The sequence below is a fragment of the Lissotriton helveticus genome, chromosome 1_1 (genome assembly GCF_964261635.1).
Source record: "Lissotriton helveticus chromosome 1_1, aLisHel1.1, whole genome shotgun sequence".
NCBI lineage: Eukaryota > Metazoa > Chordata > Amphibia > Caudata > Salamandridae > Lissotriton > Lissotriton helveticus.
Genome location: NC_136057.1, coordinates 1,463,443,639 through 1,463,731,996, shown reverse-complemented (window position 1 = coordinate 1,463,731,996; position 288,358 = coordinate 1,463,443,639). Strand labels below are relative to the sequence as shown.

The 288,358-nt window shown below is 46.3% G+C and overlaps 1 protein-coding gene across 1 annotated transcript; it reads left to right on the top strand.

Annotated features, from left to right (window-relative positions):
* The first annotated feature begins 111,843 nt into the window (after positions 1-111,843).
* COQ10A (coenzyme Q10A) lies at positions 111,844-256,637 on the top strand. The gene is given in 6 exon segments (XM_078686157.1): positions 111,844-112,084; positions 214,196-214,351; positions 214,583-214,719; positions 214,722-214,759; positions 215,115-215,216; positions 254,951-256,637. Coding segments are annotated over 6 exon segments (732 nt in total). The 5' UTR covers positions 111,844-111,953; the 3' UTR covers positions 255,119-256,637.
* The last annotated feature ends 31,721 nt before the right edge of the window (positions 256,638-288,358 follow it).

Sequence of the window (288,358 nt, the reverse complement as noted above, 5' to 3'; positions counted from 1 at the left end):
AATTAGTTCAGTATGTAATGCGGACTTCAACAATTCAGCCAGCGATTAAAATTCCACAGCTGACCCCTCACCAGGGGAACACAAATAAAATCACACCACAGAACATCCAATCCTGCCTAGGTAAGGTTCCAGCTAAACGGGAACAAATACCATTCTGGTTGGCACAGAAAATTACCCAAATAGAGGCGGTGTTTCCTGACACCACCCCATTAGAAAAACACAGGATTCTGACTATATGTCTCCCAATGGGAATCGCACCACACATTGAGGACTGTGACACTTGGGGTACAGTCTTTGCTTCCATCTATACAAAAACGCACGGTGTTCCATCCATTTCGGTGATACCAGATGTGCTAAAACAAATTCAAGATGAATACGGTCCAGAACCTGCTTTAACTCTCGGTATGAAATTACTGAAAGACTTCAAGCAGGTCTCGGCTATATTACTAGCCAACATAAAGGGTGAAGCAGCAAACGTGGCGATCCGCCAGAGGTTAAAAGAGACAGATATAGCAGACCAACCAGCTGAAATTGCCAGAATCATAGAAAAATCCTATGAAGAACTAGGCAGAGATAGTCTAGGTGGAATACCAGTAAAACCGCAACTGACTACAAGTCCAGAAAAAATATTTTTTAATAATAATTCACCAAAAAAGAACTGGGATGGAAATAAACAATCCAATCCTAAAGAAAAGAAATTCCAGTCCAGAGGAAGGTCTCCTAGGCGAAGAGAGAAATCTCCGAACCCGAGACAAAGGTCACCTCAGAGTGAACCCTCTGGGAATAGATATAACCTTAGAAATAGGGATAATATTAAAAAACCTGATAGATATCAAGACATTGATACACGTCCCTCTCAATCTTTTCAGAATTCCTCGCAGAAATCGGAAAGAAGAGGACGATCAGAAGAGCACGCCAAGTCCAAAGACAAGGAACCTGCTCAACTGAAAAAGAAATCACAATTTCCAAAAAAGAAGGTAGCCAGTATCAAGGTAGTTAACAATGCCGAGAATACTGAGGACACAACTGAAAAACGGAGAATGGGCTCAGACAATGCTAGACAGCGCAGCAGAGGTGAGCATAGCTCGCAAAGTCCTTATGAATCATCTGGAGACAGTGGACACGAATGAATACCTTCAAGTGGAAACTGCAGATACCAGAGTTAGCAAGCCCCACAAAATATACGAGATAACATTACGTATAGAGGGAGATAAGACTAGGAAAATAAGGGGACTATTTTGGGACAACCTATCCAAGGGCTATGACATCCTTCTAGCTGAAAAAGACTGGCCACCAGAGTTTGTCAGGGAGTGCCCTCATGGCGAAGAAGTAATTATGCCTGCCTTCTCGAATCAAATACCGATTCATAAAAAATATACACTTGCTAGAAAGTGGGCAGTGGCCTTAGCACCTGCTTTATATAAAAATCATGTAGGATGGGATGAGGATTCTCCTCCTCACAAAGTCCAGTTAAAATCACAACCTACTGCACAAAGGCAGTACCCAATTAAGCAAGAAGCTAAAAAACAAGTAAATGAAATACTAGATCAGCTAGAATACCAAGGGGTGATTGAAACTTGCACCTCACAAATGAACAATCCTTTATTTCCGGTCTCCAAACCAGACAATTCGTACCGTCTAGTTTTGGATTACCGACACCTTAACACATGTTGCAAAACTTTTGCAGTGCAAAACTCACACAGTGCTGCACTAATGAATAACATAGTGCGCAAAAAATACAAAACAACCTTGGACATCTCCAACGGATTCTTTTGTCAAAACATAGCACCAGAGAGCAGATATTTAACTGCATTCTCAGTAAATGGCACTCAAAAACAATTCTGTCGGTTAGCCCAGGGGTACAAGAACAGCCCGGGGGTATTCTCAGCGAGAGTAACAGAATTACTACAACTATATGATGATGAAGCATTATCTTATGTCGATGACATTTACTTAACAGATGATGACTTGGAAACTCACTTGAAAAGAGTGAACACCATAATACTTGGTTTCGCTGCAGAGGGTTACAAATTCAACTTCAAAAAGTCCAGAATTGCCCATCTGAAAATCCAGTACGGAGGATATGAATTATCAAGTATTGCCTGGTTAACAGTCTTTTAAGAACTAGAAGAATTAAAAAATCTAAAATATGAAAAAACGTATCCTCTGCCAATCGACATTCTGCCTCTACGACATTACGCCTGTGTAATCTATACAGACGGACATGCTCAACCCTCCGTTTGGGGAGAACATGCATACAATCCCACATGTGAGATTACAAAAGAAGTGTGGCACGGAGGTAAACTAAGACCTCTATTAACAAAATCACACTCAGTAGAAACTAATTCAGAACTACAAACTGAAATATTAGCTTTGAAAATGGCGCTAGATAATGCGGATCGCGAATTCCCGACACTTATAGTGTCAGATTCATATTTCTGCGTCAAAGCATATAACAAGGATTTGCAGACCTGGATTCAGAACGATTACAAAGATGACACGGATGCACCAATAAAGCAGAGACTGCTCTGGGAACAGGTAGCTCTTTTGAAAAAAGAACTACCAAAGACTCACGTGACACACTCACTGAGTCACCAGCGTGATGGCGTTCACGTTGTAGGGAATTCATTGGCTGAAACAGCCGCAGCGGCAGCCAGTAAACCGGCTCCCGTAGATCGAAAAAAGCGTACATTAAAATACATTGACGGCGAAACATTGCTGGCAGTAAAAACGTCATCAAAAGGCGACTGCTCGGCGTTACCGATCAACTATCCACTCAATTACACATACATCATAGATGCAAACTCCATTCCTTTTGCTCGAATCCCTGGAGTGGGGGATAGAGTGATTCCAAACATGGACAGGAGAAACTTGTTAATCGCAGACGCACACATGGGCGAGGGTCTCAGACACCTTAAATTAAAGGATTCTCTGGAAGAATTACAATCACGGTACTGGTGGCCAGGCATGAGCCTGCACTACACCATGTTTGTAAAAAACTGCCCAAACTGCAACAGAGATCGCAGTGGGGAGAGAAGCAGTTTAATACCTCGTCGTATCAAGGCAGATAACATCACCACTAAAAAGAATGGCTTGCGATTAACATATACAGGCTAGTTCCCACTTATAATGTAGATCCACAACACTCGGCTGACGTCCGGACTGTTATACAAGATTTGCGAGTCTAAATGGCATATACGCTAAGAGCATGCTACGTTCGACCAATTTTTTTTTCCTTTTCTCAGGCAATCCAGCCTGGGGGGGGAAAGAATGGCCAAATGAGCACAGCCCAGCGGGAATCTTCTCACTTCCTTCCTGAGGGTATGGGATGGTGTAAAGAAAAAACCAAGACAGAAAGCAATCTATAATAGAAAGGATATTAGGTTCGGGAGCTGGGTGGGTCAAACATCTAATAAGTGTCCAACGTAGTCTTAATAACTTGCCAAGAAATTCTCTGAAGGGATTCAGTCCGTACGAATTATTATTCGGAACTAGGATGTTGATCTCTGACCTTGATAGTCAGACTTCAGTGGTAACAGAAAAAAGCTTTGATGTCAAAGACCGTTTGGCTATTTTGCAGGACTTAAACAAAACAAGAAAAGACCTGAGCAACATACAGTTGAAAGAACAGCCAACGACCACTGAAGAATCACCACCTGTCCCAGCAAGACCTGTCTGGATTCCAAAAGTCGGGGATCTAGTCAGGGAGAAGATCGCGGTAAAGAAGGAATTTGGGCCTTCTTACAGAAAAGCAGTTCCTGTATTGTCTGTCAACGGGACAAGATCAGTTGTACTACCGCCACTTGCTGGAAAAAAGGAGAACCGAGTTGTATCCATCGACCTGGTAAAACCACAACATGTGGCCGTTAACAAACAGTAGGCCAAGTGGACTCCCAATAAGTAGCAGAACACCAAGGTTTGCTACCAGTACAGAGGTCCTATCAAAGAGGCTCATCACATTCGAAACGCCTACGGAAGAACAACAAGGACTATGCAACAATGCAATAGAACTTAGACCTCTGAAAACCCAAATAAAGACATTTAGCAGAGACACACCAATCTATACAGAAGTACCAAGTGAAAATGCGAGAAACAAAAATCCTGAACCAATTGGAACAATTGACAGAACTGCATCCGGTTACTTCATCAACTTCGATGATTCCTCTGACGGCTTCAGCGAACAAAAGACACAGCCATCATCAAAATCCTTTAAAGACAAAGCTAAGGAACTTTTGAAACAACTGAAAGAAACATATCTAGTTTCTCCATGGATTGAATTTTGGGTGGGTTTTGGTGCATTTATCCTCATACTTTGGCTCATCATGGTATTTACCTTGGGACGCTTCATTGAGGGAAAATATGCTAAAATGGACACAGCAAGTCAGAACATCAACTTGGTCCTCAAACCACACACATCTTCACACGTCGAGAAAAGAGAACTTTCTTCAGAACTTTCTTCAGCCAACTTCACAGCAATTCCAATATCTGGTGGGGTAGCCTGGGACAACACTGACTATGAAATTTATGGTCCGGTCGAGATCCTGAAATATCCACACCAAATCAAGATCTCCTTGAGTGACTTTGCAAAACCAAACTCATTTACTGATGATTGGGACTTTGAAAGTATAAACAATATGATGTCTGACTTAGTAATGTCTGCTAAATTTACAAAACATGATTATTTGCAGGGTTCTACAAATTATGACAGCATGTACTGCTATAACCATTATGGTAACCATTTCTTGCATAAATCTGCACAACCTAGAAATGTTTTAAATTTTAATCAATGGGAACATTGTGCTACACCTCCAAAAGGGAGCTCTAGAACCGTGTATGGCAAATATTCATATTTTTCAGGTTTTAACATAACTAATGCTGAAACATTTTATTACAAATTGTCAAACAAGACAGGGATGAAAACCATGATAACCAACACAAAATTGATATATTCAGATTCTTTCTTTGAAAAAATGAATACTTTTGGATTTGATTATTGGGACAAACATGTTGATTTGAAAAGTGTTTGGGGCACAAAAGAATGGCAAGTACAGGGTTTAGAAGCTTTGTTTAGAGCCTGCATGATCCCAGAACAAATGATATTTTTAAATGACACCGTTCAACAAACCACCTGTCTTGGCTTAGCCAAAATCAAAGATTTAAATAACCTGTCTATTCCAAAGCCAACAATGTTTAGCAATAACTCTGAAACAGATGAAGAAATAGACATAAACCATATACTTAACCAAAACAGAACACATCCTGATTGGAAACAATGGTTGATCTGGCCCACAGATACAAATAACTGTCAAGATAGATTCCTGAATAAAACACAGGGTTTCAAAATGACCAGGCCAGACCCTAGATATCCCCAAAGACATCACCCAGGGATAATAACAACCTACAGTGTGGGCAAATTATGCCTTCAATGGCTACAAACTTCCACACTGCCTGAAATTAAGCAACACCTAACTTTACTTACTGATGGTGCTGACTTGCGTGATTTCATAATGGGACCACGCAAACAGCGTCAAAAGCGTTTCATAGCAGCCTCTGTATATGCAGCATACAATGAGGCCTGGAAGGTTACTCAAATTGAAACAGCAGAAAGAATACGGGAAATTGACCGTATTAATTTGGAAAAATCACTTTCTGTAGTGGACAATGGGTTAATGACTCTGTCCTCCAGAATTTTTTCATTGGACAGCATTGTGTCTTCAGCAATCGATATATTATCGCAAGACTTACTGTTATTACAACATGGTCAGTCACAATTGCGTTCTATTGTACAGCTTGGCTGGACGTTACAAAATCTGCGTTCAGGCTATGTGCCTTGGCGTTTAATCAACACAACGTCACTATTCCAAATCTTTAACCTTACTGATAGACAAATCGGTATGGCTCAGAAGGGTGCTGATTATACAATCTTGAGCATTGAAAAACTAGAAAGATTACCGTTGACAATGTCAGAACGACCTGTCAGTGAATGGATAATCCACGGAATCATAAATATTCCAATCTCAACCTTCAGGTTTCAATACTGCCAAAAATATATACAGGCTGGCATGTACGAGAAATTGGGAAAGGGGTACCTTAAAACAACATGGAACCTGCCCTATTCACATGCATGTGTCAGTAACAAAGGACAGAAAGTGTTTCTTAGTGGCAACAATTGTGCTATGTCACTAAGCGGCACGCTTCTGTGTAACGGTATTAGTTTGCACGGAGCCTGTGAAGGGAATTCATACAACCTTTCATGTCACCAGCAAGGCGCACCTGCAACTGAAATAGAACCATTCTTTCAAAGACTCTATAATGGGAGTTACATTCTTATTGTAGACCGCAGATGCTGTAGTCTTATGCCCGGGACTCCTTATCTCGTCACTACGACGGCGAAGGTCAAGTGCTGTGGACGTTCTTTGTTTCCCAGCTCCTTTCCAGACAGGGAGGCAAGGGCATGGCCCAGTTTGAAAATTACTTCTATTCGAATAGACACTTTAAGCAGAATGAAAACAGTGCTTCTTCAGACGCCTACAAGGCTCACGTCATCTAAAGAAACGTATGATCTACAAGTCGCAAGGACGACTGCAGAGATACATACATTATTATCAACTAATTCCCCCGTACATTTCGCGGAAATCCTGAGCGAAATCTTAAATATTTCTGATACCACAGGGGTCTCAAAGGTATTTAAGACAGTATTTTCGATGGCATTAACACCATTCAAAGCCATACTGGGTATTTTTCCAGACTTCGTCCATTCGATTTTTGGCGGACTTCCCCTGATCCTAGGACTAATTGCAGGAATCCTATTCCTAGTCCTTATTTTTCGTTATGGCAACCCATGTCACAGATCAAACTCTCGCGACAATGGAAGATACGATCCTAGCCATTGGATACCGGGACCGGATATCAAAAATCCTGGGACTATCCCGGCTTAGAGACCTAAACATGACTTGGTTTCTATCATTTCGACCAATGTGGCAAAGGTGTGTTTTACCTGTACTAAGGTGTCTGCTATGCGGAGAAGAATGCGTGTTAGACACCTGTCTGACGCTACAATCGGATGCGCCGGTGGATGCAGATACACTGTTGGTTCCTACCAAGGTTCACGCACTGTGCTGCCCTCAAAGGCTGCCAATTCTGATGACGGCATTCCTGGAATCTTCACCACTGCGATTGAAGAGTAGTGAAGTTCAAGATGAAAGCAGCATCGAACAGGTACGACCTTCTGTCAGCAATGCAAATCAGAATGTCAATGGAGACAATCATGCGCATGAATGCATGGTTACCCCTATTTCCGACTTAGAGGAACTTTCCCATGAAGCTGTTGACAGTTTTTTCGAAAGCCTGAATGATATGATGTTCTCTCCGGAACAGAAATAGAGACTTTTGAGTAAACTCGCACACGGCGTTCCCTGAATTCGGCCTTCAACTTTAAAAATAAAGTCACATGAACAATTACAATCCAGTTCACGGACAGCAACTTTTTTCAGCAAGCCCCTAAAATATTTTTCTATATATTTTTTCCCGGAACACTGATTTTCTGCTTAAAGTAAGTGACTATTCCTAGAGAACTAAGATTTCTATTTTAGATACTTTATAGACTTTATAGACTTTAGCTGCCCGCTGGTATGTTCGCAATAGATTTTATGTGATGAAATGGTTTCGACTTTTTTTCTGTATAGCCATATTAAGAGCCATTTCATGTGTATTTCTCATATACCAACAATCAATAATGCATAACAATGCGTGTTCACTTTTGCATCTAATTCATAGCTTAAGTGCATACAATATATATGACTGCAATTTTTCAGTATATTTGAAAATTTCGAAATGCATTTATGTATTTTGGGGTGGTAAGGTATACACTATACTCTATAGTATGTTGTACTATGTTATACTATGCATAGATTAGTAGATATGACCATAGTTAGCGTGGAGTGGGTGTCGTGTATTTCTATAGGTTCTGATTCGATCCCCCTATTCCTGACCCTATTCTGGTTAAACTTACTAGCTAGTTAACTAACAGTCAGCCCATGAGGCAAGAAATCCCCCATGATGCAGATACCGTTATCTGACGCAGTCACACTACGGCACAGGAACGTGTTATCTGATTAGGTCATAACGCTTGAGATCTAATTAGACAAGCGACATTCCTCCAGCCCCTGATAAGGCATACGACGTTCTCATAACAAATCAAACCTATGACAACCTGGATAATCCGTGCGGCCATTGTTTTGATTTCACAGAGAACTTTAGTAAAGAATGTGCTAACGAGCAAGTCGTATGACATCTTTATTGACGTACCTATGTCCATCCTTACGTCAATCTCGGCACCTTTAAGGTATAAATATTGCCGACCTTGCCCTATGCAAACACACGCGTGGTGACAAGACGGAGCAGCCATACTTGCCGAAGCCGAGAGCAGAAGCAGACCCCGCAGGCAGCAGCCCCGCCTTCCTGACGCGCTGAGAGACGCGCTGCTATCTCAAGCCGAGAGACCCAGCACCGGCGCTTCTGGGCAGCCCTCGCAGGCAGCCTGGAATATCGAGAGCAGAGAAAGAGATACCATTCCTCATTCATCCTAAATTCCAGGTACAGAACTGAATAACCCCTCCTAGAGAATTCTTTAGTTATTCACTTGGCAAAAACAAACTTAAACTAAACTGTAACTTTCTATTCCCGCCCACGCATTAGACTTAGGTCAGGTACACGGGGTAGGCGTATTTAGAAACACCAGTTGAGTACGTTTAGTCAAATGTATATGTGTATGTAAATATATTTTAATCATTTTAAACATCATATGGCTCAGAAACCATATCAATGTTTTTACAGTATTATTTTATACTATTGCTTCTAATGTATGCACTTTACTTAACTATAAGTATTGCAATAATATCGATCCATTTCTCTTGTACGAGAAAAGAGACTGATCAATAAATAACATCTTTTATTGAACACGCCCGTCTCTTCCTTTTCTCTACATTCTGATGAGACTAAGAATGCACGTACTGACTGAGTAAAATAATTGCCTTGTGCTCACACGACTCTCGAGATTGACTCTTGATTAGGGGAGAGCAAAGTTGTCATGTTCTATGGTTGTCAGAAACTAAATCCCTTCTTGTCTAATCAGGGGAGTTAATCCTTCCTTGAACATTCGAGAAAGTTTCTAGCGAACTCTGAGCTTAGCTGGCAAACCCAAAAATTAAGTCTAGTATCGACAGTAGTAGACCTAGTTAACGTCTGGCCTAGGCCTTTACTGCTGTAGGCACTATTCCAATGCGCAGAGCCTATTGGGAAAATAGGAGCTACACTACAGCATGATTTGGCAGCAAAGTAACTGGCAAAAGACTTCTGATGCATTTCACTAGTACCTTTTATTGCCCACAGGTGCGGCTTCACGTAGTGTTCGAAATTGCATTATGGGTTCAGTAGTCTTTAAGTAAACACCACAGTTCATGATAAAACTTAATGTTGCCAAATCATATTAATATTAACATCAAAATATAGCCATTAGTGGGCTCCCCATGATCGGCATTCAGCGTTGTTAAAATATACTTTGCCAAATTGATGGCTCGGAACTTGCTCCCAAGTCGAGAGCACATCGGCCCGCTACAGTCCGCGGTAGTGTAATCCCCACGGCAGGCATGCCGCGCTAATATTCCATTTCACATTTGCCAAAGCTTTAGGATGCACTTTCCATCAATAACCTCCATTAATACAGGCAACAGCGCAGTCAACGGATACACGGGTTCAATCACATTGCCTTACGCGTTTCAGACTTCTATTCGTCCTTGGTCACAGGCATGATTTGGCAGCAAAGTAACTGGCAAAAGACTTCTGATGCATTTCACTAGTACCTTTTATTGCCCACAGGTGCGGCTTCACGTAATGTTCGAAAGTGCATTATGGGTTCAGTAGTCTTTAAGTAAACACCACAGTTCATGATAAAACTTAATGTTGCCAAATCATATTAATAATAACATCAAAATATAGCCATTAGTGGGCTCCCCATGATCGGCATTCAGCGTTGTTAAAATATACTTTGCCAAATTGATGGACCGGAACTTGCTCCCAAGTCGAGAGCACATCGGCCCGCTACAGTCCGCGGTAGTGCAATCCCCATGGCAGGCATGCCGCGCTAATATTCCGTTTCACATTTGCCAAAGCTTTAGGATGCACTTTCCATCAATAACCTCCATTAATACAGGCAACAGCGCAGTCAACAGATTCACGGGTTCAATCACATTGCCTTACGCGTTTCAGACTTCTATTCGTCCTTGGTCACAGGCATGATTTGGCAGCAAAGTAACTGGCAAAAGACTTCTGATGCATTTCACTAGTACCTTTTATTGCCCACAGGTGCGGCTTCACGTAATGTTCGAAATTGCATTATGGGTTCAGCAGTCTTTAAGTAAACACCACAGTTCATGATAAAACTTAATGTTGCCAAATCATATTAATATTAACATCAAAATATAGCCATTAGTGGGCTCCCCATGATCGGCATTCAGCGTTGTTAAAATATACTTTGCCAAATTGATGGATCGGAACTTGCTCCCAAGTCGAGAGCACATCGGCCCGCTACAGTCCGCGGTAGTGCAATCCCCACGGCAGGCATTCCGCGCTAATATTCCGTTTCACATTTGCCAAAGCTTTAGGATGCACTTTCCATCAATAACCTCCATTAATACAGGCAACAGCGCAGTCAACAGATACACGGGTTCAATCACATTGCCTTACGCGTTTCAGACTTCTATTCGTCCTTGGTCACAGGCATGATTTGGCAGCAAAGTAACTGGCAAAAGACTTCTGATGCATTTCACTAGTACCTTTTATTGCCCACAGGTGCGGCTTCACGTAATGTTCGAAATTGCATTAAGGGTTCAGTAGTCTTTAAGTAAACACCACAGTTCATGATAAAACTTAATGTTGCCAAATCATATTAATATTAACATCAAAATATAGCCATTAGTGGGCTCCCCATGATCGGCATTCAGCGTTGTTAAAATATACTTTGCCAAATTGATGGCTCGGAACTTGCTCCCAAGTCGAGAGCACATCGGCCCGCTATAGTCCGCGGTAGTGCAATCCCCACGGCAGGCATGCCGCGCTAATATTCAGTTTCACATTTGCCAAAGCTTTAGGATGCACTTTCCATCAATAACCTCCGTTAATACAGGCAACAGCGCAGTCAACAGATACACAGGTTCAATCACATTGCCTTACGCGTTTCAGACTTCTATTCATCCTTGGTCACAGGCATGATTTGGCAGCAAAGTAACTGGCAAAAGACTTCTGATGCATTTCACTAGTACCTTTTATTGCCCACAGGTGCGGCTTCACGTAATGTTCGAAATTGCATTATGGGTTCAGTAGTCTTTAAGTAAACACCACAGTTCATGATAAAACTTAATGTTGCCAAATCATATTAATAATAACATCAAAATATAGCCATTAGTGGGCTCCCCATGATCGGTATTCAGCGTTGTTAAAATATACTTTGCCAAATTGATGGACCGGAACTTGCTACCAAGTCGAGAGCACATCGGCCCGCTACAGTCCGCGGTAGTGCAATCCCCACAGCAGGCATGCCGCGCTAATATTCCGTTTCACATTTGCCAAAGCTTTAGGATGCACTTTCCATCAATAACCTCCGTTAATACAGGCAACAGCGCAGTCAACAGATACACGGGTTCAATCACATTGCCTTACGCGTTTCAGACTTCTATTCGTCCTTGGTCACAGGCATGATTTGGCAGCAAAGTAACTGGCAAAAGACTTCTGATGCATTTCACTAGTACCTTTTATTGCCCACAGGTGCGGCTTCACGTAATGTTCGAAATTGCATTATGGGTTCAGTAGTCTTTAAGTAAACACCACAGTTCATGATAAAACTTAATGTTGCCAAATCATATTAATAATAACATCAAAATATAGCCATTAGTGGGCTCCCCATGATCGGCATTCAGCGTTGTTAAAATATACTTTGCCAAATTGATGGACCGGAACTTGCTCCCAAGCCGAGAGCACATCGGCCCGCTACAGTCCGCGGAAGTGCAATCCCCACGGCAGGCATACCGCGCTAATATTCCGTTTCACATTTGCCAAAGCTTTAGGATGCACTTTCCATCAATAACCTCCGTTAATACAGGCAACAGCGCAGTCAACAGATACACGGGTTCAATCACATTGCCTTACGCGTTTCAGACTTCTATTCGTCCTTGGTCACAGGCATGATTTGGCAGAAAAGTAACTGGCAATAGACTTCTGATGCATTTCACTAGTACCTTTTATTGCCCACAGGTGCGGCTTCACGTAATGTTCGAAATTGCATTATGGGTTCAGTAGTCTTTAAGTAAACACCACAGTTCATGATAAAACTTAATGTTGCCAAATCATATTAATAATAACATCAAAATATAGCCATTAGGGCTGGCAGCCTAAGATGGTGGCAGCTTAGAGGGCGAGCTCCGCGGTTGAAGCGGCCTCCAGATCTATCCGAGCACTAATCCGGAGCAGAATTGCACTTTGCGGGCAGGGACTGCAGTCCGGGACCGGGCGGCACACCCGACAGCAAACAGAAGGAAAATCCGACTGCGGGAAGTCAAGATATCCGACTCGCCCGCTCTGGCCTGGGGAGGACGCGGGAGCCGGGGGCCCGCCTGGCGAGACGGGGCCGACAGGAAGTGCCGCGGAATCGGCGTGGAAGGGCCGGAAGTGAGCGCCCACAGCGGAACACCGAGAACGCGAGTGGTGAGCGGCTCGGAGTGACCGGAGACACATCTGTGGCCCGCAGGAGGGAGTGAGCCGCGCATTGACTGAAGCCCGGTGAGTGAACGGGCAAACTAGGCATCGGTCCGGACCCGTCCCGTCAGAACCCAGGGCAGCCATCTTGCCTCCCGAGCATCGGAGGATCCAGGCAGCGGCCCCGCCGGGGGTCGGACTCACGGACCCGACGTTGCACACATCCGGCGACCAGCGGGGGACCTGACACGGGGGACACCAGGGTCCTATGGGGGAATACGAGGGCGGCCATCTGGGAACTGGAAACGTGGTCGAACGGCTAAGGCGGCACCCCACCCTGACGGGCTGCGCCGACCATCCAGGGCGCGCACACCCTCAAACATCCAACTGGGACTGAGAGCGGCGGGACCGCGGACAACACGGAAGAGGCTCCTGATTTACTGCCGGTCCGCTCAGGGACGCGGCCTGCGGTGGAGAGGCGTCAGGTACCAAAGAGGACAGAGGGTCAGCTGGAAACGCGCACCACCCAGTCTCGGAGCGAAGTACGCTCCCTCAGGGACACAGATCTGCGCCGGACCACACGGCAGAGCAACCCCAACGGCTACCCTCACCGAGGGACCCGGAAGCAGGGTCATTGAACATAGCTCCTTTGGCCGGCCGCACCTCAAGGCCGCAGTCACGACAGTGGGCACACGCCGGGGCTCCAACTGGGGTCATATATCTTCCTGATTGCTCTGCTCACAGGGTCCGCCTGGGAGTGAATACGGAGGACATGGCGGGCAAAGGTCAGAAGGGCGGCAATGCACAGTCGCGTCTTGAGAGGTATGCGTTTGAAAGACCGGCCGCCTCCCCACCGGATGCCAAAGCACAGGCGAGCAAGCCGGCCGACCAAAAGGGGGACAAAAAAGCAACCCTTGATGACGTCATGCGAGCCCTGACGCAAGTTCAGGCTACGGTGGGTTCAATCTCAGCGGAAATAACCCTGATAAGAGCTGACTTCCACAAGATGTCCGAAAAAGTATCATCAATGGAGGTGGTGACCAAATCTTTGGTAGAGGACGTCTCAGAACTCCAGATCAGTGTGGAGCGAATCTCGAACGAAAACAGAGACCTACGTGCGAAGCTGGACGAACAGGAAGGGCGCTCAAGGCGGAACAACATCCGCATTATAGGGGTTCCGGAGTCGGAGGACACAAGAGCAATGGACCTCTACGTGGAAAACCTTATTGAACAAGAACTCAAACCCAAGGGCCTATCCGCTTTCTTTTCTGTGGAAAGAGCACACCGGATCCCAGGAGGCAGACCAAAGCAAGGCGCGACACCACGGCCGATCATTGCCCGTCTCTTCAATTTCAGGGACAGAGATGCGATCCTACAGGCGGCTAGAAACTCACCTCCAGTTAGGATCCAAAACTCGACTCTGGCGTTCTTTCCAGACTACACGGCGGAGGTCGCACGTCGGAGAAGGACATTCTTTGAAGTTAAAAAGGAACTGAGGGCTAGAGAACTCCCTTATGCCATGTTGTTTCCGGCCAAGTTGAGAGTGGTGGCAGACAACAAAACTTGGTTCTTCGACACGTCTGAGGCTGCACACGACTGGCTAGAAGGATGGAGACAAGCGGACCCACCTCGCCGCTCCACACGCCCAAATAAACACCGTGCAAATGGACCCCGTGCGGGCTCGCAGACGTCAGGAGGGGACCTGGATCCGCACTCACCACTGAGCGAGGCACATGACACTGAGAATAACGATGAACAATGAAATCCCGGACTTAGTAACGTAGGCCAAATGTACTGCTGATTGGACTGGTCGTCCAGGACACCGGGCGGAGGTCCTCCGCGGACATGGAGGGAGGCCGCCGACTCCGGAGAGTCCCTCACCCCGACGAGCAAGTACTTTGTTTGGGTTTTGGGTTAGGCACTCTGCTATGTTGGGGGGGCGGGCAGTTCTGGGTCCGTCAAGCAGGGGGGCAGGGAGGGGGGAAGTTGGGGATGGGGGGGGTTCGGTTCTTTTGACTTGTTTTACAGGTGAAGATTGGTACCACGAGATGCCCACATTGCACAGGGCATGCGCAGGCCAGGGCCCTGCACCTCACTCCATACGAAACATGGGTTTTCTCTGCCACGGAAACAATGACACACAATACACGGTCTGGCTTGGGGAGGGGGGATCCTGAGACGGGACCTGTGGAGCCACTACAGCTTATGTCCTGGAACGTTAGAGGCCTGGGAGACAAGGTAAAGCGAGGGCTGGTATTACACAGTATAAAGAGGTTCGGCCCGGCTCTGGTCCTACTGCAAGAAACACACCTCACAGGCTCAGCCACACATGCCTTAGATAGGAAAGGCTACCGGATGATTGCCCACTCGGAGTTCACGAAGGGGTCCCGGGGGACAGGAATACTAATGCATCGATCCTCCAAATTTATACTCCAGTCCACGAAGGTGGACTCACAGGGGCGCTTCGCAGCGGCACTGGGGCAGTGGGAGGGGAGGCGGCTGAATGTGGTCTCGGTATACATTCCACCGGCACTGCACACGATAGCTTTCCCAGAATTGGGTACATTTCTGTTGGAACTCCCGGAGGGGGACCTCATAATAGGGGGGGATTTTAACGCAGTGGCACACAATACGCTAGACAGGTTTCCGTCACGAACACAGACACCAGGGCCCTCCCGGCTGCATGATTTCCTGGAAGCGCAGGGCCTGATAGACCTTTGGAGGCACTTACACCCAACGGACCGTCACTACACTTATCACTCAGCGGTCCACGACAGTCTGTCACGGATCGATTATTTTCTTACCCCGGGGCAGGGGCTCCTCACTGTCGACGATGTACAGATCAAACCAAGGGGCATCTCGGACCATTCCCCGTTGACGCTGACCCTCTCCAACCCAGAGCGGACACAAAAGCGCATATACCCGATATTCCCAGGCTACCTCAGGGTCCCACGGGTGACCAAAGCTCTTAAAACAGCGACAAGATGTTACCTCGCAGAAAACACTGGCTCGGTCTCCTCCCCGTCGACCCTCTGGGAAGCATATAAAACGGTACTCCGAGGTCAGGCAATCTCCACTATAACGAATTACAAACACACTCAGAAAGTGGAACTGCAAGACCTAGAGGACAGACTTGCCGAGGCGAACGAGCTTCATGCTGCTGACCCGACCGGGGAAACGCTCCATACACTTCAACTGTGTCAGACACGCCATGCTGATCTTCTGAGACGTAGAGTGATTGACAACATAGCAGCCACTACGAATAGGATATACGAGGTGGGGGATAAGGCAAGTAAGCTCCTAGCTTGGCTAGAAAAACAAGGGAGGGGCAGCAGAATATCTTACAGCTGAAGGATGGGGAAGGGGCGCTGCACACCCGCCCTGCCCAGATAGTAGAACTCCTGGCCGACCATTTCCAGACGGTGTATACCTCCGAGATTGAGGTTACACGGGAGATGGCGGAAGTGGCGCTTGTGGGGGTGCCCACCCGAACCCTGCTCCCAGATAATGCCGAGGACCTAGAGGCAGACCTGACGGCTGAGGAGGTGCAGGCAGCTATCACGGCGCTACATCCAGGGAAAGCCGTGGGACCTAACGGAATCCCGATTGAGTGGTATAAGACCATGTCGGAATCGCTTTCGACCCCGTTACTAAACATGTATATAGATAGCTTGGAACGAGGACACCTGCCGCCAGATCAGTGCATGGCCACTATTGTGGCGATCCCGAAACCTGGCAAGCCCCCTGAGGATTGCGGTTCTTATAGACCGATCTCCCTCCTCAATGCTGAAAGCAAGATCCTGGCCAAATTATTGGCAACCAGGCTGTTGCCTCACCTTAGTCACCTTATCCATCCAGACCAATCGGGATTTATGCCGCACAGAAGTACGGCGCTGAATCTCAGGCGCCTACACGGTGTTATGGCGAGGGCCCCGTTGTTAAAAACTGATGCAGCAATCCTCTCGTTGGACGCAAAGATGGCGTTCGACTTGGTGGAATGGAGGTACCTCTTTGCAGTCCTACAACATATGGGCTTTGGCCCCAAATTCATAGCATGGATCAGGCTCCTATATAGTGCTCCCACGGCGCGAGTAACGGCAAACGGCCATCTCTCGAGAATCATTACACTGTCACGGGGCACGAGACAAGGCTGCCCGCTCTCCCCGCTGCTATTTGCCCTGGTGCTTGAGCCATTGGCCACGATTATTAGGACCACACCGCTGCTGCGTGGCGTTTCCTGGGGTGAAGGCTGGGAGGACAGGGTGTCCTTATACGCGGACGACATGCTAATTTACCTTGAGAACCCGGCAGAGGGAATTCCAGTGCTGCTGGCATTGTGTGAACGACAGGGCATAGCCTCAGGGTACAAGATTAACTGGATGAAGTCGGTGATCTATATGCTGCATGGGCCCCCACCGTGTTTGGAGGTAGACTGCCCCTTGATGGTGGAAACAATCTCCTTTCGATATCTAGGGATTCGGATCACACGAGATCAGATGACTTTTCAGGATCTCAACCTCAGGCCCCTGCTCGAAAGACTGAAGGCGGACGTACGCCATTGGCGGACACTCCCGCTGACATTACTGGGCAGAGCCGCACTTTTCAAAATGATGGCGCTACCCAGGTTCCTATATGTTTTGGAAAACACGCCGGCACTGGTCCCACCTTCCTTTTTCAAACAGATAGCGGGGCAACTGTCAGGCCTATTATGGGGAGATAAACCGGCGAGAGTAGCACAGGCGAAGCTGATTAGGGACTGGTACAGTGGGGGGATTGCACTCCCGAATCTGGAATTATATTACTGGGCAGCACACCTCAAGGTGATTAACCAATGGATGCATGCGCCGCAGGAGGACCCAGCATACCTAGCGGATAGACGTCAGCTCGGCACTACTACGCTGCTTGCCCCGCTCTACAACAAGGGCCTGTCAGCAAAACTATTAGGCCCGACTAAGCACACTGTAACTTTATGGCATAAAGCCCAATCTCGTCTGAAATGGGGGGGGGGGTGCTTACACAGCTTACACCCTTGTGGGACTCTAAGGCACTGGGCAACTTGAGACGTAGTAAAGGATTTGATAAATGGGACACTATAGGGATCTCCACGGTGGGGGATCTATGGACACGGGAGGGAGTGGTCCCATTCGACACCCTGAGAGAACAGTATGAGCTGAACACCACTGAGACATACCGCTACATTCAGATTAGGCACGCATTGCTAGCAGTATTAACACCGGGAACCAACGTCCCGGAATCGGCCCCCTTGGAAGACCGACTACTCACTGATTACATGGAAGCCAGCGCCACCTCCCTCACATATCGCAAATTGATAAATAACTTGCCTGACCCCTTACAACGCTTGAAAGGGAAGTGGGAGGACGATGTTGGGGACCTGGATGAGACAAATTGGAATGCCGCAATGGCATCACCTAGAGAGGCGGGAATATCAGCGAGATTCCGTCTGGTACAATTCAAGATACTACACAGAGTATACTACACGCGCACCACACTTCACAAATTCCAGAGGGCAGAACACCCATACTGCTTACGAAATTGTGGGGAGGAGGGCACATTGTTTCACACCCTGTGGTCCTGTCCGTGTATAGCAGAGTACTGGAAGCGAGTGGCACGTACGGTCGCTCAGACTTTGCAACTCCCGTTCACTCCTGACCCTAGAATTTGTTTGCTGAATGTGTGGGGCCCGACCGACCTCACGCCACAGGGGCGACTATGGGTGATCATAGGGATGATGCTAGCAAAGCGGGACATAGCACAGAAATGGGGAGTGGCTGAGACACCGACTTTGGCACAGTGGTGTAAACATATGGACATGATTATGGTGACGGAACGGGCGATATACCAACAAAGGGCGAATCCACGTAAATGGAACAAAATATGGCTACCGTGGAATACATATAGAGGGGAGCCATGTGAACCATTGCCGGAAGAGGATGAAGGGGATGACTCAGAGGAGGATGAAGATGTAGATTGAGACCGGGCATGAGGGGAGAAAAGGAAGGGAAGGGCACGGGCATACTGGGTCTCCTAAAGTCCCTTAGGCATAAGAGATTAGGCGACTATCTGTGGGGGGAGGGATGTGGAGGCAGACATGCAATGCATAGCTGATAATGTGTACGTAATACGTTTCTGTAAAACCATGTTATACACCTGGATGTTATCGTTGTTAGTTATAAAAAATGAAAAAGTTGCGATCCGGATGACAGCTGGCGGAATGTTGACGCCACTCGTCGTAATGATTACGAGACTGAATTTGAAATTGTAATGCAACAATAAAAACAATTAAAAAAAAAAAAATATAGCCATTAGTGGGCTCCCCATGATCGGCTTTCAGCGTTGTTAAAATATACTTTGCCAAATTGATGGACCGGAACTTGCTCCCAAGTCGAGAGCACATCGGCCGGCTACAGTCCGCGGTAGTGCAATCCCCACGGCAGGCATGCCACGCTAATATTCCATTTCACATTTGCCAAAGCTTTAGGGTGCACTTTCCATCAATAACCTCCGTTAATACAGGCAACAGCGCAGTCAACAGATACACGGGTTCAATCACATTGCCTTACGCGTTTCAGACTTCTATTCGTCCTTGGTCACAGGCATGATTTGGCAGCAAAGTAACTGGCAAAAGACTTCTGATGCATCTCACTAGTACCTTTTACGGCCCACAGGTGCGGCTTCACGTAATGTTCGAAATTGCATTATGGGTTCAGTAGTCTTTAAGTAAACACCACAGTTCATGATAAAACTTAATGTTGCCAAATCATATTAATAATAACATCAAAATATAGCCATTAGTGGGCTCCCCATGATCGGCATTCAGAGTTGTTAAAATATACTTTGCCAAATTGATGGACCGGAACGTGCTCCCAAGTCGAGAGCACATCGGCCCGCTACAGTCCGCGGTAGTGCAATCCCCACGGCAGGCATGCCGCGCTAATATTCCATTTCACATTTGCCAAAGCTTTAGGATGCACTTTCCATCAATATTCTCCGTTAATACAGGCAACAGCGCAGTCAACAGATACACGGGTTCAATCACATTGCCTTACGCGTTTCAGACTTCTATTCGTCCTTGGTCAGAGGCATGATTTGGCAGCAAAGTAACAGGCAAAAGACTTCTGATGCATTTCACTAGTACCTTTTATTGCCCACAGGTGCGGCTTCACGTAATGTTCGAAATTGCATTATGGGTTCAGTAGTCTTTAAGTAAACACCACAGTTCATTGATTGAACCCGTGTATCTAGATACTAGTGAAATGCATCAGAAGTCTTTTGCCAGTTACTTTGCTGCCAAATCATGCCTGTGACCAAGGACGAATAGAAGTCTGAAACGCGTAAGGCAATGTGATTGAACCCGTGTATCTGTTGACTGCGCCGTTGCCTGTATTGAACGGAGGTTATTGATGGAAAGTGCATCCTAAAGCTTTGGCAAATGTGAAACGGAATATTAGCGCGGCATGCCTGCCGTGGGGATTGCACTACCGTGGACTGTAGCGGGCCGATGTGCTCTCGACTTGGGAGCAAGTTCCGGTATATCAATTTGGCAAAGTATATTTTAACAACGCTCAATGCCGATCATGGGGAGCCCACTAATGGCTATATTTTGATGTTATTTTTAATATGATTTGGCAACATTAAGTTTTATCATGAACTGTGGTGTTTACTTAAAGACTACTGAACCCATAATGCAATTTCGAACATTACGTGAAGCCGCACCTGTGGGCAATAAAAGGTACTAGTGAAATGCATCAGAAGTCTTTTGCCAGTTACTTTGCTGCCAAATCATGCCTGTGACCAAGGACGATTAGAAGTCTGAAACGCGTAAGGCAATGTGATTGAACCCGTGTATCTGTTTACTGCGCTGTTGCCTGTATTAACGGAGGTTATTGATGGAAAGTGCTTCCTAAAGTTTTGGCAAATGTGAAACGGAATATTAGCGCGGTATGCCTGCCGTGGGGATTGCACTACCGCGGACTGTAGCGGGCCGATGTGCTCTCGACTTGGGAGCAAGTTCCGGTCCATCAATTTGGCAAAGTATATTTTAACAACGCTGAATGCCGATCATGGGGAGCCCACTAATGGCTATATTTTGATGTTATTATTAATATGATTTGGCAACAGTAAGTTTTATCATGAACTGTGGTGTTTACTTAAAGACTACTGAACCCATAATGCAATTTCGAACATTACGTGAAGCCGCACCTGTGGGCAATAAAAGGTACTAGTGAAATGCATCAGAAGTCTTTTGCCAGTTACTTTGCTGCCAAATCATGCCTGTGACCAAGGACGAATAGAAGTCTGAAACGCGTAAGGCAATGTGATTGAACTCGTGTATCTGTTGACTGCGCTGTTGCCTGCATTAATGGAGGTTATTGATGGAAAGTGCATCCTAAAGCTTTGGCAAATGTGAAACGGATCATATATATATATATATATATATATATATATATATATGCCACAAATCTCCTTCCATCGAAAGAAGAGTAGAAGCCACACAAGGGGGAAAAATACAAGGGAGCCGCTTTATTGGTGTCACAGCAACAGGCAAATGCATTTCGGCCGCCAGGCCTTCTTCGGTGCCCAAACGCTGCTGTAAATGGGCAAAACTCCAGCCTAGAACTGCTATAAACATCCTATCCAGTCCTGATAGGCTAACATCACGTCCCTCCCACTCCAGCCGGAGTGGACAGCCCAACCTGCAGTCCGCGGCAATACAAACGGACTGCACGTCCCAGAATGCAAAGTTCCAGCAACGGGGGTTTACGGGGAAAAAAATGCGCCACACTGAAGATGAAAACTGGAAGGTAAGTTCTAGTGCAGAGCGTGCCTTGTAATAAGCTAAATTGCAGTCCAAAAGCACTCCCTTGGGTCCCCCTACCGCAACAACCTTTAGCCTCCAGGCTTCTGCTCAGTAAAGGTCCGAATGACGAAGCACCGGGCCCGGTGTCAGGCGGGAAGCCCTTACACCGCTTCTTTTCTCCCTGGAGGCGTGAGGTGGACCCCGGTCATCTGTGCAAACAGAGAATATCCAACAGGCAGCCGGAGCCGCCACCGCCAATGATACCGGAGCCACTTGTGGAGCGGGGGCTTCTAAACCGTGCCACAGGCAAGCACGGCAAATTGTATGCCACAAATCTCCTTCCGTCGAAAGAAGAGTAGAAGCCACACAAGGGGGAAAAATACAAGGGAGCCGCTTTATTGGTGTCACAGCAACAGGCAAATGCATTTCGGCCGCCAGGCCTTCTTCGGTGCCCAAACGTTGCTGTAAATGGGCAAAACTCCAGCCTAGAACTGCTATAAACATCCTATCCAGTCCTGATAGGCTAACATCACGTCCCTCCCACTCCAGCCGGAGTGGACAGCCCAACCTGCAGTCCGCGGCAATACAAACGGACTGCACGTCCCAGAATGCAAAGTTCCAGCAACGGGGGTTTACGGGGGGAAAAATGCGCCACACTGAAGATGAAAACTGGAAGGTAAGTTCTAGTGCAGAGCGTGCCTTGTAATAAGCTAAATTGCAGTCCAAAAGCACTCCCTTGGGTCCCCCTACCGCAACAACCTTTAGCCTCCAGGCTTCTGCTCAGTAAAGGTCCGAATGACGAAGCACCGGGCCCGGTGTCAGGCGGGAAGCCCTTACACCGCTTCTTTTCTCCCTGGAGGCGAGAGGTGGACCCCGGTCATCTGTGCAAACAGAGAATATCCAACAGGCAGCCGGAGCCGCCACCGCCAATGATACCGGAGCCACTTGTGGAGCGGGGGCTTCTAAACCGTGCCACAGGCAAGCACGGCAAATTGTATGCCACAAATCTCCTTCCGTCGAAAGAAGAGTAGAAGCCACACAAGGGGGAAAAATACAAGGGAGCCGCTTTATTGGTGTCACAGCAACAGGCAAATGCATTTCGGGCGCCAGGCCTTCTTCGGTGCCCAAACGCTGCTGTAAATGGGCAAAACTCCAGCCTAGAACTGCTATAAACATCCTATCCAGTCCTGATAGGCTAACATCACGTCCCTCCCACTCCAGCCGGAGTGGACAGCCCAACCTGCAGTCCGCGGCAATACAAACGGACTGCACGTCCCAGAATGCAAAGTTCCAGCAACGGGGGTTTACGGGGAAAAAAATGCGCCACACTGAAGATGAAAACTGGAAGGTAAGTTCTAGTGCAGAGCGTGCCTTGTAATAAGCTAAATTGCAGTCCAAAAGCACTCCCTTGGGTCCCCCTACCGCAACAACCTTTAGCCTCCATATATATATGAAATAATTGATTGGGAAATGTATGACAGTACTGTCAATATCTATTGGAACATGCTGGATAATTGGTGGAAACTGGGTCTCTTGGATGATGATGAATGGAGATTTTATAGAAATTACAATTTCAAGGTACACTGTATATACTTCTTACCTAAAGTACATACACATCCAACTAAGCTACCAGGTATGCCCATTGTTTCTTCCAATGGGGGCCTATTAGAAAATACATCTATATTTTTGGACCATTTTCTAGCCCCATATGTCACAGATCTTAGATCCTATTGTAGCGACAGCTCCGATTTTATGAAACGTATTCATGATATCAAATGGGAGCGGGGGTATGTGATGTTTTCCTTAGATGTATGCTTGTTATATACGTGCATAAACCAACAGAAAGGAGTAGAAGCATGAATGCATTATTTGAAAAGAGAATGCATTGAGAAATTTGATCATATAATGATGTTAAAAGAAATGATGTTGTTTTGCCTTTGAGAAAATATTTTTCTATTTGAGAAAACTTTGTATAGGCAAAAGTCTGGTATAGCAATGGGCACTTGCTTCGTCCTCAGCCTAGCTAACCTATTTCTGGGCTGGTTGGAGGAGCAAGTGGTATGAAGCGAACCTAACGAACAGTACACTGAACATGTGCAACTCTGGCTTCAATATATAGATGATCTCTTCATCATCTGGGATGATGGAAGAGACATGCTATAGAATTCATCGACAGACTAGCCAGGAATGATCTTAATATGAAGTTAACACACACACCATCAGTGACACAACCTGTGAATCTCTTGTCATACGTATTTTGGTCAAAGAAGATAAATTGACAACCACCTTATTTCGTAAGGAGACTGCGGGCAACACTACAGTGCATGCCCGCAGTCACCACCCAACCTCCTTGTTGAATAGTTTCCCCTATGGGGAATTACTACGTGCACGCAGAAACTGTAGTACAGAAGAAGCATACACTAAAGAGGCCACAAACATGAAGCAACATTTTAGAGAATGTGGTTACTCTGAAAAAGTTCTTACCCAGGCACATACAAAATTGTCCAAAGTAACACATACGGATGCACTTCTTGCCCCCTAAGAGTCAAAAATAAAACAGAGCAATACAAACAGTCCTCGTATGATAACAACATTCAGTGCTAGATTGATTAAATTGAGGTCCCTAATGAACAAACATTGGGGCCTTGTGAGATCAGACACTGTAATAGGCAAAACTGTTGGAAATGTTCCTGCTGTCACTTATAGGAGACCTAAATCCCTGAAGGATATATTGGTTCAGAGTTATCAGAATGTAGAACTGAGTGCAAGATGGTTACAATCGAGACAGGAATTCCATAAATAAAATGCCTGTAAGGCCTGCAAATTTATGTCAAGTTGCAGTACTTATAAGATGCACAATAGCCAAACCAAATGCCTCAATAAGGTCATCACTTGCACTATGGAGCATGTGGTGTACTTTTTGGAATACCCGTGTGGATTGCGTTACACGGGCAGTACGAAATTAGCTCTCAACAATGCATTTTGATACCTCCTAGAAAATACGCCCTTTGTGGTCCAGGCAACTTATTTCAAAGCAATAACGGCGGCAGTCTCCTGCCTATTATGGGATGGAAAGCCAGCGCGTATCTCTCAAGGCAAGTTGATGAAAGACTGGTATGACGGCGGCATAGCACTCCCAAATATTGAATTGTACTACTGGGCGGCCCACCTTAAACAAATTAATTACTGGTTGCATGCCCCACAGACTGAACCAACATACCTGGCAGATAAGACAGTGCCTGGGGGTTAGAGGAATGATGAGTAATCTCTACAGTCGCCACGCTCCGTCAGACTTGATAGGCCCTACGCATCACTCGGTACATCTGTGGTATAAAGCTCACAGGCGCCTTCAATGCTCTGGTACTATTACCCAAATGACACCGCTTTGGGACTCGTGCAGATTAGGATCTCTCCGCAACAGTAAAGGGTTCCAGAATTGGGACAACATAGGTATTTCGGTGGTAGGAGACCTTTGGAAGAAGGGCAAGGTGGTGGATTTCTCTTTCCTGCAAACGCAATACGACATGACGCGGAAAGAGCGGTTTAGATACATCCAAATTCGACATGCGTTGCAGACAGCCATCCCACTGGGTACCACATTACAGGAATCCACCCCTCTTGAAGATAGGCTGTTGACAGAACACATGCCGGAAAAGGCTACATCCCTTACATACCGCAAGCTGGTTAACAATCTTCCTGATATGACGTCCAAGCTGAGATTGAACTGGTCTCGAGATATAGGCACATTCGATGACTCTGAGTGGCAAGAGGCCCTCTCCTCCCCCCGAGAGACGGCTATTCCCTCCAGACTCAAGTTAATCCAGCTTAAAATATTACACCGCACGTACTACACCAGAACGATTTTACACAAGATAGGGAAGGCGTCACATGTGTATTGCTTGCGTGGGTGCGGGGAGGAGGGGACATTCTATCATACTTTTTGGGATTGTGGTAGGATAGCAGTGTACTGGGCAGCCGTGATGCGCACCATTTCCCAGACTCTGTCTATTTCCCTTTTGCCTGATCCCCGGCGCTGTTTGCTGAATGTATGGGAAGCCAATGACTTAACACATCGCCAACAGGATTGGTCTATGTTAGGTATGATGGTGGCGAAACGTAATATAGCCAGGCTGTGGGGCTCAGACATGCTACCCACGCTCAGGAACTGGTGCAGAGACATGGATGATGCAATGGTGGCGGAGAAGGCGGTGTTTATCCACCGTGGGTGTCCTGGGAAATGGGGACAAATATGGGGTGCTTGGAATAGGTTCAGGGGTGACATTTGCGAGCCCCCTAGACTGAATGAAGACGAGATTGCCTCGGACTGATCATTGCTATTATGATCCATTGTGATAATGTATTGTCTATGTCTAATCCAATATGTTTCTTGCAGCTTTGTAACTTGAACTTTAGTTACGCTTGACTGTGTCTGTACTATATATCTTAAATTGTGATGCAAATGTATGCTTCTTCACCCTACCTGCTTATTTAATAAAAACAAGTTTAAAAAAAATGCATTTTGGAAAATCAAAGAGCGATTACCAATGTGGATTTTAATTATCCTGTCGCGAGGCATTTTTACGACGCTCAGAACAGTGATCGAAAACTTCTCAGCTTCTGTGGCATTGACAGGATATACAAACACATTCGAGGGGGAAAAGGAATTACGGATTCTTGAATCGAAATATATAATCGATCTTAATACAAGAACCCCTACGGATTGAACAAAGAGGAAGAATTGTGTACACATATAGGTATATGATATAAACTGTGTTCACGTTCCCATGTTCGTTATTTGCAAACAATGTCCTTTGACCTTTAAGGTTCTTTAATTCTTCTTATCTTAACAGGCTTAATTATAGTGATTTTAATCTTTTTCTGGGTGTCATGGTGGGGTAAAGGTTTCCTTGCCACCTTCCTACAATTTTTATCATAGGGTGCACTTCCCACTTTGGACTTTATTTATATATGTTGGATTAAAAGGCAATTATGCTTGCTTTTCCACCATTTGGCATGGATTAGTTGAAACCGTTTTGTTATTATATGTTTTGATCCACGGAATGCATTGGCATGTAAAGACAAATTAATTTTATATACTGTGGTTCTAGCATTGAATACACCTTTATGGGTATCTCATGCTAATATATATACATATAATATTTTTTTCCTTCATCTACTTACATGTCCTTTAATATTAAAGCAGGGCACTTATTCATGAATTCTCACATCCCCCAAAAAAATACCCTCACACAAGAATCATAGGGCATTTTCCACTGGCCTCACGCATTCCTTCCTTTTCTCACCAGTATTTTATCAAAATGTGAATTAGAAGAATATTTGGACTTTGGCAAGTTTTGTTTTGAGTTTGTCTCTCATGAATTACAATGAAATCTTTCATTTCCTGTCTTGGGGAAACTATCACCCCCAGCATGCTGGGAGATGTAGTCCCCTCCATTTGCTAACGTGCTCAATAAAGTATCAAGTGACCAAAAATGTATATACAGTGAATTAAAAACATTCGATCTTACACCAAGTCTCATGTTTTTATATATTTCATTTATCTTTCATGAATGTCATTCTTTCGATGTTCTCAAGGGTCGGCTCCCATACGCTGAATTTATGTTTCTATTCCACAGGCAATATCTCTCTATAGGAACAGGGTGCTTCAAAAATCTACTTGTTCTGTAAAAAAAATCTGATTGTCCCTTTTGGTGCCATGCACTTTATGTGTTAAATTATGGCACTGTTCTAGTTATTTCATAGCTCTGATAATAGCCTCTCTAATTAACCCAGAGTTCATATTATATCAAGGTTTGGATTCTAGGAAGGCTGTGATTTTGTCTCTTTTCCACAAATCTATATGCAGTGGCTGCAAGTAGACAGCAAGCAGTAGCTTCAGAGTTGGAACGCCCTGTGAGTCTCTGCAAACCAACAAACCTAGATGCTTAAGGGAATTTAACAACTTAATTTATAATGCCTTAGCAGATTTTCGTATTAGTAAAATATACATATGCATATTTGCTCAGGAGAAAATGGAAATCCTAAATATTTGTTAGAAGTACAGTTTCCAGGCCTACTTATGTAATTTCTTGTGAAATCCTGATGGTCATAAAGCTGCACCAGTACAAGAACATAGGCCTATAAATACACTTTTGTGACTTTGTTTAAGAATTGGGCCCCTAATTCATTTTCATGTTGCCAATAATGATATACACCAATTCACCATTATTATTTTTTTCAAATACTGTCCTGCCGCCAACATGTGTTACTACATGAAACCCCAGAAAAATACCATTTAACATTTCACAATAGTCTAGCAAAACATTTTTTCCAAGTTGCACATTTGTGTACATTTTAATTTTAAAAGCAAAAACAATTATTATTCTTGCTTCCATACTTCTGTGTGTATTTGCTTACAATCAGGGAGCACTATGGAAGCATTATAAGTAGTCTCAAAGTGTTAAATTTTGCAAACTTGTGTACACGTTTTTATACTGGAACTACTGTCAGTGATGTGAGTTAAACTCATAGTAAAAACTTTAGTATTAACCAATTATATACAAAAGTTTGAACAACTTATACAAATGCATTCAGATGTTACCATTAGTGCCAGGCAATCCTCTTCAAAGATGCTTACTGTGCTATCCATAAACTAGCAGCTAAAGGGTTTGTGCGTCAGGGTGCTTGACCTACTTCTCCAGTGGACAAAATAAACATGAGAACTTGGTGTTCTTGACCCAAAACAATATGTCATGGGCATCGGGCGGTAGGAAATTCACAACCCTGCTTATGCTACTTGTGGTTGGTATATCCTTCTGCCTCTTAGGGAGTGCGTCAAAATTGCAAAGCATGAGGTGCATTATCTCCAACTTGTGGTAAAGGCCCTATGTGAATGCCATCTTGGAATGGAGCGATACAAAAGGGGATGATGGACGGAGTGCTTGAGCAAATCAAACACTCACCCCCAGTCAACTGATCTGGGTTTAATCCGTCACTATTCTTTAGCTCACTCCGCCACCCCAGTTCAGACATGGCCATATGCAAATCAGTATGACCCTGTGCCTCATGGGAACAGTCCAGCCCGAACTGCCAAGCCATGTCTTCCCTGGACTGGAAACAAGCATCCTGGTACCGGTTTTGGATTCATAATCCTCATCAGCCAGGCTATCTTGAATCCAGTAGCAAAGTGAGCAAGGGACTCACGTCTGAGCATACCCTGCCAACTTAGGGCGAACAAAGCGATACAAAAGGGGATGATGGACGGAATGTTTGAGCAAATCAAACACTCACCCCCAGTCAACTGATCTGGGTTTAATCCATCACCATTCTTTAGCTCCCCTCGCCACCCCAGTTCAGACATGGCCATATGCAAATCAGTCTGACCCTGTGACTCATGGGAACAGTCCAGCCTGAACTGCCACGCCATGTCTTCCCTGGACCGGAAACAAGCATCCTGGGACCAGTTTCGGATTCATAATCCTCATCAGCCAGGCTATCTTGAATCCAATGGCAAAGTGAGCAAGGGACTCACGTCTGAGCATACCCTGCCAACTTAGGGCGAACAAAGCGATACAAAAGGGGATGGATTAAACCCAGATCTTTTGACTGGGTGTGAGTGTTTGATTGGTTCAGATGCTCCGTCCATCACCACCCCCTTTTGTACCGCTTTGTTCGCCATAAGTTGGCAGGGTATGTTCAGACATGAGTCGCTTGCTCACTTTGCCAGTGGATTCAAGCAAGCCTGGCTGAAGACGGCTGAAATGCCAGAAACCGGTCCTAGGAAGCTTGATTCCGGTCCAGGGAAGGCATGGCTTGGCAGTTCGGGCTGGACTGTTCCCATGAGGCACAGGGTCAGACTGATTTGCAAATGGCCATGTCTGAACTGGGGTGGCAGAGTGGGCTAAAGAACGGTGATGGATTAAAGCCAGATCTTTTGACTGGGTGTGAGTGTTTGAGTGGTTCAGATGCTCCGTCCATCACCACCCCCTTTTGTACATCTTGGAATGGAGGCTTTCCCTGTTATAAGCAACACACTATGCATGTTAACTAAATCTTTATTTGAAGTTTGATGTAGATGAGTATGTAATGTATAACAATGGTAAGACTTCTTTTAGACAAAATCTTGTTTTTCCAAAAGATCTACATCAAAAATAAAAAAAAGAGTGTTTTTAATCGGAAATATAGTGGCTTTACATAAATGTGTAACTCATACTTAAAGTAACCTTTTCATTACAATACATGCTTTGTTTGTTTCAGTAGATAAATGTGTCTTTCCAAGACTGTCTTTGTGCATCTGTTTATGAGCCTCACTTCACTGGCTCCTGCCTACTGCCTGTTTATGACCCCATTGAGTCCCACACACTCTTATTCTTCTAGTGAAACATACTATGTAGTTTTCTCTTCCTCTACAAAAGCTTCCTGTTCTTTCTCCCTATGCGTTTGCTTCTCACACAGCTCTCCGAGTGACTGTCTGTAGCTTGTTTGCAATGTGAGGGTATGGTAACCTATGTGAAGAGCTAACTCCATGCATTTACTTCCTAGCCTACTTGTTAAGCTATCTGCCTTTAAACAACTGCCTTAGAATCAGAACGTTAGAGGTTTGAGTCTCTTCGGTGGGGTCTTTGAAATTTTGCTGAAAATGTATCTTTAATTAAAAAAAAAAAAAATAAGATCAATATTGAGCTGTTCTTGCAATCTAGTACGAGTCCACAGCTCTCCCTCCTGTGTGTTTTTAAAGTAAAGTGCACACTGCAATCATCGAACACAAGAGCTGTGTGAAAAGGCTATGTTTCATGGTGGCTCTCTGTGCGGCTCTCACAATTCTTCATCTAGTAGCACTTGCCACTTATGGTTCATTTAGTCATAGGCACCTCTTGTTTCCTGTCTTCTGAGCAGCGGGGCAAAACATGGCTAGCATTCAACTCAAAGTCTTCTTTCAGAGTTCTGAAGGCAAGACATAGACTGTAAAATTAAAACTAATTACTGCGGGGGGGCATTGGTATGAAATGCTGTTCTTGTGGATACTATCTTGTCCATTTCATTGGAGTACATTCTGGTATATTATACAGTAATCGGGGGCGGCTAATCCTTAAAAGATTTCCTGTCACCCAAAGAGCATAGGGCACAATAGTGATTGTGCAGTACCTAATAGAATTGAAAAGAAAACAAATATAAAGGTTACACACCCCAAGTAAGAAAAGCACTTCAGACATTGTATAGTATAAATAAAAGTAGTAAGTGAAAACTTAGAAAAGTAACTAAAGTTTGACCATCATGCTATCAGCAGATATGACTACCTGTACCGACGTATGTCTTTTTTGTCCCCTTGATTATGATATATTGTAATTCATCAGCACTGTCTGGGGATGAGGTCCTCCCTTCTAATGTTGCTGCGTGGTATATGATGCAACTGTATAACTGCCGCAAAAAAACATTAACATTTGCTTAAATTTTTTTTAAAAAGGGACAAAAGTTGTATTAACAAATGTAAAAACCAGTGTTCCTAAAATACATTGAGTACACGCGTAAGAAATATAATAAAACTCAGTGTGTTGTAATTCATGGCAGAGTCACAAACAACTTCTTCCTTCATATGGTCCAGCATAAACAGACTTACAGTGGAAATTGGCACGTGATGGGTCCAGTGATATATTGTCTAACGCAGTGGCGTCACTAGGGTTGGTGTCAACCAGTGCGAGTAACTCATGGTGTCACCCCTCATGACTTACCCCATGAATCCATGCGATAGTGAGGGAATGCATTTCTAAGCTGAACAGAATGTCCCTGTTTTCGCTCCCAGTTTTCACTAACTGTGCCACAATAAGATCAACATTTTCCTTGGATCACACATTTTGGTCTACAGCGGAGCCAGGATTTGAACCTACGTCCCCTTGTTCTTTAATGGCATCTCCCACTTAGATGTCGCCATTCTTGTAGAAGTGGAACAAAAACACCTCCATTTACAGACTCCGCGTGTTTCTAACCTCGTTTTGCTCGGTACCCCGTCCGTGGGTGCTGCACAGATGAATAAATCTCCTCGAGGAGGTTCATCATGGATTCATGGGGTAAGTCGTGAGGGGGTGACACCCTGAGTTACCCGCACTGGGTGACACCAACCCTAGTGACGCCACTGCGTTCAGACCAAGGTCCGGCTTTTGCCTCTAAGGCTTACCAGGATGTGATGAAGTCTATGGTGGTGCAGGTGCAATTCGCGTCTCCATATCGGCATGAGGGCAATTCTGTTGTGGAGTGGATGAACCGTGACTTAAAGCAAACTCTTAACGGCAAGGTTATTTGGTATGGGTCTTGGCTAGTTGACTCATCTATATGGAGTCCAAAGTGCACTAAATAATCTCCCTCGAAGATCTCTGGGCGGACACACCCTGTACGAAATGCTCTTTGGCATTAAAATGTTTGTGCCAGACCTTGATGGTCTGAATGTTGTGGCGGCTGCTGCAACGTTTTACGTAGATAACCATTGTACTATGTTACAGGATCCACAAAAGAATCAGGACGCTCTTGCAACAGCTCATTTGCCCTCATCCATGGATCCCGCAGTGCCGGTTCCAGTTTTTGGCTGGCTTCCTAAAGTTGGTGATCTAGTTCAAGAAAATGTGGAGAGCAAGAAAGAATTTGGCCCATAGTACAGTGCACCAGTTCCAGTCCTTGGTTTAAAAGGCACCCGTACTGTGATCTTACCCCCACTACCTGGTCGCAAGGAGAATCACTTCATTTCCATTGAACATGTCAAGTTACACCATATGGCTGATACTCAATAGTATGCCTACAAGCATTCCACTGAGGGATTTTTCCTTCATACAATGATTTCTGCTTCCACAACTTCTCTCCAAGTGGTGGCAGGGGAGATGGAGACATCAATTGATTTGTTTCCTGTTTTGCCTTCTACATCTGCAACTGTGGAACATGAGTATGCTACCCCACCAGTTGAACTTATAGTTGACATTCCTGATAGTACAATTTTCTCACCTTCCAATAAGGAACAGCCCCATTGTTTCAGCTCAGTTCCAGTGGTTACTATATGGACCGAGATAACTTTTCTTCAGATACATGTCATCGTCTGTGGCAGAACCGCCTACAAAGATTTGTGTTTTCATCTCCTTTTTAAAAAGAACTTGCCTGGTCCTGCCATGGCTTGTGTTGTCGATGATATTCCTCTTCATGTGAATTGGCTTTGTGACGGTCTCTTTACTTTTGATTAATGGCCACTACTTACCTGAATGCTCGGCTGTGGACTTGGTTGATGGAGTTCTGGCCCCACATACTTCATCACATAGAATGAAACGAGATAAGGCCATAGTTAACATTTCAGCTTTCCCAGTAGTCGTCATGTCTCTTTGGGTGATATCATTTTACCTGGAAGGTACTCCGACAATTGGGATGTCAACGTTGTTTACTCACTGTTGTCTGATTTACAATAATACACTGTATTTGATACTGAAGACTTGTATTTAAATTCTGCAAATTATGCTGATTTATTTTGCTACCAACATTATGGCCATAATTCTTTGCACAAGAGCAGTACCCAGAGACCACAATTTATGTTAAACGCAATGGGGGCACTGCCCAACACCCTTTAAGCGGAGTTCAATAATACAGAAAAGGAAGTTTACATATTTTTCAGGTTACAATTTATCGGACCGTAAGTTCAATTTTTACAAATTAAATGTGGCCACCCGCAACAAATACATGCTAACCCACACTAAATTGATTTATTCCTCGTCCTTCATAACCGAGTTGTCCCTGAAAGGTTCTGATTATTGGAATCAGCTGCTTTCTGTTATGCAATTTGGTTGGACACTGCAAACACTTAAAAATGGGAGAGTGCCATGGGATTACCTGAACGCTTCGCCACTGTTTTTACCACTCAATTTGACAGATAAACGAAAACTTATGTCCATGAAAGATGCAACATATACTATGTTACACATTGAGAAACTAGAACAGTTACCATTTTCAGTGGCAGAAACTGATTCAGCGGTGTGATTAATACATGGGGTTATTTCTTGCCCATCTCACTTTTCCAGTTTTCAGCTTGCATGCAGCACTAATCTGTAGGTAGATATGAGCCGCTTGGGAGCAGTTATATTCATGAATTATGGTCATTACTGTTTGTATATAGTTGTCAGCGAGCAGACAAGGATGTTTTCCTTACAGGGCAGGATTGTGATTTTACAGTAGGACACTCCCTTGTCTGTAAATAAGTAAAACTTCATGGCGCTTGCAACGTTTCGTCCCCTAATTTGGCATTTTTTTTTAAAGGGGACTGCGGTCCCTGCTATTATTCCCACACTCACTCTGTTTTCTAAGAGTAGTTATCTTATCCTAAATAACCAAAACTGCTGCGGCTTACGGGCCTGCATCCCGAATATAGTAACAGTTTCCCAACGTGTTATATGTTGCAGCAACGTCCAGTTTCCATCCCCACACGGGATTGTAGATAGTTCGCTGTGGCCTTCCATTCCAACTTTGAAAAAAAGATTTCAATAAGCTAACCTGACTCTAAGCGCTATAAGTGGCCCTCTCATCAGCTCTTGAGACCTTCGAATTGCAGGTAGGAAGAACATTAACTGCAATTCAGTCACTGCTAAACACAAATCTACCCCTATATTTTAGAGGATTAATACACCAACTGGCAGATGCATCAAAGTTATGTTTTGCGAGTCCTTAATAACGAATTTTAAGGAATCGCTATTAAAGACTCGCAAAACGGGATGTATGTAGGAATCGCAATGTTATTAGCGATTCCTACAGATTCCTTATTTGCGATTTGGTAATAGCTAATCGCTAATAAGGAATGGCTTTCCCATTCATTCCTATGGGCCTAAAGGCCCATAGGAATGAATGGGAAAGCCATTCCTTATTAGCGATTAGCTATTACCGAATCGCTAATGTTCCGCTATTTCATGGGTGCCAGGGTGTCCAAAGGACACCCTGTTGCACCCCTGAAATGGACCTGTGCACAAATGTTACACACACACATGCCCTAAGGGCATGTGTGTGCGCAACATGTAACTTTGAAAAATGCACTAAAGTGCATTTTTCAAAGTTTTAGCAAATTACCACGAAGTTCAACTTCATGGTAATTTGCTCCCCCTATTAGTGAATTCGCTATTTTTTTGGGTTTCATGCATTGCATTTAAGGAATCTCATTTTGGGATTCCTTAAATGCAAGAGCAATTTAAAGAATCGCTATTTAGAGATTCCTTAAATTGCGATTTCTGCATTTGGGATGATGCATCCCAAATGCAAAAATACCGGGAGCAAACGGCCAGATTCTGAGAATCTGCCCGTTTGCTCCCGGTATTTTCTTTGATGCATCTGCCTGCAAATATTTAATGCGTCTGATACAGCAGGCATGGCCCATCTTTTTAAGGTTATGGGCTCCGGCCTTGTCACTTGTTTCAGACTGTTTTTAGAGTAATCCCAGCTTTTAGTCATTCTATTTTTTCCAGGGTATTCGGAGGGTTTCCTCTGCTGCTCCACTTGGTTTGTGGAGTTCTGTTACTTTTACTGCTGCTCCGTAATGGCTTCTCGACCTGTGGTACTTCCAAGCCGGGAACAGTTGTGTGAGAAGTTGGCCTGATATATGATGTTTCCAATTCTGGAACCACCTTGTATCAGTCCAAACAACCCTTATGGTGTCTGGTTGTAAGTCAACCTTATTAGACAAGCTATCCTAGGGGGTAGCATGGACTAAGCAGCCTTAAAGGCTTAACTTAAGAGGTTGTGTTAAGCGAGCTGTTTTACCACATACAATCCTGTAATATCAAATGAAAGGACACCACACAAGTATATATTATAAAAATATATGTATTTATTACTAAAAACAATCCCCAGTATTCTTTATGAATAAAGGGGCACAAGCGTTAAATCAAAAGCACAGTATAACATACAAAGTTGCACAATTTTGGATGAGGCCAAGGGGCCACTCAAACCATATACTAAACAATTGGTATAAGAGAGACCATTCGATCAGTGGTTAGGCCTAGGGCCTAGGGAATCGCTGGGAGCAGTCGGGACAAGCAATGCTGAAGTCGGGAAAAGCGCGTGGGATTCGGGTGCAGTGCAGAAAGTGCACGCATGCATCAATGTTAACCAATGGTGCGTAAAAGTTACAAAGTTAAAGTTTAAGGACACTTCCGCTGAACCTAGAGGAACAAAACTTAAGACACAGACCCTAGAGGTGTGTACCAGTGTGGGAACACCTGCGCTGCAATGTTACCTCACCCACAGGAAGTGGGTGCACAGGGTCGAAGTTGAGTCGGGTTTCGTCACGCAGGTTCTTGGTGCTTGGAGCTGAAAGGGCTGCAGGCGAGGTGAAGGAGAAGTGTCCGGTGGAGTCCAAGGGTGGACTCAAGTCGGAAAGTACCTGAAAGCAGAGGGGACAGAGTCTGGGTCACTCAGCAGTGACCAGGGTGGAACCAGGATGGAACCAGGCAATGTTGGGCGCAATCAGGTGGTTGTCGAGGAGCTTCTCTCCGCTGTCACGTGGGCTCGGGGACATCTACGAAGTCCAGGAGCAGGTCACGATCTGTCCCACGCAGGCTCTCGCCGTCGGCGCTGTCGGCTTCAAGATTGGAGCAAACAACACTTGGCAAAAGCAATCCACGCGAAACCGGGAGATTGCTTCTCACTCAAACCAGGAGGGTCAGAGTGGGGGCTCCTTTTCAGGGGAGCTGGTGCAAATCTGGAGCAACCAGAATCGCAAGTCGAATTTCAAGTTTCGTCGGCACAGGGGCCACAAGCCAGCTGGCAAGTGACCGGACCAACGCGTTGAGCCAAAAGAAGCAGAAGGGCCCCACGCAGCACTCGTCGAGTGTGGAGGGCTGAACTTCGGTGCAAGAGTGGCTCAGGGTTGGGGCTTCTCAAACCCCGTTGTACAGCTTCGAGGGTCACTCGTGGGCTGCACGGTCAGCGTCTCGTGGTCTTTCCAAGATGGCGTGCCCCACGCTTCCGGTCGCCTCCACGGGTCTCAGCTCTGCAGGGACTGTGGATCGGGCTGTTGGAAGGCAGGCAAGCTTGATCTCGTCGATCTCTGTCGCTCGAGTTCCGGTGGGAACTGCAACAAAGCAGACTTCGAGGGCTGGATGGTGCCTGTTTGCACAGGGTGGTCACTCCTTGATCACAAGGGAGATTCTTCAGTCTTCTACGTTGAGTAGGATGTCGAAGGGTCCAGAGTTTCGTTTCTTATGTTTCATCAGGATAATCTGAAGTGCATTGGCACTGCTCCCATTCTTATACCAATCTAGGGGGCTGGATTACCTGCTAGGTCCCCTCCTATGGGTGGGACCCAGGAAGTGGGTGGATACACCCCCTTCCATTGATCCAGGCCGCGCTGGCACGAGGGCTGGAGTGCCCCAGAACCGGTTTGGCCGGATTATGCAAGGGGCAGCTTTGTGCTCCCCAGGCAGTGTGGTTTCTTTCAAACCTCCCTGCTACAATCCACTATCTCCTGTCTGGGGGGGTGTAACACCTCCCTGCGACAGGAAACCCTTTGTACAGGCCCCTTGGGCTGAGTTTCGGTCAGCTTCAGGGGGTCAGACTTGTGTCTGTGGCAGAAGCATCCATTTTGTGGATCTGAGGCCCTTTTAGAAATTAACCGCATTTAAGTAAAGTAACATGTCTTACCCCTCTAGAGGGGTGGAATGCTATCCCCGTCGCCAGAACTGGCGAGGGGATAGTATTCCAAATCGTATGACACCTTACACGACATGTTTTGATAAAGCCAAACCAAAGTTGCTATATAACCGCGAGGATTATAATGCACTTAAGAGTATATGGTATGGCATTATCCTGAAACAGCTTAGGGATTTGTTCCCGACGGCTGCAGACAGGCTCAGCTCATGCTAGAGCTCCATCTCACATTAAACCACGCACTCTGCCTCCAGGATTGATAAGGCCTTCCATAGGAGTGACTCACAGGTTTATATGTGTCCAGATATAGGTTTAGATATAGGTATACTATATCTAAGCAAGAGGTGATTACGCCACCTTGCCCCAGCTGAGTGATCAGCCAGTTGTGTCAATTTAAGAACCAGCCAGGGGTGGTAAAAGATATGCTGCAGCCCCTGGTAGGCCTTGGTGGCACCTATGCCCTGGGCACCTATAGTGCATGGTACAGGGGCTGACAAGGAGTCCATTTTCAATTGTGGTATGTACCTATAGCACATGTATCAATAATTTAGAGAGAGAACAGCAGGCTGGGGGTCTGATTAGCAGGCCCACAGCCTCAGTAGTCTAAAACCAGTGAAGCAAAAAGCAAAAATTTGGGGTGACCATAGGATAGCAGACCCTACTCTCCTACACAACCCCCCCAAACGCAGGGACATTAAACTAACCTTGACCAGATAAGTCTTCATGTTCTAAGTGGAAGTACCTGAGAGACCATCTGCATTACCATGGTCAGTCCCTGGGCGGTGCTCCACTGTAAAGTCCATCCCCTGTAGGGAAATGGACCACCTGAGCAGTTTGGGATTTTCACCCTTCATCTGATTGAGCCACAAGAGGGGATTATGGTCTGTCTGAACTAGGAAGTGAGTTCCAAACAAGTAGGACCTCAACTTCTTCAGGGCCCAAACCACAGCAAAGGCCTCCCTCTCAATGGCTGACCAACGTTTCTCCCTGGGGGTCAGCCTTCTGCTAATAAAAGCAATGGGCTGGTCTTGACCATCTTGATTAAGTTGTGAAAGCACAGCTCCCACCCCCAACTCAGAAGCATCTGTCTGTACAATGAACTGTTTGGAGTAGTCAGGACTCTTCAGGATAGGTGCAGAGCACATGGCCTTTTTCAGGTCATCCAATGCCTTCTGACAGCTAACTGTCCACTGAACCTTTTTTGGCATCTTCTTGGATGTCAAGTCATTTAATGGTGTCACAATGGACCCATAGTTTTTCACAAACTTTCTGTAATACCCAGTCAGGCCCAAGAAGGCTCTGACTTGTGTCTGGGTAACTGGAGGAGCCCAGTCCTGTATGGTCTGGATTTTGCTCTCCAGTGGTTGAACCTGACCTCCACCTACTAGGTGGCCTAGGTACACAACCTTACTCTGCCCTATCTGGCACTTGGTAGCCTTGATAGTCAGGCCTGCCTTTTGCAGGGCCTCCAGAGCCTTCTTCAGGTGGATCAGGTGATCCTCCCAGGTGGAGCTAAAGACAGCAATATCATCTAGATATGCTGCACAAAAGTCATCCAACCCAGCAAGGACTTGATTCACCAACCTTTGGAAGGTGGCAGGTGCATTCTTCAAACCAAAGGGCATCACCACAAACTGATAATGTCCACTGGGGGTAGAGAATGCTGTCTTGGCTTTTGACTCCTCAGCTAGTCTGATTTGCCAGTAGCCAGCTGTCAAATCAAATGTGCTCAGAAACTTGGCAGAAGCCAATCTGTCAATGAGCTCATCTGCTCTTGGAATTGGATGTGCATCTGTCCTAGTGACAGCATTGAGACCTCTGTAGTCCACACAAAACCTCATTTCTCTCTTTCCATCTTGGGTATGAGGTTTTGGCACAAGGACTACTGGGCTGGCCCAGGGGCTCTCTGATGGCTCAATCACTCCAAGCTCCAACATCTTTTGCACCTCAGCCTTGATACAATCCCTGACATGGTCAGGTTGCCTGTAGATCTTATTCTTCACAGGCAGGCTGTCACCAGTGTCCACCTCATGGGTGCACCAGTTTGTCTGGCTGGGTGTGAGTGAAAACAAGTGTCTGTGGGCTTGCAAAACCTGTCTGCAGTCCATCTGTTGCTGGTCAGTGAGGCTGCCTGCCAAGGCTACTCCATCAACTGAACCATCATCAGGGTTCTGGGAAAGCAGGTCTGGGAGAGGGTCACTCTCTTCCTCCTGTTCCCCATCTGTGGCCATGAGCAAGCTCATGTCCTCCCTGTCCACAAATGCTTTCAAACGATTCACATGGAGCACCCTGTGGGGGCTCCTAGGGGTACCAAAGTCAACCAGGTAGGTGACTTCTCCCTTTTTCTCAATGATAGGGTAGGGTCCAGTCCATTTGTCCTGGAGTGCTGCTGGGGCCACTGGCTCCAACACCCACACCTTCTGCCCTGGCTGTAACTCAAGCAGAACAGCCTTTTGGTCATGCCAAGCTTTCTGTAATTCTTGACTGGCCTCCAGGTTTTTGGATGCTCTCTCCATATACTCAGCCATCCTGGAGCGGAGACCAAGTACATAGTCCACTACATCTAGCTTAGGCTTTTTGAGAGGTAACTCCCATCCTTCCTTCACCAAACATAGTGGACCCCTCACAGGGTGGCCAAACAAACGTTCAAAAGGGCTGTAGCCAACCCCCTTCTGTGGGACCTCTCTGTAAGCAAAGAGCAAGCAGGGTAAAAGGATGTCCCATCTACGCCTAAGCTTCTCTGGTAAACCTTTTATCATTCCCTTGAGGGTCTTGTTGAATCTCTCCACAAGCCCATTGCACTGTGGGTGATAGGGTGTGGTAAACTTGTGGTTTACTCCACATTCCTTCCACATTGCTTTCAAATAACTAGACATGAAGTTAGTACCTCTGTCTGATAATACCTCCTTTGGGAAGCCCACTCTTGAGAAAACTGCAATTAGGGCTTTTGCCACCACAGGTGCTGTGGTGGTCCTCAGGGGAATAGCTTCTGGATACCTGGTGGCATGATCCACTACCACCAGTATAAATCTGTTCCCAGATGCTGTTTGAGGATCCATGGGACCCACAATGCGTATTCCAACTCTTTCAAAGGGTACCCCCACCACGGGTAGTGGTATGAGGGGGGCCTTTGTTGTGCCACCAGACTTACCACTGGCTTGGCAAGTGACACAGGAGCGACAAAACTCCTTGACATTTTCTGACATGTGAGGCCAGTGAAAGTGTGAAACAAGCCTGTCCCACGTTTTGTTCTGGCCTAAGTGTCCTGCAAGGGGAATATCATGGGCCAAGGTAAGAAGGAAACCCCTAAACTTCAGAGGTATGACCAACCTCCTGGTTGTACCAGGCTTGGGGTCTCTAGCCTCTGAGTAAAGGAGTCCATCATCCCAATACACAGTATGGGTACCTTGGGCATCCCCAGCAGCCTCAGCAGCAGCCTGCTGTCTGAGGGGTTCAAGTGAAGGGCAATCTAATTGAGCCTGCCTCAGGTCTGCCCTTGAGGGTCCCCCTGTCCCCAGAAACTCAACCTGGTCAGGTTCAAGTTCCTCAGAGACAGTCTCCTCTTGGACTGCAGAATCAGTTCCCTGTGAAACCTGATCCTCAACCTGGGGCAAGGTGGAAGGCTCAGCCTTTCCTCTCTTGCTCCTTCACTTGGGTTGTGGTTGGTCTATTGTTTCAAGATCCACCACTGGTTCAGGAAGGCACTTCTTAGCCTGAGACCTTGTCACTGCAAGGACATGAGCGGAAATCCCTAGCATTTCTGCATGAGTCCTGTACTCCACTTCTGACCAAACTGAGCTTTCAAGATCATTGCCTAACAGACAGTCTACTGGGAGGTCTGCACTCACAACAACTTTCTTTAGGCCATCTACTCCTCCCCAGGAGAAGTTCACAACTGCCACACTATGGGAAGTAGTGGAGTTGCTGGCATTGGTCACTAGGTAACTTTCACCTAGTACAATCTGTCCAGGGTCCACAAAGTCAGGTGTCACCATTGTGACACTGGCACATGTGTCCCTGTAGGCCTGAGCCAGTTTCTCATTGATTAAAGGCGTCTGCCTATATTTGCCCAGGTTACTGGGACTCACTGTAGTGGACAAAGCTAAGTCCACATCATATAGGAGAACTGCCTGAGTAGGGATTCTGACTAGGCCAGATCCTACTTCAGTACCCAGGGTTAACCCTACTACACCCTTTGGCTGTGTTCCACCACTGCTTACTGAACTAGGGGGTGCAGGTGCTGTAGGAGCTGCAGTGGTGGCGACTGGATTTGTCTTGGTGCATTCACTGCCCCAGTGTGAAACTGATTTGCAGGTATTACACCAAGGTTTCTTTGGGCCATTATTCTTCTTTTTCTTGTTTCCATTTTGGGAACCACCCTCCTTATTACTACTTTGGGGGCCTGAAGACTTCTGGTCCTTTTCTTTATCTTTCTGATTTCCACCCTTCTGGTCTGTTTTCTTCTGGTCACCACCTTGGTTCTGGGGTTTCTGCTTAATCCTTGTTCTGACCCCTTTGTCTGCCTTCTTTCTCAATTCTTGGGGAGAGGTCAGATCAGAGTCAATAAGGTATTGATGCAACAGCTGGTTTGTACAGTTATTAAGGATCTGTTCTCTCATGATAAGATTGTACAATCCTGTATAGTCTGAAACTTTACTTCCCTGCAACCAACCCTCCAGAGCCTTAGTGGCACAATCTACAAAATCAGTCCAGTCTTGAGTCTGTGCTTTTTGTGTGTCTCTGAACAACAACCTGTATTGCTCAGTGGTTAGGCCAAACCCTTCAATAAGAGCACTCTTCAAGACAGAGTAGTTTTTGGCATCCTCAGGTCTAACTGCGAGGAGCCTGTCCCTCCCTTTCTCTGAAAAGGAGTACCATAAAATTGCAGCCCACTGATCCTGAGGAACCTGCTGTACCATGCAGGCTCTCTCAAGAGCAGTCATCCATTTGTGGATGTCATCCCCTTCCTTGTAGGGGGCCACAATTTTTGTCAGGATTCTATTATCATAGCTCCTGTCTTTTTCTCTAGGAATACTGCTGCCACCAGTGACATCTAAGCCACACAATTTATGCTCTCCTGCCAAGGCAAGTCTAGCTTGAGCCAGGGCTACCTCCTCCCTCTCTATTTGGAGTTTGACAGCTCTCATCCTGACCTTATGCTCTATCTTCTGAGAGGCAGTCATACCTCTCTGAGATTCTCTTGAGGCACTAGAAATATGAGAGTCCCCTGATGGAGATCTCACTCTTCTGTTGCCTGGGAGAATGCTCTGGTGGGATCTGGGGAGGTGCTGGCCCTCTCCATTTCCCAGTAGGTTTAAGTTGGCCTGGTTAAGCCTGGCAACTACAACCTGGTTAACCCCTTGATCCTGATCTTCAGGGTCGTCTACCTCTGAGTCCTCCTCCTCTTCTACCTCCTCTTCTTCCTCCTCTGGGGTGGTCTCAGTGGCTGGGGGGTTCACTCCATCTCCTGATTCTAAGGGAACTGCATTTGCCTTTTCCAAGTCATCCTGTTCTAGAATGGCTATCAGGGAACGACTGGTGGGACTTCTGCCCCTTTTTAACCCTCTTGAGATGCACAAGGCAACCAAGTCTTTGTGGGTTAGTTTGTCATAGCTGGAAGTTGCCTGGGTAAGGTCAACTGTCACAGGAACAGACCCTGAGGCTTTTCCTGTGTCAGACATGACTCTAGTGTGGTGTAAGTGATGCACCTACCTACACTAAGTGTTTCCCTACTGTACCTTGCTAGTGAGTTGTAGTCAGGGTGTGCTAATCCCTTTAATCTACAACTACTAAGTTCAGTAGAACTTAAATATGCTAAGCTTTTGATTTATATGTACCTAAAGGTACTTGATGTGATCTTTCAATTTGATAAAAAGATTGCAATGGTAAAACAAACAGCAAGCTCAAATCCGCACCGCTGCTCACCAATGTGAGAAGTTGGCCTGATATATGTGGTTTCCAATTCTGGAACCACCTTGTATCAGTCCAAACAACCCTTATGGTGTCTGGTTGTAAGTCAACCTTATTACACAAGCTATCCTAGGGGTAGCATGGACTAAGCAGCCTTAAAGGCTTAACTTAAGAGGTCGTGTTAAGCGAGCTGTTTTACCACATACAATCCTGTAATATCAAATGAAAGGACACCACACAGGTATATATTATAAAAATATATGTATTTATTACTAAAAACAATCCCCAGTATTCTTTATGAATAAAGGGGCACAAGCGTTAAATCAAAAGCACAGTATAACATACAAAGTTGCACAATTTTGGATGAGGCCAAGGGGCCACTCAAACCATATACTAAAAAAATGGTATAAGAGAGACCATTCGATCAGTGGTTAGGCCTAGGGCCTAGGGAATCGCTGGGAGCAGTCGGGACAAGCAATGCTGAAGTCGGGAAAAGCCCGCGGGATTCGGGTGCAGTGCAGAAAGTGTAAGCATGCATCAATGTTAACCAATGGTGCGTAAAAGTTACAAAGTTAAAGTTTAAGGACACTTCCGCTGAACCTAGAGGAACAAAACTTAAGACACAGACCCTAGAGGTGTGTACCAGTGTGGGAACACCGGCGCTGCAATGTTACCTCACCCACAGGAAGTGGGTGCACAGGGTCGAAGTTGAGTCAGGTTTCGTCACGCAGGTTCTTGGTGCTTGGAGCTGAAAGGGCTGCAGGCGAGGTGAAGGAGAAGTGTCCGGTGGAGTCCAAGGGTGGACTCAAGTCGGAAAGTACCTGAAAGCAGAGGGGACAGAGTCTGGGTCACTCAGCAGTGACCAGGGTGGAACCAGGACGGAACCAGGCAATGTCGGGCGCAATCAGGTGGTTGTCGAGGAGCTTCTCTCCGCTGTCACGTGGGCTCGGGGGCATCTACGAAGTCCAGGAGCAGGTCACGATCTGTCCCACGCAGGCTCTCGCCGTCGGCGCTGTCGGCTTCAAGATTGGAGCAAACAACACTTGGCAAAAGCAATCCACGCGAAACTGGGAGATTGCTTCTCACTCGAACCAGGAGGGTCAGAGTGGGGGCTCCTTTTCAGGGGAGCTGGTGCAAATCTGGAGCAACCAGAATCGCAAGTCGAATTTCAAGTTTCGTCGGCACAGGGGCCACAAGCCAGCTTGCAAGTGACCGGACTAAGGCGTTGAGCCAAAAGAAGCAGAAGGGCCCCACGCAGCACTCGTCGAGTGTGGAGGGCTGAACTTCGGTGCAAGAGTGGCTCAGGGTTGGGGCTTCTCAAACCCCGTTGTACAGCTTCGAGGGTCACTCGTGGGCTGCACGGTCAGCGTCTCGTGGTCTTTCCAAGATGGCGTGCCCCATGCTTCCGGTCGCCTCCACGGGTCTCAGCTCTGCAGGGACTGTGGATCGGGCTGTTGGAAGGCAGGCAAGCTTGATCTCGTCGATCTCTGTCGCTCGAGTTCCGGCGGGAACTGCAACAAAGCAGACGTCGAGGGCTGGATGGTGCCTGTTTGCACAGGGTGGTCACTCCTTGACCACAAGGGAGATTCTTCAGTCTTCTACGTTGAGTAGGATGTCGAAGGGTCCAGAGTTTCGTTTCTTATGTTTCATCAGGATAATCTGAAGTGCATTGGCACTGCTCACATTCTTATACCAATCTAGGGGGCTGGATTACCTGCTAGGTCCCCTCCTATGGGTGGGACCCAGGAAGTGGGTGGATACACCCCCTTCCTTTGAACCAGGCCGCGCTGGCACGAGGGCTGGAGTGCCCCAGAACCGGTTTGGCCGGATTATGCAAGGGGCAGCCTTGTGCTCCCCAGGCAGTGTCTGGTTTCTTTCAAACCTCCCTGCTACAATCCACTATCTCCTGTCTGGGGGGGTGTAACACCTCCCTGCGACAGGAAACCCTTTGTACAGGCCCCTTGGGCTGAGTTTCGGTCAGCTTCAGGGGGTCAGACTTGTGTCTGTGGCAGAAGCATCCATTTTGTGGATCTGAGGCCCTTTTAGAAATTAACCGCATTTAAGTAAAGTAACCTGTCTTACCCCTCTAGAGGGGTGGAATGCTATCCCCGTCGCCAGAACTGGCGAGGGGATAGTATTCCAAATCGTATGACACCTTACACGACATGTTTTGATAAAGCCAAACCAAAGTTGCTATATAACCGCGAGGATTATAATGCACTTAAGAGTATATGGTATGGCATTATCCTGAAACAGCTTAGGGATTTGTTCCCGACGGCTGCAGACAGGCTCAGCTCATGCTAGAGCTCCATCTCACATTAAACCACGCACTCTGCCTCCAGGATTGATAAGGCCTTCCATAGGAGTGACTCACAGGTTTATGTGTCCAGATATAGGTTTAGATATAGGTATACTATAGCTAAGCAAGAGGTGATTACACCACCTTGCCCCAGCTGAGTGATCAGCCAGTTGTGTCAATTTAAGAACCAGCCAGGGGTGGCAAAAGATATGCTGCAGCCCCTGGTAGGCCTTGGTGGCACCTATAGTGCATGGTACAGGGGCTGACAAGGAGTCCATTTCCAATTGTGGTATGTAACTATAGCACATGTATCAATAATTTAGAGAGAGAACTGCAGGCTGGGGGTCTGATTAGCAGGCCCACAGCCTCAGTAGTTTAAAACCAGTGAAGCAAAAAGCAAAAATTTTGGGTGACCATAGGATAGCAGACCCTACTCTCCTACAAGTTGCATCTGTACCGTGATTGGATGCGGCAGCTTTTTGGTTTAATGCCATTAGAAGGTCTTAACATCGACTATTGGCTGACCTTCCATTATGCCTACTTCACCTGTGTGCAACCTGTGTTCTACTGCCTCTGATGCCCTTTTCACTGGGCCCTGGATGTCTGCCTCTCCAATACATCACACGCTGCCCTGGATTGTGAACTGTTCATGGGTACATTGATGGCCCATGACCAGGACTGTTCTGTGGGCAGGCGCTTTGTGTACGATCCTACCCTTGGACCATCTGCAGAATAGAGTACCTGTGTTCATGCACGGCGCCTCTTGGATCGGAGTTTCAACAAAGTTAAAGCAGGTTGCCCTGAAATGCTCCTGACTGCCTCTGATTACAAGGAGCATGTCTGTTTGTTCGAATTGCTGAACTGGATGGCATTCCTTTTTGGTATTGAAGGTTCTGACAGCTTATTGGAGCTTATGGTGTTCCACTTCTCCCACAAAGTTTTTGGCCCAGATGATACGCTGTGAATGGATGTCATATTGAGTATCGAAAAAAAATGTTTCTCTTCATTCGGCTTTATTTTTCAGTCCACCATGATTCAACTTTGGAGCTGAATGGCTCTTTGGCCTTTCAAAGAGAAACCTTGCCCCTGCTTACCTCTGATTTTTATTTTAGTCCAGGCTACCAACCTGACCAAGGGGAGGGTGTCACATGGCCCATGGGGACATTGTCATCTTCTCTAAGTTAGCATGAGTATGCTGCATATTGTCCGCTACTTTGCACACGTTACTACACAAGTTTTTTTTGCAAATGTCTTTTTTGCCATTTTCACATGAGAACTTATCGCTGTGTTCACACTCTGCAGGTTCCTGGGATTTAGTCTGAACATTGTGAGCAAGGTCAAACAACAATGCCCCTTGTTATTCTGTTCTGTTCAGGCCCTAGCACCTAGACAAAACATACAGATGCAGCTGTTGTTTGGGTATACATACTATGGTCTTATTGGAATACACAAATAGGTAGCAAACACTTGGAGAGGGACCTTTCCAGAGAGAAGAGCAAGACAGCGCCTATGATGTAGATCTACCATCTATAGACTGAGGTACGGGGTCTGCAGATAACACCCAGAGATCTTCAAATATATAGTTATTCTGCTTCTATACATGGGGAGGGAGATTAGGCCATACTGTCTTTTCATAATGACAGCTCCTTTCAAGATTTATGGACTAATAGCTATGCGGACCATATTAGTATTATGCCTTTTCTTGATTATTGTGGCACATATACTGCATATTAGAGCACGTTAGGTAAAATAAATATTTTAAACTTGTTTGTGTCTCTGTCAGATCTTATTGTGGACAAATACAAGAGTGCGGGCTAAATGGTGTGTCTTGCAACCACGATTCCTGAGAGAGTCAGGGGTGTTGTGTTCTGTAGTGTCTAATCACTTGTTTCTCTGTGAGTGAGTAGGAGAGCAAGTGAGACACTATAGCTAGTCGGTCCTGGGCTCATGGGTACTAAGGTGGTAAGATGACTCAGTCCCTACGCACTAAGGTCCCATAATCCTACGCATAGTCAGTGTTTGCACAGAATCCCTGCAGCAGCACCATGTCCTGATGGCTGTCCACTAATTCCAGTAGCCCCTAATCCCTGTAGCATATACACTCTTTTGTTTCCTTTTAGAGATTGCCTATCACATGGGCCAGGTCCTCTAGTGTGATATCATGTGCCTCTATATCGATCAAGGTGAAAACTATGTGTGGGGTTGTCTTTCTGTCGGAAATCTCACCTGGATTGTTGCGCAGGAGTGTGAGGAGGTCGTGAAGCTAGGTCCCAACCTCCCTATAAATTGAGACAACCCAACAGAGGTCAAAGTCAATCCCAACTGAAAGGGAAGAGGGGAAGGGAGGGGAAGGGAAGAGAAAACAGAAGACGTCCGCTGACTGTACTGCAGGAATTGTGTGTAGGAGTTCAAACATTACAATTCGCATATACAGACCCATCCCATGCACAGTTACACATCTTACCTCAAGCGTTTAACAATGTCCTCTAAATGTAGGCTTTACAGCATGTCTGGAGAGTATATAAGAAAGAACAACATATTACTTTATAAGTAATAGAACTTTACTTCATGTGTCCTATATGTCAGCTATATTACATGGGGAAAAAAAATAATAATAAGCCTTTAGCAAAAACCGGATGTGCTTAAGAGGGTTCAAATTGGAATATATTATGGTTATCAAAGTAACACAGTTTATATTTATTGTTTTCTCTGTTTAGAAGAAGCAGTAGTGTTCGAGAATATCCAGGGCAGAATAGCAATGATACAAAAATCAGATAAGTATCTCGTAACTAAACAGCATGAATCAGGATTTACTTATACCAGCACACTAGTGAGCTTACTGGTCACGTTTTTGTGAAGCGATGCTTTGTTTCTTTGTCTTTGTCTTTTTTACAGGAGTGTTGAAGAAACATCTGTGATTCAGAAGATGGAGATCACCCGAAGCAGCCACTGATGAGACAAGATGAGAACCCGCAAAAAGAGAGGAGCCCGCGGAGGATGCCGCAATCAGCGAGGAGATACTGGAAGCAGAAAGGTAAGTGACGCGAAGAAAGGAGGCTGCAATTCCCTAACAACTAGCACGACAAGCAGCTTCCTGCCCATCAACGCCCCCACTGCACTTGGCCAACTAAGCAGAAGGCGCAGAAGACATAACCGTTTTCTGCTTTTCAAGTGTGCCCCTAGTGTTACTTGTGGCTCAACAGGCCTGTCAAGCGGGAATTTACACTGTGCTGTCAAAAGGAGGCCCACAGTGCTCACCCTGCATGATTAGTGGAGGTCAGAGGAGTAATCTCTGCCCATTCCTGTAAGTCTATTGTTTGCTTCTCTTAATCATTTCACGCCTATTCAAGGCTGATCACTGGCTGGGAAAAGCTGGAGAGCTAATGCAAAATAGCCTCTAGGAACAGCATGTAGGAATGGGGTAACTTACTAGAAGTTAAGTTTCCTTAATAATTTCTAAAAATCTGACTTTATTGTTGAATTTCATTTTTAATAACTATTAAAAATAGTTGCTTAATTATGTTACTGGCTGGTCCCATTCCTGAACTACAATATTAGTATTTAATATCGCTTCCCAGTTTTTCTATATGGGCCAGCCAGCATTACCGCAGTGAAATAGATTTTGGGTTCTGGTCACTCATAAGACATATTCCCTTTATATTTCTACAGGCCCTAATTTTAAATGTCATGCCCCATGCATTGTAGGCTACAAGGCTTACATAGAAGTGACTTATTAGTATTTAAAATGGAGGTTTTGACTTGTCAAAGAGGTTTATTTTGACAGGTCAAAATTAAGTTTACATTGCTTCCATCAGGCCACAATGGTAGGCCTGAAGCAATGTTTGCACTGATACTGTACTGGATGGCACAATAGGTGCTGTACTGCACTAGTGGTATTTAACTTCAGACCCAGGGTACATTTTGTGCATTATACTAGGAACTGAGAAGCAGGTTAAATATTCCAATTAGGAGCATGTCAATTCAACCATGTTTAAAGGGGGGAGAAAAGGCATGTTACAATTGGTTACTAAGGATTAAATGCACATAGTTATAAAGGCAGCAACAAAATAGGGTCCAGCATAGGAAAGAAATCCACGGTGACCATGCAGGAAAAACAGATTTCCTACGCTGGCTATCATGGCGAAAAGAAAGAACATCTTCATTCCTGCAGGAACATGTTCATTGTATGCACTCCTGGATACAGCCTTCAACGAAATATTCCACCGGTTGGTTGTTAAATCTGGATGCAGAAGGAGTTGTCTTGCAAGGACTCCAATGATTCACAAATGCCTAGAAACACACTGTGATTTGGCATCCAATCCTTGTGTCCCTTATAAACCTGGAATTCCAGTTCACTTTCACATTCAGAAAGGATGAAGATAAAATCTTTGACCAAGACAAATATGGTTGGTGTATCGGACCTGTGCTCCATTGCTCTTAACCCCAAATTGCGACTAGGCACGGTCTATAGCGACCGCTAATTAACATTGGTGATTTGTTCTTTTTGGTGCTATTTCTGCTTAAAACTTTAAAAACTCAAACCTCCAGTTTCCCTTTTTAGATGTTTGTCATTTTGCTTATTAAAATGTACTCTACTTTTCTAATTATATTTTTGATTTATATAGTTTTGCATTTTAACTTAATTATTGTTTTGATACTATGGAAATACTTTACACATTGCCCTGAGTTAAGCCCATCTGCTCTATGCCATAGCTACCAGTGGATTCAGCTAAGGTTAATTGAGTGATTTTGAGGGTTCACCCTAACAAGAGTTGCGATTGTTCCATGAGGTGGATTGCCGCCCACCCCAAATAATCAAATTTCTTACAGTCACAAATGTGTACATTTGGTCTTTCCAGCTGAACTGTAAGAACCTCAGAGGAGGAGAAACAATAAGAACGATCAGAAAGGCATCTTTAACATCCAAAGGCACCATCCAATACTCCTGCTGAAGTACTTACCTCAGAGGTGACGTCCACCATCTTTTTGGCAATAGATCAGCCACTCATTGATATCTCTTAAATGCATTACTGGTCTGAAGCCCTTGTTGTTGTTTTCCAGCGAAACAATATTTCTCAAAAACCCTCTTCAGTGGAATACCGACATGTAAATGGCTTGTTGGGTGATGGACATCCACCTTTGTCTTGAGTTCATCAGCTGCATGGATAACTGAAACACTGATACTGATTTTTGGTTATAAGCAAACACGGATCATGCATGTGTGCCATTATCTAAACCTATTTATTAATTTGTGGTCTGGTTAGACCCAGAGGGGCGTACCAAATGCTACAGTGGTCAAGGGCTACTGCCATTACCCGGAGATAAATGGCATGAGCATGGTGGTAGCAGCATGCTCGTTTTGTTTTTTTATAATAATCAGTAGTGTGAACAGACCTTTTTACATGTGCCACTAAGGGATGCCTACAGGCCCACTTGTGTAAAATTCTGCTGCTATGTATTTAAACTCGCCTACATGGTAAAGGTATGTAGCGCCTTGCAGGGTGTGACAGCATGCGAGTGCTGTATTGCATGTGTATGTTCCTGAATGTGGTACATAACATGGAGGGGTGTGGGTTACAATGTGGGAAGCGAAGGGCCTAAGGGTGCTAAGATGGAGGTGTGGACTGCAGACCCAAAAGGAAATGTGGATAGCTGACATAAAACTTAAGGGAGAGGAGCAGAGCATCCTCTGTGCAAATCAAAGGCTTTTATGATTTAGGAATGGTGCTGGTCGGTGGGGCCTGGGCAGAGTGTTTAGAACACATGGTGGGTCTGATAAGGCATACATTAAAAGAACCTAGAATGATAAAAAAGAGGCTTAGGCCTTTGAACCTTTGTGAGGCATACATCAATGGTGTTAACACCCAAGTGTGACCCTGAGATTGCCGCCAAAGCCAGTGGTGTGGGTCCATCAACTCTCATGCCACCCCTGCTGGAGCTGACTGCCCTCTGACAAAGATCCGGAGAGAGGAGAGGGCACTTCATAGGACTATACCTCCACAAGAATTTCCAAAGACCAGACACTAGATCACATCTAATGTCTGGTAGAACAGTATTAAACTGGGAGCCAGAAACCCACAAATTGGTCATCTGCATAGACAAGAAAACCACAACTTTGAGTTGCTACAACCAGGATAGGGCCACGGTCTGCTAGTCTCCCTGCTGGATGAGGGCCATCAATCAAGAACACATACTTTGTGTGCCAGCTTTCTACCTGCCTGCCAAGACCAGTGTGCCCTGTGAGAAGGAGAAGAGAGCCTGGAGGGAACGAGGCCCAGTGGGGATCCTGACAAATGGATCATAGTAAGCAAAGTGTGAGGCGCCCGGTCCAGTAAGAAACGATGCTGCGAGAGAGAGCATCTGCCCTCTTGCAGAAGTCACTGACCCCATTGGGGTTGCCGTGACGTTTCAGGCCATCGCCTGTTGATGCTACACTATTGGGGCCATCGTCCTTGTCAATGACCCCCGTGTACCAGAAGAGGGCCACAAGGACTGTAGGTCAGTACAACCAACATCATTGAAGCTGTTGCCCTTGCCTGTGACCCCGTAGGTCAAGAGGCGGCAACTAAGACCATTGGGGCCATTACCAATATCAGAGGAACCCCCCAGAACATCTGGGGACTGAAGATCAATATCAAAAGTGACCCTGCATCACCACCACTGCCCCATCACCTTACCTGCACGAACCATGATGGAGATGTTGCTTGCTGCCCCTGGAAGCCATAGCTGACTGCAACAGCCTCAGCTTGATGCTACCGCTGACTGTGGGAAGACACTGCATCCTACTCATCACCAGAACATTGGAAGACATTCCCCAGTTCCTTGAACACATATTCAGGCTGCGGCTAGCTAAGACTGGAGTAGGGCTAGCAGGCCTTTTGTGACTTGCATAAACTCTGCATATTAGCACCATTGCAAGCTGAACTTTCAGAACCAAAGTGAGACTTAGTTGCAAATTGTTAGTGTGGGGAGCTCTAGTGGGTAAACTGCCAGAAGCATGTTTGTTAGCGTAGAGGAAGGAGGGGAAGAGCCCAGAGGGAAAGCACTAGAGCATTCAATCTGGGAGACTTTAGTGTGTATTATTTAGTGTACTGTCTGATACGTTGCGTGTGCAATAAAAAATTATTGTCTTACCAAAAGCAAGTATTGAACTAGATAAGATATATATATTTTTTTTACATATTTTTATTGGTCCATTTTCTTGAGAACACAGAATTTACATCAAGTGCAAAGAGTAGCACAAGGCCATACATAGGTATAGAGGATCAAATCACAAGTACCATGCTTACAGGTTAGTGTTAGCTTTACCCACATTGAGTAGCTATTTTATTGAAGGTCAACCTCCACAATACAAGCAGGTGCATGTATATTCGCTCCCCTCCTTCCCATAATTGCATTTGGAGGCTGTGATTCGCCCGGCATATCACTCATTTCCAGTACATAGTGCCTGAGTCAAGGGTCCCATGTCGTGAAAAAGAAATGTGGGCATCCTTTCGTTTTGTAGGTCACTTTTTCTGCCCTCATATACATGTCCATCCCAGTTTTTCATTTGTGTGGTGTCGTGGCGTTTGGAGCACCTCAATGTTTGGCTATATCCCTTTTAGCCACTACTAGTCCTAAGGTACATAGGGTAAGGTCATTTATGGGCATGTCTATCTTTGTCGATTTGCCCAACAGAGCATATTTGGCATCTCTTGGCTGCTGTGTACCCACAATCTCACTAAGCTCCTTTATTATTCTAGCCCAATATTTTTCTATGTCGGAGCAGTCCCATAGAGTATGGGTATATGTTTTTCCGTTCTGCAGCGGAGAAACTCGGGGGAATCCGTCCTTCCCATTTTATGAAGACGGGATATGTCAATATATGCCCTGTAGAGGATTTTAAATTGAATCAAGCGCAGTCTTAATTTTATGGCCACTTTCCTCGGGGGCATTAGGGCAGCTTCCCAATCCACATCTTCTAATTCTCCCAGGGTAGTTTCCCAGCGTGTCCTTAGATGTTTTAAATTGTCTGGGTCATTGTTTATAAGGGTCTTATATGTCCATGAAATGGCTATCTCTGCTATTTCTCCTTGGAGGAGTCGTCCTTCCAGTGGTGCATACTCGGTATGTTCATTAAGTCTACACCATCAGCCTTCCAGGTGTAGGAGAGTAGGATCTGCCTCTTATGGTTACCCACACTTTTTGCTGATGTATCACTGTTTTCGACTTAGACTGACTGGGGTCCTGCTATCCAGGGCCCCAGTCTATCTGCTTTCTCCTATGAACTGATGGCATGTACTTTAGGTACACCCCAGATTGGATACTGGGGTACCCTTATCAGTCCCTAATATATAGTGAACCATGTACCCAGGGCATAGGTACCCCAGATGCCTCCCAGGGGTTGCAACATGTATTATGCCAACCCTGAGAGACCATTCGAAATGGCATCACGTCTGCTACTGCAGCCTGTGTAAGGTGGTGCATGCACCCCTTACTTAGATATAGAATACCTATAGCTATTGTAAATCACTGCACATATAAACCTATCAGCAACCCCTATGGCAGGCCTTATCAAACCTGAAGGCAGGGTGCTGGGATTTGTGTGAGAGGGTGCCCCTGCATGAGCAGAGCCCCTCTGCAGCCTTCGGAACCTATTCTCCGTGGTTGTCGGTAATGCAGCCAAACCATATATCCTTAAGTTCATTATAACCTTGCGGTAAATGCTAACTTTAAAACAGCTGCTTAGAAACATGTCGTGTCTGGTGTGGGAGGTATGATTCCTCCCTTCTAGAACCACTACTGTGGGTCACCGGTCTACCCGGTACCAGCTTTCTCGACCTGGGCAGCACAAAATGGATGCTGCCAGCCACAGACACGAGGCTGCCCTCCTGCTGCTGAGCTGAGCTCGAGCAGGGGAAGGCCTGACAATAGGTTTCCTGTCACAGGGAAGTGTGACCACCACCCAGACAGACTTTAGTGTATTGGGGCTGGGTGGGTGCACTCTGAGAGTGCCTGAAAGTCTGCACTGGGGGCACATTTGGTGTCCATGTGCATAGTCCATTTCAAACTGGTTGCAGGAGCCAGTTGCTCCTGCTCTGAGGCAAAACTGGACAAAGTACATGGGTGTAACCACCCTCTGTCCTGCCCTCCCCTAGGAGGGGCCCCAGAGTTTGTCCAACCCCTTCCTTGGGTATAAAGTCGGAAACCTGACTACAGGACTTTAGATTTTACCTGGACTAAACTGCAAGCAGAAACCAAGTACTTTGACGGTCTACACTTTGCTGGACGACAAAAGAATCTCCCTTGGAGTAAAGTAGTTACTCCCCTGCAGCAGCAGGCACCTTAACGCATCTGACCAGTTTGCATCTCCTGAGCGCCTGAGGACTCCGAAGATTTCTGCAACACAGGAGGTGGGTTCCCGAGCGTCTCTGAGGTCAATCTGCTCTCTCAGCAATTCTGAGACCAGTATCCCTCGTGGGAACCGTGCAACCCGAACCCCTGTGCACTGTGTACTTTTGCAGCAGCATGTGCTTTTTGGCGACCCCTGAGGCTGTGCTTTGGGCTATGTGTAGACCTGACCCCGAGCAGTATTTCCACCGAAGATTTCCGGCCTCCACTCCAGGAGTGCTCCGTGGGCCTGTACTTCGTGATTCAGCTCGAGGTCCCTTCACGGTCCCTGGTCCATTGGGTAACTTTGATTTCCCGTGGGATTCCTTGGTTGCTCCAGATGTGCCCTGACTCCCCATAGCTTCGAGAGTCTCCTGGACCTTGCTGGTCCTCACCCTAACTTGTTTCCTCTGCCCGCGTGGGGTGCATTTGCCAAGGCTTGTTGGTGTTCAATCCGGACACTGAACCGTCAGGACTCGACATCCTTTGTAGGACAGCTCACCTCCGGACTTTGGTCATCGTCGACGTCTCCTGGTTTCCGTGGCTGCAGAGTCAAGCATCCAATCTTCACACCTGAAGCACCCGACATCGGTAGGCATTCGTCTACAGAGCCCCTGGTCACTCTGAAGTGATCCAGACTCTGTCCCCTCTGCTATTAGGTTCTTCTCACCTCGGATCCAGGCTTGGATTCCACCAGAAACTTTTCATATTCCAGGCGGCAGCACTTCTTTGCATCATGCCATTGAAAACGACTAGGGTTTCCGACACCTCTTGACCCCTATGCACCCTGCTCCTCTGTGATAGTGTCAGGGGCTAGTGGTGGACAGAGAATGAGACCAGAGCACGGTTTGTCTATGGTTCAGTTTTTATTAAGTTTTGCTCTTAAGTAGGGATTTAACAACAGTCCTTCCTTCTTGGGGTTGTTTCTGGTCGCAGGGAACGCCAGGGTTTGGTCCGATGTCCCGGTTCTTGTGGCCTCAGGGAAAAGAGAAAACAAACGGGTTTTTACTGATCTGCTCTCAGTATTAAGTGTAGTGCTACCGTCACCAAATTAAAGAAAAAAGGGGTTGTGTTCTAGTGCAAGGGTCACCGCGGGGCCTCCCGCCTCCCCGACCTTGCTACCTCCCACCTCCCCAAACACCCCACCAGAATGCCCCTTTTAACAGCACTTGCCTTGGGCTGTGGCCCGACTCTCGGACCACAGCAGCTGGACGCGTGGCGTCTTCTCCCTTCAGCCCACCGGGTATGGTAGCAGTGTCGGGAACGTCGCTCAGTAGCACTCGCAGTGCACTCTCCTCTCTCCGAGTCTCCTCTGCCTCCGGGTGTTCCGTAGCCGCCTCCGCTCTCACGCTCTCCGCTCTTCGGATCTCCTCTGCCTCCGCTCTCACGCTCTCCGCTCTTCGGAACTCCTCTGCCTCCGCTCTCATGCTCTCCTCTCTTCGGATCTCCTCTGCCTCCGGGTGCTCCTCTCCGACCTCGCACACCGTCCGTTCCACGCCTCTTCCTCTTATCCTTCCTGGTTCCGCCGGCTGACGGGACTCCTCCCCCTTCCGCTGTGCAACTGCTAGACCGCGGCTGTTGGCTTCCTGGTTCTGTGTTCTTGGCAACCAGGAAGCGGAGTTTCTTTCTTCCTCGTCTGCTTCGGAGTGCTCCAGCCGCTCCTCCTCCCCACAGATAGGTAACACGGGTACCTCAGTACTCACAAGGGTGCTGGCCTTAGACCCTTCTATGTTCCAAAGGGTTTGCTTGAAGTCCTCTCCGAAGTGTCCTTAAACTGTAATTTTCCAACCGTGACTTTCCCATAGAGTTGTACGGAACACGCGTCTGTGTTCTCACACTGCACCCAACGTGGGCTCCCTGTTTCACTCCTTTTGGGTGGTTTCTTGGGGTCCGAGCGATTCTACATGCTCTAGGCACTGTGTCTAGTAAAGTCATTGTTGTTATACCATTTGTTTAGAATATGGTTTGGAACCCACTGTGTATTGTGCTATTTACTGTTGTTCTATTGATTAAGTAATGTGTGCCTTGTGCTCTAATCCCATAAAGAGGTTAGTAGAGTGTAGTAGTAGTAATAAATACATATATTTTATATAACACATGTGTGGTTCTCCTTTCATTTGATTATTCAGGAGGTTCTGAACTGGTAGAACAAGCTGCTTTACATTCCTTCAAGACTTAGCCTGAACGCTGCTCTCCATAGCTACCACTAGGATAGCTTTCATAAAGGTTATCTTTAACCTAATCACCATAAGGGTTGTTTGGACTGGTACAGGGTGCCCACTTTAACTAGTGGACAGCATATACCAGGCCAACTTCTCACATTGGTGTGCAGCGGTTGGGATTCAAGCTTGCTATCGTTTTACCAGATAAATCTCATTGAGAAATTAACTGAAAACCACTAAAAGTATTGAGGTACATATAATGCATCAAGATTGAATAAGTTAGTTTTACTGAACTTGGAGTTGGGTAAATCAAGGGTCTAGCACACCTTTTCTCCAACTCAAGTGAGTTTAGTCTCCACTAGGTTAGGTAGGTGTCTATACCACATAACACTAGTATGTCTTCTAGAGAAGAATCCAGTGGCTCTTTGTCAACTAGATATGGTAGTCTCTCATTTCAAGAATTGAGACATATGTGCACATCTAGGAAACTGAAGACAGGGAGAAGTGCCATCACTCAAAGCCTCACAGATATTGATTCTAGATGACCTCAGAACGACCCCAGGGTCTGATGAGGTAGGTAGGGAGGCTGGAACAGTGGATGAGGATAGAGCAGGAAGTGAACACTTCTTTGATCTAGAATAAAACACTGGCCAGGGGTATCAAGATGATTCCAACCTGCAAAATCCAACTTTTCCTTTAGGTGGAGGTGAAGGCCCCAGTGGCCCTCTCTTTTTTTCCACCAGGAAGAGAACAACGTTTACCTAGAAGATCAAGATTTCCCTCTGTGGAGTCTCATCATTCAGGTACTTCTGTAGGGACCTCTTCTTCTCATAGAATGGAATCCTCTTATGATAAGAAGTGTCGATTACTTGAGTACGAGAGAATCAAACTCAGGCTCAAGAAGGAGAAATTGGCCTTAGACAGGGAATCCCTAGAACACCAGAGAGGTTCCAGAAGATTGGGACTAAAGTCCCATGGTGGCAGCAACAGTGTCCCTAGAACTAAAGAGTATTCTCATGATCATAGGAACCTGAACAAGATAGGCCCTCCCTATCAGAGTGGGAATGACATCTACAAATGGATGACAGCACTAGAAAGGGCCTGTAAAGTACAGAGGGTCCTTTAAGAGCAGTGGAGAGCTATCTTGTGGCTCTCCTATGCTGACAAAGGTAGAGATAAGCTCCTCACTGTAAGAGAAGAGGATGCTGACAATTACTCAGTCCTGAAAAGTGATCTCATATATGGGTTTGACTTAACCACTGAACAGTACAGGATTAAGTTCAGAGACACCCAGAAGACACAGACCCAGGACTGGGTTGACTTTGTAGATTGTGCTACTAAGATTCTGGAAGGCTGGTTACTTGGCATTAAAGCATGTGATTTTAAAGGATTGTACAATTTAATTATGAGGGAGCAGATCCTTAATAATTGTCAAAATCAGTTGTTGCATCAGTACCTGGTGGACCCTGATCTGACCTCTCCCCAAGAATTGGGAAAGAAGGTAGACAAATGGGTCAGAACCAGGGTGAAGCAGAAAGCTCAGAACCAAGGTGGTGACTCTAAGAAGCAAGATTCTAAAACCTCAGATAAGGGTGGGGAGAAGGGTAAAGACCAGACGTCTTCACAAGGGCCCCCAAAGTCTTCATATGGGGAGAGTCACAATCCAACAAGGGTAAAGGCAAAAATAAACAGTGGTGTTATATTTGTAAGGATAAAACCCATTGGACAAAGGATGCTAATTGTCCAAAGGCCAAGGAATCTACTCCAGCCACCACTGCCCCTAAGGCAACTGTTCCCCCTAGTTCAGTTCAAAGTGGGGGTACACAGAATAAGGGTGTAGTAGGGTTAACCCTGGGATCTGAGATGGATTCTGGCCTAGTCAGAATTCCAACTCAGGCTGTGTTAGTCTGTAATGGAGGCATGGATATCGCCTCCTTATTTGTCAGGCCCAGTAATCTGGGCAAATACAGACAGCAGCCTTTGATCAATGGTAAGGAGGCCATGGCATACAGGGGCACAGGTGCAAGAGTCACAATGGTGACAAAAGAATGTGTGGGCCCTGAATAGATCATACTTGGTGAGATCTACCAAGTGACCAATGCAAGCAATGTCAGGACAAAGCATTCCTTGGCAGTTGTGAATTTCACCTGGGGAGGGGTAACTGGCCCTAAGAAGGTTGCGGTACATGCAGACCTCCCCTTAGAATGCTTATTGGGCAATGATTTGGAAACTTCAGCTTGGGCTGAAGTGGAACTCAGGACACATGCAGAAATGCTGCGCATCCCTGCAGATGTGTTTGCCATGACTAGGTCACAGTCAAAAATGTATTCCACTGAACAGGCCCTGGATCCTGGAATAATGGACCAGGTGCCTTCCAAGAGAAGGAGCAGTAAGGGTAAGGCAGTGTCTTCCCCCTGCCTCAGAATGCAGATCAGTCTCTTGAGGGAGATGATATTAGTCCTGAAGAAGGAACTGTCTCAGAGGAACTTGAACCTGATCAGGTTTAGTTCTTGGGGACAGGGGGTACTTCCAGGACTGATCTGAGCCAGGAGCAGCTGAGCTGGCCCTCTCTTGAACCCCTCAGACAGCAAGCTGTTGCAGAGGCTGCTGGGAGTGCCAGTGGGTCCCACAGGATCTACTGGGATTATGGACTCTTATACAAAGATGGTAGAGACCCCAAACCTGGTGCTACCAGGAGATTAGTTATACCGCTGAAGTTTAGGGGCTTCCTATTGACACTGGCACGTGATATCTCATTAGCAGGACACTTAGCCCAAAACAAGAACTAGGACAGACTTGTTCCTCACTTTCATTGGTTGGTGCGTTTTCTGAAGGTCGCTGTCTTTGTCTGCGCTGCCTTAGTGTTGGTCCGGGGGTCGGGGCGGGAGGGGTCCTGGATGTGGTGGCAGTGGGTGTTGTGGACCTCTTGGGAGTCCGGCCCGCATGATCAGTGGCTCCATGGCATCTTTTCTGGTGCAGGCTGTCGTCCGACTTTACACCAGGTCAGAGCAGGTGTTAATTTCCTGCTACTAACGCACCGTATCGAATGTTTTGTGATGTTATCGCCGATCTGGCTGGTCGTTGAGAATGTTGCGGAGTGTTGTTTTTCGCTGCTTTTTGCAGGGGATCGCCTACTCTGCATCTCATTAGCGATAGTTGCGGGGGTCGTCAGTGGCGATGTTTTTTGCGGCTTCTATCGTGGGTAAACTGGTGATATGGGCTGTTAGCACCAGCTTTGAATGGGGAGATAAATTTATCACCACTTTGGCTGCGATAAAGTGACGTTAACTTGGTGATAAATCCTTGAGAATATGCCCCTTTGGTCATAAATCTGGACAGGGGTCACTACAAAGTAACGTTTTTCCCTGGAAGGGGAAGACTGTTGGCCTTGCCATTAGAATCACAGCTACCCCAGTTGTGGTGGTCTGGTGGAATAGTTGACACGTGAAACCAGGAAACAGTTTTAAATACCAGTTGCCCAAACTGTGTGCTTTTGGCAATCACTTTTTTTAAACTTATTCCTCTGCTCCCTAAGACTGGTAGCATTTAGGATCAATGTAAAATCTGTGAGTGTGTGTGTTTTAAATAAAACAAGCCTTTGCAATGCAATAGGTCTCGCATTAGGAAAATGTGAGCTGTTGGTATTGTAAATGACAATTTTTTAAAATATGTGTTGGCTTTGAAAATATATAAATTAATAGCATTGTTATTCACAAAGCCAATAGCTTACACTTACCTAATGCGAGTCCTATTGGCTATGGCAATGCTTGTTGGTAGCAAGCAAGGACAGTGCTGTTGTGGTGCTGAGTGATCCTGTTGTGGTGCTGAGTGATGCTGTTGTGGTTGGGCTGAGTGATGTGGCGGTGTCCCAAAGTGATGTGGTGGTATCCCAGAGTGATGTGGTGGTGTCTTTGAGTGATGTAATGGTGCCCCTGAGTGATGCCCCAGAGTGATGTGGTGGTGTTCCGTGAGTGATGTGGTGGTGTTCCGTGAGTGATGTGGTGGTGTCTGTGAGTGATGTGGTGGTGTCCCTGAGTGATGTGGTGGTGCCCCTGGGTGATGCCCCTGAGTGATGTGGTGGTGTCCCTGAGTGATGTGATGGTGTCCCAGAGTGATGTGGTGGTGTCCCAGAGTGATGTGGTTGTGTCCCAGAGTGATGTGGTGGTGTCCTAGAGTGATATGGTGGTGTCTTAGAGTGATGTGGTGGTGGTGTGAGGAGTGCAGCAGTGTGTGGCGTGCAGCAATGCGTGGCGTGCAGCAGTGTGTGGCGAGCAGCAGTGTGTGGCGTGCAGCAGTGTGAGTAATGCAGGTGTGAGTAATGCAGCAGTGTGAGTAATGCAGCAGTGTGCAGCAGTGTGAGGCGTGCAGCAGTGTGAGGCGTGCAGCAGTGTGAGTCATGCGGTAGTGTGCAGCATGCAGCAGTGTGAGTAATGCAGCAGTGTGCAGCATGTACCCGTGTGAGTCGTGCGGTAGTGTGCAGCATGCAGCAGTGTGTGGCGTGCAGCAGCGTGTGGCATGCAGCAGTGTGTGGCGTGCAGCAGTGTGAGGTGTACAGCAGTGTGTGGCGTGCAGCAGTGTGTGGCGTGCAGCAGTGTGAGGCATGCAGCAGTGTGAGGCGTGCAACAGTGTGTGGCGTGCAGCAGTGTGTGGCATGCAGCAGTGTGTGGCGTGCAGCAATGTGAGGCGTGCAGCAGTGTGAGTAATGCAGCAGTGTGCAGCAGTGTGATGCATGCAGCAGTGTGATGCGTGCAGCATTGTGAGGCGTGCAGCATTGTGAGGTGTGCAGCAGTGTGAGGCGTGCAGCAGTGTGAGGCGTGCAGCAGTGTGAGGCGTGCAGCAGTGTGCAGCATGCAGCAGTGTGAGTAATACAGCAGTGTGAGTAATGCAGCAATGTGCGGCGTGCAGCAGTGTGCAGCATGCAGCAGTGTGAGGCGTGCAGCAGTGTGAGGCGTGCAGCAGTGTGCCGTGCAGCAGTGCAGCAGTGTGAGGCATGCAGCAGTGTGAGGCGTGCAGCAGTGTGAGTAATGCAGCAGTGTGCAGCGTGCAGCAGTGTGAGTCGTGCAGCAGTGTGAGGCGTGCAGCAGTGTGTGGCTTGCAACAGTGTGAGGCGTGCAGCAGTGTTAGGCGTGCAGCAGTGTGAGGCGTGCAGCAGTGTGTGGCGTGCAGCAGTGTGCAGATTACAGCAGTGTGAGTAATGCAGCAGTGGGCAGCAGTGGGAGGCGTGCAGAATTGTGAGGCGGGCAGCAGTATGAGGCGGGCAGCAGTGTGAGGCGGGCGGCAGTGTGAGGCCGGCGGCAGTGTGCAGCATGCAGCAGTGTGAGGCGTGCAGCAGTGTGAGGCATGCAGCAGTGTGTGGCGTGCAGCAGTGTGAGGTGTGCAGCAGGTTGAGGCGTGCAGCAGTGTGAGGCGTGCAGCAGTGTGAGGCGTGCCACAGTATGTGGCGTGCAGCAGTGTGAGGCGTGCAGCAGTGTGTGGCGTGCAGCAGTGTGAGGCGTGCAGCAGTGTGTGGCGTGCAGCAGTGTGTGGCATGCATCAGTGTGTGGCGTGCAGCAGTGTGAGGCGTGCAGCTGTGTGAGGCGTGCAGCAGTGAGAGGCGTGCTACAGTTTGAGGCATGCAGCAGTGTGTGGCGTGCAGCAGTGTGAGGCGTGCGTGGCGTGCAGCAGTGTTGGGGTGCAGCAGTGTGTGGCGTGCAGCAGTGTGTGGTGATCAGCAGTGTGAGGCGTGCAGCGTGCAGCAGTGTATGGCGTGCAGTAGTGTGTGGTGTGCAGCGTGCAGCAGTGTATGGCGTGCAGCAGTGTGTGGCGTGCAGCAGTGTGTGGCGTGCAGCAGTGTGAGGCGTGCGTGGCGTGCAGCAGTGTGTGGCGTGCAGCAGTGTGCGGCGTGCAGCTGTGTGTGGCGTGCAGCAGTGTGAGGCGTGCAGAGTGCAGCAGTGTGTGGCGTGCAGCAGTGTGTGGCGTGAAGCAGTGTGTGGCATGCAGCAGTGTGTGGCGTGCAGCAGTGTGTGGCGTGCAGCAGTGTGTGGCGTGCAGCAGTGTGTGGCGTTCAGCAGTGTGTGGCGTGCAGCAGTGTGTGGCGTGCAGCAGTGTGAGGCATGCAGCAGTGTGTGGTGCGTGGCGTGCAGCAGTGTGTGGTGTGCAGCAGTGTGTGGCGTGCAGCAGTGTGTGGCGTACAGCAGTGTATGGCGTGCAGCAGTGTGAGGCGTGCAGCAGTGTGAGGCATGCAGCAGTGTGAGGCGTGCAGCAGTGTGTAGCGTGCAGCAGTGTATGGCATGCAGCAGTGTGTGGCGTGCAGCAGTGTGTGGCGTGCAGCAGTGTGTGGCGTGCAGCAGTGTGAGGCTTGCAGCAGTGTGTGGCGTGCAGCAGTGTAAGGCGTGCAGCAGTGTGAGGCGTGCAGCAGTGTGAGGCGTGCAGCAGTGTGAGGCGTGCGTGGTGTGCAGCAGTGTGTGGCGTGCAGCAGTGTGTGGCGTGCAGCAGTGTGTGGCGTGCAGCAGTGTGTGGCGGGCAGCAGTGTGAGGCGTGCAGCAGTGTGTGGCATGCAGCACTGTGTGGCGTGCAGCAGTGTGAGGCGTGCAGCAGTGTGAGGCGTGCAGCAGTGTGTGGCATGCAGCAGTGTGAGGCGTGCAGCAGTGTGTGGCATGCAGCAGTGTGTGGCGTGCAGCAGCGTGTGGCATGCAGCAGTGTGTGGCGTGCAGCAGTGTGAGGTGTACAGCAGTGTGTGGCGTGCAGCAGTGTGTGGCGTGCAGCAGTGTGAGGTGTGCAGAAGTGTGTGCGTGCAGCAGTGTGTGGTGCGCAGCAGTGTGAGGCATGCAGCAGTGTGTGGCATGCTGCAGTGTGAGGCGTGCAGCAGTGTGAGGCATGCAGCAGTGTGTGGCGTGAAGAATAATGCGGGCTAACAAATGCGGGGAAGCTAGACTAAAACAAAACCCAAAACATTGCCTTACGCCGAAAGCAAATCTGTTACTGGGGGGTGGGGGGAGGGAGCTGTAGCTGAAACTAAATAAAGGTGACTAAGTACAATGTGGGAATGCTTGCATGTTGATTAAAGCCCAGGCCATGGTTGAAGAAGCAGCACAGACGTGCTACGTTTATAGGAAGAGTGGTTCTGCCTTTTGTTGCCGACACCGTGCAGTGGCCACAGTTAATGTGTGGTGCAGAGTGGCAGCACGTCGTGGAGCATCAGAGCAGAGTCAGCTCTCGCAAATAGAAATTTCTCTATTGTCTCTGTGTTTATTTCGATTGTAATGCAAGGAAAACCAAGTTTAAGATGGAAGGACTAGCGCATTGTCGCATGTACCTATGTGGGCACTAATCAGGAAATCCGATAAAAAATGTAAGTGGTCTGGTGTGAAAGATGAAGCGGGAGGCCGTGAAGAGGCGCTGCGCTGATTAAGGGAAAGGAAACACGAACACTTGCATGCAGAGCTTATAATGGGAGAAGTTCGTATGCCACAAGTAATCATGGTGATCCATGGTGGTGAACAAACAACAACAAGATCTTGGCATTGCTGTGGTGGGGGCGTAGTGGGAGGGCATTGCTTTGAAGTCTGATGCGGCAGGCGGGGGAGCGGATCCTTTGAAATCTGATGCGAGGCACAGACAAATGGTGATGTGACGTGGTTGGTTTGTGCACGCGTATAGATCACATGAACTGTGCGTGATCCGCAAGTTTGGTAGAGTTTTTGAAGTGCTTACTATAATTCTTGCCTATCTATCTCTGCGGGATAGAATAGTCGAGACCTAAAAATGACTGAATATTACCTAGGAGATTGAAGAAGTGTCCATTCTGATGGGATATTTAACAACATGATGATAAATGTACAGCCAAAGAGAAGAGGTCAAAGAGAGCACAATCCTAGAACACATGTACACGAGAGACTAATAGGTCATATAGTATCCACAATATCTAAACTGTGTGTATCCTGTACTTTCAATTTCAGGACAAGACAAAGGAGCAGATAAAGTTCATGTTCATATTTTCATATTCTTTATTTGAAGATCCATAAAATTAGAGTTGATAAAAACAGCCGACACGTGTTTCGTCAGTACTAACAATCAGTACTCAGACTTTTTCAAGGCTGTGGAACAAGACAAGAAATATATACATAACATTACATGAGTGTATAGATATTAATCTAGAAAAGCAGCATCTGAGGGCCTAAAATACAACAATAGGAAGTGTTGTAATTATAATAGAAAAGACGTTAGAAACCAAGAAACCAAAACGTAATGAGTGATAAAGAGAGAAAAAGGTGTGGTGAAGTAGAAGAAGGAAACAAAAAGAATCTAGCGTAAATAACCAAATACCTAGTGAATCATAAACACCGCATCAAAATATGACTCAGAGTGTGATAGATAATAAGTAACAAGCATTTGCAATGCATAAGGTCTCGCATTAGGAAAGTTTGAGCTATTGGTATTGTAAATGACACATTTGTTATATATGTGTTGGTTTTGAAAATAGCAAAAATAATAGCTTTGTCATTTACAATGCCAATAGTTATAACTTGTGACACCTATAGCATTTGTAATGCAATATGTGTTGTATTCACGTGACTTAGATGTATTGATATTACAAATAACAATGGCTTTGAATTTTTTTAATAATTAATACTTAAATAAAAGTTATTGTAATTTATAATGGCAGTAGCTTAAACTTTTGTAAATAACTTTTCTGAAGAATATGTTCAGTGTATTTTATTGTGACGAAAATCCAAGAACAGAAGTGAAATACTAACCTCTTTTTGTGACATTTGTAATAAAGCTTGAAACATTGAGAGATCATATTTGACCCAGTTGTTGGTAAATGGTTGCACAGATTGATGCTGTGGTGGGGCTGAGAGATGTTGTGGTGGCGACTAGTGATGCTGTGGCATTCAATGATCCTGTGGTAGCGCATAGTGATGTTGTTGTGGTAGCGCATTGTGATGTTGTTGTGCCCCTTAGTGATGCTGTGGTGATGCGATAGATAGAGTGAGTGGGATAGATAGATAGAGTGAGTGGGATAGATAGATAGAGGGAGGGCGATAGAGAGATTGAGTGAGCGAGATAGATAGGTAGATAGATAGATAGGAGTGAGGGCGATAGATAGCTAGACAGATAGATAGAGTGATGGCGATCAGTATCTAAATAAGTAGATAGAATGAGGGCGATAGATCGATAGAAAGATAGATAGAGTGAGGGCGATAGATAGCGTGAGGGCGATAGATAGATAGCGTGAGGGCGATAGATAGATAGCGTGAGGGCGATAGATAGATAGAGTGAGGGCGATAGATAGATTGATAGATAGATAGAGTGAGGGCGATAGATAGAGTGAGGGCGATAGATAGATAGATAGAGTGAGGGCGATAGATAGAGTGAGGGCGATAGATAGAGTGAGGGCGATAGATAGAGTGAGGGCGATAGATAGAGTGAGGGCGATAGATAGAGTGAGGGCGATAAGATAGAGTGAAGGCGATAAGATAGATAGAGTGAGGGCGATTAGATAGAGTGAGGCCGATAGATAGACAGATAGAGTGAGGGCGATTAGATAGATAGACTGAGGCCGATAGATAGAGTGAGGGCGATAGATCGATAGACAGATAGAGTGAGGGCGATAGATAGATAGATAGTTGTGTGTGTGGTTGTGGTTATGTGTGCGTGGTTGTGTGGTTGTGGTTATGTGTGCGTGGTTGTGTGTGTGTGGTTGTGTGTGTGTGCTTGTGTGTGTGTGCTTGTGTGTGTGTGCTTGTGTGTGTGCTTGTGTGTGTTATGCTTTGTTTTTCTATGTTTTGTTTTTCTATGTTTTGTTATGCTATGTTTTGTTTTGTTATGCTATGCTATGTTTTGTTATGTTTTGTTTTGTTATGCTATGCAATGTTTTGTTATGTTATTCTATGCTTTGTTATGCTATGCTATGTTTTTTAGCTATCCTATGCTTTGTTTTGTTATGCTATGCAATGCTTTGTTGTGTTTGTTATGCTATTCTTTGTTATGCTATGCTATGTTGTGTTGTGTTGTGTTTTGCTATGCTATGCTTTGTTTTGCTATGCTATGTTTTGTTATGCTATGTTTTGTTATGCTATGTTGTTATGCTATGTTTTGTTATGCTATGTTGTTAAGCTATGTTTTGTTATGCTATGTTGTTATGCTATGTTTTGTTATGCTATGCTTTGTTATGCTTTGTTATGCTATGCTCTGTTTTGCTATGCTATGCTTTGTTTTGCTATGCCATGTTTTGTTATGCCATGTTTTGCTATGCCATGTTTTGTTATGCCATGTTTTGTTATGCCATGTTTTGTTATGCCATGTTTTGTTATGCCATGTTTTGTTATGCCATGTTTTGTTAGGCTATGTTTTGTTTTGCTATCCTATGCTTTGTTTTGTTATCCTATGCTATGTTGTGTTTTGTTATGCTATGCTATGTTGTGTTTTGTTATGCTATGCTATGTTGTGTTTTGCTATGCTATGTTTTGTTGTGTTATGCTATTTTTTGTTATGCTATTTTTTGTTGTGCTTTATTACGCTATGCTTGGTTATGCTGTGCTTGGTTATGCTGTGCATGGTTATGCTGTGCTTGGTTATGCTGTGCTTGGTTATGCTGTGCTTGGTTATGCTGTGCTTGGTTATGCTGTGCTTGGTTATGCTGTGCTTGGTTGTGCTGTGCTTGGTTGTGCTGTGCTTGGTTGTGCTGTGCTGTGATGTGTTGTGTTTTGCTGTGCTGTGCTGTGTTTTGCTGTGCTGTGTTTTGCTGTGCTGTGTTTTGCTGTGTTGTGTTTTGCTGTGCTGTGTTTTGTTTTGCTGTGCTGTGTTTTGCTGTGCTGTGCTGTGTTTTGCTGTGCTTTGCTTTGCTGTGCTGTGCTTTGCTGTGCTGTGTTTTGCTGTGTTTTGCTGTGCTTTGCTGTGCTGTGCTGTGTTTTGCTGTGCTGTGTTTTGCTGTGCTGTGCGGTGTTTTGCTGTGCTGTGCTGTGTTTTGCTGTGCTGTGTTTTGCTGTGCTGTGCTGTGTTTTGCTGTGCTGTGTTTTGCTATGCTGTGCTGTGTTTTGCTGTGCTGTGCTGTGCTTTGCTGTGCTGTGCTGTGCTTTGCTGTGCTTTGCTGTGTTTTGCTGTGTTGTGCTGTGTTGTGCTGTGCTGTGCTGTGTTTTGCTGTGCTGTGTTGTGTTGTGCTGTGCTGTGTTGTGCTGTGCTGTGTTGTGCTGTGCTGTGTTTTGCTGTGCTGTGTTTTGCTTTGCTGTGCTGTGTTTTGCTGTGCTGTGCTGTGCTGTGCTGTGCTTTGCTGTGCTGTGCTTTGCTGTGTTTTGCTGTGTTGTGCTGTGCTGTGCTGTGTTGTGCTGTGCTGTGCTGTGTTTTGCTGTGCTGTGTTGTGTTGTGCTGTGCTGTGTTGTGCTGTGTTGTGTTGTGCTGTGCTGTCTTGTGCTGTGCTGTGTTGTGTTGTGCTGTGCTGTGTTTTGCTGTGCTGTGCTGTGTTGTGCTGTGTTTTGCTGTGCTGTGCTTTGCTGTGCTGTGCTTTGCTGTCCTGTGCTGTGCTTTGCTGTGCTGTGTTGTGTTTTGCTGTGCTGTGTTGTGTTGTGCTGTGCTGTGTTGTGTTGTGCTGTGCTGTGCTGTGTTTTGCTGTGCTGTGCTGTGCTGTGTTGTGTTTTGCTGTGCTGTGCTTTGCTCTGCTGTGTTGTGTTTTGCTGTGCTGTGCTGTGTTGTGTTTTGCTGTGCTGTGCTGTGTTGTGTTTTGCTGTACTGTGCTGTGTTGTGTTGTGTTTTACTGTGCTGTGTTGTGTTGTGTTTTGCTGTGCTGGTAAGGGTATGTGAGGGTGTGTGTGAGGGGGTGTGAAGGTGAGGGTGTGAGGGTGAGGAGGTGTGTGAGGGTGATGAGGTGTGTGAGGGGTGAGGGCGTGAGGGTTGTGTTGTGTTTTGCTGTGTTGTGCTGTGCTGTGCTTTGCTGTGCTGTGTTTTGCTGTGCTGTGCTTTGCTGTGCTGTGCTGTGTTTTGCTGTGCTGTGCTGTGTTGTGTTTTGCTGTGCTGTGCTTTGCTGTATTGTGTTGTGCTGTGTTTTGCTGTGTTTTGCTGTGTTTTGCTGTGCTGTGTTGTGTTGTGCTGTGCTGTGTTGTGCTGTGCTGTGTTTTGCTGTGCTGTGTTTTGCTGTGCTGTGCTTTGCTGTGCTGTCCTGTGCTGTGTTTTGATGTGCTGTGTTGTGTTGTGTTTTGCTGTGCTGTGTTGTGCTGTGCTGTGTTTTGCTGTGCTTTGCTGTGCTGTCCTGTGCTGTGCTGTGTTTTGCTGTGCTGTGCTGTGTTGTGTTTTGCTGTGCTGTGCTGTGTTGTGTTTTGCTGTACTGTGCTGTGTTGTGTTTTGCTGTGCTGTGTTGTGTTGTGTTGTGCTGTGCTGGTAAGGGTATGTGAGGGTGTGTGTGAGGGTGTGTGTGAGGGGGTGTGAAGGTGAGAGTGTGAGGGTGAGGTGTGTGAGGGTGATGAGGTGTGTGAGGGGTGAGGGGGTGAGGGCGTGAGGGTTGTGTTGTGTTTTGCTGTGCTGTGTTGTGCTGTGCTGTGTTTTGCTGTGCTGTGCTGTGTTTTGCTGTGCTGTGCTTTGCTGTGCTGTGTTGTGTTTTGCTGTGCTGTGTTGTGTTGTGTTTTGCTGTGCTGTGCTTTGCTGTGCTGTGTTGTGTTTTGCTGTGCTGTGCTGTGTTGTGTTGTGTTGTGTTGTGTTTTGCTGTGCTGTGTTTTGCTGTGCTGTGTTTTGCTGTGCTGTGTTTTGCTGTGCTGTCCTGTGCTGTGTTTTGCTGTGCTGTGCTGTGTTGTGCTGTGCTGTGTTGTGTTGTGCTGTGCTGTGTTTTGCTGTGCTGTGCTTTGCTGTGCTGTCCTGTGCTGTATTTTGCTGTGCTGTGCTGTGTTGTGTTTTGCTGTGCTGTGTTGTGTTGTGTTGTGTTTTGCTGTGCTGTGTTGTGCTGTGTTTTGCTGTGCTGCGTTGTGCTGTGCTGTGCTGTGCTTTGCTGTGCTGTGCTGTGTTTTGCTGTGCTGTGTTTTGCTGTGCTGTGTTGTGTTTTGCTCTGTTGTGCTGTGTTGTGTTTTGTTGTGCTGTGTTTTGCTGTGCTGTGTTGTGTTTTGCTGTGCTGTGTTGTGTTGTGTTTTGCTGTGCTGTGCTGTGTTGTGTTGTGTTTTGCTGTGCTGTGCTGTGTTGTGTTTTGCTGTGCTGTGTTGTGTTTTGCTGTGCTGGTAAGGGTATGTGAGGGTGTGTGTGAGGGGGTGTGAAGGTGAGGGTGTGAGGGTGAGGAGGTGGGTGAGGAGGTGTGTGAGGGTGAGGAGGTGTGTGAGGGGTGAGGGCGTGAGGGTGAGTGTCTCCAATGAATGTCACTGCTTCGCCTTCTTTGAAAATGTTCAGTGCTGCAAATAGAGCATGCCGCCGTAATTATCACAGCATGAGGCCCCAAAGTGATAACATATCACAGCATGCAGAGAGCCGCCCCACGCTGCTGGAGCACTCAATTGCACATTAATTATAGTTGAGTGCTCCAGCAGCCTGGGGCGCCTGTTGACATGCTGGGATAAGTGGGTCTCATGCTGTGATAATTGTTGCAGCGCCTGAGGAAGTGGAGACTCCTGCTGGGATAATTGGTCTTGTGGCGCCTCAGGAAGTAGAGTTTCATGCTGGGATAATTGGTCTGGCGGGCTTGCAGCGCCTGACGTCCAACAAACGTGCACAAGCTGCTCAACCTTGAAGCTCGTTCACAGACCTGGGTCGGCTCGTTCCCAGCTCTGTGTCGGGCTCGTTCACAGCTGCTACTCCCTTGACAGGGAGCAAGGCGGCTATAGAACTCGCTGGCGGGAGCGCTTCGCGCTCCAACGCCAGGCGAGCCCTAAAAACCCTCACCAAGTGAATCCTTAATGTAGGGTAATCTAAGCACACTGACCTATGAAGTAGGAATATCACGGCGCATGTAACCTCATGTCATATGCATATGACAATGATAGTAAGACTCACGAATCTGTAGATGAGGAATAGAAGTGAAAAATGCATAAAAAGTCTAGACATATATATATAAACCACAAAAATCACAAAGTGGTTCTAAATTCTAGAAGAGTTGGTACACAAATATGTTATATATCATGAAATGATAAGAGTCGGACACATGTACAAAAAAACAAAACACAACAAGCTCTAGATTCCCAAACGGCTCCTAAGACGATCACTCATCCTAGAAATCAGCAAAGACAATGTGTAACAATAGCACAGAGAACACAATGCGCTCACCAAAGTAAAGAACAACGGTCCATATCATCCACTAGGATCATCCGGAGTGTGATTATACAGAATATGGCAGATCAAAGTGCCAGCTCGAACTCTACAAAAAAAGATATATTTTAATATTATAAATAATAGTGTGAAACTGAATAAAGTGCGATTAAATACACCCCAATTGTTGGTGCATGGCCTATTACATAACTAAACTGGACTGTATTGTAACCGCAGTATCTATAGTAAACCTGTCTTATTAAGAACAGTAATGCAAACGCTAACCAAACTAAAAGTACTACTAAAGTAAAGAAGTACTGTCATTTGGTGCAGAGCTCGATGTACATGAGAAGGTAATGAAGGCTACTGTAATTACAAAGGAACACTATAAGCCAGGAAGTTAGAAACTGTAAGTAACGCTTCTCGGTCCAAAGTCTGGGGTTAAGAGACAACCAAGGAAGCAAGATCACCAACAAATAATAAACAAGATCCACAAGAGTTTGGGGGTATTTTCAATAAGAGTGAGCAATTTGGGCTCCTGAAAGAAAAAATGTATAGGAAATCTAGAACCAAGTACCTGTGTACGCATTAGTCAAAAATTATAAGACAAACAAAACACCGCGTGATGATCAAAACACGGTGCTAGAGTAGTTAATGTCAAACGAAAAAATACCAAATGCCAGTAGCCCGGCAACTAAAATGCAACACACACATGTCTAGTAAAATCGTCAGTAATACTCTAAACATAACCAGCTAGAAATGCGTACCCTGTAAAAGTGCACGAGTGATATCCCACAGTAGGTCAAATGGCAAGGTCCTGGGTCAGGATAATATAGCAAATGGAGCACAGCGCACGTGTGATAGCAAACTGCTGAAAATATAAAATAAGCGAGGTCAAATATGGATATCGAACCGGTGAAAACTAGTAAAGACTGGTAACCTAAAGACCAATCTTACCTGTGGTCTGGCCTCGAGGAGGTATAGGGGCTAAAAGACAAATAACATAAAATCCAAATGTAATCAAAAATTACAAAACCAACTAATATCTGGCGTAGTGTTGCCTAACAAAACCGCAGCCACAAGTTTACCGATAGTATTACGGATGGCACCACATGATAATGACGCCTGGAAAAACGGTCTGCCCCTGCACACGCCCGCGTTATAAATGCGTGTGGCCTGAGGCGCCTAAGTCACCGGCTAACGTGAAGAAGCCATGGTTATGGAAATGGGACTGAATTAAAAGAGAAAAGCATAGAACAGAGCCCAGAGAGAGGACGGGATGTGACACGCCATATTCCAGTGGACAACAATGAGAAGCCATGGTGATAAAGATGGGACTGAATTGGAAGAGTAGAAGCATAGAGCGGAACCCAGAGAGAGGACTGGTTGTAACACGCCATGTTCAAGTGGAGAACAATAAAGTGAACCGAAACAAGTGAATTACTAAAAGAACTTAGTTTTAACGATATAGACATTACTGATAGTGTTTATTTAACAGAGCCGCATAAGAAAGTAGAGGGAGAAATTGAGAATAGCTTAGTATTTGACACCAGTGGCCGGGCATTTTAAAGTTACTATTGTGCACTCTGTTTAAAGAGTGAAATACAAAGGCGCAATAGTAAAGCCACGCAAGATAGAGAGAAGAGAAACACAGGATACATTATGTCTCAACACCAGATACTAAGCATTCAGAGTTGATATAGTGCCCTATACTTAAAGAGCTAAGTACAGAGGTTGAAGTTCAGTTATAACAATCACACCATTACATAATGAAATAACTAGAGTGAAGAACGGCATTAAAGAATTCATATTGCATTAACACATGATTCAGAAGAAAGCAGCAACACAACATCATGGTGTGCTGATGTAAGTAACATATAGTATTATCATATCATTTATAAACACTGCATGTGGAATCATCAAAAAATTTAAATATAAAACACAGTCGATTGCATCCATGAAAACAAAGTACACAAGCGCGATTGAAGTCCAGCCGGAAAAGTCACATCAATGTGTACTTAGATGGAGGAAAGGTAATGAAACATTTAAGAGTTCACCTAACGTTAAAGTACAGACAATTACATCAATTGGTCAGTTTGATAATGTATCCTGCTCAGATGGTGATATACAGACACAAATACTTATAACAGCACTTAAAAGAGCACGGATGGAATTATCGCAGAACCAGAGAAGTCAGGGGTAAGAAAATCTCTAAACAAACACATGAATTTCCCTGTCTGTGTTTAACCCCTGATCTACCGCTCTTAATTTAATGAGCCATTGTGTTTCTAATTTCCTGAGAGCTGCAGTCTTGTTGCCGCCCCGGGGGTCATGTTTGAGAGTTGCAATTCCTTTTTTTTTTTTTTTTTTATTTAGCAACACAAAAAGAAGAATTTGTACAGAGTAAAAAAAAAAACGTAATCATAAACAGAGGTTATGCATGTATCAACATTAATATTTGTTACTGTTAATACAAATCATATAATCATATAAGAAAATAAACATAACATATTGGTTACATCAGAGAATCAATTGAAAAAGGAGTTGTGTTCATTTTATTGTAGTTATCTGGTCCTATTATTCCAGCCCTCGATTGGCTCCCACATTTTTTCCCCTCGCATCCTGGCTTTTTTCCCTCTACATGCATAAATTGCTTTTTCCTGATTATAAATCCCTAAGTATCGTGTCAGCCACATTTGAAAATTAGGGGGGTCTGCTTCTTTCCATCGTGCTGCTAGAATTATTCTAAACACCGCCGTCCCTAGAAATAGGCATGCTTCCTCCTCCTTGCTGTGCTTGAGAGTGTTATCATATCCTAGTAGATATAGCGTCGGTGATTCCGCTACGGCATGGCCGAACACTTCCTGCCAAAATTCCGCTATCATTTGTCTAATAGATGTTAATTTATCGCATTCGTAGAACATATGTATCAGATGTGCTGGACTAGTACCGCAGCGGGGACATTCGGAGTTTGCTCTTTTCCCCCAAGAATACAGTTTGGCGGGTGTGTAATATAGATTATATATTGTCTTATATAACTGGGCCTTTAGGTTTGAAGACATAAATAATACAGATAAGAGCTGAAGTGACATGTCTATGTCCACGTTAGGATTGTTCAGTTTATTTGCCCATATAGATTCGGTATGCTCTACGTCATCTTTCTTACTTTCCAACAACATGTCATAAAATGTACCTATCCTGGATGCTGATTTCCCTATGCAATCCAATAGGGGAATATTTACCAAAGAGATATTAGGGACTTTTCTATTAAGGATAGTGTTGATTTGAATAAACTTAAAAATATCTGTATTTGGAATTAAAAATGTAGTTTGTAGATACTGAAACCTGGTTTCAGAGACGCCCTGAAGGAAATCTCCTACAGTTAAAACCCCTAATTTTTCCCATTGTCTGGAGATGTCATCGGTAGCTTGTCTTGGTAGCACAGATGAGTTTCATAATGGTGTATACTTATTAAATTTTGGGATTTCAAGTTGCTTCGATGTTTTCTTCCAGATTTCCCACGCACTTTTAATAATCTTGAATTTAACCTTTTTATAATACGAGGGTTCTAATTGTTTTAACAGCAAGCCTTTGGCCCTGTTTCCCAAGGCTAATTCATATATTGATGGTATAACATTTTCTTCAAGTGTTGGATCTACTGTATAGATATTAAACAGGGGCGACATTTGTTGGAGCATAGTGGCCCATAGGTAGAGCATTATATTGGGGATTGCTAGCCCACCTCTGTGTACCGGGAGGGATAAATGATTTAGGGCCCTTCTGATTTTGCCATAATTCCAAATAAATTTGCTCATTTGATATTCTATCGCTTTAATAGTTTTATCCTCGACTATTAAAGGAATAGCACGAAACAAATATAACAACCTAGGTAGTATGTTCATTTTTAAAACATTCCTCTCCCAATAATTGAGAGGTGAAGACTGTCTACCCTCTTTAGACATTTCTTGATATTTTTCAGTAGGGGTTCATAATTTAGGTCATTAATGTTCTCTACGTTAGGTGATATATTTATACCTAGATATATTACGTTATCTACCTTCTTTGGGTCGTCAAACTGAATATTGTCGGTGCATATTACCATGGTTTTATCCCGATTGAGAGAGTATTCTGATATATGCCCATAGGCTTGTGTGATAATCTCAATTTCAGCTATAGCCTCCGAGGGATAGGGTGTTATTACCACCACGTCATCAGCGTATGCCAGAACCTTTGTATCATAAGAGCCTATTGTGACAGGTATAATTACATTGCTTGCTATTAATTTGAGGATCGGTGGATTGATGTACATGGCGAACAGGATCGGAGAGCACGGACATCCCTGCCTAGTTCCTCTCAATATTTCAAATGGCCTAGATTCCTGTCCCATCACTAAAACCCTGGCTCTTGGTTCATAATACATTGCCCTAATTGATTTAGAGAGGCTAGGCCCAAAGATGTTTTTCTCGAGCACCGCCCATAAGAAGCCCCAGGAAACACGATCGAACGCCTTCTCGGCATCGAGTAGGATCATTGACATACGGCCCCCCGTCGCGTTCATAATATCAAATAGCGATATAGCCCTACGGGTGTGGTCTGTGGTGGATTTGCCGGGGATGAAGCCATGTTGCCACGGGGAGACAAGACCCTCGATAACCCTCCTGAGTCGGTTAGCCAAAATTTTAGAGTATATCTTAGAATCTGAATTTATTAAGGAAATTGGCCGATACGATGAAGGTAAATTTGGGGGTTTTCCCTTTTTAGGGAAAATAATTATATTTGTAACTTTCCACGAGTCTGGAGGGATGCCGCTTACTTGAATCCCTATGAATAGATCTAATAAATATGGTGTTATACATTTGCCAAGAATTTTATAGAGTTCTAGTGGAATTTTATCGGGGCCTGCTGCTTTTCCCGAGGCTAGCTCTGCCAGAGCCAGTAACACCTCTGTGTGTGTGATATCCTTCTCGAAGTTTTCCCTAATATCTTCGTCCAAAGTTTTATTTGATCCAATCTCGGCTAGCCATGTATTAAGAGAATCTTTTACTGCTTCTTGGTCTGCCTTGTCCTCATTCTGGTACAATTTCTGATAGTATTGCCTGAAAATTTCTAGTATGTCTTCTGATGTTGTATATTCCTTTCCATCTACTTTGATACTAGCAATTGTATTATGTGATTGTTTCTGGCGGACGCGTAGAGCTAACTGCTTCCCCACTCTCTCTCCATCTTCATAGATTTTGTTACGATTTACCTGAAAAATCTCAGCTGCTTTCTGAGTAAGTCTACTGTTTAGCATGGTTTTCAGAATCAGGATTTTCCTCAGGGTGGGTCCCCTGTCCTCTCCCCTCCCTATTAAATTGGTGTGTTCCTCCTCAATATTTGCCAGCTCTTGCATATGTCGCTTGTTGCCATTGTCAGCATCCTTCCTACGTTTAGCTACAAAGCTAATTGTTTCTCCCCTTAGGGCCGCTTTGAAGCAATCCCAAACTGTGCCCCTAGAGGCACTGTATCGGTTGCAATCAAAAAAGCCCTGAGTCCATGTTTTTATATATTCCACATAATCTTTATTTACCAATAGTTTTCTGTCAAAAGTCCAGCTTGAGCGTGGCCTATTGAGATTTGCAGTATCAAGTGTTAAAGTCAACTGGTTGTGATCCGAGATTGTTTTAGGGAATTTACTTATGTGTACCTTATCAGAACAGTCTCTAGTTATCCAGATATAATCAATCCGGACAAACTTGGTGTGTGGGTGTGAAAAGTATGTGTAGCCGGGATCAGATTGTTATTCCCAAATATCAATTAGGTCTAGACTTTCCTTAAGTTGACAGATGGCTTTAAACACTTTTGGTTTTCGTCCGATATAGGTATGAAAATCCTGGTTCGATCGCAATGCATTATGTCCCAAAGAGATATTAAAATCTCCATAAAATATTAATATTCCCGGCCAAGAGGCTAATTCCATTTCCAGTACCTCAAATGTAGAGGGATCATCTTGATTAGATGCGTATACTGTACAGATCGTAATACCTACATTTAACTCTATAATAGCCGATCTACCTAAAGAATCAACTAATTTACGTTTTGCTTGCCCGAGAAATGGTCTAGCTAGGATAACAACACCCCGGATTCTAGATGTCTGAGTTGTGGCTGCCAATATATTGTATCCAGGAATCCTAAGTGAGTCTCTTTCGCCCCAAGGAATATGGGTCTCCTGAAAACATAGTATATCAAATGAGTTTTGATTAACTATCCCACATAGCCGTGCCCTTTTGTTCTTGTCATTCAGTCCCGCCACATTCCACGAACATATTTTCAGTTTATCCATAATCTATTTGCTTGGTTTTATTTTGACTTTGATTCTTACGTACTATTTGATATTTTTCCCCCTGATTTTTACCTTCGTCGATGTTATGTCTAATGTTGAGATGTTTCTTTTTATTTGATGTTTCGATTTGGTTTGGTTGCTTGTTTTGATGATTTTTCCCCTCCCATTAGTTGCAATTCCATGAAACTTGATGTTAATTAATGATTTATGGTCTGTGTTATAGTGTGCCACTAGCGGGTAATTGGGATTGTTGGTACAAATGGCCCTAATGTGCTCTTGTATGCGTTCCTTGAGCGGACGAATCTTGCTTCCTATGTAAATCTTTTTACATTGACATATGATGCAGTAGACAACAGATTTGGTGTTACAGTTGATAAAATCCTGAATTTGATAAGTCTTTTTAGTGTTATAGCAAAATGCAGTAGTTTTGTTACATGCAAATTGGCAAACACTGCACATAGTGCAACTGGAAAAACCTTTAGGTTTAGAGGGAAGCCAAGTTTTGGAACCAAAGGTATTGATACTGCGACCAGTAGGTCCCAATAGATTGCGTAGGGTCTCTCCTCTTCTATATGTGATTTGAGGTCTTTTCTTAATGATGATAAATGTATAGGCTGTACAGTTGTTAGAAGTGTGCTGCTGTCTCGGGTTTACTACTGTATAACAAACTGATTGATCCTAAGCAAACCTTATTGACCCGGCGTCATTGGTGACAATTTTTTAGTTCCGTGAAATGGGCTTAAAGAAAGAAATCAACACAAAGGGCATATTCGCAGAACAAAGACATTTTGTTCGCACATTCAATAAACTTTATAGACAGGTGGCAGGACTTCGTTTCAATAGCTGAACTGTTCCTGAAGCTGCGTTTTGCAGGACGCCTGCAGTGATACCCGTCCTTCCTCCAAACCACAAATTGCTACCTCGTTTACCACCCAGAAAGGGCTGAACGAGTAAAGGTTACTTGCCCTTTGAGAGGGGCAAAAGTTGAGGGTATTGGGAAACAAAATGCAGGAGAATGGGCGCCCTGCAGTGCCTCTGCTTGGGCAGCAGGATATGAGCCACAATTACAGGACAAACCTGCAGGAAAAAAGACGGTTGGTCACACTATACTCAGTCCTGCCAAGTATCACGCATCAGGCGTGACTCTAACGCATTTCATTGTGGTGCTCCGCATCACCGCACTGAAATGCATTGTCATGCATTTGATGCCACTCTCTCTGCTGTCACACAAAGCTCTAAATTAGTACACTACTGGCCACTCCAGGCTGCTAACTTGCATGCGCGCATGTTTGGCTGGCCTGTGCCGGGTCTGTTCCCGCAGACGTCAGTTGCCGGCCCAGGCGCGGCTGCCAGTAGCATAGAGCCCAGCAGTGAGGCTGCTACAATGTATCTTTTTAAAAAGCCATAGTGCATTCCCGCGTGGCGCCACTGTCACAGCCTGGCGTCAGGGGCCCGGCAGTACGTACGCTACGTTCTGCTGCCACCTTTGTTTGGCGCAAGCGCCAAGCGGGGTCATGGCTGCGTAGGCAGATTAGTGGAACTGCGGCAAATGGCAGTGCTGCTTGTACCGCCGTGCCGGAATTTTTAAACTGGACATGATTGTCTTGCGCAAAATGGGAGCCAACACGGACCACGGCGGCTGCTGGAGCCCAGAGCAGCTTTCACAGTACGGATGGTGTGCAGCTGCTGCTGTGTGTGAGCCCGAGCAACGTGTTTGCCGCGGGACGATTTGTTGCAGCCACTCCACTCACTGCCAGGGCTGTAGGTGGCCCAAAAATCCGAATTGTCCGGACTGGCGCACCCTCAGCCTTGTCAATATAAGTAAGTGAGATTGCAAGTGTAAGGGAGCAGCCTCATCATGTCACTGATTGTTATTAAAATATGCTTTATAAATTTTGCACGCAGTCGGCATCAGCTGCCTGCCCTGATGCACAGTTGAAGTTCTCTGCAGTCACACACAGAGAGACAGCGAGAGTCTCATTCTGTCACGGTTTGCAAGACGCGCCTGCAAACAACATCTCCCAGAATTCTCTGAAGAAGGGAGGAGCCATGGACATATAGGATCGCATACGAGCGCTGTTCGTGATTCCACACTGGAAACTTGTGTGAGGTCCTGAGTGCGTCGTGTTCCTTGTTTGCGCTTCGTTCCAGCGTTCTCGACTGAGACGCGGTTTTGACTGGTGGCAGAGTGAGGCGGCTACCGAACTCCGCATTTGAGGAAGATCTAGGCAGTGTTACTGCTTGCAGCTGCTGCGGCAACTGGCCCTCCCGCGTTCTCGGCTGAGACGCTGTTTTGCCTGTGGCGGAGTGAGGCGGCTGCCGAACTCCGCGCTTGGAGAAGATCTGTTGGAGATACTGCCTGCGGCTGCAGAGGTAACTGTCCCTCGAGCGTTCTCGGCGGAGATGCGGATTCTGCCGCAGTTTGATGGTTTTCCCTCTGTTGACGAAGGGAGGCTGAAACTGCTTCTGCTGATAGATCGGTAGATGTTTTGATTAAAAAACCGTTCTGTTCTGTTCTGGGGTAAGCCTCCTGTGAGGACATTCTCTGTTGTACTTTGAACGCTATTGCTGAACTGTTCTTGATTGGAAAAGACAGTATTGACTTCCTGGTTGGATTATCGGGACCTTTATTTTTTATTTGTTACTTTCTGGTACACTGCTTAAGTTCAAGACTATTGTGCTTCAAGCTAGAAAACCTTGTTTCTATTATTCTTTAAAAATACCCTTGAACTACAGCTCTGCAGGTTACTGGAGAAGGGTTGTTATTTTACGTTAAATTGGGAAGGAGGAATTGGGTATGAGACAACACATGTTTTTTTTTTTTTCGGAGTTTTATATAGCGCGAACTAGAACCGAACCGAATCAGTTATCAGAGCGCTTTACATAGCACCAGTTACGTTACATGAGGACACACTTTCATTTTTTTTTTTTTTTTTAGGCACAGGGAGATTAAGTGATTTGCCCAGAATCACAGGGGCTTTTTGGCGTCGTTACCGAGACTCGAACCCAGATCCCCAGGTCCGAGGTCGAGCGCCTTAGCCGTTAGGCCAACCCCTCTCCACGATGTTTGATTCAAGAAGATCCTAGATGTATGCAAGGAATATAATTGTGATTATTTACTTCCAGATTGCGAGGCTTTATTGTAGAGAGACGCATCTGCTACATACAGCATGAAGGAAGGGTTCACCTCCAGTAATATACCTTGGGTAGGTGTTCTACTAGCGAGACTTTAATGAGAGTAGTCAGAAGTAAATGTTATAACCTTTGTGTTTTTTCTCGTTTCAGTTGTCCCTTCCGTTCCAGTCCCTTCCCTTACCTTTCCCTCGCTTGATTACCTAGAGGCTCTGTGTATGTTCATTCAGTCAGAGTGTCTGGAAATCAGGAGGTGGACCCCTTTGAGCATCACCCTGATCCTGTGGAGGCTACAACCGTGACAGAATCACGTACCCAAGTATTATACTCCACCCGATCAGGGGATGCTGAAGGATGGCCACTTTAGATGACATATTACAGGCTTTGGTATTGGTGCAACAGGAATTACTTCAAGGGCAGAGACAGCCGCTCTTAAGGAAAGGAACTCTTTTGACGCCTCAGCCGGAGCCCCGCAAATCCAGGTGACAGTACCCCCAACCATTCCTTTGGCAAGCCCAGAGAGATATTCGGGCGATCCTCTAAAGATCCAGACCTTTCTGGCACAGATCACCCTGCATTTCTCCTGTAGACCGGCCTCTTTTCCCACCAATTTGTCGAGAGTGGCATTTGCAATATCTTATCTTACTGGAGACGCTGCCAATTGGGCAGTACCTTTAGTCCGTAATGACGATCCGTTGTTGACAGATTGGGATGATTTCAGGAAAGAATTTGAGAGGGTGTTTGACTGGCTAGCAACTACTCTTAGTGCTGATCGAGAACTATTGGGGTTGCGTCAGGGAAGAAGGGACCTGGTGTCGTATATGACTACCTTTAATAGGCTGGTAGTGGAAACCGCATGGCCAGAAGAAAAAAGAATGGCTTTATATTATCAAGGTTTGAATGAGGACATCAAAGATGTACTGGCTCAGATAGATCCCCAGCCTACTTCCTGTAGAGATCTAATCAATCTCACCTTAAGGTTAGACCATCGTATATCCGAGAGAGGCGGGAAACGCAAGAGAAGTGACAGAACAGGGAGTGGGATGGCACATGTCAGTCAAGACAGTTCCAAAGAAAGTAGTTCAGAACCCATGGATATTGGGGCTATTCGCCCTCCCTTGTCGAAGACAGAAAGAGAGATTAGACGCGCGCAGGGTCTCTGTATGTACTGCGGCAAGAAGGGGCACTACGTTAAGGAATGCACACTTAAGCACAAAAAGAGAAACCCCTTCTATCCTGGTAAACAGGTGGCGTTTATGACAGCAGCACCGGTTCTCGAGGTACAGACTGACAGCAAGAGAGCAGAGAAAGACAGCAATTCCAGACAGGAGTGGAAGATACCTTCATTGGAGGTCGCCACGAGTACCAATTCAGAATCACACATAGTGTTATCCATGTTTCTAGGTAAGGGACAACATAAACGCCCTGTATGTTCTATGATCGATTCTGGGGCTACGGGAAACTTTATTGATTGTGGGCTAGTGGACCGGTTAGGACTAGAAAAGGTACCTACCCTTCAGCCTGAAACCGTCTTAGCAGTGGACGGCACCCCGTTGAAGTCTGGGCCCACTGTCGAACATACTGAGGCGTTGGAATTGACTTTGCCTGGACATCCGCTAGACCATGTGGAAAGTATAGTGTTGAACATTATTGAAGCTCCTCAATACGAGGTTATTCTGGGGATGCCGTGATTGTGTCAACACAACCCTTGTATGGATTGGAAACAGAAAACCATTCAGTTTAATTCCGATATCCTGTATGATGCAATGCTTAAAATCGCCTGAATTATACACGTTGTCCTTGGCACGGGCCTTTCAGGTTGCTACTGCAGCTGAAAAGGAGGTGGTCTTACCAGGAGAATATGCGGGGTATGAAGATGTGTTCAGCGAAGCGAAGGCAGAGATCCTTCCACCTCACAGAGAGTATGATTGCCGAATAAATTTGGTGGGGGGGGGCTGTCGTGCCTTCTTGTAGAGTCTATGCTTTATCTGATTCTGAAACCACCCATTTGAAGAAATACTTGGACCATTTCTGCTCCATTGGTTTCATACGCCCTTCCCGTTCACCGGCAGCTTCTCCTCTTTTCTTTATTTCGAAAGCTAATGGAGAGCTGCGCACATTCATCGACTTTCGACAATTGAACAAAGTCACTGTGAGAAACAGATACCCGCTTCCACTCATCCCCGTCCTGCTGGATCAGGTGAGAGAGGCGACCATCTACTCCCGTTTAGACCTACGTAGGGCCTATCATTTGGTACGGATACGGGCGGGAGATGAGTGGAAAATGGCTTTTAAAACCCGTTTTGGTTTATATGAATACCTGGTAATGCCGTTCGGGTTGTGCAACGGCCCGGCGGTATTCCAGTATTTTTTAAACGACATCATGAAGGAGTACATAGATCGATTTGTTGTTATATACATCAATGACATCTTGATTTACTCAAATTCCCCAGCTCAGCATGTTAGCCATGTTCTCCTAATTCTCAAAAAGCTACAGGAGAATAGTTTGTACTGCAAACTCAGCAAGAGCGAGTTTAATGTCACAGAAGTGGAGTTCTTAGGTGTGATACTGAATCCAAGTGGGTTCAGGATGGCAGAGAGAAAGGTGCTAGCGGTACGTGAGTGGCCAATACCCAAGAATGTGAGAGATGTTCAGTGTTTTCTTGGATTCTCCAACTAATATAGGAGATTCATCTCTAATTTCTCCCAGTTGGTCTCTCCATTAACCCGGTTGTTGAGAAAGGGGGTGCCTTTTTGTTGGACCTCAGAGGCCATGGAGGCATTCAATCAGTTGAAAGAGGCTTTTTGCACGGCACCTGGCTTGAAACATCCTCAAATGGACGTACCATTCATCGTGGAAGCAGACGCTTCAGATATAGCTATTGGGGCAGTGTTGTCCCAGAGGGACAAACAAACAGGACAGCTACATCCAGTGGCCTTTCTGTCCAAAAAGCTCAATCCCGCTGAAGTGAACTACACGGTAGCAGAAAAGGAACTTTTGGCAGTAAAGAAAGCCTTCCAAGAGTGGAGGCACTATCTGTGGGGGGCACAGCACCCGGTAACAGTGTACTCCGACCATAGAAATCTACAGTTTATGAAAACCGCTAGGCATTTATCCCAAAGACAAATGCGTTGGATGCTCTTTTTTGCGGAGTATGAGTTCACTATTACTTTTCGTCCAGGTGCGGAGAACCGAAAGGCAGATTCCCTTTCCAGGCAAGCGGACTCAGCTATACATCTGTCGGAAGTACCAAGGCCCATTCTGTCCCCAGAAATCGTGTTATGTACCCTAACAACAGACAGATTCATGGAGGCAGTTTCTAGTAATCGTTCGCTCTTACAACATGGCATCCCATTGCATAGTAACAGGTTGTATCTCCCTACCCACGCACTGAGGTTAATGGCGTTCAATTGGTGTCACAATGCAATGGTGGCAGGGCATCCAGGACATCAAAAGACCATTCACGCCATGCAAAGACAGTTCTGGTGGGAAGGGTTGGCAAAGGATGTAAAAACCTGGATTGACCAATGTGAGACATGTGCTCGGGCAAAAAGCGAACAAGCCAAGAGCAAAGGAATGTTGATGCCTTTTCCTACTCCTTCAAGACCATGGCAGGTGATCAGTATGGATTTAGTTTTGGGTCTGCCTTTGGATAAAGGTAACAATGCTATCGTAGTGGTGGTGGATAGTTTCACCAAGATGGGACACTTTATTCCGTGCAGGAACCTGCCTACGGCGGCTCAAACGGCGCAGCTGTTATTAACCCAAGTGGTGCGTCTCCATGGTGTCCTGAAAGTCATCGTGTCGGACAGAGGTCCCCAGTTTGTCGCTAGGTTCTGGCACATGTGGTGTAAGCCACCACAACAACAGTAGAGGAAGCGTAGAGGTAATGATAGAATCACCCTCCTGACTGATCTGTATAAACAATAGGATTCTATCAATGTGTAGGTGAATTATTTTTAATAGTAGTGATGATGGTCTAAAATGTGAGACGAGGCCCTTTCTTGTGATGACAAAATGAGGGCACTATGTGCTTTTAAAATATCCCTCACACACTAAGAAACCCTTAGTGTCATGCTTTATCATGGGGGTCTTCCCGTCCCTCTACGGGGCGGGGCGTGCTATGACCTACGAACTACGTGGGAGCACTAGTTGGTGTGACGATAGGCTATGTGTGGTGCAGTGCAAGTGATATCAGTGAAGTGTAGGGACCTATATATGTGAATGCAAGAAATTAAAAATTAAAAATTCCCTGGCTAGTAGAAAAAAATAATGTATTAGCTTCTCTGGCTGTAAACGTTAAAAAGGGGGTTGTGGGTAGAGCAAATAGCTTGCTAGCTGGTCGACATGTTTCGTAAGTAGTCCCCTACTACTTACTCATCAGGACCTCTGGTGGTCCCTACAGAAAAATACTCAATTTTGAATTCTAAAGAATATATGCTTGTAGTCCTATAACTAAGTAGCAAAAATCGACTACCGAGTTAAGCTTCCGGGCTTGAGTGGGCCCTAGGGGAAGGGTGGAAAAAACTGACCTAATGTGGTCTCTGTAATGAGAAAGGGGAAAAAAAAGCACAGAAAGTATGTAAATCAATGTTACATTTATCTTTTCACATAGTTCTCCACGTCTATTATCTTCGAGGATCACATTGTCATTGTGTGTCCTTATTAAACATAAGCTTACATGGTTTGCTTAATGTGGGAAGGGACACAAGGGTATTACATTTCTGTGGGTGGGTGTCTCCATCGTAATGGCAAAATTTCTCATGTAGTTCATTTATATTTTTAAATTTTTAAATTTTTAAGCCACATAATCTGTGGACGAGCTCATCTCAAAAACACACACATACATGTCTCAATGCACCCGACAATCACTCCTAACGAGAGAATACAAAGAATATTTTAGCCGATAGTTGTAATGCGATAGCTCAGGATTTAGAAACGGGTAATACGGGGAAATTCGTTAACTCTCTACGATAGTTAGCTGTAAGAATTTCATATAAAAACGTGGTAGTCACGTGTCACTCAATAAAACAATTTATACATACTGATAAGACACATCTAGAGTGCCTCATGAGCTGGCAAGCGAAGGGTGTTCTCCGCGGTATACTGAAAAGAAAAAACGCATTTTACAGTCACTCTCCGATACTCACAAGTTTGTTGTTACCTTTGTAATGTACGCAACAGATGTTTTAGAGACTCGTGGTCAGAGTCTATTACTTACATTACCGCTTCATGGAGCAATGCCTTAATCCTACCCTTGTGCCGCTCCGAGGGATGGGGTAGCCGTATCTCTGCCGTCTTTTGACTCGGTAGAGAAACTGATTAGTCATCCAATGACTCGTGTGAGACTGTGTAGTCTAGAACGCTCACCCAAGATGGCCGCCGTTAGTGGCACAACGGTATGAAAAACAACGTATCAGTTGAGTCTTTCTACTGTTTCTGTGACAAAATGCGATCTATTGAGAATAGGTGGTTTTCTGGTGATAGTAGAGGCCAGTCTTAATAATTTCTAAAGGTGCAGTAAACCAAAGGTGGTTAGCTTTGCTGCATTCATGTAAAAATGTATTAATATATCCAATATTGGGATCAGGTAGTTCATGCATGTTCTCTGTGGGATACCAGAGTTGTTTTCATTATCATGGTAGGGGAACCAGAGTACCCCATGGTGGGTATAGCCCTTATTGGTGTTGGAATGACATTAGTGAGCATATATTATAATTGTCCCCATGGGATTTCATCTTTCAAACCAGTTTTATTTGAGTTGATGCGGAACACCCATCTCTGTTCCTTCTCTAGGAGGGGTTTCTCGTGGGCCACCGATTCAATTATTGTACAAGTAATATCTTCAGGTTTGTGACCGCTTTCTAGGAAGTGGGTGGTCAACTTGGTACTGGCTTTTTTGCATTTTATCGTGCTCTTGTGTTCTCCTATTCTGATCTTAATGGCCCTGCTGGTCATACCAACGTATTCCAAGTTGCAGGGACAAGTGATGAGGTATACCACATTGAAACTGTTACAATTCGTGAAGCCTCTCTGCTCCCAGGTGGTCCCATTCTGGAAAGTCAGTCTTTTGCTCCTTTTGGTTAAACAGCAGACGTTGCAGTGGCCACACGGGTGGTGTCCTTGTACAAAGTTTGGGTTTCTGTCGTTTTTTTCGGCTTTTGGTCTTGTGTGGACTAATATATCCCTTATGCTTCGCCCCTGTCTGTGGGAGAAAATCGGTTTCGGTATCTGTAGGCCTCCACTGTTCAGGATCTTCCAATTTTTATTCAAAATTTTGGTGACCTCGTTGGAACTAGTATTGTATGTAGTTATACAAATAGGTCTCTGTTCCTCCTCTTTTGGCACCTTTTCTTCCAGAAGACTTTCTCTGCAGTTGTTTCTCGCCCTCTTGTAGGCCTGGTTGATGATTCTGTTAGGATATTGGCAGGTTTCCAACTTTTTCTTTAGATCTTTTGACTGGAGTTTAAAATTCTCAATTTCTATGCAGTTTCTCCGCAGGCGCAGAAACTGGCCATAGGGTAAATTATCTCGCAGATGTTTAGGATGGAAGCTCTGGTACATCAGGAGGCAGTTTTTTTTAGGTGTTTTTGAAATGGGTGGTGGTCATCAATCTGTCATTTTTGGGGAAGATGTTCAGGTCAAGAAATACAAGGTTACTATTTGAGCTGGTGCTCGTGAATTTGAGGAAATCGTCCTGTAGGTTCAACCAGGTTAGAAATTGTTGGGAAGTTTTTTCATCTCCATCCCAGATGATAAGGATGTCATCGATGTACCTCTTCCAGGTCCTGATGTTGTCTCTGAAAGGGTTTCTGGGGTTCAGTATTCTGGTTACCTCTAGATGGTGCACGTAGAGGCCCGCTATACTAGGAGCAAAAGTGCTTCCCATGCTGGTCCCGTGCTGTTGTAAGTATAGAGTACCATTGTATTCAAAGAAATTTTCTTTCAGAGCCAAGGAGCAGCACTCCATAATCACGTTTCTCTGTGTTTGGTACTCCCAGTCATCTTCGAACAGGACATCTTCAATGATGGTGAGAGTTGCATCGTGTGGGAGGCTAGTATATAGACTCTCCACGTCACAGCTCATTAGGAGCTGTGTTTTGGGATCAAAAGTCAGGTCCTCCAAAAGGTTCAATACATCTTTGGTATCTCTCAGGTAAGTCGATGTCCGTTGAACCATCGGTCTTAGGAATGTGTCAGCGAACTTCGAGACCGGTTCCAGAACAGAGTCAATCCCAGACACAATGGGGCGTCCCGGGGGATTGTCCAGGCGTTTGTGTATCTTAGGTAAAGTATACATATAAGGAGTCCTAGGGTTCTTTTGGCATAAGAATTCGCCTTCTTTCTTGGTGATCCAATTATGAGCTAGTGCCTCCTCCACCATTGTGTTTATCTTTACCTTGATACTCTCAGTGGGGTCAGTGTGGAGAATTTTGTAATTCCGTCGATCCTGTAGAAGTCGCATACACTCGTTGTCGTATTGTGTTTTAGTCTGTATCACCGTGGCCCCGCCTTTGTCCGCTGGTTTTATCACCATTTCGCTGTTGCTACTCATTTCTTGTAATGCTTTTCGCTCTTCACTTGAAACATTCTGGAACACTCGTTTATTTAACGGATCAAGTTCTTCAAGGTCCCTCATTACCGCTTTTTCAAAGGTAAGGAGTTCGATTGGTAGTGTGTCATCCATTGGGATAATTCTAGATTTAGGTTTCAATCCAGTGTCTCCCTGTTCGGTAGTGTTTTCCTTGTCTTTGAAGAAGATCAGAAGTTTAAGGCGTCTCATAAATTCTTGCACTTCTTTACAGAGCAGGAATTTGTCCATGTTGGCAGTGGGGACATATCCTAAGCCCTTCTCCAATACTCCTATCTGGACTTCAGACAATTCGATTGTGGTTCTGAAAAATCTGGATTCATATAATAGTACTGGACTCGAGAATAAAAACTTCGTCGAAATAGGACGAATTTGGTATCAAAAGACCGAGAATGACGAGTACATCAAGTACATGTATTTTCGGCGTATTCGAGTGACGATTTCACCTCGAAATAGTCATTTACATTCTGAACCCTTAGCTACATGTTGCCCTTTACATAGGCCTTAATCCAGTTGAATTTGATTCCACAAGGACACATACTCCTTAATCGACTTCTCCCTGACCCCAGTACAAGTTAGAACCATTGCCCCAGGCCGAACTCGTTAGGTCAGTTCCCTCCCAGTGGCCGAGCAAGATAGCATCTAGGCTCAACCAGCCATAAAACCATTTCAGCGCGCACACCTGCCATATCTCGCTCACATCTTTTCTCCACTCCTTTTCTTCACTTGCTTTATGATGGGGAGGTGGCCGTTTTTATTAGGGGTCCAGCGATATCTGATGAAATGTTGGGCCTTGCCGGATGATTTGTTATGGGCAGCACGACATGAAATATGTACATGTCATCATGACTCTGCTTTTCTTTTGTAAACCAGTAACTATAAATGAAATACCACGAATTCAAGGAATGTTGTGCCCAAGGCTGAAAATCAGGTATAAAGAGAGAAGCCTGACTTCGTGAAAGTGTGCAGTCTCCTGAGAATATACCCGTGTTGTACTTCTAGGACCCTGTTACCTTGGTTGCAGCCAATAAACTAATCTTTGACTTCACCTAGAAGACTCTGAGTTTCTGTAGGTCTGACTCAGGAGAACCCGAGGTCTCTGGGTGTTGATCCCCTGGCACCGCTGGGTTACCGGTTCTGTGCCGGTTCTTAAAAACCCAGTACCTCAATTGGCGCCCAACGTTTGGGGCGATTCCAGTGGTACCAGTCAGCCTGAAGATCGTGAGGAGCTTCGTGTGGAAATTCCGGAGGAGGGCCCACCACCTCATCGACCCCTGCATGTCGACGTGGTCCGAAGGTCTTTGCTGCGAGGTTCCCCGCTTCCCAACGGCTACAAGGACTGCTGCCCTGGCTATCGCCCTGATGTTGGACCCTTGAAGTTTTCGGTAGAGCGAAACGCTGAGACGAGTCTTCTGGTGACGCCATCGATATTTTCAGTTAAGTATAAATGGAGCGTCTCCCAGTCCTTAGTTGGACTTACTTTGTGGTATCTTGGAGATACAAAAGGTTTTTATTGGTACTTGCAAGCACCATAACCGAAGGACTCGTGTATTCACGAGAAATATCGTAATCGATAAATCCTTTGAAGTTTTGGAACTAGACTAGAGAGCGAGGATGCCTAGTCTTAGACTTGGGAATTGGTTTTGTCTTGGTAGTAATAATAGGGACTCCCGATTGGAGGACTCATGTCCGGTTCCTCCAGTTGGAACTCCGACTTACGAGCTATATGTTAAACATGGGGTAGGCCCCATCGTTTACAACGAAGTATGGATTAAATACACTAGGAAAGATGGTGTTTTAAAATGGCCCCAATATGGTAGCTTTGATTCTGAAATCTTAGACAACCTTGAAGTTAAACTCTTCAAAAAGAAAGCCCGGCCGGCGATGTTTGACTCTTTCCGCTTATGGCGCAAAGAAGCCAAACAAAAAGAAATTAAATTAGCTAAGAAAAATAAGAGAGAAGGGGGACTTTCAGTAATGCAAGCTGCTGTGCAGTTTAAAGATAATGAGGAAGAGCAGATAAATGAGCAGTTGCACAGGCAACGTAAAATGGCAATAGATAAGTGTTATCCAGTTTTGCCGTCTCTTCAGCAAGAGGCAGCAAAAGAGCGTGAAAAAGACCAATTAATGTCGCAATTATTAACTTCACCACCCCCTATGCGCAGAATGCCACAGCACCCCCGCAACCTTTAGTTGCGCAAGCTGCGCCTCCTGCTCTTCCACAGCACCCACCAGCTGTTCTTCAGCTGGCTCCTACTTCTTCGGTGCAGCCTCCTCCAGGCCCACCGACCACTTCTGTTTCACCTGTGTTTTCTACGATTTTGCCTACTGTACTTTTTACCTCTCCTAATGCCCCCTCTACGATTCTGCCTAGTACCACATCTATTTCTCCTGATACCTCTTCTGCCATCTCTACCCCCGCCTTATCTCACCCCGTTTTTTCATCTGTTTGTCCTTCAGTTTCACCTTCCATTCGGCAGAAAATGGCCAGCACTGTTACTAATCTTCTTTTACCTCTTTTCGGGTCGCCTGCTACGACCCCTAACATAGGAAGAAGACAGTTGCGAAGTCAACTGCCTGATTATCAAGAGAGAGATTCCCTGAATAGTTTAGCTCGGAAATGGGTCATGGACACTGCAAAATATGATGTACAGTCTGTCATGGAAGTCTTCCATCAATGGGAAGCAGCGACACAGAGATATGTGTTCGAACAGATGTGTTTCTTTCTTGGCGAGGATTTAGAAGACAATGATCAAGAATGCATCCCACAAGAGATGTGTCGTGTACGATTTAAGTTTGGAGAGGGTATGATTGTAGGTCCCGATGTGGAAAAGGCAGTTGAAATGTTATTATCATATCGAAGTAAGGGAAGCAGTTCTGGGTCACCATCAGAATCTAGTGCATCTAGTAGGAAAAAGGCACGACAATACCCTATGAGAGAAGTTCCCCCACAGTGGAGAGAGGGTGACGCGACAGCTGTCCCACCTGTCCTGCCACACTTTCACCGTGTATGGGTACATGTCCCATGGAAGCGAGCTGAAGTTTTAGCACTCAAACAAACACTACCAGATCCACGTAAAAATCCTGCAGGGTACTATAAAGAATTGTCGCAAACTGCTGGGTCATGTATAATGAATTTGGCCGATATCGATATGTTATTCGGGAACGTTGTTCCACAGCCTTTATGGGGTAAAATTCGTCATGTAGATCATGACCAGGAATTAGGTGACACGTGGGCTAATATTACTGCTGCAGATGCACGACAAGTTGGTGGTGCCAAGCCTGAGCCTCTGATAGCAGAACTACCTGGTAGAATAGTAGATTACATGAAAACGATAATGCCTGCAATACGCGTAAATTTGGATAAGTTATCTGCATGCAAGCAAAAGAAAGAAGAAACTGTTTCAGATTTCTTCACCAGATTTGAAGAAACATTCATTGACCACAGCGGTCAAGATATGACCACGGAAGGTGGTCAGAGATTGTTTGTCGATAAATTTGTGCACAATCTGCTCCCAGATTTGTGTAGGAAACTAAAAGATTCGGAAAGTTCTTGGGCAGTCTCATCTTCAGCCCAGATATTAGCTACCGCACAGTACTACGAGAATAGAGACAAAGATGAGAAAGATAAAGTAGAACAGAAAACTAGAGAACTCAAAACGAAGGTTTTGCTACAGCAAGCCTATCCGCCACGTGGTGGTGGTAATCAAAATAATAATGGTCAGAATCACTACCAGAACACTTTTCAGCAGCCTCCACAATATCAGAGAAACTTGCAAAGATTCGATTACACTCAACACCGCGTAGGCCCCAACCAGTGTTTATATTGCAAACAAGAGGGTCACTACAAATATAATTGTCCTGCCCTGCCACAACGTACGAATGGAGTTCCTGGCGTTAGAGGTCGTGGCAGTCAGCAAGCACCTAGAGGTAGAGGGCGTGGAAACGCCCCTCAGGACGCGCGCCCCCTTCCGCCACAAAACTCTATGAACAGGTTTGACCAGCAAAATAACGTATCTGACAGGACAGCTCAATACTACGTTGATGAGTATTACACAGAAAATGAGCAGTGGGAAAATGAGGATTGCTAGGACAGCCATAGACGAAGAGAGGGAGTCGTTTCAGTTCCAGTAGATCAGAGTGGACCTTACGTTGAGGTGATTACATCAGGTGTGTCAGAACCTTTTCTGTTGGATACTGGTGCTACAAAGAGTTCTATTATGCACTCCAAACTCCCTGGCGCACCTTTGTCTGGCGAAATGAACGTTTCCGTAGGTTTTTCTGGCGCCCCGGTTAGAAATCCGATTTCTGACCCTTTATCTCTTTCTGTTGGTCCTTGTGAATTCGAAGCACCCCTTATTTTGACGACAGGTTGTGGTGAAAATTTGCTAGGATTAGATTTGCTAAAAAGATTGTATGCGACTTTGTACTGTTCTCCTTCAGGAGTACAACTTACTTTAGGTAAGAAAGTGGTTTCTCCCATGTATTTGTCGAGAAATGCACTTCCGGCAGAATTGGCACTTCTCCCAGATATTCTTTGGGCTACTGGTCCAAACGATGTAGGTCTTTTAGAAATTCCACCATATGTCGTAACATTGAAGTCAAATGTCAGAATGCCACGAATTCCCCAATACAGAATATCCAATGAGGGTGAAAAAGCTTTGCTAGCGATTGTTTACGAGTTGATTGAAAAAGACGTGATCGAAGAAACACGAGGCAATGTTTGCAATAGTCCTGTTCTGCCTGTTTTAAAACGAACTGACCCTTCTCAGCCACCTGTGTATAGATTCGTGATTGATCTTAGAGAAGTAAATAAGATAGTGGTGCCACAATTCCCAGTTGTCCCCGACATTACAACATTATTGACTATGATTCCAGCCTCTGCCTCCTGGTTTTCGGTGATTGACCTGAAGAATGCTTTCTTCAGTATCCCGATTGCTGAGGAAAGCAGGGATATTTTTTCCTTTAGTTTAGGAGGTCGAAGCTTCCGCTTTAAACGCGCTCCTCAAGGCTACTGTGAAAGCCCCTCAATATACAGTCAAACTCTGAAAACACAACTTGACACGATTGTTTTACCAAAAGGTGCTACTCTCGTACAGTACGTGGACGATTTGCTCATCGCTGCGGATACTGAGAAAATTTGTAAAATGGCCACGTTGACATTACTGCGTCATCTATGTGATCTGCATCACAAGGTGTCACTTTCCAAGCTTCAATATTGCCGACAAGAAGGGACCTACTTAGGTCATCTCTTATCGAAGGAGGGAAGGAAACTGACACCAGAAAGAATTCAGGCAATAGCAAAATTGAATGTGCCAAGAACACAGAGAGAAGTACGCGCTTTCTTGGGCATTACATCGTACTGTAGACAGTGGATTCCAAATTTTTCGTTATTGGCCAAACCCTTGTTGGCACTAACGTGTAAAAATACACCCAATCCCATTCACTGGTCTGAAGAGTGTCAGAAAAGTTTTCTAGAATTACGCACAGCATTATGTTCGGCCCCTGTGTTAGGTAACCCCAACTACAGTAAGCCTTTCACATTATATGTCCACGAGAAGGAGGGCTGTGCATTGTCTGTGCTGACCCAGTTATACGGAGATAGACAGAGGCCATGCGCCTATTTTTCGTCAACTTTGGATCCGGTAGCACGAGCATTGCCGAGTTGTTTAAGGGCCACAGCAGCAGCAGCTGTTTCCATTCGACAGTCTGCTGGTCTAGTAATGAATAATACACTAATTGTGATGGTCCCGCATGCAGTAGACACATTGTTAAATAGGACCAAGACACAGCACTTAACTAGTGCTCGACTGTCCAGTTATGAATTGACGCTACTAGCGAGCCATGTGCACATAAAAAGGTGCAGTACCTTGAGCCTAGCCACATTGTTACCAATTGCAGAGGAATCGGATGCTTCAGAACAGCACGATTGTTTCCTCAGAACAGAGGAAGAGACGAAAGGGAGAGTTGATTTGTTCGACACTCCTCTTGCTGAATGTGATGGTACATTATGGGTGGATGGTTCGTGCTTTAAGCTCCCAAATGGTAACGTGACTACAGCATATGCTGTCACAACTTTGCACACAGTCATTGAAACTGCGCGAATACCACATGGTTCAGCTCAAGCCGCTGAACTCGTGGCACTGACGAGAGCATGTGTGTTATCTAAAGGAATGAAAGTGACTGTCTATACCGACAGCCAGTATGCTTTTGGAGTGGCTCACAGTTTTGGACGATTGTGGAGAGAACGTGGGTTCCTGACTTCGCATGGAGCTAAGATTCAGCATGGTCAGTTGGTGAATGAGCTTCTTGAATCACTGACGTTGCCCCTGCAAGTAGCGATCGTGAAATGTAGTGCTCACAAGAAAGTGACTGATGATGTTGGTCGTGGAAATGCATTTGCTGATGAAACCGCTAAGGAAACTGCAAAGAATATGATGAGCCGAATGTATGTTGCGAGCCCAGAAAGATGGACTGGTGATGTTGGAATATGTGAAGACACGATAGAAAGTGTGAAGTCCATCCAAACTGAGGCCACGGAGGAAGAGTTAAGCATGTGGAGAGAAAGTACAGGGAAAATGGATGCAAATGGTTGTTGGATTGAATTGACAGAGCAACAGAGATGGTTGTTACCCGATGCATATGTGCCTGCAGTGGTTACAAAGGCTCATGGGATGGCCCATATCAGCGCGAAAGGGATTTGCGAGTTGTTGGCCCCAGTGTGGAAGAATTCAGGGATTCCCAAGTGTGCAGAGAATGTTGTCAAGAATTGCATGGTATGTCTGAAGCACAATCCTGGTAGGGGAACCCCAACTCCAGCTGGTCATTTTGCACCTCCTACGTATCCGTTCGAGGTTTTGCAGCTAGATTTCATACACATGGAGAGGTGCAACAACTTAAAATACGTGCTCGTGGTTGTTTGTGCCTTCTCAAGATGGGTAGAAGCCTATCCCCTAAGGGACAATACTGCCTTGTCCACAGCGAAAGCCCTTGTGAAAGAGTTCTTCCCCAGGTTCGGAATGCCTAGAATGGTCTGGTCTGACAACGGAAGTGAATTTGTGGGTCGTGTGATGAAAAGAGTGTGTGAAGGGCTAGGCATTAGGCAGAAGTTCCACGCTGCAAATCACCCCCAATCAGCTGGATTAGTGGAATGTTACAATGGCACGCTTAAACTTAAATTGGCCAAAATCCAAGCGAGCACAGGTCTTAAATGGCCTGACGCTCTACCCTTAGCACTCCTATCCACCAGAATGACTGTGCATTCGCGAGTGAAACTCAGCCCCTATGAAATAATCTTTGGTCGGCCAGCCAACATATGGGGAGTGCCTAGGCCCACGAAGTTTAGCGAGCTGCAACACCCTATTTTGCTTGACTATTTGTATGAATTGACGGCTAAATTGCGTGTTTTATATCAACAGGTCCACAACACCTTGCCTCCGGTCTCTGAGACACCGGGTCACTCCATTGACCCCGGTTCCTGGGTGCTTGTCCGCAACTTTCAAAGAACAAGAAACGACCAGCCCAGATGGACCGGGCCTCACCTCGTCCTCCTGTCTACAAGGTCGGCTGTTAGGGTGGAGGGGAAGGCCAATTGGGTCCACGGGATCCATTGTAAGAAGATACCCTTCCCTCTGCCACATGACCAATGGGTCCGGAAAGGAGGCACTGACTCAGAGCGCACAACTTATGAACGTGTAAAAGAAGCTAATCCTGATTGTGAAAGTGAGAACATTTTTCAAGAAACTGTGCCACCACCAGAACAATTGAACTCTGTGGAACCTGAACTACTATTTCTGGACCAGACAGTACCCGGGAAAAGGCGCTACAATTTACGTCCAAGAAAAACAGACTAAAGTAAAAGTGATTTCTTTTATGATCCGAGAGAAAAACCTGTGGACTAATAAAAATGTGTGCTTCCCCAAATCCTATTTTTGAAAGTGCAGATCCTCCCATCTAGGTAACTTGCTTATTTTTGTTTTTTTCCGAACCGCCATCCGGGTTCCGCTGCTAGGGTCGCGGTTGATTAAAGACTTTTGGGTGCAGCTGACGACGTTAGGTCGCTGGTTCCGGTTGGTCCAAGGGAGCTGCCCTAGACTGACGGAAGCATCCTTTAGCAGAGACAACCTACCACCGCGGGCAGCACCTTAGAGAGGATGGAGTTTCCTGATGTGGAGAGGCCTGCCAAACAAATGAACTTTAAGCAGAGACTTTTTAACACGATGACGAAGAAAATTTTTATAGTAGTGTGTATTTTTATGCTATTCAGCGTAATGGTCTTTTTGATAAGCTATGTTTTATTCTCTCTTCATGTGACATTTACGCCCACTACATCACCCATACCTCCTCCTACTGTTTCCTCTCATTCTTTCCACCCTTTGCCTGACCACGAATCAAATAGGAGATTAGAATTCATCAATAACTCCTTCGTTCAGTTATTACACCAACACCAACTTGTAATGAACACAACTAACTGTTGGGTGTGTGGTCTCATGCCCCACACCACGGATAGAGGTATCCCCTATTTGGTCCTGCCATTTAGTCACAATGGGTCAGTATGGGCATATAGGACAATGTTCATATATGCACGAGACATCCAACCCCTACGTTCTGTAAAAGACAACCTCAAGACTAGCGCCCTAGTCAAAGGTATAGTTGACATGATCAAGGAAGTAGCCTCTTACGAAGATACCCCGGATGATGAGATACTTGCATATGTAGGTTGGAATGTGACCGGATATGGCACTACATTAAGTGAGAAACAACAAGCCAAAAGATCGTCCCCTATCTGGATCGTACCCCATCAAGGTCACCTATGTCTGCAAGGTATTGGCAAGAATTCCAGAGCTCAGCTAGGGAAGAGTGTCTGTACAGAAACGTATGTTTTTGGATCCCAGACTTCCCCTGCGTTTTTAGCCGCTAAGGGTACTTATTTCATCTGCCATGATAGAGCCTATACATGGTTGCCCCCTGACTTCTCGGGCTCATGTTTTGTTTCATTCCTGTTACCTCCCACCTACACAGCAGCGGCGGATTACCATCGGACAAGGGTAGTTAGAGGTGTTTTGAGTAAAGAAGACACTGCAGGTCAAGAATTTGGTGACTTTGCAATGGGTTTTCTGCCGTTCTGGGGAGCCATGGCTAACAGCAGGAACATAAGGCAATTGACAAGGGTAGTTGAATCCACCGTGACTGAAACTGCTGGTGCCCTTAGTAACCTGACTGCTGAGCTCCAGTCGGATCGACTTATGACCCTTCAGAACCGGGTCGCTTTGGATGTAATACTTGCGGACCGAGGTGGAGTATGCAAATTGATCCAGTCCAGTTGTTGCATTTTCATTCCAGATAATGCTCCAACAGTGTACAGGGCCATCTCCAAACTGCATAAGATTTCCGAATCTATTCATGTGGATAAAGGAGATTGGTCATTAATGGGATGGTTCTGGGAACTGATATCTGCCTGGGGATGGAAAATTCTGATGGTCATTGGGATGGTCTTAGCCATTCTTTTCCTGTTCTGTCTATGCATACAGTGTGCTCCTGCAATATGTGGCCTCTGTGCTACATCATGTGTAAGGAAGCCTGTGTCAAGAAATGAACTCAGCACTAGAATGATGTTGCAGCAACATCTCAATGACTTTAGGAATATAGATCTGGACTCAGATTAACATGAGGATAGATTAATTGCCTATGTAAGGGCAAAAGGAGGGTCTGTGGTTCTGAAAAATCTGGATTCATATAATAGTACTGGACTCGAGAATAAAAACTTCGTCGAAATAGGACGAATTTGGTATCAAAAGACCGAGAATGACGAGTACATCAAGTACATGTATTTTCTGCGTATTCGAGTGACGATTTCACCTCGAAATCGTCATTTACATTCTGAACCCTTAGCTACATGTTGCCCTTTACATAGGCCTTAATCCAGTTGAATTTGATTCCACAAGGACACATACTCCTTAATCGACTTCTCCCTGACCCCAGTACAAGTTAGAACCATTGCCCCAGGCCGAACTCGTTAGGTCAGTTCCCTCCCAGTGGCCGAGCAAGATAGCATCTAGGCTCAACCAGCCATAAAACCATTTCAGCGCGCACACCTGCCATATCTCGCTCACATCTTTTCTCCACTCCTTTTCTTCACTTGCTTTATGATGGGGAGGTGGCCGTTTTTATTAGGGGTCCAGCGATATCTGATGAAATGTTGGGCCTTGCCGGATGATTTGTTATGGGCAGCACGACATGAAATATGTACATGTCATCATGACTCTGCTTTTCTTTTGTAAACCAGTAACTATAAATGAAATACCACGAATTCAAGGAATGTTGTGCCCAAGGCTGAAAATCAGGTATAAAGAGAGAAGCCTGACTTCGTGAAAGTGTGCAGTCTCCTGAGAATATACCCGTGTTGTACTTCTAGGACCCTGTTACCTTGGTTGCAGCCAATAAACTAATCTTTGACTTCACCTAGAAGACTCTGAGTTTCTGTAGGTCTGACTCAGGAGAACCCGAGGTCTCTGGGTGTTGATCCCCTGGCACCGCTGGGTTACCGGTTCTGTGCCGGTTCTTAAAAACCCAGTACCTCACGATGTCAGTGAGGTTAACCACTAGGCTCATTTCTGGTTCTTTGTTGCTCCTGTCATGCTCCTTGTGGCCACCCTTGGAGGTTCTTCTTCTCCGGTGTTCCAGTGCATATTGGTTCCTCTCCGGTTTCTTCCTTTGCTCCGTCCTTGGCGTGTACCTAAAAAAGGTGTTTGGTCAAAAAAGCTATAGTCCTGTTGTTGGTAACCCCATGGGGGGTATAACCCTTGTGGATGTTGGAATGGCGCTGGGCCATATTGCTGTTGTGGATACATCATTTGTGGTGGATAGTTGTTCCAACCTCTCGCACCACGGTAATTGGGGCGTCGGAAGTTTTGTCTCGTGCCTTGGTACCTGGGACTTCTGCCCCTGCTGGAGTCTGAACTGCTGGATCCAGTCTCCGATGCATCATCATCTGTTACATTATCACATGATGATCTATAGTCATCTTTGATATAAGGGTAGATTTTCTCTTTAGTCCAGCGGCTTGTGTCTTTTTTGAGTTTTTCGTATTTGCTTTGTTTCAGTGATGTCTCAAAGTCATTGAGTGTTTTATTCAGTTCCTCTAGATGTTTTTTGAGGTTTGTAGGAGATTCATAGCTTTTTAGCCGTACTTCAATGGCTTGTATCTCAACTTTGAGTTCTGATGCTATTCTGCTGGCGGTTTTAATTATAAGTACAATCCCGTCTCGTGTACATCGCTAGGATATCTGTGACCAGTCTATTTTGAAGGTTTTGTCATCTAAAAAGATGAATGGTTCGTTGCGAACTATTAGACCCGAAGGAGCTGTGTTCACTCTTAGATATTCGGACATGAGTAATCCATGAATGGCGGTCTTAATCTGGGTTCTTCTCAGTTCCTCTAACTCGTCCCAATCATTATTGCTGGCGGAGGGGCCAGCTGAATTCAAACCCTCAAAGGTCCCCAAAGATGCCATGAGGTTGGAGATTTCCTCTTCGGTGAATGCAAGGCCCAGGTCGGCCATTATTGAAAAAAGGTTTTCCTTTAGTTCCACTCGTTAGGCGTTCTATCAGAAGCAGATCCACGGGGTGTGCTTGAGATGGAGTATTTAATTTACTTCCGCAGCTGTGCGCTGCCAGACTCCAAAACAACAGTAGAGGAAGTGTAGAGGTAATGATAGAATCACCCTCCTGACTGATCTGTATAAACAATAGGAGTCTATCAATGTGTAGGTGAATTATTTTTAATAGTAGTGATGATGGTCTAAAATGTGAGACGAGGCCCTTTCTTGTGATGACAAAATGAGGGCACTATGTGCTTTTAAAATATCCCTCACACACTAAGAACCCCTTACAGAGTTCCTCCTGATCTCACCTCCCGCGAAAATCACTACAGCTCAAATTTGGCTTAAACACCTAACGGCACTCAATGTTCATCCTACCATCGTGGACTCAGCAAAATCTTTAGGCATAACACTCGACACCAACCTCAACATGCAGGAACACATCAACAAAGCAACTAAGGGCGCGAACTACCAGATCAATACCTTAAGAAAACTCAAACCCTCCCTCCCAGCCAAAGATTTCCATACTGCGGTACAAGCACTAGTCATCCCTCGAATAGACTACGGCAGCATCGCCCTCTGCGGTCTCCCCCTAACTACTACGGCACCCATAAGAGCTTCTCTAAACGCCGCAGCGAGACTCATCACTGGATCAAAAAAACATTCACACATCTCCCCTGATCTGAAATCCCTGAACTGGCTCCTTTTGAAGCCAGAATACATCTGAAAATCGCCTGCATGACGCACAAGGCTGTCCACCTGAGCTCACCTGGATACCTCGCTCAGAAGCTGACGATTTCTGGAGGCTCCAGGAACACCAGAGGCACAAACAATCTCTTGCTAAAGCCCCAAAGATTTCGCAAGGAGAAAACCTATAAACGCTCCTTCTCAGGAATGGCACCCAGGATCTGGAACTCACTTCCCCCCGAAACCAGGCTCATCTCCTCCACCATACTTTTTAAGAAAGAAGTAAAAGCTATCCTCATGGCTAAATACACCTGAATTATTATTGGGTATGATATTTACAGTCAATGTACCATTCAGTTCTACTGATCTTTTGCATTTTTGTATGACTCGTATTATTGACCTTCCTGATTGTTTACGCTATTACTTATTTGTACTTGTATCATAATTGATGTATCTGTCTGATCTGACTATGCTGTTGAGTCTGACTATGCTCCCACATGTACCTTCCCCACCCCAATTGTTATGTACTCACATGCTATAACCTTCGTTTGTAAAGCGCTCTGATATCTGCAAAGATCTTGTTCGCGCTATATAAAACTTTCAAAATAAATAAATAAATGCTTCATCATGGGGGTCTTCCAGTCCCTCTATGGGGCGGGGCGTGCTACGACCTACGAACTACGTGGGAGCACTAGTTGGTGTGACGATAGGCTATGTGTGGTGCAGTGCAAGTGATATCAGTGAAGTGTAGGGACCTATATATGTGAATGCAAGAAATTAAAAATTAAAAATTCCCTGGCTAGTAGAAAAAAATAATTTATTAGCTTCTCTTGCTGGGAACGTTAAAAAGGGGGTTGTGGGTAGAGCAAATAGCTTGCTAGCTGGTCGACATGTTTCGTAAGTAGTCCCCTACTACTTACTCATCAGGACCTCTGGTGGTCCCTACAGAAAAATACTCAATTTTGAATTCTAAAGAATATATGCCTGTAGTCCTATAACTAAGTAGCAAAAACCGGCTACCTAGTTAAGCTTCCGGGCTTGAGTGGGCCCTAGGGGAAGCGTGGAAAAAACTGACCTAATGTGGTCTCTGTAATGAGAAAGGTGGAAAAAAGCACAGAAAGTATGTAAATCAATGTTACATTTATCTTTTCACATAGTTCTCCACGTCTATTATCTTCGAGGATCACATTTTTTTTTTCAAGAGTTTTATATAGCGCGCGCTAGACCCGAACCGAATCAGGTATCAGAGCGCTTTACATATTTTCCAGTTACGTTACATGAGGACACACTTTCATTTTAGGCACGGGGAAATTAAGTGATTTGCCCAGAATCACAGGAGGTTTTGACGTTGTTACCAAGACTCGAACCCAGATCCCCAGGTCCGAGGTCGAGCGCCCTAGCCGTTTGGCCAACTCCTCTCCCACACATTGTCATTGTGTGTCCTTATTAAACATAAGCTTTCATGGTTTGCTTAATGTGGGAAGGGACACAAGGGTATTACATTTCTGTGGATGGGTGTCTCCATCGTAATGGCAAAATTTGTCATGTAGTTCATTTATATTTTTTAATTTTTAAGCCACATAATCTGTGGACGAGCTCATCTCAAAAACACACACATACATGTCTCAATGCACCCGACAATCACTCCTAACGAGAGAATACAAAGAATATTTTAGCCGATAGTTCTATTGCTATAGCTCAGGATTTAGAAACGGGTAATACGGGGAAATTCGTTAACTCTCTACGATAGTTAGCTGTAAGAATTTCATATAAAAACGTGGTAGTCACGTGTCACTGAATAAAACAATTTATACATACTGATAAGACACATCTAGCGTGCCTCATGAGCTGGCAAGCGAAGGGTGTTCTCCGCGGTATACTGAAAAGAAAAAACGCATTTTACAGTCACTCTCCGATACTCACAAGTTTGTTGTTACCTTTGTAATGTACGCGACCAATGTTTTAGAGACTCGGGGTCAGAGTCTATTACTTACATTACCGCTTCATGGAGCAATGCCTTAATCCTACCCTTGTGCTGCTCCGAGGGATGGGGTGGCCGTATCTCTGCCGTCTTTTGACTCGGTAGAGAAACTGATTAGTCATCCAATGACTCGTGTGAGACTGTGTAGACTAGAACGCTCACCCAAGATGGCCGCCGTTAGTGGCACAACGGTATGAAAAAAACGTATCAGTTGAGTCTTTCTACTGTTTCTGTGACAAAATGCGATCTATTGAGAATAGTTGGTTTTCTGGTGATAGTAGAGGCCAGTCTTAATAATTTCTAAAGGTGCAGTAAACCAAAGGTGGTTAGCTTTGCTGCATTCATGTAAAAATTTATTAATATATCCAATATTGGGATCAGGTAGTTCATGCATGTTCTCTGTGGGGTACCAGAGTTGTTTTCATTATCATGGTAGGGGAACCAGAGTACCCCATGGTGGGTATAGCCCTTATTGGTGTTGGAATGACATTAGTGAGCATATATTATAATTGTCCCCATGGGATTTCATCATTCAAACCAGTTTTATTTGAGTTGATGCGGAACACCCATCTCTGTTCTTTCTCTAGGAGGTGTTTCTCGTGGGCCACCGATTCAATTATTGTCCAAGTAACATCTTCAAGTTTGTGACTGCTTTCTAGGAAGTGGGTAGTCAACTTGGTACTGGCTTTTTTGCATTTTATCGTGCTCTTGTGTTCTCCTATTCTGATCTTAATGGCCCTGCTGGTCATACCAACGTATTCCAAGTTGCAGGGACAAGTGATGAGGTATACCACATTGAAACTGTTACAATTCGTGAAGCCTCTCTGCTCCCAGGTGGTCCCATTCTGGAAAGTCAGTCTTTTGTTCCTTTTGGTTAAACAGCAGACGTTGCAGTGGCCACACGGGTGGTGTCCTTGTACAAAGTTTGGGTTTCTGTCGTTTTTTTCGGCTTTTGGTCTTGTGTGGACTAATATATCCCTTATGCTTCGCCCCTGTCTGTGGGAGAAAATCGGTTTCGGTATCTGTAGGCCTCCACTGTTCAGGATCTTCCAATTTTTATTCAAAATTTTGGTGACCTCGTTGGAACTAGTATTGTATGTAGTTATACAAATAGGTCTCTGTTCCTCCTCTTTTGGCACCTTTTCTTCCAGGAGACTTTCTCTGCAGTTGTTTCCCGCCCTCTTGTAGGCCTGCTTGATGATTCTGTTAGGATATTGGCGGGTTTCCAATTTTTTCTTTAGGTCTTTTGACTGGAGTTTCAAATTCTCAATTTTTGTGCAGTTTCTCCGCAGGCGCAGAAACTGGCCATAGGGTAAATTATCTCGCAGCTGTTTAGGATGGAAGCTCTGGTACATCAGGAGGCAGATTTTTTAGGTGTTTTTGAAATGGGTGGTGGTCATCAATCTGCCATTTTTGGGGAAGATGTTCAGGTCAAGAAATACAAGGTTACTATTTGAGCTGGTGCTCGTGAATTTGAGGAAATCGTCCTGTAGGTTCAACCAGGTTAGAAATTGTTGGGAAGTTTTTTCATCTAAATCCCAGATGATAAGGATGTCATCGATGTACCTCTTCCAGGTCCTGATGTTGTCTCTGAAAGGGTTTCTGGGGTTCAGTATTCTGGTTACCTCTAGATGGTGCACGTAGAGGCCCGCTATACTAGGAGCAAAAGTGTTTCCCATGCTGGTCCCGTGCTGTTGTAAGTATAGAGTACCATTGTATTCAAAGAAGTTTTCTTTCAGAACAGCACTCCATAATCACGTTTCTCGGTGTTTGGTACTCCCAGTCATCTTCGAACAGGACATCTTCAATGATGGTGAGAGTTGCATCGTGTGGGAGGCTAGTATATAGACTCTCCACGTCACAGCTCATTAGGAGCTGTGTTTTTGGATCAAAAGTCAGGTCCTCCAGAAGGTTCAATACATCTTTGGTATCTCTCAGGTAAGCCGATGTCCGTTGAACCATCGGTCTTAGAAATGCGTCAGCGAACTTCGAGACCGGTTCCAGAACAGAGCCAATCCCAGACACAATGGGGCGTCCCGGGGGATTGTCCAGGCGTTTGTGTATCCTAGGTAAAGTATACATATAAGGAGTCCTAGGGTTCTTTTGGCATAAGAATTCACCTTCTTTCTTGGTGATCCAATTATGAGCAAGTGCCTCCTCCACCATTGTGTTTATCTTTACCTTGATACTCTCAGTGGGGTCAGTGTGGAGAATTTTGTAATTCCGTCGATCCTGTAGGAGTCGCATACACTCGTTGTCGTATTGTGTTTTAGTCTGTATCACCGTGTCCCCGCCTTTGTCCGCGGGTTTTATCACCATTTCGCTGTTGCTACTCATTTCTTGTAATGCTTTTCGCTCTTCACTTGAAACATTCTGGAACACTCGTTTATTTAACGGATCAAGTTCTTCAAGGTCCCTCATTACCGCTTTTTCAAAGGTAAGGAGTTCGATTGGTAGTGTGTTATCCATTGGGGTGAATCTAGATTTAGGTTTCAATCCGGTGTCTCCTTGTTCGGTAGTGTTTTCCTTGTCTTTGAAGAAGATCAGAAGTTTAAGGCGTCTCATAAATTCTTGCACTTCTTTACAGAGCAGGAATTTGTCCATGTTGGCAGTGGGGAACATATCTTAAGCCCTTCTCCAATACTCCTATCTGGGCTTCAGACAATTCGATGTCAGTGAGGTTAACCACTAGGCTCATTTCTGGTTCTTTGTTGCTCCTGTCATGCTCCTTGTGGCCACCCTTGGAGGTTCTTCTTCTCCGGTGTTCCAGTGCACATTGGTTCCGGTTTCTTCCTTTGCTCCGTCCTTGGCGTGTGCCTAAAAAAGGCGTTTGGTCGAAAAAGCTATAGTCCTGTTGTTGGTAACCCCATGGGGGGTATAACCCTTGTGGATGTTGGAATGGCGCTGGGCCATATTGCTGTTGTGGATACATAATTTGTGGTGGATAGTTGTTCCAACCTCTCGCACCACGGTAATTGGGGCGTCGGAAGTTTTGTCTCGTGCCTTGGTACCTGGGACTTCTGCCCCTGCTGGAGTCTGAACTGTTGGATCCAGTCTCCGATGCATCATCATCTGTTACATTATCACGTGATGATCTATAGTCATCTTTGATATAAGGGTAGATTTTCTCTTTAGTCCAGCGGCTTGTGTCTTTTTTTAGTTTTTCGTATTTGCTTTGTTTCAGTGATGTCTCAAAGTCATTGAGTGTTTTATTCAGTTCCTCTAGATGTTTTTTGAGGTTTGTAGGAGATTCATAGCTTTTTAGCCGTACTTCAATGGCTTGTATCTCAACTTTGAGTTCTGATGCTATTCTGCTGGAGGTTTTAATTATAAGTACAATCCAGTCTCGTGTACATCGCCAGGATATCTGTGACCAGTCTATTTTGAAGGTTTTGTCATCCAAAAAGATGAATGGTTCGTTGCGAACTATTAGACCCGAAGGAGCTGTGTTCACTCTTAGATATTCGGACATGAGTAATCCATGAATGGCGGTCTTAATCTGGGTTCTTCTCAGTTCCTCTAACTCGTCCCAATCATTATTGCTGGCGGAGGGGCCAGCTGAATTCAAACCCTCAAAGGTCCCCAAAGATGCCATGAGGTTGGAGATTTCCTCTTCGGTGAATGCAAGGCCCAGGTCGGCCATTTTTGAAAAAAGGTTTTCCTTTAGTTCCACTCGTTAGGCATTCTATCAGAAGCAGATCCACGGGGTGTGCTTGAGATGGAGTATTTAATTTACTTCCGCAGCTGTGCGCTGCCAGAGACTCCAAAATAACAGTAGAGGAAGTGTAGAGGTAATGATAGAATCACCCTCCTGACTGATCTGTATAAACAATAGGATTCTATCAATGTGTAGGTGAATTATTTTTAATAGTAGTGATGATGGTCTAAAATGTGAGACGAGGCCCTTTCTTGTGATGACAAAATGAGGGCACTATGTGCTTTTAAAATATCCCTCACACACTAAGACCCCTTAGTGTCATGCTTCATCATGAGGGTCTTCCCGTCCCTCTACGGGGCGGGGCGTGCTACGACCTACAAACTACGTGGGAGCACTAGTTGGTGTGACGATAGGCTATGTGTGGTGCAGTGCAAGTGATATCAGTGAAGTGTAGGGACCTATATATGTGAATGCAAGAAATTAAAAATTAAAAATTCCCTGGCTAGTAGAAAACAATAATGTATTAGCTTCTCTGGCTGGGAATGTTAAAAAGGGGGTTATGGGTAGAGCAAATAGCTTGCTACCTGGTCGACATGTTTCTTAAGTAGTCCCCTACTACTTACTACTACTACTGTAAGGCCTTGCACATTTCGGATGCTTTGTCCACCAGTTTCCATCCGCAATCCGATGGACAGACCGAGAGACTGAACCAAACCCTCAAAAAGTATCTCCGTTGCTATGCTGAAGAAGCAGCGGGTTCATGGGTGTCCTTACTATGGTTGGCGGAACTGTCCTATAACAACGCATGGCACAGTTCGACGGGTGAAACACCGTTCAAGGCTAACTCGGGTTTCCATGCTGACACCCTGCCGCTAACGATCCCTAGTGAGGTGACGAATCATCCCTCGGTGGCAAGTCAGGTAAAGGCACTTCTGAAGGTTCACCGAAGGGTACAAGCTCATTTGGAGAAGGCCAAGTCATCCTATAAGAAATGGGAGGATAAGCTTCGGCAAGAGGGTCCCTTGTATCATGTGGGCGATAAGGTGTGGCTCTCCACCAAGAACATTCGGTTTCGTTTCCATAGTATCTTCCAGCCACGTTTCATTGAGCCCTATGAGGTGGTTCGCCAGATCAATCCAGTGGCGTTTAAGTTAAAGCTCCCAGCCTCTTTGAGGATACACCCGGTGTTCCATTGTAGCCTCTTGAAACTGGCTAGGTCAGCGCGTCGCAAAGGAGGGCCTCCTGTGATGAGGGATGGACAATTGGAATATGAGGTGAGCAGGATTCTGGATTCCCGTTACCGGCAGGGTAAACTCTGGTTCCTGGTGTCTTGGAAGGGCTACACTGCGGAAGATGATTCGTGGGAACCGTGCTCAGGGGTCCATGCCCCCGTGTGGTGCGTTGTTTCTACGCTTGCCATCCGGAAAAGCCTGGGGCTAGGAGGCTCTTGGGAGGAGGACATAATGCACGGTTTGCAAGACGCGCCTGCAAACTACATCTCCCAGAATGCTCTGAAGAAGGGAGGAGCCATGGACATATAGGATCACGTAGCGCATACGAGCGCTGTACGTGATTCCACACTGGAAACTTGTGTGAGGTCCTGAGTGCGTCGTGTTCCTTGTTTGTGCTTCGTTCCAGCGTTCTCGACTGAGACGCGGTTTTGACCAGTGGCGGAGTGAGGCGGCTGCCGAACTCCGCGTTTGGAGAAGATCTAGGCGGTGTTACTGCTTGCGGCGGCTGCGGTAACTGCCCCTCCCGCGTTCTTGGCCGAGACGCTGTTTTGCCTGTGGCGGAGTGAGGCGGCTGCCGAACTCCGCGCTTGGAGAGGATCTGTTGGAGATACTGCCTACGGCTGCAGAGGTAACTGTCCCTCAAGCGTTCTCGGCGGAGACGCGGATTCTGCCACAGTTTGATGGTTTTCCCCCTGTTGACGAAGGGAGGCTGCTTCTGCTTCTGCTGATAGATCGGTAGATGTTTTGATTAAAAAAACGTTCTGTTCTGTTCTGTTCTGGGGTAAGCCTCCTGTGAGGACATTCTCTGTTGTACTTTGAATGCTATTGCTGAACTGTTCTTGATTGGAAAAGACAGTATTGACTTCCTGGTTGGATTATCGGGACCTTTATTTTTTATTTGTTACTTTCTGGTCCACTGCTTAAGTTCAAGACTATTGTGCTTCAAGCTGGAAAACCTTGTTTCTATTATTCTTTAAAAATACCCTTGAACTACAGCTCTGCAGGTTACTGGAGAAGGGTTGCTATTTTACGTTAAATTGGGAAGGAGGAACGGTATGTATGGGACAACACATGTTTGATTCAAGAAGATCCTAGAGAGTATGCAAGGAATATAATTGTGATTATTTACTTCCAGATTGCGAGGCTTTATTGTAGAGAGATGCATCTGCTACATACAGCATAAAGGAAGGGTTCACCTCCAGTAATATACCTTGGGTAGGTGTTCTACTAGCGAGACTTTAATGAGAGTAGTCAGAAGTAAATGTTATAACCTTTGTGTTTTTTCTCGTTTCAGTTGTCCCTTCCGTTCCAGTCCCTTCCCTTACCTTTCCCTAGCTTGATTACCTAGAGGCTCTGTGTATGTTCATTCAGTCAGAGTGTCGGGAAATCAGGAGGTGGACCCCTTTGAGCATCACCCGGATCCTGTGGAGGCTACAACCGTGACACATTCTGTCTGGACTCAGGTCACGTCACACTCTGTGTACTTCAGGGACTAGCCACGCAAATATGTACATTTTGATATTACAGCACTTGCTGTGCTGTAGTGCCTTAGCCTGAGGCTTGTCTAATCAAGGTGTTGTTAGCTGGTGGAAATCAGTTGACTGTTCCCATTAAGCACTAATGTGCTGGTCCATTGCAACTCCTTCAAGCGTATTACATAAAGATTGAAAACCTAGTTAGGTAAATATGAAACGTGTCAAATGCAAATGGCAAAACTAAGATCGCTTAGGATAAAAACATTATTATTAGGTGATAAAAAAGAAAATTACATTTAACTTTCCATCAAAAGGTCCTATGGAAGTAGTATATGCACGAAGAGGTTATATGCACGAAGAGGTTACCGTTTAATATATACTGCAAACTCTGCCCAAGGGCATTAGTTTACCATGATTACCAAATTACTTTACACAAGATCAGATTTTTTTTAGGTACAGGAAGATAAGGTGATTTGCCCAGAATCACACAATGTTGAGTCAACGCTGTGACTCGAACCTTGCTCCCCAGTTTCAAAGTCGGCAGCTCTGGCCGATAGACCACATCCCCTCCCGTTCGTTCTCCCGAAAAATTGCAGCGAGAAAAGAGAAGAAAGGTCACTCACAGAGAAAAAGATAAACCCGGTGGAGGAGAAAGGCAACCTGATCAGTTTAACTGCATAAGAAGTGGCATGAAAACACGCAGGATTTGGGAGAACATTGTCTCAGTGTTTGCCATGCGTAAGGATAGCACAAATATGTATTGCAGAATGTGGTGCTGCTGTCGAGTCAGCGGGTAGTACTGACTCTCTTCTCTGTGTGCTGACAGCTAGACTCTTAAAACTTACAATTAGGCAGCTGAGCTGAGAGCTCATCTGTGCTGCTGACTGCGGGGCTGGAGCCGGTAGTGGCACACCGACCGACATAACCACTTCAAGTTAATAATTTGGTTGAGAGCACTACACAGCGTCGGATTGGTAACGGGGGCATTCGGGCAAACCCGAGGGGCCGGGGTCCGAGTTCCAGCTGAGGGCTGCTTTTGAGCAGCCTGGGGGCCGATTTGGGCGGTGTCTCTGTTGTTCGACTATACCGCCAGCGGCCCAGTGGGTGTCTGAGTGGCCTTTCTGGAGGGAGATGGGCACTCATTACCTCCCGTATAGCAGCAACAGGTAGAGGTGTCACCCCTTTTTTCTTGCTGGGCCTCCCATTAACGTAGGCATACTGAGCGGGGCAGGGGGCCTGAGCAGAAGTGGCCTCACTTGTTTTCAGGTGTGTTTAACTAGTGTAAACTGATGCGTGCATCCCCCCCCTTTTATGTAAAATTATGCTGAAGCAGTGATTTGAGGGAAGGCATTATGCGAATGTGGGCCGATTTTTTTTATGCCTGCCGGGCCGAATTTTAATCCCAATCCAACCCTGGCACTACATCACCCTGGCTGCCGGCTGTGAGCTATGTGACATGACTGTGTGGCTTAGCCTGAGGCTTGCCCAATGCTCATTGTCCCCGACTAGTCAGCTGACTGTGTTGATTAACTTGTAATTTTAATTAGGCACTGCAGCTGAGAAGACAGAGAGATCCGTGTTGTTGAGGGTTCACATCCTGGGCTGCATCCCACTTGGGACAGAGCGCTGCCTGGAGTCCACTGATTTATGCTCTGCAGCATCTGTATGGATTGATTGCCACTAGGAAGATCCAGTGGCCCAGTAGGCAAAGGCTTGCTAAGGCAGGAATCAATGTTATTGTTTTTCTGCCAGACTGCCATGCAACACTATTAGGAGGCTGACAAAAGAATGTTGTTGGGGCATCAAATACTGTTTGGGCTGGGTCCCACGTGGGACTGAGAGGCCCTGGAGTCCACACTGTCGCTGTGATGCTCTGCAGATTTAAGAACGTCTTAGAGTTTCTTGTTTCTCAAATGGGTGTAATTTCTGATAAAATGTATTTTTTCCCTCGTCTTCAGTGCTTGATTTTGTTTGCAGAAAGTGTCACTCATAGTTGATGAAATGTCACTCATAATTACACTGAAGTTATGAAAATGTCACACATAGCAATCTGAAACCTTGGCAGCTATGTATACTCGCTATCTATGCTCTCAGTCAATGTACTCATCCACTTGCACACATGCAAATGCCCAGCCTCTGATTGGTAACGCGGGCATTCGGGCAATGCCCGAGGGGCCGGTGTCCGAGTTCTGCTGTGGGCTGGTTTTTTTTAGCAGTCTGGGGGGCTATTTGGGCGCTGTCTCTGTTCTTCTGATACAGTCAGCGGCCCAGTGGGTGTCTGGGCGGCCCCCTGGAGGCGGATGAGCACTCATTACCTCCGTTTAGCACCAGGCAGAGGTGTCACTCCCTTTGTCTCGCGGGCAGGCCCATTAATGTGTGCAGACTGAGTGGGGGCAGGGGGCCTGAGTAGAAGTGGCCTCACTTGTTTCACCAGTCTAAACTAACGCGTGCATTTTTTTTACCCCCCCCTCCTAAAGTTTTTTAATAAGATTACACCAAAGCAGTCATATGAGGAGTGTTTATGCAAATGTGGCCCGATTTTTTTTTTGTGTGCGCCTGGGCCGATTTTCATTCCCAATCCGACCCTGCCAATGCCACCCGATTCTGGCGGGAGGCTCCGGATTTTTTGAGTCAAAATGGGCAGTCGCCCGCATGAAATTGCCTCTCGATTCTTTTTTTTTTATCTTCCACTTTGCATATTTAAAATGTTCGCATGTATACACCTGCTACCAAAACAACCCTACACCCAAACTCGCCGATCACCGAAAAGCTTATTCAACTGGAAAACAGATTGGTTGGTTTACCAATACGTGGTTTCTAAAAAAAAACATCACCGGTCACGTCTTGCTGCCTAAGTTCCCCTTCTACTCCCCGTGTGTCTTCTCCCTTCAGCTACAGCGATCAAATGACAGTCCTCTTTCGATGTCTATGTCGCCCCCCCCCCCCCAAAAGGTTACCAGCTTGACATCACAATGTCGTCACAGCTGACGTTCCCTCTGTCGGTATGGCAACGACGTGACGTAGCTTTGAGTGACAGCTCTGGAACCGGTGTCTCCCTATCGGGGGTCAGTCAGTCTGCGTTTTGGAGCGGCTGGTACGCATTCCCTCCTCTTTCTCGCGCTATGGCCGCAGCGTTGGGTGCCCGGACGCGGCTCCAGTTAGGTGCGCGCTCTCTCAGCGACTTCATCGAGCTCGCCACGTTTCGGCGGCTCCGTGGTGGCGGTTGCCGGACCCGAGCGCAGCAGCCAATCAGGTGAGCCGAACGGGGAGAGGCGCGCGGAGGAATGCGCATGTGCGCTCGAACCGGCATTCTACGGGTCATCACAGTTCGGGATCGGGAAGGGCGTTTGATATGTAAAAGCCTTCGTTTTTTTTTTTATTTGAAGTGGAAAACTCTTAAGATTTCATCCAAAATGCCTGCACTGTGCTTACCCAAGCAAATTAATAAACACTTATTTACTAATGGATTTAACAAAATGGGCAAAAGTAGATTTGCCCATGTAATGTTTTCAACATTATCTCGCTACATCACCCAAACCTGTGCTCCTTCCTAAGGATCTGGGCCCAACTTGAGAAGTCCAGGGTGTTAAATCTAGTCCAGAAAAGTGACCAGCACATACTATATATTCGTGTGTCAACCGGGAAGACCCAGAAAATATACATTTCCGTTATTAACAAGACCTGAAAATGACCCAGATAGTAGATCATCCCCACATCAAAATAACTGAAATTCACAAATTAATTTGTAACAAAATTAGCAATCAGCCTGAACTCTCTAGCGTAAAACTCAAGAAAGGACCGTGTTATCTGGTGTAATCCAAACACAACTTTTTTTCTTTATACATAATGACTTAAAAAAGGATAGGTCCAATATGTGACATTCCTACTTTCTTCTCTATTTAAATAAACTCCAAAATAATCTATATTCTTACCCCCCCATAACATCTCAATTTCATCAGTGATGTCTTCCATCCTCCCCTCCTTAATTGCCCCATTTAATCAAACCCCCCATGTACCCTTCCCCCTCCTGGACCCTCTTCAACCAATATGCTCTCTCATTTATTAAACCTCGCCAGCTGCTCCTGATACTACTAAATGTTAAAAAACAAAACAATTAAAACTTTTGGAACATTCCACTGCATCAAACTCAGTGTATTTATTCTTTGTACCTCCTTGTTAAACTTCCTTAAAAGGCATGCTATCTAATCGAATACCTCAACTTTGTCAGTCTGCAGTTGTGGTACATCGTGGCACAATTCAACATAGACATCCCACTTAAACACTTTGCCATTGATCAGAATATACTTTTGACAACTACGTTAAGCTGAGCCATGATTGGAGCTGCTGTTCTATTCAGATTCAATCTCACTCTGTTGCTTGGCAATAGAGCTCCAAGTCGACCTCATTGCCAGTGAGTGTCGCCCAATTCCTGGATCAAGGCCTCCTCAAATCATCTGCATGCAACCTTTCCTTGCCATATTTTCTAGTTTGAAGTTTCATCAACAAATTGGTAGGAAAAACACACAATTATATGATGGGCTGCCTCTCTGGGATCTGATACTAATGTTTGTTTGTTGCTTCTAATTGAACTCTGTCAATATTATGGTATATATTCGTGATTGTGCCAACCACTGGAAACCATGTCAACTGTATCACCCCCACACCTTTGAACTTTTTGAATGTGTCTTTTGTTGTAGTCTACCTTTCATGTGGCCACTTCAGGATGCTTTTCGTTTCACATGGCATTGTAAAGTGGGACGCTTCAGGCATTGTGGACTGTTTGTTTGGCTGATGATGACTATGCTGTGGCAGCTCAATCTACACCCCTTTGATAATAAACCCAAGATCAGCCACCATTTCTGAACACTCCTTACAGGTCCTCAAGAAGATGCTCCTGTGCCTTAAAGGGACCCTTCTACTCGAGCTTCTTGTTGCTCTAAAACATCGGTACTCACAAACATTTGCCCAGGGGCCACAAAGTATGGTCTGTGGTGTGACTGAGGGCCGCACGGATGCTAGATGGGTGGCTGTAGGGGGGGGGGTCTGGGTGGGTCAGGGATTGTGTAAGGGTCTAAAAAAATCATGAATTGGCAAGCATTTATTTCGAGGTTAATAAACGCTTTCCTGTTTATTTTTTTCTGAATATTAGTGTTCAGCAACTAAACAGCAGCTCGTGCTGGACTGTTGGGAGCAGGGTCAAGACTGATTTGCATATGTCTGGGTTCAAACTGGAATGGCATGGGAAGCACAAAAACAATGTATGTAGGCCCAGATCTCTGTACTGGGGTGAATGTATGACACTGTTCTGCATTCTGTCGATCAATTGTTCTTTTTGCGAGTTAAGGTCACGAGGGCCGCAAGTGGCTCCGGGTCATACTTTGAGTATCACTGGTCTAAAATGTGCTGCTAGTCTTAGCATCCTCAAATTGAACACCCAAAGCCAAATCCTTGAATGTGGAGTCTTAGTCTTCCCAAATAAACTGATTCTTGCACAGAGTTTATCGTGAACATTCTCAATCTGCTGATGAAGGATGCTTCTGTTCTAATAATCTCACAATGTCTCATGTTCTGCCCAATATTCCAAACGCTGATTCTCTTTACAACCTGCCTCTTTAAGTGGTTTGTCCTAACGTCTGTAGCATTTCTGGTCAAGATGCTCCAGTAAAAAACAAAACGCACAACCTTGGTCTTACTCACATTTTGTAGTGCTCATTGTTCTTCTTGCTGTCCTATAAGCCATGTCACTTTGTGTGAACACTTTGAGGCTTTGTTCAAGCCTTGGTATTTCTCACAAGTTGGTGAACCCTAATATACCCTGCTTTTCTGCACCACTGCTCCATGACTTTTCCTTTGATGCATGTCTGTCCTGCAGCTGTAACCCTAAGACCACTCCAGTATTCTTAAATTGCGATTCTCTTTTTTTAATAGATACCTAAGCACTGTGAACTTTATGCTGAGTCTCTGCAGCATTACCTATGCATGATTTGAAGATCACTGGTTGGTTAACGGATTCCAGTGGCACCCATCTGGTCACCTCAGGGGTGTGAAATAAAATAAAATATCTACTTGTCCATGAGGCAGGTTGCTTCTTAAATGTACTTGCCCTGTAAGAAAATGACGATTCTCCAATTAGCATGCAGAGAGAATCTTGATTTCATTAAAGACAACGGAGGCTGACATTATGCAATAACTTTTATTGCTGCCCAAGATATGCAGCCCTTTAAAGTGTAACAATTACATCATAAATAAAACATTCCACAGAGCAAGACAAGTGCCATAGCAACCAAGTAACTTCCTCTTAGAGCTGCGAAGGGAAGGGCTGTAGTTTCAAGATCTTCCATCAAAATAAAAGATTTATAAAGAAGCCGAATCTGAAAAGGAAAAAACAAAAGGAGTAAAACATGTCTCGGAAGGTAGAAAAGAATAAATGCAAAAGACATATTAATCAAACAATTAAAGATATATAAGATATATTAAATAAAACATCCACCAGGGAGTGGTGGGAGGGATAATGTCAGCCTCCGTTGTCTTTAATGAAATCAAGATTCTCTCTGCATGCTAATTGGAGAATCGTCATTTCATTACAAGACCGGAGGCTACATTATGCAAGTTCAAAGCTTCTCAATGCAACATTGCTTACATGTTCGACAGGTTTAAGGTAAAATTTAACAAAAGTTGAGGCATTAGACCAATCTGCTGCTTTCAGGATATCAGAAAGGGATCCCCCACCCCAAAATACTTTGCTCGCCATAGCGCCACGAGAGGAGTGTGCGCCAAACTTAGATAAATCTATTCCAGCCTCAAACATAACAGTCCTTACCCACCTGGCAATTGTCGCGGAAGAGACCGCCTTATAAGGTTTGATAAAATAAATTAACAATTGATTCTCATTACAAGGTCTAAAAATACTCATTTTCTGATCATATGCTTTCATACAACTTACGACACACAGTTTTGGAGAATCTAAAAAATAAGGGTAAAATATGTTCTCAGACATGGTCTTGGTTCTCTTCCATATCTTGAATAATACTCCATCAGGAGAATAAAATCTATTACATATTTCTAAAGCTTTGACATCAGATACTCTCCTGAAAGAGATTAAACAAAGTAAAGTAGCTAGTTTAATGGACAACTGTTTTCTTGTAAGGAAACAATTGGCCGGCCAGGATGAAAAAAGGTCAAAAATAACATTTACGTTCCACATGGAACTATATTTGGGTTTAGGAGGACGTTTCAGTCTTATACCTTTCATTACCCTACAAATCAAAGGATCGGTACCAATAGAAAAGTCGTTTAACAAGGAATGACCTGCAGAAATTGCTGATCTATAGCAATTAACTGTACTATAACAAAGGCCTGAATTAAAAAGGTCTGCTAAAAAGTTAGCAACATCCACTACAGGTGCCTCCAAGGAATCCAAATTCCGTTCCATGCACCAACTACACCATCTTTTCCAAGCACTGGTATATCTTTTCCTTGTTCCGGGAGCCCATGATTCATCCAAAAGGCTCTTAGCCTGCCCTGAAAGGCCTGAGTATCTTGTAGAACCCCTGAAATCTTCCAGACAAGAAGGTTCATGTTTCCTTCTAAGAGAAGAGGATGAAAGTCTCCTTCTAGACCCAGAAGGAGATCCAAATTCCCTGGAATAAAACGAGGAATTTCCATCGCCAATTCCATCACACCTGGGAACCAAATTTGGGAATTCCAAAAGGGAGTAATCAGAACAACCCGGCATCGTTCTGAACGAACTTTCAGAAGAACTCTCTGGATTAGAGCGAAAAGAGGGAAGGCATAACAACTGAGAGTGTTCCAAGGTTGGAGAAGAGCGTCCACTGCCAATGCAAATGGGTCTGGTCCCCAACTGCAATAACGATCTATCTGAAAGGTGAGTCTGCTGGCAAAGAGATCTACTTCGAATGGACCACATAAGTACTGAATTTTCTTGAAAATCAGAGGATTCAACTTCCAATCGCTTGCGTCTCTCAGGAACCTTGAGTTCCAATCTGCCCTGGTATTTAGATGGCCCGGAAGGAATTCCGCTCTCAACGTAATTTTCTGGTTCCAGCAGAAATACCAAATTTTCTTGGCTAGATCTGCCAATAGAATAGACTTCGCTCCTCCCAAACGGTTGATGTAGGAGACGGCTGTAAAATTGTCTAATTTGATCAAGACTACACTGTTCTTCAAAATTGATTTGAAACTCATAAGAGCATTCAGGCTCGCCATCATCTCTAAACAATTTATGTGTAAAGATAGTTCCTCTTGGGACCATTTTCCACCTGTTTCCAAATTTCCCAATCTGGCACCCCAGCCAAAATTGCTCGCGTCGGATTCCAAAATGTGGTCCGGCGTATTCCCGAATATGGCTTTTCCGTTCCAACTGTCTAGGTTGTTCCGCCACCAAAGAAGATCGGCTCGAGCTTCCGGAGATAAGGGAATGTGGTCTGAATACCAAAGACTTTTCTTCAGGCCCGTGGATTTTAACCTCTGAAGGGCTCTGTAGTGAAGTGGTCCTGGGGAGATCGCTTGGATGGATGACGACAAGAGACCCACTACTCTTGCTAATTCCCTTAAACTCACTAAATATTTGGATAAAACATAGGAGACCTCCTTCTTTATTTTTGCCAATTTCTTTAAAGGAAGTTGGAGTTGGGCCAAGGACGAGTTTACTTGAAAACCTAGAAATTCTAGATTTTGCGAAGGAGTCATGACTGATTTTTCTACATTGATAATGAAACCTAAAGACTCCAGAAGTTCCATAGTCCATCTCATATGGAGAAGGAGTTCCTCCTGATTCTGGGACATCAATAAGATATCGTCCAGATATATAATCAAACGAACTCCTCTTCTCCTTAGAGATGCAACAACCGGTCTCAGTATCTTGGTGAAACACCAAGGAGCTGAAGAAAGGCCAAAAGGAAGACATCGAAATTGGTAGGTTACACCTTTCCATACAAACCTCAGATATTTTTGAGATTCCGTATCCATAGGGATAGTAAAGTAAGCGTCTTTCAGGTCTAGCTTTATGAGCCAATCTTTCTCGTGGAGAATATCTCTCAAAAGATGGATACCTTCCATCTTGAAGTGTCTGTACACAAGGAAGGAGTTCAAAAGCCTTAGATTTATTATGGGACGCCAACCTTTGTCTTTTTTCTTTACAAGAAAAATTGTGCTCACAAAGCCGGGGCCAGCCTTGGATACAATGAAAATTGCCCCTTTTTTCAGCATTTGACGAACCTCCTCGTCTACTAGGGCTGATTGATCTTGGTCTAAAATTAATTCTCTTGGGGGTGAGGTCTGGTGAGGAGTAGAGGCAAAATCTATTTTGAAACCTTTCACTGTTTCTAGAACCCATGCATCGTTTGTTATTGATAGCCAGTTTTGGCTGAAAGAAGCAAGTCTTCCCCCTACCTTTGGGAGGAAAGAACCAAAAGGAGAGGTTTTTACCTTGATTTCCTTGACTTTGGAATTTGGCACGGTTGTTTCCACCTCCACGATTGCGGTAGTTGCGTCCTCTCTGAGGGAAAAAGGAATTGTTCCCTCTGAAGTATCTTCCATGTTGGTTCTGATAAAAGGACCTGTTGTTTCCTCGGCTGACAGATGGCCCTCCTCTGTCAGCCGTTCCAAAAATGTGTCTACCTCCAAACATCCTTCTCATGTTACTTTGAGCTCTGCTAAAAGCAGAGAAGGTAGATACGTATTTACCAAGAAGCTTAATAAAAGAATCTCCGAAGAGGAGTCCATTAGGGTCTCCTTCGACTTCTTTATTAGCTAGGTCCCCCAACTTGGGGTTCATTCGAATCAGGATTCCTCTACGTCTTTCAGATGTGAGGCTAGCGTTGGCATTACCAAGGAGGCATAAGGCACGTTGACTCCAACCTCTCAAGAGTTCGGTATCAACCGGAGTACCATTAATAGAGGATTCCTCCGCAAGATCTAGAATTCTCGCTAGAGGACCTAACGTGTCTAACAGTTTATCTTGACACTGTTTAAGACAGCGTTCAATACCTTTACGAGGGTCTCTCCCAGTTTTAAAAAGAAAGGTCAATAACTCAGGATCTAGTATAGGTGTCAAGCCTGCTTTGTCGAGGAAGGGTCTAGGGCATTCCGATTTCATTAGGTTCCGTGAGTCTCTCTCAAGGGGTTTCCTGATCCAAAGTTTAATACATTTGGCTACGTGGTCAAGGGGCCACCAATCGGAACCTCTAGGGTGAGTAATATTCGAAGGGTTAAACATCTCCACCCCAGAGGGATCTTTAATAGAGCATGAGGTGGAGGGTTGGATCAAATCATCACCCAATAAATCATCAAGTTTTTCTGAAAGATCAAAAATGTACTCATCAGCATCAAAATCATCAGTAGGGGACAAATATTCGTCATCATCAAGAAGGATGACGTCTCTTGTGCCGCAAGGGACACTATGTCTAGTTGTGCCGTGTAGGACACCTGTAGTCTTTGCGCCATTGAGGACGCCCGATCTATTTGTGCCGCATGGGACACCTTGCTCATTTGTACCGCGAGGGTTACCATTATTTTCAAGATGCTTGCTCATTCTTAAGACCTTGCCGCCTTTTGAGGGAAAAGGCTCTTCCTCATCTGAAGAAGCGGAGTCCTCTTGGCAAATTTTTCTCTTTCTTTTTGATAATGCCGCCTCAACTGCCTCCTTTAGGGAAGATTTAAGTTGTTTTTCAAAAAGGCTCATCAGGGAATTCTCGGTGAGAGGGGCCTCGCAAGCTTCATTAATTTTTTCGGCCATTGAAAGTATATTCCAAATGAAAAAGGTAAATATATATATATATATATATATATATATATATATATATATATATATATATATATATATATATATATATATATATATATATGTGTGTATATATATATATATATATATAATCTTAAAAGGTGAGATTTGTCGATAGGTAAGCTTACAGTAAAAGCTTAAATATAAAATACCTATAATTCGGTAATTCACGAAAGACGAGTGTTTTTCAATGCGCGGCCGTTAAGTGAAAGATGCAGCTCTGCGCTGTGTGTTGGCAAGGAAACGCACAGCGCGAGCTGTCAAAGCCTTGAATTTCCGCCCTTAACAGGCTCAAATTTGCGCAATGAAGGTCCTCGACCCGCTCATTTTTGCGAGCGGGTCATTAAGGAGCCGGAAGAAGTGTCGGAGTTGCTCGAACGCTCGAGCTCCGAAGTGCGGCTTACCGGTAAGCGTTCTGGTTATTATTTTTCAATAAATGCCCCAAAAAAAGCAATACTTACCACGGAGGGGATAAGAGGCATACACAAAATTTCAATTACATACAGAATCCGAAAAAAGTTGAAGTCGAGGGGAGAGCCAGAACTCGATAACACAATAAGGACAAAGATATACAAAATAAGAACACCCTCCGCGCAATCAAACGCGGGGGATAGTAAAGAGAGGGTAGAAAAGATGTAAGGAAAAGATCCAACCATAAATTGGAAGGATTAAGTATTCACTAAGTAAATTTACCCAAAAGGGGTAGTACAAAAAAGATTTAAAACATTTGTAACAGTAGTAGTGAATAGGTTACTTACCTAAACAAGGTCAATCTGAAAAATACATTGTTAGATCAAAACATTAGCATATAAAATAGTTACAATAGGGGAGAAAGGAAGAAAGTATACTTAACTCTCCATGAGCAGCGAATAAAAGAGGAAGTTACTTGGTTGCTATGGCACTTGTCTTGCTCTGTGGAATGTTTTATTTATGATGTAATTGTTACACTTTAAAGGGCTGCATATCTTGGGCAGCAATAAAAGTTATTGCATAATGTCAGCCTCCGGTCTTGTAATGAAATCCACTTGTCCATTTCATGCCATGTAGTGTATTGAAAAATTACGGGAGCAATCACATTATATGAGAGCTCTGATATAACCTTGCTGATTATGCCAGTGCTCATACCATAGTAGCGTTTGAATACAAGCAATTCCCTTATTTTGCCGCCTTTCCGCAGATCTACATCCTGGGGCTGAAGGTAGTGATAGGCAATAGTTCCAGGATTGGAATGCCATTTTAGTCTGTGCAAACCTACTAACTTGCCTTTTTAGGTCTTGCACCCGTGTTGCAGTGCGCAGCGAGACCTCTTGAACGGGCTTTAGAAAGCTAACCATACGCTCTTGAGTGTCGTTTTGCTTTCGGCGGCTGTTATTGGCTTTAGCGTCCTTTAAAAAAAAATACAGCATGCAATTGGGCAAAGGCGGGCGCATGTCCTGTCCTTGGTCCGCCCATTCCTGACGGTGGCTAGCACGCGCATCAGAACAGGTTTGCCCCACTGCCGTTCTCCCTCCCCTGCTCCTCTGTGGTGCGCGCGCACCACTGGTTTAAAGTCTAGCATTTCGGGAGCAATACATGTTTTTGAAAATTTACCCAAGTCATAATTACTGCCATCTCTCCAGTATCGCCTCATGTGCTACCAATGAAAAGGTGGGGTACATAAACACAGTTACCCCTGAGACCATAGATTAAAAAAATTCCATTTCTATTCAAGCACAAAGTATTACTCGAATGTCTGTTCAATTCATGAACACCATTGCATTCAAACATCTATAATATTGTAAATCCTGTGAGCAAAAAAGATAGTCTTTACCATATTAATACTTTTTCAAAGACAGTGAATTTCCTTTCACACGATATATATACTCCTACTCTCCTTTTTTTTTTTTTTTAGTTTTTTTTTGGTCAAAAATATTTCATCATCCATAAATTCTTTTTACAATTTCTGTACAGTGTTTATAAGTTCGTAAACAGTATACATTGAGAAATAGTTTCTAGTCTAAACACTAAAACCAATTTCAGACATCTTCTTGGTCCTTGACATTATTTACAAAATACCATAATTCATGACGGGAAAATAATACTACATTATTACTCAGTCATCAATAACTCAGTGGTCCAAAAGAAAAAGGGGGAGGTCAGAGTTCATATTAATACACCATTTTATCATAGTCAACCTCCATCAGTAGGTAAAACTAAACATTTGCTGTTATCTTCAGTCCTTTAAAGTATGTTGAAACACTTGACCTCGTGGTGGTGAAAAAAAGTGAATAAAACATGGGCGAAAAAGATTTGCCGACTCGTTTCGACCTTAAGATGAGGACCAGATAATTTCATGTAAGGTCTTCTTCAGGGATGTGGTCTTTAGTGTAGGACACTGAAGAATAAAAAAAATATATGTAGGTACAATTACTCTGATGAATTACTTTTCGTGTTAATCATAATGAGGAGAGTGGGAAGCACCCTTCTTGTCATACCTGAAAGATGCAGAGAAGTAGATCACTTTCAGTATCGACCAATTGGATTGTTTTGGCGATGGGTAGCAGCCTCTCCCCATATGTGCTTGCTTTCTGTGAAGTAAAGAAGATGCAGCTATACCAGCTAGCTCCTGATCCTTTCGCATGCTTCATAACAACTTTTTTCTAGGGGATTGTAGTTCTTAACTAGTCATTATTTTATTTTAAAATTGTCCATGAGCAGGAAACTGCTACTATATTAGATTCCTAGGGATAGGGAAGAACGTGCCTAATGTATTACTGCTATATGTTCCTTAGTGGGAATTCTGTATGAATGTTTCCATAACTTATTAGGCTTTTAAATTCAACATCTTGCGGGCGTGGCAGTTTACTATCATAGCGTCACTGTGAGCGCTTATTATTTCAGTGGCTTACGGACATATTATGGGAGGCATTCCTTAGGGAGTATTCTACACAGATGTGCCAGTCGCTAGGCTGATTCATTAAGCCTAAGGCTTGTGCGCGTGGCAGATTATATGGCGAAACCCACTGGGACACTTCATTCTATGACTTATGTAGGAGCTGGCGGAATCGCAGGTTCTTTTACCTTGCGCTGTCTTTGTCAAATGCGTGGCATGCACTCCTTCTTCAATACACGCACCGCTCTTCTCCGTGTGTGTAGATGAAATATATCATTCCGATTGTGAATACCGTAAGCAACGTCCTGGTTTTTAAACGCCTTCTTTTGAAAATGAATCGCGCGTCCTCTGTGTCGGGGTCAACGCTCATAACTTCCGGTTGTCTGTCTTCCGGTATTGTTTTGCTTATTCAGGGCGCCTGACTTCCAAACAGAGTTGTAGAAAAAAGCCATCGTCATCGAAATAGAAAGAGGGAGCCTGTCTTTTGGTGCTTTTCCTAGTGCCAAATGTCTTGTTCAGGCGGCCTGACTTCCTTTTTCAGTTAGTCAAAAAAACGTATAGTGTTAAAAACTTTATAGAGACAGTGTCTTGTTCTGCATTCCAAACAGGCAAGGTACAAGTAATAAATCATGCACTATGAATACAAAAGCTGGAAGAATTCTTCGGTGATTCATCTTCAAGATAACTTGAGGGAATTATCTGTAAGTAATCCAAGTGCCTTTTTGTAGTGTCTCAGCTGCAGGCACCACTCTTACAGATCGGCTACACACAGTTTAGGATTTCAGAAAGTTCATTTAGTCCATGGTCTGTGGTTCCCAGTTTCAGGATATATTTGGCTTCATAATTGGCTAGTAGTATATCAGTCATGGAACTTTTGATATGTTTTAAAACCGTCCATTTCATTTCCAGAGGTCCGTGATTTTTTTTCAATACAATGTTTTACCATAGGCGCTGTCAAAACTTTACATTTGATGCGGGATCTATGTTGTGTAATTAGAGTTTTGATTTGTTGGGTTGTCTTCCCTACATAGGCTAGTTGGTACGGACAAATCACGCAATACACTACGTTAGAAGTGTTGCAATTAGTGAATTCTTGATGTCTGATGTTTCTATTTCTGTATCCAAAATCACTCCCTTCAATAGTGCTGCTACATGAAGTACAATTTCCGCAGCGATTATGTTCTTGTACAGGAGGTAAGGCTAACATTGACTGTATTGTGGTTGTGTTTTAGAAACCTTCGTATTCGCCCTCACCAAGTGGTCCTTGATGCTTCTATTCTTTTTCAATGCAAATATAGGGAATTCTTTGAAGGTATCCAATCCTTTGATGCATTGCCAGTTAGGTTTCACAGTCTTTTTAATCTTGTTGCTACATCCTGAGAAAGTGCTAACACATACCAGGGGCATTTCTTTCGTTTTTATCTTTTGGTGTTGGCTCATGGGTGTGGTTTTGCTTTCGGCAGCTGTTATTGACTATAGCGTGTTTAAAAAAAAAAAAAACGCAATTGGGTAAAGGCGGGCGCATGTCCCGCCTTTGCTCCGCCCATTCCCGACGGTGGCTAGCACGCGCAGCAGCGCGCGTTTGCCTCGCTCCCTCTCCTCTGTGGTGCGCGTGTATCACTGGTTTAAAAGTCTAGCATTTCGGGAGCAATACATGTTTTTGAAAATTTACCCACGTCCTAATTGCTGCCATCTCTCCAGTATCGCCTCATGTGCCACCAATGAAAAGGTGACATTTATGAACTTCCGTAAAAACGACTGCTCAATAAGTACGAGTAATAGGCAACCAGACTGAATGACTTTGGGACGCAGGAGCAATAAAAGCTACGGAAGAGCAGGTAGTTTCTTTTAAATATCCCGTTTCGAGAGTGGCTGATGTTCTTGAAAGTTGAACGATCCGGGAGTGAGACGAGTTTTTGAAAGTTGGCCGATTTGGTTCGTAGGTCGTAGGTTTCGATCTTCGCCCATTCTAAGAGGCAAGAGTTATTCTGCCAAACCAGGACCATGGCAAGTTTTTAAAAGTTAGAATCGGAATGAGAGCATTATTGAACATTTTTCAAATTTCGGAGGAAAGCCTGTGAGGGAGTCCCCGGACTGAACCCCAGGAGTGACAAAACAACTGAAACGTGGATCCCTTACCCGTACGGTGATGGAGACATCACAGGACTCATACAGTTAATAAATGACTCTCCCCTCCTCCCACAGAATACCGCAAGTGACCCGGATGTGGTCCGTCGTGTGGAAGGCAGTACCGACGTCCCCTCTACCCAATCAGGAAGCAGGGCGGAACGTCCGGAGGAGCAGAAAAAGGAAGAGGACGCTACCTCAGGGGTGTCAACGGGAAAACGACCGGAAGAAGATTGCCGAGAGTTCTTGGAGCTGCAGAAGATCAATGCCGAAGCCGGAGCAGAACCAGAAGAAGACGAGGGTCATGAGACGTGGACCGAAGATTGGTGGAGCCTGGAGGACGTATGAGCCGCCACAACTCTGGAGAGTTGTGGCTACTAGTGGTACATGGCGGGAAAAAGGGGCATAGGGAAGGGGCGGCGGGAAGGTGTAAGGGCTGGTGGTTTACGATCCGGGCACTAGCTGTTGAGAGTGCTAACGTGACCCCTTTTATGTACCGGGCTTTTCCCCATTTAACTGCATCCTCCCCAAACGCCCTGTAAAGCTGTGCTCATTACGCTGTAAAACTGGACTCGCTGCCGCCTGTCAACTGTGCGCTTCCACCCCCTTCTAAGAATCGGTACACTTCCTCAATTACCCTCAACCCCCCCCCCCCCACTTCACTCCGTTTCTTTACTTTACCTTCCCTCCACGTGGTTTTGGTGATGGTGTCATATCTCCTTGGGGCCCTTTGTTGACCACTGCTCTCTTTGTTTTGAGGCGACTCGTGGGACCGGGCAGCCCACCTGACACTCGTAATAGGTTTCGAAGACCAACTGGGAAAGGAGCTGCCGAACCACTCCACCGACACCCCAAGGAGACCTCAGAAGTCCTTCGACCAATCACTGGACTCCCGTTTCTTTATACTTAAGGATTGTTCATTTCTCCCTAAAACTGTATTTACTTTAATAAAACCCTCACTATTGACCACATATGGCCTCCTCGCTTCTGCTTCTGACCGCCCCTCCGACAAGGCCGCTTTTAGAAAATTCACACATTTCAGTAGCGAGGCCATTTGCTTTACTCTTTGTTGATTCGCCAAATTTAGAAGTGTAGCAGTGCAGTATGTTTTTTTTAATTTTTTTATTTATTTTTATTTTTTTTTAATTGAAAGGGTTTTTACACTGACGCGCAATTTAGCTGTTTTTTAGGGAAGCCGGGTGTTTCAGAGCGTATCAGGTAGCATGGCGCAGGTGTTTGGAACTGCACATATTTAGGAAAGGAGGGTTTCCGAAAGTGTACACGTTCATGTGTGCAATCGGGATTTACATTCATAACTTGGGGTAGGTGATTGACTAAGAATCTGAAAGTGAAGACGTCAGAGAGGGGGTTACCCCTCCCCCTCCTTTCAGGGCCCTGGGCATCTGTGACGGGGGCTTTGGGGCCCTACAAACCCGACCCCTATATTCGGTGGCTCTTGCTCCTGTGAAGGACGATGTTGGGGCGGTCCGAATACCAACTCTGTGGCATTGGGGGCGGCTCAGTCACCAGCCTCCTCGGGGGCCTCTACTTCTTTGAGGGCGCACGGGAGGCTGGCCAGGTCACCCCCTCAGGTTGCCAGTCTTTGAACAGCAGCACAGCGCCTACACCTCCGCGTTGCCGGGACAATTCTGTGCAATTAATGTTCGAGAGTATTTTGAGAATGTTTCAAGAAAGATTCATATCAACGAACTGCCTTCTTCGGACACTAATATTTGTGTTATGAAGGGTTAAGAAGTGGTGTTAGGGTCAGAGCTGCCGACTTTGGAACTGGGGTCCTCGTTCGAGTCTCCGCGTCCGCTTCACATCCTGTGATTTTGGGCAACTCACTTAATCTCACTGTGCCTAAAAAAATACCGTGACCTGGGGTAATGTGTCTGCGGCTCGTGTAAGGTGCCCCGATACCTTTGCGCTGGGTTGAGTTTGATTTATAAACCTGCAAACAATGCACGCTGTCATGAATGTCCCATGTTCTACAGAGCCCACTGGCCTCACTGCTGATACTTGGCATCCCACACTCCCCCAGCCGTAGTTCGGACACCACCCCAATGCCCCATAATGAATCCGGGCACCTTCTATCTTTCTTAGTGCCTCTGACTAGCTAGGCCTGTGTCCGACCTCTTTACTGTGCCAGTCACCCAGATGCCCACAATACCTGTTAGCGGGCACCTAGTGCTTGTCAGGGTCATCCTTATGCCGATGAGTTCGTTAACCGGACTCATCTGCCTGACCTAGTCACCGACGCCCACAATGCTTGTATGCGGTTCCTTTCTGCCCTCCCTGGTGACCCTGCGAGGACTTTCTGCCTCACCGTGTGACCCTGGTCCCTTCGCACTTCCACAAGGCCTGTATCCGGGCACCTTTGCCTGTTCCTCCCATTCACCAATGCCCACAATGCTTGTATGCCAAATCTTTTTTTCCCTTGTATGGTGACCCTGTGAGCAGGGACATCTTAAGGGTTTTGTGGGCGTGGACCGAATGTATTTGAAGGCCCCTGTTTGGAATTTAATCCAATTTCAGCTCTTCCATGCCCTCTTTGGCAAAGTTACAAACATAGCAGGGGGCATTCAACCGTTGCTCCATCTAATATTCTGGGACAGTTACTTGTGTTTCAATATTTTAACACAGCAGCAGCTCACTAATATCACTGCAAATAATCGTGACACCCTGCCATTTCTCACATGTGAGATCCTGTTTTGATCTAAAGGAAACTTTTTTATGGATGTTACATGCAACATGAACGCAACATTTGTCTGAAAAATGTCAGTATTAGACTCGCTCACATTAGACATTAGTTAAAGGCGAAAAAGTATTTAAAACAAGCTGTTTAAGAATGATGCATCGTCATCAAGGCAAGACTCTGCAGAACAAACATGGCTCTATCAGGGGACTCCTGGATGACTGGGGCCCTGGGCCAGAGCCTACTTCGCCCATGCATTAAAACGTCTCTGCCTGCGAGCCCTCTCTGCCTCACCCGGTGACCCTGGGCGTTCACACCTCCACAAGTCCTGTATCAGTCTTCGGTACACACGGCATGTATTCGTCCCCTTCAGCCGGTCCCAGCCCTCGTCGTCCACGAGGTCTGTATGCGGTCACCACGTCCACTACCCTTGTGTACCACTCCTTTCTGCGTTTCCTGTGACCCTTCACCCCACCGCAGGGCCTGTATTGCACCTTTCTGCTCGCTTCGGTGTCTTCAGGGTTGGGCTGGCCTATTGGGTAGTCTGGCCATTGCCGGGGAAGGGCAGCTCTGACAGGACAGTGTATGGACTGTTTTGGGCTTTTTTTAAGGTCTGATACAGGCTTCATCTAGGGGTGGGTGTATTTTTTGCTAACATGGAGTATGTAATTATCACAGGAAATGCACATTTTAATGCATGCTACACGAGGAGGCTGTCCACAGGACAAATAGTGACTTTCACCATGCTCTTCATTGTGAGAACCATTTTCATCATCTGTTTGCCAGAATAAATGATCTTGTGTACCTTTCCTCGTAAAAGTCCATGAGACTTTTTTGCTAGAACCAACAATCGTGAGCAAAAGCTATGCAGTAGCATAAGCGTGATGAAAACAGGAAATGATGTGAGTTACAAGTAGCCCAGGAGATGGTATCTATACAAGATTACACTCCTATAATAAAAATTCAGCATGGTCTAGTAGTTTCATGTCCTCTTAATATTTAGATCTGTTGCTGACAAAATTTAATATGTGGTGGAGAAAGATCAGTGTCGATGCATATTCAGTTCTTGTTTACCTCGATGACGCCCCCTTTGGCTTTTGCTTCCACTGCGCTCTTCTTTGATTTAATAGAACAGGTTTAATTTATTGGCTTTCATAGAACGTGGCGAAGGACTTAGTCTTATCAGAACACTTTGGAAAAGATTAGTTCTGACATACTGACAAATTCAGTAGCAGTTTTAGAACAAGCATTTGCAATGCATTAGGTCTGGCATTACTGAATGTTTGAGCTGTTGGTGTTGCATTATTATTAGCAATGCCTTTAGCTCAAACTTTAATAATGCGAGAGCTATTGCATTGCAAATGCTTGTTTAAGGGTTTTCACCAGCTCTTCTCTAATTTTTTCCGATACTGAGAAAGGTTCGAAATTTACTCCTGACAAGGGCGGACGTAAAATGTCTTCCAGGGTTGGGGAATAAAGTTGATGGAGGGAAAGTGAACTTGCAAACACTCAACATATTTTTGCATGAGTAAATCTACACATGCATGCCTGCTCGTGCTAAAATGCAGTTCACAAATATTTTGTCGGACTATGATTTCTTGACTGACTTCTGTAAATTGGTGTGATTTCATGAGAGCCGTAAATCTGCACTAATGGCAAGGACATATACCATGGTTGCCCTTTCGAGATTTCTTTAATATTTGGGCCCCTAATTAGGTCTGGCGTTAACTAAGACCTTTTGTGTACATTAAAATTCTCTCTTTCTCTGTCTATCGGCTGGCTTCACTATGAGTGACAGTATTCCACTCTTTCACAAGGAGCATATTGACACACAAAGTAGTTTTGTTAAGTGCCAGGAAATAATGTGGCAATGTGTGCTTTCTTTAGGACCAAAAATTTGTTTTGCCTATGCTTGATATAATGGTAAGGGCCCGGCAGCTTGCACTCCAATAAGGTTTTACAAAAACCATGCCAAAACAAGATAATCATTAACAAAACCAAAAGCCTGACCACCAATGTCAGACCTATTGACTTTATAACGCTTGTTTAATTTTGATTACCTTGATCTTGTTTTGAGCTGGTTACACAGTTTTTTCCCCATTAGGAATGTTTTTGACAAATATTGGCACCCATCAACACATTTTTATAAATGATGCTGCAAAGAAATGGTACCTAACATTTTACAGTAGTCTTGCAAAATGTTTTTTTTTTCCTAGTGACATTTTTTTGTGAACATTTTATTTTGAAAGCAAAGACTCACCCATCTTGCTTTCAAGCTTTGCAAATATTTGCATCAAATCAGAGAGCATTCTGGGGGCATTATACATAGCCTCATAATGCTAAACTTTGAAAACTTTTGTACACATGTTTATACTGGAACCAATGTCAGTAGTTCACTCTAAGTTTACAACATTTTCGTTAGAATAATAAAGGATTTACATTAATGAAACATAAATAAAAGTTTGCACAGTGTTAACACATGAACACATAAATTACCTCAACTGCAGACAATGCCCTTCCCTGATCCATAATGTGGAACTGTAAACTGGCAGCCAAAGGGTTTGTGCTGCAGGGAGGGCCTACTTGTCCCAAGGACAAAATACACATGAAAACCTGTTGTCCTTGACCCCAAACAATATGTCTTGGGCGAATATAGGAATTCCACACCTGCACCTCTTTTTGTTTTGTGTCCAGTAATATTGGCAGGGCAGGATGTGCCGCCTCTTTTGACGTGGCTCCCATTGCATGACAGTTGAACTTGTTTACACCTCTTTAGCTTGCTTCGGGTTACACGTAGATCACAACTCTTGTTCCATCATTCATACACAGTAACATTTTGCTAGAAAAGCTTGTCATTGGCACATTCAGTTCTCCTGTTGTTGACTTCACAATAGAAAATAAGTAATTTAGCTCTGGTTGTTCTTTGTTGCGGTGTTGCCCTCTCCTGCCATGCTCATAGCAGTTTTATAGTGCAAGAGGATGAATTCGAGCTGGGAGGCCACTGTCCTCTTTGACAGCCCTGCCCACAACCTGCCGGCCCACTGACAGTTCTCCGGAGGGGGGTGTATGCTTGTACACCATTCCCTTCCTGCTGGCACAGTCGAGTTACTGCATGCACCTGAGGCGACTCATTGACTGCGAGCTGCCACATCCTTGCTGTCCCTTTGACAGTTTTACCTGCTCCCTTTCCTGTCCCTGGTACTATGCAGTGAACAGTAATGGTAAGTTAAATAAGCTTTGCTGAAGGTATGTTAAATACCAAATATTTTAAATACGTGACACAGGTCTCTCCAGTAGTGGTCATGTCATGTTCAAAGCTAGTTTGGATGTACAATTGTACACTATTTATGCACTGTCTTTTATTGTCCATAGACTTGTTTTGCTATTTCTGCTGCTTCTGGTAGGTATTGTCCTTCAGCTTTATTGTGAAGACTTTCTTTTCTTTGAGTAGAATGTGAAGCAGTAGTAGTGCAGAACATCTCTGTAGGCAGGGCAGTGTAGGAGAAATTATCTCTACGCCAAAGTACCAATACTGTGAAATCCTATCCTTTTTGGGTTTGTGGTTTGATAGTTTTTATTTTTAGCCTTGATTACTCTGTATTTGGTGCTTTGATTTTTCACCCAAATGACCGCCAGATTATGCTACAATGTGGGAGTGATGTAGAGGTGTTCAGGGGCCGGATAGGGAGATGAGGGTACAGAGGAAGTCCTTAAGGTCTCCTCCCTAGCACTTCCATTTTGCCTCTTCCTTTAGCCAACAGACCTCCAATTCGGTTGGGGCGAACAGGTGGAGCACAGTGTACTGGGTATGGAAGCGGAACGTGTGAGAGGAAGGAGTGGGGTAGCAACCAGAGAAGAACTTGAGTACATGGGCAGTTGGATGCATTTTTTGGCTTAGTGATATTTTGGAGTTGCAATTTACTCAGTTTTATTTACATGCATTTCACGGTGAGGATTTTTCTTTTTTGGATTTAATGTGTCGATATTAATTTACAAAGATAATGCAAATAAATGCATTGATTATATTCATCTAGTTTCCTAGCCCCCTACCCTGGCGTTCCTCTTGTTGCACATGGTCCATTGAGTCTTACATCCTATCCGTCTCAATGTGCTGAACTTATTTTCATGATTTGCGAGTTTCATAGTTTCTCTGTGGCTGTTGTGTACATAAAGTTGAGTGGTCTATGGGTGTCCGCTGACTCACTGCGATCACTTTGTGTAGCGGGTCTGCATCTGCCCTCCTCTTGACCTCAGCCACCTTTCCTTTCTTTAGCCAGCAGTTGAACAGGTGCCATTGAATCAACGCTTACTAGGTCATTTTGTTTTTAACAGTGAAATCCCGGAGAGTAAATTGCAGCATAAATATATAAGTATATTTAATGGGTGCAGAATTAAATTTCCCCTCGGGATTAGCAGAGGGGCAGGGGGATGTTGCTCAGTTACAGCTCGTTTGGTCACACCGTTAAGGCTGCATTTCTGAATCTTTTTGAACCTGCATCTCGCCGCACCCGCTTCGCGGGTGCCGCATCGCCCAGGAGTGTTTGGGCCAGCATCATCAGAGGAAGGAGCTGCAAGGCGGTACCGGGCAAGAGGCTCAGCGGGGCTGCGAGCGTGCGGGGACTCCAACAACCAGGAGTCCCTGCGAGACCGTTAGTCAGCATCCGGTCCGCTCTCCCTGCGGGCCCCCCCCCCCCACCCAACACGCCCACTACATCAAAGCCTCTGACTCCCGCAGCGCGGGACGCAGCTCGGGGCGAAGACCGGGCAAAGAGCGGGCCGTTTGAGGCCGTTCGAGGTCTAAGCGGTCTGGTCTGGGCCCCCCCTCTTTCGCCCCTTGCTCTGGTATCAGTACAGTCCATATTGTTTCCACCTATAGCTTATGCTGGTTGCCTATTGTGTTAAACATGTGCACACGAGCTACCCGCAGTAGGGCTGCTAAGGGGGGTTTGATTCAAAACGGTCCCATGGATGACTTTATTACACGCACAAACATTGCTATAGACAATGAAATTACCAAATTGCAAACTCGAGTCTCCTTAGATTTGGCTGCTGCTAGAAAGTTGTCGCTGGAGTTTGCTAATTCTAAGAAATCATCCTTGGGTCACATAGCTTCTGCTATTACCCCGGAGCGTCTGGAGAATCAGCGCTGCGTAATTACGGAGGCGGATGTCCATCACACTCCGGTCTCGCTTGTCTCACCGTTACCCCTGTGCCCCATACCCCCGCTTGTATGCCAGCACCCGCCCGTGGATATTCTTGACCAACAACTCACCACCATTTCCCATTCCCCAGATATTTCCGATGTATCCACATGTAATAGTACCAAGGGTAATCTACACAAAAGAAAACGTATTTCAAGGTCTGCATACTTACGCAAAAAGGCTAAAATTGCTGGGGCACACCTATTTAACGTTGGTAATATCCCCGTGACTAGCGTCATAGGAGGGTATGCTACCCCGCCACAGGTCCCCCGGGGAAAAGATAGTGATGGTTCAGCCTCTGCAACCACGAAAGATAATATAATTGCAGAGGAAGTCGGCCTCCACTCAAAGGATCAGGAAGGGAGGGATGGGGAGTTTATAGGAATAGTTTGGGAAACCTTAAAAAAGCTCCTATCTCCCCTGGACCTAAGACTTTCTCGCATCGAGAACCACCTATTAGAGATGGAAAAGAGCATTATAGCCCTGGCCACTCTTGGCTTGCGAGGTCTAGAAAACCAAGGTCTCCTAGAGAATAATATAGTCCCACAGACTCCAATCCTTCCCCCTCCAGCACCAGTTACAACACAGCCAATCCCCAAACCTCGTACTAAGGGAGTTGATCATAAAATTCCTGATCTCCTGCCCAGGGCGCCAAAGCCAAAGGACCCCACTCCCCAAGTCCCCATACAAATTAATGCGGGTGCTCCTCCAAGGCAGAATGCTAGCAACACTACGCACCGATACACTCAGGGCTCATATAATATGAGCAACTTCAAAGGGGGGTATATCAATCTCCCCCCAGAGGCCAATGACTATGTGGTGATGCTGACGGGTGTGCCGGAGGTCGTGAACGGCCAATACGAAAATCATTGGTCTCTAAAGAACAAAGTCATGCACTGGCTTAACGTGCATAGACCGATTCCAAATGGTCGGACAAGTGGAGTTAATATGGTGCGAAGAGTTCCCTGGGTGGGTCCCTCACGGAAATCTAGACCTGGCGATTGCATAGTCGTGACGTTTGAGGACCCAAACACGGCCCACCATATCTGCTCATGGTCTACTGAGGGTGAGGGCTCATCCATAGCACCTAGGCCACTAACCTTCTTCTATCCACCACGTAATGCACACACTTATGGGGCAATTGGTCCATGGCACACCATCAGTCCAGGAGGGGGTATTCTACTAAAGAGCAAATTCCACCCAGTCGCTGGTTCGGGGTACCAACCTCGAACAGGTACAGTTGTCTCGAAGAAGTAGATTGACTGCTTAAGTCTTTTGATCCCCCACTGCCTTCAAAGATCTCCTTACTTCATGTGGAACCTGACTCCTCTCTCTTGTTAACTAACCCTGACGGGACTAGCCCCGCCCCACTTGTCCAACCTATGGCACATCCCTTGCTAGTGCAGGGAGCGTTGTACACCTCTAATACTAATAGAACCCATGCAATTGTGCACAAGATAGTTGCACCACCAACGACTTCTATGCTATCCGACCAGCTGTCCTTGCCTCCTGGCAAACGAATTACCGTTGCCAGGGCTAATAACCAAATCCAGAAAGAGGCCACCCAAACACCAACTAGAGCCGCTGAAGTAGCGGCAGCGGCTGATTGTGGCCCAAGAGTAGGCCTTGGCTCCAACATTGATCCCCCTGCTTCTGCCTCCCTGACCAGACAGAGAACCATAGAAAACCCCCAGCTGAAGATCTTAAGTTGGAATGTGGCAGGGCTTGCACGCAATGTTGACAATCCAGATTGGAATTCCTTTGTCGATCCTTTCGGGATTTGTCTCCTGCAAGAAACATGGTGCTTGGAACCCCGCCACAGGGTAGGGTATACAACTTACTTCGTGCCAGCATCGAAATCACAGGGCAGTAAAGGTCGCCCGTCGGGTGGCCTTCTCATTTGGGTCAGTATTGCTTTGGGTTTAAATATAAGGCATATTAACACACAATCTCCTGATCTTCTGAGACTCACAATAACGTGCCATGGGGGTAGGAAGCTAGAAGTGTTTAACCTCTACTTAAGGGGGGCCAGGGGGGGGGAATTCAATGTTATCCTCATCCGGAGTAGAAGAGGAGCTTAGAGCCTGTAATATCGATTCCCTTGTTGTCTTAGCAGGAGACTTCAACTGCTGTTTCGAACCCCTAGACAGTGAAGACATCTTGGACACCTGGGCAGACGATGTTAAGAGAGGCATTCCCTTGCTCTCTCTAGATCCGATTAAAAAATGGTCCCAGAGTGCCATAGATATCAATTCACTTTGTTTGGAATACGACCTTAGAACTACTAATGGTCGATCTAAGTCCGATTCTGGGGGAACGCACACCTACAATAGGGTGGGACACACCTCTAGAATCGACTATGATATGGAAGTCTTATTGACATCCGACAGTGACCATAACCCTTTGGCCCTAACCCTTACCCCCCTGTGGCAAGGCGGGAATCCAACTACATCTCCACCTATATGGAAGTCATCCCATGAACTTGTTCCTTCGAACTGCGGCAGGCGTTTAAAATGGGCTAAGGTTGCTGCGGACGAGGGAAAGATGGCTCAAGCTAAGACCATAATGACAGCTGCAAAGCTCCGCTTAGATACATCGGAATCCATTAATCGTGATGCCCTCACGGCCCTCACAGAAACTGTCTCAGCTCTAAGTGAATTGTTCATAGTCCCACAGAGTAGGGTAAGGGCCGCTAATAGAACTGCAACCAAGGGTAGAGATAAATGGTACTCCTCTGCATGTCGTGCGGCCAGAGGTGAACTTGTCCTAGCTGTGAAAGTGAATGATCCAGCTCGAATTAGACTCGCTAGGAAAAGTTATAAAAAAGTTCTATCCGTGGCAAGGGAAGCGCACGAAACCAACTTTTGGAGAGATCTAATGGATGCGAGCTCCAAAAAGGACACGAAGGGGTTTTGGGATTTGCTCAGAGGTAGGGATAGGCCCGTTGACTCACAATTGACTTGCAACATTACAGGGGAGGCTTGGTTTGCACATTTTTCTAAGCTCTACTCCTTGCCATCAGGCGTACTAGAAACAAACAGGGGTCCTTTGCATAGAGCGCTGGTTGCTAATACAAGCAATGACTACCCCTTTGTTGCTAAGGAAGTCGAAGGGGCAATTAGGTGCCTTGTTCCTAACCAGGCTGCAGGCCCAGATGGCCTCCCAGGTGATTTGTTGCGGGTTAATATAGAGGTTTGGAGCGGGCTTATTGCCTTACTTCTGAACGAGGCCGTGATGGGAGGTCACCTTCCGGACTCTTGGAGGGGTGCGGAGGTTGTCCCGATTTTTAAGAAAGGCTGTCGGGACGACCCTGCCAATTACCGTCCAATTAGTCTGCTCGATTCCACCCAAAAGGTAGCAGGCAAAGTAGTCCTAGGTAGGATTTTGCACTGGGCTGAAGAAAATCAGGTTTTGTCTGACTTCCAGGCCGGCTTTAGATCAGGAACTGGCACCATTGAACAGACATTTCGCTTTTTAATGATCTATTGGAAAGTGGTTGTACTGGGCAAAGGCAGTCTGTATCTCGCATTTATAGACTTACGGACTGCCTTTGACCTGGTCCCACGTGACCAATTGTGGAATGTCTTAGAGGGTTTAGGTATCCCTCCGTATTTGTTGGGTTTGCTTATTAAGTTCCATGAAAGCAACTTTGCTCAAATCAGGTGGGGTGATCAGGGCCAAAAAACATCTCGCATTCCTGTAGATAGGGGTGTCCGCCAGGGTTGTGTGCTAGCCCCCACTCTGTTTTCACTTTATGTTAACGGAGTGGTGGAGCATCTTCTTAAACATCCAGCAGATGCACCTTCCCTGGCGGGCAGGAAAATACCTACCCTCCTATTTGCAGATGACACCCTCCTGATTTCAAAAACCCCGATAGGCCTTCAAACGTTGCTTTCCAGGTTCAAGGACTTTTGTGATTCTAGGGGCCTAGTCAACAATATAAGCAAAACCAAATTCCTGGTCTTAAACCCCCCTAGGAAGTCAGTCATTCCCCCAACCCTAGATTCAGTCCCACTTGAAAGGGTAAGGGAATTTGATTATTTAGGCATCCGACTCTGTGACTCTATGAGTTGGAAGGCTCACCACCAAAAAGTCTTTCTGACTCATAAGAGGGTTACAGGGGCTTTGCTAAAAGAACATCGTGCCTCGTCTCTTAAACCCATCGGGGTGATATTAGACATCTATAGGGCAAGGGTTGTGAGTGCGGCGCTGTATGGGTCGGAATTGTGGGGCACCCAGAGAGTTGATACACCAACCCATCTTGAAAACAAATTTCACAAAGATCTTATGAGGCTACCACACAGCACTCCAACACTCCCTCTTTTATTAGATGCAGGTACACGCCCAATATGCGAGCAAGTAAGGTTACGTCCCCTCTTATTGTGGGCTCGAATATGGAGCGTACCAGAATTGTCGAGTTACGCAGAAGCCCTGAGTGAACTTCTCTCATCCCCTGGCTGGCACAAGGTGGGTTGGCTCATGGAAGTAAAGCGGCTTCTCTGTGAACTGGGCCTTGGAGACGCTTGGGCTAACAGAACAGCTCCACCCAAACAGATGTTAAAGAAATTGTACTGGTCATGGGTTGCTAATGAGAGAATGAGTAATTCTAAATTATGCAGATCTGCCGTTGAGTTTCTGTTAATCAAGGACCTCCCCCTTAGAGAACTTTATCTGGACATGATCCCCAACCCGATGGACAGGTCATTGTACTTCAAATTCAGGGTGGGAGTTCTACCATTAGGTCTATGGACAGCAAGCTGGAAGCCACCGCTGCAAACCACATCGTATTGCCCTTTTTGCGAAAAAAGGGATGAGTCCATTGCCCATCTAATGTTTGAGTGCCCAGCCTATGCAGCACCTCGGTGCAGATGGCTGAAACCACTATGCTTGAGCCTTGGCACTCGATCGCATTTGGAGGCTCTACGTATCTTGAGATCTGATGCTCGCCCTTTGTTTGCCTGTTGCCTGGCAACATTTCTGGGTTGGGTCTGGCGGATAAGATCCGCGAGGAAATTGTTTCTCCAGTAAAAAGATCTGCATTGATTTAGCCTGTTTTAATAATTTTATGGCGAATAAATTCCCTCCTATGTTATTTTATTGATGGTTATAAAAACTGTAGAATTGATAAATGGCATAAATTGAATAGAGGGATGAATTGTTAAATTGTATTATATTTTTAACTGTTTTTGTATTGCTTTTATGATATGATAAATATATCGAAATAAAGCTATTCAATCAATCAGTTACAGCTTGGGGTAATATTTATTGAGTCCACTGCTTGGTTGTAAGCGGCAGTTCTTCCATCCGCTCGCAGTAAGAATGTGTACAGGGCTGTGGGCTTTGAGAATGACCCTGCACGCCCCTCTGGAGTTTCCTGTTGGCACTTGGTGTGTACTGTGCTGACTCTCAGTTCCCTGGGCATAGGCTGCTGTTTGTATTTCAAGCTAGACTTTTAAAAGGCCTTTGGTAACTAGCAACAAGGCAAAGGAAGATCAAATCTCTGCATAGGTCAGACGAAGGACATTTAGCAGGACATTTCTGCAGCAGACTGGCAAATGTGCTGAGCTGCTAAATATATAGGATCCCTTAGGTGGTGGCAATCTTTCAGGTGTTAGCTGTATTTTTAGAGTATTTTTTTCCATCGTGATGTCAGGGGTTGGGCTCTGTTAGTGTTGGTAGTTCAATGGGTGTTAAATGTACCATTCAGAGCTAGAAGATAGCTAGGTTTCGGAGGATGCCATCAGAGGTAGCAGTCTTAAGATGTTGTTCATTTACATATGGTGAACTGATATGGATTCTTGATCCTTAGACTGTGGAAGCCTGGTGGATGTAGTATTACATGACACAATATTGGTTTGTTCAGAGGTGGTTTTGCAGGGGCCTTCAGATTATGCCATCTGTAAACTAGTATGGGTTCTCGGCAAGCAGTAGAAGGTTTTGTTTGGGTGGCAGTCTGGTTTGTATTGTGGTTCTTTATAAAGTGGCAATCTGCCCCCTTTCTTCAGATGTTCTTCACTTAAGTATTCTAGGTTCTTTTGAAAGGGTGGGATGTTAGTCTGAGTTGGCTGTCTGGAGGTCTTGGACTCCTTCTTGTTTTACTTCTCAGAGTGCTTTCAACCTTTAAATAATTTTGCAAATGGAGGGAGTTTCATGATGGCAACAAAAAACTATGGCAATGTGGGAAACGGATAAATTACCAAAAATTAATCAACCTGTTCTCAGCTCAACATCCCCAAAACTCTCTTGCCCCACTTCCAGAAGCTTTTTATACTTTTGTGACATTCCAACCACGCAGTATTTACAGGAGACTACCCCACGCATCACTATCTACAGTGACCTTCTTAGATCCTAAAGCGTCCTCTGTGACTCTCGCCATTCTGGAACATTTAGGGTTAGTGATGCATCTGAATTCTATTAAATGTATTCTGTCATTGTCAGACAATTTAAAAGAAACATTAAGTGATCCATGACTGAGTGGGTCAGCATTTCAATGCCCATTATCTCCCAAATCCTCCAGTATCAGTAATTCCAGGTTGGTATTATCATCAAACTGCCTGGTCTGTTGCATTCATTTGGAAACTAAACATTTAATATGTCACCAACGAGTCTGGCCCTGAAAGTAAGCAATGGTTATCTCCTCGGGCAGGCACAGCCCGAAAGCACATATAATGGGTCATTTGGAACCCTGAAACATACCATTTGGGTTAGTTTTGAGATGTCAGTCTGTTGGCCCTTCTGGTTCTTAAGATGTGGGAACATTCTGCGTGTTGAGGTCCATTTATTTTATTTATAGTCCTGTTTCCAAATCCAACTTTTAGACCAGGAACACCAGTGTACTTCAAATGTGATATAAACAGTGAGAGAACAACCAGGTGGAATTAAATATTTGGCAGGCAGTTGGTGGAGTGATACTACAGAAGTGGCAGTCTAACCGGTTTTGTGGTTTTCTCAAATGTTTTATTCTACTCTGTCGTAATTCATGCAAGGTGATGGTATGCCATATGTTCGGTGTTCCTTCCAAGGTGGAGGTGTGCTAGCTGTAGTGAGTTCCTATTATCAGTGGCAGTATGTCAGATGTATGGTCCTTCAAAGGTGATATTATGCTGCATTTGGAGGCGCTGGTCTGGCGAGACTTTTAGTAAGGGCTTCAAAAAATGATGCCATGGCCGGCCTAGAGTTTGAGTGCATGTGCGCGAGCGCGCGCTTTGCGTGTCTCTCTCCATGCTAATCCATTTCTACTGTCCACCTATCCTACCCTATAGTCCACCCACCTCTCTCTACTGTCCATCCATTACTCTCTTCTGTCCTCAGACCTCTCTACTTTCCACCCATATCTTTAAAAAATCCACCAGTTCCTCTCTGGCATCCACCCATACCACTCTACTGCCCCAAACTTCTCTTCAAGTCTACCCATCCCTCTATGCTGTCCACCCATTCCTCTCTTACAGCCACCCATACGATTTCACTGCCCCAAACCTCTGTTCAAGTCTACCTGTCTCTCCGTGCTGTACACCTATTCCTCTCTATTGTCCACTCACCCCTCTGTACGGTCACCCATACACTGCTAAAGCCCACCCAGCAGATTCTACCGTAGACACGTCTCTATCTGTTATCTACCCACACATCTCTTCTCTCCATTGCGGCACCTACCTTTTTCTACCCTTTTGCTGCCTTTCTCGTTTGCTCCTTCAACCCTCTCCCCTTCTCCGTCCTTTATTGTATTCCGTTCTGCCTACCTCCTCTGCTCATTCGTACTTTGTTTCTCCCTATTACTTTCTTAACTTGTGTCCACTTACTTATAGGTGGTCGTACTCCTCTCACGGTACTGGTTAGGCCTAGACTTGCTTACATCTCTTGAACAGGGTTATTATATGTCAGCATGTTCAGTTGATATGTCAGTTACCTAATTTTCTTGTCTGTTGCACAATGGTCTTTCATATATTTTTCGATTGATTTCAAATTTGACGAGTGATTGATTTATGTTGTTCATTTTGAAACGTTTTAAAGTCCTCATAAAGTATCTTTTATTTTCTTGGTAGTTTACTTCTACCCACAATGGACCTGTATTAGTCTCAACGGCCCTACAGCTGCTCTGCAAGAGAAACCCACACTGTAATAAGAAATACAAGACATTGTGGAGATGGGGTTCTTAGGTGGCGCACAAGTCATTGAAGTGTTGGTATATAAAAATAGATGATTACACTACCAAATACATGAACATCCCTGCGAACATGTGTCCGATTAATTAAACTAAAAATAGTGCTCTCTAGGAAGGACAGCTGACCAAGAGCAAATTGTTCCAACTTGGGTTGTAAAAGGTCAATACCAGTCCAGTTTCTATATGTGAACTTGGAGTGTAAAACTCCTGTACTCCGATAATATCAGAGGGAACGCACATTTATTATATAATCTGAAATAGTTTATTGACTAAAAACAAGTTTTTGTATGGGTGTTTGTGTGTTTACATTGTCGTACCTAATTCACGAGACTGAAAATGACATTCTTTGTAAATCCAATATCTATTCATTCAATAAGCTTTATTGTGGCTATTTCAGCCAGAAAAGCACAGAAGTAATTTTTGCAGTACATTAAACATAATCAATAGCAGCATTGTCAATTGCAATTTCAGTTCAATAAATTCATACATTGTGCCAAAGTCGCAGTAGGAGTGCAGGTAATCAACCATAAAATTGAGGCTATAAAAACATAATTTGAGTTAAAAGGTTAAAAGGAAATCTAAAAGTCAGCGAGCAATAATTTTTAAAAGAGAGCAAAACATCCCACATAGTACATAAAAAGGTATCCAGAAAAAGGAAATCACTAGTAGCTAAATAGCTTCCTTTACCAAAAACATACGTTTAAGCCACATTGCAAAGAGAAATTTTGAGCAAACCACAGCATATACTAGTGCAGTGTCAGATTTCAAAATCCTTAGAAGATCTCGATAGTTTCTAATGCCCATGTTCTTACACAATTGGATGATCCACTTTGCCCTAGATGTTTTATACGCAGGGCAGAAGAACATTACATGGGTCAGAGTTTCCTCCTCCACCATGCAGCCTGGGCATAAAGACTTTGTGTGTCCAGCCCACTTTTCAGTTACTGCATAGAGCGGGGGGTTCCGTATCTGAATTGCAAGTATAGCCTCCTTGCTAACGGTGGCTGAATCTGGTCTAGAATCAGTTCAAATTGATAAACTGACTTAAAATCATCCAGAAACACCTGTCACCTGTGTTAAGCTTGTCATAGCTACTCCCTGTATTACTCTTGTGAGTTTATAAGCTCTCACAGTCTTAGATAATTGGCTTTTGGAGATAGCTGGACATGCTTCCTCAGGCGAGGACCAAAGGTCCTCCATGTGCGTGGCACGGAAGGAGTCCTTAATAAACGACAACCAGGGTATACGGCCTACAGCCCCCAGCAATGAAAGTACCGCTTTCAATTCATCCCTATAATGCCTTAATTCAGGTGTACTCCACAGCCGCCGCCAATATAGCAGTGGCCTAGCCGAAATAAAATCTTCTATTGGGAGAATTCCCAGGTCCATTCGTAGTGGGACCAGGGGGGTGCTTATTGGTAAAGCTAAAATGTTTCTTATGAGCTTATTTTCTGTAAGTTGGAGGCATTTCGGCGAGCAGTGGCCCCAGAGTTCTGCCCCATAGGTGGCCGCTGCCCTAGCTTGGACTTTATAAATCTCAAGTATCTGGCTTATAATCTTTGTCGTACAGGACTTGTGGACTTTCGTTACCCTCCTACAGCTTGTATTAATTTCAAATTTGCCTTAGCAATTTGGGTGCTCCATCCGATCTTGTCATTTAGTGACGGACCCAAATAGTCAAATGTTTTAACTTGCTCTAGCGGTCGATCATCCATCCGAGGATATGGGCTGTTAGTGGTAGTGGCATTGAAGACCATATATTTTGTTTTATTAATATTGACCACCAATTTTCGCTTCTTGCAGAACTGGACAAATTCATTCAACACCTTCTGCATCCCCATTGGTGACTTAGAGAGGAGCAGGGTGTAGTCTGCAAACACTAGGGAAGGAAATTTAGATGACCCGATTCTCGGAGCATCTAGGTCTTTTGCGAGAAGCAGGTCCCCCTCCACTTCACCGTCCGCCACCCCGTGGGCCTGGGAGCTGTCTGGCCTGCTCATAAACCCCCCACCCCATGGTTATGCCTGGATTACGCTGGGGGGTGGGGAATTAGCGAGTATTGGTACACAAGCTGGACTAGGGCCACAGAAGCCTCTCCTTGTAAGCCACTGCTGCAGAGAGTGCCTCCAATCTACAAAGGTCTGCATGCACAGCCCTCCCCATCCTGTCCCGGACTAGAGTACACACCTGGGACTAGTGGCACAACCTACCCCCTCCCCCGGGCACAGGGCCCCCAGACGTATGCCAGGGGGTCGGGCACATCTACGGTGGTCTGGTAACCACTACATGGCGGCGTACCACCTCTTGCCCCCTTCCGTGGAAGACCTCCACCTCGACGATGCGGCTCATCATTGGCTGCCAATCTCTTGTCTGTGATGGCGCGGCAGGTCGAAGGGAGAGATCATTCACTAGGTTAAGAGATTGTGCCCACTGACCAAATCGAGCAAGAGATGCTGATGGCGGACACATCCCTGACAGACGCAAAGCTAGATAAGATCCTCGAAGCCGTAGTCTACACCCTACATAGTAGAGAATACAAACAAAGTATTTATTTATTCAGAGTACTTTGAGTGGAGCCCCGTCTGCCCAGTCGCTTAGGGGTGCTGCAGAGAGGACTGACTTCAGCAAACATAGCGATATATTATGTACATTTCAGAACCAAGGAAAACCCACCCATAATGGAATTTTCCAAGCAGGTGCAGCTAACACAAAGAAGTACAGTTAGCTGGATTTTGATTCTGAGGCTGGGCACACAGTATCTCCTACCTAAGGTCATTCTGTCCTTGCCTGCCACTAGACTGGTGGGAGAAGACCTCTATCTAGTGGGAAAGGTATGCGCTAATAAGAACAGTGTATTTATTAGCAGAGCAAGGCCTAACCTTGGAGAAATTAAACTTTCCACAGCCTGCTTCGCGTGGAGACAAAGAGCTAATGGCATGATTCAAAATGGCAGCTAAACATAAAATGGTGCAGGGAATGCTAACTCCCATGGAAAAATGCACAAACAAAATAGCAAAGTATATTCATTTAATCAAACGTCATCCAGAATTAACATCTGCAGTAGATTAGCCAAATACATGTTTAAAAGGCAAGGGAGCCAGAACATAGCCATACTTTTATTTTAAATGTTAAAATATTTTCTTGACTTATCCATACCCTAAAATCATGCAAAACTGGATAATGATCTAGGTTCACAAATTTCTATTGGTCTTTTAAAGGTATACACCAACAAGGTGAAGAAGTCGTCCGCACAGAAAAGGTTACAATCCCTCCCACCCCCTTCACCCCAGTTCAGGGAATAGCTTAATGGCTGTTAACAAAGCTTCATTCAGAGTTTGTCCTCAACACCAGCTTTGATGTGGGAAAGCAGGCACAAGGCCTGTAGACATCTAGGGCATGTCAGGTCTCTCTGATCTCGGTTGAGGTGTTCCAGGACAGGGTTCGGCAATCTGGCAAATTTGTTTGATGCACCCTGGCGGTCATGTACTATCTCTTAATTTCCCAAAAGCAGTCAAATGTTCTATGGTCACATCATGGTATTCGGTATAAGACCTTCCCCCCCTCACAAATTTAGTATAGTCTGGCTGCTACCAGGATGTGAGTTCTGTACCCTTTACATGAATGGTGGGGGTACTTTTGCTCCTGGGGAGGCCCTTGAGGATTATTGCTGGGTCATTAGGAAGGGCCAGACTCTGTCTGCTGTGGTTGCCAGGACTTCCTCCCAGCACCCCCTTATCCCCCAGATGTGGGCAAGACCGCATGACGCGTAAGATGGTTCCCGTCCCACCACATCCTCTCCAACAGACCTTAGATTTGTTATTGTCCATGATATGGAGCTGCGCTGATGTTTAGTGCCATCTGTGTAATATCTTATAGAGTACCTGTCGGCCCGGGGTGTGTTCGACAAAGTTTGTTGTGCGTGTGTGAATGGCCCTCCATTGCTTGGCATTCAGTGCCACCCCTAGATCTTCCTACCAACCTTTCTTGTTGGGGTGGTTCGTTTTGAATAGCCTGAAAGAGCAAGGTAGCCTAAATTTGGGAGATCAAGTGTTATTAGGGGGTGTGGCTTTGCAAAAACGTCCTAAAATATGCGAGGGGTCTTGTGGCTGTCCCCCGCACCGGGTTTAAAGTACCCAGTGCCTGATCTGCAGATAGTGGAACCATTTGTGCTCTGGAATACTGTATATCTGTTTTTTTTTAATGGGGCGGATGGAACTATTATGGAATAGGTCTATGATGTGGTGATAGTAGGTTGTAATCCATGCATGAAATGTGGGTCTCTCCGGCCAGGTAATAGATATACCCCTTTGGATCCAAATCTTCTGCAATTTAGTACCATTAACACTAACTTTGGGGGCCGGGGGGGAGTCCTAAAGCACTTTGATCTAACCCTGGAAGCATGCACCTAAGCTTGCCTTGTCTAGGGTAGCCCTCCGCATAGTCCAGTCTACTCGATCAATTCCTTTCTCCTCATAGAGAAGCGGTTCTGTATTTTCTCTATTAAGTTTTCGGGGCAGATCTATGACCTGTAGGGAACGTTTGGTGCTCTTACTGGTAGATCTGGATGGTACAAAACCTGTCTGGTCTGCATGGATCACATTGGGAAGGCAGGTCTTTAGGTGGGTTGCCAGGATTTTAGCCATGATTTTGGTATCTGTTTGAGTGAGATGGCCCAATAGAATTGACTCCAGGTGAGGTCCAGGTCTTTATCTGGTTTGGTGGTCGTGGCCTCTGTCATCACCTGGGCCAGTCCGCAGGTCCAGGACTTTTTGTTGTAGACCTCCGTTAGTGGGCGCGCTGTCAGTGGGGCATAGTGCCTATAAAGCGCATCTGTAAAGGTATCAGGCCTTTTCTAGTTCCAAGTGTTTTATAGCTGTGAAAACCTCTGTTTCGAGATGGGATCGTCTAATAGCCTCTCTGTCATCGCCAGAGAGGCGCAGTAGGGGGAGAAACTGTATGTACGTGTTTTGGGCCTCTGTTCACGGAGTGGTCAGCTTTATACATGGTACTGTAGAATTCATGAGGGTGTCATCTGCCTTCTCCTCCTGATAAGCACAGGGTGACGGCTATATACAGGACTTCACTGATATACACCTTGGTGCACTGGACACGCAATTTGTTCACCAAGATGGAGCCTGCCTTATTTCCCTCCTCATAGAATCAGGTACCTGTCAGGCTAGGATGTAGTTGGCCATGTCGTACTCCAGAGAGCGGATTTGACAGCGGAGCGCAGGAAACTTCTGCCAGAATGTTTTTTATAGAGTTTGGATTTATGAAGTTGCTCTGCTCTGAGCAATTCATCTTTGAGTTGGAGGAGCGTGACCTCTCTCATCTGCTTAAGTCGGGTAGCCTCTTTGATGAACACCCCTTTCACCACTGTTTTTGGGTGTTCCATACGATTAGGGGGCTCGCCTCCTCTGTATGATTGAATTGAAGGTACTTTAGTTTGGAAGTGGTTACCTCATGCTGTACCACAGAGTCCCTCATTAGAGAGTTATTCAGTCTCTAGGTATGCTGCATACATGTGAGGTTGGTGCTGGGCAAGGACAACAACTGGACCAGGCCATGGTTCAAGAGCGTAATTGGTTCCTGGTAAATGTCATCTAATTGGAGCAGTAGCCACTGTTCTAACAACAAGTAGTTTATCCTGTTGGATGTGTTGTGGGCTGCTTAGTAATGGGATCAGTCCATCAGTTGTTGGTGCCTGTATCTCCAGGCATCGGTCAGGAACAGTTTGTGGGGAATAGTTTTACCTGCCAGCGACACTGTTGGCATACCTCCCACCCTCTTTTGCAGCTGGTTCAAGTTAGTGTTCCTGATGCAGTTGAGGTTGCCCCCAATTAGGAGAGGGGTGTTCTGTAACTCTGGCTATCTTTTGTACTAAGGGTATTAAGAATACCTCTTGGCCAGTTTTTTGGAAATATATTTTGCCTATTGCAATGGTGGTACCATCCCAATCGTCAGTCAGGACCATTTGCTAAGGGGATCTTGTGGGGTCCCTAAGTAAAATTGAAAACCCTGCTGTTTTGGTGGGGGCCAAGGCAAGATATTGGATCAGGAAGTATCTAGAGCGTAGTCGGTGTTGGTCCCCTTTTGAGGTGGCGTGTCTCTTGATGTAGACAAATGTCCGCCTGTAGCTCTTCAACTCGCCCAAAACTCTAATCCTCTTTGCAGGGCTGTTGAGGTCCTGGAAATGATGGTCATAGTGAATTGGTTGGTGTGGGTAGCTAAGCTAGGTCCAGGGCACTGTGGTATGGATGAATCAGTCTATATTTGCATCCCTTGTAGGGTAGTGTTGTATCCCCCTGTAATACCAAATTAGAAACAACAAAAACTAACAAACACTGTGACCCTCACATGAGTATAAGAAGATCCTGCATGGGTGCACAGGTCATATCTGTTTCAGACCCTAAATCCACAGGGAGACGTGTAGTCAAAGTCTCAGTTGGTTCGCCTTGTGTGTGTCCAGATGGCCCTCCCTGGATTCCCCCATGCCCCGCAGTAATCGTAGAGGCCAGGATAGCAGCTTGTTGTACGTTTACGTGGGCTCCAGTACTCAAGGCTTATCGAGAGTTACATGCCGTTCCTCTAGTCATTCCATGACTGTCAGGGACTCCAGGCTGCCCTCCCCCCGCAGTCTGATGTAAGTGGGACAGGAGTCTCTCATTGCTGGCCGCTATCTCCTCAGTATCTGACATCTGAGACCAGTGGGCTCGTATTCAGGAGTTTCCGGGCCGTCTCCAGAGAGGTAATGGATCTAGCTTTGCCTTCCCACCGAAGAGAAGCCTGAAAGGGGGATTCCATTTGTACTTGATACCTGCTGATTGCAGAACCTCTGTGATGGGCTGAAAAGATCTGTGTTTAACTAGAGTGAGTGGCAATAAATCTTGAAATATTTGAGTGTGGCATGATTGAAGGAGATCTGGCCCCCCATACGGGTTTTGTACAGCGGGGACTATTTGTCTTTGATAAAGTGGACTGGCGTGAGTACATCTGGCAGTGCGGCTCCGGCTTAAACCTCAGAGCCACTCTGTGCTTTGGCTAAGCGGATGCGATAGTGAGCTGGGGTTTCCACTTTTCTTCAGAAAAGTCTTGGAAATATGTAGGTAGGTCCATGGGTTTTACCTCCAAAAGGATTCCTCAGTCATTATTCCGGCGTGATCTAGTCTACAGATTATCACATTGATCTTAGAGTTGCAGTTAGTGTTTTTCTAGGAGGAGCATCCTTTATTAGAGATTATCACAATAATCTACCTGTTGTGTGGGTCCTTCTCTATCTCTTCCACTCTGAAGTCCAATTCAGAGAGCTCTCTGCTCATCTCCTGTAGGTCTTTGCATAGGTCCGACTTGAGCATGAGGATCTCCTCCTTAAGTCTTGTAATGCCTCTAGGAGAAATTCCTTAGTCATATTCTAGTCTCCCAGGGGGGCTCGTAATCGCTATTGCCTCTTCAATAGTCCTTATGTTTTGAGGAGTCCCCCATTGGCTAGCAGTTGAAGGGCTGCGGTGGCATGGATGTGATGGAGGTGTCTTTTTTTTTGCCCGTGCCTCTGATCATGGCCAGGTCTTTTGGGGCTTGCAGACGCCCTGGAGCTTGGTGGTGTATGTGTGGTGTCAGATGCAATACTGTTATTTGCTCCTTGGCACATCACTGGGAGGGCGCAGGTGCTTCCTGTGGGTAGTTGGCAGATGATCCGTTCCTGTCACCAGGGTCTCCCTCCCAAAGCGTCCACCCAATTGTGGTTGCGGTGGTGTCCGCAGCTCTCAGGGCCCTCCCCCACGCAGTGGTGTGTGCTCACTCTTCGGTGCTGCTGAAAAAGGGGGTGGTGTCTCTGGCTACGATGTCCCGTGCAGCTTAGTAAGTACTGGTGCGAGCCTGAGGGTTAATTGTGTCTCTATATGGCCCAGAGTGCTGTTCCCGGTGTCACCAAGGCAAATCTCTATATCACTGAAACCCAGGGATGCAGCACATGGCCCGACCCGGCTCCAGTTGATGAGCCCACCGCAGCTGTGTGGGCGCCCCCGCTTGCCGCTCTCACCTCATAGTGCTACAGTTAAATGTTTGTTTTCTGGCAGACTCACTGCAGGAGACTTCCAGGCACGCCCTGGTTTGCGGTGACCAGCTTTTCAGATTAAAAACCATGACTGACTCAGTCAGTCAGTTAAAGTAATTTTTATTTAGACCGTTGGTCTTTAAACAATGCAAATACATGTATGTATAGTTCACTCGTATAGCATTTATCAATGTATATGCAATTCTAATATCATAATTTTATCAACAGTTTTGTGGCTAGAAACAATATCGCTTAAAATGCCTGATTATAGACATACCCCTTCATTGCACATACTAACTAAAAGTTTAACAATTTCTGCAAGGGTTTTCCCTGTCTTAAATTCTTCTTCCAAAATCAAGCTAAAAACGACACCAGTTGGAAAAAATACCTACTTATTTTATTTCCTTAATTTATCACTATGGCTTCCATTTCTTAATTACCAAATACATTGTTCATCTTATTCCTCCTAACAAGGCCTTTTTTCTGCAATCATGAACCTTCCAAGAGCTGTTGCAAAATCCAGGTAACTCATATCAACAAGGAGTTCTGCAGCTTGGCACGGTTCTTAATTCCATATTTTAAGAAAATTGGACATAAAATCAATTTCCACAAGGGAAACACTTTTAAACCATCCACTGAAATATTGCATTTTGTGTCCAGCTTACATCCGCCCTTCCAACCAGGTTGATCATTTTCATTTTTATTCTCTCATTTATTACCCAGGGGTTAATACCGATTTATTATTCTTAATAATTCACACCTAAGCCAACGATTTGGTAATATGTCCAAATATAGGACCCAAACTTCCTTCTACCATGAATTTAGCATAAATTGTACTTTTTTTTCCTTCTTTTTTTTTCTCTCCATCTCTCTCTCTAATTTATCTTGGGAAAGGGACGTGGCGTATTAGTCTAATACGCCACGTCCCTTTCCCAAGATAAATCTTCCCCTAAGGTTCTTAGTTCACCCTTTGAGACTTCTACTTGTAACGTCAGTTGGCATACTCTCACCTTCATATTCCCACATACAGATTCCAATTTCTTTCTGTCTCCTCTGGCCCATTTTAAATCACTTTGCTTGATCTCGTTCTTACACCACTGGGAGGCTTTCTGTTCCCTTTCCGAGCCCAGTCTTTTCCAAAATCGTATTAGTGCCACTTGGGCCTGTATATTCCACGAGGTCATACCGTCCCCAGGCTTATTGCCTGTATCATGGATGAGCCTTCTAAGTACATTAAGGGCTTTATGCATTTTCCTTCCTCAGTGTCCCACTCGCTTTTACCACTGATTCAAAGTAATCCTGCTCCATATTGTAGTTGTGGAGGTATCGTGGCCATAAAGGCTTTAATCATAGGTCTATGTTACATCTCTCCATAGTCACAGTTACACATATATCGGAAATACTGTTTTTTGGAGAGGACCTGTTCATGAGTGGCAGTGGTCCCTGGGAAGGGTTCAGTGGTCCCATTCAGATATTGTTGTGTTGAAGGTTTTTTCCTGCATGGTTTGCCTGCGCAGCTGTTGCCAAATTGTATGTGATCACCCTAAAACAGCTTTCAGAAGTACTGCAGAGAGTATTTGGCTCCACCCATATGTTGGTAAACAGGTGTACCTGTTTTGATGGGTAGAAGTTATTTTTCCAAAGAAATAGTACTGCCCCCGCCCTTCCTTGTAGCAGTGATTATTTTGTTTGTGTTTCCAGTGCCTATCGATGTGTCCCTAACCTGCATAAAGTACAATGCTTGCGGTGGGATTGAGCGTGACCTTTTGGAGGCACACACAACACTTATTTTGTTCAAGTATCTTAGAGAAGTCTATAATTTACGATGTTTCTTAACCCAGCCCCAGTCCAGCACCCTTCCCATCCATCATTAACTATAAACTTCAGAGTGCAGTTGGGTGTTTTTAGAGATGTATGGCATGTCCATGTCTTTAATAACATATATACATTTTTTCATAATTTAACATGCCACTCCTTGAAAGAAGGATGCTTTTACAATGCCTTTACTTGATTTGGAAGACTAGAAACAAGTAGTTTACCTAGCCACAGTGTCAGAAATGCAGGTGGTGTGAGATGTACTAATGTTTATGAAACATGTGCATAATACCAAAAATCTTTATTGGTAATGCTGTAGGAGAGTAAGATCTGCTTACTATAGTTACCCCCACTTTTTGCTGGTGTTTCACTGTTTCTCGACTTTAGTCTGGCTGGGGCCCTGCTAACCAGGACCCCAGCCTAACTGCTTCTTCTCCAAAATGATTGCATGTACATTAGGTACACTCCAGATTGGTTCCTGCGTTACCCTTGAGAGCAAAGCTGAGACCCGCAGCCCTCACAAGTGACATGGGACCGGAACTCCTGGACACTGTGCACATTTGCTAGTGCATCGACTTCCCGAGCTTTCCTGATGTTGTGCATTGGGCTATTTGTAGTCCAAACCCCCCCCCCCCCCCAGCACCATCTGCACCGAAGATTGTGGGCCTACACTCCATGAGTGTTCCGTGAGCCCGCTTCTAGCATTTCTGCTCGAGGCCCCTTCCGATCCCTGGTCCGTCGACTGGGGGGTCCCCACGAAGGTAACTCTGCTTTCCTGTGGGCTTCCCTGGTTGCTCCAGACGTGCCCTGACTCTCCTCCAAAGGGTGAGTCCCTCAGACCTTGCTGGTCTGCACCGAAGCCAATCTCTGTTTTCTGCGTGGGTTGCTGTTGCCAAGGCTTGTTGTGTCCAATCCGGAAACCGACACCGCAGCACTCGACATCCTTCATGGGGCAGCTCGAACCCAGCTCCTGGTCGTCGTCGACGCCTCCTGGTCCTCGTGGCTGAAGAGTCAAGCTTCACCTTCTTCACCTGCAAGCACCCGACATCGGTGGGCATCCGCTCATCGCCTTCCTGGTCACTGGCAAGTGACCCAGACTCTAGCCCCTCTGCTTTCAGGTTCTTCACATCTCCGATCCAGCCTTGGATCCACCCGGACACTTTCCACTTGTTCACCAGCAGCACTTTTGCAGCAACTCGCCATTGACATCAACGACGAAACCTGACATCAAAAGACACCTATGCACCCAGCTTCCCAGGGTGAGGGAACTCTAGTACTACGTTACTCATGTGGGTGTTGACTCTAGAACCTCCTAGTTCTGAAGGGTTTTGCTCCAAGTCCTCTTCTAAGTGTCCTTTATCTTTAAAATTCCAACCGCGACTTTCCCCGTAGAAGTTAATGGTGATTCGCGGCTGTGTTTAGACTCTGCACGCGTCCCCCGTGGGTCCCCTGTGTCACTACCTTGGGTGGTTCCTGGTGGCCCCAGCGGTTCTGAAGGCTCTAGGCCTTGTATCTATGTATGTCGTGGTTCTTCTACCACTTTCTTAACCAGTTCCATGCTAATGACAAGGCCAGCTCGTCATGCAGTACACTGGAGCTGTGCTTATGACGAGCTGACCTTGTCATGAACAATGGGACTTCAAGATGTTCAGCACCCAGCGGGAATTGCCTTAGCAGCCAAGGTGTTAATATATGGTTTGGTACGCCCCTAGGGTTCAACGTATATTGTGCTAATTTACTGTGTGCTAATTAAGTTTACTGAATGTACTTTTCCCTCTAGCCTCATAAAGAGACTAGAGGGATGTGTTTAGAATATATATATATATATATATATATATATATATATATATATATATATATATATATATATATATATATATATATATATATATATATATATATATATATATATATATATATTCTGGGGTGGTTCTCCTTTCATTTGGTCATTCACGAGATTATAGACTGGTAAAACGAGCTGCTTTACATTCCTTCAAGACTTAGCCTGAAAGCTGCTCTCCACAGCTACCACTTGGATAGCTTTCTATAAAGGTTGTCTTTAACCTACCATCAATAGGGGTTGTTTGTACTGGTGCAAGGTGCCCACTAGAATAGTGGACACCATATGCCAGGCCAACTTCTCACAAATACTGTAAAGCAAAGCCAGTAGGTCTTAAAGGCGTAGTCTATTGGCTTTGCCAATACTTGTTTTCTTTTTTTCACGCACTGCAAGAAACTTGTGTGCTGTTCAGCTGTACCTTAGCTTCTCCATTGCTTTCTCCGACTATGCTTTTTTTATTAGCCTCTCGTTCCTCCCTGCCAACTTACTGTTGCTTCCCCCACCCCTTCCTCTGTTGTCCCCCACCCCACACCATGTTGTGAAACACATGTGTGCATATGTCATGCTGCATGAGAGCACATGCTCACAAGCACCTCATGGCTGTTATTTACTGGTTCCGACAGACTTCCTGTTCTCTCCTCCTCTCTTTGTGCCTAGCTACCGACCAGGGGCTGCAATTTTTGGAAGACATTCGGTCCCGGTCCACACCAAACCTTCTATCAGTTTTACATCCGCTTACAGCTGATCTCTTGGTGCTTGAAGCGCTTTTAAAAAACCAGCAAGGCGCGTTTGATATTGGTTAAGCATTCGCTAGGCTAGTCTGTTAAGCATTCGACCTCGGCTGCGTGCTTTGCTTGTATGCTGACTAGAAAAGGATAATATCTTGCCAGTCCGGGCGCAGCAGACAGCTCAGCTCGCGTGTGCTCTGCTGCGGACACCGCCCTGGCCCTCAGGGACTTGGAGCAGCGAAACATTCCTTCCGAGGCCCGTGCTCAGAAAAGCTTTCTGCCCTGCGCAGGAGCAGAGTGGTCTGGACTGGATCTGGTACAGTTCGGGGACTCTGGTACAGAGCCACGGGCTTTTATTTTTGTTACGTACTAGAAGGCCCCAAAGAGATCACATCTCGCCCTCCAGGGCTGCCTAAAGCTGGCATTTGACGAAGACCCTTGTTGTACTCTTAATAATGAAATTGGTGAAAATGTCACACGCGCAGTTTCACGACAGTTTTAAGAATGCTGTACGTTGCGCTTATTGTGTGACTCATTTCTCATATTTTTTGAAGTAGGTACTTGAGCCGAGCCTAGGCCTTTTTCCAACCAGGGCAGAATATTTTCGTTTTTATAAATTCATATGATTTAAGGGTTTTTAAAGTTACATAAAAGAATTCGAACAAAGCAAGACGGAACGTGGGGAACAGCACTGCATATGCAGTGGCACCACCTCAGGAGGACAGCATTACATTGAATAAGAAGAGAGAATGTTTTATTCATCCTTCCATGAGTTTGGTTTGAGGTTGTTCTGAATAGTAGTTGGGAATCTAGGCCCGAGCCTTGACATTTCCATTCTTGTTATTTTATCTAATTGCAAGTGTAGCTCTAAATACTTTTTTTTTACAGAAAAGTCCTCTGTCGTGCTCAGTGAATGGGAAGGAGACATTGTACTCGGGGGAGCGAGGACTTCTTTTGGGGGTCCCACTGGAGGCATGGTGGATTTTTCTCACTCTCCTTCCCCGCTGGAACTTTCTGGAAATCATTTTGCAGATGCTGTTTGATATATTCTGTCTAGCTGCTGATGCTTGTTCGTAATAAATCCTGGAGCACACTAGCTTTGGGCATACCTGTGGCACACTAGCTTTGTGTTGAAATGGATTATGATGGGCCCTCCAACACTCGTTTGCTTTTTAACTGCACACGTTTATACCATAGAGGTGGCACCACTTCCTGCCTGTGTGCATTAGTTAGTGCATGCCCTTGGGCTGTGTGGTGCACTCTGTCAGTTGTGCATCAGTGGCCATTCTCTGACACAGAAGACTATGACTACTGGTGTTCGTTTCTATCCTGATAGCCATCATCCTCTGGAGCGCTATCACAGACTGCTTGACTACCTGCAATACAGCTGCTTGGCTACACCCAGAGTTTGGTTGCTGGCTGGCAACGGCCACCTTCTTGTCGTACTAACAGTAGAGCGCAGTACGAATCAGTTCTTGCCAGTGCTAGTGGTTGTCTATTTCATGCTGTTTTAGGGAATGTTGTAGAATTAAATAGGCCTTGTTTTCATTAACAGTGGACGCTGTGCAGGGTTCCCTCTGCCCAGGTTTGTTGCTGTCATGGAGCTGAAGGCTGATATTGTTGTTGCCTTAAGTGGTGCCTCTGCCCATTCTTCTACCTTTATTTGCTTGTAATCCCATTGTGGGCCTCGTCCGATTGACTTCTGTTTTTCTTTTCATTTTTCTGTTTTTCTTTTCTTTTTGGAGCGGGAGGGGTAATATTAAAACACTTAGCACATATTGTGATATTTCCCCCTTTTTTTGTGGGGCTAGGGGTAATATCACACCCCTTAGCACGTGATGTGGTATTTGCCCCTTTTTTGAGGGGATAGGGGTAATATCGCACCACTTAGCACATACTGTGGTATTTGCCCCTTTTTTTCGGGGAAGCGGGATAATATCACACCCCTCAGCACATACTGTGGTATTTCTCCCCCCCTTTTTCTTTAGGGGAAAGGGGTAATATCACACCACTTAGCTTATACTGTGGTATTTCCCCTTTTTAGGTCACGCCTGGCGACGCAGCGCGAAGCGCCGCCAGCGAGAAGTATTTTTATGGAGTTGCCTCTCATGCGAGACAAGAGATGGGCACACGCATGAGAAGGACTGTAAATGTGGACGCGTGTGTAAACAGGTGATGTTTGCGTGCGTAGGGCTCAGCACTCTCTCTCCCCCTCCCTCCCTATCTATGCACACGCAGGACAGGAGATTTGCACGTGCGTATCGTGCGCTTTCACTCCCTCCCCCGCGTTGGCTCCACGGAGAAAGCTTGTTGTATACATTTAACAGCCTTTGTATTTTGGGATGCGGAGTTCATCGGCCAGAATGCAGCATGCGCTGGTCTGGTTTATGATTGCCAACGTAGATAGCCCTGCTCTGTGTATGGCTCCCTTCACACATGGCTGCCTTTATCAATTGCAAAACAAATGCCCCTTGTCTCGTGACTCACAGTCCCTTTGAGCCAAGTGCCAGGCAATCGTTACAGAGCAACCACTGCAGACCCCATTAATTTTTTAGCACTCTTTCTTTTGGTATTTTTAAATAATCCGATGCAAATAACAGCGCCGCTGACTAGCTTTATTTTCATGTTTCATGTTGCATCTAACATTCAACACAGTCCGCTTACTCCCCTCCCACGGTTTGCTCATGGATTATTTTGAAGCGCTTTTAGCGTAGAATCTTCGCAACTTGCAACATGTCAGAAAAGAAAATTGTATGCAGAATCCTGTATCCCCAAAAAGTGGGCGTATTGGTTTGTTTTTAAAGCTACTCATCCCCGATCGACTCGCTTTAAGCACAGCAGCAGCTGCCTCTCACAGGATTCCACAAGCATGGCATTAGACTTTGATGTAATTCGGGAGAAAGAAGAGACACCCGTCTTACCGCTGAGCTGCACAACATGAAACCAGCAAACCCAGGTTAAATACTGGCTTCCCCACTTGAACAAATGGGGTGATCCTAGGCAGTTACTTATTCTCCACTGTGCCTCCTTTTATCATCACCTTTAAACTCTCCCGTTCAGGGTGCGCGCTGTACGAAAACATGCTCTTGGCTAGATTTGAATGTTGTTCCATTTGTAGTGACAATCTAAGCCACAGACAGGATATGCAAGACAACTGACTTGCTTTTTAGGTCCGTAATGGCTGCATCGTCGTCAAGGCGGTGGAGAATGGGCATACATGTGTCTAAGCTCATGTTTAGAAACCATAATTTCTAATAAATGCCACTCATACCGGTGATATAAATCCCGGAAGTGAAATGTTTGCATGTTAAATAAAACTATTTTGGGGATTTTGAAGAGTCTTCCCCATATTTTACATGTGTGTTGCACAATGCACCTGCCGCATGCATTGCGGCTCGAGCTCTGGCTACCACCCACTCTGGACCCTGTTCATTTGCTGGTTTGCCCAGCTCTGCTAACAGTGACCCTCCTGGCGACTTGCATCCACCCTGCCCTTCTGGAACTAGGATGCAGACACGTGACTGCCAGAACCTCAGCACCACCTGCTCTACCAGTACAGTGTACATGCACACAGCTCTGATAGTTCACCTCCGTGCTGTTCATTAGCACTCTGTACCTCTGTTCTCACAGTACAAGGTCATGCACACACAGCTCTGCCAGTGCACCTCCGTGTCGCCCAGAGCACTAAGTAACTTGGGGCACCAGGGCACACAAACGCTGCTCTGCCAAAGTATCTCAATGACACTCTGCAAACCTGACCTTCCAGGACTAGGAGACACTGCTTTGCCAGGCCACCGAGCTTCCGCTCTACTGACACACACACACACACGCACACACACACAAACGCACATGCACACACGCACACACACCTCTGACAACGCACACACACCTGACAACGCACACTCACTCTCGCACACACAGCTCTGACAACGCACACTCACTCTCTCACACACACACACACACACACACACACACACACACACACACACAGCTCTGACAACGCACACTCTCGCACACACACACACACACACAGCTCTGACAACGCACACTCACTCTCGCACACAAACACACAGCTCTGACAACGCACACTCACTCTCGCACACAAACACACAGACAGCTCTGACAACGCACACTCACTCTCGCACACGTACACACACACACAGCTCCGACAACGCACAAGCACTCGCAGACACACACACAGCTTTGACAATGCGCACGCCCTCTCGCACACACAAAGATGCGCTACCAACACGCCTCAGTCTGTTACCCCCCTCAGTCTGTTACCCGCAGCGCCCCTCTTCCATCAGCCATGATGCACATATACTGCCGTGCCGGAGCACATGGGAAACGTAACAAGCATTTGCAATGCAATAGGTCTCGCATTTGCGAGATTTTGACCTATTGGCATTGTATATGACAATGCCTTTTATTTAGGTTTAAAAACCTACGAGACCTATTGCATTGTAAATGCTTTTTTTTAAATCTAATTGACTTTTTAAATTGAATAATGGCTGTCTGTTGCACAATTCATGCCCAGCAAGCCTTTGTGTGGCTCCATGGAGCGGGACAAACAGCACTTTCGTTTTAGCTCCTTACAGGAGCAGGTTGTGACAAGTGATGTTCACACTTCTGCTTTGTAGCAAGGGATCGGTTTGTCCTGCAGGTATGAATGCAAACCTAACAGCAAGACGTGAACTTCCTCTCCCCGCCATCCACCCTTGCTAAATTTTGTCGGTAGGACTCGGACCCGCCTCTTATCTGTGCAGCATTCTTTGGTGAGTTACTGAGATGTGCTGCACAGATAAAATAAATACCTGTATTTATCATTCATGATCAGTTCACCGATTTGGGAGCAGTGGTGAAAGTATATAAAAGTTATGGCATCTGATCCTGAGAACAATGGGAGAGGAGTCAGTGAGTGTAGAAGCAGAGGCACACACGTAGCTAAAAAGAACAATTGTTAGCCGGTCTCATGCAACTAACTGTATATTATAATGTGTAATGCACATACCTTAAATGATAAAAATGCTTTGTTCAGCTGGAAAAGCTCAATCGGTTAATGTTATCACTTCAGACATCTCTCTGAATAGTAAGAGGGTCAGTCATTTAAATTTTTTGTTTTTTGTTTTAGAGTTTTATATAGTGCAAACTTGTTATGCAGGATACTTCTGTATGTTCACAGGCTGGTAGTGTTGGGGTAAAGCTCTCGTTTTAGCTCTTCGGAGGTACCATTGTGGGACCAGTGCAAGATGTCTTTTTAAGATAAGCTTGCAGTTATGTCCTATCGCTGAAGGTTGGTAGGTTGGGGAAGTAGTGTCTCAGGCGTCCTTTAAACAAGCATTTGCAATGCAATAGGTCTCACTTTTGCTAAAGTTTAAGCTTTTAGCATTGTAAATGACAATGCCTTTTATTTATGTTTTAACCCCTTCAGTGCTGCGCGAATTTCGCTGCAGTGCTGAAGGGTTTGAAATCACATTGACTCCTGACGGAAATGTTCCGTCATCAGCACCGGAGCACCGACGCTGATGACGGAACCGTTCCGCCATGAGCATGGAAGGGGTTAAAAACCAAAACATAAATAAAAGGCATTGCCATTTACAATGCCAAAAGCTCAAACTTGCGTAAATGCGAGACCTATTGCATTGGATATGCTTGTTCTTTTGAGGGGGGGGGGGGATATCACACTACTTAACACATATTATGGTATTTCTCCAGTGCAGTATTATCTCTACATTCAGAATTTTGCAGGTCGGAATGTGGAATAACATAGGGCTACTGCACATTTTCCTCTGGCCTGAGCTTCAATACTCTTGACAGTTGGACCTCCCCCCGCCCTAACAACAAAACACATTGCACCAGGTACTCCCTGGTGAAATATGTGATGAGGGGACCACGAGGTGTAAAATTTGCACACATCTTGTAATTTTGATTTCGGCACAAACTAGCGGGGGTGTAATTAGATACAATTACAGCAAAATTATGCGAGACTTCTCTGAATCTCACGTGGAGCGTAGCCCTGCATTTAGTGCTATTTTTCTCAAAAGTTGTGGATGCATTTTGTGGCAAGAAAATAGCGGTAACAGAACAGGAACAGCAGCGGGCAGCAGCGACTCACACTCTGTTCCTGTACTCTTAGGAAGACATTTTTAGCCAAAATTAGGCATACAGGAGTAATCACAGATTTGTCGGTAATTTTGCATCACAAGAATGGTGCGAAATTAACAAAATTTACTCTGATTACTCTGGCGTAATAAACATTTCTCCCAGGCCTAGTACAAACTCCTGTTTGTGCATAGATTAGGATTTCCTGGGCAGCCAGTTTGATGGGATTTGTGTTCATCAATGGCATATTCATCTGCTGCCTGATTGGCTACTTTTTTGTGTATTTTTCTTGGGGTATTCCTATTTTTCATCATTTGTGAACCCCCACATCTATTTCCGACTTTATGCACACATTTCACTTTCACTACCAGTTCTGGCTCCTTTTAGGTTGCCGTTACAGCTGGACAAACAAGGCAGGTATTCTGCTGCGGCAAGTTATCCATTTGTTAAGGTTGTATTTGCCCTTGAGGCTTCTCAACATTCATATGTGTACCATAATCTGGTGTGCAAATCTCAAACGTGCTTGCCCCCTCTCTATGTACGCTGACCACGGTCTCTTAACATTGTTGCTGAGTGTGATCCAGTTTCTGAGTACTTTCAGATTGGATTTGAACCTGTGACTAGCATGTGCGTTTACTTAATGAGCTGGCTGTCTTGTTAGTGTAGTTATAGCCCACATAATACCGGATAGTCCCAACCTTTGTGTTTTACCACAGTGTCTTGTACAAATACACAAGACTGTATCAGTATGCCACCCGGGTATTTTTAACTCTGGGGTCACATTCCAATGGAAACGTGGACATAACCTCGTTGTTTACTTGGTGCAAGGCAGTGCGTTTTCTCAAGGACAGGAGTGCACGCGAGTTATTCCTGTTAACTTTGAATGACAGTGAAATGCAGAGTTCGGGTCTTTGCTATTTTTAAGTCGATATTCTAGATTTCTAAATTACAACAAGCATTGAAAATGCAATAGGTCTCGCCTTTGATTAAGTTAAAGCCATTTGCTTTGCTAATGGTATTGAATAGCAAAGCAAATGGCTTTAACATATGAAAGGCGAGACCTAGTGCATGTATAATGCTTGTTTCGGTCTGCTGACAGAATGGGTCGTGGGTGCTGGTTGACTTACCTTCTGCAGCTTGCTGCAGTGTTCTCTGGATGTAGTCTGGCTACTGGGCTGTCCTCTGTCCAACGTCCTGCTGCGCAGTCTCCTGGCCTGCTGGGTTTGCTGGGAGCCGCGTTTGTTGGCGGAAAACCCCTTGTGGCTGGGGCACCGGACGTCCCGGCGCATCTTCCTGTGGCTGGGCCGATCAGGAGGACGTGTTATTGATGCTGAGGCGACTTGGCCGGTCTTGGTGGTGCCCCTGGAGTTCCTGGCTGACCAGTGTGGTCTTTCCTGCATTGCGGCCATTCCACCCTGGTGGAACCTGCTCTTGTCTGATTTCCAATGTTAAGCAGGGTCGGGCTTGGTTTCTACCTGGATGTGGGACCGTTTGGGGATGCCATGTGCTGCTGGCTTTTCATGTTTGCCTGGCATTGGTCTGATGGAGGGTCATTGGCTGGAAGAAGGCACCAAGGGCAGAAGAGAGGCACAGGGGTGTCAGGATGCAGGAGTACAGACATGATGCACCAAGGGCAGAAGGGAGGCATGGTGTGTCAGGATATAGAAGGTACAGGCCCCAAGGGCAGCAGGGATGCACAGGGGTGAAGAATGCATGGGGTGCGGGAAGAAGGCCCCAATGGCACCAGGGGGGCCCAGGGTAAAAGGATGCACATGGTACCGGAAGGAGGCCCCAAGGGCAGCAGGCAGGTGCAGGAGTGTCGAGATGCAGGGGCTGCAGGAAGGAGGCCCCAAGGGCAGCAGGGAGGTACAGGGGTGTCAGGATGCAGGGTGTAGAAGGAGAAGGCAACAAGGGCAGAAGAGAGGCACATGGAGGCACCGCGGGCAGACAAGAAGCACATGCGTGCCAGGATGCAGGGGGTACAGGAAGAAGGCACCTAGGGCAGAAGAGAGGCACAGGTGCGTCAGGATGCAGGGGTACAGGCATGAAGCACCAAGGGCAGAAAAGAGGCATAGCGGTGTCAGGATGCAGGGGGTACAGGAAAGCGACATTAAGTGCATCAGGGACAGGCCAGATAGGACGCACTTGGTACAGGAAGGAGGCATTACAAGGAGGTATGAAGGGCAACAGGGAGGCATGGAAGTGAAAGATGCATGTGGTAAAGCAAGGAGCCATCAAGGGCAGCAGGGAGGCACAGGGGTGAAGGATGCACAAGGTATAAGAAGGCGACATTATGGACCTGGAGGAACAGGGGTGAGGGGTGCACGGGGTTCAGGTAGGAGGCGTTAAGGGCAGCAGGGGAGTGAGGGATGCACGGGGTTCAGTTGTGAAGCATCAAGGGCAGCAGGGAGGCAGGGGAGTGAGGGATGCACGGGGTTCAGGTGAGATGCATCAAGAGCTGCAGGGAGGCATGGAAGTGATGGATGCATGGGGTACAGCAAGGAGCCATCAAGGGCAGTAGGGAGGCAGGGGAGTGAGGGATGCATGGGGTTCAGGTAGGAGGAATCAAGGGAAGCAGGGGAGTGAGGGATGCTCGGGGTTCAGGTATGAAGCATCAAGGCAGCAGGGAGGCAGGGGAGTGAGGGATACACGGGGTTCAGGCATGATGCGTCAATGGCAGCAGGGAGGCATGGAAGTGAAGGATGCATGGGGTACAGCAAGGAGCCATCAAGGGCAGCAGGGGAGTGAGGGATGCTCGGGGTTTAGGTGTAAAGCATCAAGGGCAGCAGGGAGGAACAGGGGTGAAGGATGCCCAAGGTATAAGAAGGCGACATTATGGACCGGGAGGTACAGGGGTGAGGGGTGCACAGGGTTCAGGTAAGAGGAATCAATGGAGGCAGGGGAGCAAGGGATGCACGGGGTTCAGGTAAGGCATGAAGGGCAGCAGGGAGGCAGGGGAGTGAGGTATGCATGGGGTTCAGGTAGGAGGCTTCAAGGGCAGCAGGGGAGTGAGGGATGCTCGGGGTTCAGGTGTAAAGCATCAAGGGCAGCAGGGAGGCACAGGGTGAAGGATGCACAAGGTATAAGATGGCGACATTATGGACCGGGAGGAACAGGGGTGCACAGGGTTCAGGTAAGAGGAATCAATGGCAGCAGGGGAGTGAGGGATGCACGGGGTTCAGGTAGGAGGAATCAATGGCAGCAGGGGAGTGAGGGATGCACGGGGGTTCCGGTAGGAGGAATCAATGGCAGCAGGGGAGTGAGGGATGCACGGGGTTCAGGTAGGAGGAATAAGTGGCAGCAGGAGAGTGAGGGATGCACGGGGTTCAGGTGTGAAGCATCAATGGCAGCAGGGGAGCAAGGGATGCACGGGGTTCAGGTAAGGCATGAAGGGCAGCAGGGAGGCAGGGGAGTGAGGTATGCATGGGGTTCAGGTAGGAGGCTTCAAGGGCAGCAGGGAGGAAGGGGAGTGAGGGATGCACGGGGTTCAGGTGTAAAGCATAAAGGGCAGCAGGGAGGCAGGGGAGTGAGGGATGCACGGGGTTCAGGTAGGAGGCATCAAGGGCAGGAAGGGGAGTGAGGGATGCATGGGGTTCAGGTAGGAGGCATAAAGGGCAGCAGGGAGGCAGGGGAGTGAGGGATGCACGGGGTTCAGGTAGGAGGCATCAAGGGCAGCAGGGAGGAAGGGGAGTGAGGGATACACAGGGTTCAGGTAGGAGGCATCAAGGGCAGCAGGGAGGAAGGGGAGTGAGGGATGCGCGGGGTTCAGGTAGGGGGCATTAAGGGCAGCAGGGAGGCACAGGAGTTCAGAGAGGACACTGGGGCCGCCAGGGGCACTGGGTATGCACACGGTACAGAGATCCAACAAGGGCAGAGATGAAGTATGATGGGTGTCGAGGAGGCTCAGGGGGCAGCTGTGAAGCCTGGGCCCATAATCTAGGCAGAGGAGTGTAATTAAGGGCGTGGCTTAAAAAAACATAAGCTAGAAATCTTTTCTTAGCATAATGTGCCGCCCGATTTTTATTTTGCTGTTTGTCATTGCATCCAGATATATGATACAACAAGTAACATCATACCTACAAGTCAGGACTATTGGCTTTGTCAATGGTTGTTAGTTGCAAAAGATAAATAAGCAGCAGCTATGGTGGCTTGTAATTAATATTGAAAAAGCTTCCACTTAAAGTCCTGGTGACACCACGACAATGTTGCTGCTCCTGAGTTTCAAAAAGAGAAGGGAAATCCAGAGAGAAAATGTCTCTTAACCCCTTCCAGGCTGATGACGAGCTCAGCTCGTCATGAGCGTAACCTGCCGTGCGCTCATGACGAGCTGAGCTCGTCATGAACCGCGGGTTTTTTTAAATCGCAGCGCACAGCGGGAAAAGCCGCCACGTCGAAGCGGTTAAAGGATTTCCCTACCCATACAACGCTCACCTGGCATGACGTCATGCCGTAACTTCTCCACCAGTGAGAAGTGTGCAGTGTGAGCACACGCTCATCGATGTGCTGTCACTGCAGACTGGAAAAAAACGGACCAGCTGTGCCAGGGCACAAACAGAGCCCGATAGAGACCCATTTCGAGGCCCTCTTTAAACAAGCATTGACATAGCCAATAGGTCTCGCTTTGGGGACCTTATAAGTGTTTAACCATGCAACAGTTAATGTTGTTGGCCCAAGGATATTGTGCTGCGTAACTAAATACTTATAAGGTCCCAAAAGCGAGACCTATTGGCTATGCCAATGCTTATTTTATTGTTGTAATCAGGCTCCTCTGCTTGCAGGCAGATCTTAGAAAAGGGACTTTGGCAGAAATGCACTTAATGATGTTTTATAGCACTTCCCGAACTTTTAATGTTCAACCTAATTTGGCGAGTTTACATTAGCATCTCATTTTAGTTACATCAGTTTCACTATAATAAACGAATTAATGTATGTTATCTGTGTAGGGCCTGGAATGTAAGCATTGCATATGCTTGAATTTTGGAGTTTTGTGTTCTCCCACTTTCCTCTCTTCCTGTCTGTTTGCCATTTAGTAAGGCCGAATCGCCAATCTCTTTTTCAGTCCTAGTTCCACAGTGCTTCTTCTGAGGTTCATCTTCCAGCTCCTCACCGCCTCCTGCTCCCCTCTGGTGCTGGAGGTTAAAGGTCTGGCAGAACTGCATAATGTGAGGTGGACATGAGTGAAGTATGAGTGCGAGTGTCTGAAGGCTGGGAATGGCCTTTAGCGAGAGCCACAGGTCCGCTCCAACTGAGAGAGGGGGGTGGGAGCAGAAAGGCATGGATAGACCGACAGTGGGACTTGCACACACAGGTACAGCTACAGTTGCGGATTCATGGACACAGGTACAGTAACGGGGGCAGATAGATTGCCACTAAGGTGTAAATTCACAGGTACAGTAACTTGCATGGACATCGAGACACTATGACTTAGACACGGAGGAACAGTAAGAGGCAGGGATAGACTGAGATTTACACTGGTACAGTAACCGGCGTGGCTGCATAGACACTGGGAATTACACATGCAGGTACAGTAACCAGCAGGGATAGACTGAGAATGGGACCTAGTCACCCAGGTAAAGTAACGGATAGGGATAGACTGACACTGGGACTTAGTCGATCCATACTGGTTACTGTGCCTGTGTGTCTGACACTTGTACAGTAAGAGGCATGGAAGGACTAATATTGGGACTTAGATACACAGGTACAGTAACAGGCGGGGATACCGAGACTTAGCTTATCCGTCCCTTTTACTGTACCTGCATGTCTGACCCTGGGACTTAGACACACAGGTAAGGTAACAGGCGGGTATACACTGACACTGGCATTTAGATACACAGCTACAGTTCCAGGCATGGATGTATGGGCACTGGAATTTAGAGACCCCCCACGGGGGCAAAAAGACTTGACAGACTGCCACTAGAACTTAATGCAGACACAGGACACAGACCCCAAAATGTAGGGCGCGAAAATGGGGCAATGAGACATAGGCGATTGACACTGACAATTACAATTACAAATACAGGGCTGAAAGGCATAGGGCCCTGAAACTCAGAGTCTGACAAAGTAGAGAAAGTCATTGAGCCACTGACACAGTATGTAGAACTGAGAAATGTGTCATAAAGGCACAGATAAAAGGATTTAGACACACTATACCACAACAGACCGACGCGATGCTCTGACACTGGAATGTAGAGAATTAGACACCGGAGCAGACGGAGACAAAGGCACTGAAATATAGAGAGACAAGTTCTGGGAAGAACGACATGTGGTCACGGACACCAGAAGGTAGAGACAGGGAAATGGGGCACAAAGGTGTGGATAGCTCGAATTAGAATTAAATAGAAAGGCACAGTGACCGAAAAAATGAATAGACTGGCACTGAATTTAAAGACACTGACCCGAGGACAAGACACAGATGTCCTGACTCTCTAATTTATAGACACTGGCATGTGGTAGAACGATGAAGCATGCCTTGGTGCCTCTCTAAGTAGATTCCATTTTTCAGGAAACGCCCCAATCCAGCGAAAGCGCACACTCCATATAGCCACATCACTTCGAGAATGAGTGGTGGAAGGGGTATGCTTTAAATACTAAGTTCCAATGCTTGACCTGTTGCTTGCCCCCATGAGGAGGGAGAACCTAGTATTATCTTGTGCAGTGAAGGCAGAGTTAACGAGCGCTGTCTGTGGTTTATAATGTATACTCTGGTAGATATAAAATGAGCAGCTGAAGGCTTTGGGAGAGAATGTAGGGTAACAGCCAGAGCTGCCACTTCGGAACTGGGGAACCGGATTTGAGTCTCGGCGTCGGCTCAACATCCTGTTATTCTGAGCAACTCATTTAATTTCCCTGTGCCTACAAAAAAAGAAATGTAGGCGTCCTTGTGTAATGTAACTGGTGCTCATGGAAAGTGCTCCTATACCTTTGGGTCAAGTTAGCGCTTTATAAAACTGCCGAATTTACAGTCAACAAAAAGGTTGGGCACAGACTGCATATTCATACGTGCTTTTATTTCCTTTGTATGTCCATATTCTGCGTTTCGGCCGCCTTCTCGGCCTGATGTGTATATATAACGGACGCTCATGTAAAGCGTTCCAATAACCTCAGGTCGCATTTGCGCTATATAAATAAAAAAAAAAGTGTCTGCCCACCAAGCGACACCATACAATACAGTAAGGCTCGCCAGTACATGCATAGCAATGTTTAAAGGCGTTGCCATGGAAACTTGTTTTTATTCTTGCCGACATTAAATATGTCACAGCTACAGGTTAAAACTGCCTAACTTCAAATAATCGCCAATCTATCTTCCCAACACAGTCTGCAATCTGCATTCCGCTCATAAACGCTCTCACTTTGAAGTCCATTTTGGTCTTTGAATGCACAGTAATTGTGACGAGATAAGAACAAGATTTACAGGCCTGGGAAGCTCTCAGAAGGATACTGGTAAATAAGGTTTTAGCATGGGAGGGATGACGTGATAGCATGGGAGGGATGAAGTGATCCTGGAGATCATAAGTCAGCAAATGGAAAAGCAAGAAAACGTGAGTTGCAAACCACAAAGCCAAAGGCAAGCAACGGGCCGAATGCACTCCCACGTCAACTTATGAAACTCCCCAAGATGTATTTCGCATACCACACAGCTGCGCTTTCTGGTTGGCTGGCTCTCGCATTTCTCACCCTGCCCGTGAGCTGGGGAAGAGAAGGAGGGATTTATGAACCTTTTCTGGCCTTCCCCCATATTCCAGGGACCAACAAATGCTGTTTCTGATTTACCTTGGTCCTTAGAACTTTTCCAGCCATGACCAAAGATTGGGGAACAGCGTTTGCATCCCCTGCCTTGCTGCTCCTCCTAGTCTGGTATCTGACTAGCAGTCACTTGCCTCACCTCCGCCCCACTCTCGACTTCTTCCAGTGGAGGAGGATGTTTCAGACGATGATAGTGTTGCAGGAGATCAAAAAAATCTCTGTGGACTATTTCTTTTTGGCAGTACACAAAACAACAAATAGTGATTTTTTTTTAAATTTCCTGTCAAATATGATTTAATTCCTATATGTATTTATTACAGGGACATCTAAACATAGGAGGTGTCATTGCAGCTTTCCCACTCCAATTTGCTGATGAGGATATGCATTGCTAGTGGAAATAATTGCAGCAGCCTTTATCACTTTAAATACATGTTTCATTTAATTAATTTCACCATGGGGGACATTTTGGGTATGGCTATATCAATTTACAGCTACCTTTTAATTTACCTTTGTTTATTCTTTGTTTTGATAATCTTCGTAATGTGTGTTTTAACTGCATTTGGTCTGCAGAATTACAGGAGAACCACTAGTTGGCACCCCCTTACATGTCTCAGTCTTTGATTCTGGCGTTAAGCCTCTCAGTTTCCAAACTAAATAGTATTTTCCTGTTGAAAGTATTCTAGGAATGGTAAAAGTTTAAACCCATCCTTCCTGGGAGCTCTCTCACACACCTTGGGGTTAAGATGTGGTCATCTCGTACTTTCATGGTACTCACATTTTTTTAGTTGACTGTGGCCATGAGATTTACATTCGTTTAATTGGTTTCAAATGTAGAGGTCCAGAACGCACTACAGTTAACCCCTTTCTTCCTGGCACATTGTTACAGTAAAACCGTTCCAAAACTACTGCACAGCGAACGGCACGTGTGAAAATCGCTTGGATAAGCAACTTGTTCTCAGCATTGGATTGTCGATGCTTGGAATTCTTCTTATTAATCTGGCTGGGAATGCCTGGTTAATGTGACATACACACATTTAACACTGTTGTGGTTGTGCACCACAGCCAGGGAAGCAGAGATTCCCATAGCTTCACTTCCCTAGAGGCCCCACATCTCTATTCAAATTTTCACACAACCACTAGTTTTGTGACTGGAATTCCCGGAACTCTGCTCTTCTCACCATTTTTAGGTCTCGCGCCTGCGTTGCACGGCGCGAGACCTTTAGTGAAACGGGGTTTTAGCACTGACCCAGGAATCGCACACACGCTCGTGCGTGTGCGATTCCTTTTGCGCTACCCCATTGGCCTTTGCATGCTTCTTTTTATAAAAGCCTGCACACAATTTGTCCAAAGGCGGGCGCGTTGCTCCGCCCACGGCCTATTGGTGTCTGGGCACGATTATTGAATATTGGTGTCTATTACGCGCACCAAGCGCGTAATAGACACCACTTTAAGTTTCAATTATCGTGCCCGGACATGGGCCCGATAATTGAAAGTACGTCTCGCTGTGGCACACGCTCACCACTTGCTTGCTTTTTTTTTTGGGATCCATTTAATTGGGAAGCAAGTAAATGAAAGAAGCCGTGTTTTGTTAAGCGCCACTTTCACCCGGCTTGTTCATCTTTCCAAAGATTGCTCCTGGGGATGCTCGGGCACAGGGGCCTGTGAAGTGCGGTGACTCAGTCGCCTGGCTTCAGGAAATCAGGGGAGATTAAAAGTAGTTCTTAGCGATTGCACATGACATGAGCCGAGAGAGTAAACACAAAGCGTGCTCGTGACTCACTGGGGTTTTGATGTACACACCTCCAGACCTGCCCCCCCTCCGACGAGCGGTACAAACGGGGGTGGTAATGGACGGAGCATCTGAACCAATCAAACACTCACACCCAGTCAAAAGATCTGGGTTTAATCCATCACCGTTCTTTAGCCCACTCTGCCTCCCCAGTTCAGACATGGCTATATGCAAATCAGTCTGACCCTGTGCCTCATGGGAACAGTCCAGCCCGAACTGCCAAGCCATGCCTTCCCTGGACCGGAAACAAGCTTCCGAGGACCGGTTTCTGGCATTACAGCCGTCTTCAGCCCGGCTTGCTTGAATCCAGTGGCAAAGTGAGCAAGGGACTCACGTCTGAGCATACCCTGCCACACTTATGGCGGCAAAAAGCGGTACAAAAGGGGGTGGTAATGGACGGAGCATCTGAACTAATCAAACACTCACTCCCAGTCAAAAGATCTGGGTTTAATCCATCACCGTTCTTTAGCCCACTCTGCCACCCCAGTTCAGACATGGCTATATGCAAATCAGTCTGACCCTGTGCCTCATGGGAACAGTCTAGCCCGAACTGCCAAGCCATGCCTTACCTGGACCGGAAACAAGCTTCCGAGGACCGGTTTCTGGCATTACAGCCGTCTTCAGCCCGGCTTGCTTGAATCCAGTGGCAAAGTGAGCAAGGGACTCACGTCTGAGCATACCCTGCCACATTTATGGCGGCAAAAAGCGGTACAAAAGGTGGTGGTAATGGACGGAGCATCTGAACGAATCAAACACTCACACAGTCAAAAGATCTGGGTTTAATCCATCGCCGTTCTATAGCCCTCTCCGACGAGGTCAGGCAACAGCGGCCAAGGAAGTTATTGCTAGTGGGCACAGAAAGGACCGCTGATAAAACTGGTGTGGCCACTAGTGAAAAAATAGTTTTAGTTAACACCTTCAATGCTACAGTGTATTTTTCTCCTACGCTGAAGATCCTAATTTCCCATTGTTCATGACAAGGCCAGCTCGTCATAAGCACAGCTCCAGTGGACCTGCATGACGAGCTGACCTTGTCATTAGCATCCAAGAGGTTAATAAAAGCCATAAACAATACAGAACATTGTGGCGTGGCCCCTAGCATTGTATGTGCACTTATGTGTATACGTTTGTTTCAGTGTTTTTAATAGTGCTGGCATGTAAGCAGAGACTTCGCAGCTCTAAAGGCAACAGGTGATTGGTGTCCATTCCTTCATCCGTGATTGCTGAAACAAATGAGTGTATGCTGGGAGTTGTAGTCATAATTTTCTTACATTGAAGCTACAAGCAGATGTAAAAACTCAATTTTAATAATGCATAATAAAAAGCATCAGGGAGCGATCTAGCAACCCTAGTGTGCCCAAGAGCATGGCACTGCTTTCTGAATTAATCCCCCCGCTCCCCTCTCCCCTAAAAAAAAAAGCTCCTGTCCTTCATCTGTGGGGCTTCACTCTTCGCAAGCCAAGCAAATGGTTGAAATATAGAAACATCTGCTCTGACCAAAAGATTGCGAGTTCCAACCGTGGCAGGGCTTGCTCAGCCGGTCATCTTTCTCAGATCGAGAACTTGGGCACAGTTTGGCTAAAAATGCGTATATTTTAAGCCCTCCTAAAGACAATAAATGCTATGAAGTGCAATACAAAAATATATCATTACATCAGTGAAACTAACATGCCCGCCTCTGCTTCTCTAGAGCTGGAGCTACAGGTCGGTAGGAGCAAAAGCGCCTCCCCGCACCCAGTCTCCCGCCCGCCTTCCTGATTGAACTATACGTAAACGAATTAGGCCCACGCACAATTCATCACAGCGCTTGACGAGGTGGGATGCGTACGAAGGAGTCTTTGAAGGTGGAAGATGTTTGCCCCCTCCTGATCTCACCCTGAGCATAAGACATAACAGGAGCCTGTAGCAAGGGAAGCAGGCGGGGCATACCTCAAAGCCTCCAACATCTGTGCCTGCCTAGGGCCCTATCTCACAACCCACACCCCTGTTCTGTGCCCGTATTGTTTTGGGTCATGGGGTGTGACATGCGAGGCTCGGGTCAGCCGCAGATGTCTGACGCTCTGAGGATGGCCTGGCGCGCTTTCCTGACAGAGTGAAAGAAAGTAAGAAAGTAACATCAAAGGCACCTCTCGCGCTCAGGGGATGATGTCACCTCGAGGAAAAGGTGATATGGCGCGCAGCCGTCAGGCCTAGCCTGCAAGGCAGGCCTTTGATTCCAAGGTGAAACGAGGTCGCCCTCATGTGAAGGGATTACTTTCCTTTTCTATCGGCTTTGAACGGTGCACGGCAGGCTCGCACACCCGACACAGGAATTTGTAGACTCCATCTTGTTTTTAGGTCGAAGCCTGCGATGGCTGCACATGCGCAGTCTCGCTGTCGAGAGCTAGTGAGATTGAGGGAGATTCACTAGCGGGCTTTAAGCCCCGCCCCTCTTTCCCATTGACTGGCGTCACCGTTCATGCTAAACCGTAGCCAGCCATTGGGAAAGAGCTCTGTATGACATACTCTTTTCTCTTTTTGAGCCGTCCCACTTGGACTAGCTTCCCTGACTAGCGTAAAAGGTTTCTTATCTTCCTTATGGGGCGAAACAGATGGCCCCATAAAGAAGATAATAAACCTTTTACGCCAGCAGGAAATTCGGCTGAGGCCGCTCAAGTGGGACGGCAGAAATAGAGAAAAGTAGGCGTTGTGGCGAGCGCGTTTCCTCACTCCTGCTTGTGGTGTTTTCACCTGACTCACTGTGACTGTGTTTTCTCCTCTTCTCTCTTTTGGTTGCCTTCCTATCCTTCATTCTGTCTCTTTTCCCACCTCATTCCTCTCTCTGCTTCTACTTCTCACGTTCTCTCTTCTTTTCCTGTCCCACTTTGCCTCTCTTTAGTGTGCGCCTGTCTTCGTTCCTCTCTTTACCTGAGGTGCGGCGCGGTGGCAGAGGGACAAGGGTGTTCCGGGACTGGGAGAGGAGCCCCCTCAGTCCCCACACCGAGCTTGGCTCCGGTCTCTGCCCCCTCCCTGGTGCACCCCAGTCTTCTCCCTGCTCCTACCCCCGCCGCGGTACCTGCCCCTCTCTCGTCCGCTCGTCACTCCCTGGCAGTGTCAGCCTAGGGCACCGGAGGACACATCCCGCCCTCGCCCGGGGCTGCTGGTAATTAGGCTGAGAGCCCGAGGAGCCCTGGAACGGCCGGGGCAGGAGGGGTGAGAGCGCACTGAGCACCGTGCTGACATGACTCTGTGCTGGGACTGGACCCCTATTTGCCATCTCTAAGGACCCTGCTTTTCAAGCCTCGCGCACTACTTTATCCCGTGTGCCCAAGTTCGGCTGCCGTCTTCGACCTTTAGATGTTGCTGTGAACAATCAGGCCGGGCTTTGGATCACAATCAACACCCAAACTGGAGGCCGCTGTGCTGGGAGGCATTTAAAAGTGCACAGCAAGACACTTGCACTCATAACATTGTGTCTTGTGATTTTATAATTGCCTGAAAAGTGCTGCATACGAGGAATTCTGCAGCAGGGGATTCTTCAAACATGTGTGTGCATGTGCGTTTTACTTAATTCCATACCTGTGTAAATGTAAGTTTCTCAGCTGCTGTTGTACCTGCATCACTTGTGGGTGAGATATAAGCATGCAGTGTGCTATAGCTGCTGTGGGTTTCTGTGAAGGATGCTTTCATTTCTACTGTCTTGTCCGTGACGCAGCACTGCTAAGGCTTATGCAGCGCTATTAGAAGTACAGCAGTGTTGGTCAGTGGGGCTGGTAACAGCTTGCTATACTCCCCACCACATTGCTTTCTCAGGAGGAAGAGGGGTGACGAAGACTTGACACCCCCCCTCCATTGGGATCATCTTTTCTCACACAGACGTGCGATCGCATCACACACACATCCTTACTGCAGACAGAAAGGCGCTGCCCTGTAAAGAGCCCAATCCGTTACTTTATTCAGCAGGGATGTGGAATTCCTATAGCCCCAACGCCCATGTCATATTGTTTGGGGTCAAGGGCAACAAGTTTGAATGTGTATTTTGTCCTTGGGACAAGTAGGCCCAACCCCCTGCAGCACAAACCCTTTGGCTGCCAGTTTGCAGTACCACATTAAGGGTCAGGGAAGGGTACTGCTTGTAGTTAAGTTAATATTTGTGTGCATGTGTTAATGCTGTTCAAACTTGTATTTATGGTTCATTAATTGAAAGCCTTTATTAGGGTGAGCACTCTAAGTAAATGTAAGTTCTGACTGCACTACTGACAGTGGTTCCAGTATGAAAATGTGTACACGCGGTTTCAAAGTTCAGCAGCATGATGCTCACAGAATGCTCTCTGATTAGATGCAAATATTTGCAGACGCTTGAAAGCAAGGTTAATGTTTCCTTACTTTCAATATAAAATGTTTCTAAAAAATGAAAGTAGGGAAAAAACATTTTGCTAAACTACTGTAAAATTTCAGGTACCATTTATTTGCAGCATCATTTAGTAAAATGTGTTGATGCATGCTAGTATTTCCTAAAAATATTCATATTGGAAAATTTGTGTAACCAGTTTCAATAAGATTATGGGAAACAAAAATAAACAAGCCTTGGCAAAGCCGGTAGGTCAAACATTGGTGGTCAGCTTTTTAGTTTTGGCAATGCGTGACTTGTTTTGGCATGGCTTTTGTAAAACCTTATTGATGTGAGAGCTGCCGGGCCCTCGACATTATAACAAACATTGGCAAACGCAAACATTGTTTTTGGTTTAAAAAAAAGCACACACTGCCACGTTAGTTACTGGCACTGAACAAAACTACTTTGTGTACCGATATGCTCCTTGTGAAAGAGCAAAATGCTGTCACTCACAGTGAAGCCAGACGATTCTGAGAGAGAGAGAGAATTTTAATAAACACAAAAGGTCATGGTTAACGCCAGACTAAATTAGGGGCCCAATCATTAAAGAAAGTCTCAAAAGTGCACCCTTGGTATATGGCTTTCGTGAATTCACAAGAATTTACATTAGTAGGGCAAGAAATTGTACTTCTACAAAATATTTGTGAACTGCATTTTAGCATGAGCAAATATGCATGTGTAGATTTGCTCATGTGGAAACCTGGATGTTTGAAAGTTCATTTTCCCTCCAACTACTTTTTTCCACAACTCTGAAAGAAGGTTTATGTCTGCCACTCTCAGGAGTAAATTTCCAACATTATTCAGTATGGGAAAGATTAGAGAAGATTTGTTGAAAACCCTTAAAACATGCAAGTTAGTAGGTTTGCACAGACTGAAAAAGGCATTCCAACTACTGCTTACCACCATCATCAGTCCCAGTATCTAGATCTCTGGAAACGTGGCAACATACAATGATTACTAGTATTCAAACACTACTATGGTATATGCCCTGGTAAAATCAGAGAGGCTGTATAAGAGCTCTTATATAATGAGATTGCTGCCCTAATTTGTGGCAGCACTACATGGCACCAAAGGGACAAGTGGATTTTGTTACAGGACAAGTAGATTTATGAAGAAACCTGCCCCATGGACAAGTAGTTATTCTTAATAAATACCACACCCCTGATTCAGAGGGCCAGAGAGCTACAGACAATACTAAAAATGCGTCTTCGACAAGTACTGCTCATTCACGCACACGCGCGTGTATTTTTTGTCCATGTGCTTTCGCTTTTGCCACGTTCCCCGCCTTGTGCTTTCACCCCGCCCCCCCCCCCGCCTTGTGCTCGCTCTGCCGTCTTTCAAATGCAAAGGGGTATTTTAAACAGGGAGCCAGCGATAATGGTATATTTTGGGTCAGTTTGCGGACCCGGGAACGACTGTGATCATTGTACAGCATGAATTAATGAACACGCCTGGCACAGCACTCGATGCGCTGTAAAAGTGGAGTAGCACAGAGCTCCTAGTCCTGACCCTGTTAATATGATAATAATATAAACAAAGTGGTCCCAGTTACATACACAATTGAATCAACTAAAACATTAATAAATTACATACAAAAATATTCATAACAGCATTTTTTTTAATCACAATGTGTATCGTAAATTCATTCATAGGAAGATACACAAAATATATAAAATATATATAAAATATGTAATGCCCCGGAAAATGGGAAAAGGGAAGGTTGGTGATGGGATAGTGAAAGTAAAGAATGAGTCACAGAAAACTGAATACAACAAAAATAATCCTAGATTAACACAGTGGAACAGATAAATCGTCAACTAATTAAATGATCATGCCTCAAAAAATCACAAATGATAAATCAGGGAAAAGGCTGAACACAGGAGGGAGTGTCGACGATTCGACCCAAATTGATACAGGCGTGGTGTAGGCCTTGCTAGAGGGTTTTCATCAGGACAGGAGTTGTTGAAAATGGGGCAATGATTCTTGGGATTATATCGTAATGCAGTGGTTTTTATTTTGATAGTAGACTCTTCAGAGTGAGGTTGTATATATTCGTGAAAATAGTGACAGCACATATTAAATCTACTATCGTGGTCACTATTTAGTCGTATCTTCACCAAGTCGTAGATAGATTCGGGCACCGGATCTGCCAAAAGCAGCAACAAGTTGTTTCTCGGCGATGTCCAGTATCACGGAGGTTCCTACGAGCGGTGCACGATTGCAACTGGCACACGATTTCAGTCTTCAACTTCAACACGTCAGAAGCCGTAGAATTAATATAGCGGCGGGTGGCTCGTCTACCACATCGAACTTTTCGGCTTCAACGCCTCGTGGTATTCCTGCCCTCACCAGATTCGACATTACCTACGGACCTTGAAAACCCCGATATAATACCCAGCGGTGTCTAACACACGCCAGTGTTTACCATCAGAGCTGAATCTTTCACCTGGTCCTTTGGTTTCCTGCTTTTGGCAGATCCGGTGCCCGAATAACGATCCCCTGGATCTATCTACGACTTGGTGAAGATACGACTAAATAGTGACCACTATAGTAGATTTATATGTGCTGTCACTATTTTCACGAATATATACAACCTCACTCTGAAGACTCTACTATCAAAATAAAAACCACTGCATTACGATATAATCCCAAGAATCATTGCCCCATTTTCAACAACTCCTGTCCTGATGAAGACCCTCTAGCAAGGCCTACACCACGCCTGCATCAATTTGGGTCGAAACGTCGACACTCCCTCCTGTGTTCAGCCTTTTCCCTGATTTATCATTTGTGATTTTTTTTTTTTCAAAACCGTATTTATTAAAAGTTCAAGCAGATCAAGTGTACAGCACCCCAAGAGCAGGGGAACACAACAATATGCAAAGTACAGTAGAATATACGTATGGCTCAAACTTTCGATTAACCCCCACCCACCCCTGTATCCCCCCCACAATCCCAACAGTACCAACTACCCACCCCTTATCCCACCCTAACCCGATGCACGTGATCACAATTAGCTGCAGAAGACAAGAGAAAACACACTAAGTGTCTTGGAGCTATCCGGGCCCCGAGGCTTCAATCATCAGACAGACCATCATCCGGTACAATGGGAGGATCTAATATCAGGTCTCTGTAGTCCGCCCACCGCTTCCAGATCTTGTAATGTTTCCTAGGGCAGCCCCTGGCCTCAAACACCGGCTGTTCCAGCCCCATGAGGAAGTCCAAGCCCGCCTTCCAGGCGCCAAGAGGGGGGGCACGGTCACTCTTCCAGGCCCTCGCCAGGTCTCTCTTGGCCACAACAAGGCCCAACAGCAGGAGATGGCGCTTATAGACGTTACCACCCACTTGATCCAGGATATGAAGAAGACCCAACCTAGGTGTACGAGGTAGCTCCCACCCCAGCACTTCCGACAGGCAGTCCCACACCCCACCCCAGAACCGGACCAGGCCCACACATGACCACACAGTATGCACTAATGTGCCCCTCTCTGCCCCACAGCGCAGGCAATCTGGGGAAGCAATAAGGCCCGCCCTCCACAGTCTCTCCCTGGTGTAATAGGCCCGATGTAGGTATTTAAATTGTATGAATCTCAACCGTACTGCAATAGCCGCACCCCGGGGGGATTCCAGCGCCTCTCTCCAGTCATCCTCATCCAGCGGTCCAACATCCATCTCCCAAGCGGCCTTCAACGACACCAGGGATGAGGAGCAGTGAGTGACCAACGATTGGTAGATTTTCGAGACTTTTTTATCCCCTAGGTCTCCCATGAACAGCTTAGCTTCAACGGGGCTGAAGTCCGGAAGCTGGTCCAGCTCCACTAGGCTCGGCGCCAGCGCATGACGAAGCTGTAGGTACTTAAAAAACTGGGTCTTGGGCATCGCAAACTCACCGCTGAGCACTTCAAAGGATTTAAAGGTAGTCCCGGTAAGTACGTGACCAAGCGACGAGATCCCTATGGAGTCCCAGCCACCAAACCCTTGCAAAGAAGCCAGCGCCGGGAGTCGCCCGTTGTGCCACAGCGGAGTTTCGGCCGTCAGCCGTCCCCACCAACCCATTCGACGTAGTGCCTGCCTCCAAATCAGGAAGACCACTTGTGTCGCATGCGGCAGCAACTTCCGCCGCCCCGCAGAATACAAGAGGGTATGGAGCGTGGCACCTCCCATCAGAGAATGTTCCAGGGCATACGCCGGGTCGTCGCGGCCCCCGTACCACCACTCATTCAAGACCAGCAAATGAGAGGCTTGATAGTAGGACAATACGTCTGACGTCGCGAGGCCTCCACAGTACGTGGACAAAAAGCAGGTCCGCAGTGCCACCCTAGAGGCACCCCCAGCCCACAAAAACCGGCCTAATAGGGAGTTCACACGCCGGAACCACTGCGGGTCTACTCTGTACGGATGGTTCTGTAGTTGGTAGAGTAGTCTAGGGAGGGCCACCATCTTAAAAATGGCAGATCTGCCATAGATGTTCAGAGGCATGCGTGACCATGTCTTAACGTCGGATTGAACCCTGTCCCACACCGGTTGTACATTACGCTCCCAGGCAACAGCGGCAGACTCCGACAGGAAGACTCCGAGATACTTCAGGCCACCAACCGCCACCTGCAGATCCACTGCCCAAGGAGACACCTCGCGCCGGCCCCCCAACAACCAGAGGGTCGATTTGCGTGGGTTAAGGTATAGTCCCGAGACTTCCCCGAACACACGCATTATCTCCAATATACGCGGTCCTGAACGATCCAGGTCCGTCAAAAAGAAAAGAACATCATCCGCATACAGTGCGATTCTGTCCGTGAGGCTCGCACCCCACACAAAGCCACGAAGCTGTGCATCAATGCGCACCCAGGCCGCCAGCGGCTCCATGGCTAGCGCAAAGAGATACGGGGACAGGGGGCACCCCTGCCGGGTCCCCCTAGCAATCGGGAATTTCTCCGAAATGGCGCCCGAGACACGCACCGAGGCTGTGATGTCGGTGTACAGCAGTCGGACGTACGAGATAAAAACTGGGCCTAAGTTGAGGCGCGGCAACAGAGCAAAGAGGTATGTCCAACTGACAGAATCAAACGCCCTGTCGATGTCCGCCAGTAAGAGCGCCGCCCGCTCCCCAGTCGCCCCCATCGCACTAACCGCCACCTGCGCCCGTCTGATGTTGTGTCTTGTCGCCCTGCCCGGCATAAATCCCGCCTGATCCGGGTGGACCAGATCCGTCACATATGGGAGAAGGCGATTTGCCAACGCCTTAGCCAATAATTTGGCCTCAAAATTAATAAGAGAAATCGGGCGATACGACTCGTGCCTGTCAGGGGGCCTACCCGGTTTCAGGAACACCACTATTTCAGCCTGACGCCAGTCGACCGGCAAGCAACCACCCTCTCGCGCCGCCTCCAAAGCCTTCCGATAGTGCGGTCCCAGCTGCAAATGAAATGTCTTGTAAAATTCGCTAGGGAAGCCACTCGGTCCCGGCGCCTTGCCTGTGTTAAGCTGTCCCAGCGCATCGCCCAGTTCCTCCGCCGACAGGGGAAGGTCAAGGGCTGTCCTGGCCTCATCCGATAATGCCCGGGGGGGTAGGTCAGCTATGAATTTGTCGATCGCCTCCGGTGGGAGACACTCACGCGAAGCGTATTGTACCCTATAATAGTCGGCAAAACTCGCCGCAAGCGCAGCAGGGTCCGTCATAGCAATCCCCTCCCTATCCGTAAGGCCCGGCAGAGAGATCGGCTGTAGAGTTCGCTGACACAGGCGGTGAAGCATAGAGCACGATTTGTCACCCCACTGATACACCCTACTGCGCGTGGCCAGCCAGGCCTGACGAGCCTCGTCCAGCAGGATCGAAGCATAGGAACGCTGCGCCTGGAGAAGTAGCCGAAGCGCCACGTCCCCTGCATTGTCACCACACTGCCCCTCCAAAGTTCTCACCGCAGCCGCAGCCGCCACAGTGGCCTCTTGACGCCCCCGACGGGCGGCAGCACACCAGGCGATGTCTACGCCCCGTAGCGTGGGTTTCATGGCCTCCCAGACCGTCACACTGTCCATGCCGTCGGTCAAATTCTCCCGCCAATATCGGGCTATCGCACCGCGCAAGTGGGTCGTATATTCCGCCCGTTGGAGATGCCACGAAGACATCCGCCAACGGAACGGCTGACGGGGTTTACATAGTGCAATCCGCACTGCGACCGGGGAATGATCCGACAATCCACGGGGCTGGATCACGGCCTGCTGCACCCTATCGAGGAAGGCCCCGGATACAAACACACAGTCTAAACGGGAAAAGGAGCCATGCACCGCCGACACAAACGTGTACTCACGCGCCCTGGCATGCAGATGTCGCCATGCATCCACCCAACCGAGCCCATCACTCATAGCTCTCAGACGAGTAGGGGCAGGCGCCCCCGCGGCCACTTGCAGTCTCTGCCTGTCTAGATTCACATCCATCACATCATTCCAGTCACCCCCTATGACAGCCAGGCAGTCCGGAATATCGGCCCACAATTCAAACAGGCGCTCCGCTAGAGACCACTGCAGGGGAGGGGGAGCATACACACTGCCGAACACCACAGGTTCCACACCAATCATGCCCTTGACAAACACAAACCGGCCCTGGGGATCAAGCCAATGGCGCTCGTGAACATAAGATAAGCGTCGATGAATGAGGACAGCCGCCCCTCTCGACCCCCTGGTAAAACCTGCATGGAACACCTGGGTATAACCAAAACGTTGTAGACTCAGCACCTTCGTTCCTAACATATGTGTTTCTTGCAGTAACATGACATCTGCCGAGTCCCTCTTACCCCAGCGCAGCACCGCCCCCCTTTTAATCTTGTCCAGCATGCCCCTGACATTCCAGCTAAGAATCCTCATGGAGCCACTAACAGGCACCGCCCCTGGAGAATCACCCATAGTCTCGGTGGGAGAGCATCTGGAAATCCCCGGACCCAGCCCAAGCACCCAGTAATACAAAAACCACAGCAGCAAAAATCACGTGCACCCCCATCCAACCACCCTGCACCCCCCCCCACCCGAACACCCACCCAACAACCTCAACTATCAAACCCCCGCCTATCCCCCCTCCCCCACCCCTATACCTCATGAAACAGTGAAGTACCTGTCGCGGCATAAAGAGCCCCGGGCCCAAAACAGAGCGCCCAAGGTCCCCCAGGCCAATGGATCCCCCCACACTCCCCAACTAACAGTACCTCCCCTTTGGGCCCCCCTCGAACATGGGAGGAATGGGCCGCCCATAGGTCAGCACCCCGAACCCCATTACTCACATGTGGCCCACCGCTTAAGCGCAGCGGGACAGAGCTACTATAAACATCACGCCCATCCCCTGTGGGACCAGTCACGACCCAGACCACCCCACACCTCAGACCAGCCCATCAATCAATAGTGTCACCCCTATGGCCACCAGCCCAGGCCAGAAACGAAGGACATGCAGGAGATAGGAGAGGGCCCTACGCCCCTCAGGTCCCAGTCCCAGACTGAGCAGTATCTGACTGTGCACCATCCAGTAGGTCACCCCCGGATCGGGAGCGTCGTCGCGATCTGGACTTCCGGCGTCTTTTGCTCCCGTTGGAAGAGTCGCCCCTCTCCGGCGATGACCCACGCGACGCTCCGGAGTTCAGGCCCGGCTGGGCATTCGGACGGATCCTGACAGTCTCATCTGTCCATTGAAAAACCGCCTCCGGGGTGTCAAAGAAGTGAGTCTTGGAATGAAACACAACACGCAGACGTGCAGGGTACAACAGCGAATACTGAATTTTCAGGCCTCGTAACTTGGCTTTCGCATCCTGGAAGGATCGGCGCTGCTGCTGCACCAGCCTGGTATAGTCCGGAAAGATCATTATCCTGTGACCCTCAAACGACAAGTCCTCCTTCGCCCTTGCTTCCCTAAGGATCACATCCCGGTCATGAAAATTGAGGATCTTAGCGATGACCGGACGCGGTCGCTCCCCCGCCGGTGGTTTCTGCGCCAAGGCTCTATGGGCACGCTCCACCACAAAGCAGCGCGATAAAGCGTCCGGGGGAAGCCAGCTCTCCAACCAGTGCGCCAAGAATGAATCCATGGACCCCTTCTCACAATCCTCCGGAAAGCCCACAAAGCGCAGATTGTTCCTTCGCGCCCTCCCCTCCGCATCCTCGACACGGAGCGCCAGCCCTTTTTGGATCCGGGCCATGTCCTCCACCTTCTTTTTCAGGGCCACCACATCGTCCTCCACTCCAGTAATCCGAGTCTCGGTTTCGGTGATGCGGGCCACAGCATTGCGGAGATCTTGACGCAGCAGCATGACATCGGCGCCAACGGCCCCAATCTTGGCATCAAGCATGTCTCTGGACTGCGTAATGGCGGCCATCAGGGCCGCATTATCAGGGCCCGTGTGCTGGCCACCACCGGAGGCCCCGGATCCTCCACTGGGCCCCGTGAATTTATCAATTGTCCCTTGCTTGGCGGACCCAGAGCCGCCCCCTCCTCTCGTCATGGTTAGCGGCAAGGAAAATGGCCACACTGCCCCAGTGGGGGGCCCCTCGTCGACAGCAATGCACCAGGTACGGCCACTCAGGGGGGCCAGGGAGACTCCGTCGGGGTTCAAATGCCGTCTCCAATGAGCACCCCCAGCACACCAACACCGCAGCCCAGCTCCAGGCAGCAAGCCCCAGCGGGAACGCCTGGCAGGATAGTCACGGCACTAGGGAAGGGCTTCCAGGATCGCAGACTGGACCCCACCCCGGACCTATGAGCCGGGACGCGCAGAGGAAAGTTCCAGGAATCGGGGACGTCCAGCCCCGTCGACCGCCCGGCCACTCCACACCCCACCCGAGTCACAAAGCAGCGGCCAATGCAGAGGAGGAGGGGGGGGGGGGGGGCACTCACAGTTCGTCTCGGGCTATCCGCAGGAGACCTCCACGCACCATCCGGGCAGCAGGCTTGTCCCTCCAGGTACCACCAGCTCTGGCCAGCCAAGACCGACGTGGCGTGCAAATCGCTAGGACTCTATCTGTTCTGAGCCCAACTCACGGTCCAGGAGCCAGAGAAAGCACTATCCGGCTAGGGTCCACCAAACTCGAGGCCCCGGCGTCTCCAGAGCCAGGCAGGCAGCAAGGACACTCCAGCGCCCCAGTATCCGAGGCAGGATCCAGCGGGGACTCCCTCCGTCGTCCCACCGGCCCCAACCAATCCTGGGAACAGGCCCGGGGAGTAGCGCCTCAGAGCGCACGTCACGAGGAGATTGCAAGGCCACCGGTCAGTAGGGGGCGATCCGCGACCCAGTCCCTCAGGGTCCCCCCGGACGATGACAGCGGCCACCGCGCACTACAGGTGCCGCACTGACCACAGGAGCCAGCTTCCGCGACCCCCGGTCGCACAGACACGGACCGGCCCGGGGTCGCAAAACTCGAGGCCCCGGTCTCCCGGGGTCCACACAGGCCGCGGCGTCCCCACACCGTCCCGGGGACACCCCAGGGGCAGCCCCCGATGATGCAGGCACTCTCCGCGGTCCCCGCGGGTTCCGGTGCCGATGCTGCTGGGTGAGGGTTCTCCCGACCGGCTCAACCGCCGGCCGACGGTCTCGGGTCGCGAAAATCGAGGCCCCGGCTCTACTCGTGGGCAGTAGGCCGCACCTCGTCGCCAGCAAGTGTGGGTCGCCGGAGCAGCTGAAGAAGCAGGGCGGCACACCGGACAGCTCTCGGTGCCACCCGGAACACTGCCAGCACAGGTAGGGTAGTTTGCGGGGCTCGGGGGCCAGGATAATATCCGGATAATGTGTGGGCCGGCGGGAGCTCCTCTAAGCTGCGACCGCCATCGACGCCCTCCAAGCCACGCCCCATCATTTGTGATTTTTTGAGGCATGATCATTTAATTAATTGACGATTTATCTGTTCCACTGTGTTAATCTAGGATTATTTTTGTTGTATTCAGTTTTCTGTGACTCATTCTTTACTTTCACCATCCCATCACCAACCTTCCCTTTTCCCATTTTCCGGGGCATTACATATTTTATATATATTTTATATATTTTGTGTATCTTCCTATGAATGAATTTACGATACACATTGTGATTAAAAACAATGCTGTTATGAATATTTTTGTATGTAATTTATTAATGTTTTAGTTGATTCAATTGTGTATGTAACTGGGACCACTTTGTTTATATTAACCTTTCGCCCAGGTCCCAGTGACTTCTTGGGTTAACCCGTGTTTTTCAGCACCCGTTAATATGATGGCAGTCCCGTTGAGAAGAGTCACTTTTGCCCCGTTAAAAACCACTAAGACCGATTACAGGTATCCTGGTAAACAGGAATGGAAGGTGAAATGTAGTAGGATTGTGCTGGTAGCTGTCGGAGGAAACTTGAGGGAAACATGCAGTTTTTGCTAGTCTCTCAAAAAGAATTACTGCCTCACTGCTCGGTCAGTAGATTAGAAACACAGTCGGAATATTTTTCCTCCTTAAACTATGCCATATCAGTGTGGGATGCAAGCGTAGAGCCTGCAGAAAGTATTTAAATACAAATTTAATGAAACAAGCAGTCTATATGTGGAAAACAAAAACTGAAATTTCACCTGAACTAATTTGTGCAATAACGCATCGAAAAAATTAAATTAACTACATTGTGTTTGTGTTGTACAAAACTATAGAACAAGTTTCTCAGCTACTGTTGTACCTGCATCACTTGTGGGTGAGATATAAGCATGCAGTGTACTATAGCTGCTGTGGGTTTCTGTAAAGGATGCTTTCATTTCTACGGTCTTGTTTTTTTTAAAGACTGTATGGAAATAGCGAGGGTGCTGAGAAATATTTATATGGCAAAGAATTGAGAACAAGGAATAATAGGAGTAATAGAAGCCATACCACCAGTTCCTGCGGCATAGCAATCAGCTGGTTCCATGTTTTCCAGCCAACCATACTAAGCAAAATGGGGCTTGTAGTTCCACATTTTCCTGTACAGGACTACAAGTCCCAACTATGAAATGGAGAACTAGGACTGAAGCCTTCATGAAGTGTCTCCAGTCCATCACAGATTATGTCCAAGCAGGAAGCAGCGCCTAGACGTTACTCAGCACCTCATGGTTTCCAACTAGCCCTGTGTCAGAGTCACTTAAGGGCTCATCCTGGCTTCTAGCAAATAGCGCTGTTGGTTCTGGCACCTGACGTTTCACTTTAAGTATGGTCCTACACCTTCCAGCATACAAAGAGCCACGGGATACAAAGATAGGGCTGTCTGACACTGATTTCTAATGACCAGAACGCAGCAATACAGCACAAACTATCAATTACTTTGTCTGTAGGTCCTTAAATAGTAAACGTCACTGATATCCATCTCAACAGTACACCTTTTTTCAACCATAGAAAGATTAAAGGCATGCATGCCCCTGCAGGCCTCGTACCAGCAACATGCAAGCCTATAGCCTGCTCAGCCCACCAAGGGGAGAGGATGTAGCCTTACAGCTCTCCCTCCCTTTCTCTCTCTCTCCGTCTCCCCTCTTCCTCTCTCTCGCTACCTTTCCCCCTCTTCCGCTCTCACTCTCCCCCTCCCAACTTCTTTGTCCCCTCCCTCTTTCTCCCTCCCTCTCCCCTCTTCCTCTCCCTTTCCCTCTATCCCTCTTCCTTTCTCACTCCTCCTCCCTCTCATGCTTCCTCTCTCTCTCACTCTCTCTCTCCCTCCCTCTCATTCTTCCTCTCTCTCACCCACCCTCTCCGCAAGACAAAGCAACAGTCTTAAAAGCATTTGCAATGCAATAGGTATCGCTTTACTGAAACTTTGAGCTATTGGCATTGCTAATAATAATGCAACGCCAATAGCTCAAACTTTAATAATGCGAGACCTATTGCATTGCAGATGCTTGTTATTTTGGCTCTGTAGGCAATAGAAACGGCAGCATCATTTTACACCCTGTTTCTGTCACAAATCAGATGTTTACTTTAATTTCTTTCCGTTGGTCAGAATTGCTTCGTCTGGGGGGCGTGGTTTGGACGCCGAGAGAGATGGCGGCGCTGTGATTCCCTCTGCCCGTGCCGTGATCGTAATTTGAATGGGGGACATGTTTTACTGCTCTGCCACCTCCACGGGTCATTGATTTGTCAACCGGAATGCAAGAGGATCATTTAGAGGGGCCGCGCACGAAAATCTGAGGACGGGAAGGGGTGTTTAACCGCCTCGTGTGTTTCCCGCCGGTGACTGCAGTGTCTGAAGCGGACGAGGAGACCGCGTAGCCCCGCTGCCGGCGAGAACCAGGGATCGCATCTGGACCAAGAGTGAGAGCTGGGAGCTGCAGGGCTAAATATGGACTGAGTAAAAAATCGTGAGTAATTCGTGTGTAAAACGATCACCTCCATGGACGTTAGACCCATGTGGAATCACTAACGTGATCCGTGCTACCCGCGACCACAAAATGGCGGCTTCTGCCTTTCATAATGGGAGTTTCTGAGCCTCGCCGTAAGCTAGTGAGGGCGACACGATGCACGCAACTGGCGATCAGCGCGACAGTCTCTGCCTACTACCTTGCAATCCTTGCTGCTTGTGAACCATGCGTGCTGGGAGCGGCCACAAAGAAGCTTGAGCACCAATTTTACTAGCGCTCATCCGAGCAATAACGACTGGGACATATGCAGGTTTCAAGTTAGTGGCAATATTGGTCTGAGCGGACTCACTGCAGATGTAGGCTCCTGCGCTGGGGAGCACCACTGAATCGCATGTCTGACACATGATGACAGAGTCTGCCTTGATGAATGAATAGCTGTAAGGCGCTATATGGGTGCTTATAAATTTACAAAGGTGTACTGTGATGCTCCTGGTGACCTGTGGTCTGTGGTTTGAAAATCAATGGTTCTTGGGTCTTGCTCCTGTGTGGGCTAACACACTACTTCAATGACACATCACAGAACTGCGCAATTCAGCCGCCCGGAACGCAATTTACAATAAGACGCAAGACGAGCTGTGTGCATGTCTATATTCGTGCAGGCCTTACATGCACATGAGGGATACCATATAGGTGACGCACAAGGGGCACATAGGTAGAGTGAACAACGACCCTTGATAGTCCCATAAATATATGTTTACTTGAATATACCTGGCTCGAAGAAGGTGCACTTGAAGAATCGAAGACAAGCACTCCGAAGGGGACGTGTGCTGCAATGGCGGACAACAAAGAGATAGCGAAAAGCTTGAAGAGGCTTAAATATGAAAACCCGAATTCACCCAACTAGGCGGGAAAAGGCAGTACGGACCCGGTGGAACTGATACTAAACAGACTGGATGAAGTGAGAGATCTAGCTAGAGCAACCAAAGAGGAAGTGGCGGCGATCAGGCAAGACAACCGCGACACCAATGCAAAACTGGTTGAAGCAGAATCAAGGATTAGCAGGCTCGAAGACATGGAGGTTAAATCGGGCTCTGCCATAAAGCGCCTATGTATAGCTGCTGACCAAACAACGCGGAAACTAGCTGAGTTGGAGGACCGGAATAGGAGAGGAAACCTACGGATTTTTGGAATTCCGGAAGGTTCAGAGGATCAACATGAGAGCTGTGTGGCCTTTTTGGAATCATGGTTCACCCAATCGACTAACATGACCTTTGAGCGCACGCTGGAGTTTGATAGGGCCCACAGAGTGCCGGGCAGAATGTTCAAGAATCAGAAAGGCCCTAGAGCTATTGTGTGTAAGCCACTACGCTATCAGCATGTAGAGCAGATTCTGGGCTTTATGCGGAAAAATAACCATATTCTGTGGAAATCTGCCAAAATTTACATTTCACAGGACTATAGTAAGGAAACGGTGGACGTGAGGAAGGCGTTCTTGGCTCTCCGACCACAGTTGAAGAAAAGGGGTTTCCAGTATGGGTTTATGGGCCCAGCAAAGTACCGTGTGATTCTCCAAGGCTCTCCGCACATCTTCTCTGACCCACTGAAATTAAAACGTATGCTGGATGGTCCTGAGGACTTAGACATGGAAACAAATAAGCCAGAGGACTCGGAAGATCAGGCCTCAGCCTCAGGATATAAGTGAATGTGCTTTGCTCACGCATGCCGTGCAACTTACATATGTGTTGTCCTCTCTCTTGTGGGGAGGGTTTGAACACTCTGGGCTATGCATAAGTTCTCTTCTCATTAAGTGTCCTTTGAAATGAGTGGATCCGTTGTTGCTCTTTAGCTGTGAAAGAATGTTTCTACTGTTGCCTATTAGCATACTGTGATTCAGTAATGTAATTCTGCCTACAGGTTATCACCCCTATCCGGTGGTGGTACATCCGTTGTTGCTCTTTAGCTGCGAAGATTATCTCTATTATTGCATGTTAGCATAATGTGTCTCAGTAATCTAATTCTGACTGCAGGTTATCACGCCTATCTGGTGATTATGGGTAGGACCACGTTGGTTGGTCATGTTGTTGTTTCGCACTTCACCCTATGGCCCGCAGGACTACATGACTATCACGCTTCTTTCCTTGAAGAGGCCCCTTGGGCATTCGCGTACCTTTGTTGCCTTACTTAATGGTCGTTGACATACCTGTTATAAACATGTCGTACCAGTTCCTTGTTCAACAATCTTCTAAGTATGTATACGTGCACGGGGAAGTTGCAGTGCTACCGCAGTCTCTTTCCAGTCACCATGCCTGCTATATACAGTTGGGGTGGGGAGGGTGGGGGGGTGAGGGGATTTTGGGTTGGGCTGTGTGTTCTGTCTTTTTTTAGTTTTGTCCTTTTGTGCTTGCGTAGTCTATTCTGATTTGATGCTTGGTGGTGGGTCAGGTGGTGGGCTCTTCTTCCACGCTTGTGGGCTCCATAGATCCAAGAGCGTTTTCAATCTACCATGTTGCGGTTTGTATTATGTGAGAGATATCATTGTACCTATGAAAATAAGAACTAATGATGTCACATAATGCAATCAGTACTCCGTTGGGAGTGTGTAATGTCGACCAACTGAAAATATTATCTCTTAATGTTAAAGGTCTAAACCAACCTGTAAAGAGACAGAAGATCATGGATTACGTACGGAGATTGAGGGGTGACATTGTGTTATTGCAGGAGACGAAGCTCGAAGCTAAGCAATTTTACCACCTGAGAAATAAGTATTATAATGAGGTTGTGGGTGCGGAGGCTGTGAATAAAAAGAATGGCGTTCTGATACTGGTTGCAAAGAAATCTAAGGTAGAAATTTTGTCCTCTGAGGCGAGTATAGACGGGAGGTGGATCACAGCCAAACTGAGCAGAGACAGGACAGAGTTTTATGTCACGAACATCTATGCTCCTAATACCAGTGACCTCAAATTCTGGGAAGATCTGAATAAGCATGTTGGAAATATCCCCGATGATGCTGTTCACATATTGGCCGGGGATTTCAATCTTCCGATGGATGCTACTCTAGACAGAGATTCCCATTGTCCCTTCACATCAAATAAATCACATAAAGCTTTCCTTAATTTATGTCAACGCTTTCACCTGGTAGACACATGGAGGCTTCAAAACCCCTCGGAAAGGGATTACACTTTTTATTCCTCGCCACACGATTCGTATTCTCGAATCGATTACATCCTCATGTCTCAAAACGGAATCCCTAGAATAGTCTACTACTATTGAACCACGTGTAATGTCTGACCACTCATGCATCTCCTTATCCATAGCTAATGTTGTACCCTCCTCTCGCCAGACGTCCTGGCGCCTGAATGACGAAATCCTGGGAAAGGAGCAACATAGGGCCACGCTGCTATCTGCGATCTCTTCCTATCTGCAGGATAACAAAGAGGGGGACACGACTGATCTTATCAGGTGGGAGGCATTGAAAAGCACAATAAGGGGTGTATGCATCAAAATCAGATCAGCAATGAACAGGGACTACCACGCAAACCTAGAGGCCTTAGAGAAGGAAATTATAACTTTGGAAAGTAAACATTTGCAGAATAGGGACGACATGTCTCTTCATGCCTTGGCAAATAAAAAATATGAATATAATAAAATAGTTAGTGAAAGGGCGGGGGTTTGGCTTGATAAGAGAAGAAGGTTTATGCTATGCGACTCCAATAAGGCTGGTAAGAGTCTAGCTTCGTATCTGAAGTTTAAGGTCCAGAAGAATTCTATCAATGTCATTAAAGATGCCTTAGGGGAGTTACATTCCGAACCAGACAAAATAGCAGACGTATTCAAAGTATTTTATGAAGATCTGTATGCAAAAAATGAAAAGGTGGAGGGAAACAAGACTAAGGCGTATTTGGATGGATGTGTTCTCCCACGGCTATCTGCCGAGGACCAGGTTAGTCTTAACTGCCCAATTGATGCTGTAGAAATAGAGAATGCAATTAAAAATCTGAAGACAGGGAAGGCCCCGGGGCCTGATGGCTTCACGGCACAATTCTACAAGACCTTCTCCTCCCTCTTAGATGAACCCCTTTTTCGTCTATTTCAGGAAATAAATAACTCAGGTGAGGTCGGAGGCACTCTGGCGGAAGCGATCATTGCAGTACTCCCTAAGGAGGGTAAAGACCCTTCGCTCCCGAAAAACTACAGACCCATATCACTGATTAATATAGATTGCAAGATCTTAGCTATGATACTCTCTGCCCGCCTTCAGAAGGTCCTTCCCCAATTAGTTCATCCGTCCCAAGCAGGGTTCCTTAAAAATAGGTTGTCCAGCGACAACACGAGGATTTTAGCACATGTATTGGAAAAGGTGAAATTAATAGACACACCCACAGTAGCTATAACGTTGGATGCCGAAAAAGCCTTCGACAAGGTAGATTGGTCCTTCCTCGAAGCAGTCCTACATAAATTCAACCTAGGTGACACCTTTACGAGATTGGTAATGTCCTTATACTGCTGCCCCTCAGCAAGGGTTCGAGCGGGTGGTTCCTTTTCCTCCTCCTTTTGTCTAAAGCAGGGCACGAGACAGGGATGCCCCTTATCTCCCTCATTGTTCTTACTAGCGATCGAACCGTTCTTGTATCACATAAGGAACGACGCTAATATAGCGGGCATTACATTTGGGGATTGTACGGTTAAATTAACGGCATACGCGGATGATGTGCTAGTCTTATCTGAGAGAGCTGATGAAGCAATTCCTGCACTTATGGCTGATATCGAAGAATTTTCCAAGGTATCTGGCTACAAGCTCAATAAAGATAAAACGGAGGTTAAACTCCTGAACAGCATAGGGGACAAAGGTATCATTGGGGACTCTGGTCTTACCTGGCAGCCTCACTGTTTTAAATATCTGGGGTTGGACTTCGACAAAGATCTGATTTCCACTCTGAAGATAAATGAGGAACTAACTTTAAAGAAAATAGCTACACTATTGGAAGGGTGGTCACCGAAGTTCATCTCCTGGTGGGGCAGAGCGGAGACGCTCAAGATGATGACTACTCCGTTGGTCAACTATCTAGCTAGCATGCTCCCTATGTCGTTTTCGGACAATTTTATTGCTAGAGTGGACAAACTGTTTGGTAACTTCCTGTGGCGTGGCAAGAAAGCCAGGATTGCGCTAAAAAAGCTGCAATTAGCGAAAGATAAAGGCGGCCTGGACCTGCCCTCCTTCAGGAATTACCAGACAGCATTCCTCTGCAAACAAGGTGCCCAATGGTTGACAAATTCCCCTCTCTATACTCCGATATGGATCAATATTGAGGAATCCTTAGTAAATCATGCCCCTCTTGCATCCTTCCTCACTATGGACCTAAAACATTTACCACACTCCAAATATATAATCCTGAATACTAGACGGGCTTTACTTAGACTAGACCTCACACACAAAACAAGGTTAACATTCACTAGGTCATCTTTCTTGTCCTTGTGGGGAAACCCCTATCTTAAGCATAACGTAGATAGACTGTGCTGGGAATCATGGTCCGGGAAGGGCATTAACTTAGCAAAGGATTTGTATGATGATAAAGATCCAATCCCGTTCTCGACCTTGCAACAGAAATATGACCTTACTCCGATGGAATTTTATGAATTCTTGAAAATCAAAGCTGCTCTGACCGCTAGTAACTTCTCTCCCTACACCCCTTGGTTAATACTCCATCTCCCTCGATTTATGTATGCGGGTCACTTCGTCTCTAGGGTTTATAAATTGTTATTACCTCTACCCACGAAAGCTCATAGAAAGGTGGAATTGAAATGGGAGGCTGAACCGAACCCAACGGGAATATGTTTTGACTGGGAACTAATCCATAAGGCTGCTCTTACCCATAAAGTATCTCCCATCCTATTCCAGACAAAATATATGCTTATAAACCGGGCGTTCTGGACTCCGGATAGACTCTTTAAATGTAAATTAAGAGACTCATCAACATGCTGGAACTGCCAGTCAGGTCCAGGGGATCTTGCTCACATGTTGTTTCACTGTCCCGCTCTAGGAGCTTACTGGGATAGAATATTCGACTGCATTTCTTTCGTTTTCAAGATCAAACCTGCACGGTCCTTCGTATATGTGATCTTAGGAGCCCTTGACCCGCAGCTGTCAAATGATCAAGACCGCCTGCTCCTGGACTTAATGCTTACATTGGCCTGTAAGGTGGTTCTGTGCAAGTGGAAAAGTGCGCATGAGGTGGACTTCAAAATCTGGCAGGAGTGGTTATCATTCCTGAGGGGTGCTAGCAATCCGGCACTTCAGGCATCTACATGGAGGCCGTCAAATAAGAAGCTGTGGAAATCATTGGACGCCTCCTCATTTCACTATAAGCCTCCCTGAGGCAGTCGCTGTTGGTACGGTCACGTTCCCCCTGTAGTATTTGAGAATGCTCTATTTGTTCTCCTAAGGGCCCTTGCCTCTGTATCCACGCACTGAGCGTTATGTATGTACTTGTGCCTCAACTTAGCAAGCATTGTCTACTTTATTTTCATAATCTTTGCTTTTGTGTAATTGTACATCCTAAATGCATCAGTCATTTATGTAACGGAAGAATTACTGTACTGTGTTTCTTTTGCTTTCTTCTACTTCAATAAAAATGATTTGAAATAAAAAAAAAAGAATTGCTTCGTCTGTATTTGCTGTGCTCTGAATATTACTAAGCATGGCCTCCTGCTAAGTCTTCAAGGTCATGCTTTTAGTCCAGTAAAACTTGTGACCTTGAACATTTTTTTGCAGGTGATCCGCCTTTAGACGGCATCCTACAGGATTGCAGCTCTTGTTGGTGACAAGAAAGGCATTAAAACTTCTGGTCCCTCCTCTCCAACCCGTCGATCAGTGCCTCATCAACAAGATGGATCACCATCAAGCAAATTGTTTGACCTTTGGAAAGGCTTTACGGTTTTGCTCTTCTGTCGCCCGCCACCTCGTTGCATTCTATGATCTAGAGAAGCAGTTCTTAACCGTTTGACCTCTGTGGACCCCCAAAGAAAGACTACTGGAGACCGGAGACCCCCGCACTTGAGCAATTTCTACAATTTGAACCTCATAGCTTTACACACAACTACATAAACAAATATGCATTGAACAAATACATAAATGGTGAAACATTTTGATTAATACACAGATAAAAGATCAACAAAAATAGAAATCTTAATGGAAAGGTTGGAGCGTTTCAAAATTTGGGGTTATTTCTAAAAGACAACAAGATATAACCGGCTCTAGCATCAGTCGCTGCTCGCATGACTCGTGCGGATTCGCGCAGGGGGTGTGGTTAATTTTTGGGAAAAAAATGTACCTTACCGGTTCCCGCGCCGCCTCCGCTGCTCCTGGCCAGGTCCTGCGTTCTGCAGTAGTATCAGGAAGCATGCATACTCCCCTCGGCCAATCACAGCACTGCAATGACAGCATTGTGATTGGTGCGGACAGCACCCAGCTGGGCGCCTCTAGGGAGGCCATTCTCTCTATGTAGGCTGCATGCAGCCTACATAGAGAAAATGTAGAGTGCTTATGAATGGTTTGGTCCGCCCCAGATGGCAGACCAAACAGTCGAGGCCCACAACAGTGGGCAAGCCACTCCTCCCAGACCTGCCCGCAACCAGGCATACCTTGCCTCCAGCTTTCTCGCAGCACGAGAAGCAGAAACATAAAATGGTATTTATAATACCATTTTATGTTTCTCCTTCTCGTACTGCGAGAAAGCAGTGAGGCAATGCTCCTCCGTCCTAATGGGGGAGCCGCCGCTGTCTAGCATATCGGTTTATCTTTTTTGGTCCTTCTGTATGGTCTGATTTTGTCGGTGCATACTGTAATGAAGTCACTTGTTCCCCGGCTGGAATGTCCAGCGTGGAACGTTGGTCCCTCTATATTCCTCCCCTCTTTATTCTCGACATGACAGTTGAGATCCTTTGGCTGTTGGATGAGGTTGTATTAAATACCTCTTACTACATCTTGTGTGTCCTCCTACATTATTACACTGGCGACGCTTGGCTGGATGAAGAAAAAGGAACAAGAAAAGAGGAAATAACCTCAATGACAACAAGGAAAAAGGTTATTTAAAAAAAAAAAAGGAAAAACTCACTCTTCAACCGGAGTTCAGTTACTGCTGTTTATTCTGGTGTCAGGTTCGAGGAGACATCGGGCGGCAGAACGAGGAGGTGAATTGATGGCGAAATGATAATTGCGCTGTTTCTGAGAAGAGGAGGTCGGCCCGTGTGTCTTCCCTTCGTCTAAAGTGACGTATTGAGAAAAGGAAGAAAGGTGCCCTCTCGCCTACAGAAACGCGTCCGGATGTTTTGTGGCGGCCATCTTGGGTGAGCGAGGAACTCGGGGGGGGGGGGAAGAAAAAGAAGCTCAACTCAATGTAAAAAGAAACCTGAGCGTTTTCTGTCGGCCATTTTGAGTCAGGATCAAACTCCCAGGCTGGAAACAAGCTCGAATTACTAAAGAAAAAGGCGAGTACGGCGTGGGACGAGTGTCTGGACATCGGAAAGCGGCTGTTTTGTGGGAAAAGGATCGTTTTGAGGAATCTAATTTTGAATCCTGTGGTGAACTTGGATCAGTGGAAGACGGATGGAAAATGAAATTCAAGGGAGTCTAGTTACTTGAAACTCACCAGGCGTGTTGGTAAAGGACTGCTTTCACACGGTGACAGGCACACCTTTTATTTATGTTATATTTAATTTAAATTAATTCTGCCTCACCAGTAGTAAGGACATCAATGGTGACAGGCACACCTAGGGTATACTCTTTGGGTATTAGTATTCTTACAGCAATTCAAATTGAAATATATATGCAATTTTTTTAATTAATTATATGTTTGGTGGGAAGTTATTACTGTAAAGAATATGTACACTTAGGAATTTTTTTTATTTTTGGGAAACTAACGTGTATTGCTCTAGGTGATTGATTTAAAGTTAAAAGAACTAATTTGTGTATAGCTGCTATGCAGAATGTTACTTCTCCACAGTTTTTTTTATCAGATCCTGGAGAACCTTTAGTTAAATGGAAAAAGATTTTTGAGAACTATGCTAGAGTGTGTGGTGCTAACTTGAGTGGGGAAAGAAATGCATTGTTTAGGCGGAGAAGGACAGGAGGTGTTGGAAAATTTACCTTTACTTACACAAGCTGACCAGAGAGGTTTGAATGAGTATGACATTTGTGTAAGGCAATTGGATTTACATTACTTGCCTAAGATAAGCACAATTATGGAGAGGTACTATTTTGGCCTGCGTGAACAAGGGAAGGAGGAAAGTGTAGAAGAATTCATAACTTCTTTACGGAAATTGGCGTCAAGTTGTAAATTTGGTGGGTTGGTGGAAGAAAGAGTTAGAGATCAATTTGTTTTGAGGTGCGGAAGTGATAAGATCAGGGAGGAGCTCTGGCTTAAGGATGAGTCACCTTTGGATGAAGTTATTAGTATCGCAAAGAGGGTTGAGCACATGTTAAAATGTGTTGGAGAGCTGAGCAAAGTCGGTAAAGAAGAATCTACCAGTAGTAAGGTTCAGGAAGTAGAGTGTCAGGTGGTACAGAAAGATGTAAAGAAGAAAAATGAGGAACCTGTGCGTGAGAGTAGTACCGAGGTGGATAGCAGTGCTGTTAAGTTACAGTCTGCTAGGAAGTTTTCTACACCTTTTCAAGGCAATTGTTATAGGTGTGGAATATTTGGACACATGGCTAATGCAAAGGAGTGTCCAGCAAATAGGTTCAGTTGCAATGTGTGTGGCAAAAAGGGTCACCTTGGGAAGAATTGCAGATTAAGAAACAAGAGAGATTATGGGACAGAGACTAAGTTGGTTAGTTTTCAAATAAGTGAAAATGATGTGGAGCATCCTACAGATTGGGTTTTAGTGGGGGATGTAAGTGTCGAGATGAAGTTTGATTCATGTTCCCACATCACCTTTGTTGCAAAGGATGTCTACATAAAAAATTTTAAAGGGAGAAAGTTTCTTATGAAACCAGATATTAATCCCAGAGGTTACAATGAGTTGCCCATCAAGTTGTTGGGTTACTTTGAAGATTGTATTGAGTTTAAAGGAAGATTTACTGACGCAAAAATATATGTGGCTGAACGCGGTGACAGTTTGTTAAGCTGGTCACATCAGGCACGTTTAGGTGTCATTCTTAACCCTAATGCACTTCCTTCTGTACAAGTTCAATCAGTCGAAGGTGATGAAAACAAATTTGTAAAAGAATTTGGTGATTTGTTTTCTGACAAGTTGGGCTGTTTGAAAGGTTATAATCACCATATAAAGTTGAAACTTGGTGCTACCCCTGTTGCTGCAAGAGTCGGACGTATTCCAGTTTGTGTACAAGAAGCCGTAAAGAAGGAGATTGAAAAATTGTTGTCCACAGGTGTAATTCAAGCTGTTGAAGCGACAGAGTGGCTCGCCCCTATTGTAGTAGCTCGTAAACCCAATAATGAGATTCGTTTATGTGTGGACCTTCGTGCACTGAATAAAGAGGTGATAATTGATAAATATCCTCTTCCAAATATAGAGGAATTAGTTTCAACACTTGACGGTGCTTGCTATTTCACCACCTTGGATATGGCTTCAGCTTATCACCAGGTTCCTTTGAGTGAGGAGTGTCAGGAGTTAACATCTTTCATTACTCCTATGGGGGCATTTAAGTTTCTAAGAATGCCATTTGGTCTGGTGTCTGCGGCATCAGTATTTCAAAGGATTATGGAAGATTTGTTCAAAGGGATACCAGGGGTTAGATGTTACCAAGATGATGTGTTGATTAGTGGAAAGGATGTGTTTGAACATGATGGGAGGGTTCATACTGTATTAAAAAAGAATGTTGGATGCAGGTCTGACTTTACGCAGAAGCAAATGTAAATTTGGTGTCACAGAACTTGATTACCTGGGCCATCACATTTCAAGACTTGGTATTAGTCCTAAGAGAGAGTTAGTTGACACAATTGAAATGTTAGAAGAACCTGCCTCTAAAGAAGAAGTCTCCTCGTTTTTGGGAATGGCGGAGTTCTATAATAAGTGTGTGAGGAAATTTGCCGATAAGACTACATTTGAGGAAGCTAATGTGTAAAAATGTGGAGTTTGTGTGGTCAAAAGAATGCAGTGTGGAGTTCAAACAAGTGAAGTCTGATCTTAGGAATGCACCTAACTTACAGGCATTTGTACCTGGGGATCCCACTTTCATTGTGACTGATGCGAGCAATAAAGGTCTGGGTTCTCTGTTAATTCAGGTAAGGAAGGGTCGTGAAGAGTTGATTGCGTGTGCTTCTAGGTGCTTGAAAGGGGCTGAACTAAGTTATTCGGTCATCGAAAAAGAAGCCTTGGCGATATTCTGGTCGGTAAACAAATTCAGGAAGTTTGTGTGTGGTTCATCTTTTACAGTCAGATCAGATCACAAACCTCTGAAGGAAATATTTGAAAGGAAGGGTTTGGATTCCATTTCCTCAAGGATAAGGAGGTGGGTAATCTCCTTGCAGGAGTATGATTTTAAGTTTGAGTACATTCCTGGAAAGAGTAACGTCTCGGCGGATTGCTTGTCAAGATTGGTGAGTGTTGTAGGTGAGATTGGTGGTCAGGATGTTGGTGAGCAAGTAGATTTTGATTCCGAATTAAGTGTTTGTGATGTTACTCTGGGAGCTGTGAAGGAAGATGAATGGAAGGTTGAGTTGGCAAAGGATGATGAAATGTTGGGTGTTATCAGCCTTTTGCATCAGAATAAGTCATCTTCCCTTAACAAACCATGGTCTTTGGTGGCAAATGAATTGGCTGTTGTTGATGGTTTACTTATGAGAGGAACCAGATTGATTCCGCCGTTGAATCTTAGGAAGGTTATTGTGGACATGGCCCATGAAGGACATATGGGAATTTCTAAGACAAAAGAACGCATCCGTCAGAATTTTTGGTGGCCAGGTTTGGACATAATGGTGGAACGTGTTGTAAGGGAGTGTACTCCTTGTCAGATCAGTGACAAAGTGCTCAAAACAAGAAGCCCACCCATGGTTTGAGAAGATTGCCGAGATCTCCCTGGGATGAGTTGGCAATAGATATTGTGGGTCCTTTGCATGGTGAAAGACAGACTCCCTACATGTTGGTTTTGTTAGATCTATATTCCCGGTGGGTGGAGGTAAGTTTGGTAAGGGAGGTCACGAGTCAGTCTGTGATTTCCTTTCTAGATTCTGTGTTCAAAAGGGAGAGTTTTCCCAACTCTATTCTTTCAGACAATGGTCCTCAGTTTTGTTCAGGTGTTTTGGAGGACTATCTTGTCAAGTGTGGTGTTGTTCATAAGAAAATTTCATTATATCACCCTGAGGCGAATGGTGCTTTGGAGAGACTTAACAGGACTCTTAAGGAGTGTATTCAGTTGGCAAAGGTTAATTGTTTGGATCGGAGGAGGGAGTTACAGAGCCGGATAACCGCTTATAGGTTCACCCCGCATTCATTCACAGGTAAAACACCGTTTGAACTTTTCAAGGGGAGAGCTCCCAACACTTGTTTGTGTCCTGCATGGATGGTAACTGACAAAGGTGTTAAAAACAATGAAGTTGCGGCTTGGAGAGATAAAGAATTATCTTTGCAACTGAGAAGGAAAGTGTTTGTTGACAAGAAAAAGTCTGCAAAGGTTATGAATTTTAAAGTTGGGGAGAAAGTTAAGATAAAAGCACCTGTTGGATGTCAAAATTGGTCGAAGTTCTCTGCTCCTAGAACCATTGTGAAACTTTTCAAAAATGCTGTTAAGACCGAGGATGGTCGTATATGGAATCACAGTCGTCTCTCTCACTTTGCAGGATGTGATTCTTCTTTTTCTGACAGGTCCCCTTCTGGAGGTCTCTCTTCTGTTCCTGTTCAGGAGTCTGCTGGTTCTCGCAGGAGTGTGAGAGTTCGCAGGTGGCCTTTGCACTTGCGTGATTATGTTTAATTGTTCTCAGCTATGTTGTTACTTATTTAAATGTCAAGAGGAAGAAGTGTAATGAAGTCACTTGTTCCCCGGCTGGAATGTCCAGCGTGGAACCTTGGTCCCTCTATGTTCCTCCCCTCTGTATTCTCGACATGACAGTCGAGATCCTTTGGCTGTTGGATGAGGTTGTATTAAATACCTCTTACTACATCTTGTGTGTCCTCCTACATTATTACACATACTAGTGCTTTCATTGAGGTCTCCCGTTGTGCATTCTACTGTTTGCAGTACTTGAGCTGCTCCCATGAATCAAGCTAAGGATACCTACTTAATTTTTTACTATTCAGTTTTGAACTTCTTCACATTTACAGAACTTTTTAATGTTTTTAATTTTACATTTATCTTTATGTATTTCAACTTTTATTAATCTGCCCATATTATTCAATTTTGTAAAAAGTCACGAGCCCCTGAGTAGGTGTTGTGGACCCCCAACCGTCCACAGACCCCAGCTAAAGAACCACTAATCTAGAGATGCAATAATGAATTCCTTTAACACCGCCTCGAACTGTCAGACATTCGCATAAGGGTGACCATTTACGGAATACTGTTTCATTTGTGTGTAAATCTTACACCAGCGTGCACGTACTAAAGATGTAGTGCAATAGATACTCTCTGCGAGTTGGCAGAAATTGTCAATCTTCTTGTACTTTCTTGATGCCGATCCCACTTTTCTAGCACACATGCCCAAGGTTTTTCGTAGTGGCTCTAAAGTGTGAAGCAACAGTAAGCTAATGCTAAAGGAAAAGTGCCCACAAGCGTTTATACAACATCCCTACTATGAATTCCTCTTTGGTTCCCCTTCTGTAGGAATTTCTATACTCAAATGAAAGTTACTGTGGAGCAAAAATCTTATGTTAGATTAGCAGATGTTTGAACTATGTAATACATTGAGTAGGTTACATTTGTTTAACCCTTGCACGCTAAAAAGTGCTAAACACAGGAAACAGCTGTTCCATTAAGCGCATGGCATGAGAAGGACTTGTGAGATCATTGTAATTGAAGCCACAAGAGAGATGCATCTCATTCTGATTTGGTTTTCTTGACCTGAATCTACTTTCCCTTTGGTTACCCTTCCAGTTAGTGTTTGTAAATAAATCCAATTAAATCTTCTCACGCATTTGTTTTACTCTGTTCCAGAAATTCCTGCTAAGTACTTTAGCTGTTCAATTTATTTTTTTAATTTGCTCTTTAATGGCTTTTGGGGGCCATATTATTGATCAGGTGCAATGTTTAATTTAGCAACACAGTGCGCCTTAGTGTGCCGGGCACAGACTGGGACAGCGAGCTATATATGTGCGGTTGCCAGATCTGACGAAAGCCCACTCCTGCACTGGAAATCGTGTATTACCAAAAGACTTTTCAAACTGCATGTCTCTGCCTTTCATTGTGCAGAGGGCAGCCGGCCGTCATGCATTTCAAAGCTGGGCAATGATCCCCCTGCAGGCTGGTGTGGTGAGTGACTCCTTCTACCTGCAGGCAATATCTGGGTTGTCCTTTGGATCGCCGTGAACCCCTCCAAAGGAGCCCATTTGGGGGGAGGGGGGCGCAGTGACTGTACACCCCCTCTTTGTGGTCCACAGTAAGTGCACGTCCTGACTGCTTCTTTCCCTTGGCACCTTCATCAGTAATCTGAAATACAGCCCCAGGAGTGCCATTTGCTCTACAGACTACACAGTTACATTGCTGGTTTACAGTACTCTTTTTTTAGGTCGAAGCCTACTATACAGCACAGCTTTCTGGTTTCCTAATGACCTCTTGGGGACATTCTGAAAGCTTCCCCGGGAATGCTTTCTGCCCCGCTTACAATTGGTGTTGTGTATTGTAAGTGGCATTTGCTTGCTTTCTATTTGCTAGCTCTGTTTGTTTTAGGCTGTCCAGCTTGAGTTCGTTCCTTCCCTTTCCCAAATCGAATTTACTGTATTCTCCCATCAGTACTGGATTTTTGTAAATCGACAGTTAAATCTTGTACTTATCCAGTATTGGGGTATCTTTCATAGATTCACATGCCTGAGTCATTCCCCGTCGCCGAGGTGTGAGTCCCACGGTAAATAAAATAGCAGTGCCAAAGGTAAATAACAGTAGTAGGCCCTAGGAAAAGGACTGAGGCCCAAATCCTAGTAGCCTATCTACATCATTATGCTAAAAAGACCCACGTCTTTGTCCCAACCAATCAGCTAGCAGCACCTTCTAGAACCCTCTCTGCAGAGCCAGTTCTGCTCAGATTTTCACCGCACGTCGTGTAGAACGGAGTCTCCCTGAGTGCTCAGTTTTGTCCTTCATGATGTCTGACAAAAAAGCTTTATTCAAACCTTGCAGGACATGCGACAAAAAGAGAGTCCATGTTGATGATCAACGTAAGTACTATATCTATTGCCTCTAACCCAAGCATGAGGCTAAAGATTGTAAGATATGCCGAACCATCCCTTCACAAATTCTACGGGATAGGGAGGCTAGAGTCCTGCTGTGGCTCAAGTCTTCTTCAACTGAAGAGGATGATAGAGCTTGTACCTCCTGCAAGAGAGCAAGATCTCAGGACAGTTCGTCAAGTGAGGGGAGGAAATCTCTTAAATCCTCACACTCCACTTCTGGTCCTTCTCAGGAAGCTTCAGCTCTCAAGGACTCTTGGAAACAATCTATCAAAACTGTGAGTAAAAGCTGTTCTGTCTCTTCAGCTTTACCTTTGTTGACTATCTCTGTCACATCTTCAGCTTCATCGTCGACGGCGACAATTTCTACCACTTCTATTACATCTCCTATTCTGTCGACGAGGATTTCCATAGTCTCTAAGAAAATCGTCGTCAATGATCCGTTGACGAAAGCCTCATCGACTAAGCTGTCTAACCACTTGTCGACGAAGTTACAGTCAACTAAGCTTCCGTCGTCGACGAAGACATCCACTGTGCCGTCTATGAGTGTCCCGTCAACGAAGAAGTCCAGTCCGTTGACGAGTGCCCCGCCGACGTCGAGCCCGTCGACGATGGTCCCGTTGACTCAGTCGTCGATAGCCGCGTCGACGTTGAGTCAGTCTACGATGCATCAGTCGACCTCTGCCTCATCGACGATGATCCCTTCGACGACGACTAAGATGAAGAGTCCATCGACGGTGAATGTATCTTCCTTACCCTCATCCTCGACCATACCATCTACAGGAGTAGAACCCGTTTCTGCTAAGTCTTTAGTGCCAGTGCACACTTTTTCAACGCCTATCTCTTCGAAAGGTTTCCAACCTAAATCATCCCAGAGACAAGACTGTTCTTATATCTCACCCATCTCATCTCCTCGACACATATGTCCAAGAGGAGGATGAGGACTATGAGGACGATGACGATGAAGGACCTTTTGGAATAGCTCGTCATCCTTCAGAGCTGAACATTAAATGTCAAGAAGATGAGGAAGATGACGACTACACGGGACACTACTACCAGGAGGATATTGTTGTTCCTCACCACACAGGATACCAGAGGCATTCTTGGTCTTCAGAGACCAGCCATCTGCCTCCTACCCTCCTTCAGGACTTACAGGCCATGCTAGCTGATTATAGGCAGCGCTTCCCACCACGGCAAGTCATTCCACCACCCCAGACTCTGGTAGTGCCAGATCCTATACCTCAACCGCAGGCCCTGGCACCGATGTCTCCAGGTGCAGAACCTCCTCAATGGCCTCAGTCTGTCCAGCCTGCTCGATCTCCGGACACTTCTTCGGATGAAGTTGAAGAGGGTGAGCTGCCGGAGAACCCTCACTTGGATCCGTGGGATTCTTATGTTATTCCCGTGCCGTCTCCACCAACTCCACAACCATCTGAGTCACCTCCAGAAGATATAGGTGGATTTCATAACCTCATGCAGCGAGCTGCTACTAGGTTTCAGCTTCGAGTGTCTGTGGAACAAACTGATTGTTTCCTCCACGATTTCAAAGAGGAAGCCAGGAAAGTTACCAGGGCAATTCCAATAATAGATTACATCTGGACTGAGGGCATCAAAATTATGAAGAATCCTGCTTCCGTGCCTGCAGTGCTGCCACAAATTGATAAAAAGTATTGTGCTCCGAGTGACAGCCCATCCTGCCTCATTGGTCACCCCAGGCCGGATTCGGTCATCTCACAGGCCGCCCAACAAAGGTCTAAAAATCCGGCCACACCTATCACTACACCGCCGGACAAAAATGGACGTCGTCTTGACCTCATTAGTAAAAAGTTCTCAACCACGGCTGCCGCCTCCATCAGGGCAGCGAATTCGTTGGCAATCATAGGACGTTATGATCGCCAAATGTAGTTGGACATGGCTGGTCTGATTGACCTTATCCCAGAGGACAAGCGGCAGGAGGCTAGAAAGATCTTGTTGGAGGTAGAGCGTGCAGCCTCAGAAACCATCAACTGCGCTCTGGATATAGTCAATACAAAGTTCAGGCAATTGGCTGGTGCTGCAGTTCTCAGTCGCCAAGGTTGGTTCAAGGCTACCACCTTCAGACCAGAAGTCCAAACCACGATATTAGACATAGCCTACGACGGCGAATCTCTGTTTGGTAAACATATTGATGAAGCCCTCCAAGCAATCAAGACCGATACTGATACTGCAAGATCTTTGGTTTCCTTACAGTATAAACGGGGAACATTCAGAGGTGCTAGAGGGCGTGGTTAATCCTCTAGAGGAGCTTACCATCAGCAAAGCAGACAATATCAGCCCCAATATCGGCAAAATTATTAGTCATCGTACCGCCAATCTAATACGGCTGGTTTCTCTCGCCAAGGAGGCCGAAAACGCTCTAACAATCAAGGGCGAGACTCATAGAAACAAGTGAGTGCAGCCGGGCGCCAATCTCATTTCCTTCCCTCCCTGTGGGTGCAAAAATGTCTTTCTACCTAGGTCAGTGGCAAAAAATTACCTCCGACCGCTGGGTGTTAGACCTAGTCAATCATGGGCACACCCTAGAATTTGTCACCAAGCCACCAACAACTCCGCCCAAGGGACCCCCTCCCCCTCGTCTTCACTTATTGTTCAAGGCAACTTATTCAATGTTTCTCAAGAACGCTATAGAAAAGCTCCCGGTTCTTCAGAAACAGACCGGTTTCGACTCCCGTTTTTTCCTCATCAAAAAGAAATCGGGGGGGGGGGGGTGCCGACCAATTCTGGACCTTCGCAACCTCAACAGGTTCCTCAAAAACAGGGTTTTCGTATGGTCACCCTGTCAGAGATTGTGAACTGCCTGAACGAGGGAGATTTTATGGCTTCCCTAGACATGGAAGACGCATACTTCCACATCCCAATTCATCCAAAACATCGAAAGTATCTCCGATTCACTGTGGCTGGCGCCCATTATAAGTTCAAAGTGCTCCTGTTTGGGCTCAAATCGGCTCCAAGAATATTCACAAAGTGCCTGGCTCCTGTAGCGGCAACGTTGCGTTCTTGGGGAATCCAGGTCTTCCCGTACTTGGATGATTGGGCTTTGAAGGACCTTTGATTAACCAATGTGAAGAATGCAATTTCAACATGTCGCAGTCTCTTTGCATCTCTGGGACTAACTGTGAACATAAGCAAATCCCAGTTACATCCAAAGCAGATCCTGCCGTTCCTGAGAGCACGTCTAGAAAAATACAATGCAAGGCATTCTTGTCTCAAGAAAGACAGTTTCGCCTCCAGAAATCGGCACGTCCGGTTTCAAGAAGAAAGTCACTTTCTGTTTGCCTGTTCGCTTCGCTCCTGGGAATGTGTTCTTCGGCCATAAATCTCATCCCCTTGGCATGCCTGAAAATGAGACCTTTACAGGAGGAACTGCATCTTCAGTGGAAACAAGCGACGGGTTGTTTCGACGACGTCATCAAAGTCACTCCACGAATGGTGGATGCTCTTCAATGGTGGTCTCTGTTACCCAATCTGACACAAGGACTCGCGTTCATACAGAAACCACCAGGCTTCGTTCTGACAACAGATGCGTCAATGGAGGAATGGGGAGGTCCTCTCCAAGATTTACAAGGCAAATGGGCTCAGAAGTACAAACAACGACACATCAACAGTCTGGAACTGCGGGCAATCTTCCTATCATTGCAAGCGTTCCTTCCAAGGATTGCAGGATCTTCGGTATTAGTTCGAATCGACAATACCACCAGCATGTTCTACGTGAACAAACAAGGAGGGACAAGGTCAGCGACATTGTCAAAGGAAGCTCAGGAGTTATGGGACTGGCTAACACTTCACAGCATAACTCTCAAAGCAAAACATGTCGGAGGCCTCCACAACACAATAGCGGACAAACTCAGCAGGTTCCTATCAGACTGCCACGAGTGGGAGTTAGAGCATGTTCAGGTGAACAGGGCTTTTCCAGGCTTGGGGCAAGCCGGCTTTGGATTTGTTCGCAACAAAGCAAAATAAGAAATTCCGGTATTACACCAGCAGATACCCTCAACAGGGGTCACGAGGGAATGCCCTGTCCATGCTCATGGTCGGGGATCTGTGCTTACGCTTTTGCCCCGATCCCGTTGATTCCAAGGGTGCTGCGCAAGATGAAATTGGAGAGCAGCCGTCTCATCCTGATTGCTCCCGGTGGCCGTGCCAGTACTGGTTCCAAGAACTTCTGTTGCTATCCCAGGACCGTCCAATCCGTCTTATTCCAACTCCAACAATGCTGTCGCGGAACGAGGGACAGATACTTCACCCAGAACCTCAATCTCTAAAATTGCACGCATGGCTCCTGATTTCTTAGAATTTCATGACCTTCATATTCCTCAGGATTGCCGTGACATCTTGCAAAAATCAAGAGCACAGAGCACATTGAAGACTTATCGTCTTAAACGGAAGAGGCTTTGCTTTTGGTGTGACTCTAACGGTATACACCCGATTGAAGCTCCTGCAGAGAAAATTCTTCCTTATCTACTGCATCTGGCTCGCTCTGGTGTCTCTTTTTCATCCATAAAAGTCCATCTAGCGGCTCTATCCAGGTTTAAGAAAGTGGCCAACATTCCCTCACTATGTTCGTCCTCTCTGATCAAACAGTTCATGAGAGGTCTTTTCCGAGCTTATCCTCCGGTTAGGCCTCCTCCACCGGAATGGGAAATCCAATACGGTTCTCTCACAACTGATGGAACATCCATTCGAACCCATTCATAAAGCAGACATCAAGTATCTCACGTGGAAGGTCGCCCTTCTTCTAGCCTTAACGTGTGCCAGAAGAGTTAGTGAAATTCAGGCATTCACTATTAAATAACTTTTCCTACATTTCTCTAAAGACTATGTCACTCTTCGAACTAATCCAACATTCATACCTAAAGTACCATCACAGTTCCATTTAAACGAACCGGTGCAGTTGAGAACTTTCTTTCCAAATCCTACTACATCGGTGGAAAGAACACTACATTCTTTGGACATCAAACGATGTTTGAAATTCTACCTGCAAAGGAGAAAAACCTTCAGGAAATCTGATCAATTATTTGTGGTCTTCGGTCAAACCATGCTTGGTGCAGCAGTCACAAAAGCCACAATTTCCAGGTGGATAGCTTCCGCAATCCATTTCTGCCATATCAAATCGAACAGACCACTACTGAGAGAGGTCAAGGCTCACTCCACAAGAACTGTGGCAGCGTCTACAGCATTGTTTGCAGGAGTGACACTAGAAAATATCTGCCGTGCTGCGACATGGAACAATGTCCACACGTTCACAGGACATTACTGCCTGCAATCAACAAGCCAAGAGAATGCAGCAGTTGGTCAGGCTGTCTTACGACACCTATTTCTTTAAGAACGACTCCAGGTAACTTTAATTTGGTATTTATACAGAGGTATACATATAAAATATATATTTATGCAGTTATGAAAACCAAGTATCGTTTTTATGTCTATATATCAGGCAACGGAAGGGGGAAGTACATATTTGCACTTTAAAAGGGAGGTGACCCCACACACGTCATGTGATCAAGGCCCTACGCGGGCTGAAACGCGTCGTGGCGGTGGCGGTGGTGATGGTGTTAACTGCACCATCTATCTGGGTTTGCCTCGTGTAATTTTCCTGCCTTGGAGCGTGGTTGGAGGACGAATTCTGTGTATATATATATATATATATATAATATCTATATATATATATATATATATATATATCTATATATATCTATATATATATATATCTATATATTCACTGAAAAAACCATAGGTTATAGACCATATATAGTTAGGAATTAGCATTTACAAAACCTTGAAAATTCACTGAAAAAACCATAGGTTATAGACCATATATAGTTAGGAATTAGCATTTAAAAAACCTTATTTTACTCACACAAAACCATTGAAATTCCATATATAGTTAGTTGCACTAACTATATATCGCGCACCCGCAATCCACTGCTGATCATGTCACATATTACGTCATTCATGACATGGTCAGTGACATCACTGATGACATCACTGATGACATCTCAAATGACATCACTGATGACATCACTGCTGACAACATCCAGTGACTGTATGTTTCTGTAAAGTTAAAATATGTCTTACATATTGAAGAATGAGTGGATGTATAAGTGTCTGGATGAAGGATTTAGTAGGTGCGTGACTGACTGTATGAGTGAGTGATTAAATGTGTCTCACTGAATGCATGGGTTAGTGACTAAACTGTCTTAATTTGTGCATCATTATGTCTGTTGTGATGTAAACTGCTGCATGTGTTGATCATTAGCTATACAAGAGGCTATATGTGTTATTAATTGGTTGCCCAAGTATTTCTATGGGAGATTGAGTTTGTGTGGGGGTGGCTGGAAGGTGTGTGACTCTGTGCATAGATGTGTGAGCAGTTTATTCACTAGGTGTATGAGTTCAACAGTGCATGTGGAAACAGCTACATGGGCAGTTGACTGTGTGCATGAGTGTATTGATGAATGAATGGATATCTCAATGCTACATGTCATAGTAAGTACATATGTAAAACACAGTACATGTGAGAGCTGGCATATATAAATAACTGTGCATGAGAGCCACTGAATGAGTGAGTGGTTGTATCGATCATTGTGAACTTGTATCAGGGATTGTATAAGAGAGTAAATATGTGTTAGTATATGTTTCAATAAGTAAGGTGTGTATAACTGTATAGTTGAAGAAATGGAGGTGAGATTGTTTCTTTGCATGACTGACTGGGTGTGTGAGTAACTCCATGGATGAGTGGCAGTGTGTGAGTGTCTGTATACACTGAGTGTATCTAAGGTTATATTAGAGTCTGAAGAGGTTTATCGTATTAGCACAAGAATGATGTCAAATGAGACGTCATCAGTGATGTCATCAGTGATGTCATTTGAGATGTCATCAGTGATGTCATCAGTGATGTCACTGACCATGTCATGAATGATGTAATATGTGACATGATCAGCAGTGGATTGCGGGTGCGCGATATATAGTTAGTGCAACTAACTATATATGGAATTTCAATGGTTTTGTGTGAGTAAAATAAGGTTTTTTAAATGCTAATTCCTAACTATATATGGTCTATAACCTATGGTTTTTTCGGTGAATTTTCAAGGTTTTGTAAATGCTAATTCCTAACTATATATGGTCTATAACCTATGGTTTTTTCAGTGAATTTCAATGGTTTTTTAATAGCAAATATCATAAGCTGTCGAATGTCAAGTACGTGGTAAGTAAAAACATTTTCGTGTTTATGCACACTGATCTGCTTTGAATGCTGCCCCCCATCTGAATGGAGAGGAATGCACTGAGACGCCAGATCATTCACTAATGTGTAGGCACATACAGTTACACGGTTCATGCAACAAACACCGACCAAATATGGCTTGCGTGTTGCAAGGCACGCCAGTTCCTGCTATCATCCCAACGTTCAAGTTGTTGGAAAATGGTAGTTATTTGATGCTCAATAATGAAGATTGTTCTGAGTTAATTAAAAGTATTCCTTTTATCGTAACAGTAAGTGAACGGGTTATTTGCTGCAGAAATGTTCTATTTCCTCCCACACATGAACATAGGGAGTTTTCAAACTGGCCACAAATACCAACCTTGGGACAGATTTCAACGGCATGGCAAGAATAAGAGCTCTTTTGTCTCACAGAGAGGTGGCCTTGAGTTCGGCCCGTGAAACTTTCGTGCTTCACATAGCGAACACCCGTACAGAGGTGCAGACCCTTTACAATTCAGATTTGCCTTTCAATTTCAGCAAGATGGTTCCGACTATCTTTAACGCATCCTCCACAAAGGCCCTGGCGCACTTTTTTAAAGTTGTTACCAGTGGTCTCGTGACTTCATTTGAGAAAATCTTTGGAGTCATCCCTGCTTCCTTTCATTCTATTTTCTCCACTCTGGTTCGTGGATTGGCATTTTTACTTGCATTACCAGCGGACGCTCTTGTGCTTTTTTACATTTTTAAATATGGATGTCCCTCCTATGCAACCTCCCACCCTGCAGCTGCTGACACTGTTCCGCAATCGCATGCTAGAATATTATGGCACAATGCCGTTGGCGATATTAAGCACGGCATATGGATTATCTTTTCGATTCTCCTACTTCACCTGTGTCCAGCCTGTATTTCACTGCCTGACCTGTGATTTCGATTGGGCCATTGATTTGTGTCTCTGCGGACCGGTTTCTCCTGACGTCGACTTTAATCAGCTGATGACTCCTATCATTACTCACGAGTTGGTTTGTCCTGGCGAAAGGATTATGGCTGTGGCATTGATGCATGGACTACTTGGTCCCTGGAATTTACTGGCGGCAGCACAGTCTTTCTTGGAACAGAGCTTTCTTGAAAACCCACCGAGCTGTCCTCTGATGGTGATAGAGGATCCGGTGCTGGGAGAGCACGTATGTTCTTTTCCGCTTTTAAATTGGATGGCTGAACTGTTTTCGGATGAAGACGGTGACTTCCTATTGGAGGCTGTTGCAGCTTATTTTGCATACACAGTTATGTCATAGACCTTTTTCATGTTTGATATGCTGAGTACTAGCATTTCATTGACAATTCATTGACTTATTTGTCAAGTTTTTATTATTTACCTTGCCTATTGGCTTAAGACTCGATAAAATACTTGGCTATTTTATTTTTCTTTAGCATTAAATTTTCCTAGTTTTTAATGCTTTACCTTGCGGACCGTCCACATATAAACTTGCAATCTGCTCTCATGAGATAGCACTTCTATTATCTTATTCAGTTCGTTTCCGGATCATGGGGAGGTGTCATCTAGGTCCTGGATATCTTTACACCGTGTTAAGTTAGCATGGGCTCATTACCGGTTTAAACGCCATTTTTCATTTTTTGCAACTTCTGCACACGACACTTAGTTGTTGCTTTAGCTTTCCACCTAGTAGTTCATCGTGGTTTACATGAGAATAATATGTTATTGCTCTACTATCTGCTTTGCTTGTTAAACTATATCTGTACAGCGAGTGCTAAAGTTTCAAGAACAACACGATACAGAATTGTTATGAGGTCTGATCTCCACGACTTCATACTCATAACATAAGTGCAACTTCTGCCAATTTTGGGCATGAGGCGGGTTTTATATTGCTTTGCCGAACACACATACACAACAGTTGATGCGGTTCACATGAAGAGAGAGCTGGTGTATGCTGATGTGATTCCTTCAAATGTAAGACACTAAAGTATGGGCACGCCCTAAACCAACACAAAGAGACCTTCTTAGCAAATAATATAATATGTGTATTAGGGAGGGTGAGATATAAGCAGCCGCGGGCCGTGGAGGGAGTTACGGTGAGGCAGGGAGGCGGGGAGGGGGAGAAGCAGGGTGGAGCCCTCTCTACCTTGCCCCTCCCCCTCCCTGCCTCCCTGCCCCACCGTAACTCCCTCCACGGCCCGCGGCTGCTTATAAGTGTTGCTAACTCTTATTCATTTACAGCATGTTAACATACTATCACCATTCGCTTTTTATGTACTAGTAACTATGCTGGTAATTTTGCTACTGATAATATGTGTACTTGTATTATCTAAGATACTACGCCTGAGAAGACGGCATTAGTAAATAAACATTTCAAATACACATGTGTTCTTCTTAACTCCATGTTCTGGTTTCTAAGAAATATATAACGACCGACTGTTCATGAGTTCCACGTATCCTGAGGTACTATAAGTTCATATTCTGGATTGTCTAAACATTGAGAGTTTGTTATATCCAATGTGACACTGTACCTAGCTTGCTAAGGAGTTTTTGATTACTAACGTGAGTTTTGGGACACCCTAATTCGCCGAGGTTCCAATCCTCTGTCCACAGTTCTGTGTGAGAACAGAAACCCTGCGACAGGGGCACCCCCGACCCTTGCTGGAGCTTCATCTCACTTGCGATACAACTCCAGCAATGCGCCACCTTTACGGCACAGATACATCACGCATCTGTGCTGTTTTTGCCCCATGATGCGCCGCATTGTAAATGCAGCACACCATAGGTGACGGAACAGCGGCACAGAATGACTAACACATCCCTGGTGATGCGCCAGTCATCATAAATGTATCCCTATGCTTCTTATCTTGTTAGAGATGAACCGCCATATGTATCATCAAAGTTTTTTGCATTTCCTAAATAGCGAACTTTAAGGAATAAATAGCGATTCTTTACCATTCCTAGTTTGCGATTAGCTATTTGCTAATTACAAATTACCCATTCATTTCCTTCATTTCCATAGGGCGGTTGGACTCACTTTTAGCTCGAACGGCTGAATGGATTTCCACGAAACTTGGCAAAATTGTAGGGACTGGTAGCCCGATGTGCCTTTGCTATGTCTCAAGATATATGCTCCAGTGGTTTTTACGAAAATTAACTTTGAAAAATATATATTGGGCTACATTGGCCTATATATATGTTGGAGCCCAAATGTAGCCCAATGAAGCCCAATGTAGCCCAATGTAGCCCAAAGATGGCCGCCAGACACACAAAAAAACAAATGTAGCCCAAATATCAGCCAGATGTAGCCCAACTATAGCCCAGTGACAGAATGACCAATCAGCTTCGCAAACCTCCGTTACGCGAAGCGGAGCGCTGTTACAGATATATATCTTTTTTTGAACGTTAATTTCTCAAAATCCACTGGAGCACATATATTGAGACCTAGCAAAGGCACATCGGGCTACCAGTCCCTAATATTTTGCCAAGTTTCGTGCAAATCCATTCAGCCGTTTTATTATTATTATTATTTTTTTTTTGCCCCGCGGGGCCCTTTTAAAACCTCCACATCAAACCTAGGGGGTCAGCGAGGATCTACTATGCCCCCTTATAGTTATTTCCCCCTTTGTTTTGACCTCCTCTTGTCTCTCGATCCTACCGAGAGACAAGATGGCGGCCGCTACGGACTGTTTGGAATGTTGACAGACGCCGGAGAACCAATCAGCTTCGCTTCACAAAGCTCCGTTGCGCGAAAAGTACGCGTCCTGGGCCGCTGCCCAGTCCGCTGTTACAGATATATATCTTTTTTTAAACGTTAATTTCTCAAAATCCACTGGAGCACATATATTGAGACCTACAAAAGGCACATCGGGCTACCAGTCCCTACAATTTTGCCAAGTTTCGTGCAAATCCATTCAGCCGTTCGGGCTAAAAGTGAGGCCAACCGCCCTATGGAAATTAACATGGGAAAAACGCGTTTTGGGACCCCCCTTTTTTCTCGGCCCCCCCTTGACGAACCCCCCCAAAATTTTCAGGGGCTGCTCAGAAACAAAATGTGCCATTTTCCTGAAAATTTCAGCCAATTCCATCCACAAACGCCAAAGTTATTAGACATAGAATTTTCAAAAATCCCATAGGGAAAAAATCCTAACTATATATACCTACTGGCGACCGTCAGTAGGTAATATATATATCTATATATCTATATATATCTATATCTATATCTATATATATATATATATATATATGAAACAATCTCAGCTTTCTCTTGCCTGGAGCCCAGTCACGGATACCGACGGCGCAGAAGAGTATATATATATATATATATATATATATATATATATATATATATATATATATATATATATATATATATATATATATATATATATATATATATATATATATATATATATATATATATATATATATATATATATATATATATATATATATATATATATATATATATATATATATATATATATATATATATATATATATATATATATATATATATATATATATATATATATATATATATATATATATATATATATATATATATATATATATATATATATATATATATATATATATATATATATATATATATATATATATATATATATATATATATATATATATATATATATATATATATATATATATATATATATATATATATATATATATATATATATATATATATATATATATATATATATATATATATATATATATATATATATATATATATATACTCTTCTGCGCCGTCGGTATCCGTGACTGGGCTCCAGGCAAGAGAAAGCTGAGATTGTTTTATATAGATATAGATATAGATATATATATATACATGTGGAGTGGAATAGAGGGAGTTGCGTTGAGCGGAGTAGTGTTATATATACCGCTCTACAACACTACTCCGCTCAACGCAACTCCCTCTATTCCACTCCACTCTATGGTACATGTCTCCACTCTATGCCACTCCACTCTATAACATTCTATTGTGCCATTCCATTCTCTTACACTACCCCACTGTATGCCACTCCACGCTGACAATCTACTCTGCTCCATGCCACTCTACTCTGTTCTACCCTACACCACAACACTGTATTCTACTCCACTCCACGCCACTCAACTCTGCTCCATTCAACTCTGCTCCATTCAACTCTACTCCACTCAACTCTACTCCACTCTATGCCCTCACACTCTAGGATACTCCCTCAATGTCACTCCATGACACTCTACTTCACATCACTCCATGCCATTCAACTTCTCTCTACGACACTCTACTTTACGACACTGCACACCACTCATTTACCCCACTAATTTTTAGCCATGCTGAACCGAAGCCCCGCTGGTGCACAACCTGGCTAAAACATATTGGTAGAGCCAAAAGCTTTTGCACAGGCGAGACCTATTGACCTAGCCATTGCTTGTTCGCATTGCTTTAGCTGTCTATAGCGAGTTCTAAACTTGTTGGTTGCAGGACCTGATGCAACACGTATGGTAACACTGGAAGTAGTTTTCAGTTATTTAGTTTTCAAAATTTCACTTGCATGGAATAATGGCTCCACCCTGTATGTATTACAAGGATGCGTTACATTGCAAGCCAGACACATTGGTATAGCCAGTGCTTGTTGTAGACTTATCCAGTTCTAGAGAGAATATAGTGTTTCTTATCAATGCCGTTGTTTTGTTTTTTTTCTTTGTATGAGAAATTACAATCTGAAAGATTTGAACAGTTTATCATTTTCTAATCTGGTTGTGCCGTTATAAGCTAGGGGATGGGGAAGATTCTTCTTGAAGTTATTTTTGGTCTTACAGGAGAAGAAGATGGAATTAATACTCATGGGAGATATACACCCTTGCTACCAGACAACAATTACTTTCCTTCGACTGTATGGCTCTAGCCCTTGCTAATTCTCATAGTTTTTACTTGGTAAAAGCATCTCCCTGTTTCTTATTTGCTTGACCTCGAAAATTCCACTCTTGTTGGCGCATTAGTGCTTGGCTCACAACAAGGCTTCTTCCATGTTTGCAGTATTCTGTTTCTCAGTACATTTGACTGAATGTGGATTTCGCCAAATATGTTATCAGCATGTGCTTCAATGCAGACCACAGGCTTTACTTTATTGCTGTACAAACTAAGTACACAACTGTATCTTAAATCTTGTGCACTCATCATTCTCCAATATCTCCTCTCCTGTAGGCACCTCTCCTCTTGTGGTATCCTGATGACTAGAAGTCCTCAAGCCATCTGCATTGTAGACCTTGATCCAGCCATCCAGCAAAGCCGAAGTTTCCTTGGATTTACAGGGCCACTGACCAACAAGAGGAAAGAGTACTCCGAGAGGAGGATCATGGGGTAATGCGTCCTGACTCTATTTTCTCAGACTATTGGAATTTCTTTTATGCTGTCTGCATTCATACTGTCAGCATTCCCTGTCCTCCTGCACTTGCCTAATCTTAGTGCTTTGAAACCTGTTGATGGGCTGCTAGAACCTGTCTCTCCAGGGTCAGTTTTTTAAATTAGTTTTCATTGTTATCTTGATTTTAAAGTTTATTCTTCTCCCCCCTCCCCCCCCCTCTCCACTAGCTATTCCATGACTGAGATGTACGAGGTGGTCTCCAATGTGGATGCGTACAAAGAGTTTGTTCCCTGGTGCAAGAAATCATTAGTTGTCTCCAAGCGTACTGGACATGCCAAAGCCCAACTCGAGGTGGGATTCCCCCCACCTCGATCATCACCACAGTCCGACCACATCTGGTAAAGGTATGTTCCAGAACGACTCACCTTTTGCCAAGGTGGGGATTCTGGGATCTCATATGGGTACAGGATTGGCAATTCAAACTGTGGGGTTGTTTTTAAGGTAATATTCTTCTACAGGCTGAATATGTTTGTGGGTGTTTTGAGTCCTGTGACATGCTTTGGACCTACTATGTTGATAGCCAGTCTTGTTACGTGCCTCAGGAAATATGCAAAGGGCTCGATGCCACCGTGATTAATCCTCTAATGATCTACGAGCGTCTTATGTAATATTACTAAACTGGGTGCCTGCCAGGAAGCAGGCAGTGCTTTTGTCCTCTTTAACCTTGTTTCGAATAGCTTTCCTTTCTTTTTGTCCCAGGCTGTGTGCACTGACGGGCGTCTCTTTAATCACCTGGAAACGGTTTGGCGCTTCAGCCCTGGCATCCCGGGATACCCACGTACTTGCACAGTAGATTTCTCAGTAAGTAGCCAGTGCATGTATTTTCTGGTAATTGGACGCACACGTTTTTAGGGAGCAAATCAAGACTTTAGGCCCATATAGTCCGGTAAATTTAATTGACAAAATGGCCCGCGTGGGCTCTGGTCTTGCTCTTATATTATCAGTGCTATTCGCTATAATTGGTCTACTTTGAATGTCTTGAACATTGAACACGTACCTCTTCCACATCGAGCACTTGCCAGGTAAAAAAGTTTCTTCCAATTTTTTGGGATCCATGTTTAACTGTAGCCAGTCTAAACGATTTTTTATTTTTTTTTATAATAAATCACCAGCCAAAATTTAAAAATTCTAGTTATCTGGAAAAATACAGGCGTTCTAGGAAATTTCCATTTAAAACCAGCATTTGCAAAGCCAAGAAGTCTGGGTTTAGCTGGCAGCCTGTTGGTGTTGTCAATGCTTGTTTTGTTTTGTGACTGTTTTTGTAAAACTGTATTGTTGCGTGGGCTGCCGGGCCCTTGGCAACATGAAAAACAGTTGTCTAAAAGCATTAATGTTTTTGGGGCTTAATAAAGCACACATTGCCATTGCACTTTGTCACTAATGTGCCTCTTATGAAAGAGCGGACAGAGTGCTGTCACAGTAAAGTTAGCCAATGGCTGAAGTAGGCTGGCCTGTGACCCATGTGTATGCAAAGTGGGCCGAAGAAAAATGTGAATGATACAACAACAATCCAATGGACAAAGAAGGCAGACTGGAAGCCCCTATGAATAAGCATATCATTTTTTTATTTTTTGTATAATATATGCATTACACTATGGCTTTTGCTGTTTTTGGGGTGATCCGTAAACGGGCTGGAAGAAAGGCAGTGGGGGGTCCTAAAACACATTTTCACCATGCAGTGTTGCATAAGAAAATTGAAATCTGTTCAGTCGTTTTTGAGAAAATAAGGTTAAAAATGTATAAATATAGCAATGCGGTACTTCCACGAGGCCAAAATAGGAAATCGCATGGGCTGGCTGCAATCTGAAGAAAATGTTGCAGCCGCCCTCTTGGGACTTAGTCCCCGGCTCCTAGAATTTTTTTTTTTAAAAACACAGGAGTACCCTGACTTCCTAACCTATGTGCTATATCCGCCACCCACCCTGTGTGGATCGACAGATCCTGGCACCAAACAAGAATAAAAAATGAAAGGGCGTTTGCTGCCCAAAGGGTGAACCCCACACATTCGGTGTGCGCGACAGGGGTTGGGTGGTTGTGGGTCCTTGAGCCTCATACAGCAGCGGGTTAAGAGCCTGTAGGGAGTGGGCACAGACCAGGCTCTGCAGTTAACCTCACACTGCGCATGGCTTACCGTTTGCTGGGGGTTGGGCACAGGGCCCTGTGCTGAACCCTACACTGCAAACAGCCAAAGGCTGTGTGCGAGGGTTGGGCGCCCTTGGCCAGGCCCTGCATACAACCCAAGGCTGCACACAGCTGAAGGCCATGTGAGGCATGGGTGTTGGTAAAGTAAGGTATGGTAATAAAATGTTCGAGGCATGTGGGCTGCTAAATTCATATCTTAGCATTAGATCGCCGCCTAGTGTTGGGCTCGGATGATTGCACATTGTTGTCCTGGAAGAGTCTTCGAAGTATCCTGAGATAGGTGGCTCCTCCCCTGGACTACAGTGCGCATGGGCATCGGCTCCATCCCCAGATTGTTTTTTTCCGCCATTGGGTTCGGATGTGGTCTCGACGTCTTACTGTCGGAACCAAGTAAAACTAACTTTTAGCGGCCAAAAGGCCTCGATTTCATTGCGTCGGTATTGTCTGCGCACGGTCTCGAGTCTTCCGTCTCTTGGAGCCGGAATAAGCGGAGTTTTCTTCGCTCTCTGAACTTTGAGGCCTTCTGGTCGCGACACGACTGCAAGCCTTTTCGGACATGGAGCGGAGCCCGTTTAAGTACTGCCCGCTCTGTGGGTCCAAGTACCCACACATCGATCTACACCCCGTCTGTAACAAGTGCCTTTCGCCTGACCACGACGACGGAAAGTGCAAATTGTGTGCGCAGTTCCGCTCCAAGAAAACTCTCAAGCTTCGGCGCGCGGTGCGCTTGGAAGCTAAGCAAGCGGCCCCGGATCCGGAGAACATCTTCGGCGACCAGGACGAAGAGGTCCAGGGTCACCATCTACAAATCTCCCCACCAGAGACGGAGGTCGAGGCGGATCCGGGAGACGACGACGGAGTCGCGGGTCAAGGCCTTGAATACGTCGAAGAGGTAGGAGACGACGATGAGATTTATGGGGCCGCGGCAGACAGCTCGGGGGACGAGCTCTGCCCCGAAGGTTACGAAGATACCGACCGGGACACGGGATCGCCTGTCGGCCTTACCCAAGACCCGTTGCCGCAAGCCACAGCCCCGCCTTCGGGCCCGGCTACGGACTCGCTTGCTGAGCAGACTGTTTCGAAAACGAAACTGAAACCATCGGGATCGACGACACCTAAAATGGCCGACCCGAAAACGAAACCGAAACTTAAGGACTCGAGTGTCCCTAAGATGGCGGCCGTGCAGGTGAAAAAGACGGTGCCCGCTACCCCATCGGCTCCGTCGACCTCCGGTCCGCAGAAGCCGAAGAAGTCCGTCGATTCCGATGCTGCAAAATCGAAACCGACGGCTGAGGAGGGGTCCTCCAAGAAAGATGGTCGGCACGGGTCAGCGGCTACGACGCCGTCCAAGCCCGCCAAAGTCGGCTCCAAGGAGGCTACGCACAAGAAGTCTGCGCCCCGGACTCAGGAATCGGAGGCGGTGAAGACGGGTTCCGTGCCCAAAGCGCACAAGGCCCACAAGGACGTCGGATCCGAGGGACCGATCAGACCATCCTCGTCAGCGACGAAACCCACTGTGAGTGAGACGTCCCTCATCGCAGACTCACTGCAAAGAATCAGGGAGAAAGCCTTTGCCCCGTCGGCTCCGATACCATCGCCGCAGCCGCAAAAGGACACTCCAGCAAAGCCTTCTGGGAAACTTCTCTTTCTTTTGCCACCTAAGGAGGCGCCGAAAGCGTTTTCAACCAAACCGGCTCCGAAACAAGTTTCTTCGTCGGCTGGCCCGCTTCCACGTCGGGTACTCGAATCAGAAGACGATTCAGAGCATTTCATCGACGCTGACACAGGCAAGCTGACCCTCTATAAGAGGAAAATCACTTCGGAGCCAGTGGACTCCTATGTCATCCCACTGAAAAAGAAGAGGGTGCCCCTTGACGCCTCAGGCCTCACGGAGCAAATCCAGCCTCCTCCAAGACGGAGCCCTACTCCCTCCCCAGAACACTCTGCGGGTGAGGGGTATTATGAGGACGAGCAGTACAATTTCCCTATCGATGAACCTGATGCACAACCGGATTCATACGATGACACTGGTGACCAGAACACCCAGGGTGTGGGGCAGGACCCGCAGCTCTTTAATGCACGTGCATCCCCGACTGAGGACTCAGCAGGCTTTCATGCACTACTTGAAAGGGCGGCAGCCAATCATGATGTGGACATGCATGCCGACCCGGTTGAGGAAGACTTCCTTTTCGACACCTTTTCAGTCTCTGAAAGGACAGTAAAGACACTTCCTATGCTAAAAGGAGTCCTCAAACATGCTGGGGACATTTTTAAGGAGCCTACAAGAGCGAGAGTGGTCAACCCTCGCATTGAAAAGAAGTACAGGCCTGCACCTGCGGACCCCGCCTACATCCCGGGACAATTGCCACTGGACTCTCTTGTGGTCGCCAATGCCAGGAAGCGTGCCAACTCCCAGACAACGGGTGAAGCTCCTCCCCCGGATAAGGAGTCCAAAATGCTAGAGGCAGGGGGCAAAAGAGTAGCTGCAAAGGCATCAAACTTTTGCCGCATCGCCAATACACAGGCGCTCTTGGCGCGTTACGATAGGGCACACTACGACACCCTAGAACAGGTTGTCCAACACCTGCCTCCACAGTTCCAAGAAGCTACACAACTGCTCATTAACGAAGGGAAGCTAATCTCAAACGCAGCCATCAAGTGTGCGCTTGACGCTGCAGATACAGCTGCTAGGGCTGTCAACACTAGCGTTATGCTGAGACGACAGGCGTGGCTACGCATCTCAGGCTTTAAACCGGATATTCAGACAACAATTCTTAATCAACCGGTCAATCCTGATAGTCTGTTTGGTCCAGATGTTGACACCACCCTAGAGAAAATAAAAAAGGACACGGAAACTGCTAAATCCATGGGGGCCCTGCAGTCTCAACAGTTTCGTGGCAGCAATTTTCGTCGCTCAGGTGCACGTGGGGTCACCAGAGGACAAATGGGTCAACAATCCCAGTTCTCAAAAGGTGGAGCGCAATCCTCGTTCACGAAACAGAACAAGGGAGGTTACAGGAATAACAGCAACAGAGGTCGCGGCAGAGGAAAGAACAACCCCCGCTCCTCTACTCCAAGCAAACAGTGACTCTCTGTCACTGCCCCCCGACCACCTAACACCTGTCGGGGGGAGACTGCAGCAGTTCCTGCCCGTCTGGAAAAACATCACCACAGACAGGTGGGTGAGACAACTAGTCCAGTATGGTTATTGCCTAGAATTGAAGTCCACTCCACCCAACATCCCGCCAAGGTAAAGGCCTATGTCCGCAGAGCACTTGCTCTTATTGCAGCAGGAGGTAGTGGTGATGCTGCAAAAGGGAGCAATCGAGCAAGTGCCGGTGGGAGAGGAAGGCACAGGGGTATATTCCCTGTACTTCCTTATTCCAAAGAAGGACGGATCTCTCAGACCCATTCTAGATCTACGCCCCCTCAACCTGTACATACTATCGGAACATTTCCACATGCTTACACTGCAACAGATTCTTCCCTTGCTAAACCAAGGAGATTTCTTAGGAACCTTAGATCTCAAGGATGCGTATTTCCACATTCCACTACACCCGTCACACAGGAAATACCTCAGGTTCACTATTCAAGGCAGGCACTACCAGTTCAAGGTCCTACCCTTCGGAGTCACAACAGCCCCGAGGGTGTTCACCAAGTGTCTGGCGACAGTAGCGGCGCACCTCAGGAGGCAGAACATCCATGTCTACCCCTACCTAGACGACTGGCTCGTACAAGCCAAGTCAGAGCAGCAGTGCGCCGCGGACATGTCAACTACAATTCACCTTCTTCACGATCTGGGTTTCTCCCTAAACTACCCAAAATCGCATCTTCAGCCGGCACATGTCCGGCAGTTCCTAGGTGCAACGATCAACACCCTGACGGCCATGGCTCAGCCAAACCAAGTCAGGATAGACAGCATGCAGGCCCTGATCCAAAGGTTCAGCCCACAACACTCGCTTCCAGCGAGAGTGTTCATGCAGTTGATAGGCATGATGGCCTCCTGCATCTTCATAGTCCCTCACGCACGGCTACACAAGCGCCCGCTCCAGGAGTGCTTAGCGAATCAGTGGACACAGGCTCGTGGACAATTGACAGACCTAGTGTTGGTTACCAGTCGGGCATACGACTCTCTGCATTGGTGGACTCCACACAACCTTTGCAAGGGCCGACTGTTCCAAGAGCCTGTGCCGCAGATTGTCCTGAAAACGGACGCATCTCTCCAGGGATGGGGAGCTCATGTGCTCACTTACACAGTGCAGGGACTATGGTCAACGCAGCAACAGAAGATGCACATCAACTATCTGGAACTGATGGCGATCTTCATGGCGCTCAAGTCCTTCATTGTACATCTGTGCAACAAGGTCGTGCTAGTCCGGACGGACAACATGACCGCGATGTACTACATTCAAAAGCAGGGAGGCACCCACTCGCCACAGCTGTCTCATCTGGCTCAGAGCATGTGGAAGTGGGCCATTCAGAGGAACATTTTCCTCATGGCAGAACACCTCCCAGGAAAGGACAATCAGATGGCGGATCTGCTCAGCAGGTACAGCCATCAAATGCACGAGTGGGAGTTACACCCATCTGTCCTCCACCCGTACTTCCAGCAGTGGGGTCATCCGGAGATAGACCTGTTTGCCACAAAAGAGAACGCAAAATGCCAACACTTTGCCGCCAGGTTCCCTCACCCACAGTCGCAGGGGAATGCGATATGGATGAACTGGTCAGGCAAATTTGCGTACGCTTTTCCGCCAGCCCCTCTAATACCGCTGGTCGCAAGAAAGCTAAGGCAGCACGAGATGACTCTCATCCTAGTTGCTCCAACGTGGGCGCGCCAAGCATGGTACACCACGTTCCTCGAACTCTCAGTGGTGCCGCATCAAAGACTGCGTCTCACGCCCAGTCTTTTGACGCAGAACCATGGAGAAATTCAGCATCCAGATCCGCAACAGCTCAACCTGGCGATCTGGCTCCTGAGGTCCTAGAGTTTGGGTACCTTAACCTGCCTCCAGAATGCATGAGCATCATCAAGGAGGCGAGGAAACCAACTACTAGAGCATGCTATGCTGCGAAGTGGAAGCGTTTTGTCATCTACTGTACGGCCAATGACATCAACCCGCTTGATGCATCTATCCCCAACATCATCTGCTATCTGTTGCATCTTTACAAGTGCAATCTGGCGTACACTTCCATTCGGATACATCTATCCGCCATAGCGGCTTATCTTCAGAACAGGCAGCACCTCTCTGTCTTCAGAGTGCCCGCCATTAAAGCCTTCCTTGAAGGTCTGAAAAGAGTCATTCCCCCAAGGACACCGCCAGCTCCAGTGTGGAACCTCAATGTCGTCCTCACCAGACTGATGGGACCACCATTTGAGCCACTGCACTCGTGTGAACTCCAGTTCCTTACGTGGAAAGTAGCTTTCCTTATAGCTATTACGTCTCTGAGGCGTGTCAGTGAGCTGCAGGCGCTCACAATCCAAGAGCCATTCATTCAAATTCATCCAAATAGGGTAGTGCTACGCACTAACCCCAAATTCCTTCCGAAGGTGGTGTCACAGTTTCATCTAAACCAAACTATTGACTTACCAGCATTCTTTCAAAACCCGCAAACGGTGGCGGAAAGAATGCTCCATACCTTAGATGTACGGAGGGCGTTGATGTACTACATAGACAGAACACAACCCTTTAGAAAGACAAAACAACTCTTTGTTGCCTTCGCACCACAACACAAAGGCAACCCAATTTCCAAAGCAGGGATAGCCAGGTGGATTGTTAAGTGCATCCAGATATGTTATCAAAAAGCCAAACGCACTTTAACAATACCCCCCAGAGCGCACTCCACACGCAAACTGGGGGCATCCATGGCTTTCCTAGGGAACATTCCTTTAGAGGATATTTGCAGAGCAGCCACGTGGGTCACACCACATACCTTCACAAAACACTACTGTGTTGATGTGCATTCCAAGCAGCAAGCAGCTGTAGGACAGGCTGTTCTCAAGACACTTTTTCAGGTTTCTGCAGCTGGCACGGGCAACCGCCGCTGATGGAGGGACTGCTATGTATTCTATGCTAAGATATGAATTTAGCAGCCCACATGCCTCGAACTGAATATGCTACTTACCAGTATGCATCTGTTCTTGGCATGTAGGGCTGCTAACATTCATATCGCCCACCCTCCTCCCCGGTGCCTGTCGCAGCTGCAGATATACTATTGTATTTATTCATTAGCATGGACATCCTTTACACTTTTCACTCCATCTTCTGCCACAATGGCGAAAAACAATCTGGGGATGGAGCCGATGCCCATGCGCACTGTAGTCCAGGGAAGGAGCCACCTATCTCAGGATACTTCGAAGACTCTTCCAGGACAACAATGTGCAATCATCCGAGCCCAACACTAGGCGGCGATCTAATGCTAAGATATGAATGTTAGCAGCCCTACATGCCAAGAACAGATGCATACTGGTAAGTAGCATATTCAACAGGCCTTGAAAAATCCTAAAAACCTTAGTAGACCTGCAGGTCTAGTAACCTGAATAACCTACTCAACCTAAATGTAATGTACTTGACCCGTAAACAGGTCTCAAATTGTGTGATTCAAGGCAAATACTTTATTTAAGAGTCCCCCTTTTGTTCATTATCACATTTGAGAGCACCTTCAAATATGTGAGTTCAGCATTTCTGCTGTACAAAAAAGACCTCTTTATTTTGATTAAATAGACTAAATGTTTGCTCCATGCATAATAAGACTCTAGCCCAAATATAGAGTACACATGGTCCTTAACTTGCCTTTTAGTTCACTAATCGCATTGCAATCAGGGCAGGAGTGTTTCTCAATAGACCTACCTCATAAATATTAATGAGGTAGGTCATAGTTTGCAAACCATTAGGAATTGCAGCTATCACTCGGATGGTGGACAGCCGGGGTCAGCAGACCACCATGTCTGTGATTGCTTTTTAATAAAGCAATCTTTTTTTTATGCAGCCTATTTTCCTTCAAGGAAAACGGGATTTGTTCAAAAAGAAAAAAATTAAACGTTAACATTTTGACCACTGCCTTCTCCTAAAAAAATATTTGTATCATCATTCATGGGGACCCCTACCCGTTTGCGGATAGTTTCCACCAGCCTTGAGGTGTCGGTAAAAAAATGAATGTTTTGCAACCATAATTGGTTGCAAAATATTCATACATACCATTGCAAATCGGTATTAGGAAGGAATGCCCTAACTGCCGTCTCTTAGGGAACAGTAAAAGATCTAGAGTGGTGGTTAACAAACTGCAATTGGGTCAGCTGTAGACCGTTCTCTAACCAGATCGGACAGTGGTGACTGATGCGTCATGCCTGGGATGGGGCGACTGGTCTCCAGCGGAATGCAGAATCCACATCAAACTATTGGAGCTCCGTGCGATCCAGCTGACATTGAAAACCTTTCTAGCCTACATCAAGGGAAGGTTAGTGCAGTTGTTCATGGACACCACCACTGCCATGTGGTACTGCAAAAAATGGCTGGCTGGGGTCGGGGACCCGTTGTCAAGAGGCCCTGTGTCTCTGCAGCTGGCTGGAACGTCAGGGCATGTCCTTGGTGGGTTAACATCTGGCGGGCTCTCTGAATGCCTGGGCAGACAAACACAGCCTTAGAGGCTGAGTGTATCTCAAATGGCGTCTCCATCCGGAGGTGGTACGAGATATCGTTCAACAGTGGGAAAAGCCTTAGACGGAAAAAAAGCATTGTTGTTTTACTTTGACTGCACAAAAGATTTCAGAGTGGACGACCAACTCTTCATGGGGTATGTCGAAGCCAAGAAGTGAAAGCTGTCCCGAAACAGACCATCTCTCAATAGATGTCCCATAATTAAAATGTGCTACCCACTGGCGAAGAGGTAACCCCCAGGAGGCTTGCATGCTCATTCCACCAAATCTAAGGCTGCGACCACTGCGTTAGCATGCTTAGTTCTGGTCCTGGACATCTGCCAGGCAGCAATGTGGGTTTCCCTGCACACATTCATCAAGCACTACTGCCTGGACAGTCAGAACTTGCTAGTGTGAATTCGTTCTGCAGACTCACCTCTGGGAAGGTATTGCTTGGGTATCTCTTCCAAGGTAAGGAATCTATGGCTACAAGTCTCTATTGGATGAATAAGTTCTGTAGTAGGGGATCGCTGTGTATAGACATAATCTAGTGAATAGTCCTGCCCATGTGCGTGGACCCCGGAGCAATCAAAAATAATCTCCTAAGGTGTCGAAAAATGCAGAACTGCACAGACACTTAAGAGAGAATTAAAGACCGATAATGCAGCCTATATCCACATGCTACACTGTCCAGTACTTCGACTAGAAATTCCACCAAAAATCCACTAACAGCAAAGCCTGTCCAGATTTCCCTTGCTTTACCAGCAAAATCCCTCTGGAATGATAGAGAGGAAGACATGGACATACAAACACCATAGGCTGCCATTATGTGGCTCAGAACAGGATACTGTGCCTTTAAGAGAACTTCACAGTATCCCGGAATGCACTGCAGGTCCCTTATACTTTCAGTTCTTTTTTCCGGCTCCTGCAAGCAGGACCCTAGAGCATTGAGCTCTCCCTTTTCAAGGGTTTATTGGTGATTTTTTCACTTTTTTCAAATTACTTGAGTGCTTTTCTTGAAGTACTTTGCTGTTTCTTCCTGTTTGTCTTTGGGTGCACTCTTTTATTGTCAAATATGCCTGCTTTATTCGACAAATGCCCTGAGTGCTCCAGGAAGAAGGCCAAGTCTGACCCACGCAAGGTGTGTATCATCTGCCTTCCTTCATCCCATGTCCCAGAGATATGTGACATCTGCCAGGGTTTCTCTAGCAGGACCCTGAGGGATAGGATGAAGATCAGGCTTCAGGGCCTCGAAGACAGAAGACGGAAGGCACATGGTGGGTCTGGAGGGGCTTCGTCTGCCCATGCTAAGGCCTCTGGGGGGCTCCCCAGGGGCAGGAAGACCAGCAAGCGTCCCCATTCTCCGTCTGTGTTGATTGCACCGACTACGGCGTCGAGAGGGATGACTGCAGTCTTTTCCCCGTATCCCCAGGGCTCTGGGTCGAAGCGGCATCGATGTTCGACGTCAGGGATTTGACCAGGCCGCCGTCGAGATCTCTGGTGAGGATTTTGTCGTCGTCATCGTCGGAGCCGTCGTCGAGTAATCGACGTCGAGAGGCCCGGGGTCAGGGCTCGCCGTCGAGGCGACACCGCCGTTCGCCGTCGGCGAAGAGGAGAAGGTCGTCGTCGAGGGGATCATTGACGTCGAGGAGAAGGTCGCCGTCGAGGCAAAGGAGATCGCTGGCGAAGGGGGTCGCCGTCGAGGCGAAGGGGGTCGCAGTCGAGGCGAAATAGGCGCTCGCCGTCGAAGAGACGGAGCTCGCGGTCGAGGGGCCGACGTTCGCCGTCGGGTCGCCGTTCTTCTACGCCGAGAAGGCGCGAAAGGAGTTCTGGCGCCAGGAGTCAGTCTGACAGGCGTCTAGTGCCTTTGGGAGACTCCCCAAAGTCCCAGCCTAGTAAGGAGGGCGGGTCACCGGGCTCGGTGTAGTCTGTTGTGTATACCCCTGCTAGGCCGAAGACAGTTACTCCTCCTCCTCCTCCGTTACCGAGAGGACCTCCTCCGCGGGCTCCCAGCCCGCCTCCACTTCCGCCTCCTCCTCCTCAACCCCAGCCTCAGCTTCCACCTCAACCTCAGCTGCCGGCTGATAAGCCTCCTCCGATTCCTCCGAGGACAGGTTCATTGCCACGATTTCCGACTCCTAAGGGGACCCCTCGGCCGAGAGCCACAGCCAAGCAGTCACCCGCCCCAGTGGAACCGGCAGGGCGACCGAAGCCAAAGAGGTCACGATCCCGCTCCGGACGGAGGGGGCGATCGCGCAGTAGTCAGAGATCCTCCAGGAGGTCAAGACGGCGCCACAGGAGGCGCGGATCACGGTCCCGCACGGACTCTTCCAGGACCCGGTCCTACTCACCGACTTTGTCGGACTCCCCGGGGACGAGAGTGTCTCCTGTGGACGATATCAGCACGTTCCAGGACGTCCTCCTGAGGGGTGCAGCAAAATTGGGAATCGCGGTGACGGCTCGAACACCTACGACGTCCCTGATCTTTGAGACGCTGCATCAGAAGCATTTGTCTCGTCCTTTACTACTGCTCGTACCAGGATTGGTAGAGCCTGCGGAGGAGCTGTTCCTCACGCCTGCAGTGACGAAAGCCGCTCCATCCCGGCTTCTGAAGAAGTACAGGGCTCCGGATTCCGACCCGGCTTTTCTGCGGATAGACCAGATTCCGGACTCCGTTATAGTGACGGCAGCCAGGAAACAACACTCTACCTTGCAGTCTTCTATTGTGCCTCCTGATAAGGAGAGCAGATGGATCGACTCCGCTGGCAGGAAGGCCTGTGGGACAGCATCTACGGCCATGAAGGCCTCTTGCGATACGGCTTTGCTGGGACGTTATGATCGTGCCCTGTGGGAATCCCTCCAGCAGTTCGCGGAACTCCTGCCACGAGATAGGAGGGAGGATTTCCTGGAGATCCAGAAAGAAGGGATGCTGGTCTCGAACCAGGTCATCAGCGCGGCCGCTGATGGCTCTCTTTTGGCGGCCCATGGGTTTTGTCATGGGATCAACCAGCGACGCCATGCCTCGCTCAGGCTGACATCACTCAAGCCGGAGGCCCAGCAGCGAGTGGCTAATCTACCCTTCTCGGGGGAGACCCTGTTCGGCAAACATGCGGATGATGAGATGGCCCGCATGAAGGCGGAGGCCGAGACTCTGACGGCTGTGGGCTTGGAGAAGCCCAAAGAAAAAGCCTACCACCCGTTCCAGAGACGGTTCGGGGCGCAGGGCAGAGGGCAAGAACAGGCTTCGGGACAGCAGCAGCAACAACAGCAGCAGTTCCGGAGGCCCTTCCAGAAGCGCCAGAAGGGTAGAGGAGGTCAGCAGTCCTCTACAGCGAACCAGGGTGCGGCCGGGTCTAGACCCTGAGCGGTTACTTCCCCGACATCCGTTACCCGCTCCGGTGGGGGGAAGTGTTCAATTTTTTCTGGTAGAGTGGAGAAAAATTACTCGGGACAAGTGGGTGCTGAATATTGTTTGCAATGGATACAGTCTTCGGTTCACCAGCCTGCCTCCATCAATTCCTCCGGTCAGCTCGCAGTTTCAGCTGCGCGAGCTCCAGGCGGAGGCCGATATCCTGTTGAGGAAAAGGGCGATAGAATACGTCCCTCTGTCTCAAAGAGGAAGAGGTCTGTACTCCTGGTTCTTCCTGGTCCGCAAAAAGGACAAGAACGAGTTCAGGCCCATTCTGGATTTGCGACAAGCAAACAAGTGGATTCGCAGAGAGAAGTTTCGCATGCTGTCGTTGCATCAGATTTATCCTCGGCTGCAACAGGGAGACTGGCTGTGTGCCATAGACCTACAGGAAGCGTACTTCCATGTGCCCATTGCACACAAACACAGGAAGTTCCTGCGATTCCAAGTCGGCGCCAATCATTATCAGTACACAGTACTGCCATTCGAGCTGAAGTCTGCGCCCAGAACATTCTCGAAGTGCATGGCAGTGGTAGCTGCACACCTAAGGAAGAACAAGGTGTTCGTCTACCCGTATCTGGACGATTGGTTGATCAAGGCCGCGCACTTCCAGAAGACGTGCGTTCTCTTGAACAAGCTGGGGTTGCACATCAACATGTCCAAGTCTGTCCCGACTCCGGTCCAGTGCATACAGTACTTGGGAGACTCCATCAATACGCTGTCAGCAAGCGTGTCTCCAGAGGAGAGACGATTATCACTCCTTCGGAAGGCTCAGGCTCTTATGACCGCTCCAACTACAACAGTGAGGACGGTGTCTTCTCTACTGGGGTCGATGGCCTCTTGTATCTTCCTCACGCCACACGCACGGCTGCACATGAGACCATTGCAGGAGTGCGTGGAGGATCAGTGGGATCAGAGGAAAGTATCTTGGGACGACAATATACGACTGTCTCTGCATGCTCTTCGGTCTCTGAAGTGGTGGTGTTCAGCGGAGAATCTCCTCAGAGGGGTTCCCTTTCACAAGGACATTCCCACGCAGACTATCGTGACAGATGCGTCGCTCAACGGCTGGGGGCGCACTCCGGAGACTTCCAGATTCAAGGGACGTGGTCCCCGACGGAGTCGACGTACCACATCAATTTTCTGGAACTCAGAGCTGTTCACTTGGCACTGAAGGCCTTTCTTCCGTCCTTCCAGACCAACTCTCTGCTTGTTCAGACGGACAATACGACCACGATGTATTACCTCAACAAGCAGGGGGGGTCGAGATCGCGCACTCTGTCTCAGGAGGCGCAGGCGATCTGGCACTGGCTTCTGGCCAGAGGACTGACGATAACGGCTACCCATCTACCAGGTGTGCAGAATGTTCAGGCAGACCACAAATGGGTCATAAACGACGAGGTACTAGGAGAAGACTTCGCAAGGTGGGGGACTCCAGACATAGATCTGTTCGCCACCGCCGAAAACAGCAAATGCCGAGACTTCGACTCCAGGTACTACCAGCCGGGCACGCTGGTGAATGCGTTATGGATCAACTGGTCGAACAGCTTTCTGTACGCTTTTCCATCCATTCCCCTGATTCCGACAGTTCTCATCAAGCTGACCCAGTCCAGGGCGCGGATGATACTGATTGCCCCGGAATGGCCCAGACAGTGGTGGTTCATGGACCTGCTTCACCGGTCTCTCCTTCCTCACATGAAGCTGCCGTGCAGGCCGGACCTTCTCACGAAGTTCGGGGGCCAGATGTTGCACCCCAACCTCTCGTCTTTGAGATTGGCGGCATGGCTCCTGAGATAGTGCAATATGGCCATCTGAATCTCCCAGAAGATTGCATGGAAATACTGAAGGAGGCTAAGCGACCTTCCACTAGGACTCCTTATGCTTACAAGTGGAAGAGGTTTTGCATCTGGTGCAAGTCCAAGAACTATGACCCGACGACATGTAAGGAAAATGTCATCCTTCCATATCTTGTACATCTGGTGCAGTCTGGCCTTAATGTCCATTTCATTAAGGTTCATCTGGCTGCATTTACTGCCTACAGGAAATGCCCTTCACAGACTTCCTTCTTTCAGATCCCTGTGATCAAAGATTTTTTCGGAAGGCTTGAAGAAAGTGTTCCCTCCTGTCCGGCTTCCTTCGCCTTCATGGGAATTGAATGTAGTGCTGTCCAGATTGATGAAGGAGCCTTTTGAACCTATTCATAAGGCTTCGTTGCAGCACCTGTCCTGGAAGGCGCCGTTCCTCGTGGCCATTACATCGGCCCGCAGGGTGAGTGAAATTCAGGCGTTGTGTTGCCAAGAACCTTATACTGTATTTCATGCTGCTAAGGTTGTTATGCGTACTCACCCTAAATTTCTTCCTAAAGTTATATCTGACTTTCATGTTAACCAGACCATAACTTTACCTACGTTTTTCCAGAATCCTTCCTCTCCAGCGTAAAGGTCCCTGCATTCCCTGGATGTCAGGAGGGTGTTGAAATTTTATCTGGATAAAACTAGGGATATTCGTAGGTCAGACCAATTGTTTATCAATTATGGATCAGTCAGGATAGGTCTTGCTACCTCTAAACAGTCCATTTCTAGGTGGATTGTGTCCTGTATACAGTTGTGTTACCAAAAAGCTGGTAAGACCTTGGGGGGTAAACCTAAGGCTCATTCCACCAGGGGCAAAGCTGCCACGACTGCTTTGCTCCGTAATGGTCCTATTGCAGAAATCTGCAAGGCGGCCACTTGGAGGTCGGTCCATACCTTTGCTAAGCATTACTGCCTGGGCACGGATGCCAGGGCTGACGCTCAGGTTGGGCAGGCTTCGCTGCGAAATCTGTTTGCACAGTAGTGGTGTTATTTCCCTTTGTCCACCGCCGCTTTGGTGTGGGGATGGGCTTGCCATTCTATTCACTAGATTATGACTATACACAGAGATCCCCTACTACAGAAGGAGTAGTTTCTGTCCTGTAACTCCAGTTCTGTAGTAGGGGTATCTCTGTTATAGTCATAAGCGCTCGCCCTCCTCCCCGGTGGAGAGAGATATTCATGTAAGGAATGCTACAGGTCTGGCGTGTTACACCTTCAAAAAGAACTGAAAGTAAAAGGGACCTGCAGTGCATTCTGGGATACTGTGAAGTTCTGGAAAGTTCTCTTAAAGGCACAGTATCCTGTTCTGAGCCACATAATGGCAGCCTATGGGGCTTGTCTGTCCATGTCTTCCTCTCTATCATTCCAGAGGGTTTTTGCTGGTAAAGCAAGGGAAATATGGACAGGCTTTGCTGTTTGTGGATTTTTGGTGAAATTTCTAGTCGAAGTACTGGACAGTGTAGCCTGTGGATATAGGCTGCATTATCTGTCTTTAATTCTCTCTTAAGTGTCTGTGCACTTCTGCATTTTTCGACACGTTAAGAGATTATTTTTGATTGCTCCCGGGTCCACGCACATGGGTGGGACAATTCACTAGATTATGACTATAACAGAGATACCCCTAATACAGAACTGGAGTTACGGGACAGAAATTACTCCTTACTTGCCTTTGGTAACGCCTTATCTGGTAGAAACTCTATCTAGCTGCAGTTTCTTTACCAACCCACCCATCTTCCCTGCTCTGCAAACCGATTATTAACGTCAAGACTTTTTCCCTTCAGGACCCTAGTCTTTCCCACCAGTGGTCGGTGTTCTTTGTGGCTCTGCGCTCCTGGGGTGGAAAGTTGGAAAAAGAAACTTGACTCCAGCGTGCTGGGGTGGTACCTATATAGGCACTGTGCACGTCACTTGCGGTGCCGATTAAATCAGGTGTATCTGAACGATGCCACTTACTTGGTGTGCAGGAGTACTACTCACAAACAAATTTCTGAATCCAATCTGATGTATGGGGATACTTCTAAAGTAAAGAATCTGCGGCTATATAGTCTCTCCCAGATAAGGTGTTACTGATGGTAAGTAACTTGTTAGTCAAATGCATATAAATCTACTACTCCAAAGCTAAATGTGGGCTCAGTGCACCTGCCAGGGCCCACTCTACATGTAATAAGGGTGCCACCATGATTTTCCTAGGTAACATACCATTAGCAGACGTCTGCAAAGCAGAACACTTTAACTGAAAAGCTTTACCAAGCATTACAGTGTGGATATATGAGTCTGTCAGCAGGCTATGTCTGACCGGACTGTGGTAAGAACATTATTCCAAATATCTGCACAATCTGCCCGCTAGACACCGCTTCAGAGGGCACTGCTTTACAGTTTATACAGAGCATGTAGATCTACAACCACACATGATAAGTGCGGAAAATGTTACCCTGTAAGCATTTGTTTGTACCATGTAGTGCTCTAGGCTCAGATGTGTCCACTCTCCTTCTCAGAAGCGGACACTGATGGTACATGTTTATTACATTCACACATTTGAACAACTTACAGTGCACATGGCTCATCATATTAGTATTAATCTACACTCCTCTCATACCCACTGAGCAAAAGGCATTCTAATGTGAATTCAATGCCCATGCACATTGTGTTCTGTGTGAGGAGTCGCAGAACATTCGTAACTGGAGGAAAAAAACAGACCTTAGATGGCAGGAGTCTGCAGAGCATATTAGTGTATAACACTACACACTACAATCAGATGCTTACAGGATAAGTAACATTGTCGATCCGCTCCTTAGACTCCATTTTTGTAATCTACAAGTCCCCAAACCAGCGTGTGAATTGTCGGCTGCCTTTGGGCTTATAAAGCTGGTAATTCTTTTTTCATATTTCAGAATCCTCTAGTTTTTTTCTTTTGGCGTATTCACCCTTTAAAAAAACAATATATTTAACATGCTCAGAACACTAAAAATAGGTTCCCAAGTAATACTGCAACATAAATTGGTTAGTGGAGGAACCGTCAGGAGAGAAGGAAGGGAAGTAACAGGGCAGGGGTTGAAAGAGTAGCTGAGTTGCTTGAGGGTGGGCACAGAGAGGGAAACCAAATCATTAAAAAAAATCCGGGAGGGGATGGAGCAAGCTTGGTGGAGAGGAAGTGGTGGATGGGAATGAGTGAGCAACATAGTGCATGCGTGGTTGTTTGGAGAGCAAGAAGCGGCCCACGGCGGAGAGCGTTAGAAAAACATGCACTCTCAAGGAGTGCTAAAAGAAACATAAACAAGCATTGGCATAGCCAATAGGTCTCGCCTTTGGGACCTTATAAGTGTTAAACTGTGCAACCTATTATCCTGGGTGCTGTACCACAAGAGATTGAAGAACTATAGGAGAAAATCTAGTGAGCGGGGGCTCGAGTTCAAAACACCTCCTCGAAGCACCTTTCCAACGACGCTAGGAGCCTGGCATAATTCCAAAGTGCAAATCCTGGTGTGCGAGCCCAGCGCCTCCCTTCGTCAAATATTAAGAGGGCTCTTGGCACAATTGCCAAATATCAGATATTTATTATTAAATCCAATTTCATAGAACTGACTTTATCAATTTCAAAAACTGGAATGGTGAGCAGAACCACAGATTTGTATTGGACAGCATGCCTAATGCTTTGTAGAATTCAAATCCATAAAAAGTTGAATACTAAAGATTTACTTTTTTCCTCTTGTGGTCAGTGTTCATTGTTCCTATATATCCTTCATTGAATATTTGGTTATATTTACATATTAAGTACTGTGTTCAATTGAAATGTGTTCCCATCAGAACCATTGTTTTTTGTTTAATTACCCGCCCAGGTTCTAAGGGTTACAGGGTTACCCCATTACACTTAACCCCTTCTGCGCTGATGACGAGCTCAGCTCGTCATGAGGTTTACCTGCCGTGCGCTCATGACGAGTTGAGCTCGTCATGATCCGCGGGGTTTTAAAAACTTCAGCGCGCAGCAGGAAAACCCGCCGCGCGCATGTGGTTAATGGTATTCAAGCGCAGGCGCATACCTGCGAGGGTATAATCTCACATTTATTTGTATTCATACGCAGAGGTAACATGTCAGAAAAAGAAACATTATCCTACTCTGAGGAATATATCAGGAAATTGATTCAGGAACAAGCAGAATTTGATTACCTAGGCACAGGATTGACACCTGTAGACACTACACTTAATGATAAGCTGACACGCCTAGAAAGAAATGAGAAAAAATGGATCCGTACGCGCTTACATGGACATCTCATTACAAAGTACTTGCAAGAAAATATTATCCCAAAGGGGTTACAAGTACATAACGAACCAGGAAACTGCCTAAATTCCGTGAGGTATTTAGCTTTGTGGCAAACAACTGCTCCAGACACTGGATGGTGTTAGGTGTCGAAACAGCACTGGATTATGTGAAGAAATTAACCCAGGAAATTGCAGACCTAAAAAAGAGATCTTGGAAGACAAATCCTTAAACGCCAGAGAGGCATTGGAACGGGCTGAAAAGGCCACTGCCGAATTCAATACTATAACACTCAACAAAAAATTGGAGAAATTAGCCAAAGATATCAAGGCATATGATAAGAGAGTGACATATCCATACATCTGTGACGAATATTATATCCAAGATTCCCAGGGATACTACACAAATCGCAACAAACAGACCAACAGAAGATTCAAAACTTTTTCGAATTCCTCCTTTGGAAGTGGCCCAGAAAGTGATTCAAAAAGAGCAAGCAACAGTTCTGATCCTAGAGGATATCGACAAGGACCCCTCTACCATCCACAAGCATAGAGTTTCCCCACTAGACTACCACAACAAGTGGGGTTACAATACCAAGATTAATTTGGCCCCCAGAATTATTCTTCTTTTTTAGGGGACCCTACTTGGAACAACAGAGACCCCAACTGGGGACGTCCACCCAGATGGAACCAAGGAAGAGGCAACCACCGGGGCAACAACAGGTCTGATTCCAACCACAACAGAATCATGGAGAAATCCGCACGAGACGCCAAACTTACCGCTGGTAAATACCACTATAACAGCAATACCTAGCAAATACGCCCCACCATATCGAACCAACACAGGCTAAGGAAATGTAACAAACAATAAAAACCTCATCTTAAATATCTCAAATGATATCCTGAGCACAGCAGAGCAGGATATCTTGGCCAAGGGCTTAGCATTCGTACCCACAGCACCCCCGGACTCCTTTATTGTCAAACTGGAGCGCCAACAGTTTTTTAGGAAAATACGCCTGAAATACTTTTTTGCGAAGAGAGAGGAATACACAAGAAAAGCAGCTGCAACTGACTTTCGCCCTCCATCCACCTTCAATCCGGCCAGTCCCCTTATGAACGAAAGAATACTTGCCTATGAAAAAGTTGTGATGTCAGAAGTCATGAACCTTCTACAGAGCACAAAATACATCAAACACAACATCACTAAAGAAGAAAGAGAGGCATTACGTTCACTAAAAAACAACAAATCTATCGCTATAAAGAGTGCAGACAAGGGCAGAGCAGTAGTAATCCAGAATAGAGAAGACTACATTAGAGATCACACACCAACTTGACTGGGAGAACAGCTACATCAGCATACCAAGGGACCCAACAAAGAAGATTGCCAAACTCATAAAGGAACTCACTGAACAAGGAGTAGAAGAAGGATTCTTCTCAGAACCCGAATCCAAATCCTGTATGAGACCCCGAGGATCCCGAAGATCTACACGATTCCCAAAGTCCACAAAAATCTGCAGCGACCACCAGGGAGACAGATAGTCTCAGGCTGCGGTTCTATCCTAGAACCAGTCAACCAATACTTGGACAACTTCCTACAGCCGTTTGTATGGGAAACCAAATCATTCATACGAGACACTATGCACACCATTCAAATTTTAGAGCACCAGCCATTTGACAAATCCAAACAACTCTTTGTCACACTTGACGTGTGCTCGTTATACACGAGCATACCGCAGGAGGAAGCTATTACAGTTATGAGGAAAGTTCTAGATACTTGCCCTACACCGCATTGGATTCCAACTGAATTCTTGACCCAATTGCTAACCATCGCCATGACAAAGAATTATTTCATATTCCAAAACATGTTTTTCTATCAATGTAAAGGAGTAGCTATGGGGGCCGGATTTGCCCCCAGTTTAGCTAATTTGTACATGGACGATTTTGAAAACCAGTACATATATCCAGACCAAAATCCATATAAAGAAAATATAACATCTTGGAATCTATATATTGATATTGTGATGATCTGGACAGGAATAGAAGAAACACTCCAGCTGTTCCTTATATGACTAAATGCCCGCTCAACAGACATTCAGTTTACTATGGCACACGGCAAAGAGTCCATCCCATTCCTAGATCTCACTCTGGAAGTAGAGGATGGGAAAATCATAATGAACCTATTCAAGAAACCAACGGACCGCAACACACTATTAAGATACAACTCACACCACCCCAGGAATTTGAAGGACAATCTGAATTTGAAGGACAATCTGCCATACGGACAATTCCTGCAGGTTCGTAGGAATTGTACAAGAAGAAATGATTATTTCAATGAAAGCGATCTACTCCTCTCCAAACTCAGAGATAGAGGATACCCTAAAGGGCTCCTCAACAGAGCCAGGAAAAGGTCCTGGTACAGACCACGAGAGACCTTACTGGAAATACAACCTAAAAACAGAGAAATGGACAGGCTAATCTATGTAACTACCTTTAATACAAGAAGCCATAAAATTAACAAAATAATCAGAAAATACTGGGACCTGGTAGGCACAGAGATCTGAATACAAGAAGTCCCCATGTTCTCGTTCAAGCGGGCAAAGAATGTCAAGGACCATGTTGTGTCCTGGTTTCTAGACCCAATACCGCCACCGGATACAAGGTCGCAGCTAGGCTTTCCGTCCATCACCGGACACCAAGGATGTGGCAGCTGTAAAGCATGCAAATACGCAATAACCGGCAAAACGGTCATGCACCGTGGGAAGACATATACACTTAACCACTTCACCAATTGCAATAGCCAAAACGTCATATATGCGATACGATGCCCATGCCAACTGATCTACATTGGCCACACCACACAGAAAATAAAGAACAGAATTTTACAGCACCAAAGCAGAATTAAATGCAAAGTACATAGAGCACCATTGGTAGACCATTACTCAACACTGGGTCACACAAATGAACAGATTGAATGGACAGTACTGGAAAAAGTGACCCTTCACCAAAGAGGTGGCAACATCACAAACCAACTCAACTTTAAGGAGTGCCGTTGGATACATACTACTGAAGCCACAATCCATGGCCTGAACGAACAGGAGGAAACCTAGGTCCAAATGAGAAGACTTTAATTTCTACCATCACCTGGTCTTGCTAATTACACCACCCAGCAACCAGACACAGACAAGGTCATTACAATAAGTGCACTCTATAGAAATAACTATACCCCTGAGGTCGCACTTGCTGTTTAATCACTAGCTTATTGAAGAAATACATCTATAGTACCGATATATATGACCATCTTAATGACTGTAATTCTATTATCCATGTATACGCCAAATCGCTTATGACTGATGTTACAGATAACCAGAATGTGTCCTCTGAAAATATGTATATATATGACTGTTTATAGGAATGCGATCCTACAATCCGTATATATGTCGAATTGATTATGACCGATGGGCCTAAAAACAGATATTCATCATGTGTCAACATATGTAAATCTGTATGGTTGTGTAACCTCCTACACCACATTGCCCTTATCAGGCTTAGTTGGTTGCTACCATGTTTGATAGTAATCGCCCGCACACTGAGGCCCCGAATTAACAATATGGTTAAATATCCTTGAAACCATACTAATTAAAATTGCCTCCCACCGATGCTACATGAATACTGCAACAGTAATTGCGCACTGACTGAGTGCGTCATAGAAGCTCTGTTAAGTCTCGGGAAACACACCGTCCCAACACTCACGTTTGACAAGCACGCCATTTCTCAGCGCATGTCAAATAGGACGCGCTCGAGAGCCCGGGTCGGCATTCAACAAAACGATCCGACTGAGACAGACTTTCTTCCCTGCACGCTCGAGTAAGTACAGAATCGCTACCTTTCACCCTTGGTACACTTGTACTTAAGGTCGTAATGAATGAGCAGGGACTATCGCAATCACCATTGTGCGTTGGTTTTCTTTTCTTTCCTTTTTAAATAACACGCAGACACAATCACCGTCTCACTTTAGTTGCGGAGTCTCCCCAAATAAATACACGAGTCATTGAACCTTTAACACGGTCTATCCGGCAGTTAACGGTACACCGTGTCATGACTCATATGTGACCATTGATCATAACACGAAGCACACGCGGCACTGAATATTTTCCATTGCGCAACTAAGGATGACACGAGCGCGAGCTCTCCACATCGGTACACCGAGGATCAGATTCCTTTCTAATTAGATCACATACCTAAGTATTCGCACACTAATGGCCTCCTTTTGGCAATACTAGCACCCTGTTCACGTTTTAAATAATGGTTTTAATCACCGTCTGGGAGGGTACAGTTTACATAGCTCACTATTTGACGCCACATACAACGGCTGAATTAACACAGACAGCACCGAATACACGGTCTAAGCAACAGTATTTTACTACCCTGGGACTGAATTGCATAGCCCTCCATGGGACGCTTACGTCCACAGTTGAATTCCAATATGAATCGGGTTGGTTAAGGGCACCGGAAGAACTAGGAGATTGCGTGTGTCCCTCACCACCATCACCTAATTCACAACCAGTCACTAGATAATAATGAGACCACGCGTATATATTAACTGAGACCTGAACCATCAATTCCTTAGGCAATCGCCAAGGCGGCCCAGACCCTCAAATCTTCCCACCGGCTGGTGTAGAACAATCAACATGATGTAATAAGTATGATGAGACCCAATTATCGTGGGCTCAATAACCGTAAACCACTTGTCATTATCTGTGTTCTAAGGTCTCTATCATACATTGGTTATAGAACAAGTACGTCAAACAGTGCCACGAGTGCTTGTTGGCTGACAAGCCCCGTCACAAGTGGATGATCAGACGAATCACACACCTAACAATAAGGTGAGCCTAGTAAGGGTGTCCCCCTTCCCCATTTTCTAACACTGACCCTCAGAAGTCCCTGACCTTATGTTATTTACATTCATAGGCTGTCCTACCATATTCCAGTCCTGATGAAGACCCGCTCTAGATGCACATAAATCAGCGCATCATCCCTAGGGTCGAAACTTCGACGTTCTATGTAACATATCCGTCTGCACAGAGTCCCAACGAACAAAAGAAACAATTTAGCTTCCTGAGACTCTTGTGATTTACAGTGGATATTTTGAAAGTTTTTATTTTATGTATATATGTTCTATCACCTGTAACACTCAGTCACCAGTCACGACCGACACCCATCATGTATTCACAGTCCATGTGTTTGTTTGCATTGGACAGCATGCCTAATGCTTTGTAGAATTCAAATCCATAACAAGTTGAATACTAAAGATTTACTTTTTTCCTCTTGTGGTCCGTGTTCATTGTTCCTATACATCCTTCATTGGATATTTGGTTATATTTACGTATTAAGTACTGTGTTCAATTGAAATGTGTTACAACAGAACCATTGTTTATTGTTAAATTACCTGCCCAGGTTCTGAGGGTTACAGGGTTACCCCATTACACTTCATGGTCTTCGAGGCGAGCGGCGTTTGTATGGGCTAAGTCCAGCTGGAACCTAAATTAAGCACCCCTGCCTAAAATATCGGCCCTTCTAGGCAGATGAGAGGAAGCGCAAGCTTTTTATCACTTGAACTCCGGGTGGCAGCTGCTGCGAGCGGGCTTTTTATCGGATCATAAATGTGACCGTAATTTCTGTGATTGGCACTGAGAGCGCGGGAAGCACATCTCATTGGCAAGCCTGTGCCAGCGAAGTGAAAGCCCCCTTACCTGCCATGACTTCAGGTATCAACAACGTCAGGTGAAAACATTAATGAAAACTAAACAAAGACGTAAACAAACACAAACAAGGAATGCGCATGAGAGAGAGGTGACGCAGGAGGTGAGCCCGGGAGTGGTGCGTGCGTGCTCGTGCAGTCTGCTCATTTTCAAGCACTGCACTCGTGCTTGTAGCGTACCCCTGCTCGCTCCCGCAAGGTGAATGCCGCCACAAGCACGAGTGCAGTGCTTGAAAATAAGTCGAGCGACGACTAAAGGCCCTCCTAAGCAGTGCATTGGCGCTGCTTAGGCGAGACCTAAAAAGGATCAAAGAGCCCTATTTGGAAAGATGTGGACAATTCTTTAGGAAATGAAGGAGAGCCATGTATTGAACGATGAATAGTGTAGAAGACCGTAAAGATAATACATTTAAGGATAGGGGAGCAAGGGAGGGGGGTCTTCAAAATATTAAAAGTATATTTTGGAGCTCTTTCTGCTATACTAGCTGCCTGATTGTGGATTCATTGCAATAAATGTAACAAGTCTTGATATTGAAATAGAGACTGTTACAGTAGTCCAGTGTAGAGCCCACCTTACCAGAGATCGCTTTGATCTTGCTCTTAGGAATTAATGTGGGCAAAATTTGCATGAAACTGCATAAGATGAAAGGCTCAATAAAGATAACAAAATCAACTTGGGAGTCTATTCGAAGGGCAGCAGGAGTCTTTTTCCCCAAGGGTTTTGACCGATGCCGCAGGTATTCACCATAGGGATCCTGTTTTTATTCATGGTTAATTTAAGCTCTTTCTGATTCATCCAAAAACTGCGGCTAAGCAGTCCTGCATGGACTTGCAGCTGCAGCACTACGCTTATAAATTAGCTAGGTATTGTTCTGTGTAAGTGTACAGCTCTATCCCGGAAGAAAGAACCAAAGCCACAAGAAGCGACAAGTGAATGTTGTTCCCTGGGGAACACCATATTTGATTTGTTTCGTGCCAACAGCTGTTAGGACAATAACACTTGTTGAGCTCTAACATTTAAAAATGATGAAAGCCACTTAAGGGCGGTTCCACCAATACCAATCTGCTGTAGTGAAGCAAAATGTGATTGGTTGATGGTGTTCATTGCTGAGGAGATGTGTAATAAATACAGGAAGAGATGTTTTAATTTGCAGCAACTGTAGATCGTCCAGGACTGAAACAAAGGCTAGTTCTGTCGTTCTGTTAGAGCTAACCGCAACCTGAGAATCATCTCGTATGATATTGGATTCCAGAAACAATTAATTCTTTGGCAACTCAATATTTCACTATTTTGGCCAGAACCAAACATACAGGACAATAAATGGACAGAGTCATAGGATTCAGTTAAGGTTTGTTACGCAAAGATACACTTAGACCCTTTTTAGGTCAAGCTATTATATAGCTCTGACATATTGTAAGGGAAACAACACTCTTGAACAAGCTGATTCCTCCCAATGCATGTGGTGCACTCGTGTGAGACGCGTGTGCACAAACCCATCAGCCTCGCTCCCATTTGCTCCCCGAGCCAGGCATCTGAAGCTTCCCCAGTTCCCTCCCACCCTTCCGACTTCAGGCATTCAAGCGTGAAGCTTCCCCAGCGCGCGCTCGGCCAGATTTAATTACCCCAACATTCCTCGGCACCACTGAAGGCCACAGCATCACTCCACGTCACAGCGTCGCTCGCCACAGCACCACTCAACGTCACAGCGTCACTCGCCACAGCACCACTCAACGTCACAGCGTCACTCGCCACAGCACCACTCAACGTCACAGCGTCACTCGTCGCAGCACCACTCGACGTCACAGCGCCACTCGACATCACAGCACCACTCGACGTCACAGCACCACTCGACGTCACAGCACCACTCGACGTCACAGCACCACTCGACGTCACAGCACCACTCGACGTCACAGCACCACTCGACGTCACAGCACCACTCGACGTCACAGCACCACTCGACGTCACAGCACCACTCGACGTCACAGCACCACTCGACGTCACAGCACCACTCGACGTCACAGCACCACTCGACGTCACAGCACCACTCAACGTCACAGCACCACTCAACGCCACAGCATCACTCAGCACCACTCAACGCCACAGCACCACTGAAGGCCACAGCATCACTCGGCACCACTGAAGGCCACAGCATCACTCGGCACCACTGAAGGCCACAGCATCACTCGGCACTACTGAAGGCCACAGCATCACTCGGCACCACTGAAGGCCACAGCATCACTCGGCACCACTGAAGGCCACAGCATCACTCGGCACCACTGAAGGCCACAGCATCACTCGGCACCACTGAAGGCCACATCATCACTCGGCACCACTGAAGGCCACATCATCACTCGGCACCACTGAAGGCCACATCATCACTCGGCACCACTGAAGGCCACATCATCACTCGGCACCACTGAACGCCACAGCATCACTCTGTGCAACCATTCAACAACAACTGGTTCTAATATGTTCTCTCAATGTTTCAAGCTTTATTACAAATGTCACAAAAAGATGTTAATATTTCACTGCTGTTCTTGGATTTTCATCACAATAAAATACAATGAACATAATCTTCCCAAAAGTTATTTACAAAAGTTTAAGCTATTGCCATTGTAAATTACAATAACTTTTATGTAAGTATTAATTATTAAAAAAATAAAAGCCATTGTTATTTGTATTATTAATACATCTAAGTCATGTAAATACAACACATATTGCATTACAAATGCTATAGGTGTCACGTTTGCGAAAGTTAAAACTATTGGCATTGTAAATGACAAAGCTATTAATTTCGCTATTTTCAAAACCAACACATAAATAAAATATTTGTCATTTACAATACCAATAGCTCAAACTTTCCTAATGCGAGACCTATTGCATTTCAAATGCTTGTTTAAATAGTCCGGAACCAACCCATTAAGTACAGAGGAATGCATTACATCCAAGACCATGGTATAGCAATGGAAAGAGACTTTGGAGAACAAACTGATACAAATGAGATCTAGCAGAAACCCTCAACTACATTAGCTAACAAGCAGTGCCATATCCTCACTTGGAATGGGAGTGAATTCCAACCACTCAGGCGCTGAAGTAGCCTTTAAGTTGCCAGTTATCATTTCTAGGACAGGTTGAATAAGTGATGGACTTTTTTTCTGATTTTATCCACTGTAGTGATGGAAAAAGTCAATGAGCAGTTCACGAGAAACACCGGGGAAAGTGCTAGCCGAAGGGGCCTTCGTCAGTTCTTTAATAATTTTAAACAATTATGTTTGCAAATTGGGAGCATTAAGAATCTTATTTAAAAAATGGGGGATTTTTAAAACTTTAATCAAGTTTTTATATCCTCTTTGATGCGCCGGACGGCCCGCGGCCTCACGGTGCTCAAGTGCGTCGGACGGCCTGGGGCTCTCCGAACTGTGCATGCATCAAATTCTGCCGCACCGCTGCTTAATTTGCGCCTCGGTGAAGAGGTTACTGTTTAAGAATTTTATTATAATCTGCTTGTTTGCCTGGATCATAGGAGTGTCTCCAATCTCTTGCAGAAACTTTCAAGACTTGCTTAAAAGCCATGAGCTCGTTGAACCATGCTGAAGATATCATCTTAATATTGTAGTGTGAATATTGAAGAGCGCCGGGCCCAGAGTTCATAATCTTAGTAACGGAAATAGAATAGACACAGTATTTGGCAGAAGGATTGTTCTTACTTCCTAACACCCAGATCTCAAGCAACTGACTCTGGACATCTGGCACCAGCGATTTTAGAGGTTGGCTGTCTTCTGGAGTAGTTTAAGAGGATCCTGTGAGTTGCTACTAGACCTACCACGCATGCCTGTCATGCAGCTAATTGGAAAATGTGACCCGCCTAATGCATTGGTAAGCCCATAGGCCCTCTAAATAGGGCTGTGCAAGGGCTCAGTCTGAGTTTTCTTTGTTGTGTGGTAATGTTGCAACCTGGAAATATCAAATCTGCAGGGTGTACCATTTACCAGGTACAGTAATATGCACCATTCCACGTTTTTCCCCTCTGAATGGGGAATAATGTGGTAATCCAGCATGTTTTTATATCTCCATCCCCCCCCCCCCCCAACACACACATTGCCACTCCCAGTCCTGTGTGCACAAAACACTCCCAGTCCTGTGTGCACAAAATCACCAACTTTCACTTACCAAAACATTGTGGGGAAAACCACCTGGGTGGTGTAATTTCCATAAAATTCTAAACCCCAATTCAAGGTTAAAGTGATGTTATAGTTGGGTGAAAATGTCTGTTTTCTCACACCCTGCCATGCACTGTGTTGTTGACGATGATGTCACTTCAGATGCTGTATCGATGTCATCAATAATGTGATAGAATGCCATGAATGATCAATCATAGCATTTGTAAAGCGCACTACATACCCGTGAGGGTCTCAAGGTGCTGGGGGGAGGGATGCTGCTACTGAAGGTTAGGAGGTCTTCGGCCTGCCGTAGGCAGATGGGGAGGGTGTTCCACGTCTTGACGGCGAGGTGGGAGAATGATCTGCCGCCGGCTGTCAATCTTCGGATGTGGGGGACTGTGGCGAGGGCGCGGTCTGCGGAGGTGGGGGTGTAGAGGCTGAGTCGGCTGTTGAGGTACGCTGGTCCGGTGTTGTGGAGTGCCTTGTGTGCGTGGGTGAGGAGCTTGAAGGTTATCCTCTTGTTGATGGGGAGCCTGTGCAGGTCTCTCAGGTGGGGTGTGATGTGGCTGCGGCGGGGATGTCGAGGAACAGGCGTGCGGAGGCGTTCTGGATGTGTTAGAGCAGGTTCAGGCGTTTGGCCGGGGCTCCTGCGTAGAGTGCGTTGCCTTAGTCCAGTCTACTACTGACGAGGGCCTGGGTGACCGTCCTAATTTCGTTGGGGATCCACTTGAAGATCCTGCGAGGCAGGAGGAGAACACGGCATTGACCTGCTTTGACCTGCTTTGTCATGGAGAGTGTGGAGTCGAGGATGACTCCTAGGTTCCGTGCGTGGTTGGTGGGTGTAGGGGGTGCTCCTAGTGCAGTCAGCCACTAGGAGTCATCTTAGGCCGAGGGGGTGGACCCAAGGATGAGGACCTCCGTCTTGTCAGAGTTCAGCTTCAGTCAGCTGTTTCTCATCCAGTCGGCTACGGCCTTCATTCCTTCGTGGAGGTTGGTTTTGGCGGTGTGGGCGTCTTTGGTGAGCGAGAGGATCAGCTGGGTGTCGTCGGCATAGGAGATGATGTTCAGGTCGTGCCGTCTGGCGAGGGGTGCCATGTAGACGTTGAACAACGTTGGGCTGAGGGATTAGCTTTGGGGTACGCCGCAGATGATCTCGGTGGCTTTGGAGCGGAAGGGGGGAGGCAGACGCTCTGGGTTCTCCCGGAGAGGAAAGAGGTGGTACAGTCCAGGGCCGCCTTTTGGATTCCGGCGTCGTGGAGGCGTGTTCTTAGTGTGAGGTGGCAGACTGTGTCGAAAGCGGCTGACCGGTCCAGGAGGATGAGGGCCGCGGTTTCTCCGTTGTCGAGCAGAATCCTGATGTCGTCGGTGGCAGCGATGAGGCCAGTTTCGGTGCTGTGGTTGCTGCGGAACCCAGACTGGGACGGGTCCAGGATGTTGTTCTCTTCGAGGAAGCTGGTCAGTTGTTTCTTGACGCCCTTTTCGATGACCTTTGCCAGGAACGTGAGCAGGGAGATGGGTCGGAAGTTCTTGAGGTCCTTGGGGTCCGCCTTGGGTTTCTTTAGTAGGGCGTTGATCTCTGCCTGCTTCCTGCTCTCCGGGAAGGTCGCCGTCTCGAAGGAGATGTTGATGGTTTTCCAGAGGTGGGGTGTGATGGTACTGCTGGCTTTGTTGAAGATGTGGTGTGGGCAGGGGTCTTCCTGGGAATCGGAGTGGACGGTGTTCATGATCTTGATGGTGTCGTTGTCGTTGATGTTGGTCCAGGCGAGCAGGTGATTGGTGCGGGTGGTGGTCGTGGGAGCAGGGGTGTCGGTGGTTGCCAGGGTGGTGGTGACGGCGTCGGATCTTGAGATGGAAGAGGGTGGCCAGCGAGTCACACAGGTCTTGTGAGGGTGGGATGTCGTTGTTGTTGGAGCTGGGGTTGAAGAGTTCCTTCACGATGCTGAAGAGCTCTTTGCTGTTGTGTACATTGTTGTTTATGCGGTCTCTGAAGGCGGTCCTTTTGGCGGATCTGATGAGTTGGTGGTGTCAGCTGGTGGCGTTCCTATGGGCTGTGTAGCATTCCGGTGTTCTTTCGCGGGTACAGTATTTTTCTAGTTTTTGGCAGGTTGGCTTGGAGGCCTGGAGGTCTTCGGTGAACCAGCTGGTTCTCTTGCTGGTGTGGGTGTTGGGGGGGGGGGGGGGTTTCTTGAGCCGGGGCCATGGTGTTGGCGCAGTCGTTGATCCATTGTCTGAGGCTGCGGGCTGTGGCGTCTGGGTCGGTCGGGTCTGCGGGTGTGCTCTGGGCGAGGTTAGCTGGCCCTCGGTCATCTTGTCCCAGCTGCGGCGATGCATCTGCTGGGTGCGGTGGTGGCTTTCCGGAAGGTGAAGTGGATGCAGCGGTCGTCGGTCCAGTGGAGTTCGGTGGTGCAGTCGAAGAAGACGTGGGTGCTTGCTGAGAAGATGGGATCAAGAGTGTGGCCGGCGGAGTGAGTGGGTGTAGTGACGAGTTGTCTGAGTCCGAGGTTGTCGATCAGGGTGGAGAAGTTGGCGTTGTTGTTGTTCTCGAGGTGGAGGTTCAGATCGCTGAGGAGGATGTAGTCCGTGGAAGCGAGGGCGTGTGTGCTGATGAAGTCAGCGATGGAGTCGCCGAACTGCGGTCGGGGTCTGGGGGGGGGGGGATCTGTAGATGAGGGTGCCTCTGAGGGTGGTATTGGGGTCGGTGTGGATCTGGAAGTGCAGGTGTTCGGCTGTGCTGAGGGTGCCGTCGGCGTCTGTCGAGATTCGAGAGTCTTTCTGTGGACGATGGCGATTCCTCCTCCTGTTCCGTTGGTGCGGTCCTTGCGGGTGATCTTGTAGCCTTCCGGGATGGCTATGGCGATGTCAGGTGGCGGTCAGCCAGGTCTCTGTCAGGAAGGCGACGTCTGGGGCATTGGTGTCGGGTAGGTCCCAGAGTTCGGCAGCGTGTTTTCGGGCGGAGCGAGTGTTGAGGAGGATCAATCTAAGGTAGTTGCATTCTTCGGTGGGTTGGTTGGCGGGCCTGATGCTGGTGAAGCTACAGTTCCGGCAGGAGAAGGGTCCTTGGGTGCGCTACGGGTCAGCCAGGCAGCAGGTGCGAGATCGTCTGGCGTTCAGTGCGTGGACGGAGCTGGGTTCGTAGCTAGGGCGGGTGTCGTGGCGCTTGCGGGGGCCAGGGGTCCTGGCGCAGACGGGCTTGCCTTAGGCGCGCCTTCGGTGCGCCCGCTGCGCGCCCTACATATGATGAGCTGTGGGAGGGAGGAGCACCTGGGAGGCGGGGCGGTGAATGAGAGTGCGGGGGGCAGGGCCGCAGCGGCGGGAAAAAAGGGCGGGGTGGCAAAAGACAACAGTATGGGCACAAAGGAGGAAAAACAAGGACAACAGAACAAGTTATGCTATGCACAGAAGCAAATGGGGCACAGAGGGGAAGCGAAAACAAAACAATATGACTGATGTAATATGTGAGGTCATAAGCAGTGCACGGCAAGGGTGCCAGTTCTAATTTCTTGAAATAACCATAGCTGGTGAATTTCAGTGTTTTCTTTAAAAAGTTTAAAATGTTACCTTTAAACTGGCATTTTCACCTAACTATACTGTCACTTAAACCTTTGGATTTTCAGTGAATTTCTAGGGATTTCTTTTAAACATAGTCATAACTATGCTTTTTGCCATGCATGTCATTGGGTTGACCTCAGGGTCCAGGGGGTTAGGGTACCCCTACCCTGCTCAGTTATACCTTTAAAAAAAAAATAGAAAAAAAAACATTTTTAATGGAGGCCGCAACATTTTCCTAATGTTGCAACCAGCTAACCACAGTGCGAGCTCCTGCGGCACTTACGAAAGTGAGACAGGCAATGGGGGCGGGGGAACCCTCGACGAATAAGATTGCTCTGTTATTTGCAGTTGTGTACCTCTTGCGACCCCAACCTTCCAGATATATATACATACATTTTTAACCTTCGTTTCTCAAAAATTGTTTTGGGGTAAATACCTAGCTTTCTGCCAAATATGGTGTCATTCTGTTCAGCTGTTTGAGCTGTAGCCCTGTTCAAAAATCCCTATAGAAATCGGATGGTGAAATTGTGTTTCAGAACCCCCCCCATTATTCTTGGCCTCCGCTTTACGAATTATCCTGAAACGTTCCAGGAAGGAAATTAAGTAGATTAACTTTGTTTTTGGAAATATTTCTGGCGATTCCTCAAATGGCACCAAAGTTATTTTCATAGCAAGAAACGGTCTTACTGTGGTAACTAGGTTCTAGCTATAAATACAGTGGTGACTGGGTTTTTCTGTGCCATCGCTGACTTCATGAATAAAAAAATCTGTTTCTTTGCTCCACTCTTGTAGCATTTCTTTTAGTTGGAAGATTGCTTTATCCCTAAGATGGCGCTCCCCCTGCTTTGTTTCCACCATAGAGATCTCTACATGTGATACATGATTTAAACCGTGCATTATTTTGTCAATCCCTTGGACTGTCTCTAGTTTCTTTTTTGGTATGGCATCTAAAACTATAACACAGTACTCCATATGAATCCTCAAGTAGTGTATGAATATAACACCTATATACACTTTTAACATGAGAATTAAATGAATGACTTGGGAGCTAGTTTCAAAAGCATGAGCTATAATCTTTCGATGAGATATAACGCTGTGCGAAAAATCGGAAAATAGTGATGAAATGGTCGTGGTCCAAAGGTTTAACTGTTAACATTGGTAATGATGCAGGTAATTTCATGTAACTTCTTCCCTTTTTAGGTCTTCCCAAGCCAGCGCTTGCGCTGTCTCTTCGAGGCATATTGTGTTCAGAATATGGGCTTTAAGCACCACCCAGGACTTCTGGTTGGTTTGCCTGCCTTTTGGAAATTCATTTACTGTGTTTGGTCAGTAGTGTCCATATGTCACGCCTTGGGGTTCTTGGTTCCCTCCAACGGGACATCACCAATTGTTTCTTTTGGTTGGCCATCTGTTGGCTCCTCGCTCGCAGACCAACCCCCTCCTTCCCATTATTGGCTGCCATCCTTCCTGGTTTTCTTTCTAGTGTGTTTACTTTTGTAGCAATTGTGGCATGCCGCACTGTAGTTTTAAACATCTTAAGCATGGCGTGCCACGATTGCTACAAAATAAAATATAAAAAGATATGGCAACCTCACAACTTTTGTTTTCTATTTATTGACTTTTGTGGCAATGGAGGCGCACACTCGCGCTTTTGCTTCAAACATCTAAAGCTAATGCACGACATGCCGCAATTGCTACAAAGTCAATAAATAGAAAAAAAAGGCAGGCGGATGCCACATTTCTTTTCCATTTATTTTCTTTGGTAGCAATCTCGGCACATTGCGCTTTACCTATTAAACATCTTAATCTAAAGTGCAGCATGCTGCAAATGCTACAAAAGTAAAAAAAGAATGTTAACCCCTTGCGTGAGCATGACGGACCACACCGTCATGAGCTACAGGCGGCGTGTGCTCATGACTTTGTGGTTCCGTCATGCCGCTGCGCCCAGGCGGCAATAATTCCTCGCCTATGCGGGCGAATGAATGAGCGGGCGGGGCTGTGACGGAACCACGCAGGCATGAGCACACACCACCTGTGACTTATGACGACGTGGTTTGGTCATGAGCACAGCAGTGCCGCGCTCACGACCCTCTCCCCCCCCCCCCCCCCCCCCCCCCCCCCCAGAGAACGCACAACTTTTCTTTTTTCTTTTTTTTATTGACTTTTGGAGCTATGTTATGTTATGTTATGTTAAGGGGAGCTTTTAAAGCGCTCTGTCACCGTGGGTTTCCTGGCGCTGGTCTGACACTGAGGAAAGGAGAGCGAGTTAACCGGATTGTGGAAAAAGCCAAGTTTTTAAAGATTTACGGAATTGGATGAGCGAGTTAGAAAATTTGAGTGAGGAAGGAAGAGAATTCCAGAATGTGGGGGCAAGGATAGCAAATCTCCGGCCACCCATTCTGCAGAGTTTAAAAGGGGGAACGACCAGAAGGCGTAGGGTAGAGGATCTGAGATTACGTGAGGGGCAATAAGGACTGATGAGGGATTTCAGGAAGGCAGGACAGGTGCCGGTAAGGGATTTGAAGGTGAGGCAGCCGATCTTGAAGGCTGCCCTTGAAGAGATAGGAAGCCAGTGGAGTATGGTGAGGAAAGGTTTAGCAGATTGCCATTTCGGGATCCCGCAGGCCAGTCTCGCCGCTTGGTTCTGTACGATCTGAAGTCTAGAAAGAAGGACCTTGGGCAGACCATGATAGAGTGAGTTCGAGAAATCCAAGCAGGAGAGGACAAGGGCCATGATGACTAGAGTCAGGGCTTCGGGCGTCAGGAGGTAAGCCACCTTTCTAATCCTGCGCAGCTGGTACATGCAGGAGGAGACCACCGACCCTATTTGGGGTTTGAGAGATAACTCTGAGTCAATGATGACCCCGAGACTCTTTACTGAGGCCACGGGTGTGGGGGGGGGGGGGGGCCGAGGTCTACCGGCCAAAAGTGCGGGCCCCAGTGAGTAGAGCGAGAAGGAGCTCCGTCTTCTCGGGGTTTAATTTGAGCTGGTTCTGGCTCATCCACTGGAGAATGTGGGTCATAGCCGCCTGGAAGTTAGAAATAGCAGAAGAAGAGTCAAGAGAAAAGATGAGTTGCAGGTCGTCAGCGTAGTTAAATACGGTGACGTCCCACTGCCTCAGAGAGAAGAGAAGAGGTTGAAGATACAGATTGAAAAGAAGAGGAGATAAGGAAGAGCCCTGAGGGACCCCGCAAAGTGAGCGCTCCCTAGGTGCCCTGAAAGTGCCCTGGCTAAGAGTCTGAGACCTCCCAGTCAGGAAGGATTTGACCCAGGTCAGCGCCAGGCCCTGGATGCCGGCCTGCTCGACACGGTGGAGAAGGATGTTATGATCCACCGTGTCGAAGGCGGCCGACAGATCTAGAAGAACCAGGGCCTGAGGGGTGCCCCTGTCGACGCCAACTCGAAGAGCATGCACTACGGCCAAGATTACTACCTCCGTAGAGTGGCCGGGTCTAAAACCGGCCTGGTTGGCTTCGAGAAAGTTGGAGCTCTCGATGAACTGAGAGAGACAGGCGGTGACGTGGGCTTCCAAGATTTTGGCGAAGTAGGGCAGGAGGGAGATAGGACGATAATTCGCCAGAACCGCGGGGTCCGCTCCCGGTTTCTTCAGTAAAGGCACTAGGACGGCTGCCTTGAAGGAGTTGGGCACGGAGCCAGAAGAAAGAGAGGAATTCAGCAGAGAAAGAATATTATCAGGAAGATGGAGACAGATGTCCCGTAGTATGGAGGGTGGACAGCAGTCGTCCGGAGAACCGGATTTAACCCGGGCGGCCAGTATGGCCAGAGATTTAGAATCTAGAGGAGGGAAGTGTGTGAGGGCAAGGGCATTAGGAGGGGGGCAGACAAGGTCAGCGCCAGGAAGGGTAGCCGGAATAGTGTCCTTGATCATAACCATTTTCTCCAGAAAAAACGTACTAAGGGCATTGCAAGACTCCTGTGTCGGGGCCTGGATAGGGAGCGTCCTGGGGTCGGAAGAAAATTCTTCAAGCACTCTGAAAATCTCCTTAGATTTGCAGGGGGCAGATAGGATCTTGTTAGAAACATAGGCTGTTTTGGCCATAGCAATGGCTTTTTTGTATTTGTTACGAGCAGTCACGTAAATGTCTCTGCTCGTGGAGCAGTAAGTTCTTCTCCACTTGCGCTCTAGCTGGCGTAACTCCAGGTGTTGGGTTTTTAGTTGGTGGTCAAACCATTTGTGGGAGTTACTATGCCGTGAGCGGGGAAACTTGGTGAGCGGAGCAAAGATGTCACTGGCAGACGTAAGCCAGTCAGAGATGTTACTATCTAGCTCGTCGATACAGGTGTCGCTAGGAAGGGAAGGGCAGGAGTGGGACAGGTGAGAGAGGAATGCAGAAGAGTCAACAGTCCTCCACTTGCGGGCCACACCACCCTCTAAAGGGGGGGCTCTGATGTTATCGCTGACCGAGATTGTGATATCGATCAGGAAGTGGTCAGACCACACGCAGGGAGTGATCTGCGGACAAGAGGACTTCACCCCCAAAGTCCATATGTGGTCAAGAATATGGCCACCGCTGTGTGTGGGGAGTTTGATAAGTTGAGTAAAATTAAGGCTCGAGAGAGTCTCAAAAAGCTCGGTGGCGTGCGGCCCGGCATCTTTATGTTGGAACCAGTAGTCAAAATCGCCGAAGATGACGACACGAGAGGTGGACGTGATGAGGTTAGCGAGCTGCTCAGTGAGGGAAGAGGGAAAGGAGGGCATGGGGGAAGGGGGGCGGTAAAGAATTATAACAGTGAATGCACCCACCTCAGTTCCTAGGCTGAGGACCAGGTTATCCACTTCGGGGAGGATCAGGGAGGCGGTGGCAATAATTTTTAGGTTCTTACGAATAACTGCTGCCACCCCACCACCGGATCGGCCCCCAGGGCGGTTGGCATTCAACAGGTAATAATCAGGGGGTAATGCCGCCAGAATATCCGGAAGGGAGTCGTCGGTGAGCCAAGTTTCGGATAGCAGAAGGACATCGGGGTTCTCAGCCGAGAGCAGAAGAAAGATGTCAGTTTGGTGTTTTACAAGGGAACGGGTGTTGAGATATAATAGTCGGATGTGAGGTTCGCAGAGGGTAGGTGGGATGTGAGGCACGTCCGGTCCCAAGTGGGATGAGGTATTCCCTGTGATTCCTAGTGAGGAAATACGCGCTTTGACATCGGGCGGGAGGGAATAAGAATAAAATTGTAGACTCTTTAAAGCACTTGAAGTGTGATATATCACAGCAACAGCGTCCCTGGCCCCTGGGCCCGTCCGGCCGCGGACAGGCGCAGACGGGCTTAACTCTGGCGCAACTCCGGCGCGCCTACGGCGCGCCCGCTGCGCTGACGCATGAGGGACGTTTAAGTAGACTGATGACGAGGGGGGTGGGCGGAGTCAGCAGGGCGGGTTAGGAAGTGGTTTTTAAAAAAGTCAAGTCGGCCGCTCGTAGTCAGCGGGACAGGAAGGCTGTACTGCTCGTAGTCAGCAGAGAAAACAGAGGTATTTAAAATATAATTGCAGTGCCTGCCGCGCGCAAGCCCTCTGCCACCGGGCTGCTCGCGAACACTGAAGGGAAAGGGAGTGGAGCCTAAGTAGGCTGATGACGAGGGGGGTGGGCGGAGTCAGCAGGGCGGGTTAGAAAGTGGTTTTTAAAAAAGTCAAGTCGGCCGCTCGTAGTCAGCGGGACAGGAAGGCTGTACTGCTCGTAGTCAGCAGAGAAAACAGAGGTATTTAAAATATAATTGCAGTGCCTGCCGCGCGCAAGCCCTCTGCCACCGGGCTGCTCGCGAACACTGAAGGGAAAGGGAGTGGAGCCTAAGTAGGCTGATGACGAGGGGGGTGGGCGGAGTCAGCAGGGCGGGTTAGGAAGTGGTTTTTAAAAAAGTCAAGTCGGCCGCTCGTAGGCAGTGGGACAGGAAGGCTGTACTGCTCGTAGTCAGCAGAGAAAACAGGTATTTAAAATATAATTGCAGTGCCTGCCGCGCGCAAGCCCTCTGCCACCGGGCTGCTCGGGAACACTGAAGGGAAAGGGAGTGGAGCCTAAGTAGGCTGATGACGAGGGGGGTGGGCGGAGTCAGCAGGGCGGGTTAGGAAGTGGTTTTTAAAAAAGTCAAGTCGGCCGCTCGTAGTCAGCGGGACAGGAAGGCTGTACTGCTCGTAGTCAGCAGAGAAAACAGAGGTATTTAAAATATAATTGCAGTGCCTGCCGCGCGCAAGCCCTCTGCCACCGGGCTGCTCGCGAACTGCAAGGATATTTTTAGACAGAAAAAAAATTCTCATTTGCAAAGCCAATAGCTCTAAATGTAACTAAAGCAAGACCTATTGCATTGCAAATACCTGTTTTATGTGCACGCGCAGTGGTGTCCAGAGAGAAACAAGCATTTGCAATGCAATAGGTCTCGCATTTGCGAGAGTTTCAGCTATTGGCATTGTAAATGATTATGCCTTTTTATTTGTTTTACAAAACTTGCAAGTTGTGCGTAAACACTGCTTGCAGGTTTTGTAAACACTTAAATAAAAGGCATGGCCATTTATAATGCCAATAGCTTAAACTCTCGCAAATGCGAGACCTTTTTTGGCACCTGCACTTTAGCTTTCAACATTTTAAGCTTAAGTTTGGATTGTGCGATAGCTTCAAAAGTAAAGAAAAAGAATATTACTTTTTTTTTCTATTTCTTAACATTAGAAGCAATTGCGGCACCCGTGCTTTAGCTTAAGGTGTTGAAAGCAAAAGCGCAGGTCCCGGATTTTAACAAAAGTAAATAAATAGGGGGGAAATGGCAGGCTCAAGTTTTCTTTCCTCTCTATTTATTTACTTTTGTTACAAGCGCGGCATCCACGTTTTAGCTGTGAACATCATAAAATAAAATGTGAATGACTCGATTCCTTCAAAAGTAAAGCAACACCCAAAAAAATTCTATTGCTTTGCTTTTAAAGCAATCGCTGCACCTGTTTTTTAGCTTAAGATGTTCATAGCTAAAACGCTGATGCCACTATTGTAACAAAAGTAAGGAAATGAAAAAAAAAAAAAGCATGCCAACGCCTACTTTTTTTCTATTCATTTACTTTTGGTTCTATGGTGCCACCCGGATTTTGGCTATGAACATCTTAAGCTAAAGCGTGGGTGCCACGATTGCTTCAAAAGTAAAGCAATAAAAAATATTTAGCTTAAGTTGTTCTAAGTTAAGCGAGGGTGCTGCCATGTTAAAAAAAAAAGGAAATAATAATTAAACAAAAACAAACGTCCTGCAGCCCCGTTCGACCAACAAATAAGAAAATAAAAGCCCAACCTCCATTATGCTATAGTGCTCCGGGGCTGTAATTAAAGCCTACCGAGTAACAACACATGTAACAAGGGGTGTCCTTATGGGAGGTAACAAGAAGAGAAAAGGTGATATTAAGGAGGGACTACTAAGCCTATTGACCAATTAAAGAAATCCACCGTTTACCAAGAACAGGGGCAGGAATCAATTAAAAAGATGGGTGGTAAATGGGCGGGGTTTCATGTCTTTATCCAGAATACAGCATGCCTCCAAGACAGCGCAAGCGCTGCCTAAGCAAGACCTAAACAACACAAAATGGGCAAAGAGCCATTAGATAAGGTAGCACATTGTACGTGCGTTGTGGTTACATAGCCACCTAGTTAGCCAAGTGAGTCCTACAGCTGAATCCACATTGATGTTGAAGACCTTTCTTATAAACTGCCTCCGTCTCACCTCTTGTTATGCGTGCTTTGTGTTTTCTTTCACTAATGTTTCATTCCTTGTTCTTACTCACCCCTCAGATTTCTTTTGAGTTCCGTTCGCTGCTCCACTCCCAACTGGCTACAGTTTTCTTTGATGAGGTGGTGAAGCAGATGGTAGCTGCTTTTGAGCGGCGTGCTGGCAAGACGTTTGGACCGGAAACCAATATCCCGCGCGAGCTGATGTTCCATGAGGTGCACCAGACGTGATGTTTGACCTTGAAGGACGATGCCAAAGCATGTCAACAAAGGCCAAGTCCAGAAATTAATGGGGAGGGCGGGGATACATTTATGGACATACGAGTTGAGAAAGGTGGTGCCCAAGCACTCTCTTTTAAAATATTATTTATTTGATTATCCCTTCTGGTTGTTATGAAAGTACCTAATTTATATGCAGATTTGTGAACTGTTGTACACTTGCTGGAGAAGCCCACATCACTGACTTGCTGAAGGTGTAACACGAACACATTGCAGTTCCTACTCAAAAGCCCTAAGGACCAGCATTGGTATAAAGTGTTCAACCGGTGATTGAGACCCGCCCCAAGCCAGATGCACTCTTGGATTTTAGTTCACTGTGGACCGATATTTATCAGATGCAGCATTGCACTGAAGAACGAACGTTTACCCCAGTTTCTGCTTATAGAAACCATTCCTCACTGGATGTGGTTTTTTGAACATGTGCGATTGACTGGAGGAAGGACTGAACATTGACTTTTTAAAGCATATGGTAACCTCCAGATCATGCAACCAATTGGATTTTCTAGATGCTGTCATGTTATGACTCTAGGTGCTCATGTGGGTTCAACTACCTGGGTATGTAGCTGCACGGAGGATTGAAAGAACTATCAGAGTCATCTGCGGGTGAAGGAACGATGAGCTTACTTGCGTTCAAATGCCAAGATTCAACAGAGCTATGGCAATGAGGAAGCTCTACTGAAGTAGGGGAGACGAGGGTGTTATAGGGCTAGAAATCAAGGTGGATAAAAACAAAGCAGGGATGTTCCATTAGCTCAGTAGTTGACTGACTGAAGAGGTGTTTATTAGTGGAGTAAAATCATGAGGTAGGTCAATAACTTGAAGTATTGCAACTGAAGGGTATGTTAGTTAACAGGATTATTTTATCCTGTGGCCCTTGACTCCGAGGTCTTTGATAGCAGAATGAGTGTCTGAAACCAAAGAGATTTAAGGGCTGGTACCCTGAGAGAATGGCGAGGCATGCTAATTGCACAGAGAGTGTGTGAAGTGTGGTAATGACATAAAGATGCAATATAAATCTTTCATTTGCAAGTAAGTGCATGAGACCATCAAGCAGCATGGCTTCTTAAGGACCTGAGATAAAGGGGGTTGCTCCTGCATATAAAGTGTACGGGCCAGTCTACTTGTGGCGCATAGAGGCAAAAACTATTTAGTTACCGTTTCCACAAGAAAAGGAAATTGCAAACTTATACAAATCCTGGGTCAATGTGGATTGACTGACTTTCAAGACGTGCCAACCTGGTCAGAGCCGTGACTGTGACCAGGCCACAAATCGTGTATCTAAAACCAGATTCTGTAGTGAAGTAGGGGGGGCTGTTTTAGTGGAGCTTGGAAGTGGTGAGGGCTGTACGAACCCCTTGGCATGAGAAGGCGGAGTCTGTACATCCAGAAGAGGCAAGCTGTAATGAGGCCTTGGCCACAATCTCTGCTGCACACTCCGGACTGAGAATAAACATGGTTGTCTCCCATGAAATCCTCTAACCTTTTGTACGTTTCAGTTTGTCTCTCTCATTACTGCACACCTTGAGGATGGAGCAGAAACCTTTATTCTCTATTCTGAATCAGTGTATTTATATATGTACTTGTTCTTGCACAACCAGCTTGTCTGCTCTAAAATCTGCATAGGAGAGCTGTCTTGGGCAAACTATCTAATTTGTAATATACAAATGAGGCTCTCGTACTACAGCCCTAGTGGCATTTTAGCACTTCCTCTGGCTACCTATGTGCACTCTTTAACAAGACGTGGCTGCATACCTTCTTTTTTTTATTTTTTTTATTTAAAGAGATTGAGTGTTGGTTACCGCTTGACTTTCTACCCAGCACTTTCTTCCAGCAGTGAGGTTGTGATGTATTTGATATTCTGATAGATACATCTGCCAGAGGATTCCTCACCTTGTGAATATCCCCCTTGCGTCCGCAACATTTGGAAATTCTTTTGTAGCTTCGTGCCGACGTGGACGACGTCATAGAGGCACGGCATCGCACGCGACTCCACTGACGTCACCGACACTACGATAGGCCCACGCCGGCGTGATGACATCAGTTCCCTTTTTTTTGCGTCGTCGCCGCTAACGGTTTCGGGGAATCTCAGTAGCTATTTTGTATCTTTGTTGCCTTTATCTTCGCTTTTCTGCTTCTTTGTTTCAACACGATGTCGACAAAGACAGGCTTCAAGCCCTGCAGGGAGTGCGGGAAAATGATGTCCATCACGGACCCGCACGAGGACTGCATATGGTAAGTTCTGACCATGATGTGGATGGATGTTCATCTTGTCGGAAGATGAATTCGAAGGCCCTGCGGGAAAGAGAGACCAAACTTCTGGTGGCGAAGTTGAAGGGTGACAAGGGAAGAAAATCTTCGAGCTCTCGTTCGAGAAGGGCGAGGTCGAAGTCAAGATCCAGATCTCGAGAGGCGTCGTCTTCGAAGTCTGCTTCAGACCATGCTTCGAAGTTGAGGAGGAGACATAAGAAGAAGAGACATGAGTCCCGGCGTCATTCCGGTAAGGAGTCAGTCTCGAGGTCGAGGTCACCGAAGAAGGTACGTTCTAAGCTGGTCACGCTGGATGTCTCGGATCCGGAAGGTGAGGCTTCGCCTTCGGAGTCGCACGTTCAGTCGCCGACTCGGGCTTCGAAGCCGTCCCCGGCCCGAGAGGAGGAAGAAGTTAATGAGGATTCCGCGCCTGTCGAAGAGCCGAATCCGAACCCTCCACAAGACCAGCCTGAGGGTCTTCAGCCACCTTTTCCAGCCCCAGGCCAGGACCCATCAGCGTTTTTAAACGCGATGTATGGTGTCTTTTCAAGGGCGTGGCACCCCTCTGGCGCACCTTCGGGTCCCATGGGTCCTCTGGCCTTCAATCTAGGAGTCCCTCACTCCTATGCTCCGGCCCCGTTCATGCCGGCTCCGACGCCGCCATGGCAATACCCGGCTCTGCCGAGTTCGTCGACGCCGGTACCGGCGTCTCCCGCTCCAGATCGACCTCGAGGGCAATCCACTGGGCCATCGGATTCGATACCGACGTCGGTTCCGGCTCCGTCGGAGTCGTTGGTGGATCCGGCGGTGAGGCGTGTTAAGGAGAGGTCCAGTAGGGAGGCACAGCGCCTTATGGAGGAGCGGAGATACATGGAGTCACATCCTGATAAGGAGGAAGGTGAACTGGAGGATGACTGTTTTGAGGATCTGGCTGATGCTAGTGGCCTGGATTTTTCTCCAGAGTGGGAGTTACCATCCGGTTCTGATGCGCCTTCAAAGGACGTCCAGCCTTATCATGTGGTGATGAGGAAGGCAGCGGAACTTCTGCAATTGACTTTGCCAACAGTGGAGTTTAAGTCCAATCTTCTTACAGAAGTTTTACATTCGCCCAGCTCTGTGATGGAACCATTGCTTCCGTTTAATGAGGCCTTAACGGAGCCTATTATGGAGGTATGGAAAAAGCCTCTGACAGCACCGGCAGTTTCCAAGAGTGTGGCGAGAAGGTACAGGGTTGCGCCTGAAGACCCTGCTTTTCTGACGTCTCATCCTTCTCCTGAGAGTCTGGTCATACAAGCAGCCTGTTCCAAAAAGACTGTGAGTGCGTTTCCTCCTTTGCCTTGAGATAAGGATGCCAAGAAACAAGATCAGGTGGCTAAAAAGACCTTCTCCTCTTCGAGTATGGCGTTGAAGTCAACAAATGCCAATTGCCTTATGGGGAGGTATGTACATGCCCTTATGGATGCATTGCGTTCTTTGGCTCCTAAGATCCCTGATGACAGCAGGAAGGATTTTGAGGAGGTGTTATCAGACCCACAGGCAGCGGCTCGTCAAGTGATACAAAGTGGACTGGACACTGCAGACTCGGTGGCACGTATCATGGGCACTGCGGTTGCCACAAGGAGATCGGCATGGCTGAAGACTGAAGACTTTTCAGCAGATGTTCAAGCAGCTTTGCTCGATCTGCCGTTCGATGGATCTGGTCTCTTTGGCAAAAAGGCTGATACAGCCTTAGAAAGATTTAAGGACAGTAGGGCTACTGCCAAATCTTTAGGGCTTCAAATCAGAGGTTCTACAGCCAGGAGGTTCAGAGGTTTTGGACGCTCTTCCTTTCGCAACTATCGGCAAGGTCAGCAGCAGCAGCAGCAGCCGCAACAGAATCCCTTGTACAAGTCATATAGGGGAAAACAAAGAGCTCGTCCTCGAGGACGTCAGGCCTCCTCCTCCTCCTCCACCTCTTCCCACCCCCGCCACAGAAAAGCAGCCCTAGATCCGCCATTCAGGATCATGTGGGTCCGGTGGGGGGGCGGCTTACCTACTTTCTACGGGATTGGGAATCGGTTTCATCAGATCTTTGGGTTCTCAATCTCGTAGAAAATGGGTATGCCCTTCCCTTTCGGGAATTCCCTCCCAATTACCCTCCTTGCCAAGGTTTTTGTACGGGGGAACATCCGTTACTTCTACAGGAGGAAGTGCAGACACTGTTAAGAAAGGATGCGATAGAGGTGGTCCCTGAGCAGGAAAGGGGTCAGGGATGCTACTCCCGGTATTTCCTGATCCCCAAGAAGGATGGCAGACTTCGTCCAATCCTGGATCTCAGGATCTTGAACCTCTATCTGAAACAAGAGAAATTCAAGATGCTCACCCTTGCGCAGGTTCTTTAAGCGCTGCTGGAAGAAGACTGGATGGTGTTGCTCGACTTGCAGGATGCGTATTTCCACATCCCAATCCTGAAGTCGCACAGGAAGTATCTCCGTTTTACGGTGGGATCGCAGCACTACCAGTTTGCGGTCCTTCCTTTTCGAATTACTACTGCGCCTCGAGTCTTCACCAAGGTGATGGCGGTGGTGGCAGCACATCTCAGAAGTTCGGGGATTCCAGTATTCCCTGATTTGGACGACTGGCTGATCAAGGCAGAGGTGTCAGAGAAAGTGCTCCAGCATCTGCAGGAGACAACTCAGTTGTTGTACCGGTTGGGTTTTTCAATAAATGTACCCAAATCTCACCTGGTGCCCTCCCAGCGCAACCTGTTTATAGGTGCTGTACTGGACACAACTGTATGTCTTGCATTCCCTCCACCTCAAAGGATTCGCGACATACAGGAAATGATTCCTTTATTCTACAATGGAGCGGTCGTTCCAGTCCTGAAGGTCCTTCGCCTGCTCGGTCTGATGGCTTCCTGCATTCTGTTGGTCAACCATGCACGCTGGCACATGAGGGCGCTCCAGTGGTGCCTCTGCAGGCAGTGGTATCAACACAACGGAGATCTCAGGGAGTCGGTGAGGATCTCCAGAGAAACTGCGGCGGATCTGTCTTGGTGGAGTGTGGAAAGCAATCTGTCTCAGGGAAAGCCTTTTCATCTACCTCCTCCGGTGGCCACAGTGATAACGGATGCCTCCACTCTAGGTTGGGGTGCTCATCTGGGGGATCTGGAGTTCAAGGGTCTTTGGTCTCCAGAGGAAAGGTTGCTTCACATCAACCTTCTGGAATTGCGGGCGATACGTTTGGCACTCAAGGCCTTCCTCCCTTCCCTTCCCGGTCTGTTGGTGCAAGTCCTGACGGACAACACGACCACGATGTGGTATATCAACAAGCAGGGAGGAGTGGGGTCGCAGTGTCTCTGCAGGGAGGCTCTGCGCCTCTCGTCCTGGGTTCGGGACCATCCGATTTGTCTGATGGCAAATCATCTGGCCGGAGTTCTAAACGTAAGAGCAGACAGTCTCAGTCGGCAGTTCTCGGCCGACCACGAGTGGAGGCTTCACCCGGAGGTGGTTCGTCCCGTCTTTCGGACGTGGGGGACTCCTCAGGTGGACCTGTTCGCCACTCGCGAATATGCTCACTGCCCGTCATTCTGCAGTCTCCAGTATCCGATGCAAGGAACCTTGGGGGATGCGTTTCAGTTGAGTTGGGGAAGTCAACTCCTTTACGCATTTCCTCCCATACCTTTGATTCCTCAGGTTCTGAGGAAGATTCGCCAAGACCGGGCCCAAGTAATTCTAGTCGCCCCGGATTGGCCAAGAAGGGTGTGGTACACTGATCTTCTCCACCTCTCCTCTAGCCCACCGCTCCGTCTCCCTTTCAGGGCAGATCTCCTCTCCCAGATGGAGGGGCAGGTTTTACACCCCCACCTCCAGACCTTACACCTTCATGCCTGGAGATTGAACGGGGCAATCTGAACTCCTTTTCTCTCCCACACGATGTGGTGGACGTCATTCTTTCGGCTAGGCGTGACTCCACTAAATCCATTTATTCATACAGATGGTCTAAATTTGTCTCTTGGTGTGGGGAGAAGTCTGTTGACCCTTTGAAGGCTCGTTCTTTGGCACAACAGGGTTTTGCTGTTGCCACAGTCAAGGGTTATCTGTCGGCATTATCGGCATTTCTCTGTTTGCCGGATCAGCCGTCTCTGTTCAAGTCTCCTGTGGTTTTAAGATTTTTGAAGGGCCTCACGAATAAGGTCCCTCCTACTCCCTTTGTTGTGCCTCAGTGGGATTTAAATCTTGTTTTAACCGTCTTGATGGGTTCTCCCTTCGAACCCTTACACAAGTGTCCCATGAGGCTTTTGTCTTTCAAGACGGTCTTCCTCATTGCGATCACCTCGGCAAGGAGAGTGAGTGAGCTTCAAGCTCTTAGTTCCAAGCCCCCGTTCTTGACCATTCATGCTGATCGAATGGTCCTTAGGACCAGGGCTGCTTTTCTCCCTAAGGTGGTAACTCCCTTCCACCTAGGACAATCTATTACCCTTCCTACCTTTTATCCTCCCCCCTCACCCTTCCAAGGAGGAGGAAAGACTACACCGTCTGGACCATAAGAGGGCAGTGAGCTTTTATATCGATAGAACTAAAGACTATCGGGTGGATGACCAGCTCTTCGTTGGATTTGCTGGCTGCAAGAAGGGAAGAGCGGTGCACAAGCGCACTCTTTCAAGATGGATCATCCTCTGTATAAAGATCTGCTACTCTTTGGCCGGTAAGGAACCTCCAGAGGGTATAAGAGCTCACTCTACTAGAGCCAAGTCGTCTACTACTGCTTTGTCTAGGGGTGTACCTGTTGAGGATATTTGTAGGGCCGCGACTTGGGCCTTCCTCCATACTTTCGGGAAGCATTACTGCTTGGATACCGAAGTGAGGAAGGAGGACCACTTTGCGCGTGCTGTCCTCCAGGATTTTTTGGTGTAGAAGAGTGGACACCCTCCTCCGGGAGTGGGGACTGCTGTGGGACTCTATTCACAAGGTGAGGAATCCACTGGCAGATGTATCTATCAGAAGAACAAGTTACTTACCTTCGGTAAAGCTTTTTCTGGTAGATACAGTATCTGCCTGTGCATTCCTCACTGACCCACCCGCCTCCCCGTTATCCACTCTTCTATACCAGAGTTACTGTAATGTATTTACTTTATTGTCAAGAAGTTGTTTATTTCAAATGTTTTATTGCATTTGCTTCACACTGTGTGTGTTACCTTGATATTTGTACTGTGTATATGTCTACTGTCATTGGTCCGTCCGTGTGCCTCGATGGCACGGAAAAAAGGGCGGAACTGATGTCATCACGCCGGCGTGGGCCTATTGTAGTGTCGGTGACGTCAGCGGAGTCGCGTGCGATGCCGTGCCTCTATGACGTCGTCAACATCGGCGCGAAGCTACAAAAGAATTTCCGAATGTTGCTGACGCAAGGGGGATATTCACAAGGTGTGGAATCCACAGGCAGATACTGTATCTACCAGAAAAAGCGTTACCGAAGGTAAGTAACTTGTTCTTTAGGTGTGACTTTACTATTGTATATTAGATTAATAGTTAATACACTTGATCAATGCATAGATAGGGCTGTTAACCCATAATTTCTACACATCTAGTATAATGTTTCCACACTTCTACCACAGCTCGAGTGCATGCATAAGCATAGAGCCATGGTACCTGACCACCCAGCATGCACTTAGAAGCTGCCAGGCCTAGATACTGCACAAACCTCCTCCACTCAAATACATGCACCCATTCACCAACATCCAACTTAATGGCGCAATAATTAGTGACCTGTGGGCTCTGTTAAGTTAGCCCTTGAATACATTTATAAGTCTTCATTAGGGGACACCTGACCCATGTTCTTGTGTGTTATCCGGTTGCGGCTGTGGGTTATGCTTTAGTTATGGAAGCATCTCTTAGGTCTTCTAGAAGATTAACTATTGTTGGTCACTTGAGTGTGCAGTCTCCTCATTTAAAGTCATTTCAAGACAGTTTTGCTTGTGTTCGCTAGCAGAAAAACACTTTGTTGACCAATATGCATTATTTTGTTTGAAGTAAAAAAAAAATTAAGCTGGACTTTCGGGAACCTGGGAAGGTGAGCCGTGGTCTAGTCGTTTATTCTCTCAGTATATTACTGCAGTGTTGTATTTCACAGCTACCATTGTTGGATCTGTTTTAAAAACATCACCCCTAGTGCTAGTTATTTGTTTTGTTGATTTGCAAAGGAATACAATCGAATGAACAAAATAAATTAACTCCCCAAAATAGCTATAATGGTGAGTTTGGGACCTGTGATGCAACCTGCACAGTTTGGTTTGATAATCTAGAATCAGTGGCGCTCAAGATGCTGTTTTTAAAAAGAAATAGAATGCCGATGGATTGAGGAAATGCTACCACAAGCTGATGTGCTTCCTTATAAGCGGAAGCTGGTAGTTTTATCAGGTACGACAACTTTATTTTTTTTGTGTGCAGGTGTGTTAGAAAATGTTTGGTTGTGGTTTCTTCCTATTATTGAGGATGCTGTTCTTGGGAGATGCGCAAGGAAATTGTCTTTTGTTTATCTTTTAAATAAACTGAATCGTATGCCACAATGTGGTGTAGTATGAGGCAATTTGTGAAGCATGCCACTTGAGACAGTGCTTGTCTAACCAGCCCGGTCATCTTAAATCATTTATAATTTCAGTCAAATAATTTTTTTATAAAAAATAGTTAAATCTCAATATTAGTAGTTTTGCGGAACAGGCATTTTTCTGTTAACAAGCTGTGAAAATGCTCTTGCCATCATTAGAAGTGACAGGTGGCTGGTGTGTTTTTTAAGAAAGGACGAGTTCCATTCTATTGCTATTTATATTGATTAGCACTAGAGTATCCCTGCCTATGTGAGAGATCTCAAAGCACTCTTTAAAAAAAAAAACTTTAACAAGAATTTTTTTGCATAAGTATATTTTTAGACCAGACTTTGTGGTATGTTTTTACCAATTCAAATGAAATGTAGTTTAAAACAACTGTACTATTTTAGCCCTAAGTTTCTACCTTATCCGTTGAAACTATCATTTACAAATAATGTTGGTTTCATCTTGCCTAACCCTCTTCTGGAACAGGGAATTTGCAAAGACCTAACCTGGCACCCACAACCGCCCATGCTATGACTCTCGTTGTAGCCATACCCTCATCGGCAAAGTAAGAGGTGATTGAAGTGGCTAAAGTGCTTCTAAACACAGGGTCTTCCAAGAGTAAAGGCTGTAGGCGCCAAGTTGGAATCGGGGACGGGACCCAGCCCCAGTTAATGGTCATTGCAAGCGGGTTGTGGTCAGAGATAGTCTTGCCTAAATAGGTGGTGTGCGGTATAGTTGGGAGTAGGTCTGGCGTGCATAGTAATCTATCTAGGCGAGAGTGCAAGCCATGAGGTGTGAGAAAAAAAAACCACTTAATGCCCACTGAAACCCTTAAATTACTTAGAAGATAGAGGGGACAATTGTATGCGACAGCTTATTCCACCTTCTCCTACAGAGCGGCAGTGTGGATACCCGCAGGGACCCCATTCTCCCTGATTGATAACAAAATTGGCGACGAAGGTAGATATGTTCTATTAAATGGCATGTTAGACAGGAAAGGGTGGTATTGGTGTCAACATATGCACCAAACACGGACAAAGAAGTACTTCCATCCGGCCTATCCATCGCCCTTGTGGAGTAGTCACAGTATCCCTGGCTATTAGGGGGAGATTTTAATGTGGTCCTTGATGTGGGGCTAGAGTGATCTCACCCCCCACTATCAGGAGCAATTACGATACAGCAGGCTAAGATCCTGTGCTAATGGGTGGCAGGGTAAAACCTAGTGGACGTCTGGCGACTTAGAAACATGAACATGGAGGAATATTCTTCCTAAAGGTATACTATTTGAGCACTGTGTTTGTGCAATTGAGCCAATATCCTGTGCAGCTTGTGATTCGAGCCCATATCCCGTATATTCCAAGTGGAGAAATTGTATGATTTAACCACAGATGCCATTAGGAGGCAGCAGGCAAATCTACAGCCCCAGGTCCCCAAGCAGTCCCCTCCAGATGTTGTCACCCAGACCAATGTCAAGCTTAACAAGTAAACAACATCCCAATACTTTGGTCAATCGAGCCAATTTCATTCAACCAAACTGAACCTTAAACAGTAACCTTGTTACCTATGATCTAACAAGTGCCTTCAATTGTGAGGTAGGCTACTAACGTGTGGGTTCTATGTAATAGGCGGATCAACTCCGTACGAGTTGGGCCTCGGGTAGATATATCATGAAGTGTTGTAATATCCCAGGATTCATATGTCAATACCATCGTGTATTGTCGGGACAGGGCACCACCTTGCGTACAGAATATGTGTAACTTCTGGACAACTACAAACTAGGCTAGCTGGGCTTACTATCAATCCCAGAGCCCCTCGATGGTGGACCTATATAGAAAAAGATCTTTAGCCTTCCGCCCAGTGGAGTGACAATACCGTGGTCTAAACCCAATGGGTCATTACTTAACTGTGTGGACATTGAGGGAAACAATGCAACACTCCCGTCCGAGTCTGACGTTGCCTCTCCTGAGGGACTGTAGCTAATAGGTGGGCGGACAGTTCTTGAAGCAGATGCTGAACTGTGTGCACTCCAAGACCACTTAAGGGGATGGGGCCCCCGTCAGGCTGTCTTGTGTAGTGCAATCCTGCCCCAACGCGGGAGTCCATGTGATTTCGGTTGCAACGGTTTTTGGCAGTCATTGCCTCCTGTCTCTGGGAAATTTCTGTTCATCCGGTCCCAGGCACTCAGGAGTTACAATAAAAAAAATAGGATTGCTGGTTATGAAGGATTTTTTATTTGGCTTGCACTAAAAGGGCAGCACAGACTCTAGATTTGACCTCCAGGAATGAGGATTGTTTACACTGGACTGCCAGTGTATAATCTGGAAAGATTAAGATTCTTGTGTTATTAAACTGTAGGGGGACGTTGTTTTGGGCTGCTTGCAGGATTCGATATCGGTCCCTAAAGTTCGGGATTTTGGCTATGACCGGTCGTGGATTTGCACCAGGAATAGGTTGTTTAGGGGGCACTTGATGCACACATTCTACGGTAAATAAATCCGACAGTCCTGTGGGAGCCACCTTCGTTCTGAGCCAGTCTTCTGTGAACAACATCGGCTGCAGGCCCTCCGATTCCTCCAGAAGGCCCACTATACGCAATTTGTTCCATTGGGACCTCCTTTCTGCATCATCTGCCCGGGCCTGGAGGGTTTTGATTTGTTGGTGCAATTGTGATATCTGGACATCATGGTCTTTTACCTTAGGCGCAATGTAGTCCAATGTCATCTCAGAGGTCTTGACCCTATCCGTTAATTTCCTATGGTCCTCTTAACATATTAAGCTCAGTGGTGATCACCCCTATTTGTTGTACAATAGGTGATCTGGACTCCTGTATCTCCTGCAGTATCATGTCCAACTTATCTTCTTCGAGTTTGAAGGATCGTCCTCGCACTTTATAGAATGCATGGAGGAGGCCTCAGAGGGCAAAGAGCGGGACCGGGCTATCGCCGCCGACGCCTCCGACTTGGCCTTTGTGCGCCCCATTGTCAGTGATGGACTAACAGAGAGGAAAGTGGGGTACTGTCCAGTTGTCAGGTTTCCTTCACAGGCGATGCGGTGGTATAAACTTTATCTTGGGTGAGCCGCACCCTGATGGGTATTCCAGGCCTATACGAAGGCTACAGGGTAATTGTGAGTGTACACTGGGTGAACGGTGTCTACTCCCTATTCGAAGCAAGCAATCAGTGTTTTCTGCCCAGTTCGGATATCATCAGGAGTCAATTATGGTTCCTACTGTAGTGTCCAGCCTTCGCAAGTCTATACCCCTCATTGCCACTATTTCAATAGGTTCCCTCCACCTCACTGCCCCTTTGTTGGGGGGGGGGGGCTGCAATGACACACTTAGAGCCACTGGGTGGGGGCCTCTGGCCAGCAATAACAAGTGGGCCAACAACTATATGTTCGAGGCATGTGGGCTGCTGAATTTATATCTGTGCATAGATCGCCGCCTAGTGTTGGGTCCGGAGGATTGCACATTGTTGTCCTGGAAGAGGCTTCGAAGTATCACGAGATAGGTGGCTCCTCCCTCGGACTACAGTGCGCATGGGCATCCTCTCCATCATCAGATTGTTTTTTTCCGCCATTGGGTTCGGATGTACTTTCCTGCACTCCAAGTTCGGAATCAACAAAAAGTTTTCGAAAAGGCCAAAAGGCCTTCGGATCCGTCGGTATTGTTAAGCGCTCGGTACCGATACACTTCTTCAACATCTTTTGCACTCCGGTCGTCGAATCGGGCCATTAGGCCTTCTCGACGCCACGTGGACCGACCGTCGATGGAACGAAGTCCATTCAAATACTGCCCGCAGTGCAACTCAAAGTTCCTGCACACAGATAAGCATCCAGTGTGCAACAAATGTCTATCTCCAGATCACAATGAAGATAGTTGCCTAGCCTGTGCCCAGTTCCGGTCCAAAAAGACGATCCGGAATCGACGGGCGGCGAGGCAAGAAATGCTGAGGTCGGCACCAGACCCCGAAAATATCTTCGACGATGAGGAAGACCTAGTTAACACCGAAGACTCGGATCAAGACGAAGAACAATACTCTGAGCACGACTCCGAATATTACCTCGACGAGGAAGAACAAATCGTCGATCTCGAGGAATACGATCAAGACATCGTAGCTGTCGAAGACGACTCCGATGACTACGAGGGGCGAACCGTGAGTACACCGCCCCATATAGACACTACACCGATATCATAGACTCAGTTCGAAGCATCTCCAGCAGGCCTTAGCCAAGATCAACATACTGGTTCTATAGCCCCGCCATACCGCCCGGCTAAGAACGTTCAAAAAGAGCCTTCTGAGACACGACATGCAACACCGGTTCCATCGAAACCGAAACTCATCGACAATACCGTCTTCGGACCGAACGTTGTCAAACCGAAGGTGATTAAGCCGAAGGGCGCCGACCCGAAGGCCACAGTTCCAATAAAACCTTCGAAGCCAAAGACTGTCGAGTCGACCTCGAAGCCAAAAGCCGTCGAATCGACTTCGAAGCCAAAAGCCGTCGAGTCGACTTCGAAGCCAAAAGCCGTTGAGTCAACCTCGAGGCCAAAGCACGTCGAGTCGACCCCCAAACAAAAGCACGTCAACTCAACCTCCAAGCCAAAGCACGTCGAATCAAGCAAATCCGGCTCAACTATCGACAAAGGGAAAAAAACGGTCGACAACAGCAAAAGGCCTACGCCCAAGACAAACGTCGAACCGAAAGTGAAACCTAAAGTGGACCAAAGCAAATCGGTCGAGCCGAAGCCCATCGATCCCAAGAGGGGCATCGAGCCAAAGCCGAAGACACCTCTACCACCTAAAGACGCTGCAGACCCGACGAAACCGCTGGGTCCGAAGAAGGTGGTGAAGCCTGTAAAAGAGGTCCAACCGACAAAACCTCAAAAACCGATCCAACCACCAAAAGCGGTCGAACCCATTAAAGGCATCGAACCGAAAAAGGTCAAACCAAAACCTACGGCACCAAGGCCAAAGACTGTGGAAGAAGAGATTATCCATCCAGACCCCTCCACAGAAGACCAGTCAAAACTATATATTGACCCAAAAACTGGGAAAGTGACTGTTAACACAAAAAAGAAAAGACCTCTGCCTAATGAAGACTTTTCTAGAATTCCACTCAAGAAAAAGAGAGACTGTGCTGCCTCTCCTATACTTTTTGAACCTATCTCTCCAGCTATGCCTACTACTCCATATGCCCCAGACTCACCTGCACGCTCTGACTACAACCCAGATGAAGATCAGGATGCAGATGTGGGGTTTGGATATCCACAAAACCCATATGGAGACCCCAACTCACAGGCATGGGGTGGGGGAGGTGAACCAGACACTGAGGGGGCTCTGCCCATTACAGACCCTACAGTATAACCAACTAAGCCATCACCAGCAGAAGATACAGTGGTTTTTAACTCTCTAATAGATAGAGCAGCAAGCTACCATAATGTAGATATGCATTCTGATGCTATTGAAGACGACTTTCTATTAGATACATTAACAACATCGGAAAGAAATGTGAAAACACTCCCCATGTTGAAGGGCGTCTTAAAGCATGCAAATGACATTTTTAAAGACACTGCTAGGGCACGTGTCATCAACCCTAGAATAGAAAAGAAATATAGGGCTGCACCTATAGACCCTACATACATCAGGGGGCAACTACCTCTAGACTCCTTAGTGGTATCCAACGCACGAAAGCGTGCTAATTCACAGACTACTGGAGAGACTCCTCCTGACAAGGAGTCAAAGATTTTAGAGGCATCCGGCAAGAGAGTAGCAGCTCAAGCAGCAAACTCATGGAGAATAGCCAATACACAGGCCTTGCTGGCCAGATATGACTGGGCCCACTACGATAGTTTAGAGGAAATTCTCCAACACTTACCTGAGTCTTACAAGAATCAGGCAGATGAACTTATACAGGAGGGAAAGCTCATCACAAATGTCTCAATTAAGTGTGCTCTAGACGCGGCAGACACAGCTGCCAGATCGATCAACACAAGCGTACTGCTTAGGCGGCACGCATGGCTTCGCATATCAGGCTTTAAGAATGAAGTCCAATCCACTATTCTTAATCAGCCCATAAACCCAGATTTTTTGTTTGGTCCAGCAGTTGACTCAATTCTGGACAAAATGAAAAAAGACGCTGAAACGGCGAAGTCCATGGGAGCCCTTCAGTCCCAACAACACAGAGGCTCCTTTCGTCGCTCCAATTATAGAGGAGGAGCGCGAGGTAATACCTCGCAGCAATCCTCCACCTACAAAACTAACACGCAATCCACATACAACAAGAACTCAAACAGGGGTGGATACAGAGGAAATAATACCAAGGGAAGAGGTCGTGGAGGCAATGCAAATAGATCCTCCACTAACCCCAAACAGTGACTTCTTGGCACTACCCCCAGACCTTATAACACCGGTCGGGGGAAGACTACAACAATTTCTGCCAGTCTGGTTAAACATCACTACAGACAAGTGGGTCAGGCAAATTATCCAACATGGCTATTGCCTAGAACTCACGTCAACACCTCCCAACATACCACCCGTGCACCGTCCAATGTCGCAGGAACATGTAACATTACTGCAGCAAGAGGTCATCAGTATGCAACAAAAGGGGGCCATAGAACCAGTCCCACTCCAACATCAAGGAACAAGAGTATACTCCCTATACTTCCTAATTTCAAAGAAGGACGGTTCTCTCAGACCAATATTGGACCTCAGGCCCCTCAACCTGTACATTTTGTCAAAGCATTTTCATATGCTCACTCTCCAACAAGTCTTACCATTGCTTCGCCAGGGAGACTTCCTAGCAACTCTCGACCTCAAAGACGCATACTTTCATATACCAATACACCCTGCTCACAGAAAGTATCTAAGGTTTACTATTCAAGGACAGCACTACCAGTTCAAAGTCCTACCATTTGGTGTCACAACAGCTCCACGAGTGTTCACCAAATGCCTAGCTACAGTGGCGGCACATCTCAGGAGACAACACATCCATGTGTACCCATATCTGGACGATTGGCTAATACACGCGCCATCAGCCCAGCAATGTGCCGGCCACATGTCAAAGACCATTCATCTCCTGCACAGTTTAGGCTTCTCGCTAAACTACCCAAAGTCGCACCTGCAACCCTCCCACGTCCAACAGTACCTGGGAGCAACAATAGATACACTAACAGCAAAAGCATATCCCAACGCAGCATGGATCAACGGAATGCAAACGTTGATCCAAAGGTTCTGACCTCAACACTTATTACCAGCTCGAGTGTTTATGCAACTAATAGGCATGATGGCCTCGTGCATATTCATAGTCCCTCATGCCAGGCTACACATGCGTCCGCTCCAAGAGTGCCTAGCAAGGCAGTGGAACCAGGCTCAGGGGCAATTACAGGACCTAGTGTTGGTGACCAGTCGGGCATACAACTCTCTGCATTGGTGGAATCCACAAAACCTTTGCAAAGGACGACTGTTCCAAGAGCCTGTCCCACAAATAGTGTTAACCGCGGACGCATCCCTGCTAGGATGGGGAGCCCATGTCCTAAATTACACAGTACAGGGACTCTGGACTGTACAACAAAAGAGGATGCACATCAACCTTCTGGAGTTGATGGCCATCTTTGTAGCCCTAAAAGAGTTCAAGACACACTTATGCAACAAAGCTGTGTTGATCCGGACGGACAACATGACAGATATGTATTAGATTCAAAAACACGGAGGAACACACTCCCCACAGCTGTCGCACCTAGCTCAAACAGTGTGGAAATGGGCCATTCAGAGGAACATGTTTCTCATGGCAGAGCACCTCCCCGGCAAGGACAATCAAGTAGCCGACCTGCTCAGCAGGCACAGCCAACTGATGCACGAATGGGAAATTCACCCCAAAGTGCTCCAACCATTCTTCCGGAAGTGGGGACACCCGGAGATAGATCCGTTTGCCACAAGCGAAAACGCAAAATGCCAGTACTTTGCCGCCAGGTTCCCACATCCGCAGTCGCAGGGCAATGCGATATGGATGAACTGGTCAGGCAAATTTGCGTACGCTTTTCCCCCCAGCTTCATTGATACCGCTAGTGGCACGCAAAATTCGCCAACATTCGCTGACGCTGATCCTAGTTGCTCCCACATGGGCGAGGCAACCATGGTACACAACGTTCCTAGAACTGTCAGTGGTGCCTCATCAAAGACTTCGACTCACACCCAATCTTCTAACTCAGAGCCATGGAGAAATCCAACACCCAGACCCGCAACAGCTGAACCTGGCGATCTGGCTCCTGAAATCCTAGAGTTTGGATACCTAAACTTGCCCCCAGACTGCATGAATATTCTCAAAGAGGCAAGAAAACCCACTACCAGAGCATATTATGCAGCTAAGTGGAAACGTTTCGTCATTTACTGTAGTAACATCGATATAAACCCACTTGATGCTTCTACTCCAGACATCATTTGCTATCTCTTGCACCTACAACGTTGCAATTTAGCCTACTCATCCATCAGGATACACTTAGCTGCGTTAGCAGCATATCTTCAAAACAGGCAACACCTTTCACTATTTAGGGTGCCAGCAATGCAAGCGTTTATGGAAGGACTTAAACGCGTCATTCCTCCAAGACACCCACCTTCACCAGTCTGGAATCTATACATTGTTTTACCCAGACTTATGGGACCACCTTTTGAACCACTACACTCATGCAAACTACAATTTCTTACTTGGAAGGTGGCTTTCCTTATTGCCATTACTTCACTTCGAAGAGTTAGCGAGCTGCAAGCCCTAACTATTCAAGAGCCATTCATTCAAGTACATGCAAATAGAGTAGTTCTCAGAACAAACCCTAAATTCATGCCAAAGGTGATATCACATTTTCATATCAATCAAACCATAGAACTGCCAGTGTTCTTTCAAAACCCACAGACAGTAGCTGAAAGGGCCTTGCATACTCTAGATGTCAAGAGAGCTCTGCTATACTATATAGATAGGCATTTAGAAAGACAAAACAGTTGTTTGTTGCTTTCTCACCACAACACAAAGGCAAACCTATTTCAAAATCCGGTATAGCCAGATGGATCGTTAAGTGTATCCAGATATGTTATTTAAAGGCAAAACGCACCTTAACAGTTCCCCCTAGGGCGCATTCCACACGCAAACTAGGGGCATCCATGGCTTTCCTGGGAAATATTCCTTTACACGAAATTTGTAGAGGAGCCACATGGTCAACCACACATACATTTACCAAACACTATTTTGTAGATGTACATTCCAAACAGCAAGCTACTGTAGGACAGGCTGTTCTCAAAACTCTTTTCCAGACTGCTGCAGCTGACACAGGTAGCCACCGCTAGGGGAGATACTGCTATACATTCTATGCACAGATATGAATTCAGCAGCCCACATGCCTCGAACTTAATGAGCTACTTACCAGTATCCATCTGTTCTTGGCATGTAGGGCTGCTGACATTCATATCACCCACCCGCCTCCCCGGTGCCTGTCGCAGCTGTAGCATTCACTCTTTGCATGGACATCTCTTACTGTACTATACTCCATCTCTGCCACAATGGCGAAAAACAATCTGAGGATGGAGAGGATGCCCATGCGCACTGTAGTCTGAGGGAGGAGCCACCTATCTCGTGATACTTCGAAGACTCTTCCAGGACAACAATGTGCAATCATCTGGACCCAACACTAGGCGGCGATCTATGCACAGATATGAATGTCAGCAGCCCTACATGCCAAGAACAGATGCATACTGGTAAGTAGCATATTCCTTTAATCTCTGGTGGTCGAGTTCAGTTGTTGAGGTCGCTTCTCCCCCGGTGTATGTAGGTGCTTAACTTCCCAAATAATAAATGCAGGCCAAGGGAGGGGGAGGCAGAGAAATGGCCGAACCAGGTAATGACCAGTTAATGCCCCCCCAGAGGAGGCTTCAGACTTTGTTGCTGTACATCGGGGGCCCTTGTTAGAAATCTTCGCATGGTGGTCCGCAGTTAGCAGGAAGCTTTACTATCCTTAAGCCTTCTGACTTAAGCACCCTGCTGGCACCGCTCTGCTCCCCAATCATCACCTCCCCTGGTGTCGCAAGCAGGCCGTAAATTTCAGGCAGTACCCCCCTGAAAACGGGCGCAGTCCATGGGGGCCGACTCGCCCTCCGGTTTGTGTGTGGAGCTGTCGAGGAGCCACGGGGGGGAAGAGAAGGAGAGAGGCAAGAATGTGAGGCCTCATCGCAGTTGATCCTGATGCTTGTTGCAACAAGTCCTGCCTTACCCGTTGCAGCCGCCTCTGAAGTTGCGATAAGGGAGACTGCCGGTGTTCATTTCAGATGCACTGTTTGGTGTATGTCTCGTCTGCGGGACCAGAGACGGCAGCAGGGCCAATCCGCCCTCCGGACAACTAACAGGATTCAATGGGGAGCGCCAACGGGGTGGAAGGGGGACGGGGGGGTGGTGGTGATGAAGAGGGATTATTACGGCCTCGATAGCACATGTGTAGGCCTCAGAGGGTGCCAGTCCCGCTCCGCCACAGCGTGCCTCTCCCCTTTATCATCCCCATCTATGCTGCCCCCCGGGGCCCCGATATCCCTGCAGGAATTTCTTGTTGAGCTTCACCCAGGCGAGGAAGGGCGAGTCTGTCATCACTACTTGCCACAGGCCTTGATGGACTCCGGTGGGGGTACTGCTGCAGGTCTGCCCCCGATCCTGTCAGCGCTCCAAGCCCTGATGGGGCAGCGGAGCCTCTCCGTTGTGTTCTTCTCCCCCCTATGTAGATGCTGAAGGTCTGCAGATTCAGGCCGCACACACAGACGGCGGGCCCCCTCCTCTCAGCCACCTTCATTCACGCCGGCATGTAAGGCCTCGTTAGCCCAATGGGGGTGCGCAACAGGGCATCCACCAGGTGAGGGAGGGTGAGTCAGCTGCCGCCGGCTCCCCTCCAGGCATCTGGGACGCCGGCGTAGCCGCCACTGCAGGCTGGCAATCCTGCCTGCTCCTCCCAGCCACGTCAGTGGGCCAGGCCCTGCCGGGGCCATCTGGGCCTCTCCGCAGGGATCCACGTTCCCTATGCAGGCCTCACTGGTCTAGACATTCAGGCTCCCCTCCCGGAGAGATTTCTGGAGCCCCCAGGCAATCTCGTCCTTAGTTGGTGCCAGTTGCAGCTGAGGCCAACAAGCGAGTCTGGGGCGAAACAGGCCTCAATGGCGCATATAGTCCCCACGGCCTGTCGGCAGAGTTCCGTGCTCCTGGTTGTGGTAGTCTACTATTTAGCTCAGCTCCGCAGTGCCCCTATGCCATAGGAGTGGTACTGGCCTCATTTAATGTCCGGATCAGACACTTACTGGGATATGTGGCGAATTGTCGTCCAGGGCCCGGAGCTCGTCGCTTATGCAACCGCCATCTTAGGCTGTTAGCCAAGCCCTCTTCCGAAAGCTATTTCAACCTTATTATTCTACCATGTCTGACAGAAAAAGACTTCTTCATCCATATAAGACCTGTGGAAAATAGTGTATATGGATGACCCACGTAAGGACTGCATTTACTGCATTCCTTCCCAGCATGAAGGAAAAAATGCAAGATCTGTTGCACTTGCCCCTCAAAACCCCTAAGGGACAGGGAAGAGAGGCTACTTCTGTGGCTTCAGAAACAAAAAAACCAGAAATCATCATCTGAAGAGGATATTGACACCTCTTCTAGGTTTCACAGTAGGGCTAGATCCCAAGAAGCAGCGTCGGAGGAGCCCAGAAAATCTATGAAGACTTCTCACCAGCCTCACAGCTACAAGAAAAAAGGAGATTCAAAACATTTCTCCTCATAAACATCCTTTCCTGGTTCATCCATGCCTTCTGCCATGGGTAAGGTTCACCTTCATACCTCCTTTTATGAATAGTCCACGAGGTATAAATAGTTTTCCAAATTGGTTTCGACTATGCCTTCACCTTCGACACAGAAATAGTTGGTCGACCATCAGTACAACCATCTCGTCCAAGGTGAAAATGAAGATGACCGCCGCCTTCAGCTTTCCCATTTCATCAACGAATATTCAGGCGGCGAAGTCTTACAGATGCCCTCGTCGACAAATTTGCTGTCGAAGATGGTTCTACTGACTCTTTTGTCAACGGTGGGCCCGTCGACGACATTAAGGAAAAATCTACATCCCTCCAGTCAGCGCCACCGCCGATGACTATTAAGCTTTCCAAGGTCACCAGAACCTTTTTACGCCCTGAAGGCACCTCACCAAGCAAGGTCTCGCCCCCTACCTCCAAGTGACCAATTGGACATTGAGGATTATGATGATGACAGTGGCTTACTTGTTCCAACCCACAGCCAGTCCGAGTTAAACGTAAGGAAGAAGATGAAGAGTGAGAAGGAAGCACATTATTACCAGCAGTAATAGCCTCACAGTTACTATTCCGACCCTACCCCCTCAGCGGGAAACTTCACATCTTCCTGCTTCATTGGTACAGGACCCTCAGGCCATGCTGTTTTCAGCATCCCCCTGATCAACAGTCTGATGCGCCACCACAACCTTCCACCCCTCTTGCTCCAGCACTGCTCCTTCTGCCAGCTACTCCTAGAATGATTCCTACATCTCATGTAGCAGTGCTGCCTAGATATGATCCATCATCATCATCTGATGATGAAAGAGAAGAGGGTGAGATTCCTGACTCGCAGCCATCTTTAGACAAATGAGATGACTGCGTCTTACCAACACCAGCCCTACGTCTGTCCCATCCTTCCGATTCGCCACCTAAAGATATCCGAGGTTTTCACAACTTAATAGACAGAGCAGTGGTCAGATCTCGTCTACCTAGGTCGGTGATACAGTCTGACTGCCTCTTGTATGATTTTAAAGAGCAGGCAAGAAAGTCTGTATGCTCTATATCGATTTTGGACTACATATGGCAGGAAGGAGTCAGGGTTATGAAAAACCCTGCCACAGTAGCGGCTGTCCTCCCTTGCATTGACAAAAAGCATTTGCAATGCAATAGGTCTCGCAATTACGAGATTTTGAGCTATTGGCATTGTAAATGACAATGCCTTTTATTTATGTGTTTAACCCCTTCCATGCTCCTGACGAGCTCAGCTCGTCATGCAGTACACTGCTTGTGTGCTCATGACGAGCTGAGCTCGTCATGAACAATGGGATTTCTAAAATATGAGCACAGAGGGGGAATTTCTATAGCATTGATGTGGTTAAAAAACCTATAATAATAATAATAATAAAAGGCTTTGTCATTTACAATACCGATAGGTCAAATTTTATAAAATGCGAGACCTGTTGTATTGCATATTGTGTTCTAGTGCCCCATAAAGCATTTTCACACTAATAGAGGCCACGCCCCTTTGTTTGGATGAGGGGTGTCTAAAGCAAGGTCCGCTTTTAAAGGAAGCGTCGCTTTGATCTGTACTGGGAATATTTTTCAAGCTATGGATTTGCAGAAATGTTTTACAAATACGAAAATAAAATCTGCTTGAACTGCATGTAACTTTTCTGGTTACTTATTTTAGATTCTAAAATGTGCTTCTGGGTAAAAAATAATTACATGGTTGAAGGTGATCTAATGGCATTTGTGATATTTCCATAGAGAGAGTGAGAGGGACATCTCTCAGCGATGTTATAAACACCACATACTCCCCGTGTCCTGTCTGAATTATACCAAACTATCCAGGCCCTCTACACAAATTATTTTATTTGATCACTTTTGTCTTAGTTGCTAATTAACCTATTCACAGAAAGAAAGCTTAGTGAATCACTAATCTTTTTTCTGCAAGTAAGTGGTCTTTCTCCTGAGAACAAATAACAAAGCAGGACAATATTTACCTAGCGAAAATGTGCCCCGAATTATGCCCAGACTTCAAGTTTAATTTACAGATAAAAGACACTCACACACTCTCTCTCACACACACTCTCTCTCTCACACACACTCTCTCTCTCACACACACACTCTCTCTCTCACACACACTCTCACACACACACACACTCTCTCACACACTCTCACACTCTCACACACACTCTCTCTCTCACACACACTCTCTCTCACACACTCTCTCACACACTCTCTCTCACACACACTCTCTCACACACTCTCTCACACACTCTCTCACACACTCTCACACACACTCTCACACACTCTCTCTCACACACTCTCTCTCACACTCTCACACACTCTCTCTCTCACACACTCTCTCTCACACACTCTCACACACACTCTCTCTCACACACACTCTCTCACACACACACTCTCTCTCACACACTCTCTCTCACACACACTCTCTCACACTCTCTCTCTCACACACACTCTCTCTCTCACACACTCTCTCTCTCACACACACTCTCTCTCACACACACTCTCTCTCACACACACTCTCTCTCACACACACTCTCTCTCACACACACACTCTCTCACACACACACTCTCTCTCTCACACTCTCTCACACACACACACTCGCTCACACACACTCGCTCACACTCTCTCACTCACTGCAAGGCCCATGAGCATTGATAGTGCTATGCTACTCGGCCACTAAAAGTGTAACAACTCTACTGAGAGGTACAAGTACTCTCCACTAAAATAAGGCAGTCTTGCGCAAAGTGTGGTATTTTGTGGATGAACATTCAGCAGGCACGCTGAGAAGTGCTGGTACTGTCCCGTTAAACGTAGATTGGGCCTGTTGTACTAAAAACAACGTCCTTCTAAAGGTCGAGCAAACTTGCTTTGAAGTACTCCTAACACCACATCACGTCAAACAAATATGGTGAGAAGTCGTAGTTATTTTTTTACTTCAATTTTATATTTGTTTTTCTTGGATATAGGGAGGGGGTACACATATTATGCATCACCCAATGCTGTGCATTGAACATAGATAAACTTAAAGACCTCTGCAATGACAATCACCAGCACATAGTGTATCTGATTTGTGCAAGCCCACACCTCCACTCCACTGGTTCACCAAAAGACTCCTCATTCAGCTTTTCCCTCAGTCCTCTGATGCTATGGTATCTTTCAGTAGTAAAGCTAACCGGCTGCAAAAGTGGCGGTGCTATCCCCTGAAACAGAACAGCCCTCCAGAGGACTGAAATCTCCTTGCTGACAAGAGGTCGTGCAGAGTAAGCAGTGCAAGACCTAAAAAGGACAGGGACTATGAGGATTTTCCTGCATGTTTGACAGAACATCTCTACCTGAATCAGTTATCCATCAGGAAGTACAACGTATGTTTAAGAACCCATCTACTCCAATTTCAGCACCACCTAACCAGGATGGTTGCATTCTAGATAAAATTGGCAAAAGACTTTCCACCATGTCTGCAATTACAGTGTGTGCAGCCAATGCCTTTGCGATCCTAGGCCTTTATGACCGCCAGATGTGGTCTGATGTCAGCTCCATCATGGACCTCATCCCTGAGAATAAACAGTTGGAAGCAAAGAAAATTATACTGGAGGGCGAGCGTATTTAATCTAAAAAATAGATTCTGCCATGGACTTCACCTCCACAGGCTTGAGTCAACTGTCCGGCGCAGCTGTGCTAAGGTGCCAAGGATGGCTTAAAGCGACGGCTTTTAGAACGGAGGTCCAGTCCAAGATATTGGATATGGCATATGATGGGGACACACTATTTGGCAAGCATATTGATGATGCTCTACTTGCCATTAAGACACATACTGATACTGCCAAATCCCTTGGTGCCCTTCATTGTAGCAAAGTACCTTTTCGAAGAGCAATTGGACGTGGCTTCTCTTATCAGGGTGAATTTCAGCGCTCTCGGCAGTATCCGTCCTATCAGCCACAATACAGACAGGGGTATCAACAACAATCCTATCATACTCGGACCGAATTAAGGGCCCTAGGGCACAAGTTTTACCCCCTGAAGCCACAAATAGGTAGTTCTCCAGGCAGAAGACCTCATCATGCAAAAGAGAGGGGAGAAAAGTCCTACATCTTCCCATACCTGTAAGGGCAAAGACCCTAGCCACAGTAAGCACATCAAATTCATGGTGCTTAACACATGCTCACTCCAGAAGCACTGCCTGGGGATATTCACTCTGCTGCAAGTAGACTCGCACGACATCCTCGCACTCTCTGAAACATAGCTCTACGATGACTCTGGGCCAAATATAGTCGTAGCACTACCCGCATGTTATGATGCCCTATGGCATAATAGGCCTGACTGAAGAAGAGGAGGTGGATGGCGATACTGTACAACAAGCGGTTGACAATAGGAAAACGTGGGAGAAAATCAGGAAGGATACAATATTTTAATAGCCAAAGCTTGCACCAACACCTCGAGCTTGGCAATAGTGGTGGTGTACCGACCTCTGTGAGCTCCCCCTCAGTTTATTGACCACCTCGCCGAAATTGTCACCGACCTCCGCTCACGAATCCAACATCTTCTGGTGGTAGGGGACTTTAACTACCACTGGGACCAGCAACCAAGAGAGGCACAAGCCGAACAGCTAGAAGAAACTATGTCCACACTGGGGCTACAGCAGCTTGTAGACACCCCCACCCATGAGAAAGGTCACATATTGGTCCTCATCTGGTCAACTGCCACAGGTCAATTTGTTGGACAACAATTTGCTGCGGGTGGTCTGTTCACTATTTAATTAGATTCCAGATCGCCCAAGCTAGCCTTTCCACGCGCCCTCCACCCAAATGGAAAATGGTGCGCAGTTGGAACAAAATTGAGGGAAAAAGCTTGGGGGAAACTGCGAGAACGCACCAAGGAACACTTGGACAGAGGATCTCGAAGAAAGGAGTGAATCTATCTCAAACCAACTGATAACAGCCATCAACATGCTGACGCCAGCCCGTAGAATAAAAATGGAAAACAAGGAGAAGGGTGCCCCCTGGTTCACCAAAGAACTTAGGGGACTGAAGCAAACTCTCCGTCACCACGAAAGACAGTGGCGCAAAGCCTATGACCTGCAGGCGTTCACAGAGTATAGGACCAGACTTACCAGCTACAAAAAAAGCCATCCTTAGAAAAAAGACAGAATTCTATGAATCCATGATGATGGAAGCGGAAAATAAACAGTAAGAAACCTTCAAAATCCTGAAGGAACTTAGCCAAAAGCAGATGCAAGAAGCTCCCACCAGCCAGGAACAATGTAACGGGTTCCTGACCTTCTTCCTAGATAAAGTTACAGATATCCTAGTAGATATACATAAAACCCCCATTAACCAACACGCCCTGGCAAGGGCAGAGCCACACAAAAACATGGCAGACTTGATCCCCTCTTTCCCAAAGCTAGACCATTAATCTCTGCTCTACACTGCGTCCAGAATCAGGTCTGGCTCACCCACGGACCCCTGCCCACTAAAGATTTGCAAATTAGCCCTCCCTGCGATTGAGGGAGAAGTCCTCTCCCTGATTAACCACTCTCTAGAAACAGGGAAGGTCCCCAGGAATTTTAAGGAAGCTAGAGTAATCCCGCTACTCAAAAAAACGAGAACAGACACCACCAACATGAAGAATTACAGGCCCATCTCCCAACTTCCTTTTCTGGCTAAAATTTTGGAACAATACGTCCTCAAAACATCAATGATTATGGAATAACATCACCTACTCGGGGACAGGCAGGCAGGCTTCAGAGCTCACCACAGCACTGAGCTGGTGATGCTGTCAGTACTGGATGAAATCAGGCTGTCAGCAAGAAACTGTGTGCCCTGATCCTCCTAGACCTGTCAACCATGATCAACTCCTGGCAAGAATCCGGGACATAGGCATCTGTGGAACGATAAATCAGTGGTTTACCTCCTTCCTGACAGATCACACCCAAAAAATTCAGATGGCTGATTGTGTGTCTGACAGAGGGCCTATAACCTGTCGAGTCCTGCAAGGGTCTGCCCTGTCCCCACTTCTGTTCAACATCTATCTCAGACCACTGGCGAGGGACTTGGCCTGGATGGAAAGCCAGGTGTTGAACCACGCTGACGACACACAAATCCTTTTACAAATTGACAACACACCTCAAGCCCACGCACGTGTGCAAGACATCCTGAGATATGTGGTAAATTGGATGACAGCCAATACACTTACGGTAAATCCAGACAAAGGGGAGGAATTGGTCATCACTACGGACAAAAACCCTTGGACCAACCAATTCTAGACACAAGAGCTGGGAGACACTCCGACTCCAGCACCGGTGGTAAAAAGCCTGGGTATTCAAATAGATGCCACTCTCTCATTGTCCAACCAAATATCCACCGTATTCGGGACCTGTGTGGGCCTGTTAAGGCAATTGAGGAAACTATCACCCCTCCTCTCATTCTCCACCATGTGAACTGTGGTGACAGCCTTGATCTTGTCACGCTTAGATTATGGTAATTCGATTTATATTGGGTTACCGGACAAGTTGCTTAGATTATGGTAATCCGATTTACATTGGGTTACCAGACAGGTTGGTAGGCAAACTTCAGGTGGTTATGATTTACGCTACCAGGTTGATCTTTAAGCTCTCCAGACGCACACAGGCTTCTCCTCTGCTGCAAAAACTCAACTGGCTCCCCATCAAAGAGAGGACTAGATTCAAGGGCCTTTGTAGTGCCCACAAGGCCCTGCATGGACAGGCACCAAGATGCATCAAAGAGTGCCTGGGGAAATACATCCCTGACCGCACCCTAAGATCATCCACGGGGGCCAACTAACCTGCCTACGGTTTAACTACACGACCAAAGGAGGGCGAGCCTTTTCCGTCCTCATCCCCCAACTTTGGAATAGGTTGCCGTGCCATTGCTCCGAAAAAGCCCTCCTGCCATTTAGGAAGAAACTGAAGACTCTCCTCTTCACCGAAGCCTGGGCATAACACAGTCCAGTCATGGGTTACACTCACTCGGGGACTGTAGCTATTCATCTCACAGCACTTGAAAACCTGCCAGTATTACACGCTCTCCAAGTCACAATTAACATTATCATTAACAATCATACCACCAATACTCTACAATAAGTTTCTCCATGCAAGAGCCTCACAGAAGACCACTGTCTTAGAGCTGTGACACAGGTCGCAAACAGTGACCATGTCCAGGTACTAGCTACTCAACCTTCCCATCCCTTAGGTGCGAAGATATTGAATTACCTCCATCAGTGGCAAAGCATCACCTCAGATAGATGGGTATTGGACCTTGTCACCTATGGCCATACCCTGGCGTTCACAGAAAAACCTCCAACCAATCCCCCAAGGGAGGTGCACCCCCTCGTCTTCACTTACTATGAAAGGAAGCATTCTTAATGCCTGCCAAAGGAGCAATAGAGAAAGTTCCGGTTGCTCAAAAAAAGGAAAGTGTTCTGCTCCCATTATTTCCTTATTTGAAAAAATCAGGAGAGCGGGGACCTATCCTAGACCTCCGGAAGCTCAACAAATGCCTTTGCAAGCAATCCTTCTGGATGATAACCCTTTCTGATATTCATTGTCTCAGCAGCAGGGATTTCATTACATCTCTAGACCTGGAATACGCCTACTTCCATATCCCTATCCATCTCAAACACCACACATATCTTTGATTCACAGTAGCTGGTACCCTTTACCAATTTAAGGTCCTCCCTTTCGGCCTCAAGTCAACTGGCTGCTAAAAACTTCAGCCCCAGGACAAGCTGCTCAAGCAACAAAAGCCTGTGTCTCGCTTTTTCACAAACTGACCTTCACTGTAAATTCACGAAAGTCCTCCATCGGTCCCAGTCAGACTGTTTCATTTCTTGGAGCCGATCTAGACACAATTCGGAATAAAGCCTTCCTTTCCCAGGACAGACAAGTTAGGATAGCACGCTTGGCTCAAAAAATCACAATAGAACAGTACTTTTCTGTCAGTTGCTCCTAGGCATGATCTTGTCTGCAATAAGCTTGGACCCATTGACATGCCTCAACAGGAGCTACTTTATCTAAATTACTCTCCGGTTGATGACCACTCTGGCATGGTGGTCCCACAAACCAGATTTCTCTCCCAAAATCCCTAGTACTGGTTCCGGATGTCATCATCACCACAGACTTCTATGAAGGGCTGGGGAGGCCGTTTACAGGACCTTCAGATCCAAGGAAAGTGGTCCACATTTCAAACGGTCTCTCCACATTAACAGCTTGTAGCTCAAGGCCATTTTTCTCACCCTGCAGGCTTTCCTCTCAAGGATCACAAATTCCTCTGTGCTGGTCCGTACTGACAATACGACCAGCATGTATTATATCAACAGCCTGGGAGGAACTCTATCTCTGACGCTATCTCAAGAAGTTCAGGAGCTGTGCGGTTGGCTCACAGCCCACGGACTCCTTAAAGCCAAGCAGGTTTCTGGAGACCACAATACGCTAGCGAGTGCTCTCAGCATAACCAAGGGCAGTTGTCACGAGTGGGAACGGGACCAACGGCATTTGAGCAATATATTCTAATTGTGGGGGAACCAGCACTAGATCTCTATGCAACAATCAGCTATGCCTATTCTTTGCCAGTCGATTCCCTCTCTCGGGGTCACGGAGGAATGCCCTTTGGATGTGCTGGTCCAAAATCTGTGTGTATGCTTTTCCTCCCTTCCCACTGATTCCCAAGCTCCTCACCAAGATGAAGATGGAGCGCTGCCGTCTCCTATTGATTGCTCCCAATTAACCCAGGCAACACAGGTTTTCGGAGCTTCGCCTCCTCTCAGAGACCAAGCTCACTCGCCTTTCTCCAACACCAACTCTCCTGACACTGAACCAGGGTCAGATTTGCCACCCGGAGCAAGCCTCTCTCCACTTACATGCATGGCTCCTGAATTCTATGAGTTTCAGAACTTAGATATCACTCATGAATACACAGATATTCTCTTTAAGTCTGGAGCGGAAGGCACAGCCAAAACCTACAGACTAAAGTGGAAAAGATTCCGTCCCTGGTGTGAACAAAACAACTTCCACCCGTTCCATGCTTCTCCAGAACAGATCTTAACATATCTTTCTCTGGCCAAGTCGGGCCTAGTTTACTCATCACTCAAATTTCACCTCTCTGCAAGTTCAAGGTACAAGAGCTCAGCACTAGATCGATCTCTCTGTTCTACAAGACTCATAAAACAATTCATGAAAGGACTCTTCACAGTTTTCCCACCGGGGCGAGCTTCTTCTCCGGAATGGCATCTCAATATGGGCATCTCAATGTGGTCCTCTCTCCACTAATGATGCAGCCTTTCGAACCCATCCATAACACTGAATTAAAGTTTCTCACGTAAAAGGTTGCCCTTCTCCTCGCTCTCACATCTACTACAAGGGTTAGTGAGATACAGGCCTTTACCACTCCAGAACCTTTTCTCAGTTTCTTAGATGATTTCGTACTTCTTAGGACAAACCCGAAGTTCATCCCAAAGGTCCCACTTCATTGAGCCTGTCAGACTTCGAACTTTGTTCCCCAATCCAGCCACACCGGCTGAGCAGGCTCTTCATACTTTTGACATCAAGCGTTGTCTCAACTTTTACATTCACAGAACTTAACTCATTCGCCAGACTGGCCAGTTACTTGTAGGTTAAGGCCAAGGCCGTCAAGGCACAGCAGTGACAAAGCCTACGATCGCAAGATGGATCTTGGCAACATTCTGCCATTCCAAAGCGGCTAAGCCCTCAACAAGAAGAGCTAAGGTTCATTCAACAAGAGCAGTGTTGACTTCCGCTGCTGTGTGTGCAGGCATCCCACTGGGCAAAATATGCTGTGCTGTGACGTGGAAGAGCACCCACTCATTCATGCAGCACTACTGCCTGGAATCGGCACAGAGAAGCGATGTAGACGAGGCAGTGTTAACCCATTTATTCCAATAAGCTGAGGCCCTGTAAATGTAGTTTATTTATGTTCAAATCAAATGTTTGAAGTTATGGTACATTCCTTCTTAGTTCTATTTGCATTCTTCTTCAAAATGTTATACACTTAAATATGCTAATGTTCTCAACATCTCTGTCTGGATATATAGAGGTGTTTATGTTTATGTGATATGTTCACTAGGTCTTATTAACCTCTACAAAGTGTAATAATTTACCCACCATCCTCTAAGGGTGTCTCGATTATCTACACTCTGATTCAATCATGTGAATCTATGAAAGATCCAATACTCGATAAGAAAATGTTACTTACCTGTAATTGCAGATATCCAGTATTGGTATTTTTCATAGACTGACATGCGACCCATCCTCCTCCCCTTAGAGGCAACCCTTATCTCTAGGAATATTATTCCCACTTGTGCTTGAAAATCTGTGGAAAACAGCCTCTCTTGGGAGTGTTCTACAGGGTGCTACGACCTGATTGGTCATAGTTAAAGTTTGGTCCTTTTTAAAAAAGGACATAGGCTATAAAATGTCATGGCCCAGTGCAATTTTAGCCTATGCTAAGTTAATACATACTGCTTTACTATTGTACCATTGAACTCCCACTTTGACGACTGGGAATGATTCAAGCATGTCAATCTATGAAAGATACCAGTACTGGATAATTGCAGGTACAGATGAGTAACTTATTTTCTTACCTCATGTGCAAATGAAAGTATGGCTCCTTTTAAAGCATGCCTTTTTGATGTTTTCCATTTTCGTTGTCTCCAGAGAGGTTGTGCAGTGTGCACAGTTAAAGGATGTGTTACTGTCCTGTTACCATTCACCAGATTAACTGATCAGTCATCTGTTCAAGTCCTCAGTGAATATAAGGTTTCTGAAGGGGCTAAACTTCATGTTTCCTCATGCTTCTGTTATGCCCTAGTGGGACCTACATTAGTTCGTACATTTCTAAACTAGCTCATTTAAACCTTTACACTGTTCACAAGCGCAGCTTTTGACTCTCAAAGTAGTTTTTCTTTGGGTGGCAATCGCTTTGGCTTTGTGTCCATGAGCTGCAAGTGCTAGGTGTCTGTCTGCCCTCTACCTGTTTGGATCCAGACAAGCTGATTCTTAAGATTAAAGCTGCTTTCCTACTGAAGGTGAGTAAACTTTTTCATGTGCAGCAGTCCACTACACTACCCACAGTTTGTCCCTTAACACATCGTACCAAGTAGGAGACAAGGTTACATCGACCTAACTCATATAGACAATCCCAGAAGGAATGCTACCCCAAAAATGTTAAGTGTTATCACTTCTTATGGATTACAAAAAAAAGTAGGCTCATTGAACAAAATGACTGGTGGTTTTTGGAATTTATTTTCTTTTTTTCTTTGGGCCCCTACTACTTTCTTCTCTACAGGATGAAGGAGTAGAGATCGAACAATCAGCTCTTTGGATAAGTGAGCAACAAAAAGGGTACAGTGGTCCAAAAAGGAACACCTTTGAAGTAGATTAGTTGTGCACTTGCTAAAAAGGAACCTCCAGAAGGAATCTAGCTCATTCCACCAGAATGAAAGAGTCCACCTCTTTACTGGCCAGAGGAGCACGTTAAGCAGAGGCATGGGTTTTCCTTCATATATTTGCAGATCACTACTGCGTGGATTTGTAACATAGAGGGTAGAAATGTGTTCAGCCTGATCGAAACTTCTAGCTGCAGATTCCTTACCTTTGAAATTCCCAGTCATCAGCCTGGATCCAGACACTTTTGCTGAGCAATACCCCTTGCACGCGCCATCAGGTGGTTCTATTCAACTCCGTGTGACATCGTCAGCGTTGCTACCATCGGTTATGACAATGTAGTACCTATATAGGCGCGCAATGTCAGTTCTTTTCTTTCTGCGCTAGTTATGCGCCGATCCGGGGAGTACTTACCCCTCTGTCGCTTTTTGCAGGTTTTTTGTTGATGTTTTGTCGACTTCTGTATTTTTTCATTGTGTGCGACGGATGTCTTTGAGGAAGACCGGCTATAAGCCATGCAGGGTCACTGATCCCCCCACCTCATATGGCTATGGTGTCTCGAGTGCGACCATGATCCGAAGTTGTGCTCAGACTGTCGAGCTATGGCTACTAAGACCTTGATGGAGTGGGCTTTGAAGCTTCTTACGGCCTGACAGCGGACGCCGTCAAGCGAGACTCTGCGGAGGTCCTGGTCCCGATCGAGGAAGAGGAGGTCATTGGACTGCTCATGGAGCCCAAAGGCCTCTTCATCCCACTCGAGGTCATCGGGACACTCTGGGAAAAGGCACAAGAAGAAGTCGTCCAAGAGGACTTCGTCTTCAACTCAAATGTCATTGGTCGACGCTGGAGGTAAGGAGCACCTGATGCTCGAGGCACGGTTCTGCGGAGCCTGAGCCAGGGTCGACTTCACGCCTCCCCCCTTTTCCAGGAGCCAGACCGACCCCACTCAGATTAAAGAGTTTTAAGAGGGCAACCATAGCGTATCTGAGCGGGCCGACCCTCTGGTGAGCCTTCAGGCCCGCGGGGTCGGGAGGGGCCCTGTTGAATTTGATGCCGTTGGTGCCTCAGGGATCAGATCCCGGCTCGGGGTTGATGCAGTTGTGCCACAGTGACAACCTCCGGTGTCGGACCC